Genomic DNA, 288,358 nt, shown 5'->3' on the forward strand with positions numbered 1-288,358 from the left:
TTTGTTCTTGTTCTACAAAACCTCCAGTTCTCCACCTACCAGGTTATTAAGGCTATTACCCACATTGGGTCATTCTTGGGAACATATTGTGTTTCATTTTGTCACACAACTACCACCCTCATGTAATACTGTAATATTAACTATTATTGATAGTTTTTCCAAAGCTGTCCATTTCATAGTTCTCCTTAAAACTTAAGACTGCTCAACTTCAAAGTGTTTTTCGCTTGCATGCATTCGCTGAGGATATTGTCTCCGACCAGGAGCCTCAGTTCAAAGCTCGTGTCTCGAAGGAGTTGTGTTCCAAACTTGGGGCCCAGGTCAGCCTCTCTTCTGGTTTTCAACTGCAGACTAATCGACAGGTGGCGCTGGCTAGTCTAGAGCATGAGCCCACTCTTTGCTGTATTACATCTACTAAGCTATCTCTTTGGAGTTTCTAGCTTTTCTGGGTGGAATATGCCCATAACTCCATGACCTACAAACTCAAAAGTACTCTGTTCCCTCTGTCCAGCACCACATTTGTTGTTGCCGCTGTCTATGAAGGCGCACCTGTGCCAGAACAGTATAAGGAACAGAATAAATGCATTGCTGACTGCCATCGTGTATCCAGCAGGGAAGGTCCCTCCAGGGCACTCGGGTTCTCCCGAGCCCAGACTTCTCGTTAAAGGGTGTCAATAGCATTCTGAGACCAGTTGAATCCATAATTCTCTTTTAGGTTTTAGAAACAGACTGTGAGAGAGTGTTCCAGGGAAAAGGTAATACAAAAAACACGAGACTAGACAAGGACATAAGAGCTAAGCAGGGAAGATAAGGGAGAGGAGAGAGAGCCAAAGAGAAGAGGAAACCCGTGGAACGGTTTTGGGGAACCCTTGGTGCACCCATGTTGCTGCTTATAGTGCTGACCCTTGTATGTGAAATACTTGGTTGGTGCTGACAGTGGTCCTGTTGCTGAGGTTGGGGTCATCCTGTAAACTCTTAAACGACCTCCACTGCTTCGGTGACTGGAACACGAGTAAGAGAGATGTCACTGATTTTGTCACTGAGCAGTGACAAAATTCTCAAGATAGTCTCCCTTTAGTAAACCACCAGGATTTGTCTCAGCACCACAGTAAAGTTCATCCCTTTTGCAAGGATGTTTTTCTCTGCTTGGTTGAGTTAGTCAGACAAATTCTGCTTGCCTATTGATTCAGCCTATCGGTTCATACTCTTACATTACATTTAGTTGATTTCAGTTGTCGGAGGAGCAAAATACTAGTGCAGTCTACAGCATGGATATGGACATAACATATTTTAATTGCACAAAAGGACAAGTGTAACAATGGTTGTATTCAGTTGTTTAAAGGAGGTGGCAGAAACACTCAGGACAGTCAAAAAGTCATGACCACACCATCAGTTCATCAGTAGGATGAACAAATTAAAGGTTTTCAGGCCACACTAACAGTAATGTTCAGTGATAAGCACAACTGAATTATTCATGATTTTCATAAATTCAAGATCTTCTATAGACATTTGACATTTGAGGTTTCTCATTGAAGTCACGATTGTATTGCTTTACCAATGGCTCCTCTATGTGAGCAATGGAGATTTGGTTAACTTGAATGGTGGGAATGCTGCTCCCCAACTTATAGACTTCTCTATAAGGTAGCGAGAATTAAAATCTACACTATTGTCCAACATCAGTAACAACACACTTACCATTTCAGTAGCAAGACACCCTTGCAGAAAACAATAAAAAGTGGGAAATCTTGCTGCATGCTTTAGATGTTAAAAAGTACTACGACCTGGTGGACAAATATAGAAAGAAAATTCAAAGTAAATAGTACAAGAGCAAAATATTCCTTGATGTTAAGATAAATGTGGGAGCAAATGTTGGTTATTGGCCAGCCTAGCTACTTCAAGCTAATCCAAGGAAGTGAGATGGTGCATTGGTTAGCAATGTTGCCTGAGTTCAATGCCACCATCTGTGTGGAGTTTGCATGTTCTCCCTATGCTTGTGTGTGTTCTCTCCAGGTACTCCAGCTTACTCCCACAGTCCAAAGACATGTGATTGTGATTCTAAATTGCCATAGTTGTGAATGGTTATGTTTCTATGTGTTAGCCCTATGTCAGATTGGTGACCTATCCAGGGAGAAGCTCGCCCCTTGCCCTATAGGATAGGCTCCAGCAACCTGCAAACCTGATAAGAGAATGGATGGATAGGTGATAATTATTCATTCATCCATCCATTCTATTCGGTCTATTTCACATTCTTTATTTAGTTATATGATAATTATTAACATAATCGTTCTGTTTTCCTTTAAGAGTAAATGAAGCAGGAATCATGTAGGTTAGTGAATTCCACAGTAAACCATCTTCTGTTTGTAGAAACTGTGCAGGATCTTTATTTTACAGTAGAGGTTATTCCAGTAAACAAATTCTTTGCACTTCCTTTTTTGGTTGGTACTGTTCAAAGGCAGAGAAAGCAACTTTATTGCTCTGTTGAAAAAAGGAAAAGATGAACTTTAAACTCTCCTTGTCAGCTGACTAGAGATAAAACTATTATGTGGGACAACGGATCAACAGGGTCAGAAACTCTTGAAGAACAAAGGCCAAGAACAAAAACATGCCTTGATTTCATGAAGGGATCTGAGAAATGTAGAAGGCACAGACATTTATAAGCATTTCCAAGTGGCTTTTCTGGTTCTGCAACAGAGAAAGTTTTAGAGCAGAAAGGCATTATAAGCTGGTAAGACTAGGTTGAGTTCAGGAATGTTGGCACATAACAGGGTGGTGCAGGGAGGGAGAAAGAGGGAGGGACACAAACAGAGGAGGGACAAAGAACAGGAGAGAGTCATAAATGTAATAATTACACTGTAGTCATAAATAAGCGTCAAGCACTCTTTCCACAGGTTACCCAAGTAGTTAACAACATTATTGCTGTACGGATAGGAGCAAGAGAGGGCTGAAGATTCCCTTTTTTCCCTGTATTCTTTTTTTTCCTTTTAATTTTTCACGTGAATTTCTGATTCCAAGTGATGGATTTATTCCTGGATTCTGGCTAACTGGCAAATTTCTTTCCACTCATTTCCTCAACACCAAACAACATTTTCCAGTCTTAGTTTTTCAGTAAATTGAGCAATAGATTTCACTATGTCTGTAGCTACCCTGTTCAGGGGTAAGTGGGGACAGAAACCAAAAGACGTCACAGAAAAGCAACCAGTTGTGGTTCAACCAAGCCAAGAGGAACATGATGATGATGACTCCAGCACTGGATTTAGTAGAGAAACTATTCGCAGGAACTCCCGCTTTTACCGGTCAATGAGGAAGAAGAGACTGATCTCATCTGACCAATCTGAAAGTAAGACAAGAAGACTAGCACAGAATTTGGCTGTGACCACAATTTAACAATGAATTTTCTGTTAAGTTAATTTTAGCTGGGCTTTTAGCCGAGCTAAAATCTTTTTTTTACTTAGATGCTAGATGCATAGTTAACTTTAAATTAATCATTTGTATATAACTGTGCTTACGCTAGGTTATGAATTCATTTCTCACACGTTGTTATCAAAGGCATTGTGTTAGGGACTGCTGTAGTTAATGGTGCAGTTGTTATTGAAAGTACAACAAAGGCAGTTTCTATCCTTCAGTAGAAATCTACATGAATACAACCTGAGAAACTGGTTCTGTTTGAACCGCATACAGCGGTGAATAATGTATTTCCCACGGGTAAATGGATCAAAGCAAGAACAACCTTGAGTTTAAATGTTAAAATGAACCTACCTGGATAACAATATACTTAATGTCTTGCTATATATATATATAACCCCAATATAAAACCCCAATTTTGAACAAACAAACAAACAAACATGCTGTTTAAATGCTGTGTAAATAAGACTGGGATTTATCTCTGCCTGATTTCCCCAATGACTTTCATGTCTGCTTCAATGAGCCCCTCTAGGACTACACTCACTTCAACACCAGGTGAACTACGACTCAGCTTGACCTCAGCAGAAGTGGCCCACATGAAGTTGCAGGCCCTGACAGTATACTAGAATGGACACTGAGAGATTGTACCAGTCAGCTGTCAGATAATGGGATCTCATCAGTGTTTCATACAGCCTGCAAACCTTGAGAATAAGGACTTGTATATATGTCTCCTATTCTTGGACCACTTACGCCCTCAGTACAATAATTCAACAAACTCAGCAGCAAAAACTTGCAAAACCTGACCTGAGCTTCTCCCTCTTCAGTTGGTTCCTGGACTTCTTAATCACTAGATCCCCCTAGGTTGTGTATGAGACCTCTCATTGACCACTGCTCGGTAGAATATCAAAGCTCTCACATTGTGACGTTTGTAGATGACACAACAGTGGTGAGATGGAGAACCAAAAGTGATGCGTCTGACTACAGGCAGGAATTACAAAACAACCAGCAAGCTGGTGCTCTAGAAAACCAAGGAGATGATTGTGGATTTCAGGAAGTGTAGAATCCCCCCGTCACACTCCTATACATCGAGGGAGTAGCTGTTGAAGAGGACTCCAGCTGTAAGGATCTCAGTGTACATCTTTAAGAGGACCTTTTCTGGAGTCACAAGACATCCTTCCTTGTTCAGAAGACGTACCACCATCACTGCTTTCTTAGAAAGTTTAGGTTCACTGTATTTTGGGGCTAAGTCTTGACCACAACAGGAAAAGACTCAGCTGTGTTTTAGAAGAAAGGTCACACTTTCAAAAGAAAAGAAGCCAAGTAAGTCCACTGTGACCAACCATTATTGAACACAAGGGGTGGATTATGACACCAGCTATTAGTCAGCTATACTCCTACTTCTACTACACCTTGCTCCAAGTCACCATCAGTAATTCATATGATTGTGTGTTGGAGTAATGTCATACAGAGGTTTTACACCTTGGTCCCTTACAGTCAAAATTATTTTTTCCCACATCTCAGCTCATGTGACAGCCAAGATGGTTACTAGTGGCTTGTGACTACAATGACCAGAATGAATGAAAACCTAAGCAGGGATCTTTTTAAAATCCTTCTATCTATCTATCTATCTATCTATCTATCTATCTATCTATCTATCTATCTATCTATCTATCTATCTATCTATCTATCTATCTATCTATCTATCTATCTACCTATCTACCTATCTATATGTATATGGACGGAGCAATACTGGAAGAGCATATGGGAGAAGGGCGCAACACATAACGGCAATGCTCAGTGGCTAGTGGATCTGAGGGCAGACCATAGCAACCTCCCTGAACAGGGTCCAGTAACCATCACGGTGGGAGACATCCAAGCAAGGGTCTCTAGTATGAAGAGTTGGACAGCACCAGGCCCTGACATGGTTCACGCCTACTGGCTGAAGAAGCTGACTGCACTCCACGAGCGTCTGGCAGCACAAATGAACCAGCTGCTAGTTGACGAGACACCCGGAATGGCTAACCGAAGGTCGGACGGTCCTGATCCCCAAGGACCCCAAGAAGGGACTAGTCCCATCCAACTACCGACCAATAACCTGCCTCCATACTACATGGAAGCTCCTGTCAGGCATCATATCGGCTAAGATGAACAGGCACATAGGTTAATACATGAGCGGGGCCAAAGGGATTGGCAAGAATACCAGAGGCGCAAAACACCAGCTACTGGTAGACAGAACAGTCAGCCGAGACTCCTGTACATGGATGACATCAAGCTGTATGCCAAGAGTGAACGAGACATCAATTCACTGATCCACACTACCAGGATATTCAGCAATGACATCGGGATGTCATTCGGGCTGGAGAAGTGTAGTGGGATGATAACAAAGAGAGGGAAGGTAGTCAGAACTGAGGGGATTGAACTACCAGAAGGCAACATTGCAGACATAGAGGACAGTTACAAGTACCTGGGGATCCCGCAGGCGAATGGGAACCATGAAGAGGCCGCTAGGAAAGCTGCAACCACCAAGTACCTGCAGAGGGTCAGACAAGTCCTGAGGAGTCAGTTGAACGGTAAGAACAAGATCCGGGCCATCAACACCTACGCCCTGCCCGTGATCAGGTACCCTGCTGGGGTAATAGGCTGGCCAAAGGAGGAGATAGAAGCCACTGACATAAAGATAAGAAAGCTCCTTACCATGCATGGAGGGTTTCACCTTAAGTCCAGCACCCTGAGGCTGTACGCTAAGCGGAAGGAAGGGGGCCGGGGACTGGTGAGTGTCAGCACCACAGTCCAGGATGAGACAACGAACATCCAAGAATACATCACGAAGATGGCCCCAACTGACCGAGTGCTCAGTGAATACCTCAGGCAGCAGAAACCCAAGAAAGAGGAGGGAGACGAGGAACCATCATGGAAGGACAGGCCCCTGCACGGTATGTACCACCGGCAGATAGAGGAGGTGGCTGATATCCAGAAATCCTACCAGTGGCTGGACAAAGCTGGACTGAAAGATAGCACAGAGGCACTAATCATGGCAGCACAAGAACAAGCTCTGAGTACAAGATCCATAGAGGCTGGGGTCTATCACACCAGGCAATACCCCAGGTGCAGGCTGTGTAAAGAGGCCCCTGAGACAATCCAGCACATAACAGCAGGGTGCAAGATGCTAGCAGGCAGGGCGTACATGGAACGCCATAACCAAGTGGCCGGCATAGTGTACAGGAACATCTGTGCCGAATATGGCCTGGAAGTTCCGAGGTCAAAATGGGAGACGCCCCCAAGGGTGGTGGAGAATGACCGAGCTAAGATCCTGTGGGACTTCCAGATACAGACGGACAAAATGGTGGTGGCTAACCAACCGGACATAGTGGTGGTAGACAAACATGAGAAGACGGCCGTAGATTGATGTAGCGGTTCCGAATGACAGCAATATCAGAAAGAAGGAACACGAGAAGCTCGAGAAATACCAAGGGCTCAGAGAAGAGCTCGAGAGGATGTGGAGGGTGAAGGTGAAGGTGGTCCCCGTGGTAATCGGAGCACTAGGTGTGGTGACTCCCAAGCTAGGAGAGTGGCTCCAGCAGATCTCTGTCCAGAAGAGCACAGTCCTGGGAACAGCTAAGATACTGTGCAGGACCCTCAAGCTCCCAGGCCTCTGGTAGAGGACCCAAGCTTGAAGGATAAACTGCCTGCAGGGGCGACCTGGGTGTTTTTAAAAAAAAAAAAAAAAAAAAAAAAAAAAAAAAATATATATATATATATATATATATATTTCATTTATTTATTTTTTTAAAATGACTACTATGTATTTCTTCTGACAGCCTCTTAGGTGTGTTCTGTTTAGTAGCTTGTGACTGAGCTCTCATTGTTTTTTCATAAAGCCTCATTTTTGCTGATCAATGTGAGAGTATTCACTAAGGGTTTTTTTTTTGTGTGTGAAAATGGTGTAGATCTCAGTAAGTGTTCAGCTGCAGTGTGTAAATTTAACATTATTTCACATGGAGTGTAAGGACCCTTGTTCTCCCTGGACTGTGCCTTTCTCCATGTACTGTAGATGTTAATACTATTCCGGAATAAAATACCCCTCAAAAAACAAAACAAAAAACCCAAAACAGTTTGTATATAATGATTTTGGATGCTTGTAAGTACTGAAATAGTTGGATCATTCATCATCATTGGACTACTGATTGATACTATTTGATTACTTATTTGATTGTTTTTAAGAATAGAAATCAATAGGAAAAGTATCTAGTTTTTCATACCTTTAAGAATTCCTTCCTAGAGTACTTATTTGGTATCTTGGTAGAGTCTGGTAGAGTCTGACTTTCTGGTGCTTCTGCAAAATGTATTCTTTAACTGGGAAGCCTTGTACATGAGAAGCGGTAAATAAAATATCAGCTCCCTACCTGCAAAACTGTGGTTAATATAGGCTTTGGAATCTGATGTCAGTAACTGGACATCTAAATATTTTAAGGACTTCAAGCATCAATCATTCTATACTAACTTGAAGTATTCTGTATTCATAGAGCCATAGTACCAGTTATTTAACCTAAAAACAATTACAGACCTAGATAATGGAATTTTAATATAAACCTTCAAAACATGTCTAAAAGCACTCTTACCTTAAGCTATGTTTCTTTCCTCTTGCAATTTTTATAGCAAATCTCTGATGTTCAAGTGGAATGGCCTTTAATCCACCCATTCTCTTCCACTTATCCTTATCAGGGTTGTGGGGGGACTGGAATTTATCCCAGCTATCATATGATGAGAGGCAGGTACACCCTGGACAGGTTGCCAATCTAACACAGGGCTGAAATGCTATAAAGCCAGAAGAAAAAATGGAGATTGATTCATTCAGTCTTCATCCAACTACTGGTCCCAGTGAGATTTCTTGAATCCTTGTTGTTGAATTACACTTAGTCTAGCCCCTCACCAATTTGTCTTTGGAGAGCCTATCAGGCACAAATTGCCTCTGAAGACATAGGTCCTTGGATCACTTTGGCACCTAAATCACTTTAACACAATAAGACAGTTACTCATAGTGGAGGGATGTTTACATTCAAGTGATAAAGTACTTTAGTGATAACTGAATAGCAGAGTTACAGGTCAACAAAGAGGGCTTAGTATTCTTTTCATTTCCTATTACCAGTAGACACCTTTTACTCTGACAAAATACTTTACCATCCATCCATCCATCCATCCATCTTCATCCGCTTTATCCGGGGCCGGGTCGCGGGGGCAGCAGCCTAAGCAAAGAGGCCCAGACCTCCCTCTCCCCAGCCACCTCCTCCAGCTCGTCCGGGGGAACACGAAGGCGTTCCCAGGCCAGCCGAGAGATATAATCTCTCCAGCGTGTCCTGGGTCTGCCCCGGGGCCTCCTCCCGGTGGGACATGCCTGGAACACCTCACCCAGGAGGCGCCCAGGGGGCATCCTTGTCAGATGCCCAAGCCACCTCAGCTGGCTCCTTTCGATGTGGAGCAGCAGCGGCTCTACTCTGAGCCCCTCCCGGATGGCCGAACTTCTCACCCTATCTCTAAGGGAGAGGCCAGCCACCCTGCGGAGGAAGCTCATTTCCGCCGCTTGTATCCGCGATCACGTCCTTTCGGTCACTACCCACAGCTCGTGGCCATAGGTGAGGGTAGGGACGTAGATCGACCGGTAAATTGAGAGCTTCGCTTTTACACTCAGCTCCCTCTTCACCACGACGGACCGGTGCAGCGTCTGCATTACTGCAGCTCCCTTCTCCCATCACTCGCGAACAAGACCCCGAGATACTTGAACTCCTCCACTTGGGGCAGGAACTCATCCCCGACCCAGAGTGGGCACTCCACCCTTTTCCGGCTGAGAACCATGGCCTCAGATTTGGAGGTGCTGATCCTCATTCCCGCTGCTTCACACTCGGCTGCGAACCACTCCAGTGCGAGCTGGAGGCCCTCACCCGATGAAGCCAACAGAACCACATCATCCGCAAAGATCAGAGATGAGATTCTGAGGTCACCAAAGCGAAAGCCCTCCGCCACTTGGCTGCGCCTAGAAATCCTGTCCATAAAAATTATGAACAGAACCGGTGACAAAGGGCAGCCCTGGCGGAGCCCATCACCCACCGGGAACGAGTCCGACTTATTGCCGGCAATGCGAACCAAGCTCTTGCAACAGTTGTATAGGGATCGAATGGCCCGTAGCAATGGGCCAGACACCCCATACTCCCGCAACACCTCCCACAGGACACCCCGAGGGACACGGTTGAATGCCTTCTCCAAGTCCACAAAACACATGTAGACTGGTTGGGCAAACTCCCATGCACCCTCAAGTATCCTCGAGAGGATGAAGAGCTGGTCCAGTGTTCCGCGACCAGGACGAAAACCGCATTGTTCCTCCTGTATCCGAGGTTCGACTAGCGGACGAACTCTCCTTTCCAGCACCCTGGCATAGACTTTCCCGGGGAGGCTGAGGAGTGTGATCCCCCTGTAGTTGGAACACACCCTCCGGTCCCCCTTCTTAAAGATGGGGACCACCACCCCAAAATACTTTACCCCAAAATGTAAATGTTTATTTTATGGCTGCTGGCAGTGACCTGTGTCTGTACAGTAATAAGTAGAAATAATTAAAGTAGAGTAGTAGTAGAAAAAAATTCATAAAAATAAACAAACAAACTACTTCACATAGGAAACAGGTGTGAGTGAAAGAGAAAGACAGAAGAACAGATAGATTTTTTGTAACCCACTATAAGTGATTAAAATGTAACCATTTTAACTACTGTTTAATTTTCAAATTCCTCCCTATTATATCTATAAACACACTCTCTACCTTTCTAACTTTCCAGATTCCACCAGGCCTACTTTGGACCACAGCCCATCCAGTAGTGCAGGATCTTCCTCCTCTCATTCTCCCTTACCCCACAAGTCACCTTTGTTGCCAGGGCCTAGACGGTGAGTCTGCATGCCTTCACTGCCCAACCCTGTAACCAAACACACCCAGAAAACAAACAATCACATAACAATGCTTGCTTGAACATGGCATACTGCTTTATAATTAACACCTGGCACTCTTAGTGGCTTATCATATCTGCGATAAGCACACAAGTCTCTGTGAAAGTTAAGTCTTTGTTCCTCTTGTGGTTCTAGGTTGTTAACCAAGAGTTTCCTGTTTTGACTTTTGAATCGTGTTAATTCATTATTGTTTTGATTGAAGAAGTGGGATTTGTTTCTAGATTCTATTAATTATCTTTGCACTTATGAGTTTTCTTATCTCTGTTTGTTTCCAATTGTATTATTTTATGTAACTCATATAGTCATAAATTACATTTATGGCTATAACAAACCCTTCTAAGAGACCAGAAGGGTTTGTTAGTTCCCTTCTGGTCTCTTAGTTTCATCTCTGTGTTTTGCCTTTATTATCTCCCATGTTCAGTCGGTCTTGTCTTGCGTCTGTTTACTCTTTTGTGTGTCTTAGTCTTGGTATTAGTTCCTGTTTTATTTTGATAGTTCCTTGCCTCATGTGCTTTATGTTCAGTTTTACTTTTCCCAATTTCTTTACCCTGATTAGCTTCAGCTCTGTTCCCTGGTATTTCCCCATCTCCCTAATTAGTCTCCTGTGTATATATTCTCTCTGTTTCCCTCTGTCCTTTGTCAGAGCACTTGCCCTTTTTTTTGTCTTCAAGCTCCTGAGCGCTTGTTTTCTAGTGGTCTTCCCCAGTGTAGGTTTTCTGTTGACAGAAGAGTTAAAATATAAGAGACAAAAATACCCATCAAGTCAAGCAAATTTATAATATTTGAAATTACTAATAAGAACAGAGGATTCATGTGGTGAAAGGTGTAAGATAATCTGAGTAAGTATGTCTAAAGTGGTGCATTTTAAGAAAGGATTTGAAAATGCAAAGATGTTAAACTGACTGGATCTTATATACCCCTTTTCTAATGAGCTCTGAGCTCTACCTGAGCACTCATTGTGCTTTATACAACTTGCCTCATTCATCCATTCATATAGAGAGCAACTTGGGATTAGTATCTTGCCTAGTGATATTTGCCATGCTGGAGCATCCAGGGGTCAAATCACCAACCTTCTGATTAGTAGATTACCTGCCAGATAGGCTGGCTTGACCTAAAAAGTCACATTTGACAACCAGACATATGACAGTAAAAAGGCCTGTAATTTAACTTGCCTCTAAAGGGTCACCCTCGCTGCCCCACAGCGCCGCGCTAAATCATCAGAGGGGTCTTGCAGGGGCAAGAGGGCATCCTTTTTCATCGGCTACCTCTGTCCAACCCACCTGAGGGTCTTCGGATTGCTGACGTGTACCATTGACTCTGGCTTCCAAGGAATCATCTCTTCAGCCATTGGCAAGCTCTAGCTAAACCATGGGATTAGTCACATTTACAAAACATTGTTTGAGGCTGGGCCAGCCAAAATACCAGACAAGTAGATGTGGCAAAAGTAAAGGTACTGTTAAAAAATACTTTGGTAAAAATTGAAGTTCTGATTTAATTTCTTTACTTAAGTAAAACTGAAAAAAAAAAAAAAGTTTCTGAAATGTACTCAAAGTAAGAAAATAAAAAATAGCTCTTCGGAGGACATTTCAACCAGCTATTTTTATGCAAAGCTAACTGAACATTGCAATATATTAATATAATAAACTATATGTACATGGGAATACAAACTTTGTTTCGGTGTAAATTTTATTTCTAATAAATGTACTCAGCTTGAATCAGATATATAGCAGAGGAAAAGAAGGAGAATCTTTAAAAACAGCTCTATTTTCTGTCTAACACATTGTAGATGGTGACTTTGCCTCCACACCTAAACAGAAACATGAGTACGTTAAACTGGGATTCAGCAGGTGGGAGAATCCTAAAATTGGTTGTAGCAGCTCAGGGTGGGGAAAAAAATCACAACTCACAAAAACCACTTTTGTGGGCTCTATCAGATTTTCAGTGTGTTGGCTGTGATCAGCTGACCATTCAGCAAGATGTGAGCACATTTATGAGCAGTCTTCACTAATTTCCCTCCCCTACATTGACAGCATACTGTTTATACTGTATTAATAGTAGGTGGTATAACTTTGGTATGAAGGTGAAACTCAGTGAATGAATCTTAGCATCATCAGCTTAAACTTAATTCACAATTTTAATAATTCTTGATGCATTTTTTTTTGGTTTGTTATTTTGCTTTGATTTTTTGTAAGGAGCTTGGAAAGTAAAGGACTTTTTTAAATTTCTTGAAGACGTTTCACCTCTCATCCGACAAGCTTCTTTAGTTCCAAAACTAAAGTGTCCCAGTGGAGTGTCCCAGTCCCATCTGTACTCCACCATTTCATTTTAAAACTAGAAACTTAAACCACCACTCTCCTTAGATTACCATAACCTGGATGACTGAGAACCTACACAGATACTCTGATTCTTTGTTTAACGCACAGCTCTGTAACACTTAGTTGTCACCATGTAAACGTGAGCGTTTCACCTACATTTGTGACTAAAAATAGACCTGCAATATAAACATGTATAAGACGAACATGAATAAAAAGTAAAATAATCTAAGGAGCTTGAAAAGAAAGCGACTGGTCCTTTTGAAGTTTCTTCACAAAACTTAAAGAAATGACATGAAATGTCATTTACATCATGGAGCCTTGCTCTTAAAAAACTGACAGAGATGTAACACTGTCTGTGAAGCTGGATTTAAGAAATAAGTGCTTAAAGTTAAAGTTTTAAAAACATGTTTAGCACCATCTTCTGTCAATAAGTGATGTCATGTGCTCGCTTGGTTGGCTAATGGACTTAAATTAATTTATGCTAGCTGGTTAAGGAGAAAATTGATAACTCAGAAGAAAATAAGGACACTAACAAACAAAGATTTTTATGATAAGAAAACAAGTGTCCACTTTCACTTTACTGGCTGTTGAAGACACTCTCAGTATTTTGCTGTGGTTTCTGACGCACAACAAATAAGTCAAACTTCCTTTGTTGCCTAGTCTTAGACTTCTCATGCTGTGCTGAACGAGCCTTCTCCATGAATTCAAACACCTTTTTAAGAGTATTCTCATCTAGAAGCATAGAAAGTCTCGGATCCGCTCTTCTTTAGCACTTCTTTGGTAAAATTTGTTTGTCTCACCTGTTCATTGAGCAGCTGATGCTGTGCCTTCTGGAGGATTTTTGTTGCCCGGAGGTCCTTAACTGAAGAGCTCATTTGCAGACTTTTAGAAGTAATCCTGTTTTGTCTTCATCTGAGGCTGAATCTCAGGTGGTTCCTGCAATTAGCCATCTTATGTGCTGTTTGCTCATACTGATGTACAAGCTTTAGGCAGTCCTTGCCAAAGTGGGTTAAAATTGTATGTATTTCACATACATGGGTCAGTACTGTTGGCAGAAACATGGGTGTGCCATGGATTCCCCAATCTCACCCGTTGTGGCCAAATTGTACATGGAAGAAGTGAAAAAGAGGGCTTTGTTATCCTAACCTGGAACACCACCAAGTCATTGGTTCAGGTATGTAATGGCACCTGGGTGAAAATCAAATCTCAGGACCTACCACAATTCACTGATCACATTAACTCAGTGGACCAACACATAAAATTCACCAGGGAGAATATGAAAAGTGGCAGGTTACCCTTCTTAGACTGTGAGATTTCCATCTGTAATGGGGGACATTTAAAAGTTGATGTGTACCATAAACCTACGCATACGGATCAGTATTTAACGTTCGACTCTCATCATCCACTGGAGCATGCACACCATCCCCACAGACACAGCGGCCAGGGAAGCAGAAGAACGTCACATCAAGAAGGTCCTGAGAATATGTGGTTATCCCAGCTGGACTTTTGTTGAAGCTGGGAAGGCGCATAAAGAAAGCTCCAGTCGATCCAGGGGAGAAGGACAACCACTGCCTAAGCGAAAAAAAACCCTGGTGATGCCATATGTGTCAGGAGTATCAGAACAGTTGAGATGCATTTATCCCTCTGTGGCGTTTAAACCCCAAAACACGCTGCACCAAGAATTGGTCCACCCCAAGGATCGGGTCCCCCAACACAAACAGAGTAATATAGCGTATGCTGTTAAGTGCCATGATTTATGTATCGGGGAAACCAAGCAACCTTCGGATGGCACAACACAGAAGAGCTACCTACCAACTCTGCAGTCTATTTGCACCTACAGGCCAGCGGGCAGTCTTTCAATGATGAGGATGTACAGGGAGGAACGCTGGTTTGAGCTTCGAGTCAAGGAGGCCATTTACGGGAAAAAGGAAAGACCATCTCTGAATCGAGGAGGGGGCTTAAGGGTACATCTTTCACCATCTTACAATGCTGTGATTGCAGCCATTTCCCAACCCTCTGTGAATGGTACTCATGGCCATTGATCAGTGGTCTTTGATCAGTAGTTGTTGATCAATGGTCATGATAATTTGCATATTAATGATCAAGGAACTGATCTCATTCAGTGGTACTAGTTTCAGTCATTGGGCACTTCTCATCATTCAACATTGTCAGAATATGTCTTTTTCCCCTTTTCAATTCAATTGTTTTAAGTAAACTGTGAAACTTTGTTATTTTTTACTGTAGATGAAGTGCAAAAGGGTGTAACTATTGCAGTGTGTACTTTGCATTAGATGGAGGAGTTGTACAGGGAGGCATAGGCAGGAATGATTTCCTGTGTCATTCAGTGGTGCATTTGGGTAATCTCAGTCTCACACTGAACTCCTTTGACTGGTCAGCACGTAATGGAGTGGGTGGTCCAGCATTGTACTTATCTTGGACATCATCTGCCTCTCCAACAGCACCTTAAGGGAGTCCATCTTCATCCCCACAACATTACCAGCCTTGCGGATCAGTTTATTGAGTCTCTTCGCATCTGCGACCCTTAACCTGATGTCCCAGTGTGGAACAGCATAGAGGACAGCACTGGCCACAACAGACTAATAGAAAATCCTGAGCATTGTCCAACGTCAAAGATGTCTCAGCTGCCTTAGAAAATAGACAGAACTCTGTCCCTTCCTGTACAGTGCAGTGGTATTTTTTTAACCCAGTCCAGTTTATTATCTATGTGTACTCTGAGGTATTTATGGTCCTCTACAATATCGACCCCCTGGATTGAAACAGGGATCACAGGTTTCCTGGTCCTCCTAAAGTCCACAATCAGTTCTTTGGTCTTTGTCACGTTGAGCTACAAATCTGCTCACACCACGTTACAAAGGAGCCAACCACAGCCCGGTACTCTGTCTCATCACCCTCTCTGATGCATTCAGTCACTGCAGAGTCATCAGAAAACTTCTGAAGACGGCAGGTCTCTTTGCAGTGGCTGAAGTATGTCGTGTAGCGGGTGAAGAGGAAAGGGGAGAGCAGCAGTATATTAATGACTAACCTCGTATTGTGGATGGATTATCTCTGTGGTTCTCCTGACTGACATTTGGTCCGTTTACAGCATCCTGCCATGCGATTGCATTTGCCCCTAACCATTGGGAACCCTCACATTAACTTTCATCGATTGGAAAAAAGTCCTCTGTTCGTAAGCGTTCGTCCTCCAGCTTTACTGTTTATGTTATGCTAGCATAGCTTTGTCACGCTAGCGATCACGTAGCACATCATTATATACCAACTAGCCCAACTTCAGTAACCCTACAAACGTTGCTGCTGTTTACTTTCCTGTCTTCATTTATGTTGGAAGTGATAGCAGAGCTGTATGTTTTAATTTGTTTCATAAATCCCTCATTGTATATTATAATTAGCGGGAAGCTAGCAAGCGAACTCCCTGCTAACTTCTAACTCTGTTAAATGTCATAAATTCCGTTTTCATGGATGCCTGGATGTTAAACTTAATTGTTACACCTGATAGAGCAGAACGCTGATCATTTTATTACAGATGAAAGAATTTAGACAGTTTTTAACTCTCAGTAATGCTGCAGTGTTCGTTTGACTTATGGACCTGCAGCGGAGTTTGGGCCCAGACATGGCTAATGACATCAGACTTACAGACCGGATAGGTCGAGGCTGGCCAAGGATAAGTCTTTCCAGGGTTTTCATGATGTGGGAAGTCAGTGCCACAGGTCTCTAACCATGGGGGGCACTGGGACATGGCGGTTTTGGTACAGAAATAAGGGATGATGTCTTCCACAACACTGGACCCTCTGCGGACTTAGACTCATCATAAACAGTTTATGAAAGACTCCACAAAGCTAGAGGGCACAGGGACTCACCCTGTCTGGTCCAGCAGACTTGCCCGAGTGGAGTCTTCTCATTTTTCTCTGAACCTGGTCATGAGTGAAAGTGACAGGTGGGGGAGGGATGTCAGGACTTTCACAGGAGGCTATGGTGGAATGTGGAGACAGAGGGAGAGCGGCTGTGGATTGCAGGCTGACTACAGGTCAGGTCACAGGGGTGAGCATTTACCTCAGTTTTGAATCTGTTAAAAAACACATTCAGCTCATTGGCTTTGTCCTCACTGCCCCAGCTTCTTTGCTGTTGGATGACCTGAATCCAGTGATTGTCGTCATAGCCACACCTGTTGTCATGCTATTCTGCTGGAGTTTCCACTCCAGCTTTCTCCAGTAATCATCCTTAGCCTCTCTCATCTTGCCCTTCAATAATGCCTGAACCATTCTCACCTCGCTTATTAATTAACAATACGTTGACCAAGTTAACCCAAGTCTTTCTCCAAGTTTCTTCACTTACATCTACATGAAACTAGTTATATAAACTAGCAGCTAATTTAAAGATTTCTCATGCACAAGGGCAATATATTTTCCGGTGATAATGAAAAAAAACCTAATTAAAATATCCAGTAAATATGCACACAAATTTAAGAATTTGCTGTTGTCAGTTAAGCTTTAGATGATGTGAATGGCTTCTGTATATGTATTTCTAAGGTGTGTTTCTTGTTTTTCTTCTGTCAGATGTAGTCCTCAGCTCTTGCGACAGCCTCATCATTCCAGAGATTTGTTGCCAAGCAATGGTGAGTTCAGTAGCACACATGCTCTGTACAACCAGAATGCTGCGGAAAAGAGAAGAGGAGGAGTGGGAGGAAAGAGGACTGTGGAAATATCAGCTGCTTCATACAGCCAGCGAAGAGATTTTACAGCAGAAATGAGCACGAACTGGACTGACAACAGTGGCAGTGAAGTCATAGAAGAGCTTTCTGAGCAAACAGCTAAAGCTTGCACTGTGAAGGATACCAGAAGGAAGACCATGAACTCACAACAGCCTAATTCTGAAGGAGACCAGGATATCCACATGAACCACAGGTCAGATCAAATTACTTTAGAAATAGAGATATAAATATTTTAGCAATAGAGATATAAATTTATAAAAAAAAATTAAAAAGGACTATTTTAAAAAAAATGCCTAATCATTTGAATTCTGATGAAAGCAAATAATATGATGAGAAATTAGGCAAATAAATAAGATAAAAATGCTTATTGTTTTTTCACAAAATAAAATTACACATTGTAAGAATGTATATTATGAATTATATTATATTATCTTATGAAAAGATTTGAAATGTAGTAGTGATGACACACACAGAGAAAGCGAGAGATAAGCGCTCTCTTCACAAAGGTATGTCCTTTTTTATCTTCGTAGGGTGCTGAGAAATGGAGAATGCTCACAGACAATCTGCCACAGTCTCAAAATCATCAAAAATATTGGTGAGTTTGACAAAGGGTGAGAGTAGTGCATATATTACACCCACCATCAGAGCTATTGCTAGAAAACCCTTTTGTATTTGTTTCTATATTATGGCTAATATAAGCAGTGGTAAGTCACACCATTCATGTAAGCTCTCTAACACTTTACTAACTCAATAATATGCATGATAAAATCTTCCTGCATGTAGATGGTTAAGCAATTTTGTGCCTCTTTTAGAGTTTCCTGGATTGATAGACTACTCCACACAGTCTAATTCACTTTGGTTGATTTTTACAGGGATTAGTAGAAACTTACTCATGATGGCAGCATTTAAGAATATAATAAACAATTAAATGAAGAAGAGGAAGCCTGAAAATTGAACAATACAGTACACATAGACTATATGTTTCTCCAAAGTCTGTGCATTTTTTTTTGCTATGTGTGAGACTGTACTTTCACCCTGCTCTTATGTAATTCAAGTCCAGTTCTACACCCACAAAAATAATCTGCAGTATATGACTGAGGAAGATTACACAACATGTTCCAATTTCTGCACCAGCAAACTTTCAGCCCACCTGTGAGAAGCACAGTTTAGCTGTGTTGGGGTGTCTGTAGCTCAGGATGTGGAGAGGTTCATCTTATAATTTGAAGGTTGGTAGTTTATATCCCTGGCTGCTCCAGTCTCCAGTCTGCATGCCTAAGTATACTTGGGCAAGATACTTAATCTCAAGGTGGTCTCTGAAGATATGCTCCTCAAGTAATGTGTGTGAATGTTAGATAGAAAGCACTTGGGTGTAGGAAAAATAGTGCTTAAATGATTGTTTGGGTTTGGGATTGATTGTGTGTGAATGTGTGAATTTGTAAAGGGCTTTGAATGCTCAAGCAGAATAGAAACGAGCTATATAAGAACCAACCAGTCCAATTATTAATAACAAATTTTAATTATCCCGAGTTTCTATTAATATTTTGTTAGTATATATTTAAGTTTTACTAAGGAGCTTGAAAAGTAAGTAAATGGACTTCTTTACGTTTTGTGAAGACGTCTCACCTCTAAACGTTTTGTTCAGTTCTAAAACTTGTCCATGGAATGAACCAGTTTTTCTACTTCTTTGGTTTTGATTGTGACCCAGGTATCACCACATATCATATCAACTCAGTAGATAGAAACATAGTTCACCAGGAAAGATACAGGGAAGACTCAAAAGATAATGTACTGAGGAGCATAAAAGCCTTAACACTGTTTAACGAGTTTACCAGAAGCCCCCCCCCCCCCCCCCCCCCCCCCAGTCTGGTATCTAGTGTTTCACTCCCATCACCACCAGGAACAACAACTTGTGATGAATCAGAAAAGATGCACAGGAAAAAAGGTCAGACCCCAAGTAGGGAGAAAAACAGAATAACATAATATAACATGACATAACATAACACTGTTGTCACTCATGTAGCAGGATACTCAGACAAACTGATCCAGCCACACTCTCAGAGAAAAACTGGTTCAATCCAAAGACAAAACTACAAAATACGAACTAAGCAACATAGCGTATTCTGTGCAGTGCAGCACATTTGCACTACATTTCTTTAATGCAGAAACCAAACAGCCACTCTATAAATGCATGATGTAACATAGAAGAGCCACCTCAATAGGACAAGACTTAGCTGTACATCTGCAACTAAAGGATAAAGGTCATTCTTTTGAGGATGCCAGTGTTCACATTTTGGACTGAAAACTAAAAGGAGCCATCTATGTCCACTGTGAACAACCATCATTAAACAGCGAGGGTTTGTTATGACACCAACTGTCAGCCACCTACAATGCAGTTTTGAGATCATTTCCCAGGCGCCTCAAACCGCACTCACATCTTGGGTCAGGTGTCCTCAATAGGTCACAAAAAAGGTGGAGACAATATCTCACAATGGTTTCACTTGAAACTTCTGGTGATAATGACCCACGCCGTTTTTCACACATTGGCTCGTGTGATGAGGCATATGATTAGGATAGTGGGTCAATGACCCTCTTAAGGGACAACACCCAGTATGGGTTTAAATACCTGGGACTCTCCACCATTTGACTTAGAACTGAATACTGGATGAGAGGTGTCTTCTCAAAACTTAAAGAAGTCCAGTCACTTTCTTCCAAACTCCTTAGACTATCAAGGCCTGGATGACTGTGAACCTACACAGAAATTAAAAAATGTCATGAGAGTTTGATAATATAACAATACAAAGAGCATGCACACAAAGTAATTTAGACAATAAATATTTGCCTAAATTCTGGATCGTGGTTCTATTGATTATTTGGCAACACCGACACATACTAATACCAAAAACAATTCCTGTATATTTTTGTTTTATTCTTATTTAATCTGTAAGTATCTTTGGTGGAATTGGTGATTAGCACTGGCACCTCACAACCAGTGAATTGATCGATAGACTATATGATAGTTAATTTTGAGATAACTGCTAAAATAGACAAATTACCACAGGGGAACAACTTACTGTAAATTAGCCACTGTTAGCCATCCCAAGCAGATGGGACATTAGGCCAGCTGGGTGACAGCCCTAAGCAGAAGCCCCTGGTACACCACCAGTCTCTGCACATTTCAAATTGATTTTCCCCATTCACACATCTGCTGAGGAAAAAACTCTTTAGCACGTTTTCTATAAACAGCTTTCTGGACTTTCTGGACACCACTTGGGTACCTGAGTGGTGTCCAGAAAGTGACATGGACTTTTTGGGGTCTTGCTCAAGAGTGTGGGGAGCGGAAGATTGACAGCTGGATTGGGTAAAAGTGAAGCTCCCAATTTACCCTCACCTATGGTCACAAGCTTTGGGTCGTGACTGAAAGAATGAGATCGCAGACAGAAGCAGAGGAAATGAGCTTTATCCAAAGAGTGGCCGTCAAAAAGTGGCCGTCTCTACGTCAAAAAGGGGCCAGGTGAGGTAGTTCAAGCATCTTACGAGGATGCCTGCTGGGTGCCTCCTGGGTGAGGTGTTCTGGGCATGTTCTTTGCATCGGAACGCCTCTGTGTTTCTCCCAGTAAACTGGAGGAGGTGACAAGGGAGAGGAAGGTCTGGGCTTCTCTGCTTAGGTAGCTGCCCTTGTGACCCGACCACACATAAGCAAAAGAAAATTGATAGATGGTTTATTAAAACCTCCAAAACATGACCATCAAGAATTGAGTTTCAGTCTTGCATGCAGCTTCTCCCCTCCTGCCATTTCCCAAAACTATATCTCCATAGAGATTTTGTGTGCTCCCTTACCATAACAAACAAACCAAAAATGAGCAAAAATTGATTTAAGCTTAAAAATGTAATTAGGAAGAACAATACAGTATCCTCAACTAGGGATGGGTATTGATAAGATTTTCACGATTCTGATTCCATTTTCGATTCTGTTTAACGATTTGATTCTTTATCGATTCTTTTTAAAAAAAGGAGAACACTAAGGTCGATTAGCTCAGAACTTTGTTTTATATCTTCTCTTTGAACAAGATAGAAATTTAGGAGTAACATGGCCTTACAAACCCAACAGTGAGATCTTAAGAGATCCACAGCCTCTTCAATGGGGTGTCACAGGGTCCCCAGGAAAAAAAATTGTAAATGTAAAACAATAAAATAAATATTCTTCTGTAGCAATTACACAAGAATATCCAGTAATGTCCCTGCCTACAATTAAACACATTCACTTACCGAAAATCGGGGCATCTGCTGTGGCAAATGGGTTCAAGCCTTTGACCACAAACTTAGTCACTGCTCGGTGACATTCGTCTGTCCTGGCCTGAAAGGAGACGCTACCGGTAGACTGCAGTGAGAACTGCCAGCATCTGAGCCAGACTCTGTCTCATCATGGTCACCTAAACGCACAGTAATGGCAGGTTTTGTAATAAGGCAGATCGGGCTAACATAATATGCACTGTTAGTTGATTATTTACCTGCCGCATTAACGGGAGAGGACATGCAAACGTCACCGCTGCTGCTGGATTGAGATTCACGAGTCCGGAGCAGAATTAAAAACACGACATTCATTTAAGGTCATCACGTGTTTTGTGAGCAAATGCTTTTGCATATTCGTAGTGTTTCCTCCCTTGAATGAAATATCTACTTTGCAAGTATTGCAAGTTGCCCTGTTGTCATCCGTTCTCGTAAAGTATAATCAAACTTTTGAGCGTTTGAGCTGCCGTGTTTCCTGCCAGGTAAATGACGCTCCGCAACGTGGTGATGTCATTCGGGGCGACTGGAATCGATAAGGGAATCGTTTGTAAACAATTCCAAGGGATTGAAACAGTGGGAACCGGTTCTCTTTTCTTTGGCTCTCAGAGGAGGCGGACGCACTTTTTCTCCTCTCCCTTATCTTCCCTGCTAGTTCTTATGTCCTTGTCTAGTCTCGTGTCTTTTTTTTATTACTTTCCCTGGAACACCCTCTCACAGTCTGTGTCTAAAACCTAAAAGAGAATTATGGATTCAACTGGTCTCTGAATGCTATTGACACCCTTTAACGAGAAGTCTGGGCTCGGGAGAACCCGAGTGCCCTGGAGGGACTTTCCCTGCCGGATACACGATGGACGGGTGGCAGAGGATCGTGTGCCTGGTGGGACTGTCGATCGAGGACCCTGAAGATATCTACCTATTCGGAACCATGATAACAGGGTTCTTGCTGATTGGAGCTGGCTTGGCCCTGGCTTATCGGAGAATTAAGAGAGCGGAACCGGCTGTTCAAACCCCCACAAGGCTGCCCGCTGGGATTGAAACGACAGGTGCGACTTCTCAGAAAGGGCTCACTGAAGGCAGCATGGTTAAGAGCTTGGAGGCGCTTACGACTGCAGTGAATGCTCAGAATAACACCTTTGAGCGTATGTATGTTGGATTACATCAGGAAAGAATCAACTCAGAACAACATCTCTGGGCGGAAGCTACATCTCGGATCAGTTGGCTGCGGTCGTGAGGTCTCAGAATCTGCTATGTGAGCAAAAAGAGTGACAAGACCACAGAATCGACGGCTAATAACATCACGGAGAAGCTCGCAGCTATTAACGGGAGATTGAGAGACCAGTGTTGGAGTGTTAAAAACAGCTTTGAAATTCTCATGAGTTGTTTGCAAAAGAAAAATCACCATCATAATGCGGATACCCCTTCGACGCCAGCTGTGGGCTCAAGGCCGGAGCTCAAGGCTGGAGCTGAACAAAAACTCCCTGATAACGACTGTGTTTAATCTGTTCCTTCCCGTTCCATGCAAAGCCACCTGGGTTGGCTGGAAGACTGTTTACTTAGTCTGGCGGGGCGAAGGACACTGTCTCAGCTGAATTATGGACACGCACGCACACACATACATATACTGATACTGATAAGCACTCACTGACGCATCACCCTCCCTATCCAACGCCACCTCCACCTGTGTTTATGTTATGGTGTGTTGATATCTGTGCATTCCTGTATTATCCTTCTGTGTTACACATTTCAATGTTTTTTTTTCCTCGCTACCTAGCCTGACCTGTCTCCCCAATGTGATGTTTGTATTGTATGTACGGTCAGCAAGATCTGTCATCTCGGTTGTGGGCAAAAGACCTGCAACTGACAAATAAAGGCTATCTCATCATCTCATCATCTCATCTCAACAAGAACCGGGTTTCGATACCCATCCCTATCCTCAACTGTACCTAAAAGTGAAATGTGGATTATTAAACACAAGGTCTCTCTTCTAAATGACTGTTTGTAAATTATATAAATGCCCCCAAACTCCCAAGTGTTAACTCATTTGATCCTGAATTAACACGCTTACCCTTGTCCACCCTAAATGGAAAACTCTAAAGTCAGTTTTATTTGTTGCTATCTATCCTCACTGTTTCGATCTGATTTCGCAGACCTTTTATCTGATTTAGTGGTCAGTTGAGCTAAAACTGAATTATAGGTTTTGAGGTTTCTAACCAATTTCATTTTACAATGACATCTAGAAGTGATGGAATTTTAACTTGTTCTAACAGTGGCATACTATTATTGCACCACACTCAAATTCAGTGAACTCTTTAAAACAACCCTATAACAAATGTTTGTGAAGGCAGACTAAATGGTTAGGTGCTTGATTTTATACACTTGTGGCAATGGGACTAAAGAAACAAGTACATTTTCAGTTTAACTGACTAACCCAGAACTTTTATCCATATACAATAGTGTATGCCTTCTGTCTAGACACCGTATGAAAGAATGGTAATTGAAGCCACTGAAAAAATAAGTTGTATATGCATACTTCATGCGCACTAATCATTTTTTGACTCTTTAGCCTTCCTGTACCAGGAATACCGAGACACCTCCAAGCAACAGGAGATTGAGCAGCGGCGTCAGCGTGACAACCTTTTTCCTGGGGTCAAGGCAGGGACTGTGGGGACAGACTCTGGTGTAATGTCTCCACCAGTGTTACAGCTGCAGCTGAGGAATAGTGATCAGTCACTGACCTTGTGGCAGAACCTGGAAGCTGTGCAGGCAAGCGGTCTGCTTACTCAGTTACCGCACAAAGAAATTATAATGCAAGAGGTGAGCAATTTTGTGAGGCCAAAGAGTTATTTGGATTGAGTAACGTTATTTATTACAGTAACATGTTTGATTTCAATGACGTCTTTAGAACAACTCCTTGTTTCACAAATGTTTGTAAAGGCAGACTGTATGGCGAGGGTCCTTTATTGCAAAGTGGGTTAAGTGTAACTAGATTATGTCTCTGTTATCTGAATTCACTTACCATACAATGACAATCAGGATAAACAGTCACATGAAGCTGGTTATGAACTCGCTATATTAATCCAAGGTTTTGATTTTATTCACCTGTGGCAATGGGACTGAAAACACCTGCATTTAAAATTTAAGAGGACTGGCCCACTATGTTTGTCTATATAGTGTACTTTATTAATCATAAATTTGGGAAATCCTTTAGAAAAAATACACTAAGCTCCAGAAAGTGTAACGACATGTACGTTTGACCTTAGCAGACTCAATCAGGCACTTAATAAAGAGATCTTAGCATATGTGTGCATGCAAAACATATAAATGGCATGCAAATAGACGAATGTACTAAGTGATACTAAAATATTTCAGTGTAGACCATAGCTTATGTGATAAGGTGGATAATCAATTAATTGTGGTGTTGGTCATTTGGTATTTGATCCTTCTACAAGTTAAAATTGCCCTGGGCAAGACACTGAACCCAAAAGTTGCTCCCAAGCAAACCACTAGAACTGGTGTGTGAATGGTTAGATAGTAAAAACACACTGTAAAGTGCAATGGTTAGAAGGGACTAAGTAAAGACTATTTGCCCAACTGGTAGACAGACTGACAATGCTGCTGAGAAACAAATTAAAAGACAGCTGCCCTGGTAGTGATTTGTTTATACTGTATTGAAATTTCCTTTTGTCCCTAGGCCATGTTTGAGCTGGTCACTTCAGAGGCATCCTACTACAAGAGTTTGGAAATTTTAGAGACACATTTCCTACGTAACCCTGCTTTAGTGAACACTCTAAGCCAGTCCGACATGCATTTTCTGTTTTCCAACATCGAGGAAGTGATGAAAGCCAGTGAAAGGTGGGATATGTTAGTACATGTTAACCAAAATCAGTTTATTAAGTCTTAACTGTGAAATTTAGCTACACAATATCCTTGAGTTATAGAAATCTCATAATCTTTTCAGGTTCCTGATGGATCTTGAACACCGAATTGAGAAGTCTATTTTGATTCCTGATGTGTGTGACATTGTTTATTACCATGCAGCAAAACACTTCAATGTGTTTATCACATACGTCATTAATCAGGCGTACCAGGAGAAGAACTACAGACGCATTTTGTGAGTATTATATTTTATATGCCTTCTTCATACACAAATAGTTAAATTATGGAGTGTTGTATGAGTCATTTTTTCTGTTGTTGTTAGAAAAATATGAATGATCGTAATTTATATTTATTCACACTTATATTTTTTAAAAATTAATTTTTCATAGTGTTTTTGTTTCTGTTAAAACAACACAATATAGTTCCTGCTATTTTTGTATGCATTGCTGTTAATGATAATTACATGCTTGGAATTAGAGAAAGTTTTAAAATAAATATCATCTGTTAATGTTTTAAGTCTCTGTTAAGCTTTTTACTTTAAGTTTTTGCATGTGTTCTCAACAAATGTTGAGAAAATGCAGTGTTGTTGGGTATGACCAGTACAATGGGAGAAATAATTATTTGATGCCTGATGAATTTTGTAAGTTTGCTTATAAATGAAATCCGTTAATAAATTTTAATAGAGACAGACAAAATATCAACAAAAAAAAAGATGCTTTTACATAAACGTTATACATTTATTTGCACGCCATTGACTGAAATAAGTATTTAATCTCTAAGCAAAACATGACTGAATCAACTTTGGTTGCCAAGTACAACAGAAAGACATTTCTTGTAGTTGGTCACCAGGTTTCAGGAGGGATTTTAACTTACTTTAAGGAACGTCTTTAACAAACTCAATTTAACCTAACCCCTAACCCAATTTATAAAGCCCAGATTATTGGCTTAATCCCTTTCTAGCTTCTAATTTTTTTCCTTTGTTTTCACTTCTTTCCAGGTAATTGGAAAATTTTTAAGGGGATTCTGGTTTCTTTCTTGCTTTTTTGAAAGTGTTTTTACGTTGTCTTAATTAATGGGGTTCATATGTATGTCATTGTAGTGATTTTCAAAATGTGCTCTCCAAATGTTGTCAGTTTGGATAGGTAATGATTGTGGGTTGTTTGTATTGTAGCTTTTCCGCCTATCTCATATCTAATTTTGGTTTCATTTCATATACAAGTTTCATGGGAAAATAATTTTATTTGCTGCAAAAGGCAGTTCATATTTAATTGCATGTAAGACTGCTTTTTTTCTTCACAATGTTTGGTGTTAGCCATGTATTTTTATTTTTTATTTTGCATTCTTGTTCAAACGTTTAGTGTTTTGCATTTAAAGGCTGCAGTTATTGATTTTATGTAGGTGGACACAAAAGGTTTGATGTCATTAGTGACCATATCAGGACCTTATTTGTATCATCTTTGGTAGGGCCATATTGCTTTTGGTTATATATGACTAAAAAGAGACAAGAGAAAGAGCTAGAGGTGGCAGAGATGTTAAGAAATTTTATTGGGAGTGATGAGAATGGACAAGATTGGAAAATGAATACATCAGAGGGGCACCTCAGATCGAATGATTTGGAAAGATGCTTTGCAATGAGGAAGGGTGAAAAGCAGAAGACAAGAGAGGAGATATATGTATGTAGTAAAGAAGGATATGCAGAAAGTGGGTATGCAAAAAAGGATACTAGGAACAGATTGAGATGGAGGCTAATGATTTGCTTTTATGAACCCTAAAGGGTGCAGCTGATTGCTCTTGATTCTAGTATGAATCTCCCTAAAGAACCTCCTTTTAACCTACCATTAAATATGTACAGGCCAAAGACATGTCATAGACATACTGCTGCACTGCCACTTTACTTATCTCTCAACACATATAGAGATAAGGAGAAGAACATATAGTATATGGAGAACATATAGTATTCAAATAAGCAATGTGTTTGAATGTCCAAGTTCTGATTATGACTGTCTGTCCAGAGACGGAAACCAGCAATTTCGGGACGCTATGGCTACACTAGAAAACCATTCATGTGTCAGGGGCCTGTCCTTTACATCTTTCCTCATCCTTCCTTTTCAAAGGATTACAAGGCTCAAGCTTCTTGTTCAGGTGAGTTTACCAACACTGTTCTATCTATCTGTCTGTCTGTCTGTCTGTCTGTCTGTCTGTCTGTCTGTCTGTCCCATACCATACGTAGAGATGGAAATTGAGAATTGGTTCCAGTAGTTCAGTTCCTTGGAATTAATTCAATTCAATTCAATTCAATTTTATTTATATAGCGCCAAATCACAACAAAAGTCGCCTCAAGGCGCTTTATAGATACAGAGAAAAACCCAACAATCATATGACCCCCTATGAGCAAGCACTTTGGCGACAGTGGGAAGGGAAAACTCCCTTTTAACAGGAAGAAACCTCCGGCAGAACCAGGCTCAGGGAGGGGCGGCCATCTGCTGCGACCGGTTGGGGTGAGAGAAGGAAGACAGGATAAAAGACATGCTGTGGAAGAGAGACAGAGGTTAATAACAGATATGATTCAACACAGAGAGGTCTGTTAATACATAGAGAGCGAGAAAGGTGACTGGAAAGGAAAAACTCAATGCATCATGGGAATCCCCCGGCAGCCTACATCTATTGCAGCATAACTAAGGGAGGATTCAGGGTCACCTGGTCCAGCCCTAACTATATGCTTTAGCAAAAAGGAAAGTTTTAAGCCTAATCTTAAAAGTAGAGATAGTGTCTGTCTCCCGAATCCAAACTGGAAGCTGGTTCCACAGAAGAGGGGCCTGAAAACTGAAGGCTCTGCCTCCCATTCTACTTTTAAATACTCTAGGAACAACAAGTAGGCCTGCAGAGCGGGAGCGAAGTGCTCTAATAGGGTGATATGGTACTACAAGGTCATTAAGATAAGATGGGGCCTGATTATTTAAGACCTTGTATGTGAGGAGCAGGATTTTGAATTGAATTCTGGATTTAACAGGAAGCCAATGAAGGGAAGCCAAAACAGGAGAAATATGCTCTCTCTTTCTAGTCCCTGTCAGTACTCTTGCTGCAGCATTTTGGATTAGCTGAAGGCTTTTCAGCGAGTTTTTTGGACATCCTGATAATAATGAATTGCAGTAGTCCAGCCTGGAAGTAATAAATGCATGAACTAGTTTTTCAGCGTCACTCTGAGACAGGATATTTCTAATTTTAGAGATGTTGCGCAAATGGAAGAACGCAGTCTTACATATTTGTTTAATATGTGCGTTGAAGGACATATCCTGGTCAAAAATGACTCCAAGGTTCCTCACAGTGTTACTGGAGGCCAAGGTAATGCCATCCAGAGTAAGAATCTGGTTAGATACCATATTTCTAAGCTTTTCAGCGCCGAGTACAATGACCTCAGTTTTATCTGAGTTAAGAAGCAAAAAGTTAGTGGCCATCCAAGACTTTATGTCTTTAAGACATTCCTGCAGTTTAACTAATTGGTGTGTGTTATCTGGCTTCATGGACAGATAGAGCTGGGTGTCATCTGCATAGCAGTGAAAATGTATGCTATGTCTTCTAATGATGCTGCCTAAGGGAAGCATGTATAATGTAAACAGAATTGGTCCTAGCACTGAACCCTGTGGAACTCCATAATTAACCTCAGTGTGTGAAGAGGACTCTCCATTTACATGCACAAATTGGAGTCTATTAGATAGATATGATACAAACCACTGCAGTGCAGTACCTGTAATACCTACAGCATGTTCTAATCGCTCTAATAGGATATTATGGTCAACAGTATCGAATGCTGCACTAAGGTCAAGAAGGACAAGCACAGAGATGAGTCCACTGTCAGAGGCCATAAGAAGATCATTTGTAACCTTCACTAAAGCTGTTTCTGTGCTGTGATGAACTCTGAAACCTGACTGAAACTCTTCAAATAAACCATTCCTCTGCAGATGATCTGTTAGCTGTTTGACAACTACTCTTTCAAGGATTTTTGATATGAAAGGAAGGTTGGAGATTGGCCTATAATTAGCTAAGACTGCTGGGTCTAGAGATGGCTTTTTGAGTAAAGGTTTAACTGCAGCCACCTTGAAGGCCTGTGGTACATAGCTGATTATTAGAGATAGGTTGATCATATATAAGATCGAAGAATTAATCAATGGCAGGACTTCTTTGAGCAGTTTTGTAGGAATGGGGTCTAAAAGACACGTTGATGGTTTGGAGGAAGTAATTATTGAAGTTAACTCAGAAAGATCGATTGGAGAAAAAGAGTCTAACTTAACATCAATGGTACTAATAGTAGCTGTAGATAATATTACATCTGTGGGATGATTATTGGTAATTTTTTCTCTAATGATAAAAATTTTATTTGTGAAGAAGTTCATGAAGTCATCACTAGTTAACGTTAAAGGGATGGTTGGCTCAAAAGAGCTCTGACTTTTTGTCAGCCTGGCTACAGTGCTGAAGAGAAACCTGGGGTTGTTCTTATTTTCTTCAATCAGTGACGAGTAGTAAGCTGTTCTGGCTTTGCAGAGGGCTTTCTTATAAAGCAACAAACTATTTCTCCAGGCTAAATGATGATCCTCTAAATTTGTGACACGCCATTTCCTCTCCAGATTACGAGTCATCTGCTTTAGGGTACGTGTTTGAGAATTATACCACGGGGTCAGGTACTTCTGATTAGAGACCTTAGTTTTCACTGGCGCTACAGTATCCAGAGTCGTACGTAGTGAGGAGGTGAAATTATTAACAAGATAATCGACCTCTGTTGGGGTAGCGTTCAGATAGCTGCTCTGCTCTGTGTTGGTACAGGGCATTGACGATGATAACAGTGGCTGGATTATATTCTTAAACTTAGTTACAGCGCTTTCGGAAAGACATCTACTTTGATAAAGTCCACTCTCCACTGCTGCGTAATCAATTATTGTAAATGTAAATGTTATCAGGAAATGATCAGACAGGAGAGGGTTTTCAGGAAACACTGTTAAATGTTCAGTTTCTATGCCATATGTTAAAACACGATCTAGAGTGTGATTAAAGTGGTGGGTGGGTTCTTTTACATTTTGAGAGAAACCAATTGAGTCTAACAACAGATTAAATGCCATGTTGAGGCTGTCATTTTTAGCATCAACCTGGATGTTAAAATCACCCACAATAATTATTTTATCTGAGCTCAGAACTAAATTAGATATAAAGTCTGAGAAATCAGACAGAAACTCTGTGTAAGGCCCAGGTGGACGATAGATGATAACAAGTAAGACTGGTTTCTGAGTTTCACAGCTGGGGTGGACAATGTTAAGCATCAGGCTTTCAAATGAATTAAAAGTCTGTCTTGGTCTTTCATTAGTTAATAGACTGGTGTGAAAAATTGCTGCCACACCGCCCCCTCGACCTGTGCTTCGAGATTTCTGGTAGTTAGAATGACTCGGGGGTGTTGATTCATTTAAACTAACATAATCATCCTGCTGCAACCAGGTTTCTGTAAGGCAGAGTAAATCAATTTGTTGATCAATTATTAAGTCATGTAATAACAGAGACTTGGAGGAGAGAGACCTAATATTTAATAATCCACATTTCACTGTTTTACTCTTTGGTTCAGATGTGGATACTGTATTGTTCTTTCTTTGTAAATGTTTAAGTTGTTTGTTGCTGGTTTTTAGTTTGTTTTTTGTCTTTTTGGAAGCTGACACACTCTCTATGGAGATGGGTTTTTGGGGGGGTAGCAGGAGGAGGGAAGCTGCAGAGAGGCGTGTAAGACTGCAGCTCTGCCTCCTGGTCCCAACTCTGGATAGTCATATTTTGAGGGGTTTAATAAATTTGTCCATATTTCTAGAAATGAGAGCTGCTCCATCCAAAGTGGGATGGATGCCATCTCTCCTAACAAGACCAGGTTTCCTCCAGAAGGTTTGCCAATTATCTATGAAGCCCACATTGTTTCTGGGACACCACTCAGACAGCCAGCAATTTAAGGAGAACATGCGGCTAAACATGTCACTCCTGGTCTGATTGGGGAGGGGACCAGAGAAAACTACAGAGTCCGACATTGTTTTGGCAAAGTTGCACACCGATTCAATATTGATTTTAGTGACCTCCGATTGGCGTAACCGGGTGTCATTACTGCCGACGTGAATTATGATTTTACTGAATTTACGTTTACCCTTAGCCAGCAGTTTTAAATTTTCTTCAATGTCGCCTGCTCTGGCCCCTGGAAGACAATTGACTATGGTTGCCGGTGTCTCTAGCTTCACATGTCTGAGAACAGAATCACCAATTACCAGAGTTTGACCCCCAGCGGGTGTGTCACCGAGTGGAGAAAAACGGTTAGACAACTGAACGGGTTGGTGGTGTACCTGGGGCTTCTGTTTAGGACTACGCTTCCTCCTCATCGTTACCCAGCCGTCTTTCCCCAGCTGCTTGCGATCTGCCGGGGAACAGCTAGCGGGGCCTACGCTATCTTCGGCTGCACCAGCTACAGGGGCCTGGCTAGCTAAGGGTGAGTGAAGGGTGCAAAGCCGAGTCTCCAATTCAGTAATCCTGGCCTCCAGAGCTGCAAATATGCTACATTTGTTACAGATATCATTACTGCTAAAGGAGGCCGAGGAGTAACTAAACATCTGACACAATGAGCAAGAAAGTGCAGGAGGGACAGGAGAAGTAGCCATGGTGCTAACGAGTCGGCTACGAGCTAAGCTAGCGAAACAGTACAGAGACAGTGAGTGAATACTTTGGCTATAACTTAGGTAGTGAGTACACAGAAAGTGTGCTTCGGATGAAGCACGTGAAGATTATACTATGAAAAAAGAATGTATTTAAAAGTTGTTAATTAAACTGCTAAGCAAATAAGCTACTCAGAACACCACTGTGTTTGAGCAGGAACAGGAAGTGATACTATACCACAGAGCGAGCGAACACCAAATGAGCCTAACAATACAATATTAGCCTGCTAGACAAAGCGTCAGAAAGAATTGGCTGAAATGCTAAAATTGGGAGTAAAACAAGTCACATAGCATGTTGTGTAGCCCCCATGGTGGTGAAGACAGATACGTCTATACAGTTCTGTGTAGACTACTGGTAGGTGAATGAGGTGTCAGCCAGGGTGTTGGGTCTTTGACCCAGCATTTTTAGTTTATTTTGTATTTGTGATTCTTTCCGTTGCATCATGAAGATGTTTTAAATTCAAGTTTATACAGATTAGTCTTGAGTTAGTTCTTTCATCCCTCAGAGATTATTTTTATTTCTGGTTCATGTTTTCATGTTTTCATGTCTTTGTCTCATCCCTGTGTCTCCTCTGAGAGTCTGTCATGTCCTATGTGTATGTTTTCCCTGTCATGTCTCTGTTTATTCCCTCTCCGTCTCATGTTTGTGTTCCCTATTTGTTTCTCGGTTCCTTAATTGTGTCTCTGTGTTTCATCTCCCTCACCTGTTCCCATTTTCCTCACCTTGTGTTTCATCCTTTGTCTCCCCGAGTCTGTTATATGCCTCCATGTTTTGTAGATCCCCATTTCTACTGTCAAGCTTGTGTGTCCTTGTCGATGTTCGTGCGTTCATGTACTTCGTGTTTTATTTTGACAGTCACTCGTCCTGTGCTCAATGTGTTCAGTAATGCTTCCCCTGTCTCATTATGTCTAATTTGTTCCCGTTGTGTTCCCATGTATTTCCACTTCCCTCATCACCCAGTGATATATATTGGTAAATGGCCTGTATTTATATAGCACTTTACTAGTCCCTAAGGACCCCAAAGCGCTTTACATATCCAGTCATCCACCTATTCACACACACATTCACATTATTGTCTCTGTCTTCCTCACCCCTTTGTCAGATCATCTGTTCATCTTCCTCACGTGTTCCAGGTTTTCATGTTTCTAGTTTCATGTTCCTTGCTTCATGTGTCACATCCTTAATGATTTAGTTCATGCCCAGTTAGTGTTTCCTAGTGACCTCTTGTCATTGTTTTGCCTCAATAGCCTTAAAACCTAGTTTTGCCCTCAGAATGTCTGCATTTGGGTCCTTACTACAGCAATGACAGCAGCTGCAGCCAGTGACAGTGTCACAGTTTGACGTTTACTCCATGCCCCAGGTCCTGGATCAGTTTGGCACTGCTTGTTTTTTCACAACATTGGATTTAACTAAGGACTACTGGTAGATTACCTTGCCTCTATAGTTCAAGGAAAAACCAGCCTTCTGCACTCTGTACGGTGTGTAAAAATAAGTCACAGTTCTGTTCGGCTCGTTTGAAGCCCCAACCACCCTTCAATGCCTTATGGGTGTTGTGTCATGCTGCATATCCTTCCATCTACTTGGATGACGTTATCATCACCAGTGGAATCTGACCAGAGTATGTGAGTAGCCACAGTCCTGGAGTCTCTGAGGCTCACAGCCAACCCAAAGAAGAGTGCAGTAGGACGGCCAGATTTACAGTATCTGGAGTACCACTTAAGAAGTGGTCAGATACACCCTCAGATAGAAATAACAGCAGCCTTCACATTCTGCTTGCATCCCAAGACCAAAAAAGAGGTGAGACGGCTCTTGGGGCTGGCTGGTTACTACTGGTGGTTCATGCCCGACTTAGTTGACCAGCCCCTCACAGATCTGGTCCGGTGAACAGAGCAGTAGCAGGCAGGGTTTGTGCAAGTAAAGAAGGCTTTTTATGGGGAACACCTGCTCCACAGTCCTAATGTTTCCCTACCTTTCATTCTGCCTACTGCCTACAGTGGAAAAGGAGTGCTTGGCCATGCAATGGGCAGTCGCCTATCTTCGTTATTTCCTCCTGGGCAACCCTTTTACCCTCTGTTCAGATCCCGGCTGCATTCACTCCATCGCATGAAGAATGCCAATACCTGGATCAACCAGTGATATCTGGCTCTCCAGTCTTTTAAGTTCAAGGTGATCCATAGGCCATGGGCGCAGATGGTTGTGGCTGATTTCCTAAGAGAGGTTATTTGAATATCTGAATTTAAGTAGGATGCAGGAACTGGGGTGTGTAGAGCAGCAAAAGGCAGCTGTCCCCAGTTTGGAGAGTTTCCTGTCTGACAACAACCTAAACCTTGCCAATGGAGTCATAGACAACATTGTTGCATACTTTGTCTCTTTCAGACAACAGTTCAGTAAATATTTTCCAGGGACAGCAGAAGTGAATAGCTGGATGAGAAACGGCATCAGCATCAAAGCATCTGACATGTCAGAAGATTTTACAGTTGTTCAGCAGGAGAGTTTAATAGAACTGTCTTGTGACGAGACACTGAAGTCCCCTTTCAGAAATCAGACATGGTTGGACTTTTGGACACAGCTGCCCAGTAAATACTTTAGGGAAAGCCATGCACTTTCTTTTTCCATTTGTGACAAGCATGTTGAATGCTAAATCAAATCTCAGACTGAAGCTGACCTCAACTGACCTTTATATCACAGAACTGTCTGGAGCCATGCCCATCCTTTTCATTTGGTATGTAGGCTGTTTCCAGGAGCCAGGAGCATAAACCAGCTGTACTCCACTGAACCATCCACGATGTGCTCTCAGTGGCAGGGGAACAATATGAGAACAGCCCCACCAAGGGTGGTGACAGAGCATATCGGAGAAGGCGGCAACTTATAATAACAATGCTCAGTGGCCTGTGGAGCTAATAACAGACCAAAGTAACCTCCCTAAACAGGATTAAGTAACCATCATAAAGAGAAGACATCCAAGAAATATACTCAAGCTTGAAGAGCTGGACAGCTTGAAGAGTTGGACAGTTCCCTACGGTCTAAAGAAATTAACTGCACCTGGCAGCACAAATGAACCAGCTGTTAATGGATGAGACATACCCAGACTGGCTAAGTGAAGGCAGGACAGTCCTAAACCCTAAAGACCTGCTTCATCACTACATGAAAGATCCTGTCATTGTAGCAGCTAAGATGAACAGCTATATGGCTCAGAAAGGAATAGAAAAACCAGAGGGGCAAAGCTATATCTACTGGTAGATAAAGCAGTCACTCGAGACCTTAAAACCAGACCAACCTGTGCACTGCCTGGATGGACTATAAAAAAGCCAGTGGCTCAGCCTATATTGGTCTATATTAGCCTATATTTATTAACTTCTATTTATTTATTTATTTATTTAGTTAATCGTTTGCAAAAATGGCAAACAATTCCAAGGAATTGAAACAGTGGGAACCGGTTCTCAACAAGAACCGGTTTTCGATACCCATCCCTAAAGAGGAGGAACCATCATGGAAGGATAGGCCCCTGGACAGTATGTACCACCGGCAGATAGAGAAATTGGCTGACATCCAGAAATCCTGCCAATGGCTGGACAAAGCTGGACTGCTAGACGAAATCAAGCTGTATGCCTGGAGTGAAGGAGACATCACTCCAGGCCTGGAGTGATGTAGTGCACAGAGGCACTAATCATGGTAGGAGAGGAACAAGTTCTGAGCACAAGATCCATAGAGGCTGGGGTCTATCACACCAGGCAAGACCCCAGGTGCAGGCTGTGTAAAGATGCTCCTGAGACAATCCAGCACATAACAGCAGGGTCCAAGATGCTAGCAGGCAGGAACATACATGGAACGACATAACCAAGTGGCCGGCATAGTATACAGAAGTGTCTGTGCCGAATATGGCCTGGAAGCCCCGAGGTCAAAATGTGAGACACCCCAGGGGTGGTGGAGAATGGCCGAGTTAAGATCCCGTGGGACTTCCAGATACAGGCGGACAAAATGGTGGTGGCTAACCACTGGACATAGTAGTGGTAGACATGCAGAATAAGACGGTCGTAGTGATCGATGTAGTAATACCAAGTGAGAGCAACATTAGGAAGAAGGAACACACTGAGTTGGACTGATTGACGCTGTTTGGTTATTTCTAACCAAACAGTGATCCAGGCAGTGGGGCTTAGGTGCAATTTGGTGGTAAGGTCTGGAATTTTAGTGTTAAACACTAGGCTGTAGTCCATGAACAGCATCCTCACCAGTGTTGGGCAAGTTACTTTGAAAAAGTAATTAATTATAGTCACTAGTTACTTCTTTAAAAAAGTAACTGAGTTAGTAACTGAGTTACAAGATTCTAAAAGTAATTAATTACTTGAAAAGTAACTATTGCGTTACTTTAAAAAAATGTTTAACCCTCTGGGGTCCAGGGTATAATTGGCCATTTTTGACTACTTTTGATTTGACCTCTACATTTCACCTTTAAAAACTACTTACTTTGCCTTGTTTGGTATCATCAGCACAACCCCACATGTCTGAATTTACAGTTTTGTTTTCATTTTGACATACTGTATTAATACAATTGATCTAAAATCAGACAAAAAACATAAAATTAGAGTAGAAAAAGTTATATTTTTTACTGTAACAACCACAAACACGTTTATTGAATCATATTTCATAACTTTAAATGCAAATATAAATTGTCAGTTTTAAAATCATACGCACAAGTTTTGCAAACAACAAAGTTATTTGCAGCCATTTACCTTTTACCCTTTTTTAAATAACCACTTCGAACTATTTACATAACAATCAGCTGTTCTGCATTCAGTATGATGCCACACAAATTATTTGTGTCACTCCAAAAAATAATTTCTGTCCAATATAAAGGAGAACGTCACAGCCTGATACCTGCAGGTCTGACAGCAGGAGGTGTATCACTCCTGTTTCTACCTGGAGTCATTTGACCCAGCATTTTGAGTTTATGGTGTTTTCTGCTTTCTTTGTGTTGTAATGTTTTAGTTTTTTTATTATGTTGTTTAGTTCAGTCATGGTTTATCTGTCTAAGTTAATTATGCTCTCCCTGTGTCATTCCGTTTCCTGTTTGAGTCCATGACATCCTCTGTGTTGCGCCGTTGTGTCTCGTCTCCCTTTCCTGTTTAAAATGTTCCCCTCCTTGTATTGCATTTCTTGTCTCCCCTGTCTGTATTGTGCTTTCATGTTTCCACCCATTTTTCTTTCTTGATCTCTCTCCCCCCGTGTCCCTTTCTCTCTCTCTCCCTCTCTCAGTTAAGGGAGCCTCATCTCCCTTAAATGTTTCTGCATTTCCCCTCTTTGTGTCTCCTCCCGTTGTCTCCCAAGTCCCGTCTAGTTTCCCTGAGCATTCCTTCCTCCAGGCTCCTGTGTCAAGTTGTGTGCACTGTCTGCGTCTTAATGTTTCCTGTTTTACTTTGACAGTCTCTCATCTCCTGTTTAGTGTGTTCACTTTTGCTTCACTTTTGTGTCTTTATGTTTATCCCAGCTGTGTTCCAGTGTGTTTTCACTTCCCTCGTCACCCCTCTGTGTATTTAGTGGGTGGATTTTTCCTTTATTTATTGTCAGGTTGTCTGTTTGTCTCACATCATGTTTCCAGGTACTCATGTTCTAGTCCCATGTTCAAGGTTTAGTGTTTTAGTTTTTCCAGTGTAGTTTACTGCTAGCTCTGTCTTTGCTCCCTTCTGCCTTTTGTTTTTCATGTTTTCCATCAGCCACAACAAAGGCTCGCTTTTTGTTAAGTTCAGTCCCGCCTTTGTTTGTCTGCATTTGGGTCCACACACATCACAACTTAGGGAACTGCTACCACAGACAGGACAGCACCATAATGAGGAATGCTGGATCTCACTTCATCCACAGTTCCCATATGCGTTGTAAATAACCTCCCTCAGTGGGTTTGCTGGCAGAGTAACAACCAATCCATACTGTGTTATCAGTTATGTATGGTTTGTTCCAGTATCCCTATCCCACTACTCATCAGTATGTCCTGTTTCCTGAAAACTTGATGTGGACCTTGTTAATCTGGGCAATATCTGAGTCAGTTAGACTTCAGTTATTTGTCTCTCGTTCATACTTTGAGGTAGGCTTAGGTACCATGGGGGACCATGATTTTGTTCCAAAGACAGTGTTGCATAAAGACACACCTCAAACAAACAAACACACACACAAACAAGGGGTTCTTCAACAGTTTAAGCTGCTTTGGTGTTAATCAAATTAACAACAGGTTCACTAGATGCGTAAAAAGACAATTCCTCAAAAGGTGAAAGCCACTGACATTTCCTGATTGTTTTTTCACTATTTTTTGCATTTTGCCAGTGCCACTACTTGTAGCATAAGAAAACACAAAGTTACTCTAGGTCAGGGGTGGCCAACTCCGGGCCTCGAGAGCCGGTGTCCTGCAGGTTTTAGATGTGTCCTTGATCCATCATAGCTGATTTAAATGACTAAATTGCCTCCTCAACATTTCTTGAAGTTCTCCAGAGGCCTAGTAATGAACTAATTATTTGATTCAGGTTTGTTGATCCAGGGTGATATCTAAAACCTGCAGGACACCGGCTCTCGAGGCCTGGAGTTGGCCACCCCTGCTCTAGGTCTTCAACCTATCAGCAGGACCGGTATCTGCTCCTCTGTGCAAGGAGGCACAGGATGAGTTCAAGGATAAGCCAGCAAGCCAGTGGTGTGAATGTCTCTAAACAATCAGAAACAGACTTCATGAATGTGGCCTGATGGCCCCACATCCTGTAGTAGACCCTTCTACTCTCTACCCAGAATTCTGGATCCCAGTTGGTATTGCCAGGTCCCCCACTGGTGCCCTGTGGTTTTTACATATGAGAACAGGTTTGTTCAAAGCACATGTTACAGACGTGAAAGGGTCTGGAGAAGCTGGGGAGAACATTATACTGCCTATAACATCATTCAGTATGACCACTTTGATGGGTCAATGGTGGTCTGGGGTGGCATATCATTGAAGGGACGTACAGACCCCTACAGGCTAGGCAAAAGCACCTTGAGTGCCAGGGTTATCAGGATCCTTGGACCCATTGTCAGGCTCTACACTAGTGTGGTGTTTCATGGGTTTCTCCTGATGCACAACAATTCCTAGTCTTATGATGCTAGAGTATGCGGGGAGTTCCTGGAGGATGAAGGAATTGATACTATTGACTGGCCCCCACACTTACTTAAATACAGTAGAACACCTCTAGGACATTATCTTTCACTCCATCCAATGCCTCCAGGTTAGACCTCAGAATCTTTCATTTTGAATGCACACAGCACAAGGGACTATCAAAATAAAACAGGAAGTAATGAACACAGAGACCAAGACTAAGAGACAAGAGACAAGACTGAGGGGATAGAATGGGGATACAGAAAGGAAATAAAAACAACCTTGCAGTAACTCAATGCAGAAATAACTGGGACATAACAATGACACTATAATAAAAAGTCAGAATGACAACAGTACAAAATGTAAAAACTATAATACAAAGATAATCAAAACTAGAAACCACTAAGCATCCCCAAAACTCAAAACGGACCATCACAAGTAGCCTGCTGTTTTTTTGTTTCAGTTTGACTTTTTATAGGTGAATAGTTTTACATTTCATCAAATGATGTGGTCCTTTCTATCCTAACTAACATTATCTACCATGCTGTTTTTTTCCAGTGAAATCTGATGTGATTTTGAAGTGTTCCTTTAACGTTTTAAGCAGTGAACGTTTGCAAAGAAAATGTATATGATGATGATGATGATGATGATGATGACCACTTTGTCTTTGACAGAACATTCTGAAAAAAGCTGAAGAAAAGTCAGAGAGGGAAGCAAATGCCATTAAAGCACATCATGAACTGGAGAAGGTGAGCAACATTTTTCTTTTTATTTCCTTTTTCAGTGTTTGATTTTCTAATAATTAATTGATTTATGACACTATTACTACTGCCCCATTTTAAAAACATTTTTAGTTGAACTTGAATTTGGTGGCAGCAACATGTCTCAAAAAAGTTGTGACAAGGTTTATTACTGTGTAGCGTCATCGACTTTTCTTTTAACAACAGTCTGGAAATGTATGGGAACTGAGGAGAAGAATGCTTTCCCATTCTTGTCTGATATAAAATCCTAAGAGATACAACCAAAAGGTCTTATTTCCCATTTTGTTTCATTATATGTTTAGTGTTATCAGTTAGTGAGAAGTCTTGACTGCAGACAGGTAAATCTAGACTCTTATACGATGAAACCTTGATTTTTAAAAATATCTACAGTAAGCAGTTCAGCCTTTTTAAAATGCAATTCACATAAGGCATTATCTGGATGAGCGCATATGTTGTTGTATATACCTTGGTGTGCAAGGTGGCCAGTATCACTAATGAGGCCTCGTATTGTCAGAGATGCAGGCTTTTGAAGCAAGCTCCCATTAGTCAGATGATCGCTCTTGTTTTTAGACTGAAGGATACAATGAATATCATTTAAAAAACAAATTTCAAATTTTGATTCATAATGCTCTTTGCACGATAGAACTTTTAGGTCAAACTAGTACGGTAACCTTTGTACCACTGGTGCAATAGTAAAATTCCAATGGTTCCTGAAAGCAACAACTGATATTTGGGTCATTACAGTAATCCCAGTCAAGGTGCCACATTAAAATCATTACAGATGTTTTAAAAAAATGTTGCAAAATAACTGTCTGACACCAGCGACATGTTAGGCTTTAGAGTATTAAACTGCATTTTTGGACGGCCAGTTTTGTGGAAACTGGTGAACCACAACTTTACTTTTGCTAACTTGTCTACAGCAAGTTAAACTAATAAGCTGCAAAATGTTCCTCCCCTTGTTTCTTTTTAGCATTACTTTTTCAGGCTTTTGTCAACTTTTTAGAGAATGTAACAAATTCAAAGTGATTAAATATTTTCATGAAATAGTCAAATGTTTTATTTTATACTTATTTCATTCCTTGTGTTATATTGTAGCTAAAATATTGGTTTATGAGATCTGCAGGTATTTGAATTCTGTTTAATTCCATTAAAATGTTATAGAGTTGGGGTTGCAATATATACAACATCACATAATAATATAACTCTATGGACAGTTTGAATTTATGTTTAGTCCTGTTTTATGGGGTAAAGCATTTTTTTCTTTGTCTCTAATATTTGTTTCTTTCTCAGATTGTAAAAGAGTGTAATGAAGGGGTGCGAAAAATGAGTCGCACCGAGGAGCTTATCAGCATTGAAAAGACACTTGAGTTTAAATCCAAGGTAAAATACATGTTATTGTAACAAGCTTTTTCAATCAAGAGGGAGTATGTTGGTTTTTGGACCGAAGTGCAGACTCATTAGACAGAGTGAATAAACAAAAAATAACTTTTTTTTTGTAGTTGGTCACCAGGTTTGCACACATCTCAGGAAGGATGCTGGCCCATGTCTTTTTATAGAAACTCACAGCACAATGACTTTCTTGCCTGCCTCTTGGTAACTCAAAGGTTCAGCTAACTCCACAGGTTTTCTTTAGGATTGAGATCCTTGTTTAGGTGGCACTCTCACTTGGTGTTGACTTTCTGCAGTACAGTATCACTTTTAGTCAATTGGTGTGTAACTTGGCCAAAACAATGTCGGACTCTATAGTTTTCTCTGCTCCCCTTCCCAGTAGTGGAGTGACATGTTAGGCTACATGTTCCCCTTCAATCGCTCGCTGTCTGTCTGAGTGGTGTCCAAAACTGATGTGGACTTTAAAGTTAATTGAGAAACGTTCTGGGGAAAACCTGGTCTTGTTAGAAGAGACATCCATCGCACTTTGAATGGAGCTGTTTATGTGTATTATTTCATAATAATATTTAAATTTACAATAATGAGGAACACATTTTGTCAACAGTAGATGTCTTTCTGAAAGTGCTGTAGCTAAGGGTTCTCTTTAGCATTATAGCCAGGATGACAAAAAGTCAGAGTTCTGTTGAGTCAAAGAATAGCAGCAATCATCATTGGAGTTCATTATTGCTTGGGCCACATTGAGTGCTCTGCCTCTCACCAGACTGAAACACAATAGGACAATAGGTTTGTACAGACAAAGAATTTGGACAAGGTGTAACAGGATGAGAAAAAATCATCACTGCCCTGCTTACAACAAAAGATTCAATTGAATTTTATTCATACAATGCCAAATCACAACAACAGTTCCCTCAAGGCACTAAAAAAGTTGATTCCGGATCATGTTCAGTAAGACACTTAGTTATGTTTGTGGTGGGATATACATGTAGTAAATTGTTTGGCTGTGCTTGGTAGGGCATATATGTTGATGTCCACTGGACCGTTGTGTTGTAGCTTGCATTTTGCCCCTCTGGTGTTCCTGCTAATTTCTTTCTGGAACAGGAGGGTCGAACCTACAACACGCTAGTTTAAGATTAGCTAGTCTAGACTTCAGATAAGCGGAAGAAAGTGTATCGATGAGTTATTGTTTTGTTATTTTAGATTTTAACTCTTATTTAAGTGATTTTTGTGAATTTTTGAACAGCTTGCATCATTCATAAACGGTTTTCAAATTTTCTTAGTTTCTTAGTTTTAGACTAGTCAATTAGTCTACCTTTTTTGCTAGTTTAGTCAATTATATAATTATATAATAAACTGATATTCCCTCCTACTGTACTGACGATAAATTAAATAATGTGTTTAAAACAGCTTCAAAGGATTACTGTTTAGACTACTTTACTAAAGTGTGCCAAATAAAGCGGAAACTGCGAAATGTTTAGAGTACAACAGATCATTTTACTGTTGCTCTGTAAAACACATTGAGTGCTCTGCCTCTCACCAGACTGAAACACAATAGGACTCTAATGGGATACGTGGAGATGATAATTACTTCCTGTTTGGAAGTGAGGTGGTAGAGAACCATCATCTCTGCTTTTCCAGCTGAGCTCCATGTGTGGAGAGGGGTTTCTGGAGGGAGTCTGAATCCAGTGAGTTCGTAATGACCATAATCATTCTGTCACCAAGCCAATGCTAGGCCAAGATGCACTTGCTGGACACAAAAGGTCAGCATTAAGGGTCAGTCTGCACTAAGATAAAAAGATTTCATACCAGGAAGCAGACACAAAACTAAGAACTGTTTTAGACCATTAAATTGGGACTGGGACTGTAACAATCTGGTTGTGACTGTGGAGAAACGTCAGCCTTAAGATGACAGCTGTGAATGACGGCATGGGCTACAGGTTAGATAGCAAGGGAGGACCAGGGGACTGTGAAAAACACTTTTTTCTCCCCAATATTTTTAGTTGAATCTATGATCATCACATATTTATCAATGATAACACAGTTTGAAGGGCATAGAATAGAATATTTTTTCTCCCAAAAGGTGATTACCAAATAGCTATTAGCTGAAAACGTGGGATATTTTGGCATTATGTGGAACACATTTGAAATTTGAGGAAACTAGCAAGTGGATGGTAAAAGAAGAAGTGGCATAAAAACTGATCTGCAGTAGATGAACAGTACCTGAAAGTACCTAAAAGTCATGTCCTTAAAAATAGGAAACAAAAAACATTCAGCAGAGACCTGACACAGGAGAAGAGAGATGCATGTCCACTAAAGCCTCATCAGACATGGTCTTAATGGTAGGGTACTTCTGGTAATGAGGATACAATTACCATCCTAATCATCAATGCTTCACAGAGGTCAAGTAGCAGACTCCTTTTAACATCAGGAGTTAGGTTTTCTTGCTCAAATTGCAGCAAAGAAAACACCTAACAGAGATCAAGAACTGTTTGACCTTCAGTTGTTAATTTGTTGCAAGACATGCAGCAAATGAGAAGTCTGAGGAGAATTCTGGTCAAGTTCTGGTTCCAACATGTACCTGTTTCATTTTGACACACAGAGAAAATGTATTGTTTCAGATAATTGAGTTAGATTTATGGACACCTTGAGCTGGCTATTATTCTCATTGTTAATTAAACATGTTTATCTCTGTGACTGAGATGTTTTCCATATCACCCAAAGCAACTGCTTGCTCTTTGCTTGTGGGTAAATGGCCACTGCTAGGTTCATTGAATTTCCAAATGTATTCTGTTTTGGAACAATTCAGTAAGTCTGTACCCCTTTTTGTTTGTTATTTCTCTTAACCTTGTAGTCTGTGCCCATCATTTCCCACTCACGCTGGTTGCTAAAGAAGGGCGACGTACAGCAAATGGGTGGACCAAAGAGTACTAGGACCATGCGAAGCCGTAAGCTCTACCAGCCTGTCTACCTGTTCCTTTTTAATAATCTGTTGCTGGTCACCAAACCCAGGTAAGCATTTAGTAAAGTACTCTAACACAATAGTTTTGTCAATTTTTTGAATAGATATTTAATTGGCACCTGACATGGATTTAGGTTCAGTTCTGAATTTCAGTCTTTTGACAAAAACCTTTATTTGCTTGGTCAAATATAACACTTCTTAAAAATCTCATCAACCAAACTAAACATCCGGGGTATACCCACAGCCGAGTGTGGGTATACCCCGGACCCCCATCAAGCCAGACCAATATATAAAGTCTATAAAATCTATAAATAATTATACAATATATACACATTAAGTGTGTCCTTCAATTTCCTAATTGGGAACATCTATACATTTTTAAAGTTAATCAATTAGGTTTTCCAATTGCCTGATTGGATTTTTTTCTACTGATTGGTGGAGCCTCTCCTTATTACCATACAAATACATTACATGTTACATGCTTAATATTATTTTACACACATATCCAACATATATCCAAATGTTTAGATTGAATTGATAGAATTGTTGAAGATGAAGATGTGTTTGAGAAACTGCAGCAAGAGCTATGCAATTGCAAGACACAGTGAACAGATTGAACACTAAAATGTCAGCAGGAGAGAGGGCTATCCTGTGGATACAGTGAGACAAAGAACGCAGACACATGCAAGATGAAGCAGTAAGGCTTACAACCAAAACACAAGCAAAACGCACCTTGTACACATTGTTTGTACAGACAAAGAATTTGGACAAGGTGTAACAGGATGAGAAAAAATCATCACTGCCCTGCTTACAACAAAAGATTCAATTGAATTTTATTCATACAATGCCAAATCACAACAACAGTTCCCTCAAGGCACTAAAAAAGTTGATTCCGGATCATGTTCAGTAAGACACTTAGTTATGTTTGTGGTGGGATATACATGTAGTAAATTGTTTGGCTGTGCTTGGTAGGGCATATATGTTGATGTCCACTGGACCGTTGTGTTGTAGCTTGCATTTTGCCCCTCTGGTGTTCCTGCTAATTTCTTTCTGGAACAGGAGGGTCGAACCTACAACACGCTAGTTTAAGATTAGCTAGTCTAGACTTCAGATAAGCGGAAGAAAGTGTATCGATGAGTTATTGTTTTGTTATTTTAGATTTTAACTCTTATTTAAGTGATTTTTGTGAATTTTTGAACAGCTTGCATCATTCATAAACGGTTTTCAAATTTTCTTAGTTTCTTAGTTTTAGACTAGTCAATTAGTCTACCTTTTTTGCTAGTTTAGTCAATTATATAATTATATAATAAACTGATATTCCCTCCTACTGTACTGACAATAAATTAAATAATGTGTTTAAAACAGCTTCACTAAAAACTAAAAGCTATCTTTAGTAAGGATTACTGTTTAGACTACTTTACTAAAGTGTGCCAAATAAAGCGGAAACTGCGAAATGTTTAGAGTACAACAGATCATTTTACTGTTGCTCTGTAAAACAGGGGATATTAATTCTGTTACACTGTTACCAGTGGGGACAAGTTCCAGGTTATTGACTCCTGTACACGGGCCATGTTGAGAACAGAAGATCTTGAAGACCAAGGTCAGCAGCTGGCCAATGTTTTTAATCTTAAGCTGCTTGAGAACCAAGATGATCGTGAGGTCAACTATATGCTCAAGACCTCCAGTATGTGAGTATTCAGAGAAGAATCCTCTTAGCATTCCATTAAGCAGTTTCTATCATGTCTTCTATTTCCATTATTTGTAAAATATAGTGTAAAGACAGGAAAAATATGACAAGGCAAGAAAAATATTGCGACAGTCAAGAAACCTAAAGGACTGGGCCTTCCTTTGTATGTGAGCAAACTTTGCAAAATTGTTTAAGTAAAGCAATTTAGTCCTTCTGAAGCTTTTTAGCACTTCTGAAATGTCTCCAGTTATGCCACAGAATGGGTGAAATCATGAACTTCATTGTAGTTTGTAAAGAAATTTCCATAAGTTCATGTAGGAAACAAGTCTGTGCATGATATTGATAAGCTGAACTACTGAGACAAACTAAAGTGTACATTTGAATAGATCATTAAATGCAGAGTAAGTGCAGGTCAGTGGGGAGCAGGAATAATCATGCTCCAAGTATGGTCCAAGAAATCACATGTTCTACGATTCCCTCTATGGAAGGAGTCATGGCATTGGCTTGGATCTTACAGGTTTAAACTGTTTTGTATGGACTGTCTGCTTGCAAAAAAAGGTGAAAATACCATAATGCAACGTGGTAGTCTGTTTTCTTTAAATGATTATTAATCAGTACTATCATGTGGGCAGGAGTGATAAGCTTCGATGGATATGTGCACTCACTCCTAACCGGCGCACACGCTTTATGTCTACTAGTGCCCACCAACCAGGTGAGACAGAATACGGAACCCACAAGTAAATTTCTTTGTCTGTGTAGACATGAATTTAAGTTGTCTATGACTTTTATCAGATTCTCCACAGGTGCAGTGTATTCAGTCATACTCAGCTCAGGAACCAGATGAACTCTCTACTGAAATGGCTGATGTTCTGAACCTCCTAGAGAGAACAGATGATGGTGTGTAGATACAAAATCTGCTTATGTTTGTTATCAAAAACAATTGCTTTTTCTACCTGATACGTTTTGGTTTCTGCATTATTTTCTGTAATTTTGTCTTTGGTCACCTTGGGTCTGGTCTTCTTTATTCCAGGCTGGATGATGGGTGAACGGCTCCATGATGGTGAAAGGGGATGGTTCCCTAGTCGAGTAGCAGAGGAAATCCAGAACAAGGAAGTCCGAGCTCAGAACCTGAGAGAAGCCATCAGGATCCAACAGGCCCATGAAGGTGGCCTTCATGCTGGAGCCAAGATTGGCATAAGGGCAGGAAGACATGCAAAAGGCTCCATCTTCTCCAAATCATGAACTAATCAAATGGGGGCAGCAGTGAAGAATAGCAGTTAATTTATAACAGTAATGTAACTTTATTTTTAGACAATTGCATCGTATTCCCTCACAACAATAAATCATTTTGAAACTCCACAATTGTAGCGTGAAAAGGGAAAAAAAATATAGTACTTGAGTCAAAAACTCAAACCAGTGATATTCTTTCAGGGCAAGCAAGGCAGATAAAACTAAAACTAAAACTCACCATGCACAACTGGTGCAAGAAATGCTTCATATTGCATAAATGTTTACATGTGTTTGCAGGACCGCACATTTGTGTGCAATGGATTAATAAGTTAAATGTTGTCAAACCCCCTTATTGAGAAGGTTTTAAAACTGTAACGCTGTAGTCATTTCATTATAAAGCTACTTTCATTACACTTACATAAAAAGACCCAACACACTACAAATGGACAAAATGATGAAAAGATCTTTATCAATTTACAGAATTTACGGAAACTATAACAATAAAAACAAAGAACGCTTTGTTTTGTTTCTCTTTGACGGTCAAGCACAAACACAGGGTGAAACACAGTCAATTGTTTTATATCACTGTATATTATAAAGTAATGAAGTTTTCAATTATTAAATTAAATCTTGTATCAGCAACCAAGAAGGAGGACCTAATGCTGACTTCAGTTTAATGAGTTCAACAGAATGCATTCAAGAACTAAAATGTACTCAGAAATAAGATTCCTAGTGTTCATTTAAATTCACTCTGTTTTGTCTCTAATGACTGCCCCAAGTTTCACATGCAATAAGCTCTACCCTCTTTAGACTGACAACCAATGAACAAGAAATTTGACAACTTCTGATTACAGCATTGCCAGTGATTTGTATGTCAAGACCACTCTGCTGCTCTCCATTTCTCTATAACCATCATTATCTGCTTGATACGTTGCAGACCTGTACTATAATTGTGATAAACATTTTCTGCACTTTAAATGTGTGTATATATATATATATATATATATATATATATATATATGTACAAATACAAGTAATTGCATGGCTTTTGTTGTACAAAAAGGGGCTATTTTGTTTCTAGTGTGTGTTGAACACACACAGTTCTCCTGATTTTCTCCTGATTTCTGGTCTACCACAATAACCTCAAGCTGCAACTCTTGTTTGCTGTCAAAGAAAAAACTATTCGGTGTGAAATAGCACATAAAACACAAAATTTCATGAAAACAAACACAAAAGGGTAAAAAAAAAAAAGCAAAAGCAATTAATTTTAAATTAACTGTCTAGAATGTAACTATGTACAGCTATTCACTATGCATGACTCCAAAATTCTGTTATAATATAATGTTTGTGCACAGTAATGAAGCATTTTCATCCTTGGATCTAAAGGATTACAATTAGCAATTTGTATGATGTATACTAATGTTAATAAAAACAGATGTGTGAAACTTGCTGATATCAACTGAATTTAGATGTCTGAAAGTTTGTTTTTGCCTACCCAACAATACACACTTCCAGAAGCCCTTGTTGATTTGATATATGCCAGTGGAACTAATGGCGTGCTTAGAGTAGAAAAGATAATTGGTTTAGAAAATATTAAAAATCCTTTTTGGTTTTTTTTTTCCACTCTCTGGTTGCATTCTTGCACTTGCAGCCATTGTCATGTGTCACAGAGATGGACCCAAAAAAACAGAACAGCTTAACCCATTAAATCTGATGGGAGCGCAGGTGCTCCCATTGGTTTTAGGTCAAACGTTTAGGCCAAAGTACCATAATCTTGAACCTTTGGCAGCAACCCTGTGCTTTTCAGTGATATTAGGGTCATTACAGTAAACAGTGCATATCCAAATATTGGTATTGTAACACAGAAAACAACACAGCAAACAGCAAAAACAAAACAGTAAAAAAAAGAAAAAAAAACATTGTAAAAATAACCCTAAATGCCCAATAAAATGTCTGTTTTTGCCATCCCACTCAATCATTCTCTCTTCTCTTAACCAACCTTCGTTGTCATTGGGCTGCTTGACACTGCCTGGGATTACCATAATCACCCTAATATCACTGAAACACGCAGAGTTGCTGCTTCCAGAACGTGTTGGAATTCTCCCAATTGAGCAAATGGTTCAGGAGTTACGGTAGTTACAGATGCTTAGTTAAACTTTGCAAATACCTGTCTGATGCCAGCAAAAGGTTAGGCTTTAGAGTTAATCACACACTTCTTTTAAATATTTATTTACAGTGTAAATCACAATGCAAAATAACAAGGCATAGGAGCTGATCAGGCTGAAGATCTCAGGCAATCTAAGAAGAGAGGGAAACGACAGTGGCTGAAAAAACATATTTATCCTTAGGCAGCAGTTTCAGGGTTCCTTCTGTGTCGCCTGGTCTGGCTCCTGGAAGAAAACTAACAGTGGTTGCTGGTGTCTCTAACTTCACATCTCAAAACAATATCGGTTGGTGTTTTACCTAGTGGGGAAGAACAAAATGATGTGAACAGGTTGGGGGCTTCTGTTGATTGAGCGCCTGCACCACATTTGCCTTGTAATGATAGAAAAAGTAATTAGTTAGATTACCCATTACTAAAAAAAGTAACAGTGTTAGTAATGCCGTTTATTTTAACGTCATTATTCCCATCACTGACTGCCTGGTTCTGAGGAAACAAGAACTTACAGGGAAATATAACATTCACAGCAGTTCATATCTTCCAGATTTTGTCAGGTTTCAGCCTTATTCATACGTGGATTCAGTTCACTTATTTCACCTTGAAGTTCTACACAGAAGTTGTAAGCAATTCGAATCTTATGAAGCACCTCTCAACGTCACATGTTTCAACAAAACTAGTCACCAAACATCTGTACAGCAAATAATAAAAGTGATTTTGGTGTAAAATTACATAATATTGCTGTTGAGTTGGACAAGATTCACTCACACTACGGCATATCCCACAAAATAACATCAACTGTGATGGACAATGGCCTTAATTTTGTCAAGGCCTTCAAAAAGTACCAGCCAGTTGAGGAGGATGAATGATGAGGATGAGGCAACTTTTGTGAACTTTTGGTGATAATGACAATGATGATAATGTTGGTGTGGTGATCACTTTGCGACCACATCAGAGATGTGCATCACACACATTAAACCTTGTTTCTTGAAATGATGTTGACAAGGAGTTACTATCATGACCAGAAGTAAAAGTGGTATATAGAAGTGCTACCACAAAGTGCACAGGGTTATGGAACAAGGCCAGTCATTCAAAAGTGGCCGCAGAGACAGTGGATGGCATTATTGGAAAGAAACTGCTAGTTCCTTGCACTACCAGATGGAATTCGTTTTATGACTCCATGGCTAAAATGTGCGAGATTTCTCTGGTTGAGCTGAACACCATCTTCTCTAAGTTTGGGTTGACAGCCATGACAGAGCGCGAACATGAGTCCTAAAGGGAGTACTGCACTGTCATGAGGCCATTTACAGTGGCCTTCGACATTCTTCAGGGAGAAGACAACACGTTTCGTGGGACACTCCTACCCACACTGGAGACACTGATGTTTAAGAACCTGGAATTGAGCAGTAGTCTCCAAATTCTTGATAATATTCCAGAGGTTCACCTCCCCTGTGGTGTCATTATGTTTATTTCAGTCAGCTGTTTCCCCATGTGTTCCCACTTCCCCTGATCACCTCCTGTGTGTATTAAGTCCTCTGTTTTCCTTTGTTCACAGTCAGGTCATCTGTTATGCTCACCATAGTTGTCACAGTTTTTTCATATTTATCATATTTTTTTCACAATTTTCATGTTTGAAAACAGCAAAAAATGTGCATGGTCGTTGTGAGCTTGTTCACCCTTGATGGCAGAGCACGCTTGCTCAAGGATGAGCATTGGTTAATGGTCGTCATGTGACTAACACAAGCCAGATCCTTTTATTTAGCAAAATTGTAATTAATAATAAAATGTTATTGTTGAGGGGTACAGGCAGGACTGTATACGCACACACACATTAAAAAAAATAAATAAATAAATGCCTCAAGAAAAGGGCACTTAGGACACCCTTCTGGAAAGGGGCAGGTGCTCAAACCCCCTCTGCACAGGCATGGAGGAGGTACAGAATTTGTCACCAGAAAACAATCTGAAGCTGAAAGTCCTTAAAATGAAAGAACTTCTCATGGATGTCAGGAGGCACAGACAGATCCACTCCACTCTCATCATAAATTATTGAGAAAAGTTGGAATCTGCCTCCACCTTCAGGTTTCGGGGCACCCACTTCTCTGCTGATCTCACCTGGACCCACAACACCAATGCCTTGGTAAAGAAAACCCAGCAGTGGCTGCACTTCCTCCATGTCCTGAGGAAAAATAACCTGGATGGAAGCTGCTGCTGGCAGCACCGCTCCTCAGTGGAGAGCATGCTCTTCTACTGCCTGGGTGCAGTGTACTTAGGGGCCACTAGTGAGAACAGGTAAGCTACACAGAGGGTAATAAACACTTCCCAAAAATCATTGGCTGACACTATTCAGACCAAGTCTTTTTTTCCTATGATTATTTCCAGGTAATAAATAAATAAAGGGCTAAAGATTATTAGAATATTAGGATTATTTTAAAAACAAATAAAAAAAACATTTATTGTCTGAGGTGGCTGTAGAAATTTGCTAAAACAATTCTCCAAATTAAATTCTCAGTAACCTGAACTCATTTATTGAATAAACTTATAATAAAATATTACAAATACACTTATTCAGCAGCGATGGTTGACATTTTCCCATGATGTTCTCCATAACACCTGGGATTGATTATATAAACATGACTTATTTTTCACAATGACCATCGACTGTGGGTGTGGTTTCCAAATCAGCAGTAGGTGTTAAACAGCTGACAGGTGAACACGATGTATACAGTAGACTTGAGGGTTTGTCTAGCTCAGGGGTGGGCAACTCCAGGCCTCGAGGGCCGGTGTCCCTGCAGGTTTTACACGTGTCCTTGAACCAACACAGCTGATTTAAATGGCTAAATTAGCTCCTCAACATGTCCTGAAGTTCTCCAGAGGCCTGGTAATGAACTAATCATGTGATTCAGGTGTGTTGACCCAAGGTGAGATCTAAAACCTGCAGGACACCGGCCCTCGAGGCCTGGAATTGCCCACCCCTGGTCTAGCTGAGTGGTGAAAATGTCAGCTTGTTATTTATGTTATAGAAAGACAGGGGTAAGAGACCAGGTGGACAACTTGATAGTCACATTTTTTTATTAAAATAATTTAATTGTTATCTGAGGCTAATATTATTTGTTGCGGAGGTTTTTAATTTTGTCAAACCACATGACACCATTCAGTGAAAATGACAAATCTGCAGATGTAACATCTGCACCACAGAGAGTGGAATATGTAAACAAATCTAACCAGTTAATATAAAAAACAGTTAACCTAACTGGGCCTTAACTGGGCTCACTTTCTTGTTTTGCTTTATGGTGGCTGGAAACCCAAAGTAAAGGGTTGCATGTGTGTGACTGTTTTGAACGAACAGGGAAGGAAGTGAGAAAAAAAAACATGGAGTGGATTCTTTGTCTTTTATTTGTGAATGAACTCAAGCAACTCCTATAAACTGGGATTATAGCTCATAGGAGTAACTTGAGTTGGATAGTGGACTCAATTTACTGGTTGATGGGATTTTGTATTGTTTTGGGGTGTTTTGTGTGTGTGTGTGTGTGTGTATGTATGTGTGTGAATATATATATATATATATATGTATATATATATATATATATATATATATATATATATATATTTTTTTTTTTATTTTTTTTTTAATTTTTGCCTGTCCCATTTGGTTCTTTTGCCATCAGAATTGTTGTCTAAAGGCAAAGAAAGATGCCCAACGGATTTACTTGACCGAATGGACCAGCCTTGCCGTATTGGTCTATTTGATTCACCTTTGCTTTTATTGTTTATTTTATTTTCATTTGCTGAACACGGGACAGACTTGACTGGGGAAAAGAAAAGGGAGAAAGAAAGAGGGAAAGAAAAAGAGCGGGGAAGAGGGACGGGGATAAAGGGCAAAAACCAAAAACTACCAAAACAAACAGACAAAAAATACATATGTCAATCACCTGGATCACCTGTTGAGAAAGAAAAAAGAGAAAACAAGCAAAAAAGAGAGCAATATAATAAAAAACATCATCGCGATGATCTATGTGAATATAACAGTAAATACTAAATATTAAATATTATTGTGCAGCACGTAAGATCGACAGCGCACAGTGTGCTTTGAGGTAGGAGCCAAAAAGGGTGTAGTTTGTGTGTGTGAGCACCCGTGTGTACACCTGTGAGCATGAGCGCGCTTGTATTTAAAAGGTTCCTTCATATAATGATCTGCTAGAGGGTGTGGGGAGCCAAAGCCCCGTCCTCCTGGGCATGAAGCAGGTATGGAGAAGATCAAGGCTCCAAACCATAATATTGTCTCTTGATGCAGAAAAGGCATTTGACAGAGTTAACTGGATCCCCGGCAGCCTACGTCTATTGCAGCATAACTAAGGGAGGATTCAGGGTCACCTGGTCCAGCCCTAACTATATGCTTTAGCAAAAAGGAAAGTTTGAAGCCTAATCTTAAAAGTAGACATAGTGTCTGTCTCCTGAATCCAAACTGGAAGCTGGTTCCACAGAAGAGGGGCCTGAAAACTGAAGGCTCTGCCTCCCATTCTACTTTTAAATACTCTAGGAACAACAAGTAGGCCTGCAGAGCGAGAGCGAAGTGCTCTAATAGGGTGATATGGTACTACAAGGTCATTAAGATAAGATGGGGCCTGATTATTTAAGACCTTGTATGTGAGGAGCAGGATTTTGAATTCAATTCTGGATTTAACAGGAAGCCAATGAAAGGAAGCCAAAACAAGAGAAATATGCTCTCTCTTTCTAGTCCCTGTCAGGACTCTTGCTGCAGCATTTTGGATTAGCTGAAGGCTTTTCAGCGAGTTTTTTGGACATCCTGATAATAATGAATTACAGTCGTCCAGCCTGGAAGTAATAAATGCATGAACTAGTTTTTCAGCGTCACTCTGAGACAGGATATTTCTAATTTTAGAGATGTTGCACAAATGGAAGAAAGCAGTCTTACATATTTGTTTAATATGTGCACTGAAGGACATATCCTGGTCAAAAATGACTCCAAGGTTCCTCACAGTGTTACTGGAGGCCAAGGTAATGCCATCCAGAGTAACAATCTGGTTAGATACCATATTTCTACAATTTTCAGGGCCGAGTACAATAACCTCAGTTTTATCTGAATTAAGAAGCAGAAAGTTAGCGGCCATCCAGGTCTTTATGTCTTTAAGACATTCCTGCAGTTTAACTAATTGGTGTGTGTTATCTGGCTTCATTGACAGATAGAGCTGGGTGTCATCTGCATAGCAGTGAAAATGTATGCTATGTCTTCTAATGATGCTGCCTAAGGGAAGCATGTATAATGTAAACAGAATTGGTCCTAGCACTGAACCCTGTGGAACTCCATAATTAACCTCAGTGTGTGAAGAGGACTCTCCATTTACATGCACAAATTGGAGTCTATTAGATAGATATGATACAAACCACTGCAGCACAGTACCTGTAATACCTACAGCATGTTCTAATCACTCTAATAGGATATTATGGTCAACAGTATCGAACGCTGCACTGAGGTCTAGCAGGACAAGCACAGAGATGAGTCCACTGTCAGAGGCCATAAGAAGATCATTTGTAACCTTCACTAAAGCTGTTTCTGTGCTGTGATGAGCTCTGAAACCTGACTGAAACTCTTCAAATAAGCCATTCCTCTGCAGATGATCTGTTAGCTGTTTGACAACTACTCTTTCAAGGATTTTTGATATGAAAGGAAGGTTGGAGATTGGCCTATAATTAGCTAAGACTGCTGGGTCTAGAGATGGCTTTTTAAGTAAAGGTTTAACTACAGCCAGCTTGAAGGCCTGTGGTACATAGCTGATTATTAGAGATAGGTTGATCATATTTAAGATTGAAGAATTAATTAATGGCAGGACTTCTTTGAGCAGTTTTGTAGGAATGGGGTCTATAAGACACGTTGATGGTTTGGAGGAAGTAATTACTGAAGTTAACTCAGAAAGATCGATTGGAGAAAAAGAGTCTAACTTAACATCAATGGAACTAAGAGTAGCTGTAGATAATATTACATCTGTGGGATGATTATTGGTAATTTTTTCTCTAATGATAAAAATTTTATTTGTGAAGAAGTTCATGAAGTCATTACTAGTTAATGTTAAAGGGATGGTTGGCTCAAAAGAGCTCTGACTTTTTGTCAGCCTGGCTACAGTGCTGAAGAGAAACCTGGGGTTGTTCTTATTTTCTTCAATCAGTGACGAGTAGTAAGCTGCTCTTGCTTTGCGGAGGGCTTTCTTATAAAGCAACAAACTATTTCTCCAGGCTAAATGATGATCCTCTAAATTTGTGACACGCCATTTCCTCTCCCGCTTACGAGTTATCTGCTTTAGGCTACGTGTTTGAGAATTATACCACGGAGTCAGGTACTTCTGATATGAGGCCTTAATTTTCACAGGAGCTACAGTATCCAGAGTTGTACGTAATGAGGAGGTGAAATTATTAACAAGATAATCGACCTCTGTTGGGGTAGTGTTCAGATAGCTTCTCTGCTCTATGTTGGTACAGGGCATTGACGATAATAACAGTGGGTGGATTATATTCTTAAACTTAGTTACAGCGCTTTCAGAAAGACATCTACTGTGATAAAGTCTACTCTCCACTGCTGTGTAATCAATTATTGTAAATGAAATTTGGGGTGGCTGTAGCTCAGGAGGTAGAGCAGGTCACCTACTGATTGGAAGGTTGGAGGTTCGATCCCAGGTTCCTCCAGTCTGTATGGCAAGTATCCTTGGGCAAGATACTAACCCTGATGCATCTATCGGAGTATGAATGTGTGTGAGTGTAGTTAGAAAGCACTCAGTATAGAGGTAGTGCTTGTGAGAAGGGGTGTGACTGGGTGAATGTGGCGTGTTGTATAGAGCGCTTTGAGTACTCCGGGAGAGTAGAAAAGCGCTATATAAGAATCAGTCCATTTACCATTTAAATGTTATCAGGAAATGATCAGACAGGAGAGGGTTTTCAGGAAACACTGTTAAATGTTCAGTTTCTATGCCATATGTTAAAACAAGATCTAGAGTGTGATTAAAGTGGTGGGTGGGTTCTTTTACAGTTTGAGAGAAGCCAATTGAGTCTAATAACAGATTAAATGAGGCTGTCATTTTTAGCATCTACATCACCCACAATAATTATTTTATCTGAGCTGAGAACTAAATCAGATAAAAAGTCTTAGAAATCAGACAGAAACTCTGTGTAAGCCCAGGTGGACGATAGATGATAACAAGACTGGTTTCTGAGTTTTACAACTGGGGTGGACAAGGCTAAGCATCAGGCTTTCTAATGAATTAAAAGTCTGTCTTGGTCTTTCATTAATTAATAGGCTGGTGTGAAAAATTGCTGCCACATCGCCCCCTCGACCTGTGCTTCGAGGTTTCTGGTAGTTAGAATGACTCAGGGGTGTTGATTCATTTAAACTAACATAATCATCCTGCTGCAACCAGGTTTCTGTAAGGCAAAATAAATCGATTTGTTGATCAATTATTAAGTCATGTACTAACAGAGACTTGGAGGAGAGAGACCTACTATTTAATAATCCACATTTCACTGTTATACTCTTTGGTTCAGATGTGGATACTGTATTGTTTTTTCTTTTTGATTTTTTATGTTTAAATTGTTTATTGCTGGTTTTTAGTTTGTTTTTTGTCTGTTTGGGAGCTGACACAGTCTCTATGAAGATGGGTTTGGGTTTTTTTTTGGGGGGGGGGGGGGTAGAAGGAGGAGAGAAGCTGCAGAGAGGCGTGTTTAAGAGACTGTTTATGTTTGCATGCTTTTATTTTTGAAAGTTAGCTGCTTCCTAATCACATATACCCAGTTAAAATAATTACTTGCCTGTACAGTGCAGTCAAAAACTCGAGTTGTCTTTGTCCTGTCTTCCTCCCCTCATCAGTCACAGCAGTTAGCCGCCAAGTCTGGTTCTCCTTGAGGTTTCTTCCTGTTAAAAATTAGTTTTTCTTTCCCACTGTCAGCAGTTGTTCAAAGGGGTCATTTGATTGTTGGGTGTGAGAAAAGAACTGCATTACAAAGTAAATGAATGTTTATTCACAGCTGGGTTCTTAATAAGTTCATTGTGGATAGTGTCTCATAGAATATAGAGTGCTTCAATTTTTTGTTTGTTACAGCTTTAGTCCAAAATGTATTCAATTTATTTTTCACCTAAAAATTCTACAAATAATACCCCCCACCCCCCCAAGAAAATGAAGACAAAAAGTTTACTATTCTTGCAAATATTAGATATTATTATGATATCTATATGTATCATCATATATGCACATCTTACATCCAGAATTCACATCCTTTGACATGACATTCAAAATTGACCACAGGTCAAGACAGATCTGGGTAAGGGTACAGAACCTGTGAAGCTGCTTTCAGGCATATAACGCATCAGCAACTAGAAATCCACTTTTTTTTCTTTTCTTTTACGGAGCAGTGTCCTTTGTATAGAGAAGTAGTAAGTCTGAAGTCATATCATATTTTATTATTTTAAAATTATTTTCAATTCAATCAGTTAATTTTAATCCCTGGTCTGGATTCTGAATATTTTCCTGCAATGAAGTGAGCGGTGTTTTTCACTGCATCTATGTGGAGATCATTGGGCTTTTCGGTCAGCTATCAACCCCGCTGTCACCCCAGCTAACACGCGCCAGTGGCTGCTCGTTGTGACAATCAAGGAGGTTACAATTACGTCATTGCCGTGCGGAAGACGATTGGTTGGCTACCCTGCCTAATCTCAGCGCTGAGCGGCTAAGGTTTTGTTCACCATGTTGGATGAACAGCTCATTTCAGTTACCTCGTGACCAATACTTTTATCATGTCACATAAGCGTCGTGAGCTTGAAGTGTAGAGGATCAGCCGAGTGACGTTTTTTTCCTCAACTGACAGCGTCAAGGCCCAGCGGAACCAACGGAGGGACTGCTATTTTTATGTGGAGATACAGATACCCATTAGCTAGCTCTGAGTTGTCAGATTGAATAAGGCTGTCTAGCTCCTGGCGGTAGATTTTGTCCCACAACAAACGGATTTAACTTGTTAGTCTGTTTGGATGCGCGCTTCTGAGCCGTATTAGGACAGAGTAGAATACAGATACACACACAAAGCTGTCGATGGGGGAATTACTTTGTCTGCCAGCCGTCTGTGAGGATTTCTCTTCTCGTGTTTTGAGTCATGGTCGAAGCTTCGTCACCCTGTCAAACTGATGGGGGTTTCTTTGGAAGCACGCGGCTCGGTGGATTGCTATAATAATATGTGAATAGGGTGGATTGCCGAGGCCCGGGCCTGCCTGCCTCTCTGCGCTGCTGTATTGTAGCCTTGGCTGGGTTACACCTCCTCTGCACCGGATCAGCAGCGTTAATTACGACTCTGAGATTACCTCTGCCATCAGAGTAGCTGTCTGGCCTGTGCACACATCTGAAGGAGAATTCAGTTTGGAATAACAGATGCGATTTCAAGCCGTGTGGTGAGAAAAGCAACGGCGCCAGACCCGAGTGTGTGGCAAACTTGGAACACTTATAAGATGAATGCTCTGCTTCCCATGTGACCTGCTTTAGATCGCACTGTTTTATTAAGAGGGGAAGGTGAAATTTTCCCAGGAGGAGAGGTAGAACCGTCTCTGTGAAGTGCATATAAGTTTTTTTTCCTATTGAATATTTTCGGTTTGTCACTGACAGCAGTGGCACTGTTAAAGCTGCATAGATTGTATGTTTGGGTGGTCCATTGCCCATAATATGCTCTCCGTCACTAGTTTCAGACTTCAGTAGTCTAATGGTGTACCTAATAGAAAATTAATTTAGGGGAAGTGGGGCAGAGCCTAGTTAGTATTATGCTAAAACGCCATACCAGATATCGGATAATTTCTGTCAAAGTGATTGACTTTGGACGCTTAAAGGACAAAATATATTTTCTCTATGTTTGCCATAAGTTGTATTAACCGTGGGGTTGCTGTCTGGTTGCCATTAGTATCATTTTGAGAAGCAGTTTGAAAAGGAGGCATTTAAGTATCATTGGATGGCTCTTTGCGGTACAACTGCTGCAAATGTTACAAAAATGATGGCTGCTTACAACGGTGGCTCCTCAGCAGTAGCTGCCCATCACCCCCATCACCACCACCACCAGCTCCAGCACCTACCGCCTCCCCACATGCATCACCACCACCACCACGCGGGCCAGCACCACTTACAGCACCCAGGCTCAGCCGCTGCTGTGCACACGGTCCAGCAGCACACATCAACGGCTGCCGCTGCGGCGGTGATGCTAAACCCCGGACAGCAGCAGCCCTACTTTCCGTCTCCAGCCCCCGGGCAAGCTCCCGGGCCGGCGGCGGCCGCGGCTCCCGCACAGGTCCAAGCGGCTGCAGCAGCCGCTGTCAAAGCTCACCACCACCACCACCACCATCAGCAGCAGCAACACACGCACCATTTACAGCAGCAGCTGGATATTGAGCCTGACAGACCCATCGGCTACGGGGCGTTTGGAGTTGTCTGGTAAGTGCAGTGCACTTCGCGCTCATAATGTATCTCTGTATCCACTAATACTACTAACACGCCATGGCTTAAAGTCGTTCATTAGTGTTTCGCATCCCTCTCCAGCAACAGTGTTTTTTCTTTTCTTTTTTTCTTTTCTGTCTCAACCCATAGTCTCTAAACTTGAGCCTGTTGTCATTTACACTGACTTCTGCTAAGTGTTTTTGTTTTGTAAACATTTGCACGTGAGTAAATGTTTACAGTTTTTTTTCATGACTTTTTGTATATTGTTTACAAAGACTAATTGTATTATGCGTAATGAGTACTAATGATCAAAGACAACACATGTCCTGAAGTCCAGAGATAATTCGAGGAAATTTCCAGTTGGTCTCTTGGTGTTAGTAATCTTAGTTTGACTCGATAAAAGTGTCAGAAAATGGGCTTCTTGAGTTTTTAATAATGTGAATGTTTGTCCCATGGAAGATTGTAAGCAGCATTATGGACTTAAATTTATCACTAACGTCAGAATGTCTTGGCCCAGAACACCAACGTAATAATTTCACCTGCATTCTGCACTGAAGAGAAGCCTGACGTTGGCAGTGATAACTGTGGGTGGCTGTAGTACAGCAGGTAGAGCAGGTCGTCTACTAACTGGAACGTTAGTCATTTTCCCCGAGGCATCCACTGAAGTGTGAGTGCGTGTGTAAATGTTAGGAAGCGCTTTTATGAATGTGAAATATGTGAATGGCGAATGTAATTGAACGCGCTTTGAGTGCTCAAATTGAGTAGTGGTAATATGCATATAGTTTTGTTTTTTTTGTTTTTTTTTTGCAATTTAGCAAAAATAATAATAAAAAAATAATCATCTGCTTCAATTTAGCCTCACATTCTGTGGATTGATTTCACTGTCTTCAGCTGATATGTGTATATGTACTAGACACTTGTAGACATGTGATTGTTAACCTCCCCACCATCACCAAAATAAAAGTTTATCCCCGACTATGATGGTGGACTTAATAAACTAAGATCTCGTCTTTCATCCGAACATGCTGACATGTTGAGTTCACTGAACAAAAATGGTACTTCAGTTGTGTATGTACACTTAAGATGCATTAGCCATGCAGTGTTTAAACTGTAGTTGATGTAGAAGTTTAACTAAGCCTCATCTTTTCTTTTCTTTTTTTTTTTTTTAAATATGTCTGCCAGGGATGTATGTGACTAATCTTTGATATTTTCATTAGTCTGTACCAGATGTACTAGCCAATGTTGTTGATGCCCAATGGGGGTAAATAGTTTTTATAACCATCTTTGTTAATAAAATCTGTGCCTGATCATTTTGTTAACACTATTATTGTTATCTCCAAAAGTTGATTCTGTTCATCTGGACATAGCGTTTTTTGGAAGAAACGTTTTGTCACTCATCCAAGTGACTTCTTCAGTCTCAGCTGACTGCAGGTTTCCCCAATCTTATAAACAGTACATTTGCATAATGACTGAAACCAGCCCACTGAAGGAACAATGCGCTGGGAGGTCAGTTCCTTAATCATAATTATGCAAATTCTCATGACCATTGATCAACAATCACTGATCAAAGATCACTGATCAATGGCCATGAGTACCATTCACAGAGAGCTGGGGAATGGCTGCAATCACAGCCTTGTAAGATGGCGAAAGATGTACCCTTAGGCCCCCTCCTCGATTCAGAGATGGTCTTTCCCTTTTCACGTAAATGGCCTCAAACCAGAGTTCCTCCCTGTCCAGGATGTGCACATCCTCATCATTGAAAAAGTGTCCACTGGCCTGTAGGTGTAAATAGACTGCAGAGTCCTGGCCTGACAAGGTAGCTCTTCTGTGTTGTGCCATCCGCTTCGCCAGAGGTTGTTTGTTTCCCACGATGTATAAATCCTGGCAATCCTCATGGCACTTAACAGCGTACACTATGTTACTCTGTGTTGGGGGACCCGATCCTTGGGGTGGACCAATTTTTGGCGCAGCGTGTTTTGGGGTTTAAAAGCCACAGAGACCCAGTGTTTAGAAAAAATGCGTCTCAACTGCTCCGATAATCCTGACACATATGGGATCACTACAGGTTTTCGCTTGGGCAGCGGTTGTCCTTCTCTCCTGGATCGGCTGGAGCTTTCTTTAGGTGCCTTTTCAGCTTTTACAAAAGTTCAGCTGGGATAACCACATTTACTCAGGGCCTTTTTGATGTGCTGTTCTTCTGCTTCCCTGGCTGCTGTGTCTGTGGGGATGGTGTTCGCTCTGTGTTGTAGCATCCTGATGACACCCAGTTTGTGCTCCAGTGGATGATGAGAGTCAAACCTTAAATACTGATCCGTATTCTGCTGCCCGTATTATTACTAGGACTTCCTCTACCCACCACATCTCCCCAATCCTGAAGCAGCTTCACTGGCTCCCGGTTAAATTTCGCATCCATTTTTAAAATAATCCTTTATACATTTAAGGCTATTCATTCTCTCTCTCCACCATACCTCTCCGATTTAGTACAGATGTACCTCCCATCCCGGTGCCTCAGATCTTCATCTTCTCTTTCTCTCTCCGTTCCTTCCGCTCGTCTGATCACAATGGGGGGCAGGGCTTTTAGTTGCTCTGCCCCTCGACTTTGGAATTCCTTACCCCCTGACCTCAGAAACATTACTTCATTCCCTCTTTTTAAGTCCACCCTCAAAACTCATCTGTTTAAAATTGCTTATGTTTAAACCACTGTATGCTCTTAACTTTTATCTGTTGTTTTTATTATTATTGTGTATATTTTCAGTTTTTGTGTTTTTATCTGTTGTACAGTGTCCTTGGGTGCTTTGAAAGGTGCTATTTTTAAATAAAATGTATTATTATTATTATTATTATGTGTAGGTTTACGGTAAACGCCAGCTTTTAGATGTCCCCCATTACTGATGGAAATCTCACAGTCTAAGAAGGCTAGCCTGCCACTTTTCATATCCTCCCTGGTGAATTTGATGTGTCAGTCCACCGAGTCAATGTGATCCGTGAAATGTAGTACATCCTGAGATTTGATTTTCAGCCAGGTGTCATCCACATATCTGAACCAATGGCTTGGTTGTGTTCCAGGGTAGGATAGCAAAGCCCTCTTTTCCACTTCTTCCATGTACAAATTGGTCACGATGGGTGAAACTGGGGAGCCCATGGCACACCCATGTTTCTGCCTGTAGAACTGACCCTTGTATGTGAAGTAGGTGGAATGAAGACACAGTTCCAAAAGCCAACACTCTTGGTTGATGCTGAGAGTGGTCCTGTTGCTGAGGTTGCTCTTACGAACTACCTCCAACGCTTCCGTGACTGGGATGCAAGTGAAGAGAGATGTAACGTCGTACGAGACCATGGTTTCATCTGCCTCCATAATGACATCTCTCACCTCAACAAAATCCAGGGTGTTCTGGATGTGGTGTTCAGAGCTGCCCACCAGTGGGTTGAGGTTTGAAGCCAGAAACTTGGAGATGTTATAGGTGACAGAGTTGATCATGCAGACAATCGGTCTTAAAGGTGCACCCTGTTTATGTATTTTTGGTAAACCATACAGACTTGGTGTAGACTCCCCTGGGTACAGCCTGTGGTATGAGGTCCGGTCAATAGCCTTGTCTTGTTCTAACTGCTTCAGACAGTCTATCACCCTCTTCCTGTAGCCACTTCCTGGGTCTCGTTTCAGGGGCTCATAAGTATTTTCATCACTGAATAGTGACAAAATTTTTTCATGATAGTCTTTCTGGTTTAGCAATACTGTGCACCTACTCTTGTCTGCCGGAAGGATGATAATGTTGTTGCCATCACTAAGTGATGTGAGGGCCTTCCTCTCCTCCATGGTGATGTTGGATGCTGGGGGCTTTGCACTGCTGAGACAGGCCGAAACTTTCGTCCATAGTTGCTCTGCTTCCACTTCTGCAATAGTGTTGTTACAAATTGCTGTTTCTGTGGCTGTGATCAGCTCCACTAGCGGGATTTGTCTCGGTGTGACAGCAAAATTCAACCCTTTAGCAAGGATGTTTTTCTCTGTTTGGGTGAGCTGTCTGTCAGACAAATTCTTCACCCACTTGTCCACATCCTCTGTGTCGCATCCTTGTCTCTTTTGACCACTGAGGACACTCTCCGTATTTTGTGGTGGTTTCCAACGTACAACAAGTAAATCAAACTTCCTTTGTTGCCTGGTCTTAGACTTCTTGTGCTGTGCTAGACGAGCCTTCTCAGTAAAGTCAAACAGCTTTTTAAGAGTATTCTCATCTAAAAGCATAGTCAGTCTCTGTCGGATCCAATCCTCTTGACATTTTAGCATGTCGATGGTAACATTTATTTGCTTCACCCGTTCATTAAGCAACTGATGCTGTGCCTTCTGGAGGATTTTTGTTTCCCGGAAGCCTTTAACTGAAGAGCTCATTTGTAGACTTTTAGGAGTAATCCTGTTTTGTCGGCATCTGAGGCTGAATCTCAGGTGGCTCCTGTAGTCCGCCATCTTACGTGCTGTTTGCTCATACTGACGTACAAGCTTTAGGCAGTCCTTGCCAAAGTGGGTTACAACATCTTGATGCATTCTCAATCATCCAGGGAAGTAACTCTCCAAAAGTTGATTCTGTTCATCTGGACATAGCGTTTTGTGGGAGAAACGTTTTGTCACTCATCCAAGTGACTTCTTCAGTCTCAGCTGTTAGATTTTTTTTTTTTTTTAATAAAGGCGAAAGAATGAGATTCTGGATGCAAACAGTGGAATGGAAAAAGCTTATTTCCATTCCACCGTTTGCATCCGCAAAGGGTGGATGTGCTCTTTATTAGCAATAGGGTGAGGAGTTCAGTCATTTAGGAGGGTCAGAGTAGAGCTGCTACTCCTCCACATCGAAATGAGCCTCTGAAGCAGTCACCTCCCTGGTAAGGTGTTCTGGCCGGGCATGTCCTACCAGCAGGAAGTTGTAAAATGGAGGCAGTGAACAAAGTATCAGGGCCACACTTGCTTGTGTAGTTGTTAGTCTGTGAGCCGCAAAGGAGAGCAGTGTCCTAACATGCAATGAGCTGAAGTGAAACCGAGTGTTTTACTTTTGGGTGAACAGTACACAGTCTGAGGGAACGAGAGAGAATGTAGTCAAGACCAGCCAAAAAATTATATAGCTGTACACAAAATCACCAATGTGAAATTGACACTGTTAAATGTAACATTTTTCAAAGTGTCTGTGTCCACTCTTTTTAGTGTTAAATCAGCACTTTTCAAAGTGTTATTTTAACGCTGTACAGAGTTAAAGATTAACCCTGACTAATACTAAGCAGTGTTAACAATATTCTACACTGGTGTTAAGTGTTTAAAAAATGGCACAGAATTGGCTGAATTAAATGGCTAATGAACTAATCATTTTATTCAGGTGTGTTGGCCCAGGGTGATATCTAAAACTTGCAGGACACTGGCCCTGGAGGCCTGGAGTTCCCCCACCCCTGCCTTAGATGTTGGAGTCTCATACTACAGAATAAGAATTAAGACACAGGTGTCGAACTCCAGGCCTTGAGGGCCGGTGTCCTGCAGGTTTTAAATGTGTCCTTGATCCAAGGGAGCTGATTTAAATGGCTGTCCAGACATTGGGTCACATAGTTAAGACTGAAGCATTAATTATTGGTAGGACTTCTTTGAACAGTCTTGTATGAATAGGGTCTAAAAGACACTTTGATGGTTTGGAGGAAGCAATTACCTCCTTTATTTATAATTACCTCCAATTATTCTTGAAAAGGTAGTTTACAGCCAAATAATGGTCTTCCTGGAAAAGCAAAATGTGTTAGAGGTTTTCCAATCTGGTTTTAAACCCTTTCATAGCACTGAATCAGCCCTTTTAAAAGTTTTTAATGACATATTTTTAGCGACTGATGCTGGGGACTGTGTTGTTCTTGTGCTTTTAGATTTGACAGCTGCGTTTGATACCGTGGATTATGCCATTTTATTCTCTCGTTTGGAGCACTGGGTGGGCATTAGGGGCACAGCACTGGAGTGGTTCAGGTCCTACTTGGCGGGGCGAACTTTTTGTGTCAGCCTCGGTGACTATGTGTCGTCCTCCGCTCTCCTCTTGTGTGGTGTCCCACAGGGCTCAGTTCTAGGCCCCCTCCTCTTCTCTTTATATCTGCTTCCTCTTGGTTCTGTACTGAGAAAGCACGGCATTGCTTTCCACTTTTATGCTGATGACTGTCAGATCTATGTCCCTCTAAAGAAAAAAGGCAGATACCTTACACAGCCATTACTTCAGTGTCTCGATGACATTAAGCCTTGGATGTCTGTTAACTTTTCAAAATTCAATGATAAAAAGACAGAGGTGATGGTTTTTGGTAGCCCCACTGAGACCCCCAATGTGTATGTAGATTCCCTGGCCCAGTATGTTAAGCCAACTGTCACAAACCTGGGGGTCAAAGTGGACTGTGATCTGAAGTTTAACAATCAAATTAAGGCAGTGGTAAAATCTAGCTTCTTTCACCTCAGGCAGCTGGCAAAAATAAAGCCAATTCTTTCGCGGCAGCACTTTGAGACAGTGATCCACGCCTTTGTTAGCACTTGGCTGGATTACTGTAATGCACTTTATATTGGGGTCAGTGCATCATATATTAGTCATCTACAGAGGGTGCAAAATGCCGCAGCTCGTCTTTTAACTGGCACTCGAAAGTTTGAGCACATTTCCCCTGTTTTAGCTTCACTTCACTGGCTGCCCATTTCTTTTAGGATTCATTTTAAAATTATTTTATTTACTTTTAAAGCTCTCCATGGCCTAGCCCCATCTTATCTCTCTGAGCTGCTACAGCCTTATACACCCACCCGCTCTCTCAGATCAGCTGATCAGCTGCTCCTGAAGATACCCAGGACTGGGTGTAAACTTAGAGGAGATCGTGCTTTTGCTGTAGCAGCTCCAAAACTGTGGAACGAGCTTCCTTTAGAGATCAGACAGGCCAGTTCTTTATCTGTTTTTAAGTCACTCTTGAAAACCCACCTCTTTACCCTGGCCTTTGACGCCACGTGAGATGTTGGTTTTTATTTTTATTTTTATTTCAGTTGTTTTTAGGTGATTCGATGCTGTTTTATCTTGTTTTTGTTTTAATATAGGGCTGTTTTAATTTTATGTTTTATGTGTTTTATTTATTTATTTTGCTGTCTTCTGTTATTCTATTGTTTTAACTTATTTTCTGTACAGCACTTTGTTCCTGTGCTGGGTATTTTAAAGTGCTTTATAAATAAAATTGGATTGGATATAAGAATTCTATAAAAATAACAATAGTAGCAAATAGAAAAACAATATATTTTTGTTAAACTGACCAGAGGTCAAGTCAGTGAGTAAGCATATTGGAAGTTCTGAGTTTGCTTAAATCGAGAGGGTTTTTCTAATTGAAAATTTTCTAATTGATTGCATTAACAATTTAAAAGAAATTTAGAGCTACTTCCCTAGCCAATCATAAGTAACTATGAATGTTAGGCATGCTGTGCATTGCAGTACTTTGATTTTGGCTACCTCTGCTAAGGAAAAACTCTGATTATTCTGATAATAATTTTCGACACAAACTCAATTAAATGGTATATGGACTAGAGAGCAACTTGGGGTTAGTATCTTGCCCGAGGGTATTTGGCATGCAGACTGGAGTAGCCAGGGATTGCAACACAAATCTTTCGATTACTAGATGCTCTGCTCTACATATACTATTATTATACTATTATGTACTTAGTTATGTTATGGAGAGTCAAGTGGCACCACAATGAATGGCCCAGTAAAATGCTAAAATGCACAATTTAAATGTACAACAGCTGCTGGCAAAGACAACAACGTTATAACATTCACACATAGCTCCTTTAAATATTTCTAAGTGGTGCTTCTGAAAAAAGGTAATGCAATAAATTACAGAAGGTGTGTTTTTGGAAATCATTATTTCTAAAAGTCTGTTTCTGGATCGGTTTTACTGGATTACTGATGGACTGTTGGTAGCTAGACTTAAGTGTAGCAAAAGTCATTATACTAAAACTTATCTGCACACAATAGTCTTGAGGCATTGTGTGTGTATGTGTGTACTCTGTGCACTGCTGAAAGAAGTGTGGGCTGCCTCCTCCACTGATCCTTGTTAGCAAAGGTTGTATAGCCATAGCCCATACTGTGTTATATCCACTCTTTGTCTCCTCTTCCATCAAAATGAGTGAGTAGGGGGAGGTAGTGCAATGGCCCAATCCACCAAGGGAAAAGTTTTACCCAGACAGTTTTCTCTCCCTGGCGCTCTCTGCAATAGTGTAATATCTATGATGGATAGGTTTGTCAAAGTCCTTGCAAGTTGAGCATGCGGACATGACTGGATCACAGAAGTGTCTTTTTTTTAAAATTTTATTTATTTATTTTTCTTCATTGTTTCATCGGCTTGAGATGATTCCTTTTGGCATAAGAACACATGCCTCTTTTGTACTCACTGTACTAAAGTCTAGAAAGAAATCGGTTGGTGCAGCGTCCCATGTGCTGGTTCATATTTATGGCTCATAACTGTTTTGGTTTTTTTGTTTTGTTTTTTTTAGCATACTGTTAGACTGTGAATGCTTTCATTTGTGGGGTGACCGTGGCTCAGGGGGTTGGGAAGCTCGTCTTGTAACCGGAAGGTTGCCGGTTCGATCCCTAGCTCTGTCTGTCTTGGTCGTTGTGTCCTTGGGCAAGACACTTCACCTACCGCCTACTGGTGATTGCCAGAGGGGCCGATGGCGCGATATAGCAGCCTCGCTTCTGTCAGTCTGCCTCGGGGTAGCTGTGGCTACAACTATAGCTTGCCTCCACCAGTGTGTGAGAGTGAATGAATAGTTTATAAAGTTATAAATAGTTTATTAATTATAAAGCGCTTTGAGGGTCTCGAAAAGCGCTATATAAATGCAATCCATTATTATTATTATTATTATTATTATTATTATTATTATTATTATTATTATTATTCCTCAATTTCAGTTAAATTCAGTTTTAACCTGAAGAAACCTCTGGCAGAACCAGGCTGAGTCAGGGGCAGCCATCTACCATGACCGGTTGGTGCTATAGGAAGGGAGACAGGACAAAGATATGCTATGGAAGAGAGCCAGAGATTAATGATAACTAATGATTAAATGCAGAGAAGTGTGTAACCAAACAGTGAGTGAAACAGAAGCAATCAGTGCATCATGGGAAGTCTCCCAGGAACCTAGGTTTATTGCAGCACAACTAAGGATTGAGTGTCAACTAAATTATATGCTTTTTCTATAAGTGGAGATATTTTATCTGAATTTCACTCACTCTTCATTCACGCCCCTTTTAGTCTTCAGTGTGTGTGTGTGTGTGTGTGTGTATGTATGTATGTATATATGTGTGTATGTATATATGTGTGTATGTGTGTGTATATATATATATATATCCCCCCTTCACTAATACCCGCTGTTCTCATTTTCATGCGAACACTATACGATGTCAAACAACTCTAAAAGCGTTTCTAAGAGCATAGATCCTACTCACCTGTTCAGCTGGTCATCATGAATTTCTTGTCCCTCACCCCATCAGACTAAGATCTCAGTCCTTCTTTATCAGATATCTTTCAAGCAGTCCAGGAATCCCAAACTCCCATTTCTAAATGTCATAGTGGAGCCACCACAGAGAGACTGATCGCCGCTCGCTGCATAGGGAACCTTCCAGTAGTCATTCTTGCCACTTGGCAATCCAGTCTACTATATCCAAACCTCAGAATTCCTCTCTCCGCTCCATTTAGCAATACAGCAACTCTGGTCGCTCGCTATCCCTGTGAAATCATAACCTCCCAACTTCGATTATAGGAAGATCAACCACCAGCAAAACTTCACGGCGCAGCTCCACTCTTTATCACTCTAAGATGGTGCTCCAGCCCTGTAGAGCTTCCCAAAAATCTGATTCATCACAAAGCCTAACTCCAAAGATATGCGGCTGTTTCCACACCCCAGAAGGGTCTCCCGAAGACGTCCTCCCCCCAGATTTCAGACTGGACTGTAGCCTGTCTTAAATAAGTTTAAAAGAGAAAGGTATTCAATTTCACTGGTCCGACAAGAAGACAAAGCTTATTACAATTCTTTTTAACTTCTCAATGCTCCAACATCGATACAACAAACATAAATAATCCACTTTTGGGCATAAATGAAGACAACGCCTCCAACAGTGAAGCTTTCCGCATCTTGCACTCCCACCCATCAGCCAGCAAAAGCCACATCCAGCCACCATTTCGCATGTTCCCGGAAGGGAAATACCAGTTCTGTCTTCAGCTCCTATTTAGTGCTTCTCCACGCTAGGCACTGGGTTGCCAGTTCTGCGGTCTTCCATCCCTCCTTTGCAAGTCACCTCAGCAAATCTTCATGGCACCGGGTTGCCAGTTCCACTCACCTCGGCTTCTCTTTACAATACTTTAGCTAAAATTCATGCAACTGGGTATTCAACTATTCATGCTTCTAACCCAGAACCTTTTCTTCCTCCTTGTCGGAGCAGCACATGGCCAAGTTTTATAGCCCAGGCCCCTTCTTTTCTCTTCCACTCTAATATTATTCAGTTTTGCTGGCCTCAGCAATTCCTCCTCCTAACCCACCAGCTCCAAAACCTTCCCCAATATCCACTCACCTTCGGCAACAAATCATTGCTGCAATCAAAATACTTCACAGCCCATACACGGTACATCTGCTCTTACCTAGTTGGCTTCAGCCTCCACACCAGAAATTTCTAAACCTACAGCATCTATTCCTTGCATGCCTTTGCCATATGGTACACAAGGACAGACCCATTATGCAGCTAGGTGGCCGCACTATTTGCAACAATTACAGCGATTCCTTTTGCTTCATGTCTCAGTGCCACTATCTCCACTCCTTCTCCTTCCTTCTTGTGGCGGCGGCCTTTCCCACCCAGCATGCCCCCACAACCACCGCAAGAAATGACTAGCATTAAAAGAAGCCTTAGTAAATCACCCTAACCCAGATTTTGTCAACTTTTTAGTAAAAGATTTTTCAGGTTTTCACCCAGGATTGTCACCCAGCCATCAGTCTCTTGTACCTGTAAAAATCTCTAGTCAGCTCTCAAAGACCCAGATGCTGTTGACAACCTGCTCGCCAAAGAAGTCTGGGAGGGTTTCATAATTGGACTATAACGCCTTTCCCCCTTTTTTGTATTAGCCCACTGGGCATCACTGAGCATTCAGGGAAAAAGCACATCATCATAGATTTGTCTGCAACTCAAGGTAGTCTTATTCCGAACATAAATTGCCTTATTCTCCGATTTTTCTCTTAAATGCTCAACAGTGAACCATGCCATTTCCCTTGTTAAAATGCAGAGGTGCATGTCTTTCAAAAGCCGACATCACAAGTGCCTTCAAAGTTCTGCAGTTCTTCTGTTCTCATCAAAGGTCTCTAACATCAGGCTCCCATTTTAACCTTTTAGCCTTCTTCAAGTTCCTGTGCTATTCAGAATTGACCTCTTCTTCAAGGAGATTGTCATCCCTACTTAAGCGACTTCCACCCAGTCTTTGAAGACTGGCTCATCTTCTCCTCAAACAGAGGAAAACCAACCAATTGGGCAGCCCCCTTTCGATATTTTAATTCAAAATAATCTTGCCTTTAAGCCACTTTGACTTGCTGACCCATTTCCTCTACCTTAGAAAATCCCAGCACGCATTACCTTCAGACCCTCTCTTCATCACCGAATCCGGCCACATCCCAACATGTCATGGTTTCTTTCACACTTTTGCCAAGTTCTCTCGTTGTCTGGAATTTCTCCTAATCTTGTCTCTGGCCACTCCTTTCACATCAGCGTCATTCTTTGTTCCATCCATCCATTCTCTCCCGCTTATCCTTGTCAGTGCCCCGGGTCTGGAGCCTAACCCAGCTACCATAGGGTAAGAGGCAGGGTACACTGTACAGGTCGCCAGTCTGTCGCAGGACTAACACATAGAGACAGACAACCATTCACATTCACACCCGCATAGAGAGAACCTACACCAGCATGGGGAGAACATGCAAAGCCCTCAGGCAGGTGGTGGAATCAAACTCAGGACCTTCTTGCTGTGAGGCAACAGTGCTAATCACTGTGCAACCGTGCTGCCCATTAATTCTTTGTTGTTAAAAAAAAAAACTACATTAAAAAGTTAGTTTGACTGCAGAAATTACAAGTGGAAGATGAGCCTGGAAGATGGTGGTCGTAAATTTAGATTAAAAGGACGCCTTTCATATAGTGTAACTTGTTTTGACCAGCCACTTGTCTCAGATGATATAACCCTTGCATGTATACACAAAATGCACTTTTTGAGATTTGATAATAGTGATGCTTAAAGTTGGTTGTGGGAAATAGTCCTTTAAAAAACAAAAACAAACCAAATCTCAAAAATGTGATGAAAAAATACTGAAATATTTTTATAACTTACTCCAATCCATGACATGATTTGTTCTGCTGATCTATTTATCTAACTTTTCATCCAATGTTATAATTTTTGTGAATTTCTTTTTCATATTCACCCAGGTCAGTGACAGACCCCAGAGACGGAAAGCGAGTTGCTCTCAAAAAGATGCCTAATGTCTTCCAAAACCTTGTTTCTTGTAAGAGGGTATTTCGTGAGCTGAAGATGCTGTGCTTCTTCAAACATGAGAATGTAAGTACATGACAATGGAGCTTATAGTTTCCTCTAGAAAGGAAAAAGAAATGTTTGCCTGCATGATTGCATTCAGCCTGAAAACAGACCACAGCTTTATCTCTGTTCTCAGGTGCTCTCTGCGCTGGATATACTACAACCTCCACACATTGACTACTTTGAAGAAATGTATCCTTTACTATTGATTTATTCAAAGATTATAACAAGATGCAGGGCCTACAGGAATTATTTTAAAATCAAGTGTATGAAATTGCGGAGAATTGCATAAGAAATTTTCTTTAGGTCACATTGGGGGTGGCTGTAGCTCAGGTAGGGCAGGTCACTTACTAACCGGAAGGTTGGTGGTTCGATCCATGTCTGCCTGCCAAATTATTTTGGGCAAGATACTGTTAAGAGATATATTCTAAAACACTTCTTCAGCAGAGAATCAGAGAGGAGAAACACACAGATTTTCTTGCTAGCAAGGGCAGCCTCCTGAGCTCACACCAAGAGTGAGGCTCCAAGATTCGCAAATGAGAGACTGACTCTTTATTTATACTTCAGTGTGTGTGTGTCAGAGTGTGACCTCATAAACGACTTCCCTTGACCTGCTGGTCTGGAAAGTCCAACAGTTCATCTAAACAAAAGACACTTAGACTAAAACTGGCATAGCTACGTTAATCCTACCGTAAAACAAGGTACGACCTTTTCCCATGCTCCTAGGATGTGGGGGTGAACGCCAGAACACCCTGGAATGTTACAGACTTCCTAGGATGAGACATTCCTTCAATATGCCACCAACTATATACTTCTAAACACAAGTGATTACATGCAGTATTCTACCATATGCAAACTTATATCATTAAAAGATTATACTGACTACTAAGTACAATTTTCCATTGACAGATACTAATCCCAAATTGCTCTTTTATGCACCCATAAGAGTATGAATGCGTGTGAGTGTTAGAAAGCACTTGCAGAAAAAGAGCAAAGAAAAAAATGTAAATGGGTGAATGAGACAAGTTGTGAAAAGTTATAAAAAGCACTTTGATTGCTCATAGTAGAGAAGTGCTCTATAAGAACCAGTCCATTTACCATTAAATAAAACAAAGTATGACTGAGGGTGTATTGAGTGCTGGCCTGATAGATAGCATCATGGCTAAACTGGAAACCTGGACCCTCCATGGCTGATTGCCAAGACTACGTGAGATACCCTCTGTAGGTCTAGTAGAAGGTGTGAATGTAGCACACTCCCTACTGCAACCATCACTGAATCAGCTGATCTGCACCACAGCTGCAGTGATCACAGAGCTTCTTGGCTATAAAATGAACAGTTACAAGGAGCATTACTCTCCGTGGAGAAGGTGACTAGAAGCCAAGAATAAGGTAGCACAGAGCCTGTAAAGAAAGGGGTGCCTAAGAAGTACAGCAGGCTGTCTTGGATACTGCCAAGTAGAGGTATACCAGAGAAACAGAAGGCAGGAGAATAAACCAGCTGTACTGTACTGAACCATCCAAGTGGCAGTGTAACAATGTGAGAACAGGCCCACCAAGAGTGGAGACGGAGCAAGACTGGAAGAGCATATGGGAGAAGGATGCAACCCATAACAATAAGGCTCAGTTGATAGTAAATCTTAAAGCCGACCACAGCAATCTCCCTGAACAGGGTCCGGTAGTCATCACAGGAAAGGGTCTCCAGTATGTAGATATGAACAGTACCTGGTCCTGACATGATTCACACATACTGGCTGAAGAAGCTGACTGCACTCCATGAGCATCTGACAGCACTAATGGACCAGCTGCTAGTAGATGAGATATGTGGATTGGCTAACTGAAGCCCAGTCTGTCCAGATCCCCACAGTTGGATATTTTACAAGAAAGCCTATGACTCAACGCCCGACAAATGAATCACGGAACTATATAAAATCAACAGGGCCATAAGAGCCTTTGTCAGGAATTCAATGGGGATGTGGCAAACACTAGAGGCCAACTTCAAGCCAGTGGCACAAGTCAACATTAAGTGCGGGATTTACAAAGGAGATGCTCTGTCCCTATTGCTGTTCTGCATAGGCTTGAAGCCCCTCAGTGAGATCACTGACAAGACTGGCTATGGATACCAACTACACAATCCACCAGTCACCAGGTAGCTCCGCTGCATAGATGACATCAACCTTTATGCCAGGTATGGACAGAAAAACTGGTGATGGTTAACTAACCAGATATAGTAGTGGTGGAAAAGCAGAAGAAGATGGCCATAGTGATAGATGTAGCTATACCGAATAATGGTAACATCGGGAACAGGGAATACGAGAAGCTCAAAGTACTAAAGGTTGAGGGAAGGACTTGATGTGAAGGAAACAGTGGTCCCAGTGGAAACTGGAGCACTCATTGCAGTGACCCCTACACTGGGCGGGAGGCTCCAGCAAATTACAGGAACAACATCCATGATCTCTGTCTACAATAGCGCAGTCCTAGGAACAGCAAGGAACTGTAGGGGACTCTGAAGCTCTGGTAGAAGACCTGAGTTTGAAGGATAATGACCGTCCAGAGGGCGAGAGGGGAATCACAATCACAGTGGTCACTGAGATGCCAAGTAACGACTCTCAGCCTTTGAAAGCCGCTTGAAGAGGTATACCAGAGAGACAAAATCAGCTGTACTCCCCTAAACCATCCAAGGTGCATTCTCAGTGGCAGGGGGAAAGCCCGACCAAGTCTGGAAAAGCAGCAATACTGGAAGATCATATGAGAGGAGGATGCAATCCATAACAGCAATGCTCAGTGGCTAGTGGAGCTAAGAGCAGACAGCAGCAGTGGAAGAGCATATTAACTCGAAGGGTGGTGGTTCGACTTCGGCTTCCTCCCACCGTCCAAAGACATGCAGCTTATGGGGATAGGTTAATTGGATAATCTAAATTGCCACTAGGTGTGAATGTGCGATTGAATGTGAGTGTGAATGGTTGTCTGTCCCTGTGTGTTAGCCCTGCGACAGACTGGCGACCTGTCCAGGGTGTACCCTGCCTCTCGCCCTATGACAGCTGGGATAGGCTCCAGCGCCCCCCGCGACCCTGAAAAAGGATAAGCGGAAGCGAATGGATGGATGGATGGATGGTGGTGGTTCGATTCCCATCTGCTCCAGTCTGCCTGCCAAATTATTTTGGGCAAGATACTAACCGCAAGTTGCTCTCATAGGAGTATGAAAGTGTTTGAGTGTTAGAAAGCACTTACAGAAAAAGAGCAAAGAAAAATCATGACGAGTCGGACTGCACCGGGCCCTGACATGATTAGTGCCTACAGGCTAAAGAAGCTAACTGTACACCATAAGCTGTTAACCCCACAAATGAACCAGCTGCTAATAATGGCACACACCCAGAATGGCTAATTGAAGGTCTGACAGTCCTGAATCTCATGGATCCCCAGAAGGGACTGGTCCTGTCTAACTACTGGTCAATAACCAGCCTCAGCACAAGATGTAAAGTGCTGGTCCTCATAGTGGCTAAAACGAACGGGCACATAAAGTCACACAGGATCTTAGCTTGCCCATTCTCAACCAATCTCAGGGGCATATTCCATTTGGATTTTGGGACTTCCAGGCCATACTAAGCACGGATATTCCTGTATACTATGTCAGCATATATGCCCTACGTACTAGCATCTTGTACCATGCTGTTATGTGCTGGATTGTCTCTTTTGCGCTGCCTGCACCTAGTGTCTTGCCTGGTGTGGTAGAGCACCAACACTGTGGATCTTGTGCTCAGAGCTTATTCCTGTGCTGCCATTATTAGTGCCTCTGTGCTGTCTTTCAGTCCAGCTTTGTCAAGGCATTGATGTTACTTGATATCAGCCACTTTTTCTATTTTACAGTGGTACATATGCTGTGCAGGGGCCTGTCCTTCTTTGATGGTCCCACTTCTTGCTCCTCTTCTTTTTCGGGTTTCTGTTGTCTCAGATACTGACTCACATGAGCAGTTTTGCCCATCTTCCTGACTCATGGATCTTTGTTGTTTCATCCTGGATAGTGGTTCTGACATTCACTAAGCCTCAGCCTCCTTCCTCACGCTTAGCATATAGTCTCAGGGTGCTGGACTTGGGGTAAAATGCTCCATGCATGGTAAGGAGCTTTCTTTTGCCTTTGCCCTTGGCTTCTATCTCTTTCTTTGGCTAGCTTATTTTCCCAATTGGGGTATCTGATCAAAGGCAGGATCTTGTTCTTGCCATTCTGCTGACTCCTCAGGACTTGTCTTACTTTCTGCAGGTACTTGGTGGTTGCAGATTTTGTAGCGGCCTCTTCATGGCTCCCATTTGCCTGTGGGATTAGGTACTTGTAGCTGTCCTTGATGTCTGCAATGTTGCCTCCTGGTAGTACAATCCCCTCAGTTTTGACTACTATCCCTTTCTTTGTTACATTTTGTTTCACTGACTACACTTCTCCAGTCCTAATGACACTGGAATGTCGTTGCTGCAGATCCTAGTGGTATGGATCAGTGAATCGATGTCTTGTTCACTCCTGGCATGCAGCTTGAGGTCATCCATGTGGAGCAGGTGGCTGATGATTGCTCAATTTCTTAATCAGTATCCATAGCCAGTCTTGTCAAATATCGCACTGAGGGGTTTCAAGCCTATGTAGAACAGCAGTGGTGACAGATTATCTCTTGTGCTATTGTGTTGTTTGCCACTTCTTGATGAATGTTCTTAGGGTTTTGTTGATCTTATATATTTCTAGGCATTCTGGGATCCATGTGTAGGGCATTGAATCATAGGCTTTCTTGTAATGAGTCCAGGGGGTGCACATATTGTTCAGTCTAGTCTTACAGTCTTGAGTGACTGCTCCATCTACCAGTAGCTGTTGTTTTACCCCTCTGATGTTCCTGCCAGTTCCATTCTGTGCCCCACTCATGTATTGAACTATGTGCCTGTTCATCTTAGCCGCTACGATGCCTGACAGTTGCTTCCATGTTGTACTGAGGCAGGTTATTGGCTGATAGTTGTACTAGACCGGTGCCTTCTGGGGATGCTTGGGCATCAGGTTTGTCCAGGCTTCAGTTAGCCATTCTGAGTGCATTTCGCCCATTTGCAGCTGCTTAATTTATGTTGCCAGATGCTCAGAGGCCCTTTCTATGACGTCTGCCACTGCCACTCTTGGCTCCACCAGCCTCTGAGCATTGTTGATATGGGTTACGTCTTTCTCCCACATGCATTTTCAGAGGTACTGTTTCCAGCCTCAGTGGGGCTGTTCTCATATTGTTACCCTGCTACTGAGAATACACCTTGGATGGAGTGGAGTATACCAGCTGTACTTCATGGAGTGGAGTATACCAGCTGTACTCCACTCCATGGAGTACAGCTGGTTTATTCTCCTGGCTTCTAGCTCTCTGGTATACCACTTCAAATGCACCTTGAAGAGATAGTATACCTTGCCAGCAGCAGGCCAAAGCCTGTGAGTCTTTGTTTGGCAGGTTCTAAGGCCTGAGTTATGGGCAGCTTGCAGTACTTCTTAAGCATCCCTTTCTTCATAATAATTTTCTGCATCTTATTTATATTTAAACCAGTGTCTGACCCTGTATGTGTGGGGCCATTAACATGTTCCCTAACGTTAAAAGACTCTGTAAAGCTGTGTTACAGGATACATCATCATCAATCAACTTGTACGTTTGAAATTAGGAGGAGACACAATTCCTAGGAGGCTTGCACCAGGAAAGGTATCCAGCGTAAAAATCTACTAAATCAAAATACCTGTGGTAACCCCCTTTAAAAAATTTATTTTTTTTTTTGGTTATTCTGATTTCTGGAATTCATGGGAATTCTTTTTGCCCATCTCCCCAAGATGGAAATATGGTAAGGCCTTATGGCTACGCAGAAAACAAGTGTGAATTAAGTTTAGTGAATTTTATCAAGTTTTGGTAACTGAAGGTATTTACACTCTGCAATGATCTGTTGTGTAATGCTTTTTCATTCCAAATACCCATACTTTATGTGAAAGAAGATGCCAGTTTACATTTTCATTTCTAGAATGCTGCTAGTGATTAACATAAGATAACTGGAAAGGTAAGAAAACAATGCAGTGATGCTGATGCCTAAACTCTATCTTAGAAAATAAAGCACATCTTTGTTATAACTATACTGTCTTTCTCAGGTTGTCATTGAGATTTACTGTTTATGTTCTTGCACATATTTGTTTTTCTTTTAACCTTAATTACTCTTGATCAGCTATGTAGTAACTGAACTGATGCAAAGTGACCTCCATAAGATCATTGTATCACCGCAGCCTCTGAGCTCAGACCATGCCAAAGTTTTTCTTTATCAGATTCTGCGAGGTAGGTCTTCTTTTCTTTCAGATATCTCTATGGTTACATTTATCCAAGTTCAGCCCATAGAATGGTCTCAAGCGTTGGTACTGATGAAGTTATACAGATATACTCAAGATTGAACAATAATACAGGACTCTTCAGAATTCTGCATCTCTTGACTACAACAGATTTGAAAACTAAATTAGTAATGAAATGTGACTAATTCAATGACCTTCAGTTTTAATTTAAGATTTTTATATGGGAAATCTTTATATTGTATTTTTAACCGTTATAGCTGTTTTTACATGGCTGAAAAATTATCAAAGTCTAGTCATGAATGGAAACAGTTTGGCCTTGTTATTTCATGAAATATAAGGTTGTCTATATTTCACTTGGTGATAAATTTGTGAGTAGGATTTGTTGGTAAAGACTTTTGGAGTTTGAGGATTGGGTTTACACTAGGAAATTCCATAACAAAAGGAAAAGCTTTACACCCTAAAGAGTTTAAGGCACTCAAATTACATAGGGGTGGGTTTACCATTTTTTTTTTTATAGCTTTTTTGGGTCTCATAGCTTAAGAATGAGTACTGGGGATATTCACATTGATATTTTACAGTTGGGGAAAAAAGTACATTTACCATCTGTTTAAAAACTGCAATAAAAGCTACAAACCTATTTCCAAAAAAGTTGAGATGTTGTATAAAATGCAATGACTTACAAACCTTATAAATTTATATTTTATTCACAACGGAACATGGAAAATATCACATGCAAAACTGCAGAAAATGTACAATTTTAACAAAAAATATTAGCTCATTCTAAATTTGACAGTTGTGGTCAAATGTTTACATGCACTCATGAGGATGGAGAATTCTGATATTGATTTCTGTAAACATCTTTTGTGTTTTTTGCAGGGTAAAGTGAATATACACTATACATCTTTTTTAATTTAAAAAAAGAAAGAAAACTGGGTGCACAAGTTTGACTTTATTTTTTATTTTCTCTAATCCACATACAATATAGAGGAACAAGTTGGTATGCCTTGACTGTTAAAGTTAAGACATTTTAGAACCTTCAGTGGAACGTATTAAAAGATTTGAGTGTATGTATATATTTGAGCATGCACGTATATACTTCACAGTATCTTTCCTGTTCCGAGGACTGTGCTCTTCTGGACAGATGTCTCAGGTGTTGTTTCTGAGATCTGAAAAATATGACCTAGAGCCACTCATCCAACTTGGGTGTCTCTACACCGAGTGCTCAGATTACCACAGGGAAGCTGTTCACTTCACCTTCCACATCTTCTCAGCCCTTGGTACTTCTTGAGCTTCTCATGTTCCTTTTTCCTGATGTTGCTATCACTCAGCGTAGCTATATCTATCACTATGGCTGTATTAATCTGCTTGTACGCCGCTAGAGTGTCTGGTTACCCATCAGCAGTTTGTCTCTCTGTACCTGGAAGTCCCTAAGGATCTTAGCTTATTCCTATGCTGCCATTATTAGTGCCTCTCTGCTGTCTTTCAGACCAGCTTTTTCATCCAGAAATCTGATCTGCCCGAGGTATACTAGCCTAGTACTAGTGTACCTCCATGATGATTTTCCTCTTCTTTCTCGGATTTATATTGGCTCAGGTATTTCCTAAGCACATGAGCAGTTTTGCCCATCTACCTGACTTTCGATCTTTTGATCTTTGTTGTTTTGTCCTGGATAGTGGTTGTGACATTCACTAGGCCTCAGCCTCCTTCTTTCCACTTAGCATACAGTCTCAGGGTCCTGGACTTGGAGTAAAATGCTCCATGCATGGTAAGAAACTTTCTTTTGTCTTTTTTCTTGGCTTCTATCTCCTCCTTTGGTCAGCTTATTTTCCCAACAGGGTATCTGATCAAAGGCAGGACATTGGTGTTAATTGCCCTGGATCTTGTTCTTCCCATTCTGCTGACTCCTCAGGACTTGCTTTACTTTCTGCAGGTATTTGGAGGTTGCAGATTTCCTAGCGGCCTCTTCATGGCTCCCATTTGCCTGTGGGATTAGGTACTTGTAGCTGTCCTTGATGTCTGCAATGTTGCCTCCTGGTAGTACAATTCTCTCTGTAACAAATAAGGGGATAGTAGTCAGAACTGACTACACTTTTCCCAGTCCTAACGGCATTAGAATTTCGTTGCTGTAGATCCTACTGGTATGAATCAGTGTATCTATAGGGGTGTCCAAATTCATAGGCTGCATCCTCCTGAGGACCCGGCCTTCGCGGTCGTCCTCCAAAGGCCAGCTAGGCCGGAAGTGAGCGGCTGTGAAATTGGATGGTCTAGCCTTCAGTTTTGCATCACCAGCTGTCTCGGTGGAGTTTAATAAACTTGGCTTTCTGCTCCTTTCTGTCTATAATATAACAGGACACTGGCATAAATTCTCGATCATCTCACACTTCTGTTTAATCAGTTCTCTGTTTGGCGTTTATTTAGCTGTGTGAAAACTATAACTTTAATCTCAGCCAAACCGATTTACTCATGAACAAGTAAAACACTGAAAAAGCCAAACAATAACACTATTAAGTTATCTAAGTGACTTATATATCATGTTTAACCTGAGTAGCGAAAGACCACGGGTGGGTTGTGAGGGGAGTTCGCTGTTATTGCCCCGGCTAGCTATCAAGCTGCTGGGTAACAGACGTCCCCGAAAATGTCAGATCACTTTTGCAAATATGTGATGTCTTGATAAACCCAGCAGATATTTGAAGTTTGCACAGCTACATTCTTGCCTGAAATATCTTAAAAGTTTAATTTGTGACCCAGAAAGAGTAATAAGAGTAATATTAAAACTTAGTAGCAGCCGCCATTGTTAGAAACTGGAATTGGCTGGGCCACGCTATGAATTCTGGGATATGGTGGGCCACAAAGGGTACACCCGACCCATCCTTCAAATTTGGGGAAAAGGAGGACGCGCTTGTCGGCTGCATTCGGAGGAGTCTACAAATTTGGACAGCCTTGGAGCGTCACTGTGAGGTAGTCGGTCTACAAATGCAGCCTCAGGAGGATGCAGCGGATGAATTTGGACACCTCCTTTTGTCTTGTTTACTCCTGGGATGCAGCTTGATGTCATTCATTTGGAGCAGGTGGCTGATGATTGCTCAGTTCCATAGTCAGTGTCTGTAGCTTGTAGGTCTTGTCAATGATCTTACTAAGGGGTCTTGCCTATGTAGAACAGCAGTTGGGACAGATCATCTCCTTGGCAGCTCCTACACCTGATGTTGACATGTTCCATGGGTTGGCCTCTAGTGTTGTTCGCTACATCCCCATTGAATTCCTGATATTGTATAATTCTAGGCATTCCAGGATCCATGTGTGGGGCATCGAGTCATAACTGCAGCTCCAATAGTTTTGCTAACTTCCCTCTGCACTACATTGATCTTCGCCCCTAGTCTCCTTCTCCATAGGGGATGGTGATCCTTGTGGCTGTTCATCTTATAGCCAAACAAAAAAGTGATCACTGTTGTCGTGGTGTAGATCTGCTGATTCGTTTTGGTAATGGTCATTTTAGGGATTTTCTGTAATGCTGCATTCACATCTTCTAGTAGACCTTCAGAGGGTATTTAATATAGTCTTGGTAATTGGCCATCAAGGGTCAGGTTTTCCAGGTTCGCCATGATCCTATCTCTCAGGTCAGCTGCTCTCACACTCAATACACCTTCAGTCATTTTTTTGGGGCTTGGTATGTAATTTTGGGTCAGGGTGATGATGATAGGGAGGAGGCCCTGGGGTAGACCCAAGACACGCTGGAGAGATTATATCTCTCGGGCTGGCCTGGGAACGCCTTGGTGTTCCCCCGCATGAGCTAGAGGAGGTGGCTGGGGAGAGGGAGGTCTGGGCTTCTCTGCTTAGGCTGCTGCCCCCGCGACCCGGCCCCGGATAAAGTGGAAGAAGATGGATGGATGGATGGGTGATGATGGTAGCAGTTGCATCTTCTGAATATGAGCAGTTTTTCTCTGGGAAGACAACACTAGATGCAGAACTGTGTCTAAGTTTACATGCTTGTGATCAGTAGGGCTGGGTAATGTCACTGATTTCTAGAATCGATTCGATTCAGATTCACAAGGTCCCGAATCGATTTCGATCCACGATTCGGTTTGATTCGATTTTAATCTGGGAAATTTTGCCTCAGTCCGAAATATTATAATTTTGATCACATATCAGTACATTTCCATATTTTTATATCTATAAAAAGAAAGCTGACACTTGCAAGACTTTATCAAAAGTGTTAGCATCACAGCAGATGCCTTTGTGTCAAACTGAGGATAAAACACAGAAAAACACGAAGGCAACTTTTATAGCAGATAACCTTAAAAATGTTCTGCAGTAGATTAAAAATGAAAGAAAGTCATTAATCAAAATATCAACATTACCTGATGCTGCTGAAGTGAAGCAGAGCAAAGTTACAGAGGTTTTATTAGAGACGCAGCTAAGCGTTTTGCAATTTTGCATAATTTTAAAAAGTTTAAATTTGTTCAGTAGCCTATTGAACAGCAGAAATGAGGCTTTCTTTTCGGAAGTAAGTAAAAGGGAAAAGAAACAGCGGCTGACAGCGCCGTAAACAACGGTTGACTTGCGCGTAATAAGCAAGTGAATAATGCAGAAAAAAGATTTTTGGATGGGAACCTGTTCTTGAAGTACAGAGAGAGAGAGAGACCGCGAGCTCTGCATGAAGAGTGATTTTTATCGTGGTGGAAGCAAAACAGCAAACTAAGAGGGCATTCGTGACGATGTTTATGTGATGCAAAATGTGAAGTGTAGTTTGGATCTTGTTGCTGGTTCAGTCAATATTGTTTGGAGAGAGATAAAAACCTGCAGCTTCTGAATCTAGTGCAAAAGGGGCGTAAACAAAAAGCGCGGACCTGCTGACGGATCAGAATCAGTGAGCTGTCGGCTTTCGGACAGTGTCCGTGCCGTTGGGTGAGAAAGCCACATCTCCGCGTTTTGTGTTTACATCTTTGTGCAGAATCTGTGTACCTGCTCTCATTTACTGTTTTAGCTGTTTGGTGGTTGTTGAAATTTTGTGAGGTTTAACCTGAGATTCTGGTGTTTCGGGCAAAATAAATTTATATTTAAAAATCGATTCAGGATTTTAATGAATCGATATCACGTTATGCAAGCTAGAATCAATTTTAATCGATAAATCGATAATCAAAACCCACCCCTAGTGATCAGTAGTAGATTAGACAAAAAAGATTTTAGATAAGCCGAGAGTAAAAACTAAATCCGGTGTGTGGCCACCATTATGTGTGGGCCGGTAACATGTTACACTAAATTAAATGCCTTTGCAATGTTAAGAAATTTTGTCAAAGTGCAGTTAGAGGGATCATCAATATGTAAATTAAAGTCACCCACCAAATTGATTTTATCTAAATTAACAGTAACAGATGAGAGGAGATTAGGGAATTCATTAATTCAAGAAATTATTGCAGGATCTGGAGGTCGATAAATTACAATATAGCAACCTGGATATTCACATCGAATTTTACAAGATAGTAATTCAAAGGAATTAAAATAACCACGATTAAACTGCACACAATATAGATAATTCTTATAATTATCTAAATGGTGCTATTCCCCCCACCACAGCCTGAGCACCTCAGGGGGTTCAAGAACTTGTAACTTGGTGGACAAAGTTTTGAGGGGTAACAGGCAACAGTTGCCTGGTTTGAAAATGTCTAATTTTTAAGGGATGACAAAATTGTAGAAATGATTTGTTAGATAAGGATGTACTGTTAAAGGGGGTAATAATTGCAGGAGAGACAGGCTTAAGAGGAAGAGGCTTACAGCGCATAGTAATTAGATTACGGAGTCTGGTTGTACAAATACTGGCAAAGACTTTTTTTTTTTTTTTAATTTATGCGTTCTAATCAATGGAATTGGTAAAGATGAATACTTTAGAACTGAGAAAACAGGTGAAGTAGCAGTATAATAGTGGTTATGCAGTTTAGTAGTGATGGCAAGAAAATATCAGTTCTAGTGACGGAGTCGCAGATAGCGAGATTTTCCCTCATGCTTTAGGGCTCCTACATGAGTGATGGATTAATTTTGTACTTGAACCTCAGTGGTTCTGGATGAAGGTGATCTTGTTTAAAAAGTTCAATGTGTAGCTGACCCAGACTGTTGAACTTTACGTCACCATAATGGGGGCAGCAGCGGACCACAGTTAATGGATTGCTTTCTGGTGTTCTGCAGACTTTCCACAAGGTGCATAAAGTCTTGTTTAAGGGGCTCTGACTGACATTGTTTCAAGTCATTAGTGCCGACATTGAAGAGACGCTGTGGTGAGTTTCAACGGCTGAAGAGAGGTCGGAGTAATATCCCTCATACCGGCTCTTAGGATAGCAAAAGATATGGTCGCCAAGTGTTGAACCATAAAGGTGCCAACAACGATCACTTTAGGTAGACACGGCCTTGAGGAGGTGGTGATGGGTAGCTTGGGGGCATGATCACATGTGGGCTCTGAGATGCAGCTGTGGGGGCAGCAGGAGCAGCATCAGCAGCACCTGGCAGTGATAAACGCTGATGCCTGAATTCTAGAAGAGGGAGACATCTAGGTGTCTGTGCTGGAGCCAGGCAACCTGGAGGAGTAGTGGCAAGGAAACCCAGGGGAATGTGGCATCACAGTGAGCTCCCGAGACAGAGCACTGGGTGGAGTTGCACCTGTCGATGTTGGCACAGCAGGAGATCCATAGGGAAGCCAGTGCTTTGCTTGTGTGGTGGCCACAGATGAAATCTGTGAAGCTCATCCTTCATAAGTTCCTGCTTCAGTCGGCAGATATCCTTTTGTAACTGTAAGTATGCTGGTAGGCAATGACCATAGCTTGAGGGCAGCAAACAGCTGACAGACAGGGTAAAAACAGGAGATGAACCAATTCAGCATGCTTCAGTGTGTGTGGGTCAGCAGTGGTGGCACTGTAAGAGGTGAAAGGGTGCCAACCAGAAATTTCAGTTTCAAAAAGAAATTATGTTTCAAAAACCATTCAAGATTTTGTGAATCCAAAAAACTATGCAACAGTGCTTTTGAAATGGCCAGCTGGTTCACCAGCTGACACTCAGGGCAGGACACACCATCGGCACACGTCCCCCCCCGGCCAATAAAATTGGAGCACTATTCACCTCAGTTTTTCCATATCTCATATGCCCTCTCATATGGCTTTTTGACACCAGCAACTGGGTGTGTTCTTCTTCTGTGTGAGTGTCACGACTCACTTGATACATTTAGTCTCTAATAAACACAAAATGCAAGTAGATCAGTGTTATGTCAGGGTCATGTTCTTGACAGTTTTCATCATTTGGTCAATGGCTGACCAGAGTGTCATCACAATATTGCTCTAGTAGAAAATCTCTCTTGGAGTGAACTATTGGAGCCAGTGGGGCCTCCTGAGAAGCCCCTGCTGTCTCATCCTCCCCAGAGTCGGCGACGTACACCTAGCGTCACCACTGAGCGCAGACACTACACACCCCTATCAGTGGTGAACGTATCTCCACACACTGCTCCAACAGATTATTAAACCCTGGCCAATCTGTCTTCCCAGTTAAGGGATGCGTTAGGCGAGAGCTAATCCTGACTTTGACTCTGTTATATTTTAGTTGTAGTGGCACTATCCGTTCTGGACCGGGGAAAGGTGTTTGAGGGTTAGCAATATAGAACACCTGTACTACCTCTTAGCAAGCATACTGACGCAAGTGTCTCGGCTGCCTCCGACAACAACTGTGCCAGCAGCTGGGTTGGCTGCAGAGACTTTGGCGCTACCATGCCTGGTTTGGTATGGCACCACTATAAAAAGGAGTGGAGGCACACGTACATATACGAATATATATGTACAGTTGGTGAAAAAGTGTTTGCCCCCTTCCTGATTTCCTAGGGTTTTGCATATTTGTCACACTTACATGTTTCAGATCATCAAAAGAATGTTAATATTAGACAAACATAACCCAGGGTAATACAAAATGCAGTTTTTAAATGAGGATTTCATTGATTAAGGGAGAAAAGTTATTCAAACAAATTGGTCCTGTTTTTTTATAAAAAAAATAATTGCCCCTCTTGTTAAATCATTAAATAACTGTTATTAACTACTGTGACACAGGACCCACATACAGACACTTCTGGGTTGTGCTTATAATTGTGCTTTATTCAAAACAATGTTTCTTCTCCTGCGGTTTCTGGCACCAGCCTCGGACGCTGTCATTCCGTCGCTCCCAGTGTGTGTCCTCTTCTTCTCACTACCAAAGACATAAGACAGGTCTCCCTCATTAAACAGTCCTGTGCACCTGTTCCCTCCCCGCCTCCGTGCCGCCCTGTGAGCTCACTGCGTCACCCCTTCTCTGCAGCAGGCCAAAGACCACACCCCCACCACACCACGTTTTGGAAAGCTGAGCTCAGCTTCACAAAGCACACTCAGGTCTGATTGAATGAAGAATGAAGAAATCACTTACATAGAACGTGTCTGACAAAGTGAAGAAGGCTAAAACATTTCAAAAAGTAACACATTGTGCCATGATCTAACGAAACACCTGAGGTACAAAGTTACTGACGTCTGGAAAGGGTTACAAAGCCATTTCTAAGGCTATGGGACTCCAGTATACCGTAGTGAGAGCCATTATACCAAATGGAGAAAACTTGGAACGGTGGCAAAGTTTCCCAGGAGTGACTGGCCTACCAAAATTAGTCCAAGAGCACATTGACGAGGTCCAGGCCACAACAACTGCGTTTTTTGTTTTTTTTTAATTGAACAACAATAAAAAACGCAGGCTTTACAAGTCTCAACTAAGGTCAGAGTTCATGATTCAGATAAAAAAAAGACTGGGCAAAATGGAATTGGGAGGGTTCAAGGAGAAAACCACTGCTGCCCAAAAACAACACAAATGCTCATCTTTTATTTGCCAAAAACCTCTTATTGATCCCCAGGACTTTTGGGAAATTACTCTTTGGACTGACAAAGTAAAAGTTGAGCATTTTGGAACGTTTGAGTCCCATTACATCTGTAATAAAAGAACACAGCATTTTAGAAAAAGAACTTCATAGCAACAGTAAAATGTGTTGGTCATAGTATAATGGCCTGGGGCTGTTTTGCTGCCTTAGCACCTGGAAAACCTGCTGCAGTAAATAAACCATGAATTCTGCTGTGTACCAAAACAAACTGAAGGAGAATGTCCAGCTATCTATTCGTGACCTCGGGCTGAAGTGGACTTGGGTTATGCAGTGGGACAATAATCAGCATCAGCAAGTTCACCTCCGAATAGCTTAAGAAAAACAAAATGAAGAGCGGCCTAGTCAAAGTCTTGACCTGAATCTGATTGAAATGCTGAGGAATGACCTTAAAAAGGCACTTCATGCTTGAATACCCTCCAGTGTGGCTCAGTTACAACAATTCTGCAAAGATGAGCGGGCCGGAATTCCTCCACAGCACTGTAAAAGACTCATTGCCACTTATCATAAATGCCTGATTGCGGTTGTTACTACTAAGGGTGGCCCAACCAGTTATTAGGTTTTACGGGGCATCACTGGTTCACACAGGGCCTTTTTCCCCCCTCAATAAACACCTTCATGTAGAAACTACATTTTGTGTTTACTTGTGTTATTTTGTCTAATATTTTAAATTTGTTCAATGAGCTGAAACAATGAAGTGTGATATCTATCTAATCTATCTATCTATGTTTTAGAACACCCCAGTTATTTATTCCAGTTCAAGTCGTTTAAGTCCAATGAATAGCTTGAAATGGTAAAAAGGTAAGTGGTAAAGTAAAAGAGTTATAAAGGTAAGAGTTTTAAAGGTAAGGTTAAGGTTACCCAAAACTGAAAAGTAATAGGAATTATACAAAAAGGCCTTTTTCATGGAACACAAAATGGGTTCACAATTTAAAGGTGTTCTGCAGCAGTGGAGGTTGATCGAGCCTTGAAAGCTGGTGCTACTAATTCCTACATGTTTTCCAGCTTTTTTTGGATAACGTGCAACCCCCTCTGTCTGCTTAAAAGCAGTGTTGGAACACACTGTGGTACCATACCGTTGTGACCATCATTTGAGCAGTATTGTACTTCAGAAAGTAGTGTGTTGCTACAAAAACGTTGCAAAAAAGGCAATTAACAATGGAAGAGAGACAGAACATCATAACAGTTAAAAATGTAGGTCTTTCCTACACAGAAAGTGCACAGAAAGTCAAGGCGTCAGTAAGTACAGTTTCCTTCAAAAGGCACTTGGAAACTGGGGCAATTCTGACAGGAAGAGGTCTGGCAGCCCCAAAGCCGCAACTGAATCACAGGACAAGTTTCTGAGAGTTAACAGCTTGCATGACTGGTGGCTCATAGGACAACAGCTTCAAGCACAGCTTAATAGTGGTCGTAGAAAACAAGTCTCAGTTTCAACCATGAAGAGAAGACTTCGAGCTGCAGGTTTGACAGGACGAGTTGAGGCAAGAAAGCAGTTGCTAAGATGTCAGAATAAGACAAAGAGGGTTGCCTGGGCCATGAAACACCGCCATTGGATTACTGAAGAATGAAAGAAGGTATTGATGAATCAAAACTTTAAATGCACGATCTTTGCACATCATTGAGTAGGCAAAAGGATGGTTCCACAGTGTGTAGCATCAACTGTCAAACATGGAGGGGGAAGGTGTGATGATCTGGCGCTGTTTTGCTGAATCCAGGGTCAGTGACCTGTACAGAGTGAGAGGCACCCTGAAACAAAACGGCTAAAACAGCATTTTGCAGCACCCAAAGGTGGCTAATTAGATGAGTCAAAAGTTTAGAACACATTTTGGTCTATAAATTCATTCTTTTTTTGGACTCCAACTGCTTATTTGTACTATGCTTTTATTTCAGAGTGCAATGACACATTAAGCGGCATCATTTTCAATTTAAAAAAAAAATTGGGGTGTTCTAAAACTTTTGGCAGGTTTTGTCTGGCTAATTTTTTTATTTTTTTTTAGCTTTTTTATTTTGGGTGTTGTTTATAGCAAAGTCCAATCTAACCTTTCTATTCTTGAGGCTAATAAATGGCTTGCACCTTGGAGGTGAACCCTCTGCATTTACTTTCATGCAGTCTTCTCTTTACAGTAGACTTGGATACTCCTTTCTCCTTTAGTGTTGTTCACTTTTTTGGCTGTTGTGAAGGGGTTTCTCTTCACCATGGAAATGATTCTGCGATCATCCATCACTGTTGTCTTCCGTGGACGTCCGATACTTTTTGCTTGCTGAGTTCACCAGTGCTTTCTTTGGTTTTCAGGATGTACCAATCTGTGGATTTTGTCACTCGTAATATTGTAGCAATTTTTCATGTTTTTTTTTTCTTTCCTCTTTGCACCTTAAGGGACGGCTTGTTTCAAATTAATTTGAAACAAGTTCATTTGACCACATGTTGACTGTTCACAGCAAATCATCCAAAAATCATCCAATTTCAATATGGATGCCCTCAAATGAAAGCTCAGAAGCTACACATTATGTCCATCTCTATTATATACCTATATTTGAAATATGTTTCAATAAACTGGTTAAAAACAAAGTTTGTGTCAGTGTCCAAATATATGGACCTAACTCTGTGTGTGCGCGCGTATATATGTATAAAATAGCTTTTGACTTTGTGTGGATTAGAGAGAAAAAAAAACACAGATCAATTCACACCCCACCCCAAGTCAAGTAAAAATGTTTGCTATGTACACATTCCACCCTTTAAAATAAACAGTTCACTGGAGTCATCAAAATGAGTTTATGTGGCTCAGGAGATGGAGCAAGTCATCTACTACTTGGAAGGTTGTTGGTTTGATCCCTGGCTGGTCCAATCTGCGTACCAAATATTCTTGGGCAAGATGCAGACTTACTCTTTGATGCATCCACCAGAGTGTGAATGTTAGATTTAAAAAAAAAACCCACTTAAGCATATAAAAAGTTTTGAGTGCTCACATAAAGTACAAAAGTACTATAGAAAGACCAGTCCACATGTACACTTTTGACCACAATTATATGTTGCTTTAAAACCTGTATATATTTCAGGTTTTTAGATGCTTCCCATCTCATAGGCACTAATGCCATCAGAGATGTAGACTGTGAACTGAGGAGTGATTTGTTTCTTCTTCTGTGTGTTAAAAGCCGGTCAGCCTCTTCCCTCTTTAGTCTGGAGGATGCGGTGTGCATATTCTCCAAATAGAATTCCAAAAAGCATCCAGTATCGGTGTTTAGCCATGTCCCTTAAGCACATATTTCTTTACTTCTCAGAAACTCTGCTAGTCTTTCATGTTACTAACCAGTTGCTAGTTGACATAATTAATTGTAAAATTTTCCTCAAGCTATTTTTTTTAGTATCAGATACTTTTCCAGCTTTTTGTTCCTTACTGTTGCAGCTTTTGAGGGAAGTTGCTGCCATCAAGCATCCAAGCAGCCGGGAAAACGGGTTATCTGGGTGACATCACCCATTCATGTGTCTAATTGTTGTTCCCCACTCAATGACACACCCAATTGTCTTCCAGCGTCCAGGCTAAGGGTAAATGTAAATTCCATAAAATTAAACTTCATGTCGACAATAACACCCAGTTACATCAATCGGAGGTCACTAAAATTAATATTGAGTCCGTGTGTAACTTTGCAAAACAATGTCGAACTATTAATTTTTTGTGGTTCCCTCCCCAATTGGAATTACATGTTTAGCACGTTCGTCTTAAACTCACGGCTGCCTGAGAGGTGTCCAAAAAAGACGTAGGCTTTATAGATAATTGGATAACATTTTAGGGGAAACCTAGTTTTATTAGGAGAGAAGACATTCATCCCACTTTGGAATGAACAGCTCTTATTTCTAAAAATCTGGCCATATTTGAGCCAATCATTCCTTTAACATTAACTAGTAATGACTTCATAACTTCTTCACAAATAAAATTTTAACCATTAAAAAAATTACTCATAACCATTTTACAGACGTACAACTGCTTTGATATTTATTTAGACTCTTTTTCTCCAATTGATATTTCAATTCAATCTTTAACTTCAGCAATTATTTCCTCCAAACCATAAAGGTGTAGTTTACACCTCATTCTTACAAGACTGCTCAAAAAAAGTCACAGAAGTCCTACCATTAATCAATGTTTAAATCTTAAATATGATCAACCTATCTCTATTAATCGGCTATATACCACAGGCCACAGTACAATGGGAGCCAGAGCCTTCAGTTTTCAGGCCCCTCTTCTGTGGAACCAGCTTCCAGTTTGGATTCAGGCACCCTCTCTACTTTTAAGATTAGGCTTAAAACTTTCCCTTTTGCTAAATCATGTAGTTAGGGGCTGGAACAGGTAACCCCGAGTCTTCCCTTAATTATGCTGCAATAGGTGTAGGCTGCTGGGGGATTTCCATAATCCACTGAGTGTTTCTTCTTCAGTCACCTTTTTCACTCACTATGTGTTTATAGCTCTTTGCATTTAATCATTAGTTATTATTAATATCTGGCTCTCTTCCACGTCATGTCTTTGTCCTGTCTTCATCCGCTCACCCCCAACTGGTTAGGGTTTAGGGTGGCTTCAGCAGATGGCAGCTCCTCCCTGAGCCTGCTTCTGCTGGAGGTTTCTTCCTGTTAAAAGTGGGTTTTTCCTTCCCACTGTCACCAAAGTGCTTGCTTATAGGGAGTCATTGTTGGGGATTTCTCTGTTTTCTTTGTATTATTGTAGGGTATTTAACTTAACTTAATATAAAGTGCCTTGAGGCAACTGTTGTTGTGTTTTGGTGTTATATTAAAAAAAAATGAATTTAACTGAACTGAAAACAATACTTCATACTTTCCAGTTCTGTTTCTGTATATGCCGTCCCGCACTATAGGTCATTTTGGTCTGACTTTTGTGTAAATTCCCACAAACAAGGAAACCCCCTCACAAGATAACACAGAATCATACTTATCCTTTCAGCATGTATCACCATGGCATCTTGTCCCACGGTTCATCCAGCTAAGAACTTTACAGCCCAATTTCAGTGACTCCTCTTCATACCTAGGAACTTTCAGAGAATCATTCTCACCATCCTTCGATCTGTCGTATCTATTCTTCAGAACTGTTTGCTTGACTCTGTTCAGTTGTATAGCGAGTTCAGCCTCTCACTATAGCCTTGAAATTTCAAACTTCACGCCCAGAATATCACCCACAAGCAACAGTTCCCAGTCTACTCCTGCTCACTCCAAAACTATCCTTCAGGACTGAAGTGAGTCCCCCAAAACTCTTACTCACCTCGGTCCTCAGATCTGGATTCAGAAGTTAAGTCACTGTTCCCCCACAGTCAGGTGTTCCAAAAATAATTATACATCAAAAATTTCGATTGGACCATATCATGGGCACATTTGTATTTTTACCTTTGTGGAACTGTAAATAATTAAAAAGGCAATGTCCACATTTTAGACTTTTTTGAATGCAGGATATATTTTTAAATCCAATTTAACAGGAAGCAAGTATAAGCAGAATCTAATAATAATGACAATAATGAGAATAATAATGATAATAATCATCAAAAAATCATATCAGTTGAATTATACTTATCTAATTACCATACTCAGAACAAAGTCAGCATTGCTTTCGCTCTTTCACAGTGATAATGTTCGAGAGGATGATGAGCATGCCTTTGCCACTGACTAAGGCAAATCTAGGTTCAAACTTTCAGCTATTAGCTCATCTCCCAATCATAATGTCATTCATGCAATGCCTTATCACCATATCAGTGCCTTAACTCTTTTCACATTTGCAAACCTCAATTCAATTGGATAAACATTGCAATGTTACCTTCAAAAGCAACCTAATTAGCTGGATAACCCCAGGTTGCTCTCCGATGCATGCATTGGAGTATAAATTTGTGTGAGTGCTTTGATACTTTCTGCTTGCACTTTCTTCTTTGCTTTAAGCAAGGGCCAGTGTCCCGCAGGTTTTAGATGTGTCCTTGATCCAACACAGCTGATTTAAATGGCTAAATTACCTCTTCAGCGTGTCTTGAAGTTCTCAAGATGTAATAAACTAATGCTTTGTTTCATTTGTGTTGGCCCAGGGTGATATCTAAAACCTGTAGGACACCGGCCCTTGAGGCCTGGAGTTGGACACCCCTGACATATACCATACCATAGCACCTTTATTTATAAAGCACTTTAAAATAAAGCCAGGCTTCACAAAGTGTACATATACAAGAAGCATAAACAGAAAATAATATTAAACATGTTAAAAATAGAGAATTGGAAAAATAGGAAAAAAATAGATTCAACCTTTTAAAAAGCACCAAAGGCTTAAGCAAATAAATATGTTTTAAGAAGAGTTTTAAACTCCCCACAAAAATAGCAAAGCCAAGTGTGTGTGTGTGCTTCTACGGTTAAGGGGACACCTTCTCAGATGATAAAACATAGGTATGATCCTTCATGTCTTGAATCTGAAGGTGTAGGCACAAGTTAAAATTTGCCTCCATGCACGTGAATGCTTACAATTTCTTTTCTCTTTGGCTCTTGGCATGATACACGTGTGGTCAGTGTTTAGCCACATAAAACATGATGGAATAACAAAATCCATCTCAACCACTATATTCAAGATGGCAGGCCAACATGGCTGAAAGATAATTATACATTACAATATACTGTATGTATGATTACAGTATTATTTTTTTCTATTAAGCTAAAGAAAACTTTTGCTAGGTTTAAATATACTAAACTAATTTAAAGGAAAAAACCCAGCTGGTTCTGAGGCAGCCAGTCAGGAAGTGATTGATTTATTTTACATGAAAATGTTGTTGTAACAATTTTGAGTATTTTAACACTGTATAACTTTTTTAAATATCAAACATCCTTATTTGTAAATGAGAAGATACCTGTGAATTTCTGTGTAAGAACATGTAGCCTGTTTGCACAAGTGATATCATGATTCATGAATTTGTCTGTTTCTACTCCACCATCACCAGGACTTAAGTACCTTCACTCTGCTGGAATTCTACATCGAGACATCAAACCTGGCAACCTCCTAGTCAACAGCAACTGTGTGCTCAAGGTGTGTGGGACAGGCAAGCATTAATCCTAACCCTATCTCTATGGCAAGGATTCTTTATGTGAGTTGTATGACAGGCATGTGACAGATAAAGAAATAACAACTATGAATATTTATTGACAGTATAGATGAGGATGTTTGTAGAAGAATGAAAAAAACAGATCACAGTTGATGGTAAAAATAAAATGGTAAATGGCCTGTATTTGTATAGCGCTTTACTAGTCCCTAAGGACCCCAAAGTGCTTTACACATCCATTCATCCACCCATTCACACACACATTCACACACTGGTGATGGCAGCTACATTGTAGCCACAGCCACCCTGGGGCAAACTAACAGAGGCGAGGCTGCCGAACACTGGCGCCACCGGGCCCTCTGACCACCACCAGTAGGCAACGGGTGAAGTGTCTTGCCCAAGGACACAACGACCGAGACTGTCCAAGCCAGGGCTCGAGCCGGCAACCTTCCGATTACAAGGCGAATTCCCAACTCTTGAGCCACGATCGCCCCAGGTGATGCCTAAAAGAACAGACCAGAGGGAAAAACAAAGTAGCACTTGGACCACACAGTCCTTTCCTGATGCAAGAACCACAGGATCTTCCAGCCCACTTACAGCAAGTATCTAGACTATCAAAGACCATGACCCGGTTGCCACAGAGATGCCACCTTAAGTTCCTGTTCCTGTTCACCACTAGGAGAACAGAAACTTAAGGTATCAAAATTACATGAAGTCCATTAAGTTGGACAGTTCTATCTGCTACCCAAACATTCTCTGTTTCATTTTTTCTCCTTTATCTTCACTCTTCCTGAAGTGACTTTTTAGGAATCCTAAAAGGTTGATTCTGTTCATCTGGATGTAGCGTTTTCAGTGGGAGAAACGTTTCGTCACTGACCTGTAGTCAGCTGAGACTTCTTAAGGCTCAGCTGACTACAGGTTTCCCCAGTCTCATAAACAGTATATTTGCACAGTGATTGAAACTAGCCCACTAAATGAACAATGGGCTGTGAAGTCAGTTCCTTGATCATTAATATTAAAGTTGTCATTGTTCAACAACCACTGATCAAAGCCCATATCAAAGACCACTGATCATTGAGCTCCATGGCTTTTAAACCCCAAAACACGCTGCGCTAAAAATTGGTCCACCCCAAGGATCGGGTCCCCTGACACAAACAGAGTAATGTAGAGTATGCTGTGAAGTGCCAGGAGGTTTGCCATGATGTATATCGGGGAAACCAAACAACCTTTGGCAAAGCGGATGGCATAACACAGAAGAAGTAACTCATCAGGCGAGGACTCTGCAGTCTATTTACACTTACAGGCCAGTGGACACTCTTTCAGTGATGAGGTTGTACACATCCTGGACAAGGAGGAACGCTGGTTTGAGTGGGGAGTTAAGGATGCCATTTACATGAAAAAGGAAAGACCATCTTTGAATCAAGGAGGGAGCCTAAGGGTACATCTTTCACCATCTTACAATGCTGTAATTGCAGCCAATCCCCATCATTACAATTTGCAAATTAATGATCAAGGAACTGACCTCACAGCCCATTGCTCATCAGTGAGGTAGTTTCAGTCATTGTGCAAGGGTACTGTCTATAAATTTGGGGAAACCTGCAGTCAGCTGAGACTGAAGAAGTTACTTGTGACGAAACATTCTCCCAAATGCTACGTCCAGATGAACAGAATCAACCTTTTGGGATTTACTTACCTGGTTGATTGAGCATGCATCAAAACACTTTTCAGGAATGCTAACTCACTGCAAGTCATTGCAGTCTCCAGAGGTTGTTTAAAAAGTTTAAGATTAGGGCTTTGATTTGTGAGCAGTGAAAACCTTTCCAGCTCTAACTGCAAAAGGCAAAAGTTGCCAGCACCATCATTTCTTTTCTTCCTCATTAACTCTTCTTTTCTCCATTTATACTTGCAGCAAGATGCCAGTTTCATTTTCCTCTGTCCGTCAAATGGCAGTGACTCTTTTTTCTCTGTCTTTCTTTTTTTTTAACGTTTTTGGGTTCCCGTTTCTGGCACTGGGAAGTTTAGATTTTCTCTGTCCCACTTACTAATTTTGTTGGTTTACAGTTCCTGGCACTGAGTTGCCAGATACACGTTTCTTCGCCAGAAGACATCTCTTCGAATAAGAGATGTGTTATTCCTGGCTTCAACCTAGTGTACTTTTTCCAAAGTTTCCATGTTTCTATTTTTCTCACATCTATCGCTACCAGTGAATTAAAATGTGTATGGCAAAGGTCCTGTCCACCATCTTCACTCAGTCATCGTTAATTATTTAGAGTGGAACTTAGTTAGGGGTTTCTAACATGTTAGAGTTTATTCACTGTCAATTCAGTTTACAAAGATACAAGTTAATTGAGAGTATTTGAAGAAACTGCGTGTGCTTTTCAGGGTAGAAAAAAGTATGATTGCAAACCTCAAAAGTAATCTTCTGTCATTGTTTATTTGGGACCAAATAAGAAACGTTAACCATTAATATACACACATAGACTATGAAAGTATATGTTTATGCATGAGAAACAAAACATCAGTGAAACTCTACTACAGTCATGGCCAAAAGTTTTGAGAATGACACAAATATTTGTTTTCACAAAGTTTGCTGCTTCAGTGTTTTTAGATCTTTGTGTCAGTTGTATCTGTGATGTACTTAAGTATAATTACAAACACTTCATAAGTTTCAAAGGCTTTTATTGACAATTACATCAAGTTCGTAGAAAGAGTCAATATTTGCAGTGTTAACTCTTCTTTTCCAGACCTCTGCAATTCACCTTTGTATGCTATCAATCAACTTCTGGGCCAAATCCTGACTGATGCCAACTCATTCTTTCATAATCAATGCTTGGAGTTTGTCAGAATAAGTGGGTTTTTGTTTGTCCATCTGACTCTTGAGGATTGACCACAAGCTCTCAATTGGATTGAGGTCTGTGGAGTTTCCTGGCCATGGACCCAACATTTCAATATTTTGTTCTCCAAGCCACTTAGTTATCACTTTGGCCTTATGGCACAGTGCTCCATCAGGCTGGAAAAGGCATTGTTCTCCACCAAATTGTTCTTGGGTGGTTGGAAGAAGTTGCTGTTGGAGGATGTTTTGGTACCATTCTTTTTTCATGGCTGTGTTTTTTGGCAAAATTGTGAGTGAGCCCACTCCCTTGGATGATAAGCAGCCCCACAGATGAATGTGTGCTTCACTGTTGGCACGAGACAAGAGTGATGGTAGCACTCACCTTTTCTTCTGCGGACAATCCTTCTTCTTGATGCCCCAAACAATTGGAAAGAGGCTTTGTCAAAGAAAACGACTTTACCCCAGTCCTCAGCAGTCCACTTGCTGTACTTTTTGCAGAATATCCTTGTTGTCCCTCATGGTTTTTTTTGTTTTGTTTTTTTTTAGAGAAGTGGCTTCTTTACTGCTCTTCTTGACACCAAGCCATCTTCCAAAAGTCTTCACCTCATTGTGCGTGCAGATGCACTCACACCTGCCTGCTGTCATTCCTGAGCAAGCTCTGCACTGGTGGCACTCTGATCCTGCAGTTAAATCATCTTTAGGAGACAGTCCCTGTGCTTGCTGGCGCCCTGAAGCCTTCTTCACAACAATTGAACATATTTCCTTGAAGTTCTTGATGATCCAATAAATGGTTGATTTAAGTGCAATCTTAATAGCAACAACGTCCTTGCATGTGAAGCCCTTTTTATAATGATGGCTGCACGTTTCTTTGCAGGTAACCATGGTTAAGAGGAAGAACAATGATTTCAAGCATCACCCTCCTTTTAACACATCCAGTCTGCTGTTCTAACTGAATCAGCATGACATAATGATGATAATGATTTCCAGCCTTGTGCTCATCAACTTTCTTACTTGAGTTAACAAGAAGATTATTGAAATGATCTCAGTAGGTCCTTTTGTGGCAGCGATGCAATGCAGTTGAAATGGGTTTCGGGCAATTAAGTTCATTTTCGTGGCAAATAAGGACTTTTCTTCATAAAAACTGAAGCAGCAAACTTTGTGAAAACCATTATTTGTGTCATTCTCAAGTCTTTTGGCCATGACTGTACATGCTGGAGCACAGTGGGTGAGGGAGGCAGAGAGGAGACAAGAAATCTTGGGTTTCAGAAGAAAGATGAATAAAAATAAATCAGAAGATTAAAAAGAGCTGCAGTAATCTCTGAATGTCTCTGTCTTTCAGATCTGTGATTTTGGCCTGGCTCGAGTGGAGGAGTCGGATGAATCAAGACACATGACTCAGGAAGTGGTGACACAGTACTACCGAGCTCCAGAAATCCTCATGGGGAGCCGCCACTACTCCAACTCAATTGATATCTGGTCTGTAGGCTGCATCTTTGCTGAGTTGCTAGGGCGACGCATCCTCTTCCAAGCCCAAAGTCCTATTCAGCAGGTAGGCATGAGAAAGGCAAGGCATGAGAAATTTTTTGTCTAGAAAGATTTTGATACATAAAAGTAACAGTGTGTCCTTTTTCCCCATTTTTTGTGTTAAAATGTTAAAAACAGAATCATTACCAGTCACCACCAGGATTAAATGAAAACCTCCTCCTTAAAAGAAAAACAGTCATGCAACAAACTGTTGTGTCTCAGTATACTGTGATGTGTGTGCTTTTGTGTAGCTGGATTTAATCACTGACCTGTTGGGGACACCTTCTATGGAGGCGATGAGGACGGCATGTGAAGGCGCTCGTGCACATATTCTCAGAGGACCTCACAAACAGGTCAAATAGTGCTTTTTTGCATCTGTTCTATGTGAAAAGACAAAACAATACAGATGAAACTGAAAGATCAGGTTAATTACATTTTATTTTTTGTTGCAATTCCTCCTGTCATAGAAACAGCACTATGGACTTGACTTGACTGCAAAAGGGACAGGGTTTCTAGCCTGTAATCACAATTACAAGTAAATAAGAATGTAATAATATGGTAATTAAATTTATTTCCACGTAATTAACAAAGTAATCATTAAATTTGAATTAAACTAAAATTATGTTATTTGGAAATAGTATTTTAAATACAAATGCTAAGATTCAAATAAATGGTGAAAATCCAGTGAAAAAGATCCAGTGAAAATAAATTTTTGGGGGAAATAATAGATGAAAAACTTAACTGGAGAGCTCACGTAAGACATATTCATACATATGTATGAATATGCCAAAATAGTGAACAAACTCACTATTTTTTGCAGTCTGAAATACTGAAAATTGCTGATCTAGTGAAATTCCAAACAGCACAAATTCTATTCAAAGCAAAAAACAACAAACTGCCAGGTAATATTCAGAGTGGGTTTTTTTTTAAAGAAGTTATAATTTAAGGGGTTTTTGTAACTTCAAGGCAGGGAAGGTACGCACTACAAGAAAAAGCTTTTGTGTTTCTGTGTGAAACTGTGGAACACTTTGAATATGGAACTGAAGCAATGTCCAAACATAAAACAGTTCAAAAAGAGTTATAAAGATATGATTTTCTTCAACTACAAAGAAAGGCAAAATGTTAAAATTAATCTATTTAGAAAATTTAAGGATGTGATATTGTAGTATATAGTATATATTATATCAGAAATCTCTTCACTATTTTTATTACAGATTATATCGGTAAGGAAGGTGACTAAATATTTACTGATAACTTATGGCAAAGGGATGGGATTAAATAAGTGTGTACTTCTTCCCACTCCCTTTCCAAATGTGAATGAATCAGAACAGAAGCAATATTGAAATGTATTGACTTTATTTTGTATAGTATTTTTTCTCTCTCTTATTTTCTTTACTAAATGTACCTGTATATTGTTTACATGTTCGAAATAAATTAACAAACAAACAAAAAAATAATACCACCTAATATCCAAGTAATGCACTGATATTTATTTATTGGATACTACGGGCCCAAAAACAAGGGGTAATAATGTGGAAACACAGCTCTGTAATGAAGTGGTAATAGCAGGGTAACAAGGCCGAAACAAGAATGTAATAATGTGGTAATTAATAATTTATTACCACTCAATTGCCTGTGGTAGTTTCTGTTTAATAAACAGGAAACAGAGCTGCAAAATGCAAAACTGCCTGTTTCTATTTAATAACATATTAATAACCTATTAAAGCTAACTTAAACAGTATGTGATTATTACCTGGAAACAACTATGGAGGTTTCTGTGTAATAAGCAGGAAATAGCTTCACGATGCAAACCTGCCTGTTTAATAACATATTAATAACCATGTTAATAACCTTTTAAGACAAACTTAAACTAGTGACTACCAGTACATACCTGTGGCAGTTTCTGTGTTATGAGTAGGAATTTAATACCATGGTAATGATAACTGATTAAAACAAGCATTAGGAAGTCTGGAATGAACTGGAACTGTACAAAATCCTACTAGTTATCTCGCTTGTCCAGTTGTGGTGAGGGCAACACCACCGTCCTGCACTGCCTTCATTATTGACTGATCTCTCACCACCTAAGGATCCAGCTTCTCCTGCAGCAAATTTCACAAATACAGACTGTCCTATTCCCCCCCAAAATGGAAAAAAAGGCACCATTATGATTTCTGTCTAAAGTTAAATAAGGAAGTCATCCTTTTCTTTTTCTGCCCCAAAAAGCATATTGGAACTCACTGGAATATTTAGTATCTATCTTTAGAAATAAATCACTACAAAATTTACTGGGCGTGGATAGCTGTATTTTGAGTAGACCACACCTCTCAACGGCCTAATTTTAGGGCGAATACGATAAATATCATCTAAAATATCATAACATATATATATGTAACTAACCACATTCAGGTTCCTATCCATATTTGCAATAATAGTGGTCAGTTTATTTCAAGACAACCTTACTGCTGTGCAACCTTGGTTTTTATAACTACTCCTTATATTGTGTCTACTATTAATCAATACTTATACTACTACTGCTTATAACTATGGTAACTTACCCCACCCTTTCCTATTGGTGGAAAAATGTACCATGTCAACCAATCAAAAAATGATATGGCAACATGGCATTTAGTTGTTTAGGAAGGGGGAAGTTTTAGGAGTGACGGCGGTGTTTTGAGATGTGAGAGATTTGCAACGTTTAGCACAAATCTTGTGTAGTTAGTGTGTAGTGTAGTCAATAGTTTTGTTGTTGTGTCAGAACAATGAGGCGACTGCTGAATGCTACAGGTGTTACAGCAGTGATACATCTGCTGCTGTCAGGCCTGCAGGTATCAGGCTGTTGTTCTCCTTTATCTCATAGTGGACAGAAATCATTTTTTGGAGTGGCACAAATGATTTGTGTGGCATCAAATTTGATGCAGAGCACATGATTGATTGTTCTGTAAATAGTGTGAAATGTTTATTTAAAAAAAAACATGTAACTTGGATGGATTCGATGCTGGTGTGACCATAGTGCACACATCTGCTGTTGCTCACAGTGGTCCAAGGGACCGCTCAAGGAGTTTGTGTGTTTGCTCAGACACATGAAAAATTAGAGGGAACATTAGGGCTGTGCGATATGACCAAAATCTCATATCCCGATATAAGACATCTACCGTCCCGATAACGATATAAATCACAAAAATTTAACATTTTCTGTAAATTCTGTGAATCTCGGGCAGCTCGACTTGCGTGAAGTGTTTCCAGCTGGGTGTCGTGTACCTGGAGTCGAGTGTTTTAACCGATGCATGAAACGATACATTTTTAGACATAAGTTGTAACGGCTGCCGTTTTTTTTGTGAGTATTTATTACACAGCGTGCTGCGGGGAAAAGCCTGTTCTAACGTTTGAGTCTAAGGTTTATTTTTTTAGCACCTGACGGCTCTTCTTTGCTTCTCATCCGTAAATACTCTGCATGCTCTTTCACGTGATTCAGTTTATTTTGAAAAGTCTCAACAGAATCTTGAGCTTTATTGTGAAAGGTTTATGTGGAAATTAAACAAGCGGACACGCGATGGTTTTACCATCGCTGTTGCTAATGACAACGCATAAAAACAGGCGCTTGTCCGTCTGTAGTGTGGTTATATTAAATATAAGAGAAAGAGAGAACTTAAGAAATTAATATAGCCACCACAGTGACCATCAAAACAAAGGAAAAATATTGCCGTAAACAGTTTATTTTGAGACACCACGAAACAAACGATAGCGTAAAATGAAACGATAGATGTTTTTCTATCATCATCCGATATATATCGTTATATTGAACAGCCCTTGGGAACATTGCTCTTGGGTGAGGTTTTCCAGGCATGTCCCACCGGGAGGAGGCCCCGGGGCAGACCCAGGACACGCTGGAGAGATTATATCTCTTGGCCGGCCTGGGAATGCCTTGGTGTTCCCCTGGACAAGCTGGAAGAGGTGGCTGGGGAGAGGGAGGTCTGGGCTTCTCTGCTTGGGCTACTGCCGCCGCGACCCGGCCCTGGATAAGCGGAAGAAAATGGATGGATGGTTGGATAGATGGATGTTATGATCCACTGGTTTATGCAAGCATATCTACGAGGACATACAGATCTACGAGAGAACCCAAAAAGCAGGGAAATGGTGGCTAAAGTTAGCAGGCGATGCCTCACTTCTTTGCCTTTATCAAGGGATAACATTGAAAGTGCAGACTCCCAGTAGGTAGCAATCTGCCTCCTACTGGCATTCACTCTGTTTCCATGGCAGTAGAAATGAAAAGCAAAGAAAAAAAGGTACACAGAATATTTTTATGTATTATGATGAAAATTTGGATGAAATTAAGTTAATTAGGGCAATAGTGAGTGTGGATCACTTTAAATAGCCAGTTTAAGTTTGCTTTAATAGGTTATTAATATGTTTTTAAATAGAAACAGGCAGTTTTACATATGTGGTCCCAAAACTCCTCCGTAATTGTCAGATTGCCTACTTTTTCCCACTTCGCTTTAACAGAAGCAGTCCTGTCATTTTTATACCACAGGATGCTGTTTTTAATCTGGAAATAATTTTATTGTGCACTCCAGGTTTAGTTAATGATACAAATGTTTCTAGTCAGATGTAGCACTTACCATCCTGTTCTTGTTTCCTGAGGTAGCTCTGACATAGCCTGGACTTATGTTTTGGGTCATTATCTTGCTGTAGAATGAACTCTTGACCAACTAGGTGCATACCAGAGAGTATTGGATGGGGCTACAGAAGCAGTAGCGGTTTTTGATTCAGGCGACACGGGCGGTTGCCCAGGGCACTATCACGGCATTGGAAAAAAAAAAAAAAATTTACTCATACTCATGCTGCCCCGACATCATACCGGCGCATATCGGGAATGGCGTAGGCACCGATCGGTTTTCTATCGCCCATTTGCTGGGAGTAAGGGCGCCCTCTGTTTGCGAGGTGCACCTGCTGCTTGCGGCACAGGGAGGAGAGGGCGGCGGGGGATTCTCTGGCTGGCTGGAGCGGCATTTAATAACCAACTTGCAAAATAAAACAAAATTAAAACAAACCAACAAACACGAAAACACCAGACATTATGATACAGACTTATAATTTGCACCGATGTTTTTTCGAAATTCTATATGCGAAAAATGAGCATGAGAGCCCTCGGTGCGCCTGCTCGCTGCTGAAGTCAAAGTAAACTTTATTGTCATCTCCACTACATACAGTCCAGTATATAGAGAGACGAGACGACGAAGCTCCAGTTACAGCAGTGCAAGTAAACAAAAAATAAATATAAGAAGAATAAGAAAATAAATATACACTTTAGGACTCGGGGTAAAGGGATCAATAACAATTTAAAATGTATAATTTACAGTTTGATGATTTAAAGTCTCACACACAACCCATCGAAAGGGGAGGGAGACCTGCTGCTTCCAAATAGAGCACATTTCATTTATAATGATGTAAATCCAAGCCCATTATGTATTCATGATTTGAACCCTGGGCTGTGCGAGAGGGTTAGGGCCCAGAGGGAGTGTTCGCCCAGGGCACCAAACAGGCTAGGACCGCCACTGTACAGAAGCCTGTGGTAGCGGTTTTGTTTCAGGGCGCCTCTCACTTTGTACAAATCACCGACCCTGGATCCAGCAAAACAGCCCCAGAGACTTTCTTTTTACTCTGGTCACACCGGTGCGACCTAGGATTTTTTTGGCGGAACATTAGCACATTGGCGAAATGTGCAGGTGTCGCCATACAGTATTGGATTATTGTGGGAATTCCCTATATCATTATATGTGGGAATTCCCTATATCATTATATGTGGGAATTCCCTATATCATTTCCTCTTTCTGCGCGTCTGTGCAGAGATGCGCGTGACACACAAATCGATTGAACAGCAGCAGCACGGAGTTGGTGCTGCAGCGCTTTAACGGCGCATTCAGCAGCACCTTCATGATTGATTTAGGCCACGATATGGACATAATGTTGTCAGCTTTTGGCGGAAACTTTCTTTTTTTTTTTTCACTTGAATGGCTGGTCGCACTCCCACGACCTAGGATTTTTTTTAGTCGCACCATTGAGAAATTAGGTCACATTTGCGACCAAATTGGTTGCACTCTAGAGCCCTGATATGACCACTAATAAGCTGTGCTTGAAGCTGTTGTCCTATGAGCTGCGTATCACACAAACTCTCAGAAACTTGTTCTCTGATTCAGTTGTGGCTTTGGGGCTGCCAGACGTCTTCCTTTCAGAGCTTGCCCCAGTTTTTTTAGTGCCTTTTGATGGTGAAGGAAAATGTCCTCACTGACACCATGACTGTCTTTGCAATTTCTCTGCAGGATGGACCTACATTTTTAAGTGTTATGATGGTCTGTCTCTCTTCCATTGTTAAGTGCCTTTTGGTAGTAACACACTACTTTCTGCAGTACTGTTCAACTGATGCTCACAAGGCTATGGTACCACAGTGTGTTCCAACACTGTTTCTATGCAGACCGAGGGGGTTTTAAGTAATCTAGAAAAGTTGGAACACCTGTAGTAATTAGTAGCACCATCTTTCAAGGCTTGATCAACCTCCATTGCTGCAGAACACCTTTAAATTTTGTACCCATTTTGTGTTCTCTGAAAAAAGGCCTTTTTGTATAATTCTGAAAAGCATTATTTTTCAGTTTTGGGTGACCTTACCTTTTTTAACCTCTGGCAGTTCACCACTTACCTTCAGAAGACCTGTATAGTTTTTTTCAGACACAGCTTTGTGTCTTTTTCATTCTAGCTGAAGTCCAGGACAAACTGCGTCCCCTCTCAGCTCAACACGAAAGGCATAATAATTTCTCTGAATGCGGGAGAATTCCGTCTTTTTACGGGACGGTTGGCAGCTCTACTAACTAACCTTATGAATTAAATAAAGTTCATTATCAGTAACATAGCACCCACCCAGCTGTATAGAAACTCATGCTAGCTAGTAGCAGAACGAGTTGTTGTAACTGACTGTAAAAAGTCAGCACAACGAAAATAAACTCCACCTAAACTTGGTTTATATCTGACCCAGATAGACTGCAGGTCATAACTTCTTACCTGAAGTTCAGTTCACCTGACGCTCGGACCGGCGGCCGCCTCAGGTCTCTCCTCGTCCTGCCGCCGATCTCTCTCATCCACCTGCTGGCCTCCACCACTTGTTAATTTTACCGAATCTGTGGAAGCTCCGCGATGCCACCACCAAACCACTGAGTTATTTTTACACACCGGGCCGGCATCTGGCCAATCCACCACCTTTCATTGTTTATACCGTTACAAAAAAAAAAAATCATCGGGCCACCGAGCAAATGCCCGGTATGCCCGATGGCCAGTCCAGCTATGGCCGTGCCATCAGGTAACCCTTCGCGTGTGCCTAGGGTTGCCGACCCCTGCTATAGATGATAAACTGGAAAATATATTTGTAACATTGCTGTTAAATCTAAAATTGTACTGTTGGCTTGTTGTTCACTTCTTCCTCTTGTACTTGTAAGAAACATATGAATGTAAGATGTGCCAGAAGCTGAAAGAGAGGGCAACATTCTAAATGGTGTGATGTTTGGTCTACAGCCATCCCTTCCTGTTCTGTACACACTGTCCAGCCAAGCAACCCACGAAGCAGTGCACCTTCTCTGCAGGATGCTGGTGTTTGATCCGGTGAGGCATTCTGATATATATTGATTTACATCATGTTTTGTAAATGAATCCCTTTCACTAAGTAGCTTGTGTACAATAATACACATATGTCTTAATGTATACTCAATTACTCAGGTAAGGAAATCCCAAAAAGTTGATTCAACTTGCAGGTTGGGGAAAATCTGCTGTCTGGTGAGACTGAAGAAGTCACTTGGATGAGTGACAAAACGTTTCTCTCACTGAAAACGCTATGGCCAGATGAACAGAATCAACAACATGGGAATAATAAACATAGTTTGAACCATAATAATGAAAGCCCACTTCAATTACTTGAGCTCTCAAATCAGGAGCATCCTTAATGAGTTCAGGCCATCATTGATCCTGTAATTTCCATCATTGTCCAGTTTCATCAAACCCATCCTTGACACTGATGAAACCAGGTTACTGTGGCTACACACAGTCTGCTTTTAGATAATGATATGGTCATGTAAGTCTATTAGAGGTAGTATTAGTGTTCTCACAGTCCAGTAGGGATGTGACAGTTTAATCTGTGCCTTTTCTAAAAGGGCCATTCAGTGATTTTCACACCAGTCCTTTACTTATTGTTTCTTGCCTGTATTTGAAGAGTAACAGTTTAAAATTTAACACATTTAACTTTTGTATCTGGTCTCCAGTCAAAGAGGATTTCAGCCAAAGATGCCCTGGCTCATCCTTACCTAGACGAGGGTCGACTTCGCTACCACACGTGCATGTGCAAATGCTGCTATACCACATCCTCGGGTCGCGTGTACACCAGTGACTTTGAGCCCATCACTAACACCAAGTTTGATGATGGCTTTGAGAAGAATCTGAGCTCTGTAAGACAAGTCAAAGGTAAATTTGTTTGCTCTTTTTGTTTCTATTTGCAAGGCGCATAAACATCAACAAAAATAAACCCTGCAGCCCTGGCTTTGATAAATGAAAATAAGTTAATAGAACTGACAGACACTTGGGTTAAAAATTTAAAGTCTGCTTCTTCCTCACAAACATTTTAACCCAACTGTCATATTAACAATGGAGATCATTATCGATTCAATTTTATTGGCATAGCAGCAAATCGCAGCTGTCGCCCCAAGGTGCTTAGTATTGTAAAGACTCTACAATAGTGCAAATCTAGCCTTGGGCTTGTTGTGTACCTTGAATTTGCTGCTTTACTGCTATTTTGATGAGATATCATTGCAGGAGCTCAGAGATTCCCAAGTATAAAGAGGGACATGCTGCTACAGCTTGAAATATTAGACTTTCAGGATAAAACGTTGAAACTCCTTGACTTCTGTGCATCCTGTTTTATCTCTTCTACTCCAATACCAGTGCTAAGGCAATGCTTTTCTTTTTTCTGAGTGGTAACACTGGTAACAAGACTGCAGCAAGATAATAAAGAAAAGAAAACATAATTCTGATCTTTATGTAAGCATGGGAAATATATTTAAAAAAAACTTCACAATGGCATTAGGATCATTAATAATGAATGATGATTTGCGTGTTTCTCTTACAGAAATTATCCATCAATTCATTTTGGAACAGCAAAAGGGAAGTAGAGTACCACTCTGCATCAATCCTCAATCAGCTGCTTTCAAAAGCTTCATCAGGTAGGAGACTCTGTAATTGTTAGCAGTATGAACACACACTAATACTAAATATTGTGTACATGAGTTACAGATACTGTACTGTGCCAAAGTCTTGATCCACCCTGCTTTCTGGGAGCCAGACCTTTTTTTTTCTTGAGCAACAGTCCTATAGACTTGCTGAAGGTCTTTCTAAAGGTTTTCTCTGGACATTGGTTGCTTTTTTGTCCCATTTTCAGGCCAGTTCTTGTACCTTTTGCCTTTTGGAGGAATGTTTCTTTTGCTAAGTGACCTGACTAACTGAATATAACAAGCAATACAAAGGCATCGGATGAACCAGTGTTAGACACTTAGTTACTAGCAAACTATTACCAAATGGGGAAAAACAACATTATCTTCAGCAGATGAATGATACAGGAACAACACAGGACATGATAGATGCATCTGTTGTTCACTTAATCTTCAACAGAAATGCAAGTCAAGGAGACATTTTAGGGAGAAAAGGCTAAAGTATGCTAAATTACACAAGAACTGGACTTAAAATCAGGAATAACAGGTCTTGTGAATGAATCCAAATTTGAAATTTATGCTTGAAATTGTCATCAGTATGCACAGAGAATGTCAGGAGAGAGATACAGTGAGTGTCTACAGAAATCTGACTCTGTCATGGTTTGGGGCTCCATATCAGCCTGTGCTGTTGGAGATCTTGTCAAATTTAATTGAATTATGACCACAGAAAAGTACCATCAGCATTTGATCCACCATACACTACCATCTGGAAACACCTAATTGGCAATGACTTCTTTTTTAGCATGGCAAGGATCCCAAACACACTGCAAATGTCATAAAATCCTGGAGGATCACACACATACACACACACTCACATAAAATCTGTAAAAGACCTTTTTCTGGTGTAATAAGCCATTTCCAGTGAGGCCACCATCACATTTAAAAAAACAGCAAATAAGTTAATTTAAATGGTTAGTGGCCATATTCCATATTTTGCGCATCATTTTACAGATGAATGAACACAAATGTTTGTACATGAGGCCTAAAGAAGGTAATGATGATAAGCCTGTCTGAATTTTTAAACCTTCCCCACTTACCATGGAAAGAGTCAGACATCCTATTGAGAAGATCAGCAACATGCCATTGTGAACTAGCAAGCATGTGGCTCCTCTAAGTAGTGCACTACTATCATTAACTCTAGCAGTTAACGTTGGTGGTATTAAACCTTTGTGTCCAACTAACAAATGTTTTACTCTTAACTAAATATTGCTAATATTAACTCCTTTCACTTAATGCCCTGTTTTTTGAACAGCTCCACAGTGGCTCAGCCCTCTGAAATGCCTCCATCTCCGCTGGTGTGGGAATAGCTACTGTTTTGTGTCGTTATTTTTCCTGACTGACAAGCTGCTAAACTGGGAACAAGAAAGGGTCTCAGTGTCTTCTATCATCTGTGTAGCATTTCACTGGAGAGCAGGACTCACAGGTCTGCTGGGTTTATGCTGAAAAATGGAATCAAAGAAAGGTCCACTGATAATTGCTTTATGGAAATTAATGACAGAAAAGCTCTGTATAATGCTTTGTACAGAATTTTTCTAAACAAACTGAGAACATACACACATCATATATATATATATATAGATATATATATATATATTTGTGTGTATGTGTGTGTGTGTATATATATAGTGTTTGTGCACAAATTATATATAAAATGTATATTTTACAAATTCTGCAATCACCATCTCATTAATTTAGAAAACTAGGCTACTTTGCACCCGTCATTTCTGTCATTTCTGCATTATTTCCAACCACACTTTTTATTCTGACAATCAACTGTAACATTATTATTATGGGCAACTGAAAATTTCCCATATTTTTGAATTTTTACAAATTTGCTCTCTGTAGCATTATTGTTTTATTTATTTTTAATCATTTGTATTAAAATGAAATGTCGCCTTGTGGCCCCACTGCATATTTGACAGTTTTCATTTATTCATTCTTTTGACAGAAGGGGTGCTAATTGATTTTGAACAATTTTGCCTATTTAACACCTGATAAAAAAAAATCAAAACCTAAGACCAACATATTCTAAATAGTTCTATTGAAAACACAGGGAACAACCAAACATGGAGAGATTTGGATTTAAATACAGGCAACTATATGATCCATCTATTTATGCTGTGAAAGTTTTTTTGTTTTACTTATGTCTTGTTCCAGCACATCAAAATCGTGATAGCTTGTCACACAGCCAATTTAGACCAACTGTTTCCTGATTAATTACTCATCATCTTCTCATAGCGTCCTTCTATGTGGAATTAGTTCACCTTTTGTCATTTGCTTACAAAACATACAGCATGGGATGTCTGTTGTCCAAGAAAGATACAAAAGTTTCCTCCCTTTTAGTAAGTTTCAGTTAAATTAAATTGCTACAGTGGATTTTGAAACTATCTGTAGTTTTCACAGAAAATTCATTGAAATGTTTAAAATGGAAAAATGGAAAATGCTTACAGGAAAGTAATTATTACTGATAATGTTTATGTCAAGTTTTCCATTCACATATTAAGGTTTTTCATTCACACACTGCTGCAGTTGCCAGCCATATTGGATGTGATACAACAGCCAGTTGCTAGTGACTGGATGACAGTGGTCTCTGGAGTTTCATGGCTCCTGCTGGGTTAAATATGACAAAGAAAAGAAAATGCTGCACCAAAAACTTCCCAGTGATTGTTTTATGTGCTAGCAACCATATTGCTGTGGTTGCCTGTAGTTTTTCATATTTGTCTGTAAATACTTGCTTACTACTAGCTGAGCAGTAGGCAAATGGTTTATTGTCGTCACTGGCCGGGCCGGCGGTGTGGACACACAAGTTTGTGAATGGGACAACTCGAGAATGAGGTGACATGGGAAGTTTAAAATTGATAGGTGCTGATATTAAAAGTTAGGCTCTCAGTTTTTTTGAAAATCTTGTAAATGCGATAACTTAGGATTTTGAATAAGGCAACATAGGATTTTGAAAATGTTACCACAGGTATCTAATAGGAGGCTGGCAGGTGGCACTGGCAGTCATTTTTTTCTATGTTTTGTCTACATGACAGTTTAACAGTCACACTTATTCATCCAGTGAATACATCGGTATCGGCGCTTTGAGTGCTCAGAAGAGTAGAAAAGCGCTATATAAGAACCAGTCCATTTACCATTTACCATCGGTAGCAGCTTGGGATTTAGTATCTTGCCCAAGGATACCTTGGCATGCAGGCTTGAGCAGTCAATAAAAGAACCACCAACCTTTCAAGTAATAGATAACCTACTCTACCTCCTAAGCTAAAACTACTACCTTCACAGCTTCACAGTAATAGTTGTGTTTAAATAGGCAAACCTTTTACTTTGAAGACAAACAGCCTCCTTTTCCAGTTTGTGTCGCACTTCTGGTTTCACTGCAGTGCAGACAGAAGGTGGAAAGTGTTTCTATAAGTCGGTCACATCCATTCAAACAAATATACAATATCATCATAGTGACCAAAGCAATCGTTAAGTTTTTGGGGAATACACATTTTTCCTTAGCAGGGGGGTCACCAACAGGTCTTTCAGCTAGTGTGACTGGGCCTTCAGTGATCATTTTCCCAGGGACTGCTGTCAACCTCCTACAACTCACAATCAGTCAGGGAACACCTTTTCCTTTATTACTGGTTGTAAACTAGTCTTTCGCCCTGTGTAAATAGATTATTAGCCAAATGTAAGACAATGTAGACCTTGAGTCTGCATTGTCACCATACACCATGATTGTCACATTTCCAAAATAGCAAATAAGTTAATTTAAATGGTTAGTGGTCATATTTCATATTTTGCGCATCATTTTACAGATGAATGAACACAAATGTTTGTACATGAGGCCTAAAGAAGGTAATGATGATAAGCCTGTCTGAATTTGTAAACCTTTTCCACTTATCATGGAAAGAGTCAGACATCCTACTGAGAAGATCAGCAACACACCATTTCTGATTGGTAACATGAACTTGGGTAAAGTGTTCAGTTCCATTTAATTTCTGTGCAAAATTAAATGGAATTTGCAGTTGAAAATATATATGAAGAGATCATTTTGGTGGCGCTGGTGAATGCTCACTTGCATGCTTCATGAAGACAAGCTTTTTAATGAATAGAAAATAACTTTAAGAATGAATTAGCCTAAAACCCTGCTTCTAGACTAGACAATAAAATAAACTCCTCTGATGCATACAACGAGTGACTGTAATGATAAAAAGAACAAACAACTCTACAGTAATATTTCTACCCCCTAGTTTGACCAACCATATCAGTTATACTACTTATAAAGAGTTCAGTAATCACATATAATTTAAGAAGTCCCATCAGACTGACTGAAAAACTGTTGTATAATGAAGGAATGTGTTTTATCTACATATGTGCCTCCTAAAGTTCCCCTCTTGGACATTCTCAGTCAAGGTGAGCTATTTTTTTTTTCCAAAAGAGTCTGAAGAGAATTATTTCTTATTAAAAATAACCTAGAAGCTTGCACTGAGCTGAAATATATCAGGTTTCCATTGTTCTCTGTAACCTTTGCTGGACTTGCTGTGTACTGTACACTTTCTGCACTGAAACAGAGCTGATGCAAGTCTGAGTGTTTATGGTTCTTCATAGTCTGGGTCCTATTTAAGTGGACTTGGCTATTCATTATTTTCCATGAGCACATTAAAAGTATAGCTTTTCTGTTGGGACATTAGCAAGCTCACAAGTCTCACAAGTGAGACTGTAAGTTAATCTAACCAAAGCCATGTGAGCCACATTTTTTATCCTACCTTTTAACATCCTTACCCCGCCAGCAAGAAGAAAAGAGCAGAGGGTAAATACTGTCATGTAATTAACTTTAACAGTTAACAAAAAAGTTTTTGCAGGCAAGAAATTGTCGTTGTCATCAATAGGCTGTTGTCTGCAGCAAAACTGCTGGTGACAATACAATAACAAAATGCAAAATACATTTCAGAGACTTCATGTCAGAAATGGCATGAATATATATATGAATTGGGTCAATACAGTAAAAAGAAAATGTGCAGAAAAATAATTTAAATTTAAATTTTTTGGTGAGCCACTGACTTTTTGGGTGGTTGTTGGTTAGCCAAAGCAAAGCGTTGTTTGTGTGTTATCACATATAGATGGTTGGAATGGAACAGCAACGGAAGAATCAGACTTAGACTGGGAAATACATATTCAAAGAACTAAAATCATAGTGAGCTAAAGTAGCTTTATTCTGGTGAGAAGAAAGCTTTTTTATTAGAAGGACCAATCAGAACCTGTCTAAATACAAAGTAGCTGATCTGGTGAAAATGAGTGACTGGCAGTTAAACCAGCAGTATATTTTGTTTTAACCTTGTTCTTTCTACTTGAATCTGTCATCACATACTATAGACATTCTTCAAGAATTGTACTGAGCAGCTCTTCTCAGACAGGAGAAAAGTAGCACATGAACATCTCAAAAATGACACGGTCTTTTCTACATGTTTTTCCCTAGATGGTAATCCAGTGCAAATATGTGCCCCTGCTCTTTCTCATGTGTGTACACTGTCTTCAGGAGAAACAAAGTTTTTGACGTAATTTATTTAATATATTTTTAGACTTGTTATCAATTTCTGTTCTTGTGTCCTATGGTATGCATTCTTTTCACACCTCAGAAAATAACTATGTATATATATGTTATATAGAGAAGCAAATCTACAACAACCTACAAAAAACACTGTATAGGGATTGTATTAGCCTGTACATTTCTAAGGCTGTGAAATTTTTTTTTAAAACTTGCATACAAATGTATATATTTTCTTGATTTCTACCCTGCAACTAGGATGTGGACAGCAAATCCTGTAACAATTAAAAGAAATGCAGTCATCTTAACTATAACTTGTGTGTACAGCAGTTGTAGATATGTCTAAGGAAAATGCATTTTTTGTTATTATTTTTAATTATTTTGTCACGGCAACACTGTGAATATGTATATTAAGAATTCACCGTGTTGGTCTCTACCTCTTGAGCTCAATAACTTGGCATTGTTTACCTCCACACATTTCTGATCATGTGGGGATGAAATAAAAAAAACAATAACAAAAAAACACTTGAATGTCCATTCATGCTTTTATACCGAAATAATAAAATATTCTGCCCCTCCACATACATCTTCCGACAGACCTTTCTTGCACCCTGTAATACAAAACCTACCAGTAGCCAAGGGTTACCTGACTGTTAGATGTTCTGACCATGATGGTTGCATTCAAAGCTCAGTGTCAGGGACAGCAGTGTGAGCAGTTGAGGTTCCATCATCCATAATTTAACTAAGAGGTGCCCTTATGCCCTGTAAAATCTAATTAGCTCCCAGAACTAAAGTAAAGCTCACTTAAGATAACTAAGGACAGCTTATTCATTGCGAGTACACAGTACTAAGAATAACTTGATATTTTTGAGTGAGCAATACTAATTGTTTACCCCACTGACAAACATTTCAAGTTCTACTAAGTTAAAAAAAAGAAATTGTGGGGACTTACTATTTTTAATTTTCCTTACATACAAACAAATGCAGCTAAATCACATTATGTTTTATCATCCTTAAACTTAAGAGATTTCTAGTACAAGTATGATTCAAAAACAAAAATTTAAAGCACTTGCAATGCAGTTAAAATTATCCCAGCCTTTTTTTTCAAATGCAAAAAAGTATGTCAGCCAACATACTGGACACTGTTATGTTTAACAGCAAACAAGTATATTCCCATTCCCCCATTAAATTTTAAATATTAGTACAATTAAATTGTATGTTTATTTGTTAAGACAATTTAAACCTTTAATAACCTTACACTGAGACAAATTCTCAGATTTAATTATTCTGAAACTAAGTTAAAGCTTCCCATAACTTTGTATTGCAAGTTACATTGCTGATATAATCAGTAAAAATGTATTTATTGTTCAGCTCAAACAACACATTTGTTTTGCATTCAAACACAGGAGCTTTGTGTCTTGTAACATTTTAAGGATGGTTTGTTTCCATTCCTGGCATTACTGCCTGAATGACTGCCATGGATTTAGACGATCCAAATGTAAGTGCCTCAATGAAGTCTTTGACACTGTTGCAACTTCCCTTAAGTACAGTGGCAGTGGATGTGGGTTGGAAGTGCAATAACCTCAAACCTGCAGGTGACCATCTTCACTGACCACACCTTCTGTGACAGAGGGCTTATCACTACTGGTGTCCTGGAAGGAAACAATCGTATTATTGTATGGTCTACCTTACAATATAAAGCACCTTGAGGCAACTGTTGTTGTGATTTTGCACTGTATAAATAAAATTGAATTGAATTTAGAACACCAACTTATTTGGCTTTTTAAAAAATGTATTTCTGCATTTCCTATAGAACAGATCTCAAGTTAGACAAACTAGCTGTGTGATTACATTATTAGTAAAAAAAAAAACTGTAAATTTGATATAAACAATTGTGGCACCTCAACTTGCTTCTTTTGATGTGGACGAGTAGCAACTCTACTCTACCCCTCATGAATGACTCTTCACCACAACAGACTGGTATAGCGTCCACATCACTGCAGCTGCAGCAACATCCGTCTGTCGATCTCTCATTCCTCTCTTCGTTCACTCGTGAACAAGACCCTGCGATAAATAAACTCCTTCAACTGGGGCAGCAACTCATCCCTGATGCAGAGTAGGCACTTCACCCTTTTCAGCTGAGGACCATGGCCACAGATTTTGAGGGGGTGATGTAGGTAGAGTGTTCGCCCCATGATCGGAAGGCCGGGGGTTCAAATCCACCGAATTACTAGCCTGAGGTACCCCTGAGTAAGGTACCGTCTCTACACACTGCTCCCCTGGCGCTGGATTGATGGCTGCCCACTGCTTCACTGAGTGAATGGGTTAAATGCAGAGGACTAATTTCCTACTGGATTAATAAAGTATGCATTGTACATTGTCATTCCCACCATTCAATACTCAGCCATCAACTGATGTCTAACCAATCCTGACAGTACCCCTCGTCAACTTGATGTGATTATCACCACGACAGGCACCAACCATCTTGCAGCCTCAGCTCCTTGCAGGAGCCTCAACATTGCCCATTCTAATTCAATGTTCCCAGCCTCCCTCAGAATGCCTTCAGGTGTGCTAGGTCTGTCTGGCATGCGCCCCTGGCACCTGATCCAACTCACCACAAGGTGAAATATCAGTAAAAAATAAAATTTCCCAAGCCAAAGCACAAATCAAAATTGAAGTAAAACAGGTTGGTTTAAAGTATGATTAAAGTTTAGCACGATCAATGATGATTATTAATATTTTGGAAAACCAAAACACTTACCACTCAGTTGATGTCTTCTTGCAAGTGTTTGATGTAATGTGGGGAGTGTTGGTCCAGAGCCTCAAAGAAAGCAAGCAGAGGGAGAAAAAAAAGAAAATTGTTGGGAAGCTGATATTGCTTCTTATTGACTTTGCAACCATTATAGCTTAAAATATAGAAACACAATGTACACCTCATACTAGCTAATTAGACTAGCACATATACTTATTAATAAAAATAATAGAAAAAAATTGTCATTTAAAACACTATCTACTACTATGTCTGAATGTGTGGTATTGCCAATGTCAGTTTAGGCCTAAAGAGATGTGTGTTATTAAAAAAAAGAGACCACCTAAATTAAATGAAATCATTACATGCTTGTTAAAAGCTAACTTCCAATATATAGTTTCTAAAAAGCACAATAACCATTGTATGTATATTTATATTTAACATAGGCTACCCAAAATGTTTCTGATGATTCAATTGTAGAGTTTAACTAATTTGTTTAGAAGAAGTTGTTGGCCCTGCGACAGACTGGCGACCTGTCCAGGGTCTACCCCGCCTCTAATTTGACTGTCCAATTTAAAATCCCTGTCCAACTTAAAACCAAGGTTCAGTAATAACAGGTTTAAAATAAACTTCCAGGGGTCCCAAATCAACAGAGGACTCACAGTGCCCACTAGGTCCAAACACCAACACCTCTGTTTTCTTTTCATTAAAATTTTAAAAGTTTAAAGCCAACCACACTTTAATGTCATCTAGACATGCCAAAAGAGGTTTGATGGCGATGCCATCCTTCTGCTTTAGTGGCAAATAAGTTTGGCATTCATCAGCATAATGATGAAAAGCAATCCCTTCCCGTCTAAGGATGGAACCCAGAGGCAATAAATGTAATAATAATTATTGTTAATAATAAATAATAATGAAATGAAATAAAAGAAAATGACCATACCATATGGTTTCATTTTCAATTTTGAAGGCATTTGTATGAGCTAAGATGCAGTCTCTCAATCTAGTCCTTTGTTTTTGTCTAAAAACAAAAACAAAAAGCAAATCAAAAGTTGATTAACTAATTAATACTTTTAGTTGTACTATGCACAATTGGGTGACTTATTTTTTATATACAAAGGTCCAAAAGTAGTATAAACTGTCAGATAATGAAGTAAAATATAAAGCATAGTGAAGCAACAATAGAGAGCGGTGTAAAAAGGGAAGCTCAAGTAAAGTAGGTAACTGTGAATTTAACCTACTTAAGTTATTATTTATTAGATCTTTTATTAGATATTTGCACACAAAGAAGGCAACAGCACCACAAAAACATTCAGGGGGTTTTGTGACTCCAATTAACTGAGGTGACAAAACAAAAATCTGTGGACTGAATGAATAAAATACAGAATCTCTATGCACCAATGGCACACAGTACAATAATATATTTTGAGATCGTATATGAAATATCTAGGAGTATACCCATCCACGGTGCATTCTAAAGTTTGTCATATTATATAGATAGCACAGCATGGGGATTTAAAAAGAATGGGCCTGCAGGTCAGAAGTGGATGCAGTTTGGTCCACTCAGCTTTGCCAAGTGTGACAATTGCAGAGAAGTAATTATTCAGTTTTCAGTAAACATGATGACACAATTACTACACAGGAGATGAGTAATTTGTGATTTTATAACTACAAGGACGTAAAATACTGCTGTTTTGTTGCAAATCTGGTGTTCAGTGTCCAAAAATCACATTATATGATCAAATCAAAAGGGAGGCTGCCCATAACCAAGCAGGCCTGAATCCAGACGAAGACGTTGTTTTCAGTCACATCTTCATCAGCTGTTAAATCTTTACTTTCTTTAAAGTTAAGCTCTGTCCACAGGATGGCCTTGGTCACTTCTATTTTTGTTCATTTCCATCACAAGTAAACATAATGTGTTCTCTCAGAAATCTGTAAAATATAGCAAATGTCATAAAACACAATGCAATGCAAACCACAATTAGTTTTGTAAATTGTCTATATTTATATGCTAGAACATCTCATTAACAACATAAATAATGGCTTGAGCTTGGCAAGAAGACAATTCTTCAGCCAGAAATGAGTATAAAAGTGAAGTGAGACAGCCATCACAAATGGTATGTTTTAAACGTGGTCTTTAATATGAATATAATTTTGTCAAAAAAAATAAATGTATCTTGTTAACAAAATTGTTAGCAATTAACAATTTAAGATATATTGTTCATTATCACCAGGCTGTCACCTGGTAAGAATGAACCACCAGAGCATTTAATCACAAGAATACATTGTAGACATTATGTATACAAAGACATAATGAGGGGAGCAGTCCATGAAGGACTTAATATACCTTGGTCAATGGACCTAAATCTTCAGAGAGTTCTCTTGTGAAGTAACTAGATTCCGTGCAGCATTCACTGTGGCCAGTAGGGTACTACAAGACAAACCCAGAGTCAAATCTAGATTCCTTTTGATTTTTGAATGGTCTTGAACTGAATTGAATTAAAGATAAACTGTTGAACTGGGCAGCCTACTAGCAACTTCAAATAATGTCAATCCAAAGACAGTGAATCATTGAAATCATATAAATAAGTATCTTTTATCCATCTATCGATCTATCGATCTATCGATAGATAGATCGATAGATAGATAGATAGATAGATAGTCCTGGAGAAACATTTGCCCAAACACCCTGGAGAGGACACGGGCACAGGAAAGAAAGGTGAGTAATCACATCTTTGTCACTTCTTTGCATCACATTATTTTTAGATTTTCACACACTTGCATTAGTTCTCCTTTCTGGTAAACCTTATTTGCTCTCAATCCCAATTCCTTTCTCCTCACAGACAACCACCACATTCCTTGATGAGGAGCAGCTGTGCGGCACCTGGAACAAAGGCTACCAACTGATTTTAAAATACGCAATTAATATTCAATAAATAATTAAACTTCTTGTGTGCAAATGTTCTTCATGTGCAAATCTATGCTTACAGTGCGATGCTAAATAAAGTGCTAGATAATGTGCTTTTAATAAAGTGAAAGGTGTGCTCCTAAAGTGCTATACAAATAATATAAACAGTAGTAAGGGAGTCCTCTTCCTTACAGAGGCCAATGACTAGAGAGTGATAGAACCGGGATGAAATGACAAAGATCCATGAGTACATCAGGAAGATGGCAACAACTGATCGTCTGCTTAGTGAATACCTCAGGCAGCAGAAACCCGAGACAGAAGACAAGCAAGCACAAGAACCATCATAGAAAAACATGCCCCTGCATGGTATGTACCACTAGCAGATAGAAAACATAGCTGATATCGAGAAATCCTACCAATGACTGAACAAAGAAGGACTAAAAGACAGTCATGGCAACACAGGAACAAGTTCTAAGCACAAGTTCGATAGATGCTTGGTCTACCACATCAGGCAAAACCCAAGGTGCAGACTGTGCAAAGATGCCTCTAAGACAATCCAGCACATAACAAGGGTGCAAGATGCTAGTAGGCAGTCTGACACAGTATACAGGAACATGGACTGGAAGCCCCAAGCTCAAAATGGCCCCTTAATAGTGATTGACTGATCATATTTAAGATAAATGTATTGACTTATTTGAGGAGGACTGTAGAAAGAGGTCTAATACACATGTCTGTGAACTGTAGAAAGAGGTCTAATACACATGGACGCTTTGATTGAAGCCCTTAATGAAGTTAACTCACGAAGATTGGAGATAACTAGTTTGAAAATGTATCTGCAGTATACTTATTCAAGTAACCATCTGCATTAATAATACCTCTACAGATGGTTATGAATAATTTTTTCTCTAATGGTTAAAAATTTATTTGTGAAGAAATTCATGGAATGCTTGGCTGACTCTTGGTGACCCTGGCTACAGTGCTGAAAAGAAAGGGGTTGTTCTCATTTTTTTTTTAATCAGTGATGAATGAGATGCCGCAGCTTTACAGAAGGCTTTTCTCTAGTAGAGCAAACTATGGTTCCAGGCTATCTAAAGATTTTGCGGGACACCATTTCAACTCAAGCTTACTTACATCTACTTTCAACCACACATTTGAGAGTTAGAACAGTTCTTTTAGTGCAAAAGAAGAATAAAATTAAAGTTAACAAAAAAGAATGTATATAAACAGAAAAAAATATAGGATGTATATACAAATGTGTCCATAACAGCAAATACAATTGTTTTCATGTTGATATAAATATCAATTGTAACTGCAGTTGTAAACATGAGATGACTAGAGGGAGGGAGAGTACCACTGAATATCATTTAAATTCAGATCCTTCTGTTCTGTTCCCAAGCTTATTTTGTGTGTTATGGTAAATTTCAAAGTAAATTCTCCTGGGATACATGGGACAAAAAAAAAATGTTTATATTTAGTTAATCTACTGGAATTTTTGTTTTGTTCAATGCAATAAAAAATTTAAATGACAACAACCTTTTTCTTTAATTGATGCATATCCATGCATCTACTTTGGGCAACTAAGGTGTGAGTGTGTGAATGTTGAAAAGTGTTTAGGCATAGATGCATGAATGTGTGTGTGATTGGGTGAATGAGGGACTGCTTTGAGTGCCTTAGTAGAAACGCATAATGTGAGTAGGGTCTGTTAAACATGTATTGCAAGCAAAATTGCACATTTAGAAACATCTAAATATTCACAAAGCATTAGTAGCTTTGCAAATCCCATTAAATACCACCTTTCTAGACATTATGATGACTCAACATTTTACACTGTATGCCATGGACTCGCATATTCATGTCGAACTGCAGTAAAACAGTGAGGTCCTACCTGTATCCTTACGGTTTCTGGCATTTCTGGGACATAACCTGAGTGGAAACCAGAGTCAGCCTCCTCTCTGTACTGATTATACTTTGTGGGTTTTCTTAGAGGAGCATCCTCCCAGTTCTTTATGCAGTGGTGAGAACAATCTTCATGGAATAACAGAGGAGAAATGCCTAACTGCAGGAGAACAGAAAGCAGTTCACCCCTTACACACTACGTGTTATACTATATTTGTGTGACTGTATTGATATGATTGTACTTGCCTCTCTGTAAAAGCCTCTTCCTGGAATAGATATAGCTGTAAGTGAGACTTTATCCCCACTCTGTCTAATCTTTCTAACAATGTCTTCATGCTCCATGGACTCAATAGGTTCCCCATTGACAGCAAGCAGCAGGTCTCCATCCTCCATTCTTGCACCCTGAGCTGGACTCCCCACATCCACTTCTCTCAGCACATGAACTGCAGGGTCACAGAAGATTATTATTAGATTTATTACTAATGTTTCCTGAAATATATTTATATATTCCTAACTTTGAGAAATATATGAATTGATTACATCTGGATTACATCTTGATATACTTTGTATAGATAGTTAAGCCTGGGCAAGGCTTAGCTCCATCTTCCAAACAGCCTGTCTCGCCCACCAGCAGTGAATTACAGTAAAGGAAACAAAAGTATGACTTCTAATTCTGATTAGTTGGGCAGCTGACAGTCTGCCCTCCAAGTGTCCCACTGCACACTATCCTAATGAGATTGAAGATCAGTCATCAGAGGCACAAAGACAAGCAACTTTTTTGTAAAGCACTTTGGTTAGTGTTTTCTGTTTTTAAAGTGTTGAACGTAAGAATAAAAGCATTACAATAATTGCAATATTAAATAAAAGTACCGGACAAAATAAAAGCATGAATAACAGTACAAAACACAATTAAACATGAGTTAATAAAATCAACATGTCACAGTGGGTTGAAAGCCAAGTAGAAGTGGGTCTTAACAAGTCAGTCTAATGTGTAATTTCCACAATTTGTGAGCAGCAAAAGACCCGTCCCTCTTGAACGTCCACTGTGTACTTGCAGATGGTGAACTGAACTAAGGGAACAGGACGGGAATACAAGTGCATTAGTTCAGAGAAGTAGGATGAATTTAAGGGCTTTAACCCTTTAAGACCTACCATAGAACCAAGTCCGCCAGAGCTTATATTATATTTTTACATGCTGTAGTGCCATTTTTGGGAGCATTTCAAGTTGCTATACATCAATACAACCATTACAGCCTAGATTTTAATAATATGTAGGAATTAAGTGCACAGTGATTACATAAATTGCAAAAAAGTGCAATAAACTACAAAAAATTTGAAAATCGTTTTTGTTTTTTTAACATATATTTCTAGTTAGAGAAATTTAAGAGGCTTATCCCTCAAAACTGTAAATACAAAAAAGTTGCACAAAATAGTTTCCCACCACAGGAAATTTATTTTGAGTGTCTTCATAGTTTTATTTTTGAAATACACCAATTTTTATACACTGCAGGAAAAACGAAAATAAATATTATAGTGCAAATTTGCAAAAAAGCAGCATATGCATCAAAATAAACTATTTCCAGCAGTGCAATATGAGTCCTAAGCATCCCGGAAACGATACAGAAAGTCATAAAGTCAAACATAACTTTTAAAAACACCAGTATAGGCTCATTGAGGCCCGGACCATAAAAAACTACATTTCCGCGAAAATGACGTCACTTCCGGTTTCGGGCAGGTCATGGCGGACATGCGATCGTTCGCGCTGCCATCTAATCCAATGTAGGAAGTGTTACAAACAGCTGATCGGATCGGCAAAGCGTGTTTCTGGAATATTATGTTTTTGTTGCTGCAAGCGCTTTTTATGCAGTTTTTGCAAAGCTATATGTGGAAGGAAACTGTGACTTAGGACAAGCTGATGGCATAAGATGTAAGTACAACTCCTCAGGTTTCATATGCAAAAAAAAATATTGCGCTAGCTCACGTGGTTGCAGAGCTACCGGGATTTAAAAATAGTTACGCAAAACCAGTGTTGGGGAGTAACGGAATACATGTACCGCCGTTACGTATTTAAAATACAAAATATGAGTAACTGTATTCCGTTACAGTTACCGTTTAAAAAGGTGGTATTTAGAATACAGTTACTTTGTTGAAATAAATGGATTACACGGCGGTACTTCCCTGTTTCATATTGTGGCGGGTCAGGACTGTTTGGGTTTTGTTTGACAGCTACGTTCTGTTGTTCCAGGCGGCAGCGTTACGGTTGCCATGGTTACAGGGTGACGCTCTCAGTGTTGCCAACTTAGCGACTTTGTCGCTATATTTAGCGAGTTTTCAGACCCCCTTAGCGACTCTTTTTCTAAAAAGCGACTAGCGACAAATCTGGCGACTTTTTCTGGTATTATTGGAGACTTATTTATGACGACTTTTTGAGGTGAAGGCGCGTATCGCTCTTACTCTCAACAAGCAGAGGTGCTGCCGTGGGCGCCTCACCCGTGCCAAAGCGCTCACGGGTGGAGGATAGTCCTCCCCCAGCTGCTATCAGGGCAGGTGATCTTCACACCTGTGCGTCCAAACGGCAAATGAATCGCGCATGAGCGAAGCCTCTGCTCCGCACTGACTGTAACGCAGTCAGTTCTTCCTTTACTGTTATGCTGTTTTGTGGATCACAAGGTTTAAAACTACTTATAAACACACACAAAGTAACTCCACCAGAGTGCCAATTTCAGGTCACTTTTGCCGGTCCAGGCCCGAATAAAGGAGCAGGGTTGGAATTGTGACATTAAAAAAAACAATAATTGCTAAAAGAAATTTAATTTGTAGTTCTAAATAAATTCTAAATGCATTTAGGACGTTTTTTACTCACTTTATGTCTCTTCCACAACGTTATTTCTCTCTCCAACAACGTAGGTTACAATTACATTAGCATGACAAATTATGCAAATTAGGTGATGACGTCATTTGGTGACTTCTAGCGACTTTTAGGACAGCCAATAGCAATTTTCCTTACTGAGGAGTTGGCAACACTGGACGCTCTCTCTCTGTGTGTTTCCTGGGTGAGAGAGCGCCTGTTGTTGTTGTGCTAAGCTAACAGGCAGAATGCTACAGGTATAGCTCTAAAGAATGTAGCATCATGGGCAGCGTAGTCCGTGCTGCAGGGAGAATGGACTGCCATACACGTTATGTGTCTGTGAGCGAGGAGGGAGAAAAAGGAAAAGTACGAGCTGTCATCGAGCAGAAACGGGAGCTAGAAGCATGTAAATATAATAATAACCACTGCAGCCAAGAAGAGAGCCTGACGAGCCCAGTTGTAAGTAAACTATTAAGACTCGACTGTACACCGTGTTCGTGTTTTCCTCCAAAAACAACAAGTTATGTTGGAGCAGCCTTTCAACGCCTCTCTCTGTCTCTGCTAGCAAAGTTGATCCAGACAACAAAGTAAAGCTAGTTTTCGGCTACGAGCCGACACAGAACCCACCGTATTAGCCAGAGGTCCCTTTACTACGGTTCGGAGCCGCGGACCTTCAGTAACAGTAATAAATCACAGCAATAGTACATTCATGTAGTTGTAAAAAGCATGATAATATATTAAGTAATCCAAAGTATTCAGAATACGTTACTCTCATTGAGTAACGTAACGGAATACGTTACAGAATACATGTTGGGGCATGTAATCTGTATTCTGTAATGGAATACATTTTAAAAGTAACCTTCCCAACACTGCGCAAAACAGAGCGTGCCCGCTCCTACCGGTTTTAAAGGGTTAAGAACCAGAGTAATATAGTCTCTCTTATATGTTCCAGTTAAAAGTCATGTGGCACCAGCTGCAGGGAGGACTGGCTAGCACCAAATGGACTGGTTCTTGTATAGCGCTGTTCTACTCTTTGTAAGCATTCAAAACCCTATAGATGGCCCTGGTAGATGACCTGCTCTTCCTCCTGTGCTACAGCAACTTCCCAAACACAAAGAGATGCAGTAATCCAACCGAGCTGTGATAAAGGCATTATTTTAAAGTGATCTTTCAACACAATGTTTTTGTTTTATCTTTATCAGTTGCCTCAGCTGAAAGAAACTGCATTTCACCACTGCACAGAAAGCCACAGTAATTTTAGACTGACAGTAATTTTAGACTGTCACATCTAAAATTACTGTCTAGGGTCCATGTGTACAGGAAAGGACCCAACAGTGCAACAGCAGGACCAAATACAATAACCTATGTTTTCATTAAAATTCAGGACGTTCAGAGCTGTCAGTGCTTTTAGTTCCTCAAGACACTCAGTTTGTATCCAAGTCTGTATAAAGTAGACATCCTTCCATATTCAGATGAAGAGAGAACAAAGGAAAGTAGTTTTGTGCTTTCTAAGAATGGAACTGAAGAGCATCAGAGAAAAAATAACAGAAAAAATGGCAGACGCCCAACTACTGAGCCCTAATTATATTCACAGTATTCATTTACTGTGTCTAGGTATTTGCTAGTTTAGCTTAGCTTGTAGCTGGCTTGCTAGCAGCATGGCTTCTTCAACTGTTCTTCCTGCATCGTCCTGCTCAGTCTGTGAGATGTTTAGCTACTCTTTGGCCTCCTTGTACAATACGTGAATTAAATAAAGCCTGTTTACTGCTCTGAAGGTCAGGATCACTGAATTGGAAACCTGGCTCCGCACCCTTGAAAAACCCTATAGCCAATCTAACTTAAGGCCAGGAACAAACTCTGTTTATTGGCAATTCTGTTCCAGGTTTCCAGAGCAGGTGAGGCTGAAGGAACCATGAAGTTGCTGGCTAAATGTAAAGGTAGATTTTGTAAAATTAGAATTCATGTTAGCAGTAATGACACCTGGTTACATCAATCATAGATCACTAAAACTAATATTAAATTGGTGTGTAACTTTGCTAAAACAATCTCAGACTATGTATTTTTCTCTGGTGCCCTCCCCAATCAGATCAGGAGTGACATGTTTAGCTGCATGTTCTCCTTAACTGCTGTCTGTCTGAGTCGTTTCCAAGAAACAATTTGGGTTTTATAGGTAAGACCATTAGGTTCAACAGTATCCTTCCCACAGAGCAGCTCTAGGTTTCTCAAAATATGGCCAAATTTATTAAACCTGCCAAAACGTGACTATCCAGAATTGGGACCAGGAAGCAGACTTACAGTCTTACACATCTCTCTGCAGCTTCTCTTCTTCTGTCATCAAACAATTTAAGCATAAAAAAATCACAAAGAAAGAACAATAGAATATCCACAGCTGCGCCAAAGAGTAAAACAGTTGAATGTGGATTATTAAAAATTAGGCCTCTCTCTTTTAACTCTTCTAAGCTTTTGACGGAGGGGTTGGAAAGCTTGAAAAGTCACTAAATATGGCACACACCTCCAATGTAGTGATGTGTCGGTCACGAACGAAATGGATCTTGGAGCCGGATCTTTGACGTGAACGACACGAGCCGGCCCCTTATCGCGAGCCGTGGTTTTGTTTTTTTTTTTCTTTCTCGCACTTTTTTTCCGCTTCACTTCGCATGCAAGCCTTGTGCTTTACGCTGGGCAGAGGGGGGAGGGGTGGTAGTTACACTCAGTAGCACAGGAACAGAGCGGGAGGGAGAGACAGAGAAAGAGCCAGAGACAACAACGTCACATTAGAAAGGTATAGTAATCATCCACAACTATTTTCAGTTGCAGATGATAAAGGATTCAGAAAGTTTATTCATGCAGGTCCATATGACAGAGAATTTAAATAAGAATTTAAATTTTTTTAAAGGAAAAAGCTGAAAATTTAAATAGTTAAAAGTTGAAATGTGAATAGTTGTTTTTTGTATTATATGATTTATTTATTACATTTTACGTGGATTAAATAAATAAAAGCATATTTACGGTGGCCCCTAGAGACAAAGCACATCCAAACTTCAAATCACGTACGAACTCTGAAGCACGTACAAACTCCAAAACACGTAAAAACTCCAAAGCACATAAAAACTCAGAAGCACATAAAAACTCAAAACACGTACAAAACACAACAGAAGTGCTCCAGGATGATAGGCGCAGTGTTGAGCTTTTGTCACCTAGTGGCTACACAAGCCAGCAAGTACCAACAACCGGATTTGATGTGTGGTAGTAACAGGTAAATTAACTTTTTTTTAAATTTATTATTTGAATATATATGAGTGATTGTGTATAAATACACAAACAATACAAATATGCTTTCAATTGTGTAATTTAAGTGATCTAGGTAGCTCTGTTTTGGAAGTTCAGTTCATGCTAGAAATGTGTTTTGTCTCTAGGGGCCACCACATATATTTATATATAAACATATATAAATAAAACCACTTTTTTGTACATTAGTAATTCCTTTTGTGCATAATTTTATATTATTGTTAATAATAAATTAATTAAAGCAACAAAACAACCTGAAGAGCCGGTTCAGAGCCGGTTCAGAGTCGGCTCTTTTTAGTGAGCCGAACCGAAAGAGCCGGTTCTCTAAAAAGAGCCGGAAATCCCATCACTGCTCCAATGTGAAGAAGGCTTTCTTGTTATGTGATTCTTTTCATGGAATATTGCAAAATGATGCCGCAGCGCCCCCTACAAAATTTCTGAGTCTAAAATTTAGCAGCCTGATGTAAGATATCAAGATATACAAAAAAGTCTCTTGGAGCAGTGTTTCCCATCCAACAGAAAGCCAGCCATTTTTAATTGAACATGTCAACGTTTGTTCACAGTTTTAAGGCCTCGTACTCTAATGAACATCTCCTTGGAATTTCACCAGATCAACTTAATCTGCGCTGAGTGGAATCAAGAGATCTTAGTCATGTTAAAATGCGAAGCTTTTCATGTTTCATGAAACGGGCAGTCGTGGCCGCACGTCGAGTTTCAATCATTTGCCAAGAAGCACAAAACTGCTATAACTCAAAGACACATTGTCCAATCCCTCTCACACTTCACAGGCACTATGACAGTCGCGCCTCAAACGGACTGATGTGCCATTTGTCAGCAATGGTTAGAGCACCATTTTGTGGAAAGAGGAAGTGTACAAAAAGCTAAAATCGTCATTGATCTAGATGACATTTTGACTGGTGGTGCAATACATTATATGCTTGAGTGTGACATTAGATCGAACGGTAATCTCCATCGCCACCTGTTGGGCATGGCTGGGTGCGAGGGCCCTTCCAAAGCTGCTTGCAGCTTTAATTGGATTTAGGATTTTTGGATTTAGTTTTTTTCTCTGCTCATTTTTGTCTGGTTAGAGTATATATTTTAGAAGATTTCAAAGATTAGAACAAAATCAGCATTTGCTTAGAGTAGGTTAGTTATATAAGTATCATTTAAGTGCCCACCCCCGCCCTGGCTGGGGTTCAGCTTCACAAACCTTATGAACCAGTCAGGCCCTGCCATCTGTTTCTCATCCCATGGTGTTTGATATTATCTGTTACTGCGACTTGATAAGCAAGCTTTCTGATGTCCTGATGCATGCTCAATCATCCAGGTAAGTAAATCCCCAAAAGGTGATTCTGTTCATCTGGACATAGCAATTTCAGTGGGAGAAAGGTTTTATCACTGATCCAAGTGACTTCATCAGTCTCAGCTGACTGCAGGTTTCCCCAGCCTTATACACAGTACCTTTGCACAATGACTGAAACTAGCACCACTGATGAACAATGGACTGTCAAGGTCAGTTTCTTGATCATTAATATGCAAATTGTCATGACCATTGATCAACAAGACCATTGATCATTGATCCATTCATAGAGAGCTGAAGAATGGCTGCAAGCAAAGCATTGTGAGATGGTGACAGATGTATCCTTACGCCTCCCTTTTCACATAAATGGCATCCTTGATTCCCTGCTCAAACCAGCGTTTTTCCCTGTCCATGATGTCTACATCCTCATTATTGAAAAAGTGTCCACTGGCCCGCAAAGGTTTTGCAAAATCTCACAAAACAAACTCGGGATCTCGCAAAAGTCCGTCTTAATTTTTTTTTTCTCCCATGTCCCCTGCGAGGCTCCGTACTATATAAATAAAGCTGAATTGAAATCAGTTCAATTGAAAATAAAGTGGGACCCTTTATCCTTTCATAAACTTAAGAAGCTTTGTCTAAATAGTATGTGTTTCTCTCTGTAAGGATGTAATCGTTCCATTAATATGTCTCTCACCTTTTTGTTGTGTGCTTGCCAGCTTTTCTTGCTTCAACAGGAAGCCATATCCATCACTTCCCTTCACGAGATTCATGGTCTTAGCATTGTGGGGGAGGCTGCAGCTTTGTGCCACCACAGGCATGATGGGCATTTTCCTTCTGATATAGCATGACTCACTGTCACTGTCAATAACAAGCACTGTCACTGAATCCCCACTCTTCTTCATCTGAGGGCCAAACACACCAGACAGTAATGCACATTCAGTGTAACAGAGCACACACATCAATTCTGACTGAGAGAAGAGGATCCGTACAGTTCTGGTGAGAGCTGAGTATCTGAGAGTGGACACCATCAGTCCATTAATCCAGATCAGTCTGTCACCACTGAAGATACCCGCTTTCTCTGCTGGACCATCAATAACTGTTCTCACGATATATTGATTCTTTTCACCTGTTGACACATCCACAGTCTGTCCACAGTCAAAATCTACTCAATAATGCTTGATGAAAGAAAAAACAAAACTGTTGTATATTATAAGTAATCAGCAGAAATAATTAAATAGTTGCACATTTTGGGAACCATTAGATCACTTTTGTGATTTGATGGTTCTGGTCTATGTCCTAATGGTTAATACATAGGCTAGAACCAGGGGAAACTGTTCATCTAAACTGAGTTTGAACTTTAGCACTGGAACTTCATGGCTTTCTTGTAAAATAGAAGGTACAGTGACTTCAGGGGAGCTGTTTGTGAGTAGTTAGCACTTGTCACAGATAGTGACAGCAAAATAAATACCATCGACTGAGACAATAGTCATTCCTAGGCCATGCTTTGGGTGTTTTTGGATGTGACATAGCCTGGGTCGAGACCAGCGATCCCCTTTGGTGGCTTTGGCCAGGAATTTTAGGTCCACGCCCATAGACACTGCCTGGAAAAAGGAGAAAGGAGACATCTGCAAGATTCTGTGACCCGAAATATGTGGTTCTGGATTCATTCTTCCAGAATCTAAAATTGGTGGTGGTGGTTGTAAACAGAGAAATAAAAACCCTTCAAAGATACATACCTGAGTTAAATAAACTGGCGTCAGTGGCTTGCTAGCCTCACGTTAACCATAACCATTGTTATCTAAACAACATGTAACTGTGCAATGATGGGACCACTGTTTCAATTTGTGTTTGTTTTGTTTTTTCATGTTATCCTTCATTGTTAAGCACATTGTAAAATTTCTTCTGATAACAGAGCTATAACCCTAATGGAATAGCCAGGAATCAAATCTCCAATCTTCCAATTGGTGGAGGACTAATTGTTACCTCCTGAGCTAAGCTGCCAGAGATGAAATGTTGAAAATTGGGAGGGGAGGGGGGCTAAAGTAAAATATAGGACTAAAATATAGATTTTCGGAAGCCTCAACCTGTAGTTGATAGTAAATATGACATGTGAGCCAAGAAGCGCTCACCCTTTATTTCTTTTCTGAGGCCGTCTCTCTCAAAAAAAAGAAAATAAATTGCTTTTGTGCAAAGGTTTAAAAAAAAATCATACACTTGTACACACATCTGCAATGTTAACTTTAATTCCTCAGCAATCAACAACTATTTCTGGAGAGGTTGGAAAGTTCCTCATCGTCAGTATTGTCAGTATGTGTAGTAGCATTAGAACATGAGATTGTTGCTGGCTGTCAATGTTTTAAGAATAGCTGCATTTAGTCTTGATCTAAATGCTAATCACTGAGCATTATGATCACTGGTTACCAATAAGACATCAGATTTGAATAAAACATAGTTGTGTGAAAGATCAGTTCTCATACCCATTCATACTCTTCCCTCTTCAGCACCAGAAGAAATAGGTGTAAGCCACATGACTGGATCTGTCTCACAACCTGTTAGATAATTGCAGAGAGATAATCATAGACACATGATAAACTTACTCTTTCATCCATTAAAACAGTTTAAGCCTGTCCTAATAATGTTTTTATCAATTATTCCATTTTACTTCAGACTGAATTTCAAGAGTTTCCATGAAATCAGTTTTACCACAAAAAGCACAGAAGACTGGAAGGCCCCAAATGGTCAGCATGAACCTTTTCAACTAAAATTCATTCTCTGTGAAACTTTATGAAGTCGTAAACTTACCAGGCATTTAATTAATTACATCTTACTAGTAGTAGGTTGGACTGCTAATTCCCCCAATCAGTCATGGCATAGAATCAAGAAGATCCTAAAAACATTCTTCAGAGACTTTGAAACATATTGGAATGAATTCAGTTCAATTCAGTTTTATTTATACAGCGCCAAATCACAGCAACAGTTGCCTCAAGGTGCTTTATATTGTAAGGTAGACCCTACAATAATACATAAAGAGAAAAACCCAACAATCATATGACACCTTATGAGCAAGCACTTTGGTGACAGTGTGAAGGAAAAACTCCCTTTTAAGAAGGAAGAAACCTCCAGCAGAACCAGGCTTAGAGAGGGGTGGCCATCACCCAACCGGTGAGAGAAGGAAGAAAGGATAGAAGACATGCTGTGGAAGACAGCCAGAGATTAATAACCTTGTGTTGCTATAACTCAGGGGGTGGAGCAGGGTATCACCTAATTGGAAACCTGTTGGTTCAATTATTCGCTACACCAGTATGTGTCCAAAGTATCCTTGGGCACATATTTTATACACATATCTATCTACACATATCACTTATACCTAAGTGGTTTCTAAAGTATCTAGCATTCACATTCCCTTTACATCCACTCCCCAAAGCAACTCAATTGGATTTAGATCAGGGGAACATGCAAGATGGTCCAAAAGAGTGATGGTATTCTACTGGAAGAAGTCCCTTGTCCTGCGGGCATTGTGTACTGTATCATTGTCCTGTTGAAAAGCCCAGTTGTTACCACACAGATGAGAGCCCTCAGTTATGAGGGATGTTCTCTTCAACATCTGGACATAGCCAGCAGCTGTTTGACGCCCCTGCACCTCCTGAAGCTCCATTGTTCCACTGAAGGAAAAAGCACCCCAGACCATTATGCTGCCCCCTGCACTGTGGTGCATAGAAAACATCTCTATCTGTTTGTCGTGCCAGTAATGTTGGAAATCAGGACCATCAAGGTTAAATTTTTTCTCATCAGAGAATGAAACTTTCTTCCACCTTTTAATGTACCATGTTTGGTGTAAAGTCCAAATGGTCAGTTCTGTGTTGTTCAAGGAGACAAGGCCTTTGAAGACGTTTTTTTGTTTTTGAAGCTTTTCAGTCTCAGATGCCGTCTGATGGTTATGAGGCTGCAGTCGGCACCAGTACCAGCCTTAATTTGGGTCTAGGTCCAGTGTCTTGACAGACAGCCAATTGGATCCTCCAGCTCAGTGCTGGTAAAATCTTCTACATGACTTTTTTGTTCCATAACCCTCAGGATCATTTAAGAAATTCCAAACGACTGTCTTACAGCGTCCCACCTAAGCAGCGATGACGCACTGTAAGACACCCTGCTTCTGCAGTTCGACAACCCGGCCACATTCAAAAAGGGAAGGTTTTTTTTTTTTGCTTTGCCATTGGAACGTCCTGACAGTGTGACTACCTGAGAATGTGACAATGAATCCACATTTTTGCACAGAATTGGCCTTTTAAAGGCATGTGGTCCTAAACTTTTGATCAGCTGTAAAACAGCCTGTTTCAATTTAATTCTTGTTTTCAATATATTGCATGGTCAAAAAATGTGTCTTCTTGTTGCATGCTGAAGCTCAACTTGGAACCTTGTTAAGATCCAACCTTGCAAAATATGATTTTTTGCCATTTTTCTAGTGGTCTTAAACTTTTGATTGGGATTAACTAATATTGACCTCTTACATACCCATATAGAAAAGATATATATACATCTTATAAAGTTTGTGTCTGTCTTGTGTGAAACTTATATGAAAAGCATACAAGAGTGAAAACAGATATAAGATCCCTTGAAAAATTATATAAATGAAACTTGTATGTTTTGGATGCTTACTAAAACAATATATGAAAGTAATGAGAAAGTGGCCACTTTCTTGTGTAAATCATATAAGCCTTATATGATTCACTATATGAAGTAGGCCACATCTTATGCAAGTCTTTTATAAGTTTTTACTATTTCTTTTCCATATGGGATAGTATGTGACAATGTCAAACAATGTCAAATAATATAGAATTTATCACATTCTAAAGGATGGAAAGTCAAGAAAAAATGTAATTGCAGTACAGTAAGTATGCACTGTAAGAAAGGACAAGCTGTTTTGCAGAATGTCTGTTGTTTTTAAAAAAAAATGCAACACACAATGCAAAAACCTCACCATGAAACCATCCTTCCATTTTCTTGAAAGCAAAATTATGGTTTCAGCCACTCATAACCCTATCTAGCCAGGCTCTTTGCCTTTCTCAGCTGGTATAAGGCAAGGAGGTTGTCAATACTCAGGTTTCACATCTAAACAGTTGGACAATTCAGAATCACTAACGATACTAAAATCCATGCCTTTGGCAAAAGGAGAGCATGCTAACTCTACAGAAGGCCCCTAGGAGGCTACAAACACCTGCTTGCTGTGAGTAAACACTGCTTGCTTTGAGTAACACCACTAACCACCATTGTACCCACTATCATATTGGACAAATTCTAGATACTAACCCTGCTAAAATCCATGTTGACCACATATTCCTCATTCACCTCCAGTACTCGATCTCCATCCTTCAGGCCACTGTGCTCTGCAGGACTCCATGGATCCAGATCTGTGATCTCAAAACCCTGACTGTACATACACAGATGAAAGCCAAAGCTTTGGCCCTCTGAACGCTTCAGGTGGCACAGTCTCGGCACCACGCTTGGATCTGGCTTTGCAAACACAGGAAAAAAAATCAACAACTAGTAGGAAGCGGGAGGGTATTATGAAATGTTTTGTCTGTAAAGATGTGTACATCTCACCAGGATCATCAGTCATGACCAGAGCTGGGTTGTCAATCCCTTCCTTTGGATTAAAGGTAAAACTGATGTAAGGAGATATTAGAGTCAATTTAAAACTCCAATTTTAAAAGCATACAATACATTTTCATATAAAAAACTAGCACAGAGAAGGCCTGTTTACAGCAGAACATGCTCTCATTGTACAGATATTTTACAGAAGGTATATATGCATTTTCTTATGTTGACTATTTAACATAAAAAAACACATCTAGTTACACTGATTAACAGCAAGATTTATTATGTATAATATTCCTGTTCACTCCCAATTATAATATTGCTATACCAAATTGGACAATTCTGCATTGAAGTCCAATAGTGTCACCCATTGCAATGGTTAATGGACTGGTTCTTATATACAGCTATTCTAATCTACCTGAGCAGTCAAAGAGCTTTATACAACTTGCCTCATTCACCCAAACAGTTTATTATGCTTTTCCTACATAAGTGTTTTCTATCTAACATTCACACACTTGCATGGGAGAACAACTTGGAGCTTGTGTAGCAACCCAGTGATATTTAGCATGCTGGAGCAGCCAGGGATCAAACCATCAACCTTCTGATCAGTAGATGACTTGCTCTATCTCCTGAGCTACAGCCACCCTTCACAGTCAATCTTTACATAGAGAAAGTGAAAAGTAAATCTTTGGGCTCCTCAGAGGAACAAAACAAAATCACTTCAATTGATTTCAGTTCCATTTTGTTTGTGTTTCTCCAAATCACAACAACAACCACCTAAAGGTGCTTGAACCAAGTAGACAAAGGTATCCTTTGAATATAGGTTACCACTCCTGGACTGTGCTGAGGAGAACCCCAGCCTCAGCATTCAAGTTTACCAAAATCCCACAGACACAGCTCAGTAGTCTTTGACTCACACCAAACATTATAACACAAACTTGGGGGGGTCAGGACTCTAACGCACCAACAGAGAACATTCCCTCAAAGGCAGAAGAAATAAATGAGGAAAGCACTTAACACATGGCACAACAAGACAAAACTCAGCTGAAAGGAGAAAGGCCAATCCTTTGAGGATGCCAGTGTTTATATTTTGAACACTGATGGTTTGAAAGCGGTAAAGTAAAGGAGTCTATCTATGTCCATGATGAATGACCAACATCGAACACAGGTGGTGGCTTACAACACTAGCTGTCAGCCAACTACAATGTAATCTTGACATCACTGCCCTGTCATTTCAATCCACACCTTACCTCACGTGATCTTGATGGCTCACATAATGGGGGACTGGGGCAATGTTTCACAGATGGTAATCCATGATTTATTTTACACACTGGCTCATGTGATAATTTGCATATTAACCCTCAGAACCACCTCCAATGAGACATCTCCCAATGGAGCTTAAATACATGGGACTATTCATCAGTTGTTTTGTGAGTAGAGATGGCTCTGATGAAATATCTTGAAAATGTTTTTAGAGATTTTAGGGTAAGACTGAGGATGATATGAAAAAATCTGAAATGTTTAAGTTTTATTATGCACTCACACACATTAACTCTACATGACGGTAAAATTAAAATAAAATATTACCTTTGGTTATTACTGCGTTAAGTACTGTGTTTAATAATGGACTGTTTAAGTTTAACAGCAGCAACATTATTTATTCCAAATTTTATTTTAGTGTTACTGTCCATTGACTTGTGGAGAGAGATAGAAACACATTGTTACTAAATAATCATATAAGCTCAAGAAGGTGTCCGCCCTGTTACTGTTATAGTATAATACTCATAGTAAAATTACAGTAATGATAACTCTTTGAACCCATAACAGCATGTTAAGAAGTAATGGCAAAAAAGGAATTTTGCAAAAACATATCTGAGGAGAACTCACTCGCTCACATTCACTTTTTTTTAGTTTAACAACTCTTGCCTCCACTAACATAGGAGGGGCCAGCCAGATACCAGTGGGGGATAGAGATGTTTTGGCTTCACTTGGCTCAGGAGGTAGAGCGTCTACTAGTTGGAAGGTTAGTGCTTCAATCCCTGGCTGCTAAATTCACACGTTAGGCAGAAGAAGCATAGAAAAAGTCCTCAGGTGTTGTATAAAAACGAGTCAGAGTACTGCTATTCAAGAGACAGTCTATTTATCATTACCATTTGACAATCTTTAGTCTCAGCAGGTGGACTGGTATTTATTTAGAGACAAATAGACAAATTTATTTAATTGCTGCATGATATTAAGGGTTTTCTGAATTGCAACAAGCAATCAAGTTGGAGACAAAAATCAGAAATAATGTATTTATTTAAACACAACCTACAACAACATTTTGAAAAAAAAGGCAGCTCATGTTCATCGCAAGGCATAAAAGATTCTAGTGGGTCAAAAGGAGAACTTACTGTGGATTTCTGTGCATTCTGGCCACCTGAAGGAGAAACAGTGACACAACATGTAGATACATCTGTTTTAGTTTGTGGATATAATGAATTCTCATTATATTATTCACTTTTCAGGACAACCATGGCAAGCAGTACTTACCTTGTCATATCTAAAAACAGACATAAATAAAGAGGGACCAAAGTCCCTCCTTTCATATCATACATTGCATTACATTAAATTACCGCCATCCTGTGGTCACACTTTGCTATTGTTGCTGTTTCAATCTGACTAGTGACTCTAGCTCTGTTATATGAGTGTGCCTGTCACCTGTTAACATTGACTGGAGCTGATTAAGCTGAAGGGCCAGCTGCTTTTTTCTGGTGGTTTCAACATGTGCATTGTGAAAACCTCTGTCCTTTCACAGTAAACTGGTAGAAGTTGGTTTCAGTTGGTTGGTAAAAGTAGAATGGGAGGCAGACACTTCAGCTTTCAGGCCCCTCTTCTGTGGAACCAGCTCCCAGTTTGGTTTCGGGAGGCAGACACCCTCTCTACTAATTAGACTTAAAACTTATGATAAAGCTTTGATACTGATAAATATAGTTTATCAATATTTGATGTTGATAAATAGAGTACGCATTTTTGCTTGCTCATTGGGGTCATCTGATTGCTAAAATTTCTCTCTATTAGTGTAAAACTTGAATTGAATTGAATTAAATCACAAAAAGAAAAAGAAAAAAACACTCAGGCACTGGGAGAGCATGTAGTGCCACTCAAAAAAAAAAAAAAAAAAAGCCTCAACTACGAACCTTCAAGCAGCAGCACTAACCACTCCACCACCATGGCTATTCTGGCTGTATGAGGTGGCCAAACAAGGCCACACATTATATTATATATGGTTTATTTTTTTTCATCTATCACCTGCTATAGAAAGGATAACACAACTTAACTCAACTTAACTCTTTTTTTTAATCACTAATAAAAACCCATCATCAATCATTATAAAGTTAGATTCATGATAATTAGTGAATACGATTTTTGTCTACCCTCTCCTGTCTGCCTGTTTTGACATGTACATGCTGTACTTGTTTTGCCACTGCATAGCTGGAAAACTGCATAGTTTCAACTGCATAGTAGCAAAACTTAATTCAAAAAGGAAAAAATGCAATATATGTCAGTTGTGTCCGTTGCATTGTGGCATATGAAAGCATAATAAACACATTTTTAATAAAAATGCAAGTTATTTCTCATATAAACATTGATTAAGCCAGTCACTGATTCTGGATATAGCATAAACCGTGAAGGACGGAATGTTGCTTGAACCCTTAAAACATTAACTTTTTTAATGTGCAAATGAGTACATTCTCATTCTCCGTTCTCTTTAATGCAATTCATTCATTATGTTTAAAGAAAGGGTAGTGGAAATGACCTCCCAGAAACATGGTCTTTTGTGTCAATATTTCACAATACTCTTCAAATCCAACTTTGTGTGTGTAGTTGTGTGCACACACACATGCGTGTGTGTGTGTGCTCACACACAAAAATATCCTGCCTGTGGATTTATTTTTTCAAATAGTGAAAGGCAATGTTTAACCAGGAAGAACATAGCTGAAGTTAGTGTGTGGTTTTATATTGACAGCAATATATACCATAGCATTTTGAAAAACACAATCCACCACAATGATAATTATGCATAAAACACTTACCGTAAAAAACAAAACAAAAGTAAACTGGCTTACCATCACTGCTATGACATTTCACGCAGAGGAATTATGCCGTAACTAAGGAGTGCATGTGTACACATTTGAATATTCAAATCACGAACAGTCATATGTTTGAGAAGCAGAAAATAAACCCTACCTTTTAAGGACCTCATGAAGTTCTGTGTGCTTGGCATTTATATCTGCTCAGACTAAGGCACTGTGGACGGACAAGGTTCACAACAGACAGATAATAAAAACCTAAGATACTGACTGCTTTCTGCTTAGCCATGATGGTTAAACATTTACTTCATGACACGCCTCAAGAGGTCTGTGTGCAGAGTGTGATACATTGCAATGGAAAAGACAACATAATGCACCTTTACCACTCTATGGCACTGCTGTTCACTGTGGAGGACCAAATAAATAAATAACTCAAACCAAATAAATAAATTTGATTATTCCAAAGCAATACATCCTGCAACATGTTTTCAAATAAATTCTTGATTATCATTATATATATATATATATATATATATATATATATATAATGTAATTGTAATTGAACAGTAGTCTTCCTGTGGATTTTACAGAATTTTACTCCTGTTTTTAGATAATAAAATATTGATACAATTGCAAAATCAGCATATGAATTAACACATCTAATGTAAAATAACATTTTAATTATTAATAAACATAACATTGCCTATTCTTTAAAGGAAGAAAACACTGTAAACACTCAGAATCACCATCAATTCTGTAATACTGTCAATACTGTAAATACATATCCATATACAGTGGGGCAAAAAAGTATTTAGTCAGCCACCGATTGTGCAAGTTCCCCCACTTAAAATGATGACAGAGGTCAGTAATTTGCACCAGAGGTACACTTCAACTGTGAGAGACAGAATGTGAAAAAAAAAAAATCCATGAATTCACATGGTAGGATTTGTAAAGAATTTATTCGTAAATCAGGGTGGAAAATAAGTATTTGGTCAATAACAAAAATACAACTCAATACTTTGTAACATAACCTTTGTTGGCAATAACAGAGGTCAAACGTTTACTATAGGTCTTTATCAGGTTTGCACACACAGTAGCTGGTATTTTGGCCCATTCCTCCATGCAGATCTTCTCAAGAGCAGTGATGTTTTGGGGCTGTCGCCGAGCAACACGGACTTTCAACTCCCGCCACAGATTTTCTATGGGGTTGAGGTCTGGAGACTGGCTAGGACTTTCAAATGCTTCTTACGGAGCCACTCCTTTGTTGCCCGGGCGGCGTGTTTTGGATCATTGTCATGTTGGAAGACCCAGCCTCGTTTCATCTTCAAAGTTCTCACTGATGCAAGGAGGTTTTGGCTCAAAATCTCACGATACTTGGCCCCATTCATTCTGTCCTTAACACGGATCAGTCGTCCTGTCCCCTTGGCAGAAAAACAGCCCCATAGCATGATGTTTCCACCCCCATGCTTCACAGTAGGTATGGTGTTCTTGGGATGCAACTCAGTATTCTTCTTCCTCCAAACACGACGAGTTGAGTTTATACCAAAAAGTTCTACTTTGGTTTCATCTGACCACATGACATTCTCCCAATCCTCTGCTGTATCATCCATGTGCTCTCTGGCAAACTTCAGACGGGCCTGGACATGCACTGGCTTCAGCAGCGGAACACGTCTGGCACTGCGGGATTTGATTCCCTGCCGTTGTAGTGTGTTACTGATGGTGACCTTTGTTACTTTGGTCCCAGCTCTCTGCAGGTCATTCACCAGGTCCCCCCGTGTGGTTCTGGGATCTTTGCTCACCGTTCTCATGATCATTTTGACCCCACGGGATGAGATCTTGCGTGGAGCCCCAGATCGAGGGAGATTATCAGTGGTCTTGTATGTCTTCCATTTTCTGATGATTGCTCCCACAGTTGATTTTTTCACACCAAGCTGCTTGCCTATTGTAGATTCACTCTTCCCAGTCTGGTGCAGGTCTACAATTCTTTTCCTGGTGTCCTTCGAAAGCTCTTTGGTCTTGGCCATGGCGGAGTTTGGAGTCTGACTGGTTGAGGCTGTGGACAGGTGTCTTTTATACAGATGATGAGGTCAAACAGGTGCCATTCATACAGGTAACGAGTGGGGGACAGAAAAGCTTCTTACAGAAGACGTTACAGGTCTGTGAGAGCCAGGGATTTTCCTTGTTTGAGGTGACCAAATACTTATTTTCCACCCTGATTTACGAATAAATTCTTTACAAATCCTACCATGTGAATTCATGGATTTTTTTTTCACATTCTGTCTCTCACAGTTGAAGTGTACCTCTGGTGCAAATTACTGACCTCTGTCATCATTTTAAGTGGGGGAACTTGCACAATCGGTGGCTGACTAAATACTTTTTTGCCCCACTGTACATGTAGTTTTTGCACTCCTTCCTGGATGAAAACGTCTATTGTTAAATTTACTATCAGCTCAAAATGACAAGTGGTCAAGGGATTTTTAAACCATTGCTGTAGGAAAAGAACCAATGAAACATCCATGAAATGTCCATCTGTGGCGGTTGGGGTGAGAGGAGACATTCTATCTTCCTCCTCGTGCTGTGACATGCTGTGGAAGACAGCAAGAGATTAATAACAAATAATGATTAAATGCAGAGAGGTCTATTAACACAAAGTGAGTGAGAAAGGTGACTTTCTCACTCACTTTGTGAGATCCCCATGATGCATCATGGGGATCCCCCAGAAGCCTACATCTATTGCTGCATAACTAAGGGAGGATTCAGAGTTAGCTGATCCAACCCTAACTATATGCTTTAACAAAAAGGAAAGTTTTAAACTTAAACTTGAAAGTAGAGATAGTGTCTGTCTCCTGAATCCAAACTGGAAGCTTGTTCCAAAGAAGAGGGGCCTGAAAACGGAAGGCTCTGCCTCCCATTCTACTTTTAAACACTCTAGGACCTTATGATGTACTTGTACGCCTGCACTCTCTAATAGGGTCATATGGTAGTATAAGGTCATTAACCCTGTAAGACCAAACCCATCAATAAATAGCCAGAAAATTCTGATTTTTTGGAAAGGAGATGTTTAATAACCGTTATAACAAAATCAACTTTTTTTTCTATATCATGTTGTGTATGATGTGTTTTTTCAAAATATATTTATATATAATTTTTGCATTGCATTTGATACTTTGATGTCCTCCATTGTTGAACAATGGACAGTCCAACAATGGAGCCAGGGCAAAAGGTTATGAAGCAAGATTTGATTCGTTACACTCAGATTTTTCATGTCAACAGAAACATCGCAGATAGAAATTCTAAAAACAGACAGTATTACCTTACTAACCTACAAACTCAGTACAGGAAGTATTTCATCATGGATTGTAATTTTAAGCTTTCGGACCTGCCCTTGTTACTGCTTTAAATTAAATGCCAAGACTATTTCAAAAATCTGTTGATCTCCTCAATTTTGACAGCCTGATGAAAAATGGCTTCCCACCCTCATTATTAAGTACATTTGTGACAAAGACATGTACACAGACACTCTCTCTCTCTCTCGCATTCACCCTCACACACAGAGGGCCTTTTTTGCCTGCACAAATGTCATTTGCTGTTTTATCCATCTGTTTTATCCCAAGTGGTACCCCCAGTACAAATGCACAGTTCTTCGGGTTGGCCATGAGCCCCGCCTCCCTCGGTGACTCTAGGACCGCGGCCACTCCTTGCACATGTTCTGCCCAGGTGTTACAGTGGATGATGGCATCATTCAGGTAGGCTGCAGCATATGCAGTATGCGGCCGTAACACATGGTCCACGAGGCACTGGAACATGGTGAGGGCTCCGAACAATCCGAAAGGAAGTTTGATGAATTGATACAAACCGTACGGAGTGGAGAAGGTTTTCTCCTTGGACTTTACAGACAAAGGAATCTTCCAGTAGCCCTTGGTGAAAACCAGTGCTCTGAAAAACTGAGCCATTCCTAACCAGTCCAGGAGCTTGTTAACCCGGGGCATGGGATACGCATCAAACTGTGACAACTTTTTGACCTTGAGGTAGTTGACACAGAACCGTATAGACCAGGGGTCTGCAACCTTTAACGCTGAAAGAGCCACTTGGACATACTGTACATATTGTTTTTTACCTTTATGCTTTGTGTGAACAACTAAGGTGTGTTGCTTATGAAATCCTTGAAGTGCTACAGAGAAAATTACATTTTATTTATGCAATTAACACATTTTGAACTCTTAAAGAAATATGCTAAAGGAAAGACACCCAGCTGAACTAAAATGATCCATGTAGCAAACAAAAACTGTTATATCTCCTTTGGGCTTTTGGAGCCTTGACCTGACTTTTAAAAAATAATTGGCAAAAAAGAACTATGGTGCTAAAAAATGAAAAATAAATATTTGTTAAATTCTGCCTAAATATGTATTTTACCTGGTTAATGTGTGTGGCGGGGCGTGGTCTGCAGCGCCGCTGCAGGGGAGGCGGACGCACCTGAGTGGCACCCGCAATCCTGCCTCGCCGTCTTAACGCCTGTGCTCTCTATGCTGTTGTGTTGGTGTGAAAAGTGGTCAGTAAAGAGATGCTGAAAAGCATGTTCATGGAAACATTGCCGGGTCTGCCATGATATGTTTACAATGGGACTTCTGCTTCTGAACCTCTGCGCACAGCATCTGCAAATTGGGGCTGTACGAAGTCATTTTCATCTTTACGCAGGACTGTAAGCTGTTATCTGTGAGGCGTGAGCGGTGTTTGTTTTTAACATAGTTCACGGAGGAGAATAGCTGTAAATAAAATACACTTCAGCTAAATACTTCTAATTTATTTTCCCAAACCACGCGGAGCCGCACTAAAATGACTAAAGAGCCGCATGCGGCTCTGGAGCCGCAGGTTGCCGACCCCTGGTACAGACCCATCTTTCTCTACCTATAAGAACTATGGGGCAACACCACACGCTCTGTGACTCTTCTATTACTTTTTACGTTTCAAAATGGTGCTCTATGAGATTCATACAGCCCAGCAGGGGAAGAACACGTCTGCAAAATGCTGTTGCAATGCAGCAACATCTGCTCTCTGGGCCTGTGCCAGATGGTTATCGTAATGTAGGGAGACAGGAATGGCAGAATTTGGTAACTCTGGCCCCAAATCATCTCTCATTCTGTTCTGTGTCTCTGCGCTCCCTCCGTGTTGCCTTATCTGATGTCTTAGTGTCAAGCTCGTGTCTGTGCATACCTGTTGTATTTCCTGTTTTTATTTTGATAGTCCCTGTACTGTGTGTATTGTGTCTAGTTTTCCGAGCTGGGGAAATCAGCTCTGAAATCAGAGGTGATTTCCCCAGCTGTGTTTTCCTCCTGTCTCCCATTCCCTGATTGCTCCTTTCTTCCGCTTGTTATTGGTCCATCTGTGTTTCTCTGCGAAGTCATCCTGTGAGTTATGGTTTCAGATTTGTTAGATTTTCCAAGTTTAGGTTTTTTCCTTAGTTTCTGTCCTTCCCATCTCTGCTTTGTCTGTATTTACCCCATGTGTAAATAAAGCTCATTCATCCCATCTAAGCCAGTGGCTGCATTTGGGTCTCTCTCTCCCCACTTCAACATCCTGCCAAGCTGCCCCAGTCTCACTGTGACTGGGAGGAAGGGAGGGTGGACCAGAGGACTGCCCACATAGCAAATAAAGGTTCAACGGCTGCTTCATTCATTCTGAGAGAACAACACAGGCTACAGATTGCGTTTTTAAAAACCCCATCACAGCAATTATGACAGTTAAACCAGTTTGTGTGTCTATATGTGAAATTGGAAATGCTATTCTTTTTTTGTAATTAAAGTTTTTTTTTTATTATTTTGAACATTTAAGAAAAACATACCAACCCAAAACAACAAAAAACACACTCAGTGAATAAATAAATAAACAAACAAACAAACTAACTAACTGTTGCACACACAGTTAATCCTTAAATCAGACTGTATCTCACATTGTCATGTGAAAAAAAACTGTCCCATTGTTCTGTTAGAGTCTCTGTCTTGCTGCTCAGTCTTCCCAGCATTTTCTCGCATGCAGCATTTTCAGTCATTTTCTCTTGGAAGTGCCACTAAATAAATGCTATGCTTTTTTTTTATAAAAATTAGATTTTGGTTTATTTAACTATAAACTTTTTCAAAAGTATACAATTATATTTTTTACAAAGGTTTTCAATGTAACATAAACTTTAATGAACTTTACTTTTACCATAGTTCAGCCAGTGCATTTATCATCTTGTACAAATAAATTTGTCTGCAATGCTATGAAAAAATATATATATATACACAATATGTTTGAAACACATTGTGCTGTATTTTAAAGTTTGTTCTGCAGAATGTTTGATCAACTTAAGTTAATGTTAACACATTTATTTTTACATTACATTACAAGTAATTTAAAGCAGATGAGCTTTCGATATTCATTCTGATTTTAACTGTGCCTAACAGAAACACACCTGCAGGAGTCTTTTGTTGCAGAGAGTCTTAAAGAGTCCTTTTTAACTGCATGGATCCGAGTCTAGGGAGTACCTTCTAAACTGACCAATAGAGATACATTGTATTTTCAGTGAGGAGTTTGTCTCAGCAGCAGGAAAGACCCCACTTTTAAATCACTCCTGTGGCCACAATTTTGACAGCGGGAACATAAAGAACACACTGTTGTGTAGTGCTTAAGACCCTCACCGTTCAAAAAGTATTTTCATAAGAGTTACAGTATTGGATTTAGAAGCAGTTTTTCAACATGTGCACCGGGACAAATTTGACAGTGATTTGCCACAGAGAAACAGAATCAGTCAGTAGTTAGTGCAGGCACACTGGATAGAGCATTCTGACTGGCCCGTTAACTTCAGGCTTGTTCTCCATTGGTGGATTTGTTTTCAGCAGATAGGTGGTTTAAATCTGGGCAGTTTGAGTCAGTTGATGACTTTTGGAATCATCTTTTGTGACTGGATGATCAGAACGGAAACTATTTACAGTTGTGTTTTAAAACACACTGCTATTATTTTGAACACGAATAAAGCTCAAAATCCGTATAATATTTTTGTCCATTCATTGGGAACACTGCATATTATATTTTACTCTTTTCTTCATCTTTTGATGTATCAATATTTCAATTACTTTACAGAAAATGAAGGAAAACATAATATTGGGCAATTCAAAAAATAAGAGTGTCTGCATTTTTCCATCACAAACTCAAATATTTACTCAAACTAAAAAAAAAAAAAGTTAAGATTTACCATTCCTGTGAATCACTAAACTAATATTTAGTTGTATAACCACTGTGTTTGAGAACTGCTTCACATCTGTGCTGCACGGAGTCGACCAACTTCTGGCACGTGTAAACAGGTTGATTTGACAGCCTTCCACAATTCCTCTGCATTTCTTGGTTTTGCTTCAGAAACAGCATTTTTGATGTCATCCCACAAGTATTCTGTTGGATTAAGGTCCAGGGATTGGGCTGGCATAACCTTAATTTTGTTGGTCTGAAACCATGGGGCGATCGTGGCTCAAGAGTTGGGAGTTCGCCTTGTAATTGGAAGGTTGCCGGTTCGAGCCCTGGCTTGGGCAGTCTTGGTCGTTGTGTCCTTGGGCAAGACACTTCACCTGTTGCCTACTGGTGGTGGTCAGAGGGCCCGGTGGCACCAGTGTCCGGCAGCCTCGCCTCTGTCAGTGCGCCCCAGGGTGGCTGTGGTTACATTGTAGCTTACCATCACCAGTGTGTGAATGTGTGTGTGAATGGGTGGATGACTGGATATGTAAAGCGCTTTGGGGTCCTTAGGGACTAGTAAAGCGCTATATAAATACAGGCCATTTAACATACTGCTCACTTACTGGTGTGTTTGGGGTCATTGTCTTGTTGAAACACCCATTTAAAGGGCATTTCCTCTTCAGCACAAGGCAACATGACCTGTTCCAAGTATTTTGTTATAAGCAAATTGATCCATCATCCCTGGTATGGAATAAATAGGCCTGCCCCATATCATGATGCTTGGACCACCATGCTTCACGGTCTTCAGGTGTACTGTCGCTTGAATTCAGTGTTTTGGAGTCGTCTGACAAACTGTCTGTGGCCGTTGGACCCAAAAAGAACAATCTTACTTTCAGCAGTCCACAAAATTTTTCTCCATTTCTCTTTAGGCCAGTCGATATGTTCTTTGGCAAATTGTATCCTCTTCAGCACGTTTTTTTTTTTTCTTTTTAAACAGTGGGATTTTCTGCGGGCTTCTTGCCGATAGACTCAGACAAGCTTCTTCTAATTGTCATAGTACTCACAGGTAACTTCAGACCATCTCCCTGGAGCTGATCATTGGCTGAGTCTTTGCCATTCTGGCTATTGTTTGATCCATTCGAATGGTAGTCTTCCATTTTCTTGCACGTCTCTCTGGTTTGGCTTTTCATTTTAAAGTATTGGAGATTATTTTAGCTGAGCAGCCTGTCATTTTCTGCACTTCTTTATGTTTTCCCATCTCCAATCAACATTTTGATTAAAGCACGCTGTTCTTCTGAGCAATGTCTGGCATGACCCACCTTTGTCAGGTTTTCAGAGAGAATTCCATGTACAACATCTTCTTCTTCTTTCATGTTTAACAGCAGCTTGCATCCAAAGATGTTGCACTACTGCCATCTTCTGGCTTTTATTCTTACTTCACTTCGGAATCCTTCGATCCTCTTGATGAGACCCCTATTTTTTCACAAAAAACGAAAAACCACTCCTTTCCCTTCATCATGACTTAACTGATTGACCACCTTTTCAAATCAAGCTTCATCCTTAAATAAGGGCCACATGAATGACACCTGTTTCTTCACATAATGAATGACCTCACTGATTGGACTCCACATTGCTATTTGATTTACAGAAATGAATGATTTACACAAACAGTGTTTTTCTGAGGTTGTAACTTTGCAAAATTAAATTAAAGAAACAAATTATTAGAAACAAGTTGTCTGCCTATCATGTTCACATAAGCAACCAGAACAATTAATACAAAAAACACTTTTATATTCAAGAAGAACTGTAGAAAGCTAAAATATGATACTATTCCATTCAGCTAGGGCAGCTTAACAATCACTTGGGATGAGCTTATTTAGAAGCATCAGATGTATGCTGACAAGTAAAGACATGGCCATCTATGTAGGCGCCCCCCATCCAGGTCAGTCAGCAGTTGGAGGACGAGCGAGGCAACTTCTGGGGCCACCCACAAGCCCAAGACCTCGGTACCCTCTAACCTCCTCCAACTTCTGGGTAGCTGGTCGTAAATTCGACCCTGTTCCTGATTGGCTGGTTCGAAACCGTCCTACACCATTTTATTGGTAATGGTTGAAGGTAGCCAGACCTCTGGGAGAAGTCCTGCTCGCAATCTTTCAATTCAGGCTGGCAAAAACTTGTTGAGTTGAGCGAAGGTGGGGTCCGTGCCTCCTCAAAAAGCTGTTTCACAGGGATCAGGTTAAACCCGGCCTCCTCCACTCTCCTCATTGGTCAGGCCCTTCTGAAATTGCTTTATTGATCAGTGCTTTTTCTCATTGGTAAAAGCTAGATTTTAAATTGTTTTACTGGTGGACCCCATCTCGGGGTCGCACCAGGAGTCAGAGAGAATGTCATTTTTGCCCACACTGGCTGCTGACGTGAAGACCCACCTGATTCTCTCAGGGACGCTCACTCCTGTATGACTGTCTCCCACCGAAGTGGAGCGTTTGTAAAAGATCTGGCCGAGCAGCCACCAACTCTCCCCATCCTCACTGTTATGGTAAATGGCCTGTATTTTGTATAGCGCTTTACTAGTCCCTAAGGACCCCAAAGCGCTTTACACATTCATTCATCTACCCATTCACACACTGGTGATGGCAAGCTACATTGTAGCCACAACCACCCTGGGGTGCACTGACAGAGGCGAGGCTGCCGGACACTGGCGCCACCGGGCCCTCTGACCACCACCAGTAGGCAATGGGTGAAGTGTCTTGCCCAAGGACACAACGACTGAGACTGTCCAACTCGAACTCCCAACTCTTGAGCCACGATCTACCCACAAAGCACCGGTTTAACTAAGAATAACCTTTTTATTTTAGTTTAACACATTTACACACACACACACACACACACAGACATACATGTTTACACATGCCGATACATACACATGCACACTCTCACACAACGCAGATATTCTGCAAACATTCTGTTTTTACATTTGTCATCCTCGAGTTAAGACATTAAAAATACTTCATTCCACTTTTCCAATTCCACTCTTTAAGTGGTTTAGAAGATGAGCTTTTAATATTCATTCAGATGTTTTCTGACTCTATATTTTCTTTTGTCATCAGTTGGCTTTTCTAATGTGGATTTTAAAGATGTTCAGCTACTTTCCAACTTTGAAACTTCCTCTGCGTGAACTTCAGCTTTCAACAGGTCTGTACTTTGGTGAAAAAGTCAGTCTGCCCCAGGGCAGCTGTGGCTACAATCGTAGCTTGCCTCCACCAGTGTGTGAATGCGAGAGTGAATGAATAGTGGCATTGTAAAGCGCTTGGGGTGCCTTGAAAAAAAGCGCTATATAAATCCAATCCATTAAAAAATGTTGATTGAGTTGAAATCCACTGAATCATTCACCTGAAGGCCAAAGATTCAGTAGCTATTACATTTCAGCTCAAACCATTCAGCTATCAGCATTCACACTGCATTTCGATCAGGAAATGCATTCTCTCTCTCTCTTTTTTTACTACATACAATATATACAGTACTGTATGTATTTCGGCCATTTATCAAGTCTTGTATATTATCAAGAAATCCTTTACTTAGCATACACGTGTTTTCAAAATATTCCTTTTTGTTCTTAATCATATGTAAATTACACATGCAGACATTCTGTTTGATGCTAATAGTTGTTCGTTTTACTGCAGTTTACTTTGTTGGCTTATTTTGTGCAAAAAAGACACATTTAATGAAGATGATATATAAAAACAGACTTTCACTCGAGGCAACCAAATGTCTCAATGCTTCGGCCTCATATGACAATGACAAAACCGCATGTCCTTTACCTCTCTCTTTCTTGTGCCTGCTAATACAAGGAAATTCATTTCAATTATTAATGTGAAATAAATCAAAAATGTGCTCTTTAAAAGCAACTTTAAATGACAAACTATTCAACTGAAAATTCACAATCCAGTCACATGTGGAGCACCTCACACATTAAAGCCATACAGTTTGATTGTGTTTGGGTCTTTTAAATGGTTATGAATAGTGCAGTGTAGTTTTTACTGTAGAATCAAGAGCAAAATCTCTTCTACAGTGATGAAACTATATCTCCTAGACTAGAGGTGTCAAAACTATTTTACATCAAGGGTCACATACAGCCCACTTTGATCTTAAGTAGCCGGACCAGTGAAACTGTCTTTCTGTCAGTGTAAAGAAGTTAAATCTTTAACTGTTTTTCTACATAATCAAGAAAAAACAGCTGTGACATAGAAAGAAATCTGTCAGCATGAGTCTTTGGACTTTAACTGTACAAAATAAATGTGAAACATTACAGAAAACGTTTGGGTAGCTCATTGCCTGGACTGTGATTGATTGATTGGTAATTTATTTCAATATGTGAACAATATACAAGTACATTTAGAAAAGAAAATAAGAGAGAAAAAATACTATACAAATTACATACAAAAAAACCGTTCTGATTAATTTACATGTTGAAAGGGAGTGGGAAGAAGTAAACAATGTCAGTTTTTTGTTGTTGTTGTTTCTTAAATTAAACTGTAATCGTAAAAAAAACCACACACACACAGACATTTCTATAGTAGAAAGTGAAAATCAGAAACTATTTTTTCATTTAATTGTTTATTGCTTAATTACTTTGCATAGTATGAATGACCTCCCTATCTTCTTTTTTCAACCTGGACAACTTTTATTACTTTCCCTCATCCCCTGCACCTTTAAGGGGAATGTAACACATGATTGTCCGCATGGTGTACCTATCAAAATAAAGCCCAACCCCTGTCTGCATGAATTCTCAGCAGGGCTGAAGATTCAGCTCCCACATACAGACCACATCAATAACTGACATATGAAATTATTTTGCTGGCTAGAAAGAATTGTATTGTGGGCCTGATATAGTCTGCTGGCCTGTTTTAAAACCCCTGTCCTAGACTCTTAGTCGTTGGTGTTTGAAGATTCTCCTATCTGGATTTATCCTATTCAAACTTGAACACTCATTTCCTGATCACCTCCTGGGTTACTTCTTGGAGGGAGGTAAATTGTCCTCAAACATCTTTAGAATTTTCCGGACTCCCTTCTCAACTCTGCGGAAATGTAGCCTCTTCCAGAGGCTTTGCTGCTGTTGACGCCCCCCCTCCAGATCCTCGAGAAAGACCTGCAAAAAAGAACAAAGGGCCACTGGTTTTACTGACACACACCTGACAATCAATCTTTTTTGTGCATTTCACCTCATCAATTTTAAGTTGGGTGTTTGTACGTGTAAAATGACACAAATTTAATTCTGCAAATCTAATTCATATCTTAAGGTCACTAATCCAATGATCCCTGTTCTCTGACAACATGAGTGAGGTGTCTCACTAGGAAAAAATGCTGTCTCAATGCCATCTTCAGAAGCATATATGTCATAACACTAACAAAAACTTTCTGGCAGCCAGGATGCTTTCCTATAAAAACACAAACAAACAAACAAACAAACAAAAAAACATCTAAACCTGGATCTCTAATATTTCAAATTCCTACATTCCTACATTATAAATGCAACAGGAGTGCCAGCTTAACAGTACTGGTAAGTGAGTTAAAGACAGACCTTGGTCATCATATCACAGCTCATGTCTGCCAGACACCTATTCAGGTGATAATGCTCAGGAGGGAAAACAGAGGTGAATAAAATGGCCTTAAAGCCAAGGGGTAGAAATGTGTGTCACTAACTGGATGTCATGATCCTGGGTCTTTGACCCACTGTCTTGTGTTTTCAAGGTTGTTTTTTTAATGAAATATTTTCTGTTTGAATCTTGGCTTGCTTGCTGTTTCTTCCCTAGAACGGTCATACTGTTTATTTAGACATTGAGTTTTCTTGAGTCTTGAGACTAAAGAAGTCACTTGGGTGAGTGGGAAAATGTTTCTTCCTTTGAAAAGACAATATCTAGATGAATTAACTTGGGGTTTATGGATGGCAAGTATCATAACACTTGTTTATTAACTTCTGTCTATCACAGCTATACTGAGGTGAGTTGAGGATATCCTGATCCGTTGTTTTTGATACTGTTAGCTAGTGTAAGCAAAACTGGAATCTAACAGACTTGTTAAGACTTAAACACTATCCAAATAAACCCTTATATGATGTGAATAAGTAAGCATGTTTACGTGGGTTTTCATGTTTCAGAAACTCCAGTTTAGAAGGTAGGCTTGAGGTAATAATGAAAATATATGCATACAAATGTGGAATTGCTACATATAAACTTAAAACATAAAGCAAAGAATTTGTATTTGGTTACTTGTTTGTTATAATAATGCTTCTTAGCAATATATCATATACCGTTGGTGTCAAACTCATTTTAGTTGTGGGTAACATACAGCCTACTTTGATCTTAAGCAGCCAGACCAGTAAATTCTCCATTCTGTCAGTGTAAAGAAGTTACATATTTAACTGTTATTCTACATGATAAAGAAAAAGCTGCTGTAAAAAACAAAGAAAGCTGTCAGCACGACTCGTTGGACTTAAATCATAAGAAATAAATGTGTAGAATGACAGAAAAACTTGTGGTAGCTCATTGCCCAGACTCTCCAGTTTTTGTGTTTGTTTGTTTTGGGTTTTTTTTAATAAACTGTAGCTGTAACCCTCCCCCAGAAATGTCTGTAATAGATTTTTTTTTTTTTTTTTATTAGAAATATAGCATTTTGTATATTTATTATAAGTGTTTGCAATTTGGCATAATTTGTGAAAGGTTACATTTCTTCATTATTAAATAGCACAAATAACCCTGTAAACACCTTTAGTAAATTCAACAGTAAATATATATTACTGTAATTATTCCTACAGTAAATTCGTTTTACAGTAGTAAACTGACCTAGGTGAAACTGACCAATGGCTATAGAGATTTCTTTCAAACTTTCTTCAACTGTTTTGTGGGACTGACATTGAAAAGAAAAATGATTGTTTTCTGGAGAAAATTTTAATTCGACAAAAGAGTACTATGTTCTTATTATCCTCAAACAATTTTTTAGATACACATGCTTCTAACTTGATTCGCTTCCTCTTAACTTTCTTACAAAAGGCAGCACTAACTGTTTATAAAGATAGAGGAGTAGTGTATTATAACCATTGTATGTCATACACTGGTTATTAGCTTACATTGGTTATTGAGCCAAACAAATAGTTTTTGGCCTTATTACCTTCTGAAAATTATTTGTTAATGCTGTCACTGTTAATGCCATTAGTATATGATACTAATGTTTAACTGTTTGCTATCTATCCTGTGAAGAGGTTGCCTAATATTACTAGTTACAAGTTATTTAAACATATTTTGTATTTGGAAAAGCTTTGTTTTATATCTTCCTTCTTAAAGCTTTTGGCCCGAGTCACTATTTGTGAGGTGTTCACTGGAGCCTTTTGTGCCTGGTATCTGGATTAGGTTTGGTTTGGAACTGTTGTGAAAACTCAGCGGGTGAGTAAGCTGTTGTAACTAAATTAACTGAAGTCAACCTAAGCGAAACGACAAATCTAAGGTGCATATATGTTCCTTGCCTACTAAGTTTGGTTGGGGGGATCAGTATTTAGTAACTTTAGAATCAACACCCCCGAGTCATTCTAACTACCAGAAATCTCGAAGCACAGGTCGAGGGGGAGGTGTGGCAGCAATTTTTCACACCAGTCTATTAATTAATGAAAGACCAAGACAGACTTTTAATTCATTTGAAAGCCTGATGCTTAACATTGTCCACCCCAGCTGTGAAACTCAGAAACCAGTCTTACTTGTTATCATCTATCGTCCACCTGGGCCTTACACAGAGTTTCTGTCTGATTTCTCAGACTTTATATCTAATTTAGTTCTGAGCTCAGATAAAATAATTATTGTGGGTGATTTTAACATCCATGTTGATGCTAAAAATGACAGCCTCAACATGGCATTTAATCTGTTGTTAGACTCAATTGGTTTCTCTCAAAATGTAACAGAACCCACCCACCACTTTAATCACACTCTAGATCTTGTTTTAACATATGGCATAGAAACTGAACATTTAACAGTGTTTCCTGAAAACCCTCTCCTGTCTGATCATTTCTTGATAACATTTACATTTACAATAATTGATTACGCAGCAGTGGAGAGTGGACTTTATCAAAGTAGATGTCTTTCTGAAAGCGCTGTAACTAAGTTTAAGAATATAATCCAGCCACTGTTATCATCGTCAATGCCCTGTACCAACACAGAGCAGAGCAGCTATCTGAACGCTACCCCAACAGAGGTCGATTATCTTGTTAATAATTTCACCTCCTCACTACGTACGACTCTGGATACTGTAGCTCCAGTGAAAACTAAGGTCTCTAATCAGAAGTACCTGACCCCGTGGTATAATTCTCAAACACGTACCCTAAAGCAGATGACTCGTAATCTGGAGAGGAAATGGCGTGTCACAAATTTAGAGGATCATCATTTAGCCTGGAGAAATAGTTTGTTGCTTTATAAGAAAGCCCTCCGCAAAGCCAGAACAGCTTACTACTCATCACTGATTGAAGAAAATAAGAACAACCCCAGGTTTCTCTTCAGCACTGTAGCCAGGCTGACAAAAAGTCAGAGCTCTTTTGAGCCAACCATCCCTTTAACGTTAACTAGTGATGACTTCATGAACTTCTTCACAAATAAAATTTTTATCATTAGAGAAAAAATTACCAATAATCATCCCACAGATGTAATATTATCAACAGCTACTCTTAGTTCCATTGATGTTAAGTTAGACTCTTTTTCTCCAATCGATCTTTCTGAGTTAACTTCAATAATTACTTCCTCCAAACCATCAACGTGTCTTTTAGACCCCATTCCTACAAAACTGCTCAAAGAAGTCCTGCCATTGATTAATTCTTCGATCTTATATATGATCAACCTATCTCTAATAATCGGCTATGTACCACAGGCCTTCAAGGTGGCTGCAGTTAAACCTTTACTCAAAAAGCCATCTCTAGACCCAGCAGTCTTAGCTAATTATAGGCCAATCTCCAACCTTCCTTTCATATCAAAAATCCTTGAAAGAGTAGTTGTCAAACAGCTAACAGATCATCTGCAGAGGAATGGTTTATTTGAAGAGTTTCAGTCAGGTTTCAGAGTTCATCACAGCACAGAAACAGCATTAGTGAAGGTTACAAATGATCTTCTTATGGCCTCTGACAGTGGACTCATCTCTGTGCTTGTCCTTCTTGACCTTAGTGCAGCATTCGATACTGTTGACCATAATATCCTGTTAGAGCGATTAGAACATGCTGTAGGTATTACAGGTATTGCACTGCAGTGGTTTGTATCATATCTATCTAATAGACTCCAATTTGTGCATGTAAATGGAGAGTCCTCTTCACACACTGAGGTTAATTATGGAGTTCCACAGGGTTCAGTGCTAGGACCAATTCTGTTTACATTATACATGCTTCCCCTAGGCAGCATCATTAGAAGACATAGCATACATTTTCACTGCTATGCAGATGACACCCAGCTCTATCTGTCCATAAAGCCAGATAACACACACCAATTAGTTAAACTGCAGGAATGTCTTAAAGACATAAAGACTTGGATGGCCACTAACTTTCTGCTTCTTAACTCAGATAAAACTGAGGTCATTGTACTCGGCGCTGAAAAGCTTAGAAATATGGTATCTAACCAGATTCTTACTCTGGATGGCATTACCTTGGCCTCCAGTAACACTGTGAGGAACCTTGGAGTCATTTTTGACCAGGATATGTCCTTCAACGCACATATTAAACAAATATGTAAGACTGCGTTCTTCCATTTGCGCAACATCTCTAAAATTAGAAATATCCTGTCTCAGAGTGATGCTGAAAAACTAGTTCATGCATTTATTACTTCCAGGCTGGACTACTGCAATTCATTATTATCAGGATGTCCAAAAAACTCACTGAAAAGCCTTCAGTTAATCCAAAATGCTGCAGCAAGAGTACTGACAGGGACTAGAAAGAGAGAGCATATTTCTCCTGTTTTGGCTTCCCTTCATTGGCTTCCTGTTAAATCCAGAATTGAATTCAAAATCCTGCTCCTCACATACAAGGTCTTAAATAATCAGGCCCCATCTTATCTTAATGACCTTGTAGTACCATATCACCCTATTAGAGCACTTCGCTCCCACTCTGCAGGCCTACTTGTTGTTCCTAGAGTATTTAAAAGTAGAATGGGAGGGAGAGCCTTCAGTTTTCAGGCCCCTCTTCTGTGGAACCAGCTTCCAGTTTGGATTCGGGAGACAGACACTATCTCTACTTTTAAGATTAGGCTTAAAACTTTCCTTTTTGCTAAAGCATATAGTTAGGGCTGGACCAGGTGACCCTGAATCCTCCCTTAGTTATGCTGCAATAGATGTAGGCTGCCGGGGGATTCCCATGATGCATTGAGTTTTTCCTTTCCAGTCACCTTTCTCACTCACTATGTGTTAATAGACCTCTCTGTATTGAATCATATCTGTTATTAATCTCTGTCTCTCTTCCACAGCATGTCTTTTATCCTGTCTTCCTTCTCTCACCCCAACCGGTCGCAGCAGATGGCCGCCCCTCCCTGAGCCTGGTTCTGCCGGAGGTTTCTTCCTGTTAAAAGGGAGTTTTTCCTTCCCACTGTCGCCAAAGTGCTTGCTCATAGGGGGTCATATGATTGTTGGGCTTTTCTCTGTATCTATGAAGCGCCTTGAGGCGACATTTGTTGTGATTTGGCGCTATATAAATAAAATTGAATTGAATTGAATTGAATTGAATAGAATAAAAGCAAACTTAAAAATAAAGTTTTTATCTTCATTTCCCCCTCACCACCTTCCTAACGCGTGGTATAACTAACACTTTTCTAATGCTTGTCACATGACTCGCCGACCAAAATTCACTGAATAAGCAGCAAAAGAAGATGAAAAGTATACCGCACATTTGAAAAAACATTGAAAACATAGATAAAATCTAGTCAGTGTCCGCGTTGATACATTGCACTGTTTGTACACAAATGGTGTGACCATTTTAATAGTTGTAATTAACTTCTGACTTGAGCATATGTGACTGTGATTTGTATTTACAGTAAGTTACTGGCATCCAGCTGCCAGCTAGTTGTTGTAGATTTTACAGCAACCTTTGTACAGTTTAGGCTTTCTTATCAGATGATGGAAAACTGGTCTCGAAGCATGCTAAGAGGTACAGCTCTGCAGAAAGTGCAATTTTATTGTGGTGGAACCAAGACAGTAAAAGTACAAGGGAATTACAATGTTTTTTCAAATGTGCAGTATAGTTTTCATCTTCTTAAACTGCTTATTCAGTGAATTTTGGTCGGCGAGTGATAAATCTTGCAGTTTTAGAATCTGTCAGCACTCAACCACACGTCCTTGGCCGTCAAGTGAACACAGACAAACGCGAGTACATCCTTTTGCAGAATCTGTTTGCCTGCTTTTTAATTGTTTGCTGTTTTACCCGTTTTGTGGTTTTTGAAATGGTTTTGTGAGCTTTTAGCTGAGATTCTGACATTTCTGTGGATATCACACATGTCTTTATTTAAACAATAGATCTGGCGGTACATCCCATTAAACCTGATGTTCTCCCTCTCCCCTCTGGTACCAGGACCATTGGGGTTCAACAGGTTAACTGTTTAATGCTAAATTACTGTTGCGCAGCGGTATTTATTGCTTAATTAAAAGCAGTAAAACTTATGAAAATACAATAAAAGTCCAAATGTAAACAATTTAAAAAATATAAATGGGCATAAATTTAAGTCTGTGACAGTCAGACACTGAGCCATGGCTCTGCAGACATTTCTGCATCTCTGCCATTCAAAGATACTTTGTAAAATTTATTTTATGCAAAATTTAATAGTCAACTATAAATTGAGTCTTTCTCAAGAAAGCAATTTTGTATTCAGTGTTTTCATAAAAGCCTTATTTTTATGGATGTGCAACTACTAGGAAGAATGCACATGAGGTTTAAGGCCTGGACAAGTTTGAACCTTTTGTCCTCCTCTACGGTGGCCCAGAGAGGCCAAACGGACTGCAACTTAAGAAAACACCAGCAATAAGAAAAATGCTGCAAAAGCACACAAAACACAACAGAAATAGGAAAAAAGAAAACAAAAATAGTTTTTGTGTTGTTTTTGGATTGGATAGTTGAGTTGAGTGCCAAGGGGTACATGCTGGGCTATGGTGGACTCAGGTTGTATGCAGACCCTGGTCCACCAAAACGTGGTTCAGCCTGGAGCATTGTTGGAAGCAGAACTACATGTGTAGTTGGTGCCTTTAAAAAATATTATGTGGTGCTAGTAGAAATTAAAATAAAAAGCAAAACATCGGCTGCTGTTAGCTTCTGCCTTACACAACCTATAAATGTGGAATGGATTGGCCTAGATTTAATAAAGTGGTGGGATGATGTTTGCAGGTGAAAAACACCAGCTGGCTGGTCTCTCATGTCTTGTTTATAAACACTTAAACACAAGTATCTTAAAAATGCTGAGCTTAACCTATTATTTAAAAAAAACAGGCTTTTAAAAACCCACACAGTATGAATCCTTTTTTAAATGACATGTTTTATGTACATTTTTACATTTACATTGTACTGTATGTATATACCTTTAGTTGCTGTATGACATGCTGCTGATCCCAGGATGAGGAGTTCTCTCGTATAACACTGAGAATGTTCCGCCAGTTCTCAGAGAGGTCTGTCCCTTCAGTGACAGAAGCCAGGACCTTGACCCGTTGGCCACTGTGGCTACGGGGAATACCTCGGGCATACAGGGACTGCTTCGCCACTTTACTGAGAGGGTTCAAATATAAACTGCACAAAGACATGGACAAAAAAAAATTCTGTAGGGCTTGCATGAAAGACTGCATGCTTTTGGTGCGTCTCTGAGGCCTTTTGCATTTCACCATATGTAGTCCATTTTAAAATGTTCTTGGTCTCACTCACAGGAGTAATAAATTGATAAATTCTATCAATTATCTGATGATACAATATCAGGATTCCCAAAAGGTTGATTCTGTTCATCTGGACGTAGCGTTTTTAGTGGGAGAAATGTTTTGTCACTCATCCAAATGACTTCTTCTGTCTGAAGAAGACAAAATGTTTCTCCCACTGAAAACGCTACGTCCAGATGAACAGAATCAACCTATTGGGATTTACTTACCTGGACTTACAACTTACATTACGCATGCATCAAAACATGATCAGGGTTTATAATTCAATATATGCCAAACTGTAAGTAAGGTGCTTTTTTCATGTTACGAAAACTTTCAGTGTTCTATGAAAAAATAAATAAAAAAATTAATATTTATAATGCAAAAGGGACAGTGGAATCAGAATTTATTTATAATGTAGTCTATGCAATACAACATTATAGCACAACTAAACCTCAAAGAAATGTTGAGCTTTGGATATAGTGAGAAGTTTCTTACTGTACAGTCTGAATGCTGGGATGTTCTCTACAGGCATCTACCAGAAGTAGAGCTGCGTCGTCTCCAATATTGTTATAGGCCACGTTGAGCTCCTGGAGTCTTCTGTGTTGTTGGAGCCTCTTAGCCAGATCCAGGACACCCTCATCCCCCAGTCCAGTGTGCATCAGGGACAAGTTTGTCAGGGACTGATTCTCTGGCAGGGCTTCCACCAGGATTTGGACTCCAGACTCCAGAAGAGGGTTGTCACACAATCTGAAGAACACAATGGAATAATATGGCATTTCTGGTTTGGTCTAGGACTAAGAATAAACTCCATGTGCAAATAAAGGTGTTAACCAGGGCTTTGTAGCAAAAACATAGGCTAAGGACTGTAACTCTGGTCAGTAGCTAATTGATGATCAGAAAAAAGTAATAATAAATAAACCACAATCCAATGGCCAGGTCATTAAATTGACACTGAAAGTAACAATAAATGAATGTGAATAAAATAGCACAATCAATTCTCTAGAAGCAATCGTACAGGTAGAACAGTATGTGACTTTCCTCTGATTTAGATGACTTTGCTCAATGTTGAGTCAAACACTGTTGTTAAAAGAAGAGGGGATGCTACACAGTGATAAACCTTTCCCATATATAATTAATGTGGAAGAAAGACATTTAGCAAACTGAAAATGATGTCAATTGAGATGTTAGTTTGCTCTTTTAAACCATTATGTCATAAAAAAGAGGAAAAAAAGAACAACATGTTCAGAGTAAATTTGATTAATAACCATTGACATGTCAAACATAAGTCCAAAGATATAATATCCAAAGATATAAAATTTCATAGACTGACAAATTCGACTCTTTTTGGAAGGTGAAGTTCAACTTTAGTATTACACTGTAGAGCACCCTTAAACTGTGGATCAAGGTCCAGCTTGTGTGCCATTATATTGTTTTGAAGAAGAAAAAAAGAAGAAATCAAAACAAAAAGAAAATGAACACGGTGCTTGTCATTATCAAGACTTTTCCCAGCAAATGGCCGTTAACACATCAAACAACTCAGAAAGATTACACTTAAACCTGTGGTGAGTCACAGGTTTAAGTGTAATCTTACAGGTGAGTCTCTTTACGGTCTTCATACTTCCCTTAGACAACAAGGAAAAACATGGATTCACTAAATTTATGACTGTTATTAAGCTTAGCTGAGCTGAATTCTTAATTCTGTCTGTTATTTTGACTGTCTCCCAGATTAGGCTGATAGCTTTTAGTTCGTCTATGAGACTCCATGTCTGTTTGGGTTTTCCCAACATTTTCTTCATGTTCCTGGTAGCTTTTAGTTTTATGTGTGCCAAATAAGGAGCATCATTTGATATAACGATGACCTATTCAGTCCTGATCAAAAGTTTAAAAACCACCATATTTTGCATGGTTGGATCCTAACAAGGTTCCAAGTAGGGCTGCAACATGCTACAAGAAGAAATGGGAGAGAGACAAAACATTTCTTTCAGCATGCAAATTTAGTAAAGAACCAGACGAAAGCGCGTTGCTAGGACTGATCTGAGGCAAATTTCATTTCAAAAGACTACCCAACAGAAGCCTTGATAAAAGCGTGGTTTTGTGCAAAGTGTGCAAAAAAGAATTTGTACACCACCAAAGTACTTCAACCTTATGGTACCATCTAAATGCAAAACACGTTGCCGCGAGCACAGAAACTGTGGGAGCTGTTAGCGCTAGCAGTCCCAGTTTGAGTACCAACAAAGGGTGTTGGCAGCCCAAACGTGATGAAATGACTCGTTTCAGGAACAAAATTAGTAAGTCAACATCGGACAAACTTACAAATTCTCTTCCAAAATGGATTACTCTGGACTGTAGACCACTATCAGTGGTAGAACGTAGGAGGTTAGAAAATGTGCTACTGTTAGCGTCATGAGATCCAACTTTCCAACTAACTATTTCAAGTAAAAATCAGCAGCTTTATGACACTGAAAAGCAAGCAAAATAGATGCATTACAGACAACCCTGCTCATATGGAGGAACTACACCAGGAGCAAACAAGACTGGGGCAACAGAAAGAGCCACTCATACAGGATTTTTCCACACGGTGGAATTCAATGCTGGATACGGTTTCTGGTCTACTAAAGAGTCAAGAGGCTGTTTTTGCTGCTTTAGACAAACAAAGCACAAGCTAGTCATTTTAACTCCATCAAAGCTGGTAAAACTCCAAAAGCTGGTAACTGTTCTTGAGCCATGCAGGTAAATAAAACTAGTTTTTAACTTATTGTTACCGTTTCTTCAAAAAGCTCTATAGTTGACAGTTATTGTGTAGATTAATAATTACTTTCTTGTACTGTCTGATTGAGCTTCTTGGAGGTGAGACATATGTCTCATGTTCAGTAGTTTTATCTTCTGCCACCTGCATCACACCATGGAGGTCTCCAATGATGACTCAAACACATGGTGAAATTTATTCTGCTATTGTAAAAGACCTATCTCAACTTGTAGCTACACGCAACCATCAGTGGCCCTATTTTGGCTAGTGATATTATTTTTGTTTCTCTGTTTTTTCAATTGAAATGCAGTTTAAAGAGCTTGAGTTTATAATATTCATGACCATGTCCATGATTCTGTCACCCACTAAAACCCTTTTTAATTTAAAAAAAAAAAACATATGCGCTTTGGGGCATATTTTCTTGTCCAATTAATTTATTACTATGCCCATAATTATTTGGCTTAATTTTTTTTAATAAAGTCCCACCCCTAAACTCCTTGGAATTCAAGTTTCAATTGATGTTCTGACATTCTGGTAGTGTCTTACTTGTACCGTTTTTGCAGTTGCAATGTAAAACCAAGTTGTGCAACTTTTTCCTAATTTTTCCAATACTTATGCATTTTCATATTATGCAATCAAATTCTGAAATCTATTACATTAAATTATAAAATTAAAAGACAGTGCCAAAGTAAAGACAATAAAGACAAGTCATTTGGTTACATACATTTGTGCTAAAAACATCAAAACTGGAATAAAAGTAGAGTCTTACTTCAGAGATCTAATAACACTCCTGGGATCTAGCAGTAGGTCTCTCAGCAGACTGCAGGACTCAGGACCAAGGGTGTTAAACTGCAGACTGAAGACAACAGAGACAATTACATGCGCACACACACACACACACATATACATATATATATATATATATATGTATATATATATATATAGATAGATAGATAGATATAGATATATAGATATAAATTCTAATTAAAATTAGAATTTATATATTAAATTAGAATTTAGAAATAAATGTTGTATTCCAATGTACTAGTATAATTTATTACAATATTATAAAAATATTTAAATTTATTCATTTATTTAATTTTATTTATTTATTTTAATTATTTATTAATTTTTTCAAACCACTACTACTATATAGTATCTATTATTCTACTTAATATACAGAGAGTCTGTTCTTTTGCCAACCCTATGTATAATGTTGGTATGTGTATGGGTCAGTGTAATGCTGGACCCATTCATAACCCATTTTCGTCTTCTAGCTGACGGAACAAGGTCAAGATTTTACAGTTAATAACGCCATCTATTGTGCCCTCAATGCAGTCAACTCATCCTGTACCCTTAGAAGCGAAACAGTACCACACAGGCAGGGCACCCTGAGGGGAGCTGGGTTGTAGGGGATCAAATATTTCAAACTTTTTTGCAGCATGTTTTTCTGAATCTGACGCTTGATTATAATGAAACTACCATAACTACCATTGGGTAAGTGCATCATGCCATTGTAACATCCAACACAAAATAAAAGCAGTTCTAGTAGCTATAATAGTACCATCTTTAACATTCACTATCATGCAATATGCATCATGCATCATGAACTCAGGTTGCTTTTAATTTTGCAAGCAACAAGATCATATATTAAGTTTCAAGTCTCACTTGAGGTTGTATGTGTGTCTGAAGGCAGGGCACAGCATCTGAAGCATGTCATTAGTTAGGAGACAGGAGGATAGGTCCAGTTCTTCAAGGTAGTAACTGTAACAAAGCACCACAAGATGGTTAAAAAAATCAATAACGAAAAACAAATAGACAGCTCCTTTGTATCCACATACACAGTCTCATATCAGCAGTATATATACAATATACACTATTAAAACTGAAGTAATAACTATGACCCCAATGGCAAACATTTTGGGATGCTGTGTAGTGACTCTATTGTCGAATAATTGTACTCTTCACCCTTTCCTTATGGCAGATAGGGCCAAGAGCTTTATAGAAACCTTATTTCTGCTGCTTATATTAGAAATCTCATTCTTTTGCCGTCTACCCAAAATGTCTCTGCATAAGTGAGTGTTGAGTCAGACTCAGGAATTCCAGAAATCACTGTCTGTGATAACAGTTTGCAATGTCATTAACAGATGTAGGTTAGAGGCCAAAAAATACAAAACCAATTTTTAGGTCCACAGTTTTGGGAAATGGTTGTTTCTCTGCCATTACTTGCCAGAATTTGTAGACTGTAGACTCCCTAGGCCGAATCTTCAGATGAAGTCTGCTATTCATTGCAAGAACTACAGGAAGTAACTTTCAGTGAGAGGCCTATTCTAGGTCTATATTCTCTTATTTGTTATATTAGTTAAAGTTATACCCGATTATACTCTGATCATTATTCAGCAATTAACCATAATTAACTATCAGCAAAATTACATATGAATTATGTTTCTGTGGTCACAAATTACAACACTTAATACCATTTCTCTTATTCAGAATTATGCACAATGATGGGTTGGTGACACATTTTTTGTCTTTCACATTCCTGCAACCACAGAGACACTAATCTGCCAAGGTTGAAGTTGGATCATTCTATCCACATAAAATCCAGATATGATAATAATTTCCATTCTCATCTCTCGTCTCATTTAATATATTAATGAGACTTTTACATTGGTTGATATCTTTGATTAACAACACAAATTATTTACTGTTAGCAAAAGCACAAATAGAGACCTTTTGCCTGCATTTCACCTGTATTTATGTATACATCTATCTGCCTAGCACTTTTACTTTGAATTTTTATGTTCATTTAAGTGTTTGTTTTACAGTATGTTTCACACTAAGTACCAAAGCAATTTCCTAATGTTGTATACCTTCTCAACATTTGGCAATAAAACCCTTTGATTCTGATTCTTTTACCATCTCTCGGATGTAAAAGATGTATTTCCACCTCTTTTGACATAACATACACATACACAGTCAGTCAATCTCTAATCCTTCAAATAATAATTTACCTTGCGGGGGTGCAGGAAAGCACAGAACTCAGTATGAAACATTTAAGTGAAGTCATACGAATGTTGGTGAGGCGGATAGCTCTGATTGAAGCTACAACCTCTGCAGTCAGTCTGGGGTTCTGGAACTCATATAGAAGGACCAACAGATCCATCAGCTCTTCTGGTGGTTGTGGCTTGTTAAGCTCTAGTATCAAAAGAACACATACTACATGAAAATATGCAATATGGGTTGCCATACACCAATTACAGACACAATTTCTATCTTTAGAGTTCATTTATCCCATATCACATAAATGTTTACAAGTAAATCTGAGTTTTATGTTCAGTTTCTTGTTTTCTAATACTTTTGTAAAGTTCTAACGATAAATATTAGTTTTGTAACTGTTAAAGCTTTAGCAATTACAGAACATTACTCTGTAGGCAGATTAAGTACTTTGTTTCACAAAAGAACATTTTTTTTTTTTTTACCTCTAACAAGGTATTTCCTAATGGCATGGGTGATCTGGGCCACAGTGGTGCTTTGAATGCTGCAGCCAAGTTGTTGGAGAAGTACACGGTTACCATAGTGCAATAGCCCACCCATGAAGATAGGGTACAGCTCAAAAGTTTGACGTTCACTGTCCTGCTGTTGCTTTGGGCCATGGACTCCTACAAGGTTTTGCTCTACCTGGTCAAGGACATCATCGTTGTAGCTATCCTCAGTGTGGAACTGCTCAGCTGCCATTGTTCTGGCTATACTGCCTTTGTTGAGACTGCTGATTTTCTCATAGAGCTTTGGAAAAAGCTTAAGAAGATTGAATACTGCAAAAATTCGGAGGGGAATTAACTTAGAAAAGATGTTAACAAGGGCATTGACATCCTCACTTGCCTGACCAATGGCCACAGACACTTTCTTGGTGAGCTTCTCAAGAGCGGATTTGTTCTCTCCTAGAACTACATAGAGTGCTGCCAGGTATTCTTGCATGGCTGGGACAGCAAACACATACTGCCTCTCATTGTTTTCCCTTAGGTCTTGTGATATAGATTTACCACTTTCTATGGAAGGAGCCAAAAAGAAGTCTAGTACATCGGTGCGGAACATGGCCAGCTGATGAAGCTCCTCATCTGTCTTTGTCTTCCCTCCTATCCACTGCTCTAGTTCTGCTTCTGAGAAGGATGTGCGTTTGTATGTCACACCTTCAAATGCAAGCTTACCTACTGTACGGACAACATATAACATCAGAGAACTTTGGCGTTCCTGAATGGGCACGTTCGTCCCTGCTCCTGTACCGAGCACTTCACCCCCAAAATTGAGCCTGAGGAAACTTGTGTATATGCCAGTTAGAGTGCGGATGGGGGCTTTGGTATTGGTAAAACGCAGAAAGTGTAAGGTTGCACAGGTGAGCCAGCAGTACGATGGAAGGAAACATGCAGCAGCAAGTTGGCTTTCTCTCTGGAGGTTGAGGTAAAGCATTTCTACAAGATCCTGGGCCTCCTGGTTATGTGCAGTATCACTCTGCTTTAGAAGGCGACTGGTGAAGTACGCCCGCTGGCGTGATGGGTCATTAAAACCACGTATCTGTGCATAACGAGTAACATACTTCTGAGGGATACAGTCCAAAGCAGACAGTCTTGTCGTAATCAAGATGCTGGCCTGTGAAACATATAAAGTAGACAATAAGTGCCATTTACAAACAGTGGGACTTACAATCTAACAAACAAGGCTGAAAATTCACACCACACTTCAGTTCAATTAAATTTTATTTATACAGCGCCAAATCACAATAGTTGCCTCAAGGCATTTGGAACAACAAAGCTATCTGGATCTAAATTACTCGTTATACTTTCTCAAGAACATGATGTATTTCAAGTGTTTTTAGTTTTTATTTTCAACGGGTTTGAAATCATAATCCTCTGCCCAATAATCCTGCGCTTCTATATTCCAGTACTAGACAGAAGTGATTAACTTTTTAAGTCAAAGTTGGACTTAAGGCCACGACTGGTCAAATTTTCCAATCCTAACTGTTTGATTAATCCAAACAGACATGCCGCCAGTAACATAACATCTCAAGCATAGGTCCTAAAGGTACCAAACGGATGAACAGTCAGGGTGCAGCCTCCGTGTCTACCTGTTCATGTTTCTAAAGTAGAATTACTCTGGTAATCGGTTTAAAGTCGCTTTGCGCTTGTTTTCATCTTTATTTTGTGTTCACACCTAAATACTAAGAGAATGATCATAGGATGTAAAACGTAGTAGAACAAATCTCTCCTGGGATTAACTAACGTACTGCATTAAAAACTGCATGTGTTCAGTGTAATATGTGTAATATTAAAAAGAAATACGATTTTTTTAAAATTATTAGCATACTTTTCTAAACTCACTCTTTTGCTAAATGTTACTTTTATTCATTTTGCTTGTAGTTTTAAATAAAAGACAAGAACCTGGTCAGATTTGAAATGAAACAAAAACCTGGAGTGGGGGTACATATTAGCTTTAGCCATTTTTTGTTTAATCACTACCTTTAGTTAACCCCTTTTGGTTTTTTCTTACCTCAGGCAACAGATACTTTCTTAGCAGGTTTACCACAACTACACTCGGAGGCAGTCCCTCATTAGGATCACTGCAAAGCTCTGAGGCTCCAATTCGGAAATCCAGTTGCATCTTTTCCATTCCGTTGAAAAGGAAGAGCACATCCTTGGCCTGTTTTCCCTCCCCACTTAGAAGGGGGTGTTTTTTCAGGTGTAGGTACTTCCTGCTCACCAGGTCTCTTAGAGACGTAACCCTGTGTAAAAGAGAATCTGAGTCTTTAGAATCATAAAATAACAATGTGACACTTTAGGTTGCCAAATTTATCAATCAAATGAAATTATAGAAGAATACAAAAAAATGATTGATTTTGCAATATTTTCAGATTATTTTGGAACTAGCACACTCCCAGTAACGCTGTTGGAAAATTTTTAAAAAAAAAGCATTCTTTTAATTCAAGGTTAGGGATGGTAAAGGCCAACATTTTGCTTCTTTTGCAGAAATGACTGCCTTCTCATAAAAGTTGACACTTGAAATCATGCAGCAAAACTGCTTTAACATGCAAGCACAATCATTCAGCTGATTTTGAAGTTGAATTTGTTGTTGAAGTTTATCTCAACATAGCGTTTACAGGCGGAAGAAACATTTTGCCACACATTATTTAGATGATGTCCACCCACAAAGGCCTATTCAGCAGGCCTGGATGAAAAGGCATTTAGGCCAGGTCATCAACTAATTAGAAGGTTGTTGGACAATTGTTTCTGTTGAGCATTTGTGCAAAAATCACTAAGAATAGATTAGTGTATTGTCTGTGATCATCTAGCCTGCTTCTGCTTGTAGTGCTCTGAGGTTTACTTTTTGTGGTTTTAAAAACCTGAATTCAACATAAGATGTTTAATGAGTTGTGCTGGCTTACTTCTATCCACGACTACACTGACATTATACTGTCAATGAATCTGAGCATTATCAGCTTAAATTCAAATTATTCTCTACCACAGTTGATTTAACTTAAGTCTTAACATAAAAACTGCACTGTGCACCAGTCCAACACAGTGCTTCATTGTAAATCTGTTAGAGTACAGTAAGCCAACGTGTTTGTCCTGCACTAAACTGAAGAATATTTTCATTTAGCATATGAAAAACACAAAGTTAGTATAATTCAGTTCGTTTTGCAGGACGTTTCTCAATATCAAAAAGCAAAACTTCAAATTATATTCAGATCCAATATCTAATTTAACAAATGAGAACTTACAGTTTATCTGGCAAACTGTAGATAAATGACCTTAACAGATACTTGTTAAGCTCATAGAAATTTTGCTTTTGGAATTTTTCTGCCACTTAAAAGTAAATGATACTTGTATATAGTTGTTCCTCTTCAGTAGAACCGACTTTCATGTGTTACTGTTGATTGGGGCAAATTACTTTAACGTTTGAACGCTCAGTGACATGAAATAATAGCTCCCCCAGAAAGGGGTGGAGTGCCGACTCTGGGTCACAGACAAGTTGTTACCCCAACTGGCGGAATTTAAGAATATTGGGATTGCGGATACAGGTGGCAGAAATGAGCTTTTTCTCGAAGGTGGGTGGCTTCCTCCTTAGAGATGGTGTAAGGACCTCAGCCATTCAGGGGATGCATTTCCTGCCAGAGTGCCAGCTGGTGAACCAGCCAGCCATTCCAAAACTGTCCTTGCACCTACTACCTTTAATGGACGTCCTGTTTGAGCGCATCAGTATGCACAACATCGGATATAATTTCACCAGAGTACACGTCTATATTGCTTTGTATTAGTTCCGGTGGATTACGCAATGTAAGATCCCGAAGCAGTGCCACGACACACGATTTCTGCAAAGAGTGTAGCGCAGGCACTGTTTCAGTTAATTTCGCAAGTCAGCATTCTGAAAGAGATACTGACTGACTAGGACACATTATTCATGTCTAGCATACTAAAGGAGCTGTACAGGACTGACAGGGTGGTGGAACGGCCGAATAAGACTTCCAGTCCATGATTTTTAAGTTCATTCAAAAGGATGTTTACAGTGCAGGAGTCAACTCAGGTATCCACGGGACTTTCTCCCTTTGAATTACGGCTATTAGCAGGAAGCTACAAGGGCTGCTGGACCTAATTAGAAAAGACGGGGGGGGGGGGGGGGGGGGGGGGTATAGTCTAAACCCAGGGAAGAATTCAATTCGCGCTTTGGACCTGAGTGCAAAGCTACGCACATTGGGGAGGTTATCATTTATTAGTCCTTTATTTATCCAGGTAAAAAATCTCATTGAGATTAAAATCTCATTTCCAAGAGAGACCTGGCATCATGACAACAAAAGTCACATACCACATAGGTATATAACATTTAAAACAAATACAATATCCCATACCAACATGTGTAAAATATACAATAACAGATCAAATTAAGAGTACATTAAAAACAATCAGACTGAGTAAAAGAGCTGTTCTCTCGTTCCTTTAAGACAGACTTAAACTCTCCCAAGGTAACCAATTCTGATAATTTCAGTTCCTTCTGCAGATTATTCCAGGAAGCAGGGGCAGCGTATTTAAAAGCCTTTTCCCCCAAATCTGTTCTGATTTTTGGGACAATCAATTGTATGATATTGTGCGAACGAAGGCTGTATTGGTTGTGGTTTTTACACATATAAACACATAAATAAGATGGAACCAGCACAAGGAGAGATTTATAGATAAAGATCAACAAATGGGAGAGTCTGCGAATATGCAAAGATGGACATTTAGCAGCAGCATACAAAGAACAATGATGTACACGATTTCCATAGCCAGTAATAAAACGTAAAGCACAATGGTACACAGTATCCAACCTCGTAGGTTAGGTTAGGTAGTGGGCAGGTGCATTCATAAAAAGCAGGTCACCATAATCCAATAAAGGTAAAAAGGTTGCACGAATCAAATGTTTTCTCACTTGGAGGGAGAAACAGGATTGGTTTCTAAAAAAGTAACCTAGTTTTAGTTTTAACTTCGACACAAGCCTTTAAATGTGAGTCTTAAATGACAAATTCTGATCTATAATGATCCCTAGATACTTGTAAGATGTGACCATTTCAATTTCAGTTCCTTGAATTGTTTTAATCTTAGGAGACATAGCTAACAACTCTTTGCCATTTGAGAATAACATGAACTTGGATTTCTCTGGATTTAACACCAACTTAAGTTGAGTTAAATGGGACTGAACGACATCAAAGGCAGACTGCAGAAATTGCAGGGTTTGTGCTACTGAAGGGGATGAACAATAAATAATTGTATCATCTGCATAAAGATGAAATGCTGCATTTGACAAATTATCACAAAGGTTGTTTATGTAAAAAGAAAATAGCAATGGCCCTAATATGGAGCCCTGCGGAACTCCTTTGGATACTGGGAGAAAAGAGGAAGAAGACCCAGCAGCATGGACACACTGTTTTCTTGCTGACAAGTAATTTGAAAACCAACTTACAGCATTTACAGATAGACCAATATTGTTTAGTCTATTTAATAAAATAGCATGGTCAACTGTATCAAAAACCTTTGACAAGTCAAGAAAAAGAGCAGCACTGTATTTTTTGCAGTCTATTGAATCAACAATGTCATTAACCACTTTAATAGCAGCAGTTATTGTGCTGTGTTGTTTTCTGAATCCTGACTGATGTTGGGAAAGAACTGAATTTTTGTCCAAAACGTCTTTCAGTTGTTCACTAATGAACTTTTCTAGAACTTTTGCTAGAACACACAATTTAGATATGGGCCTGTAATTATTAACATCTGAAGGATCACCTCCTTTCAGCAAAGGGAGAACATAGGCAGATTTCCATATTACAGGGATCTCACTGTTCGAGAGGCTAAGATTAAAAATGTAATTATTGGTTCTGCTATAAAATCTGCAGCCTACTTAAGAAAATAGGGATCAAGTTGATCTGGTCCTGCAGATTTATTTAGATCCAACAGATTTAAAGCCCTGTGGACCTCAAAAACATCATGAGAAAACGTGCTCCAGGCCCAGTAACATCAGCAGCTCCTGTACAACAGAGTAGGGCTGTTCGATATAACGATATATATCGGATGATGATATAAAAACGTCTATCATTTCATTTTACGCTATCGTTTGTTTCGTGGTGTCGCAAAATAAACTGTTTACGGCAATATTTTTTCATCGTTTTGATGGTCACTGTAGTGGCTATATTAATTTCTCTTTCTCTTATATTTAATATAGCCACGCTACAGACGGACAAGCGCCTGTTTTTATGCATTGTCGTTAGCAACAACGACGGTAAAACCATTGCGTGTCCGCTTGTTTATTTTCCATATAAACCTTTCACAATAAAGCTCAAGATCCTGTTAAGACTTTTCAAAATAAACTGAATCACGTGAAAGAGCAGATTATTTACAGATGAGAAGTAAAAAAGAGCCGCCAGGTGCTAAAAAATAAACCTTAGACTCAAACGTTAGAACGGGCAACCCGCAGCACGCCGTGTAATAAATACAAAGAAAACGGCAGCCGTTACAACTTTTGTCTAAAAATGTGTCGTTTCATGCATCGGTTAAAACACTCGACTCCGGGTAAAGGACGCGCAGCTGGAAACACTTCCCGCAAGTCGAGCTGCCCGAGATTCACAGAATTTACAGAAAATTTTAAATTTTTGTGATCTATATCGTTATCGGGACGATAGAATTCTTATATTGGGATATGAGATTTTGGTCATATCACACAGCCCTATGTGGGATTGTGTGTGTGTGTGTGTGTGGGGGGGGGGGGGGGGGGGGGGGGGGTCAGAAATGACTGAAAGATTAATAGGCTCTGTTTTGAGTTTTGTTCAAAAAGGAATGACTTCATATAGGGAAAAATATATATCACATATGCAGGACACCTTAAACTAGTTTTTTAATTAAGCAGCAAGGCAGAACAAAGTTGGGGCTGTATCAAGACACGAGGACTAAACCCCAATTCAACCAGACCCAGAACTGATCTGGAAATAAAACAGGACTACAACAGTTCAAAATCAGCACTACTTAGGATTTAACCATGACAGGACCAGAATCAAAACTAGATGATAGTAGCACTAAAAATCATCATAGACCTGCACTACACTTATTTTTTAATTCTACCAAAGTCCACTATTTAGATTCAGAAACGTTTATATAATTATTTATCCTTGTTGTGCAAACAAGCCTGCATAACTTAATAAATATAGAATTTGAAAAATAACAAACCTAAAAAGAAACACTAGGTACGAGATACATGAGTACCTATGATACAGTGATACTTTTGGTAAACAACCATTTGACTAACATGTTCGGTGCGAACTGTGAGGAGGCGCTATCTAACCTCTGAAGTGGCTGCAAATTATACCAGGGTTTTAGATGAATGCCCCCCCTGTGATTTTAACTGCACCCTGCGATTTTATTTTTAATCATTTTAACAGCAAACTGAAGAAAAGCCTTGACTCCGTTGCTCCACTCACCACCAAAAAGATTAACGTAAAACATGCATCACCATGGAGAAACGAAGAAGTCAAAAAACTCAAGGGCAGCAGAAAGGAGATGGAGGAAAAATAAAAATGCAATCAACCGTCAAATACTTTGCGAGCAACTTAAAATTCAAGAATTCAAGAAATTCATACTTTGCCAAAATAATTAGTAATAACAAAAATAATCCCAAGGTCGTCTTTTCTACCACAGATTATACCCAGATTTTACCAGCTCCCAAAGAACCCCCACAGACTCACTCTGCGAACAGTTTGCAGACCACTTCAGGGGAAAAATCAGCGCCATCAGATCTGATATTTTATCTTCTCGCGATATGATTTTAAACATATCTGAGGGCTCGATTGTATCTGAGGAGACACTGGACAGCTTTGTCGTGGTTAATGCTGAGAACCTTAAGAAAGTTTTCTCCACAGTGAGACACACCACATGTCTTTTAGATCCAATCCCCTCTTTACTTTTTAAAACACTTTATGGATTTTTTGAAGTTGAGCTTGATGAATTGCTCTCTTCAGTTGGGTGTCTTCCCTGCTGCCTTTAAAACGGTGGTGGTGAGGCCCCTTCTGAAGAAGAGCAATTTGGATTGTAATGATTTTAATAATTACAGACCTGTATCCAACTTACCATTTTTAAGTAAAATTTTAGAAAAACTTGTTTTTATTCAGATTAATGATTTTTTGAATGATAGACAGATCCCGGAGATATTCCAGTCTGGATTTAGGGTGAACCACAGCACAGAGACTGCTCTCCTAAAGGTTTTAAATGATCTTAGATGTAACTGGGACTTCTAGATATAAAATCTTGGATGGCAGAAAACTTTTTACAGCTTAACCAGAACAAAACTGAAGTTTTAATTGTCGGTCCTGAGGCTCAGAGAGAGATTGACTCTTGTCTAAATTACAGGCATTTTCACTATGTCCTTCACTACAAGTGAAAAACCTGGGTGTTATTTTTGACTCTGAGCTTGGTTTTATCCCACATATTAAACATGTAACCAAAATTGGATTTTATCATCTAAAAAATATAGCCAGAGTCCGCCCTAAGACCAGAGGGCAGGCCCACATTACACCGGTTTTAGAATCGCTGCACTGGCTCCCCGTGTGTTTCAGGATCGATTTTAAAGTTCTTTTATTGGTTTTTAAATGTCTTAATGGTCTTGGGCCTTCTTATCTTTCAGATCTGCTTCTATCATATGAACCCTCGCGGACCCTGAGGCCCTCTGGTACTGGCCTTTTGATCGTTCCTAAAGTCAGGACACATACTCACGGAGAGGCAGCTTTTCAGTGGTATGGTCCTCATCTGTGGAACAGCCTGCCGGAGGAGCTCAGGGCCGCAGAGAACGTACATGTTTTTAAGAACAGGCTGAAGACCCACCTTTTTAATTTAGCTTTTACTTAATGTTTTTTTATTCTATGTTATCCTGTTATTCTATTTATATTATTAAATTAGGTCCTACATAATATTTATTGTATTTTATAATTTTATTCTGTATATACACCGGGGTTGTGATTGACCGTGGCCGCTGCGGCTCTGTGGGTCTTCTCACCCTGGCTGGAGGGCTTCTTTGCCTACCTGTGTGAATTGGAGGGTGGGATGGGGTGGGGTAGGCTGCTTTTAACCATGTAAAGCACGTTGTGCTACATTTCTGTATGAAAAGTGCTTTATAAATAAAGATTGATTGATTGATGTCTGTCTCACCTGCTCTTGTTCCCTCTCTGTTCTGTCCTCATTCTCCTCTCTCTCTCCCTCTCTGTTCCTCTCTCTCCCTCTTTGTGCTGACAATCAAACCAAACACCAACATCATCAAATATACAGTTGAAACCAGATATATACAAACTCTTCAGATAAAAACAAACACTTTTTTAATTGTAACATCAAATCAGACTAAATGTTTATTTTTTTAGATTGATAAATATAAAAAACATATTTGTTAACTTTAAGAGTAAAGAGAGAAACTATCTGTATTTCTTAATTGTAAATGGCACCAAATTGTATTAAAAACTGAGCCACATTTATGGAGCTCCACAATTCTTTTCCTGGTGTTTTGGTTGACATCTCTTGATTTTCCCATGTCAAAGAAACAGGCTCTGTGTTTTGCCTTATATGCATCTGCAGGTGTGCCACCAATTTACTCACATGGACTCTACAAACCAATCAGAAGCTTCTTCAGCTCAGAATGGAATCGTCTGCAGTTTTCTTATTAATTAACAATAAACTTAGTGTATATGTACTCCTAAATTTGATGAAAGTGATAAAAATAGACAGCTCTGTCTCTCTTTATTCTGACATTTAACTAATTCAAAAGATATTTCAATATTTATTTATCCAAAACAAAACAAGTTTACTCTAAATTGATGTTGTACAGTAAAAAAAAAAGTTCTTATGTATAAAATGTATGTATAAAATAACATCTACCAGAGTTTTTTCTTTGAAAGAAGCCCCTTATGTCTATTCTTGTATATCAGTACATTACTGAAACCGATTTATTTAGCCGTGGAGGGAAACAACTGAAAATATGAAATAAACACACATGTAAGCTAAGACTCTCTAAAGAAACAGCATTGTTGTTGTTCGGCTTTTCATTTCGCCATTTGTTGATTCACTTGAAGAGAAGTAACGTAATATGGGTCAAGTGATCAGTTTGACATCAATCTTTTGTGATACACCGTCATATTTACATTATTTGTACGCTTTGGTACCTGGTCAAACTTCAGTTCTCCTCTGTCTGCCTGGCTCCGTTTCTCCAACAGGCAGCAGCTGCCCCGCCCCCTCGCTCAGTCGCTCAGTGTCTGAGCTCGGATCATACCAATATTAGGGGGGATTTACGCACAGTCGTAAATTCCCACAGTGTGCGCTATGTGCTTCGAATATTATGTGTAGTTTTTGTTTTATACAGTTGTCAGCCAGGCATCTAACTATGAAAAATTACACTCCAAAAGACCCCGGGCTTCTGAAAAAACAACCCGGGCTTAAGCCCAGTAAGCCACCACCACCCCGCTCCGCCACTGACAACCCGTTTAATATTATCTTAGGTAATACAAGAAAAGAATAAATGTGTGCGTGTGTACAGGAGTGTGGAGGATAATTCAGAATAATGCATGAGGGTTAACAAAGAAACAATTTGGTGGTCATTTGTTAGCCTGCTATGAATGCAATAAAATCTTTGCAACAAGTTTAAATGAGTCTAAAACCATAAATTTGCTGATGCTGGCTTGTCCCAAATATGATTACATGGAAAGCTAATAGTGGATAGAGAACTACCTGTTTTTCTGCTGAGTTCTCCTGCACTTTAACTGAAAAGTGATTAAGGCGTTAAAAGCATTCATAATGTTAAACTAAATAAAAGAAAATAGATGTAATGTGCAAACTAAAACACTGTTTGTCAGAGATTTGAAATGTATATTAGGACCTAAGAAAATAAAAATTATAAGTATAACAACCAGTACATTAAATCCCAATCAATAAAGTTGTGCCTCTATAAGAGAAACATCTTACTTTGACAGTTGACTGAGGTCCTCACAAGAGAAAGGAATCAGCAGCTGAAAGTGTCTCAGAGTGGTGCCAGCACACCAATCTAGCACCAGCTTTCGGACCACTGTACTTTTCCCTGTTCCCACAGCACCATAGATGAGGACATTGAGCCCCCGGCCCTCACTCCAGGTATCAGTGTGCTGAAACAGCTGTTCCACAGTTACAGAGCGATTACAGTGTGTTTGGGTTTGGAATGGAGAGCAGAGTAGTCCTGCCCTCTCCTCAGCATCAGTTTCAAGGATCAGTGGGTCGACATGCATGGTTTCAGGGCTGAAGAAACCTCCAAACTGTTTTTCCTCCTGAGGAAGGTGGCTAAACCATAGGAGGAGCTTTCTCTTGTGGATCTCTATTGGGTCTATAGAGAGAACGAAAAAGACGGTGTTTTTATTCTTTAAGTGGTGGATTTTCTCAGATGTGATGAAACCTTTTTAAAGTGGAAATGTAAAGCAATAATTAATTTAATACAATGATCACACATGTATTATGTACAGTGCTGTGAAAAAGTATTTTCCCCCTTCCTTTTTGGACTCTGACCTTGAGTTTGAGATCACTGAGATCCACGCTACTCAAATGTTTTAGTATACACAGTACTGTGCAAAAGTTTAAAGCAGGTGTGAAAAAATGCTGTAAACAAAGAATGCTTTCAGAAATATAGATGATTGTTTATTGGCTCCAAATGTATTCTTGTAGCAGGACAATGACCCCAAACATACAGCCAAAGTCATTAAGAGCTATCTTCAGTGTGAAGAAGAACAAAAAGTACTGGAAGTGATGGTATGGCCTCCACAGAGCCCTGATCTCAACATCATCGAGTGTGTCTGAGATTACATGAAGAGACAGAAGGGTGCGAGGAAACCTACATCCACAGAAGATCTGTGCTTAGTTCTCCAAGATGTTTGGAACAACCTACCGGCCGAGTTCCTTCAAAAGCTGTTTGCAAGTGTACCTAGAAGAATTGATGCTGTTTTGAAGGCAAAGGGTGGTCACACCAAATATTGATTTGATTCCAAATTCACTTTTGTACATTCACTGCATTTTGTTGATTAGTCAAAGTCAAATTAAACTTTATTGTCATCTCCGCTATATACAGTACAGTACATAGAGAGACGAGATGACAAGGCTCCAGGTGCATCAGTGTAAAAACAAACAAATATAACAAGAGTAGAAAATAAATATACAATTCAGGACTATGGGCAAAGGAATCAGTAACAATTTATTTGAAATTTACAATTTACAGTTTGATAGGTCACCTTGAAGTGATTTAAAGTGACCAGTGTAGCAACTTGTAAACATGAGCAGAATTCTTGAGAGTAATGACTGTCCATAAGCAGCATCTGCATTACAAAAGCAGGATCGGGACCCGATGCTGTGATAGCGTCTGCTGGATGGAAGCATCGGCAGCATTAACAAAAATGAATGATTAACACTTTCATTTTTGAAAGCATTTTTTCTCACCTGCCTAAAACTTTTGCACAGTGCTGTATACCTAGGGTATCCATTTGAAACTATTGTATTCATAAACTTGGGTGTTCATGTCGCCCTCCCACCCAGTAGGGTAACGAGAACACCCCAGTCTTTTATGGCTAAGTGATGTACAACAACAATGTACAATGTAAAACAACTTTGTAAAAAATGAAAGGGCAAAAGGCCCATATTGAAGGCCTTATTTTGTAACAAGGAAATACCATCATTGTACTGTTCTACAAAGTACTGTGACATTACTACCAAACAATTGACTGATATTGCATTTAAGAGACAATAACTGAGAAAATGAACTAAAGTGTGGACCTGGTTCTAAAGAGTTTGAGGTAGTAAACTTCCTGCAGTAAAAACCAGAGACTGGCCAGGGTGCAGCCTCCATTCCCATCTGCCACATCCTCCATGTTTTGAGTAGATGACTCATCTGTCTGGAAAAAATAATGCATCATGCCGATTAGTTCAGCTGTCACTTACAATCTTAATAAAATACAAATGCACAGAGAACAACATTTCTCTTGTCTCAAAGGGCACAACTTGCTTTCATTACTTTACTTAATCTGATAATCACGCTAAGGAATAACATGTAGGAACAAGCTGCTGTTTGCATATTGCAGCAGATTAAGTTATTACACCTCCAAAGCACTGACTTTTACGCAACTGCACACAATTAATATAAACACAAATGAAACCTGTCTACTTTTACTCTGAGAAACTTCCTGCAAGGTTCCTAAGAATTCTGTTGGGTCTTTATTACAAACAAAGAAAACAATGGAAATATGAACCAGTTTAAATGAATGACACCAGTCGTTGTTTACAAAAAAGTGAAATTCATAAAACGATTAACAGCATATTAATATTATTCTGCATAATACTTTGCATTTCCATTAACATTTGCCACAAGTAGATGGTGGTTCTTTACTACATCCCATTGTGGAAAATAGTCACATCAACCATTGTATGGACAATGTCTCTACACAGCCTAGTATACCTCAACTTCTTGCACATTTTTCACACACTTAACAGACATTTAGCAAAGCCTGTTTCTATGAGTGCTGACATAAAGATAGAACCAGTGACTACATGTTACAAAGTTATGACATGTCCTAGCAGTTTACACACCTTCCACTACTTATTTAACAAGCCAAAATGCAGAAGCAGTGTGTAAATCAGTAAGTACATAAGTACACTCCATGATTCAGTCGCTTGTTGATCCTCTTTTGGCAACACGCACACACACGCGTCGCGCGCGCGCGCACACACACACACACACACACACACACACACACACACACACAGAGTGTGCCGTTTGATCAGTGATATTGCACACTGACTAAGGGGGGTGCTGTTACAGTTTATAGAAGTAGGAATGTTGGTTGCTGTTACGGCCCTAGCTGGGCCTCCTGATACTGCCCTTGTGTGGGCATGGTGTTTTTCTCCGCCTCCTCCTCTCTTGCCACTCCTACCCCCTCTGTTTCTCTCACTCTCCTCTCTCCTCCTCTCTCACACAGCTGCTCTTGGTTAGCCTCGTTTGCCACCTGAATCCAGTCAGCAATCACCTCTGAGGCTATTTAAGCTGGGGATGAGCTGTGAGCAGGGTGGTTTTTCTCTGGTGTTCCCATGTGGGGGTGTTCTCTGGTGTTTCTGCTTTGTGTTCTTGGGGTTTAGTTATCCTGCCTGAAGTGTGGAGTTGTGGAAACAGTATAGCTGCTTTACGTGAGTAGTGTGGGCTTGTGGGCCTTGGCATCAGTAAAGCCAGCTGCTGTTAGTGACAGGGTGAGCTTGTGGGCCCCTGCAAGTGCCTCCTCATGGTGTGGAGTTTTTGTTTGGTTGTTGTGTTCTTTGTTGTTGCAACCTTTTTCCCTTTTTCCAAGTGTTATTGGTAAAACGGCGTTGCCAGCTCTTTATGTTAAGATTATCTATAATAAAGACTATTTTATTTACTAAAAACACCTGTTTCCCTTTCATTCTGTTCTGGACTCATTTGTTACTGGTCCCCCCACTCGTATGCCTAGACCCCTTCGGGGGGACGTAACAATGTGGGGACTCGTCCGGGATATGAATGGAAGGAACAGCAATTGAGTATTAGTGAGTTGTTTGCCGGTGGCTTGTTTAGTTGTATTGTATCTGCTGCGCTCTCTCCAGTTAGCAAAGGAGAGTGTCTAGCTGAGCGTAAGCTCCTCCTTCAGGCACTCATCTTTTATTTTGCCTTTTTTATTTTCGGAGTAATCCTGGGTGGGGATTAGTTCCCTGTCGGGGGTAGGCTTGTCGGTGCTTTGTGCACTTGATGCTTAGCCTTTAAAGTTGCCTCGAGCCTGGTACACTCCAGAAGCTAACTAGGCTAAGATTTTAGTAGGTAGGTCTGGGGAGAGGGTCGGTGGTATTTTTATTTATTGGTTATTTATTTTATTTGTTTATTGGTTAATAAAGACTATTTTATTTACTAAAAACACCTGTCTGTTTCCCTTTCATTCTGTTCTGGACTCATTTGTTACTGGTCCCCCCACTCGCATGCCTAGACCCCTTCGGGGGGACGTAACAGTTGCATTACAGTATAAATAAAAATACAGTTTATAAATAAAATGTAATGTCCACGAATGTTGGCAGTGCAGTTACCCCCAATCGGGGTGGATGTAGGGCATGTTTGACAGCCTATGGGTAGAGGTTTCTATCGAGTCCGTTTTCCTTTGACCCCATAGGGAAGGGGGGGAAAGTGAGTGCCCAGGGTGCGAAGGGTCCTTGATGATGATACTGCTTTTCCGCTGAAGTCTGCCACTATAAATGTCTCTAAGGGTGATTAGTGAAGTGCCAATTGCCCGCTCTGCTGCCCTCACCACCCACTGCAGTTTCCTCTTGTCCTCTATAGTGCAGCAGTTGAACCAGAGTGTGCAGCAGTAGGTCAGAAGGCTCTTGATGGTGGAGCGGTAGACGTTTCCTAGCAGTCTCGGGGGTAACTGGGCCTGACGCAGCTTCCTGAGAAAGTACAGCCTTTGCTGTGCGTTCCCTACTTGGTTGGGAAATGTTTGTGGACCAGGTAAGGTCGGCCAAGATGTGGATTCCAAGAAACTTAAAGCTTTCTACCTCCTCCCCATCAATGTAGAGGGTAGAGTGCTCAGATCGCCTTGTTCTCCTGAACTCGATTACCATCTCCTTGGTCTTGGCTGTGTTCAGAAGCAGGTTGTTGTTGTCACACCATTGGTTCAGATGCTGAACCTCCTGTCCGTAGGTTGAGTCATTGTTGTTGTCGATCACTCCTATGACAGTGATGCCATCAGGAAATTTTATAATGGTGTCAGTGGTGTGGATTGGAGAACAGTCATGGGTTGTATGAAGAGCTGTTATTATAGTGTCCTCTGTCGACCTGTTTGCCCTGTATGCAGACTGGTATGGATCGAGGTTTGCAGGGATGGCAGCTTTAATGTGCAACATGATGAGTTTCTAAAAGCATTTGGTAATTATGGGTGTTAAAGCAACTGGACAGTAATCATTCAATCAGCTCACTGCGTTCTACACCGACGGCTTCACCGTCAGCACCAGCTGCTTTCCTCGCGTTGAGCGCAATTTTGGTTCAAGGTCACCGGATCCAACCCTAAACATATGTTAGGCAAAAAAGTTTTAAGCCTATTCTTAAAAGCAAAGATAGTATCTGTCTCCCAAATCCAAACTAGAAGCTGGTTCCAAAGAAGAGGGGCCTGAAAATTGAAGGCTCTGCCTCCCATTCTACTTTTAAATACTCTAGAAACAACAAGTAAGCCTTAACACAAGATAAGATAGCCCTGATTAGGGTGACACGGTGGTTAGCCCAGTCTGCATGTCAAATAGCAAGGATATTTGACATGCAGACTGTGCAGACTGGGATTGGACGACCAACCTTCCGGTTAGTAAGTGACCTGCTCTAAATTCATAGTACTGTTACCTTTAGCAGTGAATCCAAACGACAGTGAGTCTCATTCCCTCGCTCTGAAACTCCCGCTATCGCCATATTTTTCCCTATATGGTAGTATATAAAAAGGCATAGTATATAAACAGTGTGCCGGGTAGAAAATTTTTCCAGTTGGGAGGGGGGAATTTGCGGTGTGTGGGAGAAAAATAACTCACAGTGAATTATCTGCAGGACAGCTTAAGATATGCCATTTTAACCATCGTACATAGAAATATATCGAGTATCGTACATCCCTACTACTATGCCAGGGCCTTTAAGTCACTAGGCATCAAGGTTCAGTTAATCACCAACCTGTGGGGGAGGAGATTCATCCTTTTCTGCTGCTTCTTTGTCTCGGGAAGTTTTCTGTTAACAGTTAAAGCATAAAGTCACACAACTGATGCAAAAACAATCTTACATCCGCATACATCTACATGCATTTGTTTTCTTAAGACTCAAGACTAGTGATGGCCAAATGAAGCTTTCTGAAGCATTGAAGCTTGTATTGAAAAACGGTTCATTACTCGAAGCTTTTCAACACAGTCCTCTCTGGTGACATCTGGTGGCCAAAATATGAAGAGCAGCTTGAATCCACAAAATAAAACCAACTGCTTCATTATGACTGCCCACTCTACAGAGTGGAGTTCTGTCTGATATTGGGCCGCCGTTGTGTTGCTTTGAACGTGTATTCTTAGGTGGTTAAAAAAAATGTGTTTTACTTGTTTAATAAATAATTTTGACCAGTAAACTCTCCTTGTTTAAACATGCACCGTGGTTTGGTCTTTCTTTGCTTGTGACTTCTTGATGTTGGTAAATACAATAATTGAAAAATACCACATTACATATAACATACATAAAATAATGTACAACACATTAAATTAATTAAACAATAAAATATATATTTTTACAACATTACATGTAAAAAGTCAAGTGGAAGTTTTTCTAAAGTTATTTAATGATATTTATATTATGGAAGCAGATTTTTGACATTTTACCTTTTTCCCGTTTTCAGATAAAATAAACACGCACAAAACAAAAGCAAACGGCCAGAACACAAAGGTGGAAAACCCACCCGATTGACGAATATCAACTCAAAATTCTCCCACACAACAGAACCTCCTCTATTCCTCGCTGGCTCCAAATCTCTCAGTAGAATGATCAGTGGTTCGCTAGCGGTCACCATCAAAACACTCCACAAATCCCGCGAATGATTCATTTCCTTATAAACCATTGACTCAGACACCGAAGCAGTTAGCTTCAAACGGGCCATCACTACTCAAGACGTTTATTGTCATTTCGTATGGTGTTACCCAGCCTGAAACGAAATACTGTTTCTCACCAAATTCCACAAGATGTCTTTATTTAACACGTCACCAGCCCCCTTTGTGATAGCCTTCATATTTATTTAGACATATTTTGGTATTTCTAAGAATATAATAACTCTACTTAGACTACATATAGCGTCTGCGTCTCTTCTGCAAATGCCACTGTCTCATAGCTAACAATCATGCAAACTACACAAAAAATACAATAAGACATACCACCGTTTTATCATTCGTCTCCCGACCACACGTTGTCCAGGAAAGTAGCTTAACGCGTGCAGTATGCCGTTTCCTTTTAGGTTTTCAAATGTTCAAATTTGTCCAGTATCATTAAGGACTTGACACACAGAAACATATGTATCACACCGACCGTCATTCTTCCGCTTCACTGTCGATGAGTTTCATGTTTCAAATTCCGGTAGTGCTGACGACAAGCAGTCCAAAACGTAACTCTAATCCACCTTTCCATAACCTCGATCGAAAACATCAAGGAAGATCAAGGTCGAGGAAATGTGTGTCGGAAAAATCACAAAGGCTAAGAAGTGCAACGTAATAAAAATCTCAGCTAAAGTACGCAATTTCCCTATTTGCTAGTTTGTACTTGGTAAGTTCACTCGGGAGTCCAGACTACCATGGGAGGACGCAGTTCAGTCATTCTGCGACGCGGGCGTGATGACATCACAGCTCAGCTCCAGCGATTTATTGCAGTGGCTGTAGTTACAATGGAAACACGGGTAACTACTAGAAGTATTTAAAAACATTCATAGATAGATGGCTATTTCTCTATATATCTATATATCTTGTCTTTAGAAAACCTCCTTGCCATTATTCACATTCATGACCATTATTAGTTGTCTTCTAACATTAAAAAAAATCTTTCACTATGTCAACAGGCTTCATACAGTTGAGCAAATCACTAAGTGATTAAATCACCAACTTTATTTCTCTTAATGAAAACATGCATGTTCAATCATCCAGGTAAGCAAAACTCAAAAAATTAAGTCTAAATTTTAATTCTAATGAATTCATTCAGCGAAAAATAAGGAGAAAAAAGGGCTCTGTTTTCTGTTGCCTATATTGTAGATGCTGACTTTGCCTCCTAATTGAAACAGCAAATGAGTACGGTCAGGGGTTACAATGGGATTCAGGAGGTGGAAAAACCCTAAAATTGGTTGTATTGGTTGGCTAAGCATGGGGAAAAGAACGGCAGCTGACAAGAATGTCTATTTTGAGCTCCAGTAGGTTTTCTTTCTGTACAGGCTGTGATCAACGTATTTGCGCTGCTGCTGTTCATTGTGGACTTGGGTGTCTGAATTTAAAGAGGTGTAAGAAGATGTTTCATGAGCTGTCTTGGCTGATTTCCCTCCCCTACACTGACAGTACACTGTTGCTGTCTTTATACTAGATCATATAAAGTTGGTATGAAGGTGGAATTGAGTGAATGGATCTAAGCATCATCAAATCAATCTTTGATACCCTTTTTGCAACAGGAACAACAGGAACACTACAGCTGCTGCTGTACACCAACCCAGCACGCTATTCTTTACTTTAAATCCATCACAACAACCTAACCTGTTTATCCCAAATGAAAATCATGTTCAAACTGAACATGATTTTCAAAATATGAAAAAACATAACTAAACTTCATAGTCAGATGGTAAATGGTAAATGGCCTGTATTTATATAGCGCTTTACATATCCAGTCATCCACCCATTCACACACACATTCACACACTGGTGATGGCAAGCTACATTGTAGCCACAGCCACCCTGGGGCGCACTGACAGAGGCGAGGCTGCCGGACACTGGCGCCACCAGGCCCTCAGATCCAATATCCGATTTAAAAATGAGAACTTACAAACTTTAAATTTCCAGTTTATTAACTACCACTGAGCAGTCCTTCCTTTAAATATTACCTCTCCTCTCTGTGATGTAGCATAACTTAAGCAGCAAGGAAGGTGATAAGTAAATAGCATTAGCAGACGATTGAAGTTCTTTTAAGCATATTTTATTGCTGGCATCTCCCTTTTACCATAAAACAATCAATCAGGCATGCAAAAATCCCACTGGCTTCATACAGGACTTTGCCCATACCTGACCTCGTTAGTCCCTACCATTGAAACAAATAGGTCAAACCAAATAATACAATTCTAAACAAAGAACAGGAATAAGGTCATGCATGAAACTGACAAACTCATTTACTCAACTAAATGGTTTGTAAAGTAAAACACTGCATACAATATAACTCAAAAGGCTACTTTAAAGAATACAAATAATACTATACAAAATGAAAAACCCTCCATTTGGTTACACCCATAAACAGGAAGTAGTGGGCGGCCCTTCCCATACACCTGTCTCACACATAGGACCTGAATACACAACATGGACACCATGGTAAGTATAACCAAAGCAACATAAAGAAACATAATTTACCAGACATTTGCCTGTTAACAGAAGAAAATTCAGATGATCTGATGGTTAGTAGTGTTTGCTTTAAAACACATGCATGGATGTAAAGGATGTAACTACTGCTACCACAAACAAAACCCGGGATAGTGTGTGTTAAGAGAAGTTACACCAGCAATGTCTAAATTAAAGCATTATGGCTGACTGTAAAATAACAGAACACAAAATAACAATATATGCAATTGACAAATGGCAAATTAATTCTGTCCTAGCCACTTTGTCACACTCCCCTCTTCCATCTTTCTCCATCTCTGAGTGAAGTTAGCTTGTACTCTTTTTCTCTCTCTAGGAAGCAGCTCTACCTGAGCTAGCAAACGCAGAGTACGACAAACTGCGCAAAAACAGTTTGTGTGTTTGCTGATATTTGCTAAACTGATAGAACCATTGCATTTGAAATTATTTGTCATTTAAAAAAAGGTTACTCCGCTTATGCTCCTTCTGTGGGGCTAGGTAGAAGCTGAAATACTGCAACTACAGATTATGAGCATCTAATTAACGCTCATAACATGAGTAGTAATTAGGCCGACACTGAACATGGATTATTTTAGGGGCTTGTTCATACCCATATGAACAAGTATGCCTGCCTCTGAGGAGAAAACAAAACAAAAAACTGACCACAATAATTAGTGGTGACCCAGGAGAAGAAAAAGGTCCCAAATTTGTATTTATTTATTTATTTATTTATTTATTTTTTGTCAACTGGTAAAGTATGTGAAGCATTGGGACAAACCATCTATACTCAGGTTGCCTAGCAAACATGACACTAATGGCGAGGAACATTTACATCAGTGTGCTTCACTGTTTGACAGAACTGAAGATGAAAATATTAAAATAAATATTTTTTCTTATTTTTACTAAGATATTTTTCAGTTATTATTTTATTTTCAGTTGTTACATACAGGACAGACATGACTGGGTGTAAATACTATGTGTAAATACTAAATATTGACTATTATTGTGCAACATGTAAGATCGACAGCGCACAGTGTGCTTTGAGGTAGCAGCCCAAAAGGGTGTAGCTTGTATCTGTGAGCACCCGTGTGTACACCTGTGCTTGTATTCAAAAGGTTCCTTCATGTAATGATCTGCTAGTGGGTGTGGGGAGCCATAGCCCCGTCCCCCAGGGCATGAAGCAGGTATGGAGGAGATCCAGGCTCCAGACATCTAGAGACCCCCAGAGCGCAAGAGTCCAAGGAAGACCAACGGAGGCAATTGTGCCACTCTCCCGGAAAGAGCTGAGGAGAGCCCCAGATGAGGGATCACCCAGCAGCCGTGGAGCAGAAGCCAGAGGGGGTTGCAGTGACGTGCCCGTGAGCCCCGCCGACAGCCAGCTGTGCCAGAGTGGACAGAGTCCCAGGCCCAGAGGCCGAGAGCACCCCACCCCCCAAAGGGGCCCGACCGAGCCACAGGTGCCAGGCCCCAACAAGCAGCCACCGGGACGTAGCCGGTGCATACCTGAGCACCCAGCCCCGGACACCAAGAACCACCAATGCACCGATGTCTGAGGGCGTCAGCCACCGGCAGGGGGAGTGGTGGGGGGAGATAGGCCTCCATACCTTGGAGGGCCTGAGATGTCCCTATAGAGGCGGCGTCTGATACCCGACCTGACATATAGATGCAGACAAACAGGCACACATAGATACGAACATCCATCCCCCCCATGCACACATATGCAAATACTCAGCACTCACCCAACGTGGAGACAGACATAAGTAGACACTGTACACACAATCACACTCCCCAAACATACTCTGTACCCAAGGTCTAAGTACCCTTGCCCCTAGAGGGGGAAAGTGCACCCAGACCCAAGAGGTGTTACCCTTTTGCCTGGGGTGGAGACAAGCAAACCACCATGACAGGCACCAATCACCCTACAACTTTAGCTCCTTATAGCAGCCTGATCATTGGAGGTGTGGAACATTGTCCATTCAGACTCAATGTCACCAGCCTGCCTTGATGTGACAGTTAAATATCTAATATACCATGGGCAAGCTGTTATTTGCACAAAAGACCACTAACAGAACACTACATGTTCAGATCAGGCAGGCCATTCTTCCCAGTTACACCGCTCCAGGTCTTGTTGTCAATGCTAAGTGAGCGTTAAAGTCTCCCAGCAGGACAACAGATTCACCAAACAGAGTACCCCTGAGTACCCGACTCAGTGATTTCAAGAAAGCTGGGTACTCTGAACTGTCATTTGGTGGAATGACATTTTTACTTTGGTGGCATCCAAATCTCATCTCTTCCTTTTGCAGATACTAGCTATGTCAGGTAGTGGCCTTCAGCCTGCCCTGCAGCCAGTGTTGAAGTGGTGGGAATGAGAATTAGCACTTCCAAGTCTGAGGAGGAGGTTGTAGTTCCCACTCTGGGTCAGGGACGAGTTGCTGCCCCAAGCAGAGGAATTTAGGTTTCTTGGGGTCTTGTTCACAAGTGAGGAAAGAGGGGAGTGAGAGATTGATAGACAGATTGGGGCTATGGCTGCAGTGAGCTGCAGAGATGAGCATCTGGGTAGAAATGACCTTTTTCTGAAGAGTGGCTGGCCTCATCCTTAGTGATAGGTGAACAGATTAACCTTCATCTCTTGGCTGGCCTTCGAATGCCTCAGTGAGAGTTTTATGCTAGACTCCAGGAAAGAAATAAAAATATCTATCTATCTATCTATCTATCTATCTATCTATCTATCTATCTATCTATCTATCTATCTATCAAAATAAAATAAAATAAAATAAAATAAAATAAAATAAAATAAAATATTACGGCAAGGCTGGGATCGCCTTTAGACAATAATTCTGATGGCAAAAGAGCCAAACGGGACAGGCAAAAAAAAAAAAGAAAGAAAAAGCATCAGCCTCATCCACATCATCCTCGCCTGCAGCAGCATCATCATCAGCATCATCATCAGCCTCATCTTCGCCGGAAGCAGCATCATCATCAGCATCATCCCCACCTGCAGCTTTAGCGTCGGCTTCGGCCTCGTTAAGCAGCTTCAGCGTCGGCTTCAGCTTCACCTGGTCCGGCTTCAGCCTCAGATGCAGCTTCAGCCTCATCCTCATCCTCGCCTGGTACTGCCGCTGGCACGCCGCCATCCGGTCTGCGTCTGGCACCTCAACATCACCGGCCATTTTCTAGGGTGCTGGCTGGTCATCATCGCCATCGTGGATGCCCTCCTGGACGAGGTTGTCGCCGCCGCCGCCTTCCGCGTGGCCGGCCTCCTAAACTGTTTGCGTGCCGCCACCGCCTCCCGCGTGGCCGGACTCCTGAACTGTTTGTGCGCCACCACTGCCTTCTTCACGGCTGGGCCCCTGGACTGTCTCATCCTGGCCTTCTGTGCTATCAGCCCCCGGGCCGGCCACCTGAACTATGTTTCGGACCCTGCTCCCCTATGTATGTTGTGGACGTTTTGTTTGGGACTCTGGGGCCTCCATTTTGGTCCTGGTCCGTTCTGCCCGCACCTTGGTTATTGTTCACCGTAAATAAAACTCACTTGCACCTGTCTGCTATTTGGATCCTCCTTCTCACCTCCGCACGACTGCTGCCCCAGTCGTGACATATATATTCTGGAAAAAAGAGCAATAGGAATCAGAAATCCCCTTCAAGCAAACCATTAAATCACCTTTTTATTAAACTAAACATTCTTATATTTAAATACTCATTTTACCTCAGAACTGTACAAATATATATATTTTTTTTAAAGCAAACAAATGCCCCACAATATTCAGAACTTGTTCAAACAAGACCAAATCATCAGGACCTGTGAGGTATCCTTATGTTTAGCAAGCTGATAGTAAGGACTAATAAAATATATCATAGCATTACAGCCGCTGGAACTACTGTAACAATTGTGCAGATGAAGTTAAGAAAAAGTACATCAACACATAACTTTGCAAATTTGTGAAACAATAAATTGCATGAATAGAGGAAAGGTTTCTCTCAGTGATTGGTGCAGTCTCTTTGTATTCTAATGAAGCATTGTCTTGTGTTGTTAGTCAAGGTGAGAGTAACACAAGTTCAAAGTATTATGTAGTATTATGTATTTGTCACATAGGTATGATTCCATATAAAACAATAACCAAACATAACTAAGTTTAATAACAAATATAAACAGATTATTTTCACAAGTCACAGTTGGCAATGTGCCCCCATCGAGAGGGCGCATTAGCCCAGGGCACCAAACAGGCTAGGACCGCCTCTGGTGGGCAGCGACGTAGAGAAGACTGTACAAAGGCTCCCCCAGAAGTCTAGATCAGACATAACGGGAAACTGTTCACCTAACTTTGCCCACGCACTTAAACAATAAAACGGCTTTCCCGGATATTAGCGTCTTCTGAATTACTTCAGTTTAAACCAGCATAATTTTGAGTTGTCTCCTTGTGTTTGCTAAAGCAAGACACCAAGGCAATAAAAGGTGACGCCAGACATAGCAGCCAGCCAAGACATTTGCTAGCATTCATTTAGGGAGAGAGTAATCGGCTCATTTTGCAAACATGTACAACGCAGAAAAATTTATTCTGAAGTTCAACCGGAAGCACTTTTGTGTATCTCGTTAACTGGTGCACGCACTCTAACGTTGGTAGCACTCGCGCTCCATCCTCTCTGACAGCCTCACAAAGTAGGGTTCCATCCTCGTCATGGCATCTGAAGAGCTCGCACGAAAGCTGCAATCGCGGCTTTCTGCTACACAGGAGACCATACCGAGCCCCGAGCCCGAACAGAGCCCTGTCCGACCCAAACCGCAGGGGTCAGATGCTGCCTGTGGAGATTCATCATCCGAGCTATCCGCCAAACTGACGCGTAGGCTGGACATCAACGAGGGTAACGCTGCACCACGAGCGACCCGGGTCTTCAACCCTTACACCGAGTTCAAAGAGTTCTCCCGCAAGCAGATTAAGGATATGGAGGGAATGTTCAAGCGGTAAGACTGCACCAATTGTTTGTTTTGTCTCTTTAAACATGGCAGTCACGGCTGTTGTTCTCAGTCGCGGAGAATGGGGGCGAACGAGCGTGCGCGGCTGGATCATGAGATTAGCCAAGGTGCAGGCTGGCTGTCATCGTGTCGACTGATTTAGCGCCTCTGTGCAAACACTCTGCACGTTAAACCGATGTCTTTGTAGTGATGTATCGTGCTCAGATGGAGGACTTCTTAAGGTCAGTGCTGCTCCCTCGGGAGACGACACACTGACGCCGAGCATCTCCAAAGATGACATAAATAAACAATGAGCTTTAGGCACAAACACAGTATGCCAGAAAAATTAACGCAATGGAGCTAAAAGCCCGAATTAGACAAAATAACAAGGGATCATTTAGTGTGTGGACCCTTCGGATTTTGTTGACATCTTAAAATGACACAGATGGATCGCTGTGTGTTATCATCCTGTATATTTTAACTCCTATTAAAAAACGTATTTTACCTGTTTTTATGAATCTAGCCTGGCCTACCCCTAGCCTTCTGGGGGTGGATTCGGTTGTCCCCCCCCTTTCTTTGGGTTACTTTATTAATTTGTGCCCTGATAATCATATAGGGCAGCACCTAAATTGGTGTAACTGTCTCATTCTTCTTTAATAACAAATTATTAAAGTATATTAACCTAAAGGTCGGTGCAGTATTGTCAGTAGAGTCTTGTTTATTTTATATTAAAAATGCGATTCATTCAGCTCATGCTACTTTTCTCATTTGTTCCCCATAGATGGCAAATGACAATAATTGTCACCTATTATTTTGTAAACTGTTGTTCTAAAGTTTAGAACTTGGTATTTCTGCAGTGTCATTATGTTTTGAAAACAATAAAGGAGTGGATCTGTCTATGAAGCCTCGCACTTACATTACAAATGACCCATGACTGACAAGGTAGTTAGCATTTAGTGGTTGTGACTATAGTCATTTAGTGGTTTATCCATATATTTTCTCCCAGTTCAGGGTCATGAGCCAACTGCTATAGGGCAAGAGGCAGGAATTGTCCTAGACAGTAGGGCTGGGCGATATGACCCAAAATTCATATCTTGATATTTTTACCTGGACGGCGATATAAGATATATATCTCGATTTTTTTTTTTTAAAGCCATAAAATAAGAACAAAAAGAGAGTTCTTAGTCAAAGCTGTGTCCCAGATGTCACACAGGCACTTTTATTAACATAGAGCATAGATGTACATAAAATTTACTCAAAAATAAATTATGAGCATTTATTAAATAATCACGCTCCATAAATAAAAGAAAACTATGTTGTTTTTGTGCATAACAAAAAGCTCACAATTGTGCAGTCAAAATGTAAACTAAAAGATGCAGAGCATAATAACAAAGACAGATTTCACAGCTGCTTTGTTCCCAACTTCTACTGCGTGACCGACAGCCTGGAGTTTGAAATCCTCTTCGTAACCACGTCTCTTAACAGGTGCCATTTATGGTCCTTATACACAGTAGGGTAATATTACGTTGAAGCACAGTACGTATCACTCCGCGAGGCTCCTCGGTAGCCGTAATGCTCTGACAATCCATCAACCGGTGCAGCTCTGTAGCTTAGCAAAGTCGTACTAAAACATTTTTGACAGATTGCTGAACGCTGTGTACCACATAAAATCGGTTCGCGGCCATCAAGCACAACCAGAATTCATACATAAGGCGCGCTGTCAACTTTTGAGAAAATGAAAGGATTTTAGGCTGTGCAGCGCCTCTGGGCTGCATGTCGTTAGCGTGGTTAGCTCGTTAGCGTGGTTAGCTAGCTAACACGTTGACGGCGTCCAGCCCCACGCACGGGGCGATGCGCAGTAACTAGTTAACGGAGATTTGCCGTGTCCATCTTGTCGCTTCCTGCAGGTGAAGCGATGGGGGAGGAGGGGGAGTTGTGTTCAGTGAAGGAGGGGCGAGGCCGAGTAATGTTGCGTAAAGACAAAAGTGGACGAAAGAGAGGCAAACTTGCGGCTCCACAAGTAACATAGACTATATCGATATAAAGGATATTGCCACATCTTATATCTCGTATAAAAATATGTAGATATTTTTTAAAAACTCGATATATCGCCCAGCTCTACTAGACAGGTTGTCAGTCTGTCTTATTCTTAACACAAAGAGGCAGAACCACCAATTAATATAACCCCACTAACTACATGTACAGTCCCGATCAAAGGTTTAAGACCATTTGAAAAATGGCAAAAAAATCAAATTTTGTATGGTCAGTGTTGGGGAGTAATGGAATACATGTACTGGCGTTGCGTATTTAAAATACAAAATATGAGTAACTGTATTCCGTTACATTTACCGCTTAAATATTTAAACTGTATTTAAGCGGTAACTGTAACGGAATACAGTTACTATGTTGAAATAAACAGAATACACAGGGGTCTTTTCCTGTTTCATATGTTAGGTTATCTCCTCTTTATCCCCTCTCTAATTTTGGTAATTCCATGCATTGCTGAAAACCCAAACAAAACACGCAATAAGAGGCTCTAATGTAAGCGTTCTGTTAATGTTGGTGGTATCAGTTACACAATGGATCCAGAGCCAGCACAACAGAGCCATCAGTGCACGGGCAGGAATGCATTTCTTACTTTAAAATTCCGACACCACTTCACATTTAAAGAAGAAAGGAATCGGCAAAATCTGACCGTGATAACTATACAGTACTTACTGTACAATAAACAAAGTGGATTGTACAGTAGGTATTGAATACCAGGTTGAGTTATTGTGCAATAAGTATTGAATACCAGGTTCAAGTTATTTTCAGGATATTGTAGACAATGCATAGACAATGCAAAATGTGCAAATATAGTATAATTTAGATGTGTGTTCAGTAACTATGTGACTGAGTGTGCAAATAAGCATATTGTTCCCAGGTCCAGTTTGTAGTGGATTTGTGAGTCTTTTGGTGAGTATTTTAAGGTTTTTGTAAAGGTGTATGTGTATATCAGTCCTTTGGTGGTAGTGAGTTGAGGGCTCTGACTGCTTGGGGGAAGATGCTCTTGCAGTGTCTGGTCGTTACAGTTTAAATGCTGCGAAACTGTCTGTCAGATGGAAGGAGGGAGAACATGTGAGGGGGTGGAAAGTGTCCCTTTCTATGCTGTTCGCACGTCGGATGATGTGTTTGTCGTAGAGTTGGGAGGTGGGTGGGAGAGGGCCTCCAGTGATCCTCTCTGCTGTCCTCACTATCCGCTGCAGAGACTGCTTTTCAGTGAGGGTGCAGTTCCTGTAGATAGTGATAGTGATGTAGCAGCAGATGGTTTCTCAATGGTTTCCTGGTAAAATGATGTGAGATCAGGGAGACTGGCCTTCTTCAGTGGCCTGTCAGTTAGGAAGTCCAAGATCCAATTGCAGAGAGTGGTGTTTATTCCTAGTAGGTCCAACTTCTTTACCAGCTTCTGGGCAATGTTGGGGAGTAACGGAATACATGTACCGGTGTTACGTATTTAAAATACAAAATATGAGTAACTGTATTCTGGTACAGTTACAGTTTAAAAAGGTAGTATTCAGAATTCAGTTACTTTGTTGAAATAAATGGATTACACGGCGGTCTTTCCTGTTTCATATGTTAGGCTGTCCCCTCTCTATTTTTGGTAATTCACCGCCGATGGAAACCCAAACAAAACACGCATTAAGAGGCTCTAATGCCTGTGTCTCAATCTTGCGGCCCATGTCACCTCTACTGCGGCCCAAATAAATGACGTGAAGAAATAATTTTTAAAATTATTATTTGAAAAATTATTTAATATGAAGGCAATAAAAAGTAGCCCTAAAAAATGTAGCCTCGTGGGCAGTGTAGTCCGTGCTGCAGAGAGAATGGACTGCCATACCTGTTATGTGTCTGTGAGCGCGAGGGAGGGAGAAAAAGGAGAGTCAAAATGAGTACAAGTTGTCACTGACCAGAAACAGGAGAGGGAAGCATGTAAATATAATAACAGCCACTGCAGCCAAAAAGAGTGCCTGACGAGCCCAGTTGTAAGTAAGCTATTAAGACTCAACTGTACACTGTGTTTGTGTTTTCCTCTGAAACAATAAGTTTCATTGGAGCAGCCTTTCAACGCCTCTCTCTGTCTCTCGCTAGCAAAGTTGAGCCAGACAACAAAGTAAAACTAGTTTTCAGCTACGAGCCCGACACAGAACCCGACACATTAGCCAGAGGTCCCTTTACTACGGTTTGGAGCTGCGGACCTGTTTTATATACGTGTGGAATAGTTTTCTGTACGAAATCATTGCAAAAACTGCAGCCTTACCTAATGTCCACCCTACTGTTACTCATTTTATATTAAGATTTAATCTAGCTGGTATTGGTACGGCGAGTATCCTTCAGTAATAGTAATAAATCACAAAGCAATAGTACATTCATGTAGTTGTAAAAAGCATGATAATATATTAAGTAATCCAAAGTATTCAGAATACATTACGTAACAGAATACGTTACAAAATACATTTTGCGGCATGTATTCTATAATCTGTAGTGGAATACATTTTAAAAGTAACCTTTCCAACACTGCTTCTGGGGAATGACTGTGTTGAATGCTGAGCTGAAGTCAATAAACAGCATTCTGACATAAGTGTCCTTTTTGTCGAGATGGGAGAGAGAAAGGTGAAGAGCAGACGAGATGGCATAATCTATGGAGCAGTTTGGGCGGTAAGCAAACTGTAGCGGGTACAGATTCGGTGGAAGCTGAGTTTTCATGTGCCTCAATACCAGGCTCTCAAAGCACTTTGTGATGATGGGCGTAAGTGCCATCGGCCGGTAGTCATTGAGGCAGGACACAGTGGACTTCTTTGGCACTGGGATGGTTTTCGTGGTTTTAAGGCATGCAGGTGCCACAGCTGAGCCCAGTGATGTATTTAGGATGTCCATGAAGATACCTGCAAGCTGGTCAGCACACTCCCGAAGCACCCGACCAGATATGTTTTCTCTAATGGGGATATAATTTAACATTGATAAACCTGGTGGTTTCCAACATTACTGGCATGACAAGCAGATCCCACCTGAGATGTTTTCTGCGCGCCACAGTGGAGCGGTGTATGGCTGTTATTCCTGTGATTTTTCTTCCTCCATACAAGTGTAAGGGATACTCCAAGTTTTGAACTGCCAGCATCATTGCTATGGTGAGAGCAAGAACCTACAGTATCTCACAAAAGTGAGTACACCCCTCACATTTTTGTAAATATTTTACTATATCTTTTCATGGGACAACATTGAATATATGACACTTTGATACAATGTAAAGTAGTCAGTGTACAGCTTGTATAACAGTGTAAATTTGATATCACCTTAAAATAACTCAACATACATAAACCGCTGGCAACAAAAGTGAGTACACCCCTAAATGAAAATGTCCAAACTGTGCCCAAAGTATCAATATTTTGTGTGTTCACCAATATTTTCTAACACTGCCTTAACTCTGTTGGGCATGGAGTTCACTAGAGCTTCACGGGTTGCCACTGGAATCCTCTTTCACTCCTCCATGTTGACATGATGGAGCTGGTGGATGGTTAGAGACCTTGCACTCCTCCACCTTCCATTTGAGGATACCGCACAGATGCTCAGTAGGGTTTAAGTCTGGAGACATGCTTAGCCAGTCAAGTACCTTTACCCTAAGTTTATTTAGTAAGGAACTGGTCTTTTTGAAGGTGTGTTTGGGGTTGTTATCATATTGGAATAATGCCCTGTGGCTCAGTTTCTGAAGGGAGGGGATCATGCTCTGCTTCAGTATGTCACAGTACATGTTGGCATTCATGGTTCCCTCAATTAACTGTAGTTCCCAAGTGCCGGCAGCACTCATGCAGCCCCAAACAATGACATCCCACCACTATGCTTGACTGTAGGCAAGACACACTTGTCTTTGTACTCCTCACCTGGTTGCCGCCACACATCCTTGACACCATCTGAACCAAATACGTTTGTCTTGGTCTCATCAGAACACAGGTAATCCATGTCCTTAGTCTGCTTGTCTTAAGCAAACTGTTCGCGGGCTTTCTTGTGCGTTATCTTTAGAAGAGGCTTCCTTCTGGGATGACAGCCCTTTGATGCAGTGTGCGGCGTATGGTCTGAGCACTGACAGGCTGACCCTCCATGCCTTCAACCTCTGCAGCAATGCTGGCAGCACTCATATATCTATTTTCAAAAGACTACCTCTGGATATGACGTTGAGCACGTGCACTCAACTTCTTTGGTCAACCATGGCAAGTTCTTGGCCACTGTGGTGTTGGCAATATTCTTATAGCCTAGGCCAGTGGTTCTCAAACTCTGGTACGTGCACCGCTCGTTGTACTTGGGCTACCTGTAGTGGTACGCGGGGAATCTTAATTTGTTTTATTTTTTTTAATTAAATAACATACAAAAAGGTATGCAAAGACGACACGAGAGTTCCCGAGGCTCTTCTGGGAGCCGGAGTCGACCAGAAAACATCTCCCGATTGTGAGTCGGGCAGCCTTTCCTTATTCCTTTGTTTCCCTGGGCATTAAAACTGCAAGGTGGCAGACAGCGCTGTACTGCAGCACCAAAACGCTGGTAAAAATACAGCCCTTTTCCGTGGTGCCGCCATGCCTCGATCCCAGCCACCATCGATGAGTCGGGGGTCCCCAGGAGAATCTGTGGGGGCACGGAGATGCCGTCGGTGAGTTGGGGACTATCGCCTGGATGCCAAAGCTCCTATTAGCCTGGAGAATGTGATCCCCTTCTTCTGCAAGTGAGCAGTAATCCTTCGTGGCCAGCAGCGGGGAGCTGGCAACTGTCAGAGGAAGAGGTGAGTGAAGAGGAATCCGCCATCATCCGTTTCTAGCAAGGACAGAATGCTCTCCATGAGCTCGAGAGAAGCACCATCACCCAGGCCAGAGAGAGAGAGGAGTTTCTCAGCCCTCTGCATCGGAGAGGAAGTAGCACTGCAGTAGCAGTGCCTTGAAAGTGGTGTAATTTCCTTGGGTGGGGGGATCCCGGAGGAGGGTCATCACACGGCGGGTGGACAGCGGATCCACCCCTCAAATAATTTGGGGTCCTTAGGGGCTAAGTAAAGTGCTATACAAATACAGGCCATTTACCATTTACCAGTTTACCAAATTATTATGCAAATAGGATTTCAGTGTTATAAACTTTATATAAATTTTACATTTTTTGTTTTCAGTTAAACTCATATTGTGTATACACACAGGGCTCCTTGAATCACTGATATCAATCTCAGACACCTGTCATAATTAGTTTGTCATGTGAGCCCAATTAAAGGAAAAAATCACATTATTAAGCTGTTAAGATGTTTCACGTTATTAAGCATGCCACAGGTTTAAAAAAATATGGGAAAGATAAAGAACCTGTCTGTTCCAGAAAAGTGTCAAATAGTGCAAGGCCTTGGAGAAGGTATGAAAACATGAGATATTTCACAAAAATGTAAGCATGATCATCTTACTGTGAAGAAATTTGTGGCTGATTCAGAGCACAGATGAGTTTGCATAGATGAAGGCATAATGAGGAAGGGTTTTGCCAGACAAATTCATCAGATTAAGAGAGCAGCTGTTAAAATGTCATTACAAAGCAGCAAACTTCTAATTTGAAGCTGCTAGTGCCTTTTGGAGTCCCATGAACCTCAAGGTGTAGGATCCTCCAGAGGCTTGCAATTGTGCAACCAATGCTCACAAGCAGAAACTGTTGCAGTGTCCCAAAAATACATGAAGATTAATTTTCAATTTTCAACAACAGCTTGTATAAGCTAGCAGCTTATGCAGCTGATGTTAAGGTAAAGTGTCCTAAAAGTCACACTTTTTCTCTGACAAACAGTTTGATTACATTGTCATACTGTGTGAGTGTTAGTCTATCAATGTTCGATGCACTTCAATTTTCAACAACAGCTTGTATAAGCTAGCAGCTTATGCAGCTGATGTTAAGGTAAAGTGTCCTAAAAGTCACACTTTTTCTCTGACAAACAGTTTGATTACATTGTCATACTGTGTGAGTGTTAGTCTATCAATGTTCGATGCACTTCAAAGAAAGTTCCATTAATGCTGGCCAACAGCAGCAAAAATAGCAGCACTTACAGACAGAAAAATTCAAGATATCCTCAGCAACCCACCATCACTATCACTTTCATCAGACAGAAGTAATCTTCACTGATTCATCGATTCTTATGGGACTCCTGTCATAAAGTTTTACAGCTTCTTCCAGAGTTAAAAAAAAATCCTGGATACCTGGCATATTGATAGCTAAAGTAAACAGGCTACACTCACTGCAGATGAACAGCAGCCAGAGTTTTTGAGGTGACTCATATAACCTAAAATAACGCAAAAATATTTAACTGGCACATATTAGTTTTATCTAGATTTATTGCATTGATATTAATTCAAATAATTTAATATTACTGGTCTCTCTTGACTAAAACACACTTGTCCTATAGCAGCCACTGCAGCTTGGTTTATACACTTGAATTAGGAAGGGTAAGATAACAGAACTCAGTTAACTGTAATCTACTGATGTCTAACAGTGAGATTTTACACACTGTCATTCAAGAAAAGTGATAACAGTAGAAACCTGAAATTTTATATAATTCATATTAAGAAGTTTGTCTCATACATTTTACAGATGCAGATTTTTCTACAGATTTACACAGATGCCAATGTAAGGATACGCTTTTGAGAAGGTGTAAGAACATTGCTCCTTCTTATCCTTCAAGCTTGCACTTTAGCTTGCAGCACCAGTGGTAGAATGGAGGAATTTTTAGAATAATTAACTGTTGATATTGTCTTGGATCAGATGGCTTCAATCCCAAACAGAGCTTCTCCAGATGATGCACTGCATGAGCAGAGCAGCATCTGGAGAACACCGGCTACCTCTCAAACTCTGAAGACATGCACTTGTGATTCTGTGGTAAAAATGTGACTTGTGGTCAATAAGGCTGGAAAAGTGCTATTTAGAGGTAAGTATATAGGTAGGCCCCAAAAAGTTGATTTTGTTCATCTGGATGTAGCGTAGAATCAACGGAATCAACTTTTTGGGATTTCCTTACCTGGGGGATTGAGCATAGATGAAGAAATTATAGGCAGGTGTTTTATAAGTACCATTACAGTAGCTTGTTAAATGTTTATTTTTAAACAATTTTTAAGCTGTATTCTTTACAATGAGAATGAGACTGCTGTCACATAACAAAGTAAACACTGGATTAAAGAGATCAAACAATATATTCACAGCTTTATAAAATCTGTGGTTGGTGCATCCCTAATATACTACTGCTTTTATTCACCAGCGCTGTTACTAGTTGCATTGAACATTTTTACATATATGGAAACATAATGACTGTGTGAATTAAATGTGGTGTCTTCATACTCCCAGCTGACTGAATCTGACATTGTGTGGGTTTCGTGGTTTGTAGGTATGACACTGGGAAAGACGGCTTCATCGACCTGATGGAGCTAAAGCTGATGATGGAGAAGCTGGGAGCTCCACAGACTCACCTGGGCCTGAAAAACATGATCAAAGAAGTGGATGAAGACTTTGATGGCAAACTAAGCTTCAGGGAGGTGAGGAAGTAGAGCAAACACTTTGGGAATTGCTCCAAACAGCCACATTTCAGATAGAAAAGCTGACCCATCACAGAGAGATGTAGCAACTAGGAATTTCTTTTTTTATTCTACTAATTTCTTAGTAGAATAAACAAGTGGGGAAAAAGTTTAAAAGTAGTTTAAAACTAAGAAACACTCAGATTTTAATGGACAATGCCAAAAACTAATAGCAAAGGCATTTAAAATCGTTAATCACATTCTTCTTAAGTGTGTGATACCTCGTATCGTGCATTATGAACATTGCACCTTATACTCAATTCAATTCAATTTTATTTATATAGCGCCAAATTACAACAACAGTTGCCTCAAGGCGCTTTATATTGTAAGGTAGACCCTACGATAATACATACAGAGGAAACCAAACAATCAAATGACCCCCTATGAGCAGCACTTTGGCGACAGGGGGATTGAAAAACTCCCTTTTAACAGGAAGAAACCTCCGGCAGAACCAGGCTCAGGGAAGGGCGGGGCCATCTGCTGCGACCGGTAGGGGTGAGAGAAGGAAGACAGGATAGAAGACATGCTGTGGAAGAGAGACAGAGGTTAATAACAAGTTTCATTCAATGCAGAGGTCTATTAACACACAGTGAGTGAGAAAGGAGACTGGAAAGGAAAAACTCAATGCATCATGGGGAGTCCCCCAGCAGCCTACGTCTATTGCAGCATAACTAAGGGAGGATTCAGGGTCACCTGGTCCAGTCCTTTTGCTTTACCAAAAAGGAATGTTTTAACCTTAATCTTAAAAGTAGAGATAGTGTCTGTCTCCTGAATCCAAACTGGAAGCTGATTCCACAGAAGAGGGGCCTGAAAACTGAAGGCTCTGCCTCCCATTCTACTTTTAAATACTCTAGGAACAACAAGTAAGCCTGCAGAGCGAGAGCGAAGTGCTCTAATAGGATGATATGGTACTACAAGGTCATTAAGATAAGATGGGGCCTGATTATTTAAGACCTTGTATGTGAGGAGCAGGATTTTGAATGGAATTCTGGATTTAACAGGAAGCCAATGAAGGGAAGCCAAAACAGGAGAAATATGCTCTCTCTTTCTAGTCCCTGTCAGGACTCTTGCTGCAGCATTTTGGATTAACGGAAGGCTTTAAGGGAGTTTTTAGGACATCCTGATGATAATGAATTACAGTAGCCCAGCCTAGAAGTACTAAGGCTGGGCTACCTATTTCGTCAGCGTCATTCTGAGACAGGATATTTCTAATTTTAGAGATGTTGCGCAAATGGAAGAAAGCAGTCCTACATATTTGTTTAATATGTGCGTTGAAGGACATATCCTGGTCAAAAATGACTCCAAGGTTCCTCACAGTGTTACTGGAGGCCAAGGTAATGCCATCCAGATTAAGAATCTGGTTAGAGACCATATTTCTAAGACTTTCAGGGCCGAGTACAATAACCTCAGTTTTATTTGAATTAAGAAGCAGAAAGTTAGCGGCCATCCAGGTCTTTAAGACATTCCTGCAGTTTACTAATTGGTGTGTGTTATCTGGCTTCATAGATAGATAGAGCTGGGTGTCATCTGCATAGCAGTGAAAATGTATGCTATGTCTTCTAATGATGCTGCCTAAGGGAAGCATGTATAATGTAAACAGAATTGGTCCTAGCACTGAACCCTGTGGAACTCCATAATTAACCTCAGTGTGTGAAGAGGACTCTCCATTTACATGAACAAATTGGAGTCTATTATGTAGATATGATACAAACCACTGCAGCACAGTACCTGTAATACCTACAGCATGTTCTAATCGCTCTAATAGGATATTATGGTCAACAGTATTGAACGCAGCACTAAGGTCTAGCAGGACAAGCACAGAGATGAGTCCACTGTCAGATGCCATAAGAAGATCATTTGTAACCTTCACTAAAGCTGTTTCTGTGCTGTGATGAGCTCTGAAACCTGACTGAAACTCTTCAAATAAGCCATTCCTCTGCAGATGATCTGTTAGCTGTTTGACAACTACACTTTCAAGAATTTTTGATATGAAAGGAAGGCTAGAGACGGGCCTATAATTAGCTAAGACAGCTGGGTCTAGGGATGGCTTTTTGAGTAAAGGTTTAACTACTGCCGACCTGAAGGCCTGTGGTACATAGCCAATTATTAGAGATTGAAGCATTAATTAATGGCAGGACTTCTTTGAGCAGTTTTGTAGGAATGGGGTCTATAAGACACGTTGATGGTTTGGAGGAAGTAATTATTGAAGTTAACTCAGAAAGATTGATTGGAGAAAAAGAGTCTAAATTAATATCAATGGTACTAAAGGTAGCTGTAGATACATCTGTGAGATGATTGTGGGTAATTTTTTTTTACTCTAATGATTAAAATTTTAACAACAACAATGAAGAAAAACACTTAAACAGATTTTTAATTTATGAAAACATGTTATTACAAAAGAGGTTCACATATTACTCAAATATGACAAATGAGCATCTAAATAAATAAAGCACAACTGAAAGGTGTGGCACACTGTGCTGTGCATTACTAAAATTGCACTTATCTATAAAACTAAGCAGTTTCCAGGCCATCTGGTAGATGTAATCTTACCTGCATGTTCTGGGTCTACCCCAGGTTCTCCTACCAGTAGGACATGCCCTGCCGGAAAATCTTACCCAGGAAGCAACAGCCTCACTGGAGCCTTTCTAGATTGAATGACTGGTTTGTCTGGAAATGACTAGTGACACCAGTACGATTGGCTGTATAGTCGATTGTGTTCGTAATGCTTCAAAAAATATTCAAAAAACAATCATTTTTAGGCATGTAAATAAAGTTAAATTATTTTTGCTGTTCAATACCTCAGAAATTTCAACTTACGATTGTGGCTCACGAGTTGGCAGTTCGTCTTGTAATCGGAAGGTTGCCTGTTCGAGCCCCGGCTCCGACAGTCTTGGTTGTTGTGTCCTTGGGCAAGACACTTCACCCGTTGCCTGGTGGTGGTCAGAGGGCCCGGTGGCGCCAGTGTCCGGCAGCCTCGCCTCTGTCAGTGCGCCCCAGGGCAGCTGTGGCTACAATGTAGCTTGCCATCACCAGTGTGTGAATGGGTGGATGACTGAATGTAGTGTGAAGCGCTTTGAGGTCCATAGGGACTAAGTAAAGCGCTATACAAACACAGGCCATTTACCATTTACATTTACAGATAGTGCCAAAATGCACCAAAATATGCCAAATGGCAAAACACCTGATTATGAGTTTATTAAACCCACTGTAACATTTCTGTGTTTCACTTTAGAAGCACCAGTCTTTGCACAGATAATGTTGATTACTGGTGTTGTGGAGTTTAATGTCTAATGAAGCATATAAGTGGTTATAGGCAATAAAATCCCAAAATAAATTAGGCGAGGAAAAAAAAAAAAATTCTTAAATATAAGAATCCATGTGACGTTTTATTTACACAGCACCAATTCACAACAACAGTCGCCTAAAGGAACTTTACATTATAAGGTCAAGACCCCCCATGTCAACAGGGGGATACGTCTGTTAGAACCAGGCTAAGGCAGCAGCATCCAGCTGTTACAGCTGGTCGAGGGGTAGGAGAATCAGGGGTAAGGGTGAGTTTTATATCTGCCAGGTGCCTTGTGAATGACACTGGATGACAAAGTTGATTTTAAATTGACATCAAATTGCTGTCATGCCCACTGTTGTTAGTTGCAGTTTACACCTCGATTTTTGTAATATCAATATTACAAATATCAATAGAGAGGCTCAGAGATTCATAGATTATTCAAAGGGAGATGCAGTTGCAGCAGTTTGAAAAGGTGAGACTTGGTGGAAAAACACTTAGGCTTCTAGTTTTGACTACTGCTATATTATCGCTAATGTGGCGGTGTTGTTTGAATGGCTCTACTTATTGTTTGGGGGAATACTGCATTGACCATCTGTGCCTTAAAGACGAGTGTAAAAAGAAGTAGTGTGATCATATCACCAGTAGCAACTTAAGCGCAACCAATGTGGTGAAAAAAGTAGAAAAGAAAAAGTCAAGTTTTAAGCTTTGTATTAGAGTAGAAGGATTTTAAATTCAATTCTGGATTTAACAGTGAGCCAGTGGAAAGAAACCAATGTGAGACAAATATTGTTGTTTCCCTTTCTAGCTCCTGTCAGTACTCACACTGCTTTGGATAAACTGGCTTTTCAGGGAGCTTTTAGAATAGCTGTAATAATGAATTGCAAAAGTCTAGCCTAAAAGTAATAAATGCATGAACTTTTTCAACATCTGAGAATAGGATGTTTCTAATTTAAGAGATATTGCCCAAATGTAAGCAAGCAGTCACACGTATTTGTTTAATATGCACATTGTAAAACACATCCTGGTCAAATACGACTCCAAGATTTCTTACAGTATTACTCAAGGTAATGCCATCCAGAGCAAGTATATGATGCTTTATAACATGTGTTATAAGATTTTTAGGGCAAAGTACCATAACAATTAATTTAAATTGGAGGTCATCCAGCATTTTGTCTTTAAGACATACTTTTTGTAGTGTTGCTGTAAATCTCAAAGGACATCCTGGTGAAAACTGTAAAAAAAAAGAAAGAAAGAAATGTATACAAAATTAGGCTAAACTGGATACTAAGCTGAATACAAAAGCAATCAGCATCTGCACTCTTAACTCTCTCTCATGAATTAACCTAACATTGTGAAGTGAATTAACTTACAGCATTGATTCCATGATGCTTCGACACAGATGAAAAGAGACTTCAGCACATGGTCAACATGGCTGTAATGCTTTTCTCAAAAGAGGATGTTTGAGCAGGAAGCAATGTCATCACATGATACTAAGACAAATAAAGTTACTTTTAACTAAAACAAAAATAAACATTCCATGTTCATCCATTTCATAATGATCAAGTTCTTCATACAAAGAAAAAAATTCTCAAATGACCAAACAAATCTCAGAACTAAACTCAGCCTGAAAATTCCTGTGAGCCACTGCCCACTGCTGCCTCTGTTTTAGGAAAGGTAGGTATTCCTGGTTCCAGTCGGACCAGAACAGATTTGTAAGAGCCTGAGAACACAGTTTTTTTTGTGAAACTCCTTTTCTGGGAAGTCTTCAGGTGAAGGTTGAAAACCTGACTTCAGTGTAAGATAAAGGTTTTGCTGAAGAAACATTGTATCAAGAATTCTTCTGGCAACAACTCACGTGCTCCCGAGATCCTGCTTGGTGAGAGGCAGGCGGTGGGTAAAAAAAAAAAAAAAATTAAAAAAAAGTGTGTGTGTGTACTTTAAACTGTCTACCTCTCTGCAGTTCCTGTTGATTTTCCGGAGAGCAGCAGCTGGAGAACTGCAGGAAGAAAGTGGTCTACTGGCATTAGCAAGACTGTCTGAGATCGATGTCTCCACTCAGGGTGTTATGGGGGCCAAAGACTTTTTTGAAGCCAAGGTATGTAATAACATTACACTGTGTACTTTAGCCGTACGCCTAGATTTTGACCTTGTCCTTAGCTCCTTCAATGCCTATCATGACCTGTGTTCAGAGTAAAAACATGAAAATATTAACTTTACTGGAACTAGCCTGTGAACGTCTATCTGAAGCCTGTTTCAGTGTTCGGGGGGGGGGCTTTAATATACGATACCCCAATATGTATACTTTTCTTTTTTTTTGCACAGAATGTTAATGAGTCAAATGGCATATGACTTATCTCTGTGCCCGAGTATACGTTTGATAACTGTGGATGCAGCTATGTAACTACTGGTGAAAAAACAAGTACATCAAGTACATTAAGTACTGTACCCAAAGCTTAAATTTGTGAAAAGCTGCAGTCAGCTGTGCATGGCTACTTGGGTTTAAGAAATTTGTTTTTGTGTTGTACCAGATGCAGGCTCTGTCTGCCGGTAGCAAGTTTGAGGCTGAAATTCGAGAGGAAAAAGAAGAACGCAAGAGACAAGAAGAGGAGAAAAAACAACGACATGCTGCCTTCAAGCAGCTGCAGTCCACCTTCTGCTCATAACCCACCACAGAAAGCAGATGATGCAGATTGCAAAGTTCAGTGTTACTGAAGTTTTAGAAACCCACTCCTTACTTAGACTCAAACCCGTTTTAAATTGTGGCACTTAAATAAAAAACAGATTAATTAAATTAAAATTAAATCTCAACTAAAATAAAAAACATGTCATAACTAGGCACAGGGTGAAGTCCAGGATATGGTTAGCCTTGCACAAAACTGATACCTTGTATATTGTATGTTCGACCTCTAGACCATCTGAAATCCGTCTTTGGGGGTTTTTTTCTGTTTGTTTGTTTTGTGTTTTGTGCTATAACCTTGTTGATGAACAGTAGTTTGCAATCCCACAACTAAACAACCATAAATATGTTTCTGTTTACCTACAGAGTAAATAAAGATGTGTTGTAGACCTAGGCTAAGGACAACAACTGTACACTGAAGTTTAGCCGTATTGCTAAAAGCACACAGAAGACTGCTTCCATTTAATCATGCTTGCATGTTACAGTACTATTTCTCAACTTTGCCTTTGCTAAGACTTCATTTCTAATGACCCTAGAAAAAAAAAAGATGTTCTCAAGTGGAGGTCCGATGATAATCCTAATTGTGGCAGGAGACATCTTTTTAGTTATCCTCTTTCGTAAGGAACCATCTGTATAAAACACAAATGAGCCATTGTTTGAATAATTCTTTTGTGATGATTTGTGCACAGTAATATTGTGTAAAAGCAGTAGCGAGCATCTTTACTGTGACCAAACAGTAGGTAACATGCAAGTTACAAGGTCCCAGGAGAAATGTGCCCATCTAATTTGATTTTACAGGTTCCCTTCTGTAGAGTGACATATCACAAATTAAGATGTGAAAGGTCTGGTGTCTGTAGACTACGGGATAACAAAAAAAGTACAAGCTGTCACTTTAGTGCCCGATTACACCGAAAAGATGACCCAGAACAAGATAGAAAACATTCAGTTCTTTTTTTTTTGTAGCTCCAGAAAAGTAAAATCTTCATTTGTTATTTTCAAATGCACTGTGGTGTTTTGGTGTAAGAAACAAAATGTTAGGGGGAGTTCAGTCAATATACACTGGTAACCTCACTACTGTTTTTTTTTTGTTTTTTTTTGCAAATGAGCCATTACCTATAGGTTTTTAACTGACTCCAGAGACCGCTGAAATTCAGCTTCATGTCTAAATAGGACAAATGCTGATTTTTATGTTGTGACTGTGAATTACAGTACTATTCAGTACGACTAAGTCTTGGGCCATCGTTCATTTCTTTAAACTTAGGTAAAATGTGTAGTATTTGAGGTGAAAAATGAATCTATTTTGGAAAAAAGATGTAAGCTGACAAAATGTGGAACAAGTGAGTACCTTTAGAGGCACTGTAACAGAAAACTTGGCAAACAACCTATTTTCTGTGACATTTCATGCTCACATCAGGTGTCTGACCTGGTCTTGTTTTTCCCATTTCAGAAATAGGGGTAACCTCAGGACTGTTGTCTCAAAATGTGAACTGGAGATTCTCATCCATGCTTTGATCTCTACTAGTTCAAATTATTGTAATACACTGTTTTCTTGTCTAAAGCATCTAGTAATTGCTTCTAGTCCATCTAAAATGCTGCTGGAAGGCGTTTAACTGATGTTAAATCTTCTCGAAACATCTTTACACTGACTTCCTGTCAGGTTCAGATTTTAGTTAAAAATGTATGCCCATCTGTAATGTCCATTATGTAACACCAAACCAAAACAACAGTTTCTTTATATTGTAAGGTAAAAACCGTAAAATAGTAATAAAGACCTGCAGTAATTCCCTGATTCTCCAAGCTGGGTTCTTAAGCCCAGGTAGGGGTCTTCTTGCTATCTCACGTGTTAGTCTGAAAACAAAGAACAATTGGGTGTTTCAATCCTTTGCTCCAAAATTCTGGAACAGCTTAATCCTCTCTTTTTACGCTCTTAACCCTGTGACATTCTTTAAAACAGCTTAAAGATAGGCATTTAGACAATGTTTTTGCATACTGTGGTTTTACTGGTTCATGTAAAAACCATTTTGACTTTGCACAAGCTGTACTTGAATGTCTGTCACTTACTTGTTAAGAACCAATTCAAGTTATTCCTTTAGATACAGTATTTTATTATCAGCAGCATGTCACAAAAATGCATAATTTACTCTGGTTTCATTCCAACAGAGCGATTTTCAAATTGATGGAGTTTGATTAGAGTTAGAGAGACAGGATAAAAGACATGCTGTGGAAGAGAGCTACGTTACCTGATCCAGCCCTAAATATAAGCTTTGTCAAAAAGGAAAGTTTTAAGCCTAATCTTAAAAGTAGAAAGTGTGTTTGCCTCCTGAATCCAAGCTGGGAGCTGGTTACACAGAAGAGGTGTCTGAAAGCTGAAAGCTCTGCCTCCCATACTACTCAAATACCCATCAACCACAAGTTAATTAATCCACAGTCTGTGTACTTAATCAGATGGGGCCTGATTATTCAAGACCTTGTATGTGAGAAGCAGGATTTTGCATTCAATTCTGGATTTAACAGGGAGGCAATTAATTAAAAGCCAATATAGGAAAACTATAAATTTTCTTTCTAGTCCCTGTCAGTACTGACAGGGATGTTATAATGTTTTTGTATTATATACTATATTTCCATGTTTGTTTGTGTGTGTTTCAGTAAATCACTGTACCTTTTTCCTACCAAAATATAAAGACCTGAGGGTGGCTCAAGACTCTCAGTACTGTATACATGTCCAATGGGAAAAGTCTCACGGCAGTACTTTGAGATCAGAGACAGGCTGTACAGAATAGTCCTGCAGTTCCTTCATTCAGCACATCTGCATAGAAGAGAGATGTATGTGTTACTTCATCATGTAGTCTTAGCGTTATCATTAGCTTTGCTATGCAGCTATGTCGGTAGCATTGGTCTAGAAAAGAGCCTGATACTTGAAGAAATAGCTGAATACTTTGGGAAATACTAGGATTTTCACTTCGGTAATCTCGGGGTTGCACTTTCACTTTGCTTAGCGTAAAGACTGGAAGCATGGTTAGCAACTAGCCTAGTTCTGTCCAAACTGATTACATAGATCTAGCAATAGCCTTAAGGCTCCCAATTATGTTTTATGTGGGTTCAGGTCATTTCTAGTATTTGGTACCATTTGAGTACCCATATCAGAACTAAGTGTATTTTGTATAATAATGGGCCAGTATCTATTTTTCCAAATCTTGTCTTAGCCTAAAATGCTGCATCCCCATGTCACCTTTGTTTAAGTTAAGTTACCAATAGGAGTTCAAAATCTTAAAATTATTTCCAGTATAAACTGATATTATTTGTAATTTTGATCATAGGTTTGATAAACATGAGTAATAATTACTCACTTAAGGATAAAACATCTTTCCTGTTATAGTACTAGGCAGAATGGTTATTGACATGAAATGCATATCATTGTGTGTTTTTAATTTATTCACAGCATGACATTCAAAGTTTAATCTATACAACGTTTTTAGTAATTTTTAACCTAATGTATCTAATTCTTTTTTCATAGTTTGGTATCTAAACCCCAAATATGTCATGCAGTCAGACTGTATATGGAAAAGGAGACTACAAAGAATATTAAAAATTGTGTTTAAGTGATAATAATAGCACAGTACACTGGCAGGATTTTATTTTATTAATGATTATAAATGTTTTAACAATATGCTTTATGCAGAATATATCATTTATATAAAAATAAAAATGTAGAACTATCAGGCATTTTAAAGCTGTTGAGATGAAATAAGCATTTTGTCAAGAAATTAGTGTTGACATGAGACTTATTATTGTAGGCTCTTTATCTTACTAAGTAAGGCCTTGAGGTGATTGTTGTTGTGATTTGGCATTTTATAAATAAAATTGGATTGAACTGATTTGAATTATGAAATAAAACGGTCATAGTGAAAAGGATATTTCACCATCCAAAGGACTCAGTGAGGTTTTTGTAGCTAGTTGGAAAGTTGTAAAGCTCTCACTCTAACATGAATAAGAATAGCTTAATTCAAATGGTTTAATGTTAGGTGGAACAACCAACCTAAAACTAGCAAAATATTAATTTATTTAAAAAAATGGACTTAATTTAAAAGCTATATATATGCTCTCAGTACCAAACCTAGAAATTATAAGGTGCTCATTTAAGTCTTTTAAAATATTTTTTTTAAAGTCATTTAAAATGTTGAATTTGAAAAATGCAACTTCATCAAGTTAATGTTATTATCGGATTATACATTTCATTTACAAAATGGTTATTAGTGATTATTACTATGATAATTGTTTTTATCTGATAGATGTTAGAAACTTTTAAACCTTTACAGGATTAAATTTTCATTGAACAGGAAGAATTACAAATAATTGGGCCATTTCATTCAATGAACAAAATCACGGTCTCTCACTGGTTAAGCAAACGATGAGGCAAGTATTCACTGGTGTGATGTCACCTTGTGGACAAAATTAATAACATAAAATAAAACAACGTTATGCATATATTTATGGCTAAATTGAGTACATTTAAAATAAATAATAAATGGAATACTTAAAAAAAACTGGACCAAATTTCATTAAAATGTATTCTTAATCTAAAAGACATGAATTGAAGTTTCAGAACACAGATTACAGATCATGGCTTTTCTTCAGTGGTACTTTATTAATACCTTGTAAAGTACATTTAGGGGGCATTTAGCATGTCACACATGGAGACTTTGGACAAAATTGTTCAAGCATTATATCTTCAGCTTGACTAGTATACTATTCTAATAGTTTATGAAGCCGCCTCTCACGAAATCATAAATGATACTACTTTGAAATGGCATTAAATAGTAGAAATGACCAAAATGTTAGCACCAAAGTGTTACATGGATTGATAAATGGATTCAGATCTTCCAGGACCTGAAACTAAAAAGTGTTTTTGAAAAAAAAGTAATGTATTAGCCATTATATATATATCTTGTAGTCTCACTTTTGGAAAGAAAGTACTTTTTCCCAATGATGTTGATCTATATCTAAAACATAATTTAAGAAATCCTTTACAGAAACACTGACACATGGGCAGCAGTTTGGCTGTTGTGGAAGATGCAGTCCTCTCATCTTTTTTAAACAATATGCAGTGTCACTACCTGTGGAATGACTGTAATGTCATCTGTTAGCACCATACCTGCAACACACTGAAATCACACTAGTAAAAATTAGTTTTTAAAAATTAGTAAATATTGCATATGTGCAGAACCTGCTCTGTTCTGAATGAGGTCATTGCCTTTAATTTGTCAGCTTTGAAGGGCAGAAGTAAATTTTGGGTTGCTATACAGATGTAGAAAACAGTAAAAGAAAATTGAAGTAATTATTATTTTCTGATACATGGATAATAAAAGAAATTCTAGAAGATCAAATAGATCCACAAGCCCAATGAAGCAGAGAGGCTCTAAACTAAACAGTGTACGGCGCATTTTATGTTCCTGATCATTTTATTTAGTCTCTATTAATGTATTAAGTTGTAGCATGTTATTGTTGATGTATAACCAACCAGTGTATGGATTGCATACTTTATCAGTGATTTGTTGTAGAAATGGACAGAGTATTTTTTGATGAATAAATTGTCTTTTGTTTTATTAGACAAGTTGCCAAATATTAAAGTCAGCAAAATATATTTTTCAGCACTGTATAGATATTGTATTTCTGCTGTCTCTGTCAGAATGCTAATGTTAAACTTAACTGCAATAAATGATAAATAGAATGGTAAACATTGTGAATCATTTTGCTTGTAGCATTGGCTTACTTTCTTTGGGGACTTCTTCCTACCCTCTCTACATATATTTCTCTCTGTCTCAGAATGAAATTGCTTTTCTAGTTTGAGTTCCAGACTGATTAGCAGCTGTTGACTAACTATTACACAAAATTGTAGTTAACAAGGAACAGAAAACAGGTGTGACTATGAAAGAGGTCATTATGGGCTACAACTCCCAAAGTCCCACATGATCCTGTTCATCCAGTGTTCAGTGTACGCTGTCCCAGCATCTTACATCTTGCTGCTGTGTGCTGTGGGGAGTGTAGGAATTTGGTACCATGTCTTGACAGTCTTCTTTTTTATCTTTGAACAAGGGAAATAACACCAAACAAACATTTAGGTTTCTGTTGCAATGTTTGGTTCTTCAACACTTTGTTTTTTGTCACAAAAAGACCTTACTACGATCTTCCAGGGAGTAGCATTGCCAAAACAATCTGCAGCTGTCATGGGATGTTAATCTAGAAGCTAAATTTAAGAAGTCTGAACTTCACAGTTTGTTTAGAAAATATTTATTTCCTGTAATGTACACTGTACAAAGGCACATACACATTTGAAGGAACATTTCTTCACTTTAGTCTGAAGTCACTACATGATTTCTTTTATAATATACCATATAGATAACACATAGATTCTCATTCAATAAACAGCCTTAAAAGAGAAAACTATTCTAAATGCAAAATTGTGCTATTCGACCTACTAGCTTTCTTTGCTTAATATAAAAACATTTAATATTGGAAAAAATGAAAATTATTCATTTTTGTATTTGCATAATGATTGAGACAATTATCTTTCAAAATAAAAGGTTTAATCCATAGACCAATCAGCAGTCAGTATCATTCTATCAATTACTACTGAGCCATATGCCAAGCAGGTAAGTCTAATGTTACACAGTTCACTTTACGTCATGAGTGTCTTTGTTCTAATGGGATTCCAGAGATTATCCATAGCAGCTTACCATAACAACCATCTGATGTTATGTTGTGATTGTCAGCTCATGCTGCTAGTCTACAGTACCGTCAGTTCTGTTGCTAGACCATAAGAATTAACAACATGAATGCCAGAGAAGAGTTTCTTAATTTTGTCCCTTGCTTTACTGTCTGCACTTCCAGTACTGCTGCTGCACCTATGAATTTTATATTGCTAGTCATCTCCCTTTTTCTTTTTTTTTTGCTCCTTTTGCTCCTTTTTTTCTGTCATATATAAATTAAAGTTAACAGTCACCAAAGTTGAATCTGAACTTTGAATACTCACATAGGTTAAGGATAGGAAAAGTTGTCAAACATTACCCTCTTTTTCTCATCATTTTTCTTCAGTCACTGTTACAACATCTACCCTGTTTCACAGCCCATGGCTTTACAAGATCACACAGACTTAGCCTGTTGGCAGGATAACTCTATGGAAGAAAGAGAGATGAATCTAAATTTGTCATTGTCACTGTGAGCATGCTTGCAAATGTTAATGCAGATCACTGTACTTATTGTTATCCTGACCTTTTCACTTTTTAATAACATGTACATTTTGTGAGTGCTGCTTTTATAGCTTTGCTCTCAAATGTATTTTTGCTAGAAAACTAATTCTATTTAATTTGATAATACAGTTAAATAAGGAATTCTATAACATCTATAAATAGGTAATGTAGTGTTGCCACTGGGCACTCACAGGCGAGGATGACAACATGCAAACTCTTGATTCAAACCCAGAATATTCCTACTGGCCACTCCACCACTGTGTCACGTTCTGGATCATTCAGTTGTCATGTACTGTATTGCTTGTTGTAGCTGGGAACTGTAAGTTTATTCTGGCCCGCAACTGTTTATGTCTGGTCCCAGTCAAGTAATATTCATACGTTATTCCTGTTAAGTCTATCGGAACCTACCCTTTAGCTAGCTTAAGTCAGTAATTTCTCAAAGCAGGTATTACATTTGAACATGGTACATCTGAATTTCTACACAGTAAATTGCTTACTTGGAATTCAATAAATATCTTATCCTTGTATGAGAAGCGTGAAAATTTAGTTGATACAAAATGCAATCAAACTGCTCCATGGCTCCCCAAAATAAAAATAAAAACCTAGAATAGATTTAAATTTTGGCTCCTGTGTACTTCTAACCATGGATTTCATTCTTTAAACACAGCAATTCTGCAATTTTCATTTGATTTTGGAGAAAAGAATTAACCAAATCTGGCAAGATGTGCAGTTGGTGAGTAGCAACTGTCTGTTAGTGTGGTTAAAAATACAGTAATGGGGCAAGCATGACAGTGAAACTGCAGTAGCACTCAAGTGCTGTCGATAAGGTGATGCCTAAATATAAATTGTGTATTTTCATGAGCTGAGTGACCAAACTTTTTGATCGTACCTTGTAAGTTTGAAGTGTGATAACAGAACAGTTTAGACTGTTTTTATTCAGTCATGTAAATTCTTCAATGATCCTTTCATTTTCATCATCTTGAATTACTTTTCCTTAAGTATTAAATGTTCAAACACACACATGTCCCTATACCCCACTCCGCGCACATTCTTCCATCCTTGCTAGTCAGTCATTTTAACTAATACAACTGCCAGTAGTTACTGGTTCCCCTGCTTTGAGCACTGAGGACTTGAAGTGATTTGAGGGAGGAGGTGAGGGAGCCTGCAGCAGTACTTATATATATCTGGCATACATTTGAATTTTTATAATGTTGAATCATAAATTCAAATTTACCAAATTCAATCAAATACCTCCTGACAACAAATATATCTGCCTCCACTTGCATATTCTCTCGGTCTCTTTGAGAATCTTCCCTTCAGCATTCTTACTCCATCCTCTCATTGCCATCACCGTTGATCTGCACCACACAGTCCTTGTTCATAGGCTCTTTTGAATGGGCTGTATCAAAGTGCTGGTTGCTCACTGTGTACCTTCCACAGGCATCCAAACCCAAAGCAGGGACAAAGCGGCGGTCAAACTGGATTTCTTGGCGCAGATAAGAGGTCCTCTTCTGGCAAGTGTCACCAGTTCCCTCCTGCAAGGCTGATAGGAAGACAACTAACTCAAAGTGGGTTGATGAACCCTCACACAGGACAGGATAGAGGGGGCTCCGACGGTCCAGGGGGTGGTAAAAGGTGAGTGGGAAAATGAAGAAGGGGCATGGCTGCTGGCCCAAATGGTCCAAATAGAAGTCCAATGAAGTCTGGTGCAGAGCTTGGCCTTCATGCTCCTCGTATAGCACAGCACTCACCTTTACATCCACCAGAGGCCGCTGCAGCAGATTGGTGACTCGAAGCATGAGGCACGTCTGACCCAGGTGTTGGCCCACCACTGCCTGGTGGCTGAATTGTATGGCTCCTGCTCGCTTCTGGGGGCGGGCAATCTTGGCTACAAATGCACCTGAAAGTTAAGACGAAGTCTTGTTCATGTTGGGTTTTTTTAGCCGATTAATCACATTTTTTATTAATGTTTCTTTGTACTAAACCATAGCACAGGAAATATTTTTCCCAAGCATCATGGAAAACCCCCCACAAAATGAGTACTTAATAGTAATGGTTGCAGCATATGACCAAAGAACATGAAAACATGAAGTGCCATTAAGCTGAAAACTTTTTCTCAAATTATTATTAAATTATCTTTAACCTCTGCATATAAAAAGGATTATAATTCCTAAACACCTAATGTAATACTTTTGCTAAATGCTTTAAACCTCTCCACAAATCGCTACCTTATTATGGTGGAGGGGTTTTTGTGTCCCAGGGATACCAGGGGCTATGTTGTCTGAGGCTTTTTGTCCCCTGGTAGGGTCTCCCAATGCAAATTGATCCTGGGTGATGGACCAGACAAAGACCAATAAAAAAAACCCAATGAGCAGAAGATCGAGGGAACCATTTACCCTGTGCAGGATAGGGTTAACCAAGACCCTGCCCTGGAGCCAGCCCCGGGGAGGGTGCCCGGGGGTGAGCGTCTGATGGCCGGGCCTTAGTCCATGGAGCTCATTTGGGCACAGCCCAAAAAATGAACATGGGCCCACCTTCCTGTAGGCATACCATCCCCACATTGCGCTGCAGGGCTCGGGTGCAATGTGTGCTAGGTAGAAGCCAAGGTCAGAGACCAATCCCAGGCTACCAAGACTAGCAACTGGGACATGGAATGTCATCGGGAACGAGCCTGAGTTAATGTGTATCATCTGTTCTTATAAGAATGACGGCCTTCTTGGATTCCCTGGACAGGGTGCTTGAGGGTGTGCTCTATCTGGGGCTCTGTCGTCCTACTGGGAGACTCCAACGCTCATGTGGGCAATGACAGTGAGATCTGGAGGGGCGTGAGTGGCAGGAATGACCTGTCAAATCTGAAACAAAGTGGTGTTGTGTTACTGGACTTCTGTACAAACCACAGTTTGTCCATAACAAACACCATGTTCGAACATACAGGTGTCCATATGTGCACTTAGCACCAGGACTCTCTAAGCAACATGTTGATGATTAATTTTGTAATCATATCATCAGATGTGTGGCCTTATGTTCTGGACACTCGGTAAAGAGAGGTGCTGAAGTGTCAACTGATCACCACCTGGTGGTGAGTTGGATCAGGTGGCGGGGCAGGATGCTGGACAGATCTGGCGTGCCTAAACCTATAGTGAGGGTTCACAAGGAACACCTGACACAGTTCCCAGTCCTTCAACTCCCACCTCCAGCAGAGCTTCGACAGTGAGTCCAAATGCACTCAGCACCTCAATTGCTGAAACTGCTGCACTGAGCTGTGGCCACAAGGTGGTTGGTGCCTGCCGTGGTGGTAACCCCCGAACCAGATGGTGAAGGGAACCGTTAGGCTGAAGAAGCAAAAATGTAAAAATATGCAATGTCCACAATGTTATGGTCCTAACTGTATGGAGAGGCAGACAACTACAGCAAGTTCATATAGAAATTGGGGAATTGTATGTCTGATAGAAAAGGTGTAGACTTTTGAAAAACATATAATATTTCTGCTTTTTTTCAGTAGTAAAACAGAAACAAAAGGTAATAGACAATGGAAAGACTAAAAGTAAAATACAAGCACTTGGATAAACATCATTACTTTCCTCACTTGTTCTGAGGGTGTGCATTGTCATCAGATAAATGCACATTTCTGATTTCTATATAGCAAAGGCAGTGATCGTGACAGTGGAAACAATTTTAGACCAAAGAATGATGTTTAAACTTCAAAATATCTTTTAAAATTTTAGAAGCACAACTGTATTCTTAAAGTGCCCTATTTTTACATTACTGTACTAAATGTGTCTCAAATCACAGGAGAATAACTTAAAATATATGACTATTTCTTAAGCCTCTTACACTGTGCACTGCTTTTGGTTCATCTATCAATGAAAAGTTGGAGCAGTGTTACTGGGTTGGACCTGGTAACACTCACACATCGGTAAAGTAAAGTGTGGTTTGATCTGTGAATTTTTGTGAGGAGCAGCGTAATGTTTGAATAAAGCTTGAAAAAGGTTCAGACAAAAGATGCCAATGTCCAAGATAGAATAGCATTTCTATGGGATGAAGCCAACAATATTACATATCTAATTTTCTGGCTATCTAGAAATATATTCATGGGATTTATCTCTGGAAGTGCAATACCTGGAGTATTCCAGCAGGTGTCACATTTCTTTAGCCTCAGAAGCTTTAAAACTGCAATCTCTGTTCTGCCTCATGAGGTTGGAATCCTATAGCTTTTTTTCTTATCTCAGGATTAATGAAAGAGATCTTGTAACATGTTGTATTATAAGATATTTGTTTAATTAATCTTTAGATCTTTTGTTGTGCCATAAGATCTAGTTTTCCACTTCAAATGTTTATGATTAGGATGTGGATAGGTGTTTTGGAGATTACTGGTTTGATTTAAGCACTGACTGAGACTGGCAACCTGTCTGGGGTGTATTTTGTCTCTTGCCCAGATTCACAAAGTCTGCTGTGAAAGGTTCCAGCCTATGAGAAAAATGTCATCATGAGCAATTTCACAAAGAAATGATAGTATGATTCATTTAGTATGATTTACACGTTTTCCTTTAGACTTTGGGCTACCACTAAAACACCTTCTATTGTGAACATGTAAATGTCAACTCAGTGTGGTAGTTATTTTCTGTTATGTTTCCCAAATAGTAAATTAAACTTAAGACTGAGAATTGTCTTAGAATAATTGATGTTTTGATGGAGAGATGTACCTGTGATAAATGCTTCCAGCATGAGCCCAAGCAGCATCTGTACAGCCAACAGTGCTATAGCACTGGGGCAGTCTCCACTGGGGAACATAGTGCCATAGCCGATGGTTAGCTGAGTCTCCAGGGAGAAGGAAAATGCAGCAGTGAAGCTTGTAATGTGCTTTACACAGAGCACATGCCCCTGTGGGGGCGCATCATGATCCTGCACAGCAAGGTCCCCATTTAGGTGTGCCAGCAAGTACCACAGACAGGCAAACAACAGCCAGTGGGCCAGGAAGGAGGTGCAGAAGGCCAGGAGGACCCATCTCCAGCGCAGACTCACCAACAATCCCCACACATCCTGCAGGGCCAACAGCCAGGCTCTGCGTAAAGTCTCATGCCATGAGCCCGAAGAACACACAGTGGGGCGAAGTGCACAGTGTCCATCTTTGGTGATCAGACGCTGGTGAGGTGGAGCGGACAGGAGAGGTGATGAGGAAGCCTTGCCACCCAGAACACTGCTGTTCGATTTGGTTGTCATGCTTATGGGCAAAGTGAAGGTGATGATGATCCTGAAATGAAATAACAGGGGAGCTGACTAACATAAATGATCAGTAATTATCCATACAACTTTTATCAGCATTTTTCCCATACAAAAATAGATGTAAAGAAAAAAAGAGCAAGAAGTTAGTCACACTGTGGTATGAAATTTGCCCATGTATGGAAAAGAGGTGGGGGTGGGGGCTTTGTGATCTGTGGGTAAATTATTAGATAGCTTGCAATAGCTTCTCAAGTTCCTGTTTTCTCTCTACATACTTCTTGTGACTGCTGTTTTGAATCGCATCATTTTGCTGAATAATTTCAGCTTGGTTAAAAGGACAATAAGTTCAGGTTATTCACTCCTGTCTCTTTTCTCCAGTAAATGAGCACAGAGAGCAGTTCCTACAATCTAAAGATTATAACTGTAATTAGAATTTAGTTGAAAAAAGGTCTTGATGCACTGCTGCCTGTAAGTTGCTGGATTCTTTTAGCTATGCTAAGCTAACCAAATGCATGTATGTGCAGAGAATAAAAAAGGACAGTATAGCAGAAATCAATCAGATTTAAAAAATGTTGGTCTTCTTCCTCTAAATCCAGAGTATATAAGTTAAAACATTTTATATTCACTTGGCAAAATTTATGACTATATTTGAATCTATCTATCTATCTATCTATCTATCTATCTATCTATTAGGGATGCCACGATACTCATATCGATATTGAACCGTTCGATACAGTGCTTTCGGTTCGGTAGGCATATGTATCGAACAATACAAAATTTTTAATTTATTTTATCAACTTTCCTTCTGAGATGCGCTCAGTGGATCTGCGTTCGACAGTGCAGCCTAGGCGGAGTAGTCGAACGCAGATTCACTGAGCGCAGGGCAAGCTAGCCAGACAGAAGTTAAGCTCATTGCAACATGGCAAATTGAACCTCCCCCACCCTCATTCAGATGTGGGTTTGGAACTATTTTGGTTTTCATGTGAAGTATGACCCTGAAGGTAAGCATGTCATGGACAAAAGTAAAACAGTATGTTGGATGTGCCAGCAATGCTCAATTACATTGGTGGGAACTAGTGTGTTAGCAGGTTAGCTCGTTAAGGTGTTGGCCATCCAGCCCCACTCACAGGGCAATCTGCTGTAGCTCGTTAACAGAGATTTGCCTTGTTGTGGCATTAACATCATTTCAGATTAACGCTGACAGCACTAGTGGGAACACAACGAATATGACTGCACATTTACTCTGACATCATCCTAGTGCAAAGACAAGTGGAAGCAGACAAAAACAACAAGCATGCATGCTACAAACTTTACCCAAGTCATTTAGACAGCCGTTAGCACATGATTCTCCTTATGGGGACCTGATATGTTTAACCACTTAAGCCCCACGCCCTGGTACAGGGGGCAAAAAGGAGGAGGTCAGGTCATATAAACCATTTCTACAACCACCAAACACACCGAAAACAAGCCGTGATTGAACCAGCAGTTACATAAATGCGCAGAAGTCCGCTAACCAAACAAAACCGGAAGAAGAACCAGAAATTCTTGTGTAACCGGCTAAGGATGGGCTGGTTAGCTTCCAGAGCTATCACTGACTCCACACACCAAGTTTCACCACGATCAGACCAAAATTCACTGAATGAGCCACAAAAGAAGACCACAAAAACACAGCAGCGCAAATGCGCTAAGACAGAAATTGGCTTACCCCAGATTTCCTCCATTATTTTCGCTGGTAGCCGGTAGCCACGTGATTAACAGTAGTTGCCATGCCTACCTAGCTGCATCAGAGCAGTTTTCTGTCAACAACCTCCATTTTAGACCCACCTACAGACACGTGACTGAAGAGACGCCACATGCAGTAAATTTGGGCCCACGTGGGTTTTGGCATCACAACGTCTGATTGGTTGAAGTGATGTGAACATGGCATCGTCACTGTGAATCTATTGGCTCAAACATTAAAAAGAGGTGTCAATCACGCAAATTGACCAAAAGAAACCAAAGTTACAGCCCCTCGGAGTTTAAAGGGCCAGAGGCCAATCAAACGCTCTATATGCTGCAGAAAAGGGCCGTTGCCATGTAAATGTGTGGTTAATTCTTCAAAAATATATTTTTTAAAAAAAAAAGCATGTTTAGGCCTGTTAATACAATTTATTAATTTCTGCTCTTTAATACCTAAAAAAAATCAACTGGCATGGTGTCCAATTGTGTGCCAAAATTGGACATTTTTGTACAACGTCTGGATATTCATGTATTGACAGCGCTGTAATTTTTCACTGTTTCACTTTAGAAACATAAATCTTTGCACAGATGATGTTTATATGTTGGTTACTGGATTTCTGGAACCAAATGTGATCTGAGGCATATTTTTCAAAGGGTTATATGCTAAAAATTAAAAAACAATAATTAGGCGAGGATAAAATCTACTTACTTTTTCTGTGTTCCAGTCTCAGTAACTTTGACACAGTAATATCTGATTCAATATTTACACCTCTGATGAAATTTCCCAAGTGTTAGCTTTATTTTGATACCAAGATTGTAAGGACAGAGTTTGTAATTGCAGAGAAATAATCAATTAAATTTGGGCATTACATTTTCGAGCAGAAAGCTCAGAAACCCCCTTGGGGCTTAAGAGGTTAATATGCTGCTGAGAATATACCCCAGAAGAAGTGTATAGTATAGCTTTTATTTTTGGAAAGAGCCATTTCTCTGTAATAAACTCTCTTTTCCAATGATGAGTGATTCCTCAATCAGATATTAATTTTTTTTATTACTTTGTTGTTTCAGCAACATTACATTTAAAAACTGTACTTTTGAGTTAAAATATATATTTATAATTTTAATAAATGACAAATTAAAAAGGCATGAACATTTTTTTTGTATCGAAAAAATATCGAACCGTGACACCAAAGTATCAAACCGAACCGTGAATTTTGTGTATCGTTGCACCCCTACTATCTGTCTGTCTGTCTGTCTGTCTGTCTGTGAGTGAGTGAGTGAGTGAGTGAGTGAGTGAGTGAGTGAGTGAGTGTGTGTGTGTGTGTGTGTGTGTGTGTGTGTGTGTGTGTGTGTGTGTGTGTGTGTGTGTGTGTGTGTGTGTGAGACAAATACATTTTCACTGGAACTCTCACTTGATGCAAGTGTGGCAAGCTATCATTAAACTGAAAAAACAAAATAAACCTATCAGTGAGATCCCAGGAAGTGTATTCTGTTCATCTCAACATAACCCTTTCAGTGGGAGAACTGTGCAAATGACTTCTTCAGTCTCAGCTGAGTTCAGGTTTCGCCTGCCTTATAAATAGTGCATTTGTAAAATGACCGAAACTAGAACCAGGTGTAAATAAACTTCAGGACAGTTGTGCCGTCCACTTAGGTGGAATTTATTTGTTTTCCCCCATGTATAATTCACAACAATCCTCCTGGTACTTAAACCTATACACTATTTCTCTGTGGGTTTTTTTGTCTTAAGGTGTCTTCCCAGCTTTGACAAATCTCCAGCTTGGATAACTACATTTACTCAGGGCCTTTTTGATATGTTGTTGTTCTGCTTCCTTGGCAGCTGTGTCTGTTTGGATGGTGTTCACTATCTGTTGTGGCATCCTTATGACACGTAGTGTGTTCTCCAGTGGATAAGTGATAAGAGTCAAATCTTAAATATTGATTATCTACTAATCGGAAGATTGGTGGTTTGATTCCAGGCTGCTCCAATCTGCAAGTCAAATATCCTTGGGCAAGATACTAACCCCAACTTATCCTCTGCTGTCTGCATGCACTGGAGTATAAATGTGTGTGAATGCTAGATAGAAAGAACTTCAGCATAGAAGAAGTGCTTGTATGAATGGGTAAATGAGCCAAGTTGTATAAACTGCTCTGAGTACTCAGGTAGAGTAGAAAAGTGCTACTAGGTTCTGGATACACTGGTTTAAAAAAAGTCAGTGTCTACTGTACACTTTCAAATGTTTCCCATTAATGATGGAATTTTCACAGTCTAACTCCTTTCATATCCTCTCTGGTGTTTGTCTATTAAGTTAATGTGATTATTGAATTGTGGCACGTCCTGATTTTCTCCCAGGTGTCATTCACATACCTGAACCAAAGGGTTTAGGAAAGGACTGCCTAAAGTTGGTACATGAGTATGAACAAACATAAGATGGCAGACTACAGGAACCACCTGAGATGCAGCTTCAGATGCAGAGAGTCAGCTGCTAAACGAACTGGTAAGGCATTTTTACAATGTTTTTAGCCAACTCAGGAACAATATCAACTCTGTTTCACAACGTCAGGAATGGAAATACAGAGGGTTTATAACAATTTTAAACCACTGGTTTGCCAGAGTAGGCATAAGACTTTTATGTCTGGAAACAAGCAGACTCTTTTAGATGTTTTCTGGCAAATGATTTACTTGTACCAGAATGGTGGGAAGAAAGAACATCTAACTTTCTGTCTGTCTGTCTGTCTTTAATGCAATAATGCACAACTTTGTGATTAATATTAACTATAGCAGATATATTTGCAGGCAATCCCCACAGGCGAGAGCTAGTCCTGTCCTCTCCAGAGTTTCTATTTCTATGTCAATATTGTTGCCAGGAGATTAGAGCAGGTCCCAGCTGGGAATCTGTCTGAGGAACACAGCAACATGCAGAGTAGGAATGCATCTTTCATCTGCAGGGAGCTTTAAACTTACTGCACTACATGGCTCTCCACTTGTCTTGTTCACCAGTTACAATATACATTTACCACCCTTTTACGCATTTATTAAGCAACTCCCTTTTACATATAAACACATCAAAAAGATAAAAAAATATTCAAATACTTAATTCTCTCATACATTTCATAACTATTTAAAACACAAAGAGGAAAATAAATATGTGGTGTGGGTTGTCAGTTACTGACAAATTGAGGTAATAAGTGGAGAGGTGAATCCACTGCTGATCATTTTGTAGTTTGTCTTTGGCTGCTGGGGAAACATCAGTCTGATTAAATGAAGCCAAGCATTTACATGAGAGCCATGTGCTTGTTTCCTTGTATTTTCCTTGTAATTTTAGTCTGTAAGCTGTCACTGGATCAGCTTGTGATCACATGAGCCATTAGAAAAAGCAGAACTGAGGCAAAACACAAGTATCAGTCACATTTCTGTGTGTTCAGTACAGATCTAGAGTCAGCATGTAGTTAACCTAGCTTAGTATAAAGACTAAGAGCAATTCCAAACGAGTATGCTGGCTCTATCCTGTCTAGCAAATAAGTAGCTAAGTAGTAGTGTTCTATATTGTTTGTTTAATCAGAGATGTTATAAATTATAGATGAACCACCTAAAAATCCCTAACCACAAATCTATGGAAAGTTCTATATTGCCAAAATGGTAGATCTATGCCATATACAACTGTATCCCCAAAAGCCAGTTGCCTGCTTCATAAGAACTAAATCAAGGCGTGGAATGGTAGAAGCAATGCAGAAGTAAACATGATAAATGATAAAATGATTTACATATGAAAGTGTCTCTTTTCACATTTTTCTGGTGTTAAAAGAATGTGAATACTTGATACACACATTACAATTCATTGTAATAATGTTAAAGGAGTACATAGATATAGAAGTCTATTCTTTTTTTCTTTTCTTGTCTTTTTCTTTTCTTTTTTTTTTTTTTTTTACATAAAATGCACTTTTTAAATTTCTTTTCCACATGGGGTGATTCTATACATGCATGTTTTATGTGACAGTGACCAATGATGAGTTAGGTCATAATGTTAGTAGCACAAAATTAACTGCCCAAGGTGTTATGTTAAAATAGGGTTGAGTCATATGAATTAACAATAGGTACTTTGTTTTGATTATTAAGCAAACAAAAACAAAACAAAAAAACAGGTTGTGATCACATGGACAGATAGATTCTTAGCAAATTCTAAATACATTCTTGTTTCTGCGAAAACATGTGTCATTATCTCTACCATCTCTCTCTGTGGTGCTTTTGAGTACGTCTGTGAGGAGATACAATGGCGAAGGTAGGATCACTGTGGTAGCCGATGTCATGGAAAAAATGTCAATATTAAAAAACTACAAAGACTGACCTCCAGGAAAAAAACACTCAAGCACAGGGACAACATGTGCCATTATGCTTCAGTTTAATCTAAATTCTAGCCAAAATTCAAACATAAGGTAGTTTTGTTGTAAAAAGTTGTTTGTTAGTTCTTGAATATTTTGAAAAAGAAAAATATTAATATTAAGTATTAGAATCTTATAGTTATATGCCTCCATCAATTAGTCCAACAGCAAAATTAGAGTCAGAGTTCATGAAGTAAATTGAAAGAATTCAATAGGTAGGCACCAAAGCTTAGCGTCACTGCTCCGAGTGCAATACTGCCACAATGTCTCTTACTCATTTTATGCTATGATGTTGAATAATCAGTGATTTATGGTCATAATTCTGTTTGCGTTTTTTCTGTTTTCTAAGTTGGTAACTTAGACTTGAGAATGAATTCAATGTTAGAATTTATGGTCAGTTGTCAAAGTTAATGTTTCTGTCAAAAAGAGAATTCCTCTAGACATTTAGGAGACGAAATATAAGGCCCACAGCTGAAGTCAGTTTTGTACTTATATATATTGTATGTATTTATATGCAAAATATTTTAAATAACTTAATTTAGGTGATTATGGTGTTGCAGATATGTTTTTTTTTTCTCCATTTCTGCACACTGTTATTCATAGGGCATTGTGTTCACTTAAAAACAAATTTGTAAGAACTACAGACACAGACTGGCAGATGCAGTTTGCCTGTGAACCACCAAACTTTCCAAACAGACACTACCTTGAATATTTTATACATAGCAGTTGTGGTATCATGTTTGTAAAAACACTAGATGAAGCTATCTCTGTAAAGTTCATTAATGTACTATGTAAATACTGCTTGTTTAATGCAGTATGCAGTCTGTATGAGTTCAGTTTTTCTGACCTCATAGAGATTTCTGTTATTTATACTACAGCCTCGTTTTTGTACGATGATGTATGATGAACACTTTGTGTAACTGCTTTACTTACTTTACTCTAACTAATGGAAGTTATTTACTCTAAGTAACAGAAATTTTGCCTGATAGTGCCTCGAAAGTCTTTTTTGTATCTTTGTTCATGTAAAAGGAAGTAGACTAGTTAGTGGAAATAAGTGCTTATTGCCAGCTCAGTGGGGTGCACCTAGGTTTATATAACAATCAGGCTGCAGCTGTTCACTTCTTGTATTTGAACAAGCAAGTCTAAATACAAATATGAGATGAGTGATCATCTACATCACTGTAGCAATCATTAGTCTACTACATCTATTACAATTATCAGAGCCCACAAATTTCACTGATGTTACCCGACCAATCCTGTTTTTTATTACAAAGTCAACAAGTTAGATTAAAATAGGGGCACTTCAAAGGTTCCGCAGGACTGATGAGGTTGATCAGCTGATAACTAATCGCTCACTATCCATGTAGCAGTGTTTCAAGTCTGTCAGCATCACACGTATAAGGTTTTACTTACCTATTACTGTAGTCAGGGCTACACCTGGGCCCTATGACCTTTTCACCTTAGAGCTGATCTGAGGTCTGACAAGTGGGAAAAGTGGCTGGAACAAATAGAGAGACTGTGCTGTTAGATCCTTGGAAGATGAGGTTTACTATCCAAGAAATCCTTAGCAGAAAGTGTCACTCCAGAGAAGTTTTTCAGTGTGGGAGTGGGACTGAGCACAGCTCCTCTGATCTGCAGCTTCCAGCTCTGGGGTGAGGATGATTCAGTTGGTCACATTACTCTGCATGGAGCCTATTAGTGTTCCCGGAAGACTGAAGATGGGGGAAGGGGGAAAGAACAACACCTTGTCACAGTTCATTCAAAGAACTGCTTAGTGCTGGCTGATGTTCTGCAGCTGGGAAAAATTGAGTTTGCTGCTGGGGGGCATATATGTATATGCATATATGTCCCAGTATTTCCTATCTGTTAATATCTGTTTGTGAATATACGTTTTACTTATTTGCTTATATATTTATTAATTTTATGGTAACTTAATTATGTATAAACATGTTTTGAATTGATTGATTTCTATATATCAACTCTTAATGGAGGAATTAGCACTATTGACGACGACTAAATGACGACCTCATTTGGTGTTTTGATGATGGTGGTGCAGAGTACTCTGTAATAAATAAAAAAAAACAATACCATACAGTAGATGCTCAAATAAATTAGATCTGGTGACTACAAAGTGGCTGCCCTTCTGATAATGTGATCCTGGAAGTAAATGTTTAGGTTTGGGCCTTCCGTAATTAAATTTACTGCAATCTTCTGCAAAGACAAAAACGTAAAGAAAATTCTGTGTGAAGCCTTGTAATCAAAGCTTTTCTACTTTTTTTTTTTTTTTTTTTTTAAAGTATGGAGTGACAGCTCGTTGGTTCAGTGAAAGCACTGCTACCTCAGAGGAAGAGTTCGAATCCACAAACTGGCCAGGGCCTTTCTGTGTGGAGTTTGCATGTTCTCCCTGTGGTTGTGTCTCTTTCCGTACATGCAGTTAGTGACTCTAAATTGCCCACAGGTGTGAATGTGAGTGTGGTAATAGTTGTCTGTCTCCCTGTGATAGACTGGGGACCTGCCCAGGGTATACCCCGCCTCTCACCGTATGACAGGTAGAATAGACTCCTGCCACCCCTTGCGACCTGATAAGGAGAAACGGAAAAGGATGGATGGTGTGACAGCTATGTCCTAAATTCATTAAATCGTAAGAAAAAAAGGTGTGCATGACATGCAAGTTGTTAATCGGACTTTGACTTTGTTGAAAACTAAATGGCTATCTATTAGCATTAAGTATTTTTGTTGGAGTAATGTAATTTGGATCAATTCAGTAAAATTAAGCTGGACTCAACTGCAGTGAAAAAGTTGATTCGTCATTAATTCATTAAGTTGTTCTAAGTCAAGTACATTAGGTTGGAATGACAGAATTGCATAATGCTAAAATAACGCAATTTAATCACATGGAAATTTTTTCCATAATTATTTTTTTGTTCATTCAAATAACTATTTACAACCCCGTTTGAGCAAGGAAAAACTCGCTTTTAACAGGAAGAAATCGGCAGAACCAGGCACAAGAAGGGGCAGCATTCTGCTACAACAAGTCGGGGGTAAGTTGAGAGATAAAAGACATGCTGTGGAAGAGAGCCAGAGACTAATAACTCATAATTAAATGCAGAGTTGTGAGAAGGGGTGAGAGAAGGAGAAATGCTCAGTGCATCAGCAAAGGCTGACTCTTTATATCCTTCTTGAGCATATCCCTGAATCCTCTCTATTGTTTCCTCTTTTCCTGCTGCCTTGTATCCACAATTGTGTCCTGGAACATGTCCAAACTACCTCAACATTTCTAGCTTTGTCTCTAGTGCACTTGATCTGAGCTGTCCCTCTGATATACCCATTTTGAATCAGGTTCATTCTGGTCATTCCCAGATCTGACCATCTTCAACTGTGGCACCTCAAATTCCATCTTCTTTCTTTTTGATAGTACCATCATTTGCAGATCCTATGTCATATTAGGTCTCACTACCATCTTATAAACCTTTCCTTTCACTTACACAAGTGGGACAGAAAAGTGCTATTTTAAATGGTATGCCATTTAACACTGTTTGGATGGTTGACCCCAGGTAAATAAAGTCATTTAACTTTACCATATCTACTCCTTGATTGTTACAGCTGTCTTGTTTGGATTCACGCCTTCTTTTTTAAAAAAAAAACCAAACTAACAAATACAAAAACTACAGATCTGCTCGTATAGTTATATCTCTACTAAGATGTATATACATGTGATGGACCGAGCAGTGAAGGAAACTTAGGCACAGGTTAAAGTCCAAAAAAAAGATTTTTTATTTAACCCAAAAAACATAATTGGTTAAATCATGCAAAAAGAATTAAAATCTTGGGCCCATAAAATTCAATTCAATTCAATTCAATTCAATTTTATTTATATAGCGCCAAATCACAACAAATGTCGCCTCAAGGCGCTTCATAGATACAGAGAAAAGCCCAACAATCATATGACCCCCTATGAGCAAGCACTTTGGCGACAGTGGGAAGGAAAAACTCCCTTTTAACAGGAAGAAACCTCCGGCAGAACCAGGCTCAGGGAGGGGCGGCCATCTGCTGCGACCGGTTGGGGTGAGAGAAGGAAGACAGGATAAAAGACATGCTGTGGAAGAGAGACAGAGATTAATAACAGATATGATTCAATACAGAGAGGTCTATTAACACATAGTGAGTGAGAAAGGTGACTGGAAAGGAAAAACTCAATGCATCATGGGAATCCCCCGGCAGCCTACATCTATTGCAGCATAACTAAGGGAGGATTCAGGGTCACCTGGTCCAGCCCTAACTATATGCTTTAGCAAAAAGGAAAGTTTTAAGCCTAATCTTAAAAGTAGAGATAGTGTCTGTCTCCCGAATCCAAACTGTAAGCTGGTTCCACAGAAGAGGGGCCTGAAAACTGAAGGCTCTCCCTCCCATTCTACTTTTAAATACTCTAGGAACAACAAGTAGGCCTGCAGAGTGGGAGCGAAGTGCTCTAATAGGGTAATATGGTACTACAAGGTCATTAAGATAAGATGGGGCCTGATTATTTAAGACCTTGTATGTGAGGAGCAGGATTTTGAATTCAATTCTGGATTTAACAGGAAGCCAATGAAGGGAAGCCAAAACAGGAGAAATATGCTCTCTCTTTCTAGTCCCTGTCAGTACTCTTGCTGCAGCATTTTGGATTAACTGAAGGCTTTTCAGTGAGTTTTTTGGACATCCTGATAATAATGAATTGCAGTAGTCCAGCCTGGAAGTAATAAATGCATGAACTAGTTTTTCAGCATCACTCTGAGACAGGATATTTCTAATTTTAGAGATGTTGCGCAAATGGAAGAACGCAGTCTTACATATTTGTTTAATATGTGCGTTGAAGGACATATCCTGGTCAAAAATGACTCCAAGGTTCCTCACAGTGTTACTGGAGGCTAGGGTTGCCAACTCCCTGAGAAATAAATAAGGGACACCTCGTGGCCAGGGCCGGGCGACCCAGTTGTCTTCACCCTTCCCAGTGTGGTGAATTTTTTAGCTCTTTTTTTGTGTGTGAAATTTTTTTTTTTTAACCATTTGACTTGAATTTGATTTAAGTAGATGCGTATTCTTTGTGATATCAACACTTGGGAAACAAAAATCATTTAGCCATTTATTTTTAGCTCAAAATGACAACATTAACACAATAAAACAGGTCTCTTTCTTAAACAGAAGCCTGTCATGCTTAACTTTTGATAATAAAAGTAAATCTTTCTTTAAAAGAACTCTGTCCTACTCAACTTAAAATTATATAAATTAATAGAAAACAATAGAAAGAAAAATATTCTTGTAACAGTGCACATTTAGTGCATTTAGTGCAATTGGCTTCAGCAGAGGCATTATTTCAGCTTTTGCTCCCGTTTGTAAACCCACTTGTTCCCATGATTACGCATCATAACTCATCATCATTATTCATCTATGTATTACTTTTATGTATTACTCATCTATTTGTTGTAATCATCTATCCTTGCAGTTGTTTATTACACAAAATAAATTATATTATCACACTTCTGGCCACATAGCGCTGATATTCACTGCACATGCCCATTTTAACCTTAACCAGAGGGTTTAAAAACAAACAAACCAGTGTTTACCATATCTGGTTCTGCCGTGGCCTGGTAGACAAAAATTGGTTAAGGGTTCCCCGAGCTTTCACGCCCCTCATGTTCTTCATGTGCCCACCATTAGAAGCACGCCTATGGAAAAAGTGCGCCGGGACACAGTGCAGTGCGCTTTATAGGTGTTATCGTGTACTTTTCCAGCCAGGTGTTTTCCTTTTCCCATTCTTCCCTGCACTTTTGCAGCCTTTTTTTCTTTCTCTGAGAGGAACAAACATTGCTGGTCTAATGCCTGGCTCACACTGTGCGATTTTTGGCCCATTTTGAGTCGATTTTTGAGTCGTGCGACCAATTTGGTGATCGGCCCGATTTTGGCCTTCATCGTGCATCGTGTAGTATACGTGGGGTAACGAGAAGCGATTAACACCTCACGACCAGCTCCCGATCATCAATCGCTCGTGAGGGTGTCACCGCAGCCGCTCACACTGCTCACGCGCAAACACGTAAACATCGGTGAAAAAGACGGAGCAGCACGGCTGTGCAGCGTGTGATCTAGACTCAAGCGATGGAGGCACAACTTGTAGAACTTTGGAAAGCTCATCCGAGCCTTTTCGATGTGGCATCACCAAATTATCACGACCACAACAACCGTGAAACTAGTTGGATTTACATCGCTGCTCAATCACAGCTGCCTGATCATGTTTGTCATTAGTAATTTAGCAATGTTGATGGTGGTGTGTGTCTGTGTGAGTGAAAGACAGAGAGGGAGAGCGAGCGACAGATTTTCTGTTATAACCTTCATTTTATGGAGGGACAGTGTGAGCACTCAGGTCGCATCAGAGCATCGGGCGGTATAGTGTGAGACCCTGCATCGTGACCTACGAACTTATAACCCCTGCGAGCCAATCGTGCAGTTTGATAATCGCACAGTGTTTGCCCAGCTTCAGGTGTACTGTCGTCTGAGACTTGCACCGCAGTGTCGGCGTTTGTTTCCCTGTTGGCCATGCTTTTTGTTGTGGTCATCTGTTGTCTTCCGGTATTTTCTCCGCAAGCGACCTTTCCTCAACCAATGAGATGAGCGGTAATCTGAATTGTCATACTCGAAATGTCAAAAGTGTGCTGTCAGCTCATTGGTCACAAAGCAGGGGCGGGGCTGGGAATTATGTTTTCAAACAAAGCGTTAATTACATTAAAACTTATAGACTACTTTTGATTCTCACTGTATTACGGGACAAAGTGCGTCCCTTATTAGCTCAATACGGGACGTGTACTTTTGTTTCTAAATACGGGACGATTCCGTTTTTTAAGGGACGGTTGGCAACCCTACTGGAGGCCAAGGTAATGCCATCCAGAGTAAGAATCTGGTTAGATACCATATTTCTAAGCTTTTCAGCACCGAGTACAATGACCTCAGTTTTATCTGAGTTAAGAAGCAGAAAGTTAGTGGCCATCCAAGTCTTTATGTCTTTAAGACATTCCTGCAGTTTAACTAATTGGTGTGTGTTATCTGGCTTTATGGACAGATAGAGCTGGGTGTCATCTGCATAGCAGTGAAAATGTATGCTATGTCTTCTAATGATGCTGCCTAGGGGAAGCATGTATAATGTAAACAGAATTGGTCCTAGCACTGAACCCTGTGGAACTCCATAATTAACCTCAGTGTGTGAAGAGGACTCTCCATTTACATGCACAAATTGGAGTCTATTAGATAGATATGATGCAAACCACTGCAGTGCAATACCTGTAATACCTACAGCATGTTCTAATCGCTCTAACAGGATATTATGGTCAACAGTATCGAATGCGGGGCAGCACGGTGGCACGGTGGTTAGCACTGTTGCCGCACAGCAAGAAGGTCCTGAGTTCAATTCCAACATCAGGCCGGGGTCTTTCTGTGTGGAGTTTGCATGTTCTCCCCGTGTTTGCGTGGGTTCTCTCCGGGTACTCTGGCTTCCTCCCACCGTCCAAAGACAAGCAGCTTGTGGGGATAGGTTAATTGGAAAATCTAAATTGCCACTAGGTATGAATGTGCGAGTGAATGTGAGTGCGAATGGTTGTCTGTCCCTGTGTGTTAGCCCTGCGACAGACTGGCGACCTGTCCAGGGTGTACCCCGCCTCTCGCCCTATGACAGCTGGGATAGGCTCCAGCGCCCCCCGCGACCCTGAAAAGGATAAGCGGAAGCGAATGGATGGATGGATGGATGGAGTATCGAATGCTGCACTAAGGTCAAGAAGGACAAGCACAGAGATGAGTCCACTGTCAGAGGCCATAAGAAGATCATTTGTAACCTTCACTAAAGCTGTTTCTGTGCTGTGATGAACTCTGAAACCTGACTGAAACTCTTCAAATAAACCATTCCTCTGCAGATGATCTGTTAGCTGTTTGACAACTACTCTTTCAAGGATTTTTGATATGAAAGGAAGGTTGGAGATTGGCCTATAATTAGCTAAGACTGCTGGGTCTAGAGATGGCTTTTTGAGTAAAGGTTTAACTGCAGCCACCTTGAGGGCCTGTGGTACATAGCCGATTATTAGAGATAGGTTGATCATATATAAGATCGAAGAATTAATCAATGGCAGGACTTCTTTGAGCAGTTTTGTAGGAATGGGGTCTAAAAGACACGTTGATGGTTTGGAGGAAGACATTATTGAAGTTAACTCAGAAAGATCGATTGGAGAAAAAGAGTCTAACTTAACATCAATGGAACTAAGAGTAGCTGTAGATAATATTACATCTGTGGGATGATTATTGGTAATTTTTTCTCTAATGATAAAAATTTTATTTGTGAAGAAGTTCATGAAGTCATCACTAGTTAACGTTAAAGGAATGGTTGGCTCAAAAGAGCTCTGACTTTTTGTCAGCCTGGCTACAGTGCTAAAGAGAAACCTGGGGTTGTTCTTATTTTCTTCAATCAGTGATGAGTAGTAAGCTGTTCTGGCTTTGCGGAGGGCTTTCTTATAAAGCAACAAACTATTTCTCCAGGCTAAATGATGATCCTCTAAATTTGTGACACGCCATTTCCTCTCCAGATTACGAGTCATCTGCTTTAGGGTACGTGTTTGAGAATTATACCACGGGGTCAGGTACTTCTGATTAGAGACCTTAGTTTTCACCGGAGCTACAGTATCCAGAGTCGTACGTAGTGAGGAGGTGAAATTATTAACAAGATAATCGACCTCTGTTGGGGTAGCGTTCAGATAGCTGCTCTGCTCTGTGTTGGTACAGGGCATTGACGATGATAACAGTGGCTGGATTATATTCTTAAACTTAGTTACAGCGCTTTCAGAAAGACATCTACTTTGATAAAGTCCACTCTCCACTGCTGCGTAATCAATTATTGTAAATGTAAATGTTATCAAGAAATGATCAGACAGGAGAGGGTTTTCAGGAAACACTGTTAAATGTTCAGTTTCTATGCCATATGTTAAAACCAGATCTAGAGTGTGATTAAAGTGGTGGGTGGGTTCTGTTACATTTTGAGAGAAACCAATTGAGTCTAACAACAGATTAAATGCCATGTTGAGGCTGTCATTTTTAGCATCAACATGGATGTTAAAATCACCCACAATAATTATTTTATCTGAGCTCAGAACTAAATTAGATATAAAGTCTGAGAAATCAGACAGAAACTCTGTGTAAGGCCCAGGTGGACGATAGATGATAACAAGTAAGACTGGTTTCTGAGTTTCACAGCTGGGGTGGACAATGTTAAGCATCAGGCTTTCAAATGAATTAAAAGTCTGTCTTGGTCTTTCATTAATTAATAGACTGGTGTGAAAGATTGCTGCCAAACCGCCCCCTCGACCTGTGCTTCGAGATTTCTGGTAGTTAGAATGACTCGGGGGTGTTGATTCATTTAAACTAACATAATCATCCTGCTGCAACCAGGTTTCTGTAAGGCAGAGTAAATCAATTTGTTGATCAATTATTAAGTCATGTACTAACAGAGACTTGGAGGAGAGAGACCTAATATTTAATAATCCACATTTCACTGTTTTACTCTTTGGTTCAGATGTGGATACTGTATTGTTCTTTCTTTGTAAATGTTTAAGTTGTTTGTTGCTGGTTTTTAGTTTGTTTTTTGTCTTTTTGGAAGCAGACACAGTCTCTATGGAGATGGGTTTTTGGGGGGGTAGCAGGAGGAGAGAAGCTGCAGAGAGGCGTGTAAGACTGCAACTCTGCTTCCTGGTCCCAACTCTGGATAGTCATGTTTTGAGGGGTTTAATAAATTTGTCGATATTTCTAGAAATGAGAGCTGCTCCATCCAAAGTGGGATGGATGCCATCTCTCCTAACAAGACCAGGTTTCCTCCAGAAGGTTTGCCAATTATCTATGAAGCCCACATCATTTCTGGGACACCACTCAGACAGCCAGCAATTTAAGGAGAACATGCGGCTAAACATGTCACTCCTGGTCTGATTGGGGAGGGGACCAGAGAAAACTACAGAGTCCGACATTGTTTTGGCAAAGTTACACACCGATTCAATATTGATTTTAGTGACCTCCGATTGGCGTAACCGGGTGTCATTACTGCCAACGTGAATTATGATTTTACTGAATTTACGTTTACCCTTAGCCAGCAGTTTTAAATTTCCTTCAATGTCGCCTGCTCTGGCCCCTGGAAGACAATTGACTATGGTTGCCGGTGTCTCTAGCTTCACATGTCTGAGAACAGAATCACCAATTACCAGAGTTTGACCCCCAGCGGGTGTGTCACCGAGTGGGGAAAAACGGTTAGACACATGAACGGGTTGGTGGTGTACCTGGGGCTTCGGTTTAGGACTATGCTTCCTCCTCACCGTTACCCAGCCGCCTTCTTTCCGCAGCTGCTTGGGATTTGCCGGGGAACAGCTAGCGGGGCCTACGCTATCTTCGGCTGCACCAGCTACAGGGGCCTGGCTAGCTAAGGGTGAGAGAAGGGTGCAAAGCCGAGTCTCCAGATCAGTAATCCTGGCCTCCAGAGCTGCAAATATGCTACATTTGTTACAGATATCATTACTGCTAAAGGAGGCCGAGGAGTAACTAAACATCTGACACAATGAGCAAGAAAGTGCAGAAGGGACAGGTGAAGTAGCCATGGTGCTAACGGGTCGTCTACGAGCTAAGCTAGCGAAACAGTACAGAGACAGTGAGTGAATACTTTGGCTATAAATTAGGTAGTGAGTACACAGAAAGTGTGCTTCGGATGAAGCACGTGAAGATTATACTGTGGAAAAAAAAGAATGTATTTAAAAGTTGTTAATTAAACTGCTAAGCAAATAAGCTACTCAGAAACACCACTGTGTTTGAGCAGGAACAGGAAGCGATACTATACCACAGAGCGAGCGAACACCAAGTGAGGTCAAAATAAAAGAGGTCAAAATAACAGAACTCTACTCAAAGTTGACAACACTACTAATAACTCAAACAAACTGACCTAACTTAACGAGACAAAGGGGAAACTTAAATAATGGCTGATCAGCCCACAAAAACAGGAGAAGGGGTAAAACACACAAAACCTAACTAAACCTAACATAATGAACTCCAATTCCCCCCCATGGTCCCGAGTTATGGCATGAACCAATTTGTAGTCTTCCTTTAAAGCTCGCTCCGCCCCTTTTCCACCTCTTGGCCCCTTAATCAAGGGACTGGAACAGCTGCAACTAAGGTAACTCAGAAAACAAAAGATTAATCATACATAACAGTGTAAACTAAAATGTGCGCACTTATTTTAGAATGCAGTGTTATGTGGATATGTGAATTAACTCTAAACCAAAAACCAGTTATTTATTGTCCTGTAAATTAATTCCTATATTTAAAGAAAGACAAATGTGAATGCAATGTTACTTATAAGCCTCTACACTAACATGGTGGGTATTACCACTGTGTGGCTGTAAGTGCAGCCATCACAATACACTTTGTACTATATTTTTTATTTTATTTTATTTTTTAATATTCATATTTTGAACAATTGGTGCCAATGCTGCAAATCTTATTTTTATGTGCACTGTAAGGTATAAATTTGAATGACAGTAAAGCATGTCTATGTCTAGTGACAAAATAGAAGACAACAAAACAATGTCTTAACGATCATATGTTAACTGTAATTATGGTTTGCGTGTAGCTCTGTTTCTGCCTATCTTTTTCTGTAGGTCTGACTAGTTGCCATGGTGGTAGGTGAAGTGGCATCTTCAAATACAGAGATGCCCAGAAAGTTGCAGAAGAAGAAACGTGAGCTGACATCAGACCTAAGGCCACCCTAAACTGTTTCTACCAATAATTGTATTATTATGTTTAGTTCAGTTCAGTTAATTTTTATTTCAAACATGTGCCTTCACAATCATTACTTAATATCATTCCATTCTTTTGTTTGAAAAGGAGTAGGCAGAAGTATACACTTATTAGTCCCTACCCCCTCAAATTTTACCTCTCATTGATTTTATTTTATTTTAGCCTTAAATTAAACAAACAACATATGAAGCAAAAGTAAAGCAAAGACAAAACAAACAAACAAACAAACAAAACAAAACAAATAAACAAGCTCCACCACAGTATAGCTCTGCTCTGAACGGATAATTGGAGGTGAACTTCCCTCCCTCCAGGACATCTACAGGAAGTGGTGCCTGAGGAAAGCGTGAAGAATCATCAAGGACTCCAGCCACCCCAGCCATAAACTGTTCAGACTACTTCCATCAGGAAGGAGGTTCTGCAGCATCCGGTCCCGTACCAGCAGACTGAGAGACAGCTTTTTCCACCAGGCCATCAGACTGCTGAACACCTCATAGACACCTCACCTTCACTACTGGAACTTCAACATTATGCACTCCACACTGTATATAAATGCCACTTGTTTTGCACAATATCCAACTACCAACCTCTGTATATTTTATATATTTATTTTATTTTACTCTATTTTATTTGTAAAATATGTATATACACACACACACACACACACACACACATATATACACACACGTAGACATACATATTTAGTATACACATTCAGTAATATGCATACACTCTTAGTGTGAAGAGTGGGAGAAGAGGGTTGCATTGACAATCCAACACAATGGGTGTTGGGTCTGTCTAGCACAGGCCCACCGCTGAAACGAGACAATTTAAAAACACAGCAAAAGCATTGAACACCAAGTAGGCAAAGTTCTTCATGTTACTCATGCATGAGGGAGACCTGCCTGGAGCCAAGTGTCGTTCCACCACTTGACCTCCATCAGACTCTCAGCCAGGTTCCCCATAGCACTCCTTTTATTGTGGTTACATGAATATGCATTGGGTCATTAACATATAACATCTTACATAGGTAAACATGTGAACAAAGAATACTGTGCGTGTGTGTGTGTGTGTGTGTGCGTGTGTGTGTGTGTGTGTGTGTGTGTGTGGGGGGGGTCAGAGTATGACCCCATAAATGACTTCCCTAAACCTACTGGTCTGGAAAGTCCACCAGTTCATCTAAACAAAAGGCACTCAGACTAAAACAGATATAGCTACGTTTATCCTACCATAAAACAATAAAACAAGGTACGACCTCTTCCCATGCTCCCAGGATGTAGGTGTGGATTCCAGAACACTCTGGAATGCACACCAAGCCTTTGCAGCCTGCTAAAGATCACACATCCTATCACTACACAATTAATTATACACCTCTAAGCATATATGGTTAAATATTTCTAAGCATAAATGACAATCAACATTACAAAACCTAACATTCCCCCCTTTTTGACCTTTATGCTAGAAAAGTTCCCAGTTATGAATACCTCATGTCTGACAGTGTAAATGCAAACATTTTTATACACAGCATATGTCAATCCCCCTAAATTACTGTAAACACACACAGTTTAACAAATGTATTAGCAGTTATCCCATTCCTCATTGATCTCATCCAATGGCAAACTGCATCCTACGAGCAAACAAATGAATTGTTAATTTAATAGTTAAAATAAGAAAGTAACATTTTCAACAACATCTCAGCTTGGTGGTGCTCCTCTGGGCATGCAAATCACATGTCTCTCTGCAGAGTGGTTTAAGTTCTGCAGGGCGTCATGAATGTCTCATCCAGTTGTTTCCATCACTGTCCATAGGAACAGAGTCCAAATGTATGTAGAATAGAAATTCAAACATACCAGTTGGGTTTGTCGTTTGTCAACATGGGTCTCAGTTATCTCCAAAGCTGCAGACCTCTTCAGCACTCTAGTTTTATGGCCTCTACCAACCCCCATCACCTCACTTCAGGCCTTCGTCCTGCGAGGGGGATACTTATGACTCCTCCATTGTCCATGCTCTGCAGAAAAAACCCTCTCTGGAAAGGGTGCTAGGTCCAGTTATCTTACTGCTGTTATGATCCCAGCAGTCTTCAGAGTGTCATCATATGCACAGTACAGTGGCACAGCATTAGGTGATGTTCATAGGAAACTGCTGTCATCACCACCATAGCTTCTGGTTCATGTGCTTTTCATAGAATCATGATGTTATCCTTGGACTCCCTCTGCGCTGTCGATGGAGCTTGGCACGCTCCCCTCATCCTTCAGGTGCCCGTCTGTTGTCCACAATCTCCTCTGTTGGCCTCTGGAAATCCCCCTTGGCACAGTTCTCATTCCAACGCAGCTTCGTGGTCCTTGCTGTGGCTCCAAAGTCTGATCTCATGATGGGCCCAAACAGCTCGACCTTTGACCTCAACCGCTGCCTGGACTGTCAGCTATGCCTGGAATGGTTCTTGCTTCTCACCGGGCCTCTGAAGATTTCTCAGGAGATTACTGCTGCACCTGTATTTCCTTGCTAGGAGGAAAAACTTCTATTTGGAGAGCATGTCAACAATCATCAAACCACATTCTTTAGTTCAGTGAACTTCACTTATAGGCCATCAAAGCCTCATCTGAACATGGATGCACCATTTGCATAGGTTAAAATACCCATAAATGAACTGTTAATCACACAAATCACTGCAACAATAATAGAAAACATTGTTTCATGTTAATCCTGGACCCCTCCTCTTGACGCATGGACACTCCCATGAGTCAACTCATCAAACCTAGATTCCTGTCTTAAAGAAAAAGGTTAGCTAGATCACGTCCCAGGCAACATCAGGGCATCTCCTCCGGAGTAGCTCCGTAACCCTGGCCCTACAATAAAAGATGTTAACGTGTTTTGCATATTAAGTTTGCTTAACACCTGGCTCTGCCAGGAGCCTGCATACACATCATGGCCTGGAAAACAGATCTGGAAGTGAAATCAAACTTCACACCTATAAACAATTGTATCATAAGAGTAATAAAGCATTCAACATCAGCAAGACAAGTGTCATGTGCAGGTTTTCTCAAATCAGTAAACTACAATTATTACCATAATTTGCCTCAGACATGGATCATCCCATGTGCTCAGTTAACATTAATGTAATCGGTGACTTCCCTTAAGCAAAGTCACTCCACTCATATATTACTAGGAGCTCAAAAATGGCCAGTTAATGAGCTCCATATTTAACTATTCCATAAACACTGCATCTCTTATTTGTTTTTCTCATGTCACTTGTCCGCTTCTGCTGAATTCTCTACATGTACTCTTAGAAAAACAAACATTAGCAATACACATTGACCATCCCGGTGGTCAGACGCAGGTCGACAGGTTCCAGAGGTGCCATAAAAAGACCATAAAGTTAGCCATCCATAGCTGTGGAAAGAAGTGACACTAGTTTTCAACACAGGAAATTTCTCACATGTTATTCACATTGTCAAAGTAACCTTCACATTTTCCCAAAACACAGTGTAACAGCATCACCACTCATAACCTGTAAACACAGTTTTCTTCACACATAAACCCAAAAATCCTGTAGTAGAAAAACATTAACCAGTTGTCCTGGTATAAATCACATGATCAAATCACATGAAGAACTGTAATGCTGTAGAAAAGAAAATGCAAATGTTAGCGCTGCGCAGGTGTATACACTCTTTCTCACAGTTTCCTCTGTGAGCAACACAAGGTAGTAAATAACACCCCTGGTAGATGCACAGACACAGAAAGTGGCACCTAAAAGGTTAAATCATCACGCAACCTCGAATGTTGCTGTCATCTTTCTGCTCCTGTAAAAGGAAACACACATAGATTCATCCACCCTTTTGTCCTGTCTAGGTGGAGGTTAACCTTGAGTAGTGGTCAAGCCTTGTCAGCTTTTGTCAGCTTTTACCAATCAGTTTTTTTTCTCTTTCACTCATTCATTCATACATTCATTCTTTCTTTCTTTGCTAATAGTGGAACCTATCGTCGCATTTAGTTTCCACTCTCAGCAAAATGACGTCATTTCAAAAAGAAAAAGAAGAACTTTAGCTCGGATTACCTCGCTGAATCCTTTTTAGGCAGGGACTCTCATTTTCTAATTGTCCCAGATAAGTGACTTTCTCCGGAGCCCATTTTAATGTGGAGAAGCTCACTTGTAACAATTTTCTCGACGACGTGTCGTACAGCGCTTTCTGTTCTAATCGTGCAAATCTGCTCAAACAGAGATTATCGAACAAAACTTTCAGTGCACAGTGAAAGTAACAAAATAAAAAGGCCTTGTTAAGTCATGACACAAGCTCCTCATCTCAGGAGGGTAAATCATACCATTAGCATGGTTTATCATACCATCATACTAATTGGCAGGCTCAACTTCACAACAAAAGAAAAATCATCAGCTAGATTCACTCCGAACCAACCATCAGCTGCACAACACACAACATAAGCCTAATATGTTATGAGTTTAATCCACAGGTCTGTGCTCTTCACTCATTTAGGCCACACACCCATTTTATTCAGTTTTCCTTTTTCCCTTCATCATAAAACATGTGACATGTTGTCATGCACTTCACAAAAGAAGTTTGTTCTGACGTATTCAGAGTTGTGTATCTAGGTACAGGATTCACTCGCACATCAAAACAGGAAACTCAGTGTTTTAGAGTCTCCACTCAACACACAACAGACTCCAACACATCTCATTCACTCGTGCTAGAATTCAGTCACCTTTCCTCAATCTAAGAACGATCAACTAATTTGCATATCAGCTATTAACCCACTAAGATGACAGGACAACAGAAATGCATATTCAAAATGTTATCACAAAAATAGAATTTCCCTCATACAGTAAATTATTTGTGCTGCATCAATCAAGCAGAAAGCATCTCCCAATTTACTATATTAACAACTAAATTTATTGTCTGATCACTGGGTGGTCAAACCAGAATTATCATTTTTTTCACAAAAGTTAAACTGTTGTCCTGCAACCTAGAGAGTTAGTTCTCAGCATTGGATAAATTCAGCATTTGATAACAAGTGTCTGTTAAATTCACACTATTTTAACACTGATGAGAGACAACACGCTGACCTTCATTGCATGTGTGTTTGTGTTATTAGGCAGGTTTAATCAATGTCTGTGGAGCTGCATCTCCAGCAGGGCATGTTCTTAAAGCTGCCTTTCCTACACACTTCTCTGCTATTATTTGATCATTTCTTAACTAATGTGTTATGAGTCCACTGGTCTTTGCATCACACTAAGTGACTTGGACAAGATGGTAAACAGACTCACATGCTTAAGATGTTGTCTAATCTTCATGAGCTCTCTTATGTTTGTGTTAGTAGGGTTAATGCATGTTCTGCTTGTGTGTGTGATTTTGTATATGTTTCTTTTTTGCAGTGTTTCAGACTCCTTCACAATTTTCCAACTTAAGCAGTCAGTTTTCTTTTCCCCAGGTTTGCTAACCCCAAGTTTGATTTCCCATATTAAACAACAAAATTCCTATGTGTTCTCACCACTGCTCTCACTCTGTTGTCCTCTCCCACTTCAACAGTCCAATAGCCGGCAGTTGTCCTTCAGCTTTGTCCTGTGTTTCACTGTCTCTTCTTGCCATTTTACTCCAAAGGTGGCAAATGTCAAACTCCAACAGTCTCCTCAGTTCTCCTCAAATGTTCTTGTCACCTGCACAGTGAAGTTGCAGCTTGTTGGAAACACAGTGCCATTCATCCAATCAGGCAGGATGATGGGTTTGCTCTTCTTCTCTCATGCTGTTTGTCCACACTGCTGCTGCTTGCTGGGACTTTTTGCTCAGGACTTTGCTGCTGTCTCTTTATCTGCCATGTTATTGCTCTTTGGAGCTGCATTCCTTGTCTTCAGGGAGGAGTGAGAGCTCGCTTGTGAGGTTGAGGGACACATGGAGCTGTAAATAAGTCAGCCAGAAACTTGGCCTGAACGTTTCCAATGATGTTAAACTATAACTTTCTTCCGACCGCTGCATGTGGAAAATTGATTCAGGTCTGCTTGTCATCTGAAAGTGACAAACTAAGACATTTTCATTATTATTATCACTGCTTAATCAACACACATCTCTCTCTCTCTCTGTTTTTGTGAACTGTCCTTTCTTAAAAGCAGAAAATGAGATTGTAGTTGCTCTTGGCTGATCAACACAAAACCTTTTTCCTATGATTATTTTTCATCTACAATATAAATTTTGTCTCTTTTTTACTCCTTTTTTCCCCCCCTTTACAATAGCTGGTGACCTGCAGAATCACCGTTCTCACAATCAGAGGCAATTACTTTTACACAGCGCACAAAAACACTGTGACGTCAGACACATTCACACTCACTTTTTTCATCTGCATAAATAAATCATTTGGCCAATGGCATGTGTCATGGTGATCCATAAATATGATCACAAGTTTATTTAATTATTTTCAACCCAACAAAACAAATAAACAGAAACATAATGCAAGATGCAGAAAAACTGCTCACGGAAACTCTGCACACTCCAGTTATCACAGTTATCATAGTTTCGTTTCCCTCTCTTTGATGAGTTCTCAGACAGCTCTCAATCTGATAATGTGTAGCTTGCTCATCAGCTCAGAAGAGACCGCAACGCAACCTCACACAGTGGTTGCGTGCTTTGCCCCACACAGTGGCAAAGACTTGCACTTTCATATTCAGCTTCTCCATCAAGTAGTTTTAGCTGTTTCATACAGGGTTCAGCATATTAGTTGTTTTCACAGGTGTGCTCTATATCTCAACAATGGCTCATATTAAGATGACAGTTTTACCAAACAGGTCAAGTGCCTCTATGCAGGTCATTAGTTAAAATATTTGCCTATATCACTTCATCTCATATGTCATTGTACTTAATTTGAACAACCCTAAGCTTAATGCAGATTACTTTTAACTGACACAGACGTACACAAACAACACAAATAGGCCTATAACTTTCCCCAGCCTGCGTGAACCTGCACGGCCGTTGAGCTCCTGGACTCGCGTGTACCCGCGCAGTCACTGAGATGCATCTGCCTGCGTGAAACCGCACGGCATAGGCGTCGCTCTCTTTTGTTTATAAGCCTGCGATTAACCGCACGGCTCAGGTCCGCGTGAAACCCGCGCGACCGTGCTCGCGTGAACCCGCGCAGCTAAGGAGCCGTCGCTCTCTTTCCTTTATAAGCCTGCGATTAACCGCACGGCTCAGGTCCGCGTGAAACCCGCGCGACCGTGCTCGCGTGAACCCGCGCAGCTACAGCGCTCTTCTTTGTACAGTACTTACTTGGTGTTGCTCTTGCATTAATCTCGAATCCCGTCAATCACCATCCAGCGAGGAGAAAAAACAGACAGCTAATCCACCGGCCCGATGACGAATTCTCACGTCTCGGGACTTTACTACAAGAACTTCTATACGTCCTGGCTGACGTCTTTCGGCGTGTCTCTTTTTCCCCTCGGTGAATGTCAATTCTAGGGCTCCGGCTCCGAAGGACCAATTAATGTTGGGTCTGTCTAGCACAGGCCCACCGCTGGAACGAGACAATTTAAAAACACAGCAAAAGCATTGAACACCAAGTAGGCAAAGTTCTTCATGTTACTCATGCATGAGGGAGACCTGCCTGGAGCCAAGTGTCGTTCCACCACTTGACCTCCATCAGACTCTCAGCCAGGTTCCCCATAGCACTCCTTTTATTGTGGTTACATGAATATGCATTGGGTCATTAACATATAACATCTTACATAGGTAAACATGTGAACAAAGAATACTGTGCGTGTGTGTGTGTGTGTGTGTGCGTGTGTGTGTGTGTGTGTGTGTGTGTGTGGGGGGGGTCAGAGTATGACCCCATAAATGACTTCCCTAAACCTACTGGTCTGGAAAGTCCACCAGTTCATCTAAACAAAAGGCACTCAGACTAAAACAGATATAGCTACGTTTATCCTACCATAAAACAATAAAACAAGGTACGACCTCTTCCCATGCTCCCAGGATGTAGGTGTGGATTCCAGAACACTCTGGAATGCACACCAAGCCTTTGCAGCCTGCTAAAGATCACACATCCTATCACTACACAATTAATTATACACCTCTAAGCATATATGGTTAAATATTTCTAAGCATAAATGACAATCAACATTACAAAACCTAACAATGGGCAGCACATTGAACACATTTTACAAGTGGTCAGAAACTTGTAAATAATTCATGAAAGAATAAAGTTACGTTGAAACCAAGCACACCATTGTTTTTCTTGTGACATTACCAATAAGTTTGTTGTGTCACGTGGCCCTCTTCCTATTGAAAAAACAAAAGTTGTATCCAAGATGGCCGACTTCTAAATGGCCACCATGGTCACCATCCATCTTGAGGAGTTTGCCCCCTCACATATACTAATGTCCCACAAACAGGACTTTAATATCACCAACCATTCCCATGTTATTACGGTGTATCCATATAAATGGCCCACCCTGTATAATGTTTAGCAAAGGTTTTACATCTATGTGTCCAACAGAGTCTCCAGAATTAGGAAGTCCACTACATGCATGCAGTGGAATTATCTTGCAACAGAGAACAACCCAGCTGACATCGCAACAAGGCCGATTGCAGCAAGTCTCCTACACAAAACAAGCTGGTTCACTGGTCCTCAGTTCCTAAAGCAGGTCCAACAACAGGTATCCCCATCAGTGACATTAAGTAAGTTTGATCTTGCTGAACCACAGCACGATGCAGAGGTTCGCCCAGAAGTCAGCACCCTGGCAACTAAGGCTACCTCTCAGTCCACAGAGATTTGAACGGTTCTCCTCATGGAAAACTCTGTAAAATGGAATGGCGAAGCTCATCAGCGTGGCAAGAGACAGGTCAAGGCTTTCAAAACAAGATCCACAAACACAGGCAAAATTTAGAGTGATCTGGAGTGTTCAACAGTTAGCATTCAAGGAAGAAGTGAAACAATTTGAGAGAGGGAAACAAATTTCCAAAACAAGTCCTCTGTGGAGGTTGAACCCCTTTATTGATCAGGATGGAGTGCTTAGAGTAGGTGGACGGCTCTCTTCGGCTGATCTTCAATAAGATGAAAAACACCCAGTCATACTCCCCAAGAGACACCACGTGACAACTTTGTTAGTAAGACATTATCACCAGTAAGTTGCCCACCAAGATTGCCACTTAACTAAAGGGGGCACTTTGCTCAGCTGGTTTGTGGATAATTGGCGCAAGAAAGCTGGTTTCTAGCTTGATCTATGGATGTGTCATAAGCCGCAAACTCAAAGGAAAGCCTCAAGAGCAAAAGATGTCTGACTTGCTTGAGGATAGGCTTTCCATAGAACCCCCGTTCACCAGAGTTGGTCTAGATGTCTTTGGACCATGGAGCGTAGTGTCATGACGAACGGGAGGAGGCACAGCAGAAAACAAGCGATGGGCAGTGTTGTTTACGTGCCTAGGAACGCAGGCAGTGCATATAGAGGTGATTAAATCCATGTCCACCTCAAGCTTTATTAATGCCTTAAGAAGGTTTTTTGCCATACGAGGACCTTCCAAGGTCCTCAGGTCTGACCGTGGAACCAACTTCGTCAGTGCCTGTAGAGAGTTAAGGATCTTTACTAGGGCTGGGTATCGTCACTGATTTCTAGAATCGATTAGATTCCGATTCACAAGGTCCCAAATCGATCGATTCAATTCGATTTGAATCTGGGAAATTTTGCCTCAGACAGTCAGAAATATTCAGATCAGTACATTTACATATTTTTGTATCTATAAAAAGGAAGCTGACACTCGCAAGTCTTTATCAAAGGTGTGAGCATCACAGCAGATGCCTTTGTGTCAAAGCATCTGAAGATAAAACACAGAAAAACATGAAGATTGCTGCTGGTTAAGTCAATATTGTTTGGAGAGAGATCAAACTAACAGCTTTAGAATCAGCGCAAAAGGGGCGTAAACACAAAGCGCGGACCCGCCGAAACATCAGAATCAGCGAGCTGTCGACTTTCAGCCCCGACCATGTCCGTGCCGTCGGGTGAGAAAGGCGACATCTCACTGATTCTGATCTGTCGGCGGGTCCGCACTTTGTGTTTACGTCTTTGTGCAGGATCAGTGTTCCTGCTCTCATTTATTGTTTTAGCTGTTTGGTGGTTGTTTAAATTTTGTGAGGTTTAACCTGAGATTCTGGTGTTTGGGGCGAAATAAATTTATATTAAAAAAATCGATTCAGGATTTTAATGAATCGATATAACACTATACAAGCCAGAATCTATTTTAATCGATAAATCGATTATCAAAACCCACCCCTAATCTTTACAGATGACTCAGAGGTCCGAAATTATCTTAGTAATGAAGGGTGCTCATGGACCTTTAATGCATCACACTCATCCCAAATGGGAGGCTCATGGGAAAGAATGATTGGTGTTGCTCGTCGGATCTTAGATGCCATGCTGCTGCAGTCGGGGCCTACTCGTCTTTCTCATGAAGTCCTTGTCACCTTGATGGCAGAAGTGATGGCAATTATGAATGCTCGTCCATTGGTTCCGGTGAGTACAGATCCAGAATCACCGACAGTCTTGACACCAGCAATGCTTCTTACTCAGAAGGCAAACGTTGTGTCTGCTCTCGAAGGGGTGTTTGACTTGAAAGACCTATGCAAGAAACAGTGGCGGCCTGTCCAATATCTAGCCCAACATCTTTTGGAAACGATGGCGACAAGAATATTTGACAACACTGCAGTCCAGAAAGAAGTGGATCAATGACAAACAGGACATGCAAGTCGGAGACATTGTCTTACTGAAGGATTACCAAACCAAGCAAAATAAATGGCCTATTGGTCTCATTGTTAAGAACATCCCTAGTCAAGATAATAAAATCAGAAAGGTGGAGGTTAGGGTTGTGAAACAAGGTACTCCACGGATTTACCTACGTCCAGTTTCTCAGCTCATCCTTCTGTTCCCCAAGGAAACTACAAAGAAAGACTGAGGTATACAGGAAACTAAACAGTGAAGTAAAAGATGTAGTGGTATAAAATAATTTATACCAGGCGGGGAGTGTGTTGTTATAACTTTAATGTGTTATATGCTTGTATTTGTATGATTTGGCACCCTCTTGTGGCCACAGTTGGTACTTGGGAAGTTGTTATGCCCAGCTAGTTTGCTACAATCAATCAATCAATCAAGAAACCTTTATTTGTCACATGCAAAGTTGCCCTGCAGCGAAATGGGACCCCCCCCCCCCCAACCTTACATACACACATACACAACACAGACATGACATGGGGAGACAGGTCGGAGACCGGTAGTATTTTGAAAACAAAACACAGAAATGTACAATACAATCGGCAAGTTGAGGAGGAAGGAAAAAAAGAGAACTCCACTCATGCTGGGCTCCTATGAGAGGCCAGCATGAGAACAGAAAACAAAAAAAACTCCTCTGCACAGAGACCACATAAATGTCCACATCACAACCATGAAGCACGTGACAAGCAATAGGGGTGGCTGAGGGGTGAGAAGTAAGCCGATGCAGACACAGCCATCCTGCCCTGCAGCTATTCATCCAGCGCTGGGCCCAGACCAGCCGTCCGACTCGGCCTTGGAGATAAGCACACGAAGGTGTTTGGAACCAAGAGTCTAAACACAGTTTGTTATCAGGGGAGAGATTATTTGTTATGTTCAGTTCCAGCCTTGAGACCGCAGCTGGCGCCGATATGGTAGCCGCATGAAATAATGAAACAATGAAAATGGATAAGGGATACCATGCATAAGAAGCCTTAAGTAACATGGCATGTAAACTGGAGATGCAGTTCAAAGTAAAGAAGAATCTGAGTTCAAAGCATTCTCTTCTTCTCATTCTGTCAAACTGGATAAGCTAAATCACGCCCACATCTATTGAAGACAGAATATTGCTTTACTTCTCTACTTCTCTCTGGGATAACTTTCTCAGAGATGAAATGCCGGTTTGGTAGCAAGGCTCCAAATGCTCAATCAGACCACCGAGAGGTCTGGCACGGCACAGCAGCTCTATCACGTGACGCATACTGCTCCAACGTGCTAAGGTTATGAGCTGAGTTATGCCATGTCGCAAGTTTTGCGAGGTGTTTTTGTGATATTTAATAGATCGGATTACATTTTTTATTTCTCTCCGATATCCGATCCAGTAATTTAGGTCAATATCGCACCGATACCAATACGTAATAACGGATCGGTCCATCTGTAATATATATATCTATATATAGATAGATATATAGATAGATATACAGTGGCTTGCAAGAGTATTCGGCCCCCTTGAACTTTTACACATTTTGTCACATTACAGCCACAAACATGAATCAGTTTTATTGGAATTCAACGTGAAAGACCGACACAAAGTGGTGTGCACGTGAGAAGTGGAACGAAAATCATACATGATTCCAAACATTTTTTACAAATAAATAACTGCAAAGTGGGGTGTACGTAATTATTCAGCCCCCTGAGTCAATACTTTGTAGAACCACCTTTTGCTGCAATTACAGCTGCCAGTCTTTTAGGGTATGTCTCTACCAGCTTTGCACATCTAGAGACTGAAATTCTTGCCTATTCTTCTTTGCAAAACAGCTCCAGCTCAGTCAGATAAGATGGACAGCGTTTGTGAACAGCAGTTTTCAGATCTTGCTTCCAAAAACCCCAGAAAAAATAAATGAAAGGTTGGAGCCGCATGTAGACGGAGCTGGGCATTGCTTCAGGAATGGAACTAATAAACTGTGCGGGCCATTCAGTGTCGTACTTTGCCTTTGAGTTTATCATTACACTGCAGCTCCATCTGAATCTGCACAGGTTTCTCTCAACTCGGCCAACAGACCTCTGTATGATGAGGAATGTCGGCAAACTCTGAATCTATTTTCCACATAAAAGACTGAAATTGACGGTGATTTAAACTTTTAGCTCAGATAAAATTTACAATTTGTGTTACGGTGATCATTACATGCTCCATTTTTAGGACTTTACCACACAGCGTTTCCTGGTGTGTGATGCAGTGATATGCTGTTAACTCACCGGTACAGTTCTCCTCCAGCATCTTTACTCGCATCCTGCTGACTAGTCCGCTTTTTTCACCACACAACACCGGCGCTCCATCTGTTGTAAGTCCAACAAGTTTGTCCCAGGGCAGTTTCATGTCGGTTACCCTTTGACATACGTTTTAAAAAATGTCTTTTCCTGTCGTTGTCCCGTGCATCAATTTAATGTTCAATATTTCCTCTCCACGGATGAAGATGGCCAGATGTCCATCATGTCTGTACTTTCATCCACAGCAAGAGAGTATGCAATAAAGTTTTTGCTTCTTTCACACAACTGTGTTCTTAAATTAGTGGCCATCTCACAAACCCGATCAGCAATCGTATTTCTGCTCAGGCTCACATTTGCCAAAATCTGCGTTTTGTCTGGACACAAGACGTTGCACACCCTCATCATGCAGCTCTTCAGAGTGGTACCAGGCTGATTTGGCTTTCTCCTCTGCTACAATAAAACTTGCTTTCACAACAGCTTCACTTTGTGATTTTGCTCTGGTGAAAAAAGTCTGCTGAAATGTCACATTTTTCTTTAGCTCTCCTACTTTCTTTAGTTTCTGCTCTGCATTTAAGTTTTTCAGCTTATCCTGACGTTTTGTCTCGTAGTGCCGTCTTAAATGAAATTCCTTAATTACAGCCACATTAGCTCGACTAATAAGACACACGGGTTTACCAGCAATGTCTGTAAACATATATTCAGTCACCCACTGGCGCTGAAAGGCTCTGCTTTCAGAATCAACTTTTCTCTTCGCCATTGTGAGCGGCTAGCTTCGCAATAACAGAAGTTTGACTTGATTGACGCGGGAATGTTCCCAGTTAGCCCAGCGTTCAGCAAGGAGGGTGCAGCGCTGCATTATGGGATCTGTAGTTAGTATATTATTAGCGCCTCATATCACCGGGCCATGCATAACACTAATAGTACATCTACATAAAATGATCTTGCGGACCGGATATAAATGTACGCCGTATGTATAAATGTACATGTAATTCTTTGTTTTTACATTCATCAGGTCCCAATCAGCCCAAATAGCAAAGAGAAATTAAAAATGCATGCCATGAAAGGAGATTAAAGTAAGAAAGTATACTTTTATATTTTTTTAAACTTTATATTTAAGTTTATAACTGACATTTATGCAAAATAATGAAGTAAATGCAGGAATTTATGCCAAGGGCGTAGATTTGGCATGGACGGAAGGGACGTGTCCCCACCAATATCCAGCAATTATTGAATTGTCCCCACCAATAATATGATCTCTTAGAGTAAAGAAAAACAAACCCGATAGAAAGAAAAAAACGATCTGTCAGCGTCTCATTCAGCGAGCGAAGCAGAAAGAGTTAAATTACGTTCGCAACTGGAGTCCTACGTCATGTGACAAATATGGCCAATGTGATTGGCTGAGCCTTTCAGGGAGCTCTGTTTAGTTTCAGCAGCGGCAAACCTGCGCTGCGAGGAGGAGAGGAGGATGGCAGCGCAAAGGAAGAACCTGGATATAAGAAATTGTTTTTCAAAGAAACCTGTAAGTCACTTAAAGTCAGGTTCACTCATATAATGTGTCCGTCACAATAACGTTACAGGCTATGCTAGGACATACATGCCAACACTCACGATTTTTCCGGGGAATCCTGAATTTCAGTGTCCCTCCCGAAAATCTCCCGGGGCGACCATTCTCCCCCCAATTTCTCCCGATTTTCCACCCGGACAACAAAACTGAAAACCATATCCCAGACTGGCCCAGCCAATTCCAGTTTCCAACAATGGCTACTATTACTGCAGCTACTTAGTTTTAATATTACTCTTATTACTCTTTCTGGGTCGCAAAATAAACCTTTAACACATTTTCAGACGAGAATGTAGCTGTGTAAACTTCAAATAACTTAAACATGTTATTGTTTAGCCTTTTTCAGTGCTTTAGTTGTGTTTTATTTGTTGGTGAGTAAATTGGTTTGGCTGAGATTAAAGTTATTATATTAAATTAGATTAAATAAAACTTTATTAATCCCTCGGGAGGATTCCTCCGGGGTTCTCAAACAGCTGAATAAACTGCTGTGTGAAAACAGCAGTTTATTCGACCATCTACGCCAGCATCCGGTTATATTTTAGACAGCAAGGAGCAGACGGCAGGTGACGTAATTCTGAAGGCTAGACCGTCCAATTTCACAGTCGCTTCGGAGGACCGAAGCGACTGTGAAAAAAAAAGCCACTTAGACTACAAAGGCCGGGTCCTCAGGTAGACACAGCCTCTGAATTTGGACACCCCCGGCCTGTTTCCGGCCGGACAATAATAACGGTGACATTTAACTTATTTTATCCGATAAATAAACACTGTAAGATTCAAGTTTTTTGTATATATATGTACATGTATATCCCCCCAGCCCCTTTGAATGTCTCCCTAATTCTGAGGTCTCAAGGTTGGCAAGTAGGTGTTAGGCTTGGTCCACATCAGTCTAAAATTGTATGTAACCATGAATAATGTGATGCCATGTCCACCAGGAGAGACTGGACAGTATAGATGTAAAACAAATATGCCAGCAGTTCATTTCAGCTAACGAGAGGAGCAGGCATGTGTTTGTTCTGTGGGGCATGTAGTCCATGTCTGTTGCTGTAACAGTAGTTTATGTTTAGAATAAAACACCCCAGCCCCCTATCTGATAGAGGGCAGTAGTGCCTAAAATGTTGCATAATGTTGCTGAGAGACCTTTTACTTTGTGGTAATCTTAGATGAGTAGTTTTATGGACAAAACCCACCAGGTCATTCAGTGTTCCCTTAGTTCTAATGTGTCAGAGATGTTGGTGTACTATAACTGAAGTAATGTTGTTAAGTCCTTAAAGTCATATTCTTTTATTGTCATGACTGTATTTGAAGCTATTTTACTTTTGTATGATATCTGATTTATATGGAATATGGCTGAAGTAAACTAAAGCCTGAAATACTTAGTCAGTCATTTGTTTAATAGTAATTTAACATTATATAATTCACATATAAAACTATGAATTGTAATTTTAAACGGTTTAAAAGCATGTAGAATAGCATATGTAGGCAAGTATATTTCTCCTTTTTTTATCAAGAAGCAAAAACAAAAAGGAAAAAATAAGAAACGGGGCAGGGGTCGATGGCTGAATCATCCGCCCCCACCAATGCCAAAACCAAATCTACACCCTTGATTTATGCTTAAATTCAAAAAGAATTTGAATAGTTTTCTTCACTCTTTTAGCACAGGTTCTCTCCTGTTAAATAAAACTTTTTAAAAAACCTATATACTATTAGCTATATAATATATATATATATATATATATATATATATATATATATATATATATTAGTCACTGTGGATTCATTTTGATTTATCACAATTAAAAATAATAAATTTTTATTCTATATTAATCACATTTCATTTTGCATGAGCAAACAGACTCAAGAAAAAAGGGAAAATATACGCACTTAACATGTTTATTGAACATCTTGAACATTCATGTTAACAAAAAACTCTGTAAACATTTATCCACTCTCTCGCTGTCATTGTTGGGGAGGCACTTCATGTCCTTTAAAGGAGGAACCAAAGGGCGTGTTCTTATAGGTCTACAGTCTGTGGCAATATACTTGGCAATTGTGTCAGTCATTCTCTCCAAGGTAGACTTAGTGAGTCCCCGATGCTCCGTGAGTGGTTTGTCGCAAACTGGTTGATGCATTAGCCAAAGTCATCCCCGACTAACATATGCTTCACGTCAATGTGATATTTTAAGCTGGAAGTGCTTCAGTGCAAATAAAATTTCTTCCTGCACAATGTGCATCATACTTTATGTTGGTCAACTGTTCCATCTTGTTATTTTTTTAATACTCAAATCTCATCTTCCACATTGAGTTGATTGGTTCAGCTGCCCGTCACTACCAGATCAGCTGTGAAGGTAACTCTACTTGGACAAACTGCCCAAAATGCATTGACGGATACATTTCAGGGATTTCGAGTCATTCTGCACTCCAGATGCGTTAATCGCGTTGACCGTGATGGCGGATTAATTTGCGCATTAATTTTGACAGCACTAATCTATCTATAGAGAGAGATTAATTTAGTGAGTTGATTCTAATAGACTATATGCGCCTTAGCATATAATAATAATAATAATAATAATAATGGATTGGATTTATATAGCGCTTTTCAAGGCACCCAAAGCGCTTTACAATGCCACAACACTCTCAAAGTTCAAACCTTTGTAGAAAAATAAGTCCAGTATTACAGAATGAAGCCAAAGATCAAACCCTGTTTTCATTTCCAGAACATGGCGATAGAGCAGCTGTGAGATAATTCAACATCAATTAATCATTAATGAATCAGTGAATCAGAAGTCCAACTTTTTGTGCGATGATTAACATCTTCCTCTGCCTTTTGGGTGCTACCGCAGGTGCCTTTGTTGGGAAGAGAACTTACAAACATACAGTACAACACTTCAGAGTCACACTGCTAGTGACCAATGTATTGATTCTGTACTGTACAGGAGAGACAGCACAGAGATCGACAATGGTCCACAGCCAATCAGGACGCGCAGAATGCGTTGTAAAAAAAAACTCCCAAAAAAACATGCAAAGTTGCACTAAAAAAATCCACAAAACAGTGAAGTGAACCGTGTTGTAGCGAGGGACCACTGTAATTTTGAACATACCCTTCATAAATACTAATATATAGAGACTCTTACTAGCAATCATTCATTTTTTTATATCATGTGGCTTTTTCACAGTTTGTTGACATGCTGTGTAGGTGTGTACTTGACTAGCTGCTATCGACATAACGGTGGAAACCTTTGACTATACTTCACCTGTAGTTTGAATGCTAGACATTTGCCTGTTTAAATCATGAGAACTGTCACTATACAGAGATGTGCTTCTGAATGTGGATGATGTGTCTTCTGATTTTGTAATGCAGTTCTGCTTGTGTTGAGTGATGTAAACAACCAATTGATCTACACTACAAGTGTCAAAATTGATTGAGTGTTCCCACCTTCTGCTCTTTCCGTTTTCGTATTTTGGACATGATTTTTGAGTCCATCTACGGAGTAGCAATTGACCGCAAAATAAAGCTACCGGAAACTCTACATCCGGACTTAAAACAGGAAGTTAGCATTTTCTCGTGCATAGGGGATATTGGCAATGTCAGTCAGTAGGTCAGTGGTTCCCAAACTTTTTTTGCTAAGCCCCCCTTTGTTATACAAAGGGGAGGATGTGTTTGTGCCATCCTCCCCTTTGTTTGTGCCCCCCTGTAAATAACTGTATGTGATTAAAAGTGAATAAAGTGTCGGCAGTATTAAAAGAGTGTAGAGTAGTTTCTGTTTATGTGTGTGGGAAATGGTCTTATCAGCTGGGGTTAAAACACAGAGTGGGACAAATGAACAGCAGGGCGAGAACGCACAGCCCTGGGGGGAGCCAGTGGAGGTGGAATGGAGACCAGAAAGAGAGTTGTTGACCCGAAATTTCTGAGTCCTGTTAGTCAAAAGGTCCAATATCCACAGGATTAGCTGATCATCCAGGCGAAATCGGGAGGAAAGTTTAGTGGCCAGGATATGAGGATGCAGAGTGTTGAACGCTGATGAAAAATCAGCAAACAGAAGTCTGGCGGAGGAATCAGGGACCTTCAGATGTTAGTGGATGGAGTCCAAGATGAAGATTTTTGCATCATCGACGCCTCTGCGTGCACGGTAAGCAAACTAAAGTGGGTCCATCAGGGGGTCAGTTGATCTTACTAGGTGAGCTCCTCTCCCTGGTCCTCCTGAGGGCTCTCACCACGTCCTCAGTCTTGAAGGTGAGTGCAGAGCTGTCAGGTTTGAGTGAGGATCTGGACTCCTTAAGCTGGGTGATAGCTGCTCAAAGAAGTCCTGCCATTGATTAATTCTTCGATCTTATATATGATCAACCTATCTCTAATAATTGGCTATGTACCACAGGCCTTCAAGGTGGCTGCAGTTAAACCTTTACTCAAAAAGCCATCTCTAGACCCAGCAGTCTTAGCTAATTATAGGCCAATCTCCAACCTTCCTTTCATATCAAAAATCCTTGAAAGAGTAGTTGTCAAACAGCTAACAGATCATCTGCAGAGGAATGGTTTATTTGAAGAGTTTCAGTCAGGTTTCAGAGCTCATCACAGCACAGAAACAGCTTTAGTGAAGGTTACAAATGATCTTCTTATGGCCTCTGACAGTGGACTCATCTCTGTGCTTGTCCTTCTTGACCTTAGTGCAGCATTCGATACTGTTGACCATAATATCCTATTAGAGCGATTAGAACATGCTGTAGGTATTACAGGTATTGCACTGCAGTGGTTTGTATCATATCTATCTAATAGACTCCAATTTGTGCATGTAAATGGAGAGTCCTCTTCACACACTGAGGTTAATTATGGAGTTCCACAGGGTTCAGTGCTAGGACCAATTCTGTTTACATTATACATGCTTCCCCTAGGCAGCATCATTAGAAGACATAGCATACATTTTCACTGCTATGCAGATGACACTCAGCTCTATCTGTCCATAAAGCCAGATAACACACACCAATTAGTTAAACTGCAGGAATGTCTTAAAGACATAAAGACTTGGATGGCCACTAACTTTCTGCTTCTTAACTCAGATAAAACTGAGGTCATTGTACTTGGCGCTGAAAAGCTTAGAAATATGGTATCTAACCAGATTCTTACTCTGGATGGCATTACCTTGGCCTCCAGTAACACTGTGAGGAACCTTGGAGTCATTTTTGACCAGGATATGTCCTTCAACGCACATATTAAACAAATATGTAAGACTGCGTTCTTCCATTTGCGCAACATCTCTAAAATTAGAAATATCCTGTCTCAGAGTGACGCTGAAAAACTAGTTCATGCATTTATTACTTCCAGGCTGGACTACTGCAATTCATTATTATCAGGATGTCCAAAAAACTCACTGAAAAGCCTTCAGTTAATCCAAAATGCTGCAGCAAGAGTACTGACAGGGACTAGAAAGAGAGAGCATATTTCTCCTGTTTTGGCTTCCCTTCATTGGCTTCCTGTTAAATCCAGAATTGAATTCAAAATCCTGCTCCTCACATACAAGGTCTTAAATAATCAGGCCCCATCTTATCTTAATGACCTTGTAGTACCATATTACCCTATTAGAGCACTTCGCTCTCGCTCTGCAGGCCTACTTGTTGTTCCTAGATTATTTAAAAGTAGAATGGGAGGGAGAGCCTTCAGTTTTCAGGCCCCTCTTCTGTGGAACCAGCTTCCAGTTTGGATTCGGGAGACAGACACTATCTCTACTTTTAAGATTAGGCTTAAAACTTTCCTTTTTGCTAAAGCATATAGTTAGGGCTGGACCAGGTGACCCTGAATCCTCCCTTAGTTATGCTGCAATAGACGTAGGCTGCCGGGGGATTCCCATGATGCATTGAGTTTTTCCTTTCAAGTCACCTTTCTCACTCACTATGTATTAACAGACCTCTCTGTATTGAATCATATCTGTTATTAATCTCTGTCTCTCTTCCACAGCATGTCTTTTATCCTGTCTTCCTTCTCTCACCCCAACCGGTCGCAGCAGATGGCCGCCCCTCCCTGAGCCTGGTTCTGCCGGAGGTTTCTTCCTGTTAAAAGGGAGTTTTTCCTTCCCACTGTCGCCAAAGTGCTTGCTCATAGGGGGTCATATGATTGTTGGGCTTTTCTCTGTATCTATGAAGCGCCTTGAGGCGACATTTGTTGTGATTTGGCGCTATATAAATAAAATTGAATTGAATTGAATTGAATAGGTCGTCAGGGAGGGAGGAGGGGTTGCTGTCCTCCACGTGGATGGTTCTGGGGGTTGGGACCACAGTAATCACAGAGGCCATGGTTTTGAGGCCCTGCCAGGCTGAGCGGAGGTCCTCTGTGGTGAATTTTTTTTTTTCAACAGTGTTTTATACTCCAGTTTAGCAGTTTTTATGGACCTCTTGACCTCCCTGTTGACCTCCTTTTCATCCAGTGCAGAGCCGGTAAAGAAAATCCTCTTTTTTTATTAAGGATTTCCTTGAGCTCCTTGGTGATCCAGAGTTTGTTGTTGGGGTAAATGGAGACTGTTTTTGAGGGGATAATGTTGTCAACACAGAAGGAGATGTATGATGTCACTGTGTCGACTTGTTCGTCAGTGTCATCAGAGGGAGAAAGAAAGCTGTCCCACTCAGTGGCTTCGAAACATCCTTGTAGGGTGAGGATACTTTTCGCTGTCCACTGCTTGATGTTTTTGGTGAACTTTTAATCCTCTTGATGACTGGGGTGTAAGCAGGAGCCAGCAGGATGGTGTGGTGGTGTGCTGAGCTGAGAGGGGGGAGGGGTAGGGCTTTAAATGGATACTGTTGGTATCCTTTAAACAACTTGTCAGGGGAGCAGTGGTTGAAATCACCCAGGATGAATTTAGGAGAGTCTGGTGATAATTGTTCAGTTTGTACAGAGTGTTGGTGAAGTACTCTGTAGATTTAGCTGCATCAGCTATGGGGTGGATGTAAACCAAGATGATGAAAAGCTGTGGGAATTCTCTGGGGAGGTAGTAGGAGTGCAGGGAAACAGCCAGAAGCTCAATGTCTGTGGTGCACAGCTTCCCTCACGATGACTGTAGAGCACCAGCTGTTGTTTACATACAGACACGCGCTGCCGCCATGTTGCTTCCCAGTGTGTTCACGGTCTCTGTCCAGGCAAAGGGGTGGTGAAAAGCCATCAATGTGCAGCGTGCTGTCATCGTCGCTGTTGTTTAACCACAATTCTGTAAAAGCCAGAGCGGAGGCAGTTCTGTACTCATGCAGGTGGTTGATGCAGGCTTGTAGCTTTTCCAGCTTGTTGCAGAGAGACCGCACATTAGCCAGGATAATCGATGGGAGGCTTGTTGTTTTTTTGTCTCCCTCTTGAGTCTGGCTCTCACCCCACACTTCTTTAATCCCCTCCTAGTTACCTTGTTTTTGTGAGTTTTTCAATTTCCGTGTCCACGGAGCATTTCCTCGGGAAAGTAGTCAGTAGGAGCGGAGCAGAAAAGCCGGAGGCCGCAGTTGCATGAGAAAGTCTCTGGTGTAGGTGAACCTCGGGGTCATGTCGAAGTGTCGGAAACAAGTCCGAAAATCACAAAAAGGAGGAAAAGGAAAAAAAAATACAAAATGTACCAAGTAGACAGCGAAAAATAACAATGAAAAGAGCTTTAAGGTTAGAAAAAAAAAACGAATAACTGCTCAGCTGACTGGCCGGTCAACTGCACGAGCAGCGACCCGGAACTAGGTCCCTCCCTTTCTGTGCTATGATTCCGCACAGGAAGGGAGGGTATGAGTAACCCAAATGTGCTGTTAGCATGTTAGCAGAGCGATGCTACTGTGAACTGATGAGCTATTGTCTTGATGTAAGCTTTCTACTCAGGGTTTTTTTTTCCCCAGTCCAGAGCAGAAATGTTTGTGTTAAGAAACTGGCTGTTGTTTTTTTCCACAATTTTAAATATAAGCTAGATATATTTCTGCTAATGAAATTAGTTTGCTAACAGTAACAGGGATGAGTCAGTGAATGAGTCCGTTGGACTTGTGAATCATGATTCACGAGTCAGTAAAGTGACTCTCGAGTATTGAACGATTCGTTCATGACTCACACATCACTATAGTATAGGGCTCTGACCTGCTGTTATTGAAAATTGGCTTGCATGGTGCTGGAGCTCACCTTTGTCTTCCAGGCTATAAAAGCTAGTCTAGAAGAACTGTTTTGTCTCTCTCTTCCACTCCACCTGGCAGCAACTTATTGATGATGTTTGGCTACTGGTTAGGTTATGTTTAATAAATTATTTTATTATTATTTTTAAATTTTATTTAGGTAAACTTTGAGCCAGTTTGTTTTCGGGTACAAAGAAGGGAAACCCTTGTTCTGTATCAGCCAGATCAGACCATGTCCCTGGCTGTACAAATACAAACAAATTATGTACAACTACAGTTGTTATACAATATTGCCCTCCTCTTTGGGAAATATGGAGAAGGATTTAATATTCTAAGTGTGTGTGTGTGTGTGTGTGTGTGTGTGTGTGTGTGTGTGTGTGTGTGTGTGTGTGTGTGTGTGAGGGAAAGAGAGAGTCAAAGGAAGAGATTGGGATGGAGGGGGATTTATACAATGCTGTGTTTGCCACTGCAAGGGTGAGTGGTGCACAGTCATTTTACCTCTCTTTTCATGAATACAAAGGAGGCTATTGTGGGCCAAAAGCCCCTCCCTAACACTACAACCTCCGAGTCTTTATCCCCCATCTAGCAGCACAAGGGAGGCTCAAACATTATTATATGGACAGACTTATTACCAAGTAAAGCATTTTTCACAGACACTGAAGCAACGATAGGGATTATTCCAACGTGAAGCGAGCCAGTCAAGATGAAGGTCTCACCCACCCTGTCCAGTGGGAGAATTCCTCCATCCAACCTCATAATACAAGAAAAGAGGCCTTCACATCACTGAGCAAAGACCAAAAGATCACCATATTACCAGGTGACAAGAGGAGGTGCACTGTGGTTCTAACCTCAACTGATTATCACATAAAGATTACTAAACTCCTCAGTGACAACAATACCTATGAAGCCTTAATGCCAGACCCCACAAGCAACTACAAAAAGAAAGTCATCAGTTGAAAAGGAAAAAGCCATTGACCCCTTCATACCTGTCTGTAAACTGTTCTGTTTGAACTGAACGATCAACTGAATCCATTATTGTTTTTTGCATTGCATTGCATTATTGCCTATTAATTCAGGAGTTTAGTGTTTTTCACTGAAATTTTCGACATCATGTCAGCTGTGCTAGTCCTGTATCTGCCTGCACACATAGTACATATACTTATCTGTCATCAGCAAATACCCAAACATTGCCCACCAGTTTATTAAACCCAGGCTAATCTGTCTCAAGAATTAAGGAGTGCACAAGGAGGGAGATAACCATGGCCTTAACTCTATTTGTCACAGCTTGGTTGGCCGGTGTGTTTGAGGTGTGGACCAAAACGCAGACAAGGGTATAACAAGGGCAGACAAAGCATAACAACAAGCGAGCCGTTTATTTGGGCTGATGTCAAAACAAAAACAAGGCAAGGCAAACTGGAGAAAAAACGAATCTGAAATCTAAACTGAGAAAAAGTAAAACTAAAACATGGAAACTGTGAAATTAACATGGCTGAACAGGAACATGAAAAACTACTACGTGAGATAATTAGAACATAGAGCTGAGACTCATGGAAATATGTAGCGGGACAAACAGACGACCCAACAATGAACAGAGGATGACAGAGGACTTAAATACACAGAAGGATAATGAGGGAAGTGGAAACACCTGGGAAGACACAGCTGGCACAAATGATCATGACACCTCAGGGAAAAGTAAAACTAAACACTAGGGGTGCAACGATACACAAAATTCACGGTTCGGTTCGGTTCGATACTTTGGTGTCATGGTTCGATATTTTTTCAATACAAAAAAAATGTTCATGCTTTTGTAATTTGTCATTTATTAAAATTATAAATATATATTTTAACTCAAAAGTACAGCTTTTAAATTTAATGTTGCTGAAACAACAAAAGGATAAAATAATAAATCTATCTGATCAAGAAATCACTCATCTTTGGAAAAGAGAGTTTATTACAGAGAAATGGCTCTTTCCAAAATAAAACCTATACTATACGCTTCTTCTGGGGTATACTCTCAGCAGGATATTAAATATATCAGATCCCCATAAGGAGAATCATGTGCTAACGGCTGTCTAAATCAGCGGTCCCCAACCCCCGGGCCTCGAACCAGTACCCGTCCATGAGTCGTTTGGTACCGGGCCACGAGAGTTGAGGCTCAGGTGTGAAATGTATGGTTTTCAAGGTTTTTATTGGTTTTCAGCGTTATTTTGTTATTGTTTTTATCGTTAACTCGGTTTTCCTTGGTCTTTTCACGTGTGTTATAAATAAATCTTCTTTTTTTCGGTACCGGTACTGGTTTTATTTTGTTGTATTTATCCGCGACACCTTAAAGGCCGGTCCGTGAAAATATTGTCGGCATAAACCGGTCCGCGGCGCAAAAAAGGTTGGGGACTGCTGGTCTAAATGACTCTGTAAAGTTTGTAGCATGCGTGCTTGTTGTTTTTGTCTGCTTCCACTTGTCTTTGCACTAGGATGATGTCGGAGTAAATGTGCAGTCATATTTGTTGTGTTCCCATTAGTGATGTCAGTGTTAATCTGAAATGACGTTAACGCCACAACACAGCAAATCTCTGTTAACGAGCTACCGTGGATCGCTCCGTGCGTGGGGCTGGACGGCGTCAACACGTTAATGAGCAAACTGCACTAACGCAGTAGTTCCCACCAATGTAATTGAGCATTGCGTGGCACGTCCATACTGTACATACTGTTTTACTTTTGTCCATGACGCGCTTACCTTCAGGGTCATACTTCACATGAAAACCAAAATAGTTCCAAACGCCAGATCTGAATGAGGGTGGGGGAGGTTCAATTTGCCATGTTGCAAGGAGAGCTTAACTTCTGTCTCGCTAGCTTGCCCCTGCGCTCAGTGAATCTGCGTTTGACTACTCCGCCTAGGCTGCACTGTCGAGCGCAGATCCACTGAGCGCTCAACACAGACAGCATCGTCAGAAGAAAAGTTGATAAAATAAATTAAAAATTTTGTATTGTTTGATACTTATGCGTACCAAACAGAAAGCACTGTATCGAACGGTTCAATATCGATACGAGTATCGTTGCACCCCTACTAAACACACTAAACATGGAAACACCACACCTTTCAAAATAAAACAGAAACATGGAGAGACGTACACGTGACAGACACATGAGACCAGATAAGGGAGACACAAGCCTGGGCATAACTAAGCGCACCATGGGCATAACTAAGTGCACCCTCTTTAAACAAGGAGGACAAGACAGACTAACACAGAAGACAGGAAAAGACTCACAAACACAGTGAAATTAGGTGAATCATAGGTGAATCATAAACTAGACTAAAACTCAACAAAACTCTAACTAAATAATAGCACAAGAACTTAACATTATTGCAATAACATAAGAAAATCAAAAATAAACTCGAGACACTGGGTCACAGACCCAGCCCCTGACACTATTGCCCATATATTTAATTTCCAGTGGTGAGTGGGAAGGAACAGCTGTAGCCAAAGAGATTTGATTTGATTTGATCTTACCCTCCAACCATACATACATTACACAAAACATTACATGGGGAAGACAGGTCAGAGAGGTATAACAATGGAAAAATGCACCACACGAGGAAAGATAAGGAGAAAAAAATAACTCCCCCCAGACTGAGCTCCAACAGGGAGATCAGTTTGATACTGCTGCATAATGCTGAGAACACAGAGAGCAGATGGAAAATTAGTTCACCTATGTCACGACTGAAGTGAGTAGAAAGTGCTTTCTCTTGGAGCAGGGATCTGCCAGTTCCCCGTCACCTGCTGGCAGTGCACCACCAGATCTTCCAGCTGCAGTGTGTGATTATCCTCCACCATCATGACTGTCACCTACAAGCTAGCAAGCCAGTGGTATCAGACCAATTTCAAACATCCGCAATATCCCTTCAGACAGCACTGGCTGCAGTGTTCCCGAGCCGCTGGGGATCTCTTTTCCCAACGTAAGTGGTGGCGGTGGTAATAATCTTATGCAGCGTGATGACTGAGAGAAGTGGCAAAGGTGGCAGAACTGTGGACCCAGACCGAGAAACCAGCACTTGAGGGTCGAGCATGGCCGATGTTATTGGTCTGACATTTTCAGTGTTGGGGAATTGTGGGTGCCAATGTGATATAAGTCTTGATCTGATCCCTCAATACATACACACAGGATGCAGAGTTTCCAGCTCAGGATAACTCACTTGATTATTCACTTTACGCAATAGTTGTGCGGTTACTTGCCCAATAGAAGCTGTCAGCTTCTATTCTGCTGCCACATACACCGGCTCCAGCGTACTACTGTTTAAAATGGGGAGGTATAATTGGTCGATGTCTGCCAGCTGTGTCAGTGAGGCTTCCCTGGCACTGGTCCCTGCTCCCTCAACCCCCACCCAGTGCCACCACCTCCCCTACACCTCATCGCCACAATACAGTCCTCTGTTCTATCTATAGAGCTCTTTCTCTCTCTCTCACACTGACACACACACACAGGGGTAATTTGGGGTTCACTGAGTCATAACCACAATGACATGGAAGTCATGGAAGGCAAATTTAAAACTGTGAATTTGAACTAGAACTGAGAGAGATCAACCATCTATAGCAGAAATCTTTGCATACTTACGTGAAAAGACAAAATAAAGTTGAAGAGTAAACAAGTTTCTCTGTTTTTGTATGCTTGCACCACGTGAAACCACTATCTACAGTCCAGCAAAGCTTCATTACACAATAAAGAAAAATGAGCAATCAATGTGCTGTTGAATTGTTGAATTCTATTTTATCTTCTTCTCCTACCCTAAAAGAATCGGAATTTAAATCTATATCCTGCCAACGGAGAGATGCCAAACTCTTGTAACAGAAAGATAATTTCTATGCTATTCTATTCTAATTGTTCACATGGTTACCCTTTCACACACCTTTGTCACAAAAAAAACCCCCAAAACACAACTTTTACCTTATATTAGTTTCAAAAATCTATATAATCTGGCAAAAAGGCAGTAATTTACTCTGTGTGCACCAGAGTTTCAGTTGCGAGCCCGTAATTCTCCCAGCTCCTTTCTTTGTGGTTCACATCTGTCAGCCTCTGTCTCTGTGGACGTGAAGGCAAAGTAGGTTAGGCAGGAGGAGCTGGAGGAAGCAGACACAAACTAATAGAGACAGACAGCAGAGAGAGAGTGAGACAGACAGCAGAGGTGTGTGTGAGCTGAGCTGTGTGTGTTTCAGTTTCAGGAAGATGCTGTTCCCACCAAGAAGTTGGACTAGAGAGCAGCATCTGAGCTCCATGACCAGGTAAGTCCACTCGTAATCTCACTAACTCACCCACTTCTGCCAGTGAGTTAGCAGGCAATATGCACTTCTGCCCTCCTGGAGCCTGGCATCGTGGATGTGAATGCTTTACAATGACCACGGAATAATTAGAATAATAGAAGCCTAGTCTAAAATCAGTTACATGTGATTTTGGTTGTATGTTCCGGAGGGTGCTTCTGTTGTTTTGATCGTTACACACTTTTAACATGAGTTATAAGTGTGTTTGTTAATCCCAGCTGTTTTCACGTGTAGCTGCAAACATGGTGTGCTATGTCTCAGGACTTCACATAATTCCTCTTTGACAGAAATCTAACTAGAGATACATTTTTCACTTGGTCAGACTTTTACATTTGAAAAACCATTGAAAATAAAAATACATTGTTTTTGTGGCTATTGCCATTTTACAGCATGGGTTTTATCTGTAGAAGTGTGTGAACATGGCTTAATGTGACTTTAGCAAACATATACTTAGATTTTAGGAAGCTCCAGTTTGAAATTTATGATTTCTGCTTTGTATTCTGAATGGATTTGGGTTTGACTTAAACTCACATCAAGTGGGCTTCAGTAGACTGACTACAGCCACATTATGACTGCAGTCATTGCAGATGAGATATGAAGGAGATATGAATAGCGAAGTAAAAATGCTTCTTCTGGGTGTTTGTGAAAGGTGTTTAAATTTTGGTGTGCTGCTGATAGAGAGCTGTTTTCATGTTTGGGTCAAATCAATTTCAGATGTGGTTAGAGTTCACAGTCCTGTTTGGCTGTTTTTTTTTTATATGCACTTTGTTTTCTTACACAACCTATAGATTTGTAACTATCCTCTAATCCTATTTTATAAAACATAGTTAGAGTGTAATGTCATTTCCTGTGAAAAAAAGACCTTCAGTAAGTGTACAAAAAATGTGCACAATAAAACCATAGGAACCCACCACAAAACAGACACTGTCCATTTCTAAAGGTCACATTAGAATGTGCTGGCTAAAATTACACAGCTTGTACCTGAAACTCTATCCTATCTAAGGGACTAGCCTGAGCATCAGATTGCAGTCTGCTGATTGTACTTGAGAAGTGTAACAGTAATCCAGGTTGTCTGAATGTGGTACTACCTTTCAGCCCAGTGCAAGGTGAGAGAAGGCAACATTCTGACCCAGAGAGTTTTCTTTCCAGCGTTTCAGAGCCTGTAATATGAAGCAGGATTGGGTGCTTATTGAGATCACTTTTCAGATTGGACCTGGTGTTTTTGCTTTACAAAGGTTCTCTCACTTCTCATCTGCATTTGTCACCATGCAAATTAAGCTGCACACCTAACCTGCTCTGTGCTTTATTATGTACCTAATAAAGAATACAAAAGCATCACCTACTGTCTGGTCATTGGTGATGCAGTATCTTACAGCAAGAAGGTTATTGGTTTGAACTCCTGCTGGGGCCTTGCTTCCTTTATTGTCATACAGTCAAACATCAGAATTGTGTGTTTATTATGATATTCGTTGTGAATTTAACAATCTGATGGCAGTTGGGTAACAGTTGCCAAGGAACCTTACTGATCTGCATTTCAGGCTGCAGTACCTTTTGCATGAAGTACAATCCTATCTGCAGGGGTAGCTGATCATGTTGGTCCTAACAGGACATATTGAACTACACTTTTATTGGCAATGGATTTGACTGCGCTTCAGCTGACTGCTAACAGAGAGATGCGTAGAATTCTTCAAAAAGGCAGAATTGCATAGCAGGGGCCACTGCTATGCAATTCTGTTCCTTACACAGAGAGGCTAAAAGTTCGTGATTGTCTGTGAGAGCCGCTTATATAAACATTTAACTTCATAAAAAACATTTGTCAAAAACTAAACCTTTTTCATTGTAGTTACATACAGTTATGAAGTCAAATAAATAACATTGAACATAACATTCTGTGAGGTTTGCCCTTGTTTTGATGAAATATATATTGCTGTGAAAAACACACATTGTGACATTGTCGATTTCAATATTTGATGTTAATAATGAACTTTTCCCACTTTTTTTCTCAGGTTTTGAATTGTGTTTTATGGTGCTTAATCACCCACTAGCATTCAAAGCAAGCACTGCTGTTTTAGAAGCTAGAAAAATATTTTCTTTCACTCTAGAGCCTTTAAAACTGAGAATATGGGTTTTCTATTTACTCCAGAGCATTGCAATAGTTCTGCGATGTTAGTAGCAGAAAGAGATGGCCATAGCTGACAGAGATACCCATGGAGATATAGCAGCACAGAAGATTGCGATTTATTTTTAAAGGGTTAGACCTTTAAAATAACAGACAAATTCAACAACCAAATAACAAATCATCCAAATAAAATAACAATCAAATTCAGCTGTATTAAAATATTTAATTACCATTGAATTACTAGATTTGCCACGCTGCTACTTTTCCCGGTAACTCAAAACACTTCCTGCTAGACCACATACAGTGGGGCAAAAAAGTATTTAGTCAGCCACCGATTGTGCAAGTTCCCCCACTTAAAATGATGACAGAGGTCAGTAATTTGCACCAGAGGTACACTTCAACTGTGAGAGACAGAATGTGAAAAAAAAATCCATGAATTCACATGGTAGGATTTGTAAAGAATTTATTCGTAAATCAGGGTGGAAAATAAGTATTTGGTCACCTCAAACAAGGAAAATCCCTGGCTCTCACAGACCTGTAACGTCTTCTGTAAGAAGCTTTTCTGTCCCCCACTCGTTACCTGTATGAATGGCACCTGTTTGACCTCATCATCTGTATAAAAGACACCTGTCCACAGCCTCAACCAGTCAGACTCCAAACTCCGCCATGGCCAAGACCAAAGAGCTTTCGAAGGACACCCGGAAAAGAATTGTAGACCTGCACCAGACTGGGAAGAGTGAATCTACAATAGGCAAGCAGCTTGGTGTGAAAAAATCAACTGTGGGAGCAATCATCAGAAAATGGAAGACATACAAGACCACTGATAATCTCCCTCGATCTGGGGCTCCACGCAAGATCTCATCCCGTGGGGTCAAAATGATCATGAGAACGGTGAGCAAAGATCCCAGAACCACACGGGGGGACCTGGTGAATGACCTGCAGAGAGCTGGGACCAAAGTAACAAAGGTCACCATCAGTAACACACTACAACGGCAGGGAATCAAATCCCGCAGTGCCAGACGTGTTCCGCTGCTGAAGCCAGTGCATGTCCAGGCCCGTCTGAAGTTTGCCAGAGAGCACATGGATGATACAGCAGAGGATTGGGAGAATGTCATGTGGTCAGATGAAACCAAAGTAGAACTTTTTGGTATAAACTCAACTCGTCGTGTTTGGAGGAAGAAGAATACTGAGTTGCATCCCAAGAACACCATACCTACTGTGAAGCATGGGGGTGGAAACATCATGCTATGGGGCTGTTTTTCTGCCAAGGGGACAGGACGACTGATCCGTGTTAAGGACAGAATGAATGGGGCCAAGTATCGTGAGATTTTGAGCCAAAACCTCCTTCCATCAGTGAGAACTTTGAAGATGAAACGAGGCTGGGTCTTCCAACATGACAATGATCCAAAACACACCGCCCGGGCAACAAAGGAGTGGCTCCGTAAGAAGCATTTGAAAGTCCTGGAGTGGCCTAGCCAGTCTCCAGACCTCAACCCCATAGAAAATCTGTGGCGGGAGTTGAAAGTCCGTGTTGCTTGGCGACAGCCCCAAAACATCACTGCTCTTGAGAAGATCTGCATGGAGGAATGGGCCAAAATACCAGCTACTGTGTGTGCAAACCTGGTAAAGACCTATAGTAAACGTTTGACCTCTGTTATTGCCAACAAAGGTTATGTTACAAAGTATTGAGTTGTATTTTTGTTATTGACCAAATACTTATTTTCCACCCTGATTTACGAATAAATTCTTTACAAATCCTACCATGTGAATTCATGGATTTTTTTTTCACATTCTGTCTCTCACAGTTGAAGTGTACCTCTGGTGCAAATTACTGACCTCTGTCATCATTTTAAGTGGGGGAACTTGCACAATCGGTGGCTGACTAAATACTTTTTTGCCCCACTGTAAGAAACAGATTACTTCGCTGAACACTCCTAACGCGCAAAATCAACATGATCTTACTGGTTGACTGCCAGTGGGGTGTGAAGTCCATACAAATGGAAAAACACAAACAGATTTTCATTACAAAAAGCACATTCAAAATAACAAATCTGACGATCGTCACAATCTGGTCCTTCATATTGTAATCTTATTTTCTTTCCTGCTGTTTCCCCATATTTAGAGTAATGGACTTCGGTTTATGCTGGTTGTTGGATTTTGCCAGTTTCACCGAGACTAGGGGTTAAATTTGGCTCTGAGTCTGGAGTCATCATCTGTCGGCTCTGCTTCCTCATCCTCTCTGCTGCAGCTGCAGCTCCACACTCCGATTTCTCCAATGCTGCTATCGGGCTTGACAGCTGCCCCACCTCGGTCTGAGGCTCCAGTGATGAGGGTGATCAGACGTAGCCTCTCGCCTCAGTCAGCGATGAAGGACCCCTCCAGGAAGACACCAGAGGGGTCCTTCCATCCATGTCGTGGCCCTCCAAAGATGGACTGCTGTCACCAGTTTCCTCCTCACCAGGGAAACCCCATCACTGGTCACCAGGCTGTTACACTGAAAGGAGGTGCTGTTGGCTTGAATTAATATATTTATGTATTTATAGTTTGAATTCATGGTGATAATAATTCAGTGTACACTCTAATCTCTGAGTGAGTACAGAATCCCCATACAGAACAGCACAGAATACCAGAAACTGTATGCAAGGACAACAGCAGGGAAAATTTGCATAAACTGAGATGCTATTCAATTTCTCCACATTCTGGGTGGAGAATCTTGGCAGTAAATCTTACACTCTTGCTCACTATACATCAAGACTGTCTCTCCACTCTTTACATATTCCATATGTATGGAGAAGGAACCCCCTTTATCAGGACATGTGGATACTTCTTTAAGACACTCCGGCTTGTCCTATAAAACATCTGTGCAGATATAAAAAACTATGATTCTTTGATCTCCACTTGCTGTCAGATGTAGTGTGCGTGTGTGCTTTGCATTGTACAGTGTGTGTCCATTGCCTTTGTGTTGTGAAGCCTGTTGGTTGGTTCCCATAATTGCTGTTGCCCTAAAAAGAGAAAAAAAGAAAGGAAAGGTCTGTAGTGAAAGGTTTGTAGTGACTCTAATATGTGGCTGTGATTGCTCCTGGTATATTATCTGTGGTCTCACAGGTTCATGAATCCAGTGGAACCTTGCTGTAGCTGATGCTGTGGGCACTTGGTCTGTTTCTTGGGGTCTTGCGAGTTGAACACTCGGCACTCACCTAGTGTCGCTGCAGCTGGCTGTATCCTTCTGGAATACAGGTCTTGTAAACTGATGCAACCAGTTGGTTCTTACTGTCGCTGATGCTGTTAGCCCAGTGAGCAAGAGTTTTTCTCTGGCTTTCTGGCTTCTCTCTGGCTAACGCCTGCTCTGCTCGCTCAGAGTAGTTCATGTGCTAGGGCCATTGAAAATGGTGGCAGACACTGTCAAGTAAGCGACCAAGTCCAGGAGGGTGGAGACTCCATTTCAGGTGGCCAACCAGATCTGGTGCAAATTTGGAAGGGCAGAGGTCGTGCAGAATGGAGCAGATCGAACCAACAACCTCCCGGTCACTAGAGAGTAGTAGTAGAGAGTAGAGTAGAGAATGCCTTTACACATGTGTACAATGAGATACAGAGCATCTCCTACTCAGTGCAGTGTGGGAAAGAAAGGAGGGTGATGTGCACAATTCTGTGCCACTATATACATATGAACAGTACTCACAAAAAAATAAATAGTGTTGGCATATGGCTTTATATATGAGTGGGACACAGATAGGAATAGGAAGAAACACCACAGGGGCAAAACACCAGCTCCTGTCAGACAGAGCAGTCACCCAAGATTGTAAAACCAGGCTCACCAACTTGTACACCGCTTGGATTGACTGCAAGCCCTGAGTTATGACTCAGTGCCTCCATGGGTTGAGGCACTGAGTCATAACTCAGTGCCTCAACCCATGGATCCTGGAATGCAGAGAACCGGAAAACAGGAACCTAATGGCCTTATCAGAAATTCGATGGAGACGTGGCAAACAACACTAGAGGCCAACATCAAGCCAATAGCACAAGTCTTGTCCCCACTGCTGTTCTGCATAGGCCTGAACCCCCTACAGATACCAACTACGAAATGCAATCGTCAGCCACCTACTCTATAAGGATGACATGAAGCTGTATGCCAAGAGTGAATGAGACATTGATTCACTGATCTAAACTACTAGAACCTACAGCAATGACATTGGAATGCTATTTGGACTGAAGACATGTAGTTGAATGGTAAAAAAGAGAGGGAGGTAGTCAGAACGGAGGGATTGTACTACAAGAAATGAACACTGCAGACACTGAGGACAGCTACAAGTACCTTAGAATCCTACAGGCAGATAAGAACCACAAAGAGGCCGCTAGGAAAACCACCAAATGCCAGCAGAGGGTAAGGCAAGTCTTGAAGAGTTAGCTGAATGGGAAGAACAAGAGCCAGGCAATTAACACCAACACCCTGCCAGTGATACCTTGCTGTGATAATAAGCTGACCAAAGGAGGAAATAGAATTCAATTCAATTCAATTCAATTTTATTTATATAGCGCCAAATCACAACAAATGTCGCCTCAAGGCGCTTCATAGATACAGAGAAAAGCCCAACAATCATATGACCCCCTATGAGCAAGCACTTTGGCGACAGTGGGAAGGAAAAACTCCCTTTTAACAGGAAGAAACCTCCGGCAGAACCAGGCTCAGGGAGGGGCGGCCATCTGCTGCGACCGGTTGGGGTGAGAGAAGGAAGACAGGATAAAAGACATGCTGTGGAAGAGAGACAGAGATTAATAACAGATATGATTCAATAAAGAGAGGTCTATTAACACATAGTGAGTGAGAAAGGTGACTGGAAAGGAAAAACTCAATGCATCATGGGAATCCCCCGGCAGCCTACATCTATTGCAGCATAACTAAGGGAGGATTCAGGGTCACCTGGTCCAGCCCTAACTATATGCTTTAGCAAAAAGGAAAGTTTTAAGCCTAATCTTAAAAGTAGAGATAGTGTCTGTCTCCCGAATCCAAACTGGAAGCTGGTTCCACAGAAGAGGGGCCTGAAAACTGAAGGCTCTCCCTCCCATTCTACTTTTAAATACTCTAGGAACAACAAGTAGGCCTGCAGAGTGGGAGCGAAGTGCTCTAATAGGGTAATATGGTACTACAAGGTCATTAAGATAAGATGGGGCCTGATTATTTAAGACCTTGTATGTGAGGAGCAGGATTTTGAATTCAATTCTGGATTTAACAGGAAGCCAATGAAGGGAAGCCAAAACAGGAGAAATATGCTCTCTCTTTCTAGTCCCTGTCAGTACTCTTGCTGCAGCATTTTGGATTAACTGAAGGCTTTTCAGTGAGTTTTTTGGACATCCTGATAATAATGAATTGCAGTAGTCCAGCCTGGAAGTAATAAATGCATGAACTAGTTTTTCAGCATCACTCTGAGACAGGATATTTCTAATTTTAGAGATGTTGCGCAAATGGAAGAACGCAGTCTTACATATTTGTTTAATATGTGCGTTGAAGGACATATCCTGGTCAAAAATGACTCCAAGGTTCCTCACAGTGTTACTGGAGGCCAAGGTAATGCCATCCAGAGTAAGAATCTGGTTAGATACCATATTTCTAAGCTTTTCAGCGCCGAGTACAATGACCTCAGTTTTATCTGAGTTAAGAAGCAGAAAGTTAGTGGCCATCCAAGTCTTTATGTCTTTAAGACATTCCTGCAGTTTAACTAATTGGTGTGTGTTATCTGGCTTCATGGACAGATAGAGCTGGGTGTCATCTGCATAGCAGTGAAAATGTATGCTATGTCTTCTAATGATGCTGCCTAGGGGAAGCATGTATAATGTAAACAGAATTGGTCCTAGCACTGAACCCTGTGGAACTCCATAATTAACCTCAGTGTGTGAAGAGGACTCTCCATTTACATGCACAAATTGGAGTCTATTAGATAGATATGATACAAACCACTGCAGTGCAATACCTGTAATACCTACAGCATGTTCTAATCGCTCTAACAGGATATTATGGTCAACAGTATCGAACGCTGCACTAAGGTCAAGAAGGACAAGCACAGAGATGAGTCCACTGTCAGAGGCCATAAGAAGATCATTTGTAACCTTCACTAAAGCTGTTTCTGTGCTGTGATGAACTCTGAAACCTGACTGAAACTCTTCAAATGAACCATTCCTCTGCAGATGATCTAGAAGCCACTGACATGAAGACAGGGAAGCTCCTTATCTTGCATGGAGGGTTTCACCCCAAATCCAGCATCCTGAGACTGTATGCTTATGGCCAAGGATTAATGAGTTTCAGAACCACAATCCAGGATGAAACAATGAGCATACATGAGTACACCAGGAAGACCACAATAGACCGTATCCTTAGCAAATACTTCAGGCAGAAGAAACCAGAGAAACAAGAGGAAAAAGGAGAAGAACCATCATGGAAGGACAGGCTCCTGCATATGGCATGTACCACTGGCAGAAAAAGCAAGTGGCTGACGTCCAGAAATGGCTGAACAAAGCTAAACTGAAAGAAAGCACAGAGGCAGCAGAGGAACAATCTCTTAACATCAGATCCATAGAGGCTGGGATCTACCACACCAGGCAAGAGCCCAGGTGCAGGCTGTGCAAAGATGCCCCTGAAACAATCCAGCACATCACAGCACACTGTAAAATAGTAGCAGGCAGAGCATACATACATACATACATAATCAAGTGCCACACAGTATAAAAGAACATCTGTACCGAGTATAGCCTGGAAGTTTCAAGGTCAAAATGAGATACTCTCCCTAGGGTGGTTGAGTACCTTCCTCCATATATATATATATGTTACCCTATTCAGTTCTGTTCAGTTTTATTTATATAGCACCAAATCACAACATGCTTTATATTGTAAGACAAAGACCTTACAATAATGCGGGGAAAACAGAAAATCCAAACAATCAGTGGGAAGGGGGAAAAAAGAGAAAATACTCCCTTTTAACAAGTAGAAAACTCCAGCAGAACCAGGCCCAGAACAAAAACTATTTCTTCCCCCTCTTCTTAAAGTACACGTTCAGCACAACAAGTTCCACCCCTTTTTGTAAAACACTAGCATCTGTTTACTTTACTTACATGCCCATGGAAGTCTACTCCAATCACCAGTCTCTCATCCTGGGGCACTGGCTACTAAGAGAGGACAATTTTTTTCTCTCTTCCACCCTGTGAAAGAGAGAAAAAAATTATAACAGCTAATGATTAGAATGGAATATAAACATATAATGAGTAAAAAGGCAAGTGAAGAAAAAACACCTGATCTTAAAAGTAGAAAGAAAAATGGTTCCACAGGAAAACAGACCTGAAAGTTAAAGGCTCTGCCTCCCATTCTACGATTAAAAAACCAACACCTTTGGGATGAATTAGTGCAGGTACTGCAAGCGAGGCCTTCTCATCAAAGATCAGTGTCTGACTTCACCAATGTGCTTCTGGGAGAATGGTAAAAAATGTATGTAATATAATGTATGTGTTTTCATATGAGCTTCTTTGTTTTTATAATTAACCTCCAGATTAAAAATATTAGGATCTTAGCTCAACTGTAAAATTTTACTAGAATTAGATTCTAGAGTCAGAGTGGTGCCATGTGATTTGTGTGTGTGTGTGTGTGTGTGTGTGTTAGCACACACAATAAAGATAGTCAGGAAAAAGTTGCTGTACGGTTTAACTACATCAGTGCTTTGAATGTCATCCAGTATACAAAAAACATTTTAAGCTCCATGTAAATGAGGCGTAGAGAAGATTTCTCTTTTTTAGCTGCTATAACAACAATGAATTTAAGATTAGTAACTTATATAGTTGGTAGGTATAGTCGATGTTACTGTAGGTCAGGGGTGTCAAACTGAATTGCACAGGGGGCCAAAACTCAAGGCACACTTTAGGTCGCGGGCCAAACAAGATAAACATTTATTGAACACCCTAAAACAATGTTTTTTAAACATAAATGTGAATAAAAACAGACCGGAATATTATTCCAGATTAAATAAACTTAGAAAAAATAAACTTTAACTTTAAATATTTTGCTCTTCATAAAAATATATATCCTGTCAAAATTATGCAAGTTAGAAATATGAACATGCTTCCAAAAACCCCCCAAAAAATAAATGAAAGGTTGGTGCCGCATGTAGACGGAGCTGGGCATTGCTTCAGGAATGGAACTAATAAACTGTGCGGGCCATTCAGTGTCGTACTTTGCCTTGAGTGTATCATTGCACTGCAGCTCCATCTGAATCTGCACAGGTGCACTTCAGCAAAGTCCGCTGACTTGGTTCAACATTACTTGGCAACAGGGAAAGTGAGGCAGGTTGCACTGGTGCATTTGTAACAGCTTCACTTGAAATGCCTTCACCGCATCATACATGTCTACGAACAGACAGATTTCCTTGCTGAGCTCAAAAACTATTGAGAACTTTTCCCCAACTCAGCCAACGGACTTCTGTATGATGAGGAATGTCGGCAAACTCTGAATCTATTTCCCACATAAAAGACTGAAATTGACGGTGATTTAAACTTTTAGCTCAGATAAAATTTACGGTTTGCGTTACGGTGATCATTACATGCTCCATTTTTAGGACTTCACCACACAGCGTTTCCTGGTGTATGATGCAGTGATCTGCTGTTAACTCACCGGTACAGTTCTCCTCCTGCATCTTCACTCGCATCCTGCTGACTAGTCCGCTTTTTTCACCACACAACACCGGCGCTCCATCTGTTGTAAGTCCAACAAGTTTGTCCCAGGGCAGTTTCATGTCGGTTACCCTTTGACATACGTTTTAAAAAAATGTCTTTTCCTGTCGTTGTCCCGTGCATCGATTAAATGTTCAATATTTCCTCTCCACGGATGAAGATGGCCAGATGTCCATCATGTCTGTACTTTCATCCACAGCAAGAGAGTATGCAATAAAGTTTTTGCTTCTTTCACACAACTGTGTTCTTAAATCAGTGGCCATCTCACAAACCCGATCAGCAATCGTATTTCTGCTCAGGCTCACATTTGCCAAAATCTGCGTTTTGTCTGGACACAAGACGTCGCACACCTTCATCATGCAGCTCTTCAGAGTGGTACCAGGCTGATTTGGCTTTCTCCTCTGCTACAATAAAACTTGCTTTCACAACAGCTTCACTTTGTGATTTTGCTCTGGTATAAAAAGTCTGCTGAAATGTCACATTTTTCTTTAGCTCTTCTACTTTCTTTAGTTTCTGATCTGCATTTAGGTTTTTCAGCTTATCCTGACGTTTTGTCTCGAAGTTCTGTCTTAAATGAAATTCCTTAATTACAGCCACATTAGCTCCACTAATAAGACACACGGGTTTACCAGCAATGTCTGTAAACATATATTCAGTCACCCACTGGCGCTGAAAGGCTCTGCTTTCAGAATCAACTTTTCTCTTCGCCATTGTGAGCGGCTAACTTCGCAATAACAGAAGTTTGTCTTGATTGATAGTGATGTGCGGCTCAATACTGAAATATCGATTCCTCTGATACTAGTCATTTATGTTCTAGAATCGATTCTCACATTAAAATATCAATACTTTAGTAACTTAGGCTAAATTTGTAGTTTATCATTAACACACAGTGGAAAGAACTTACTTCATTCGGATTGTCTACATTGGAAGGAACTACTTTCTCTTCCGCCTTTCATAGTCATGTGCGAAATACAGCTGTATAAATGTTTTGCAGCCCCTTGGCGTGCACACTCACAACAATGGCTGAGCGTAACTGGAGTTATGTGTGGACGTATTTTACATCCACAAATAGCTAAGACGTGGTTTGCGATACATGTGGCAAGAAAGTGAGGTGTTGTGGCAACACCACAAATTTGTCAAACACCTCAGAGTAAATCGTATCACAGAATATGACGAGGGTATGTTGAGGTGAACTGAAGAGGAGGAGAGGGACAGGTGCTGCTAGGGCGAGACAGACGTCTCTCACGGAGTCCTTTAGTGCTGCAGGCAGGCAAGGTGTTCAAATATCGCACAATTCAGCTTTTTTATTTCTATATGATGAATTCTGCATTATTAAGTGATAAGAACAAGTAATCTGATGTCCTGTAATCATTATGACGCTATAATTTGAGATAAAATAAATAAAATTCGTTTTTGTACAAAGTATCGGCATCGGATCAGTATCGTCGATACCACCCTGAATTTTACTTGGTATCGGATCGGAAAGGAAATCAGTGGTATGGCACATCACTACTGATTGACACGGGAATGTTCCCAGTTAGCCCAGCGTTCAGCAAGGAGGCTACAGCGCTGCATTATGGGATCTGTAGTATATTATTAGCGCCTCATATCACCAGGCCATGCATAACAATAATAGTACATCTATATAAAATGATCTCGCGGGCCGGATATAAATGTACGCCAGGCCGGATGTGGCCCACGGGCCTTGACTGTCTCTCGTGATATTTTTATTCAGAAGAATGTATATAATTAATCCTACATCTTTACATATGATCAGCAACATGTACAAATTTAGTTTACTTTAGAAACGAAGGCCACATGTGGCTAGATTTGTTTCTCAGCGAAAAAATCTAAATCCCTTGGCAATATGGTTGCCAATTTTTAGGACTGTGCACAGACTAGCAGTTCTTAGTTTAAGGGAAGGTAAAGGTGATGCTTCTACTCATGCTATTGATACTGAGAAAAATATTTATTTAAAAAGGAAAAAATAATGAAAATAAAATTGCATACTTTTGGCATTTATTAGAATGAAAATGAGGTATATACATTCCATTTTGTTTAATTTGGAGTAGGTTCCCATACTCTAGTTCTATTGGCAAATGTTAAATGAGTTCATAATTTGCAGTTATTTTGAGCTTTAAGTGAACTGTACAGCTGAGCAACCAAAATCTTATCAATAAAGAACATGCATACAACAAAAACAACATACAACCCAGTGGTTGGCACGGTTTTTTGTGTGTGGCCTCTGTTAAAATGGAAAATTCATTGTACAAGAGTTAATTAATTGTTTTACTCCGAGGCAGTTTAAGCACTAGGAGGTGTCTGTGGCAACGTGTCACTTAGTTTTTTCTCATAACCCAGTCTCAATACAACGTGGCAACAGTCACCTTATCCATTTAAATATCATTCCCACGTGTGTTTGTGTGTGTCTGTGTGTATACGTTTTTGTAGGTTTGTGAAGAGGAAGAGATTGCTGCACAGCAGGCATCACTCTCTGTGGATACTGTTCATTTTGCTGGGAGTCTGTATTGCCATTCAGACCTTTGTCACCCATCAGGCCAGGTAAAGTCCTACTCTCAACACCAATTTTCTCAAACCAAGTGGACTTTTTTATCGTTAATCTTATTTTGGACATTTCTTACTGAATCTAGCATTGGTGAAAGATAACTCATGTGACGATTATAAACTTTAAAGTATATAATATGGTATCGTCTTGATGCATGCTCAATCATCCAGGTAAGTAAATCTCCAAAGGTTGATTCTGTTCATCTGGACGTAGCATTTTCAGTGGGAGAAACGTTTCATCACTCATCCAAGTGACTTCTTCAGTCTCAGCTAAATGCATTCATCATAATGAAGGAACTGACTTCTCAGCACATTGGTCCCTCAGTGGGCAGGTTTCAGTCATTATGCAAATGTACTGTTTTTAAGATTGGGGAAACCTGCAGTCAGCTGAGACTGAGGAAGTCACTTGGATGAGTGACGAAACGTTTCTCCCACTGAAAACGCTACGTCCAGATGAACAGAATCAACCTTTGGAGATATAATATGGTACTTACTATAATACATTTAAAAAAATAAAACATTAAAGTTAATTTACTGAACTTAAAGTGAATCATGTTCTGAGTCCTGTTTCTCAGCAACTCCATCCTACATCCCTCTGCAGGCTCAGAGCTCTACCAGTAGTTCAATAAGGACAGATTATTAGAAAGAATGAACATGATTTATTGATGAACAGAATATAGATAGGTGTTTGGTGGTTAGAGTTCGATGGCCCTTCTTGGGTGAACGGAACCCCAGCTGTGAAAGGGATTAGAGCAGGACTCCCCGGAGCCTAGATGCTGGTGGCTTAAATGGAGCTTGAGTGATGAGAAATGGAGATGGGGAGGAGATGGGTTGCACAAAGGCCTCTGCAAAGGAGAATGACAGAGGCGCAGTGAGACTTAATCCTGTAAGACCCAACCCATCAAAAAATAGCCAGAAAATTCTGGTCTTGGGAGCTTGGAAAGAAAAGCGTCTGGACTTCTTTGAGTTGCTTGAAGACGTTTCACCTCTGATCCGAGAAGCTTCTTCAGTTCTAAGGTCAAATGGTGGAGAGTCCCAGATTTAAACCCAGTGGGAGTTTCCCCCCAAAGAGGGACAAAGGACCCCCTGATGATCCTCTACCTAATCACGAGCCAAGATGTGAAAATGGGTGTGGGTCACAATCAGCCAGGGTTTCGGGTGAGCTCATTGTGAAACCTGGCCCCACCCTATCATGTGATTTCCTGAGGTCAGATGGCCCAGGATGTGAGTGGGCGTTAAGGCGTCTGGGGAGGAAACTCAAAACTGGATTATAGATGGCAGACAGTTGGTGTCGTAAACCACCGCCTCTGTTCAAAGATGGTCGCTCACAGTGGACGTAAATGGCTTCTTTCACTCCTCTTTCAAACCATCTGTCCTCTCTGTCCAAAATGTGAACATTAGCATCCTCGAAAGAGTGACCTTTGACCTTTAGATGCAGATGGACAGCTGAATCTTGTCCTGTGGAGGTGGCTCTTCTGTGTTGTGCCATGCGCTTGTGAAGTGGCTGTTTGGTCTCTCCAATGTAGAGGTTTGGGCATTCCTCCGTGCACTGTACAGCATACACCACGTTGTTAAGTTTGTGTTTAGGAGTTTTGTCTTTCGGGTGAACCAGTTTTTGTCTGAGTGTGTTGCTGGGTCTTAAGTACACTGGGATGTCGTGCTTGGCGAGAACCCTCCTGAGTTTGTCATCCCCTATGTAGCCGGTGTATCAGAGAATGTTGTTGCGTCTGTCTTTCTTATCCTCCCTAACTGGTGTCTGATCTTCTTTTCTGTGCATCTTTGCTGACTTTATAAATGCCCAATTAGGATAACCGCATGTTTTAAGTGCTTCCTTTACATGTGTGTGTTCCTTCTTTTTCCCCTTCAGGTTTAGAGGGAATCTGAAATAAAAGACATATTTAGAGTTATTTATCAAATTTTAAGTAAGTAAGTAAGTAAGTAAAATTTATTTATATAGCGCTTTTCACAGATAAAAAAAAAAAAAAAAATCACACAATGCTTTACAACACAGGAAATGGAAATATAAAACAATATAACAGTAAATAAAAGAGCAAATAAAACAATGTAAAACAATAAAACTATAAAAACAGGAAAATTAATCAAATGCTTTTCTAAATAAAAATATCTTCAGCTGTTTTTTTTAAAAGAATCAATGGAGTCCGTGCAGCGGAGAGACAGTGGAAAAGAATTCCACAACCGTGGTGCCACAGTCTGAAAGGCCCGATCACCACGAGTTTTAAAACGAGTGCGCGGTACCACGAGCAGTCTCTGATCTAATGACCTTAAAGCCCGAGAAGATGAATTTGGTTTCAGCAGGTCAGATAAATATTGAGGAGCTTGACCATGTAGGGCCCTAAAGGTTAGAACTAAAATTTTAAAATGAAGCCTAAAATTTACAGGCAACCAGTGAAGGGAGGCCAAGACTGGAGTGATATGAGATCTTGTCTTGGTGCCTGTTAAGAGTCGTGCTGCAGCATTCTGCACAGTCTGAAGACGATTTAAGGGTGATTTGTTAAAACAAGTAAACAGACCGTTACAGTAGTCTAAACGAGAAGAAATAAAAGCATGAATAATCATCTCAAGTTCAAGCTTTGACACCATTAGTCTGAGTTTAGAAATATTCCGTAAATGATAAAAACAGTTTTGGCCCAGCTGCTTAGAATGCTGCTCGAGCAACATCGAGCTGTCAAATATGACGCCGAGGTTTCTAAGGCTTGATTTTACATAAGGGTCTAAGAAGCTGATATGCTGCCTGATTTCTGGGACCATGTGGTCTGGAGCAATAATTAGAGTTTCTGTTTTATCAGAGTTTAGTTGGAGGAAATGTCATATAACCATTTGTTGATTTCTGTCAGGCAATTACTTAAATTAGACAATTTATAAAACTCAGACATTTTGAAGGAACAGTATAGTTGGATGTCGTCAGCATAGAGATGATAGGAGATATATTTATAGCGCTTAATAATTTGGCCTAGGGGAAATACATAAAGTAAAAAGAGAATTGGACCCAGGACAGATCCCTGAGGTACCCCACACGGCAAAACTGTTGATTCTGATGTCACATGATTCATGCAAACAGTAAAAGATCTCTCAGACAAATATGACATAAACCATTTTAAAACATCACCAGTAATCCCAAACAAGTTCTCGAGTCTGTTTACCATGATACTGTGATCTACAGTGTCAAAAGCAGAGCTGAGATCCAACAGGACCAGCACTGTGTACTCTCCAGAGTCTGCTGCCATCAAGATATCCCTAGATACTCTAAGTAAGGCCGTTTCAGTGGAATGCAATTTACGAAAACCAGACTGGAAAGTGTCCACAACAGCATTTTTATCCAGGAAATAGTTAACTTGTTCTAGTACTACTTTTTCTAAAAATTTTCGATATAAAAGGCAATTTGGATATTGGCCTATAACTGTTAGGAAGACATGGATCCAGCTGAGGTTTCTTTAATATTGGCTCAACAATAGCTTGTTTAAAGAAGCTGGGGACTGAGCCAATATGAAGAGAAGTATTTATCATTTCCACAATACAGGGGCCAATTGAATTAAACACACTAGTGAAAAATGAAGATGGAAGGACATCAAGGGGGCTTGAAGTCTGTTTTATATGACAAAGCAGGCCTCTGATGTCTTGTAATGTAACAGGAGTAAAAGAGGACCAAGTATCAGAGGAGAGCAAGTTGAAAGTTTGATATTGAGAAGATGATGGAGAGATATTAGACCTGATGGCAATGACCTTATTTCTGAAATAGTTCATAAACTCATTGCATTCGGACGTTGAGTGAACTGGTGCACAAGGAGCATCAGGAGAAACAATACTCTTAATTGTTTTAAACAAGAATTTAGGATCTTTCTTTTTTGAAGCTATGAGGTGTGAAAAAAATACTCTGTTCTGGCATTTTTCCACATGTCATTTAGCAAGAGGATAGATTCTTTAAGGTGTAACTTATAAACCTCAAGCTTGGAAGCCTTCCACAAACGTTCTAGCTTGCGACAGTATCTCCTGAAATTACGAATGTTTTCATTTAACCAAGGATGAGATTTCAAACATAGGACAGTACTTTTTTTCAGAGGTGCCACTATGTCTAAAATAGAATTACACTGGTTATTAAAGGATGAGACAAGAGAGTCCAAATCATTGTAAGTCATTTCAGCGTCAAACATGGCAGAGAACCTTTTGCCGGCGTTCTGGTTTATGATTCGCCTTTCAATCATTATTTTGGAAGCCGGGGGATCTAAATAAAACGACAAGTTAAAATATATGCAGCTATGGTCACTCACATGGACATTTTCCACATGAATATCATTTATATTTAAACCCAAGGAGAAAACAAGGTCCATTGTGTGAACCTTTACATGTGTAGGGCCAGAAACATGCTGCATAAAATTAAAAGACTTTGTGATGGTCATGAAGTCAGCAGCCATATTACAGGATGCATCATCAATATGAAGGTTAAAATCTCCCAACATTACCACCTTCTCTAATTTAATAATGGATGATAAGAGGTCGTTAAATTCAGTTAAAAAGACTCTGGCAGGGCCAGGAGGTCGGTAGATTAAAATACAATAAAAGGTGTGCAAAGAGCCGACCTTGATCATCTGAAGTTCAAATGAGGTAAAAGAATCCGAGTTCATCAGTCTGCATGTGAATCTGTCCTGGTGCACAACAGCGAAACTTCGCCACGTCCCGAAAGACGTGGAGTTCCGATGACGGAGCAGCCAGTCGAACAAATTTCCTTCAGATGTATATAATCCATGTTTTGTTGCCACGTCTCAGTTAAACACATAAAGTTGAGAGATTCCTTTATAAAAAGATCGTGTAAAATAAACGATTTGTTTGTGATTGAGCGAGTGTTGAACAGGGCAAACCTGATTGAAGACGTTTGGTTGGTGCAGTCAACAGCTGACTGCAGTGGCACTCGAATTAAACACCTGTGCGCACCTCTACACCTGTTACGCCGGGCGGGGACTTCAGGGCTAGCAGAAGCTAATATCCATAGTGGTACATCACCTCTGCCATCAAAACGGCGGTCGAAGGAGGGACGCCAAGTGAACATGGGGCCATCAGACCATAGACTCCGAGCTGGGAACTGAAGTGTAGCGTCGGCACCAGGTGACAGTAGATGAATTGGTCGTAGGCACCGGGATTCTTCCCACATCCAAGAAGCTAATCTTCGGTACCTTCTCAGTCGCACCTGGACACCGGCCCTGGTTCCCCTACTTCTTCTTTTCTTCATGTTAAATCCCACCGATATGTACTGTAACATGCACTCAGGTGAGGAACACACAAAGGGTGGAGGGAAAAATTTCCTGTAACTCTCCCAGCTGTCAAAGTGACTCTCCATTGAATCTTTGATATACAACATCATGCCCCGATCATAAGTATTGGTGGCAGAGACAAAATCAAAACACAGGACGGTAAAAATAATATTGCAAGTGACAACTGTTGTGTAAAGCGCTTTGAGTGCTCAGAAGAGTAGAAAAGCGCTATATAAGAACCAGTCCATTTAACAGCGGCCAGTATAAAACTATACCAACGAGCTGTACTAGCGGCACAAGCGGCGAAGCCAAACACAGGCGCCATCTAGTGACACACATCTGCACCACGTTTCCTTTGCAACATAATTCCACATATCTTGCTTCATATGTTTGATCAATAGAAAGTAGTAAAAATAAAGAAAAAAAACATTAAATGAGAAGGTCTGAAGGAGAGGTAGAAGCGGGGAAACATGCACTCAAAACTGATGGGGGCTTCCCATAATCCAATGCCTTTTTCTTTTTCAGTCACCATTTCTTTTTCAATAACCACTCTACTTATACACTACTCTGCGTTTAATTTAGCCGTAGCCTTTTTCATACCTACGTTCACCACCATATTTTATCAATTCTTTCTACATAATTCCATATATCTTGCTTAATATGTTTGATTTCTTCAGTATGTATCTACAATGTAGAAACTAATAATAAAACAAATTAAAGAAAAAACATTTCATTTATATATACACCCACACCCACACACACATATATATAATATAATTCATAACATTACAATATTCAAATTTCTTGAGTGTGTGCAGTGTGTTGTGCACGTTCATAAACTAATTGCTTTCAAGGGATAGCTGGCTGAATCAACCTGCAGTGTCACATTGTAAGGTACTGATTACAGGAAGTTTTTGGCATATAGAAAGTCACATCCTCACTTTTGTTCAAACAAAATCGAAATGTTTATTAAAATGCCACAGTAGAGGACCTCCAGTGCAATAAAATGTGATGTCAAAAGTTCCTGACCCAAGGAGAAAACAATCAATAAGATTTGAAAGTGAGGTATTTTATTGTGTTTATGATGTTTTCCAGGAATGGCAAGCTAGTACAACTCCAGCAGATGAAGTTCCCTATCAAGAAAGAAAAAGAGTTTCCTCACATAAGACCTGAAGACACAAGATTACAACAAATGGAACAAACTGCAAATAGTAATCATCAACATGAGCAACATGAAAAGCCTTCATATTCTTTAATCGACAGGCTTGCAAGCTCTCAACAGGAGGGGAGAAAAGTTACACTGGGCAAGCTGCTTCTACCAAAAGACAGAAACAAACCAAACGTTGACCTTCCATCTTCTCTGGTTTCCCATAGTACCCGGAAAGACTTAAATCTAGGCACAGAAAAAACACTCACCCTCTCTTTCACTCCTTCCAGTTTTTTGAAGACTCAGAACAATACTCACACTCAAGCAACCTGCCATCCAAAGTCTCACATCGTTTTCCTCAAGACACACAAGACAGCAAGCAGCACTATCTTAAACCTCCTGTATCGCTATGGCGAAAGCAGAAACTTGACCTTCGCTCTCCCTCTAAACAAACAGAGCCAGTTATTTTATCCATTTTTCTTTGTTCCACATTTTGTCGAAGGAGTTAGCAGCAGAAGTGTGAAAGAGTTCCACATCATGTGCAACCACATGAGATTTAAAAAATCTGAGGTGAGTTTCATCAGAAATGTATGTAGTTCCATGGCAACCACGGCAATTATATCAATTTGATATGGTTTGGTATTCCAGTCAGCCTGACTAAGTACCAAAATGTGTTAATTGGGCCAAAATAAAAGCTGCAGTACACCCTGTTTCAAAGTTTCACATATCAAGACCTAATGAAATATTATCTAATGTACAAATTATCTAAACTACAAAGCAGGATTCATTCTTATACAGGTACCTTAAAGGTTACCCTGGGTTTGAAAAGAAAATTCTCACAAGGGTATATTGGCATGGTAACTCATACTGCAAACCATTTACCAGAGATCAGCAGGTGTGCACAATGTGTAGGAGAACACAAAACATTATTTACCATCATATCATGACATCTTATGATATGATGATACCAGGTTACCATGTTACTGTGCTACATGCATGTATGTGTGCATCGCTTCTTAGTTTTTGCAATGTTTAGACATTAATCTAACACAGTGATACTTGCATTTGTTACAGATTGACCAGAGAGAAGTGATTTTTTTTTTTAAAGTTACTTTTTAGACTGAATCTATGAATCTATGATCTAGGCTAGTGTTTCTGAGATGATTAAATTTTGTTGTGGTCCTTATAGGACAGGTACTACAAACCCGTGATTTTATATACTATTATGCATTAAACATCTGCAGCAGTAACACTAATCCATACAGCAGTGATGGGGAACACTTTTCTGCAGAATAAATACTTTTATCATTATTATACAGTTACACGTGTAGAGAGGTGTCTCTTAGTATCTTATGAAAAACCTCTCTTTTCATAAGAGAGGTGTTTCTCCCATTGCTTTTGCAAATTGGTTCTAATAAAAATCCTTCACCAGTCACAATTTTACACATTTAAAAAAATAATAATTTTACAGGCAGGAAGGATGGTATGCTTTAATCTGGTCTAGTTTATCTTATTGAAGACTAATAAATATTTATTTATTTAATTCATTTACTTTTATTTTTAAGGGGTGGGAGTCTTTCACGTCTGGCCTCTCTCTAAAAGTCATCTCATAAGTCATCTCATAACACTGCCTTTTAACCCTTCCAGGAACAGTTCAAATCTCTCCGGATTTCTTTCCTTTTTGGCATTGCGTGAAAATGCACCAGAAGGCTCGAGACCAAAATGTCTCCTTTTATAGAAGTTCTGACACTTGTTAATGATCATTTAATCAGTGCTTTTGATTAGCAGCACCTGAAACTTACCCTCTAAATTCAAAAGAAAGCAGTAAAGGCGTATTATTTTTTCACACACTGCATTTTGTTATTGAAATAATGTGACATATTTTGAAATTTATCTGAATTTGTTTTTTTTAATCAATTTTATGACTTGCTAAGGATGACAAGAATAAACATATATAGCACATGGATAATATAGTGATAACACTACTGGTCTTCAGAACAACAGGTGTCTGACTGTGTAATTTACTATGTATTTCCCAGGTGGCAAAAGTGATGCCTCAGGATACCTTTTACTTTTCCATCTTGAGACATCCTGTGGCTATGATGGAATCCATCTTTAGTTATTATAAGAGCATCCCAGCCTTTCGTAAGACATTTAGCCTGGAGGACTTCTTAGACAACAGCTGGAGAAACTATAATGCATCGGTAGCCAACAACCACTACGCTCACAATATTCTGGCTTTTGACTTTGGCTTTAAGAATAATATTGCAGTTGGTGCTGGAGACTTTGAGGAGAGAACCACTGTGGCTATTAAAACCATAGAACAGGACTTTAATCTTATACTAATTTCTGAATACTTTGATGAGTCCATGGTCTTGCTCAAGTACTCCCTCTGCTGGTCCTTGGAAGATATGGTTTCCTTTCGGCTCAATAGTCGCAGTGAACAAACTCGGCATTCACTTTCACTGAACACTGCAGAAAAAATCAAGAAGTGGAATGCTTTAGACTGGAGGATTTACCTACACTTCAACACAACCTTCTGGCACAAAGTGGATAGTCTTGTTGGACGACAGAAGATGGAGAGGGAAGTAGCTCAGCTGAGAAAGCTACAAGTCAAGCTTGCAAACACTTGCCTGAAAGATAGATGTGCGGTTGACCCATCACTGGTAAAGGATGCTAGGCTGAAGCCTTTTCAGTATGGAACAGCTGTCATTCAGGGCTATAACCTAAACCCAAACTTAGATATACAAACCAAAACAAAATGTCAGAGATTTATCTTACCAGAACTGCAGTACACACATCGTCTGTACACCAAGCAGTTCCCAAAGGAAGCTGCTAAGCATAAACAGGCAACTAAGACTGTTAAATAATCACCTAAAGAAAATTGCTATGATAGCAAAGCATCAGGAATGGGAAGACCTGAGCAGCCTGACCTTAAGAAGTAAAATCAGGTCTCAAAAACCAATGGGCCTCCACAAGTTCTCTGTTAACAAAAACACAAGCTAAGAATAAAACAAGAATACCACGAGTAATACCTGTGACTAATAATCACAGGATATATGATATGCTTGAGAAGTATGTGTTGGGTATTAACAAACATTTTTGATTTTTTTTCTTTTCTTTTCGCTTTTTTTAGTAGCCAGTGGTTAAGTTGAAAATATGAAAGCCGGAATATCATATCACTTTGGTGATTATTCATTCTTATGAATATAAGAGGCTAACCAAGCCCAATATTGTTAGCTCCTGGATGTTATAAGACACAGTCAAGAGTAAAATGTTTTTGACGAATTAACTTTTGTTTGTTTTCTTGCTTGTTTGCTCATTTAAAACATATCTTTGAAGTACATGGCAGTGGGTTGAATTTTGGACTGTTTTTATACCCTGTTTGTTTTAATTGCTGAAGATAGCAATGGAACTTGAACTTGACTTGAACATGCTAGTTCAAGTCAAGTTGCTTTTTAGTGTCATTTGAGCCACAGTAATACACCTTGAAATAAAGTAATGTTCTTCCAGGATCAATGTGTCACAGCATTAAAAAAAAAGCACATGGCATTAAAATATCAGATTATATAAAGAATAAAATATACATATATGAAATGGAATGTATTAATCTGTGTGTGTGTGTGTGTTGAACATGGTGTTAACAGAGATCCAATTTAGCTGTTGCTTCCAATCACACCCCTGCAGGTCTCACTGTCATTGCCCACATTAGTGTTGAAGCACCCCACCCGGGAACGCCATGAAGGTAAGGTACTCTAAACTGTCATTTGGCACATAGGCACATGCACCTTCCCCAAGCCTGGCTCCAGAGTGAGCCCCGGTAACCCTATCCCGGGGAGGGTGAACTGTTTCCTAGATTTTTCACCCACAGGGGTCTCCTGAATTGCTCGTTGTCTTTTCCCTCACCCAGGACCAATTTGCCATGGGAGACCCAGAGTGACTCCTCTTCTCTTAACAAAAAATAAAGGATCTTTGACAGGTAGCACAGTGTCCTCTTTCTAAAGTAAATCAATCAAGGGCCTTTTTATGGAAACTACCAATGCTGTCTGAGTTACAGTACCTCCATTTGAGGGTTCTGGTGTGGTGCCAAGAGTGATTGTCTGCCTGTGTTTAAGCTGTTAAAAATGACTTTTTGGTCTTTAATCTGTCAAACAGATCCCAAAGATGAAGCTTATATGCAAGTGCAATAAGGAAGATTGGTAATCACTCACCTGGATGTTTTCCTGCATGCTTAACTGCTAGTCTACCACAGGCCTTTACCCTGGCTCAGAGGTATAAGAATAATCCGTTCATTTAATAATGCTGTTCTTATAAGTACAGTTTCATTAACCATCGTCCTGTACAGAACCTGGGATATCAAGGCAGCCATTGTA

General features: G+C 40.2%; 7 protein-coding genes across 7 annotated transcripts; 4 read left to right on the forward strand and 3 right to left on the reverse strand.

Moving 5' to 3' along the window:
* Positions 1-2,868: 2,868 nt before the first annotated feature.
* On the forward strand, positions 2,869-48,442 carry ngef (neuronal guanine nucleotide exchange factor). Its single transcript, XM_006799284.3, has 15 exons — positions 2,869-3,334; positions 10,221-10,326; positions 17,273-17,620; positions 17,958-18,022; positions 24,278-24,528; positions 25,406-25,566; positions 25,673-25,825; positions 27,603-27,732; positions 40,090-40,164; positions 41,467-41,556; positions 44,414-44,571; positions 46,051-46,209; positions 46,841-46,920; positions 47,001-47,105; positions 47,239-48,442. Exons 1-15 carry the CDS (start codon positions 3,127-3,129, stop codon positions 47,448-47,450), a joined length of 2,301 nt encoding a protein of 766 aa, XP_006799347.2. The 5' UTR covers positions 2,869-3,126; the 3' UTR covers positions 47,451-48,442.
* A 9,856-nt stretch (positions 48,443-58,298) lies between these two features.
* nlk2 (nemo-like kinase, type 2) lies at positions 58,299-112,735 on the forward strand. The gene is made up of 11 exons (XM_006799283.3): positions 58,299-60,059; positions 72,530-72,659; positions 72,772-72,827; positions 78,843-78,949; positions 94,838-94,923; positions 99,109-99,318; positions 99,545-99,646; positions 106,851-106,937; positions 107,591-107,789; positions 108,451-108,544; positions 109,842-112,735. The coding sequence occupies exons 1-11, from the start codon at positions 59,584-59,586 to the stop codon at positions 109,894-109,896; spliced, it is 1,602 nt and encodes a 533-aa protein (XP_006799346.2). The 5' UTR covers positions 58,299-59,583; the 3' UTR covers positions 109,897-112,735.
* A 9,126-nt stretch (positions 112,736-121,861) lies between these two features.
* nherf4a (NHERF family PDZ scaffold protein 4a) lies at positions 121,862-139,012 on the reverse strand. The gene is made up of 8 exons (XM_087841729.1): positions 138,931-139,012; positions 137,094-137,119; positions 134,707-134,768; positions 134,413-134,612; positions 131,586-131,657; positions 130,577-130,709; positions 129,803-130,234; positions 121,862-122,115 (listed from the first exon to the last, which is right to left on the reverse strand). The coding sequence occupies exons 2-8, from the start codon at positions 137,108-137,110 to the stop codon at positions 121,862-121,864; spliced, it is 1,170 nt and encodes a 389-aa protein (XP_087697855.1). The 5' UTR covers positions 137,111-137,119; positions 138,931-139,012.
* A 10,617-nt stretch (positions 139,013-149,629) lies between these two features.
* Positions 149,630-183,524, reverse strand: nlrx1 (NLR family member X1). The gene is made up of 12 exons (XM_087841730.1): positions 183,096-183,524; positions 181,867-181,920; positions 177,945-178,063; positions 176,121-176,511; positions 167,161-167,392; positions 165,099-166,263; positions 164,631-164,814; positions 163,285-163,380; positions 162,386-162,472; positions 159,366-159,617; positions 158,544-158,748; positions 149,630-151,119 (listed from the first exon to the last, which is right to left on the reverse strand). Exons 2-12 carry the CDS (start codon positions 181,884-181,886, stop codon positions 150,982-150,984), a joined length of 2,889 nt encoding a protein of 962 aa, XP_087697856.1. The 5' UTR covers positions 181,887-181,920; positions 183,096-183,524; the 3' UTR covers positions 149,630-150,981.
* A 6,352-nt stretch (positions 183,525-189,876) lies between these two features.
* Positions 189,877-211,535, forward strand: efhd1 (EF-hand domain family, member D1). The gene is made up of 4 exons (XM_006799281.3): positions 189,877-190,254; positions 199,658-199,805; positions 205,091-205,225; positions 205,659-211,535. The coding sequence occupies exons 1-4, from the start codon at positions 189,971-189,973 to the stop codon at positions 205,791-205,793; spliced, it is 702 nt and encodes a 233-aa protein (XP_006799344.2). The 5' UTR covers positions 189,877-189,970; the 3' UTR covers positions 205,794-211,535.
* Positions 211,536-214,379: 2,844 nt separating this feature from the next.
* Positions 214,380-218,274, reverse strand: kcnj13 (potassium inwardly rectifying channel subfamily J member 13). Its single transcript, NM_001290045.1, has 2 exons — positions 217,758-218,274; positions 214,380-214,954 (listed from the first exon to the last, which is right to left on the reverse strand). The coding sequence occupies exons 1-2, from the start codon at positions 218,272-218,274 to the stop codon at positions 214,380-214,382; spliced, it is 1,092 nt and encodes a 363-aa protein (NP_001276974.1).
* A 65,648-nt stretch (positions 218,275-283,922) lies between these two features.
* Positions 283,923-286,855, forward strand: gal3st2 (galactose-3-O-sulfotransferase 2). The gene is made up of 2 exons (XM_035911353.2): positions 283,923-284,555; positions 286,025-286,855. Exons 1-2 carry the CDS (start codon positions 283,923-283,925, stop codon positions 286,853-286,855), a joined length of 1,464 nt encoding a protein of 487 aa, XP_035767246.2.
* Positions 286,856-288,358: the final 1,503 nt, after the last annotated feature.

This window comes from Neolamprologus brichardi, chromosome 1, assembly GCF_056152115.1.
Source record: "Neolamprologus brichardi isolate AB-2024 chromosome 1, ASM5615211v1, whole genome shotgun sequence".
Taxonomy (NCBI): domain Eukaryota; kingdom Metazoa; phylum Chordata; class Actinopteri; order Cichliformes; family Cichlidae; genus Neolamprologus; species Neolamprologus brichardi.

Bases quoted from the DNA above. Each gene is read 5' to 3' on its own strand.
- efhd1 (XM_006799281.3), top strand. From the start codon at position 189,971: ATGGCATCTGAAGAGCTCGCACGAAAGCTGCAATCGCGGCTTTCTGCT. The intron at 190,255-199,657 runs GTAAGACTGCAC...CGTGGTTTGTAG, and splicing joins ATGGAGGGAATGTTCAAGCG to GTATGACACTGGGAAAGACG. The intron at 199,806-205,090 runs GTGAGGAAGTAG...ACCTCTCTGCAG, and splicing joins GCAAACTAAGCTTCAGGGAG to TTCCTGTTGATTTTCCGGAG.
- gal3st2 (XM_035911353.2), top strand. From the start codon at position 283,923: ATGTTTTCCAGGAATGGCAAGCTAGTACAACTCCAGCAGATGAAGTTC. The intron at 284,556-286,024 runs GTGAGTTTCATC...TGTATTTCCCAG, and splicing joins TGAGATTTAAAAAATCTGAG to GTGGCAAAAGTGATGCCTCA.
- ngef (XM_006799284.3), top strand. From the start codon at position 3,127: ATGTCTGTAGCTACCCTGTTCAGGGGTAAGTGGGGACAGAAACCAAAA. The intron at 24,529-25,405 runs GTGAGCAATTTT...TTTTGTCCCTAG, and splicing joins AAGAAATTATAATGCAAGAG to GCCATGTTTGAGCTGGTCAC. The intron at 41,557-44,413 runs GTAAAATACATG...TTAACCTTGTAG, and splicing joins CACTTGAGTTTAAATCCAAG to TCTGTGCCCATCATTTCCCA.
- kcnj13 (NM_001290045.1), bottom strand. From the start codon at position 218,274: ATGACAACCAAATCGAACAGCAGTGTTCTGGGTGGCAAGGCTTCCTCA. The intron at 214,955-217,757 runs GTACATCTCTCC...CTTAACTTTCAG, and splicing joins GCTGGAAGCATTTATCACAG to GTGCATTTGTAGCCAAGATT.
- nherf4a (XM_087841729.1), bottom strand. The intron at 130,710-131,585 runs GTATGAGAACTG...TCCTTTTTCCAG, and splicing joins AGAGGGAAGAGTATGAATGG to GCAGTGTCTATGGGCGTGGA. The intron at 130,235-130,576 runs GTATTTATTTTG...ATGTGTCAACAG, and splicing joins GACTATTGTCTCAGTCGATG to GTGAAAAGAATCAATATATC.
- nlrx1 (XM_087841730.1), bottom strand. From the start codon at position 181,886: ATGAATCTCCTCCCCCACAG. The intron at 167,393-176,120 runs GTAAGATGTTTC...TCTTTTACACAG, and splicing joins GACCTCAGTCAACTGTCAAA to GGTTACGTCTCTAAGAGACC. The intron at 158,749-159,365 runs GTAAGAAACTTC...GTCTTTGTGCAG, and splicing joins CCCAGCATTCAGACTGTACA to TTTATATTTGAACCCTCTCA.
- nlk2 (XM_006799283.3), top strand. From the start codon at position 59,584: ATGGCTCTTTGCGGTACAACTGCTGCAAATGTTACAAAAATGATGGCT. The intron at 60,060-72,529 runs GTAAGTGCAGTG...ATATTCACCCAG, and splicing joins GGGGCGTTTGGAGTTGTCTG to GTCAGTGACAGACCCCAGAG. The intron at 107,790-108,450 runs GTAAATTTGTTT...TTTCTCTTACAG, and splicing joins CTCTGTAAGACAAGTCAAAG to AAATTATCCATCAATTCATT.